The sequence below is a fragment of the Hypanus sabinus genome, chromosome 4 (assembly GCF_030144855.1).
Source record: "Hypanus sabinus isolate sHypSab1 chromosome 4, sHypSab1.hap1, whole genome shotgun sequence".
NCBI lineage: Eukaryota > Metazoa > Chordata > Chondrichthyes > Myliobatiformes > Dasyatidae > Hypanus > Hypanus sabinus.
The window spans coordinates 62,599,413-62,856,371 of NC_082709.1; the positions used below are offsets into that span (position 1 = coordinate 62,599,413).

Consider the following 256,959-nt stretch of genomic DNA (forward strand, 5'->3'; position numbering starts at 1 on the left):
CCATATAATCCTATGTGACTATCACTAGGCAACCATTGAGCACAAGTTTGCTCTTGCAACATTAGTTACAAGTGATAACTCCAGTGATCAAGTGGCCTGATGACATGTCTTTGCATTGTGGCATATTTTGTGTCAAGTTTATTGTCATATGCACAAATATGATGAAATGCAGTTACAATGAAAAACTTGCTTGCAACAGCATCATGTTAGGCATGTAGGTACAGACAACACACGATAAAACTTGCACATACAAGACAGTAAAGACTGGGGAAAGAAGACCTTGTGAGAAAAAAGACATAAGTAGAGATAAGTTCAAGGTAGTGCAAGAGGTGATGTGTGGTGTTCCATTTCTGAGGCAGGTTTGGGTTGTGCAGCTCAGTTTAAAAATCTGAAGGTTGTAGGGGTGTGGAACTATGGGCTGCTATACCTCCTACCCAATGATAGCAGTGAGAAGAGGGCAAGATCTGGATGGTGCAGATACTTTATTATACATGCTGCCTTCTTGAGGCACTGCCTCATGCAGATGTTCTCAAAAGCTGGGAAAGGTCTGTCCACGACTCTCTCCAGCATCTTGTGTTCCTGTACATTGGAGCTGCTGTACTAGGCCATGATGCAAACACTCACGACACTTTCAACAGTTAGTCTGTATCTTGATGTAGTTTTACTGTTTAAGATCATACTTAAGTTTAAACTCGACGCTTTGAGGGGTTTTCATCGATGCCAGTGTAATTCTCCTTCCGGGATCAACAGCATAATCGGGTCGCGTTTCCATTTTCTGTAGCTGATGGAGGCAGGAACACTGAAGATGTAAAGCAGAATATAGTTACAGGGTGGGTTGTTCAAACCATCCCACAGAACTGCAGACAGCATGTGACCTCACTATCCATAATGGTGTTGCATGGAACAAAATAGGCATTGGGTTTGGCATTGTGAGTCATTTTGTATGCCTGGAAAGGACAGGCATTCCTTGGTAAAGCAGCCACTAGAACGACTCCTCCCACTCAAGTCATTCTCATTCTCTCCCCCCCACCCCATCCCATTTGATAGAAGATATCAAGGCCTGAAAGCATGTACCACTGGATTCAAGGACAGTTTCAATCTACCTTAAGTGTTTTAAGATAACTGAATGGACCACTTGCCGATAAGATGAATTCATGACCTCACATTCTACCTGGCCACCTTACCTGCGCTCTATGTAATTGTGCGTTCTGTTATTGTTTTTCCCGTCATTGCACTGATGTGATGAAATGGTTTCTAAAACCGGCATCCATGGCAGTTTTTTTCACCGTTAATCTGTACATGTGACAATAATAAGCACCACCACGTCGCAGTGCTGAGTAAAAAAACTATTGGTTAGTGTTGTTCCCACCCCAACCCCTAACGAACAGCGCTTTAACTGTTTGAGTCCCAGTTTAACGCAAAATGTTCTGCGAATAGACACGATGATTTGAGTGGCTTTGAGAAAAGCTCTGTAAATATTGAGACTCCGACTTGGCGCTGCGTAACACAGACACTCAATAACAGCTCGCTGTAACCAGTGACCTCCTCCCCCCCCCCCCCCCCCCGGGAAGTAACCATTAACTGGTTGGAAATTTGTCTTTTGAAAATATTGTTAAACTTCAGTGGTTGAAAGACTTTGGCGACTCCTAGCAACAGCAGCTAGCGAAAGAATTGCTCATTCTGACGGAGGGTGGTGACGGTTGACCGCCTTTGTGATCCGCGACCGAGGTATGCTTATTTGTTTCATGGTACCCGGTGACCAAGGCTTTTCACAGTCGCCCCGGCAACCATTTTCGTCTTTTGGACACGTATTCCACCACCTCCTCCCCTTCACCGCTACAGACAGACACACTCCGTGCGACGGAAATGGAGGGAGGAGTCCAGCCGCTGACCATCTCCTCCATCCTCCCTCTGTAAGGTCAGTGCTCCTTTCCGCTGGGCGACTGAGTCCGATCCAGACGCTTAACTGCATCAATCGTGCACACTGGAAACGACGTGCCCTCTCGGGGAGGCAAACTCAAGAAATAAAAGGGAGAAAAATAATTTAATGGGAGGAAATCTGGGAGGTCCACAAATTTGACTCGAAATCATGACCTCTGCAGGAAACGTCTCCCCCCCCCCCCCCCCCGCCGTATAAAGGGACCCAATGAATCACATTTCTTCGTCTTTTATCGCCAGAGATTTATGGGGGGGGGGGGGGAGTTTACATTTAAATCTGGACGAACCTTAATCCTTTGGCCTGCTTCAGCCTACCATTTACAACACTACTTTGCACGGATGTAACAGTTTAATGTGGGAGGCCATTCCAAGGGAAGAAGCCCACATATAATGTAAGGAGCCGCGTGAAGCTATTAGATGACCATTTGAGGCAGACGACTTTATTTCAGTGCACATCTTAAAAGAGAAGGGACTGTGTGGAATTTAGGGATGAAATGTCAGTGCCTTGGGGGGAGGGGTTTAGTAAATGAAAATAATTAATAATCCAAAACAAAATTGCAGGTGTAGGAAAACCTAAATTAAAAACCCTGGAAACATTCAATCAGGCTGGTACCTCTTCTTCCAACATGCTCAGAGGAAGAATCTTCAGCCTGAAACATTATCTATGCTTTCCACTGTGAAGAGTAAAATTGGCAAAGTGCAAAAATAAAAGTGAGGCAGAGTGGAGGCAACCTCGAGAGAATTAGGGCTAGAGAGGGTTACGGAGATAGAGAGGTGCAAATCCGTGGAGGGATTTGAATACAAGGTTGGTAATTTTCAAATGGCACCAATACAGGTTGAAAAGTACGGGTCAGTAGAGAGAGGCAAGTGGGCTGGACTTGGCACAAGTGAGGATGTAGAGTTTCTTTGTCACTGGGTGTATTTAAGGCAGAGATTTGATTGGTAAGGGGATGAAGAGCTATGGGGAGGAGGTGGAAGAACAGGGTTAAAAAATGGTTGAGTAGCTGAGCAAACACCACATTCAAAGTTGCAGTAAGTCTGGTTAACCCTCAAATTTTCCCAGGAGAGGGGAAGAGCGTGTTGCTAGGTTGGGAGGAAAGATTGAAATGGTCAGAGTGCTGAGGTTGGAGGCAAGAGACAATCCAGTTTGGCTCATCTCTTGTCTCTATGCTGGATTGAGGCAGTGGCTTGCAACTGGTGGACTTCTGGATCAGCTGCAGTGATGCTGTTTTATGAACTTAGTTCCGTATGCTGTTTCCTTGTTTTTATTGTTTACACAACATGTTTTATTTTCTCTCTCTCTGCACACTGGGTGTTTGATGGTTTTCTTTGGGCTTTAATGGGTTCTATTGGGTTTCTTTGTTTCGTGGCTGCCTGTAAGGAGACAAATCTCGAGGTTGTGTAAAGTTTACATACTTTGATAATAAATGTATTTTGAACTTTAAAGCAGCTGTATCTTTGTCTTTCCTTAGGAGACAGCACAAAAACAAGCCATCAAGTCCCCCCTCACTGTCTGCATCAATTTTTACACAGATCCAACCCGAAATCCACATATATACCTATGAATTTCACTCAGATCAGATTCTTGCACTCATCCATACATTGGGGCCAATTAACCTACCAGCCCACACGTCTTTGGGATACCGCAGTAACTTTGTGCTGTGGCTTAGGAAAGAAGAGAAGTGAAGAGGACTGTTATAGGAGATTCCATAGTTGGAGGAATAGAGATGAGATTCTGTGGATGTGATACAGACCACATACTGGTATGTTACCTCCCTGGTGCCAGGGTCGGGGTTGTCTCAGCTCAGGTCCATGACATTCTATAGGGGAAAGGTGATCAGCCAGAAGCCTTGGTACATATGACATAGGTAGGAAAGGTGAGGAAGTCCTAAAGAGAGATTGTTCTAGGGAGCTAGGTAGAAAGCTGAAAAGCAGGACAACCAGGGTAGTAATCTCTGGATTGCTGCCTGTGACACTCCTGTGAGGGTAACAATAGGAGCGTTTGGCAGATAAATTTATGGCTGAGGAACTGGTGTAAGGGGCAGGGGTTCACATTTCTGGATCATTGGGATCTCTTCTGGGGAAGGTACCGCCTGTACAAAAGGGACTAGTTACACCTGAACCCGAGGGGGACCAATATCCTTGCATGCAGGTTTGCTAGAGCTGTTCGGAAGGGTTTTAACTAATTTGGCAGGGATATAGGAGCTGATAGGCTGAGGATGGGGCAGTTGGTTTACAATCAGGCAGTGTGTAGTGAGACTGTTAGCACAGAGAGGCTTGATGGTAGGGCAAAATTGTAGTCAATTCAATGAGTTGTAGTGTAAAAGGGACAAAATTGAAAAGGGTGACAATTACAGGACTAAAAGTGTTATATTTGAATGCACACAGTGCACGAAATAAGATAGATAAACTTAAAGCACAGAAATTGGCAGGTATGTCGGCATCACTAAGTCGTGGCTGAAAGATAATTATAGGTGGAAGCTTAACATCCAAGGATACACATTGTATTGAAAGTATAGACACAGGATGGGGCGGCTCTGTTAATAAATGAAATCAAATCATTAGAAAGAGGTGGCACAAGACCAGAAAGTGTAGAATCCTTGTTTGTAGCACTAAGAAACTGCAAGGGTATGTACCCTGATAGGTGTTGTATACAGGCCTGTGAACAGACGCAAAATGTGGGCTACAAATTACAACCATGGGAATGTTATGTCAGTCATGGGGGATTTCAATATGCAGGTAGTTTGGGAAAATCAGGTTGGTGCTGAATCCCAAGAGAAGGGAGTTTGTAGAATGCTTACAAGATGGTTTTTTAGAGAAGCTTGTGGTTGGGTGTTATGCAGTGAGCCTGAATTGATAAGAGAGCCTAAGGTAAAGGAACCCTAGAATTCAAAAGAGAGGTGAGAGTCAATTTCAGATCGCTGGAAAATTCTGCTGGAGAGGTTGTCATAGGGGACAAGGGAATGGTGGACAAATTGAATAAGTATTTTGCATCAGTCTCACTGTGGAAGACACTTGCAGTATGTCAGAAGTTGGGTGTGTCAGGGAGCAGAGGTGAGTGAAGGAAAAGGGGGCTTGGGGAAACTGAAAAGTCTGAAAGTAGATAAATCACCTGGACCAGATGATCAGCACCCCAGGGTTCTGAAAGAGGTGGATGAAGAGAGGATGGAGGTGATGTTGCATGAACAAAGTCACTGGAGAGAAGCACATGAAATGGTTTCTTTAGGGCAAAATGAGACACAGCAGGCATCATTTGGGGATCCTTTTATAGCAAGTCTGATTGACCCAACACTACATGACATGTTATGTGGTAAAGATCAAAGGACAATACTATATTTACAATGCTTCCTTTGAACTACACACAAACTTCACAGCTCCCCTTACACGCCCACACCACAGACACCTGAATGCATTTTAATCAGCATTGTCTGATCTTCCCATTAACTCTAATTCACGGCTCGGAACCTATTGTTCAGAGCTGCACTTTAAATTCAATCTACAGTTTGTATTCATATTTAAAATTTGGTGGCTGAAGTTATTTGCTATATATTCTAACTGCCCAAAAATGTCCTAAAACTAAATTTGTACCATGAAAGGCCAACCTTAAGGAGGATCTACTCAAATGGGGCAGGAGAAATGCCCTGCTTTGTATCATCTCTCATTTACCCTATATGTATCTACATCTACCCTATCGTCCCTAATGGCTATAAGATGCCAGAGAGATTGCTCCGGAAATTAGAACAACAGTCTTTTAAAAATACAGCTTTGTCATTTGTATGCCTGTTGCTCCCTTCCCTGCTGGCTAATTGCGGTTTTGATCACATTCTTTACCTGCACCCTTTTGTTCTCTGTTAACTAAAACTTCCTTCCTCGGGCACCAGCAAGGTAAATATATCAGGCTCTCTTATTGATGTACGGGGAGGAGTTGGGGTGGTCTCTATTTGAATGACTGCAAGGGTCTCTCCCTGGTGGTGTGCCCTTCCGAACTGTCCAGTCAATCACTGGCCCAACTGCTGAAAGGGCCATTCTTCCCTTTCTCAGTCTATCATGCCTTCCAAATTGTGGACCCTGATGTCTCTACTGTAACTTGGATCCCTTCCCATCTATTTTCCCCCAATACCTTTTCTATTCTGTGCTACACAACCAATTGTCTACCTTCAGCAACCAGCTTTCATTACAGAGTGCCATTAGCATTACACTTTAACCTACAATTCTCAGCTTTCTTTCACACTCTCTGTATCCTCTGCCTTCACATTTGCTGTGGGTCTGCTTCCATCAACTGTGGTCAGGTCTAGTGTGCCCAGCTGGTGTTCATCTCAGAATCTCTGTAATTATACTGTTACTGGGCATACTTGATCTCCCACTCTGTCTGTGGAGGTTAGAAGGTGAGTCATATGGTTTAGCCTGAGACTAGTGTTTCTACCAGCTGTCTCGCTGAGTGTACATAAGTGTAATTTGTTAAAAGTACCATCTGTGGTCTTATCCATCAGGGAGCAAATACTGCCTTTTCAGACAGTATCCTCATCATGACCTGGTCTCTCAGCAGTGGAAGGACTATCTCCTTTCCCACCGGCTCTCTCTGACCAGCAATGTGCTGTTGTTGTTTCACCCAGTCCTTCCGCACTTTACCCTGGTTGCAAAGGTCCTTCAAATCTCCACGTAATCTTACTAAATTGGTAGTTTCTTTCTGTACACTTGTAAATTTTGTTGCTTCTTGTTCTTACACTGTCCTTCTTGCACTGATGTCTGCCCACTCGTTCCCTTTCTGCTCCTTGCTGTCCCCTTTCTGGTGAGCCTTGACTGTGATCACCTCAGGCAGCTGCACTGCCTCTAACAGCTCCTGACTGTGCTTGGTCCCTGCCCTGGCACCTCCTGACATTCCCACACATTGCCCAGTCTCTCTTTCCTGCTTGGGGTTGCTGAATCTCTGTGGGCTGCGTTAGCTGCTTTGCAGGTCACCTAGGTTCACTGTCACTGTCCTGTCTATGTTTTTCTCCTTTTTCTGAGTTTATGATCGCTCCTGCCTTACTCAGTGTGTCTATTCAATCACAAGCAAGAGAAATTCTGCAGATGCTGGAAATCCGAGCAACACGCACACACAATGCTGGAAGAACTCAGCAGGCCAGGCAGCATCTATGGAAAAGAATACCTTTGACGTTTTGGGCCAACACCCTTCGATTCCACCTCTCAGTCGTGGGCAAGGGTAATCAGTTATCAATGCTGATGATCCCGTGTCTGCTAACGTTTCACGTTACTGGCCCCCGATAAACCTCTTACATACATCCATGGATGACCGCTACTGGCAGTAAAGGCTGCCGTCAGCCGTTTGTCTGATCTCACCAGCTCTGTACTCTGGTCAGTAGTCAAATTGGAAAGAGAGGGCACTGCTGTGGATTTTGCCTGCACTGGTGAATGATTTTAATACTTTCCTCTGTTTTTAGGACACTGCCTCAATCTATGGCCTGAGAGGCCACAGCTGTTACAAATATCTCCTTTACCCTCCCACGTCTATTCCAGCAGTTCCTCGCTAGGCGCCTTGGTTGCTGGCACACAAAGCAAGTTCTCTGTGATGTCACGGCAGCTACATTCACTACAGGTACTTTATGACTTCCCCTCTCCCTCCTATCTCTGGTCTCTCTCACTGGCCCGGGACAGTATTGCTGAGCAGGTCAATGACACTGCTATTCCCAAATCTAACATGTCCCGGAGAGCTGAGCTCAGCCCTTCAGCATTTTCAGGAAAACTAGGTCGTCCCTCCCTGGATTATCCAACTCCAAATGCTCCTCATATGCTTGATATACGTTCTGCATAATCCATGGCTGGCTCTTCAACTCTCTCTGAGTCACTGACATAATCATTCCCCAGTTACTCTCACCTCCCCCCAGTCGTGGCCTCACTTCCCCCTTTAAAGAAGCGATATCTCTCTTCATTGCTGGCGTTCCCTGTAGTTGCGCATGTACCATCCTGTGCCATACCGTCTCACATATTCCTTGGGTACTTCGCTTTTGCCAACACATGTATATCTTTGGGGTGCATCTGGTGAATTTCAACCATTTCCTCAAGCTTGTGCCGGAATTCTGCATACCTGCAGGCGACCTTAATTGAAAGCATCTCTGATAAAATGGGGGGTGAAGGGCTCGCTGGGGTCATCAGGGTTCTCAACCTAATGTTGCTTGACTTCAGTAGGAACCATCTTTACAGATACATCTGGATAAAACTCCTCCCTGAAATATCTCCACACTAATTCCCACACTACGCATGACATGACGTATACAAGTTAACAGTACACACTTAAAACCATGGAGTTTGTATTTCGTAATCTGCCGCTTTTGTGCATCTAAGCTCATGTCTGCTGTATTCATTTGTTACACCAATGCACACGCACTTATGTATGCTAAAATATAGTTCACAGAACGAATATACTGGCGTCCTGAACCTCCAATAACCACCCTTTGCACTAGTGGCCCATTTTACCAAATTATCATACAGATGTTTAATCTATTGTGCGTGTGTGCATACACACACCCCCCCCCCCCCCCACCTACCTACCTTTTATATGTACCAGTTCAGCTCTCCGCTGTGTTCATGATACCTTGTGAACCCATAGTCACCGACCTGAACAGGTCCAAATGTGAGTGCTAATTTTAAAAATACTCACCCACTTAGACTGTTGAGATCACTGGCCACACAATGGGTTGCAAAGGCATCCTGGATGAGCCCCCAATGTTGTCGCATGAATGAAGTCACCAGAGAGAATGTACTGGTAGCTTTGAAGCAGTCTCTTTATTTGACAAAATGGGACACAACAGGCATCATATGCAGTTACTTTTGGAGTAAGAGGTCTGCTAGACCTAATGCTGCACTACATTGTATGTGCTAAAGATCAAAGAACAATTCCATATTTACAATGCTAACACAATACTTCCTTTGAGCTACACACAAACTTCACAGATCCCACTTCACACCCGCACCGCAGAAACCTGAATGCATTGATTGTCCGGTCTTCCCGTTAACTGTGATTCATGGATTTTAGGAACCCATTGTTCAGAACTGCATTTTAAACTTAATCTGTGGTCTATATTCATATTTGAAGATTAGTAGCTGAAGTCAGTTGCTGAAGTTATTTGCATTGATCTTACAACAATCAATAGATTCTGGAATGATTCTGAGGACTGGAAAATTGCAAATATCACTCCACATTTGAAGGGAGAGAAGCAGAAGAAAGGAAATTATAGGCCAGATAGTCTGACCTCAGTGGTTGGGAAGGTGTTGGAGTCAATCGTTAAGAATGTGGGTTTGTGGTATTTGGAGGTACATGATGAAATAACTCATAGTCTGCATGGTTTCGTGAAGGGAAAATTGTGCCTGATAAATCTGTTGGGATTCTTTAAAGAAATAACAAGCAGGATAGAGAAAGGAGAATCAGTGGATGTTATGTACTTGGATTTTCTGAAGGCCTTTGAGAAGGTGCCACTTATGAGGCTGCTTAACAAATTAGAGCCCTTTGTATTACGGGAAAGATTCTAGCGTGGATAAAGCAGTGGCTGATTGGCAGGAGGCAAAGAGTGGGAATAAAAGGAGCTTTTTCTGGTTGGCTGCCGGTGCCTAGTGGTGTTCAACAGGGGTCTGCATTCAGACCACTTCTTTTCATGTTATATGTCAGTGATTGGGATGACAGAATTGATAACTTTGTGGCTAATTTTGCGGATGATACGAAGATAGGTGGAGAGGTGTTGAAGAAGCAAGGAGACTGCAGAAGGACAGACAGATTAGGAGAACAGGCAAAGAAGTAGCAAATGGAATACAGTGTTGGGAAGTGTATGGTCATGCACTTTGGTAAAAGAAGTATTTTCTAAATGGAGAGAAAATTCAAAAGTCCAAGGTACAGTGGGACTTAGGAATCACCGCCAGGATTCCCTTAATGTTAACTTGCAGGTTGAGTCAGTGGTGAGGAAGGCAAATGCAATGTTAGCATTCATTTTGAGAGGACTAGAATATAAAAACAATGATATAATATTGAGGCTTTTTAAGGCCTAATAAGACCATAAGACATAGGAGCAGAATTAGGCCTAATTAGTCTGCTCTGCCAGTCAATCATGGCTGATCCTTTTTTCCTCTCCTCAGGCCTCACTTGGAGTATCGTGAGCAGTTTGGGCACTTTATCTAAGGAAAAAAGTGTTGGCATTGGAGAAGCCTCAGAGGGGGTTCACAAAAATAATTCCGGGAATGAAAAGGTTACCATATGAGGACCGATTGATGATTGTGGGGCTGTACTGACTAGAATTCAGAAGAATGAGGGGTGTGTTGTCTTTGTGACAGTTATTTAGTTTATAATATTTTTGCTTAGTAATTCATTTGTTAGTATTTTCTAGTTAGAATTAGAAGTGTTTCAAGTATATTCATTGCCTGTAAAAAATATCAGCATGCGATGACGTCACATCCGGTTTCGCTGCGTCTTGTGGGAAAATACCGGTTTGGGATCGATGCGAGGGCGGGGGCTCACCACGAGACAGACCCGAGCAGAAGTTGTTTTGCAAGCATTAGAAATCACAGTGAGAGCAACGCTGTAAGTTAATAGATAATCGATATATTGAACTAAGATGTTAACGCCGATCCTGTTAAAAGTAACGACAGTCGATAATGTTTATGTTTTCATTAGTTAAAGAGTTGCGAATAGTTTGCATTGAAGTGTACTTAAAGTAGTCAATGGCGTAGGTAAACTCTGCCTGTATACTGCACCTTAATGTAATGTAGTTATAGTCACTTTTACAAGTATTTACAATGGAAACGTGATGTTAAGAAAGGAACAAATACTGTATCAATCTTGTATTGTTTTATCAACAGTTTTCACCATATGTTAATATGAAGAGTGAACAGTAAATGGTTAATCTTACTGCGACCTGGTTCTTATTGACTGTGGTTTATCTCGGCGTTTAATTCGGCGTTATGTTACACCCGAACGAGAGCGCTACAAGGGGGATATTTTTGAAACTTATCAAATGTTGAATGGCCTCGATAGAGTGGATGTGGAGAGAGTGCTTCCTATGGTGGGGAAGCCTATGATCAGAGGACACAGCCTCAAATTAGAGGGAAGACCATTTAGAACAGAGATGAAGAGGAATTTCTTTAGCCAGAGAGTGGTGAATCTGTGGAATTCATTGCCACAGGCTGCTGTGGAGGTCTCGTCATTGGGTATATTTAAGGCAGAGGTTGATACATTATTGATTAGTCATGGCATGGATCAGCCATGAAGAAATGGCATTAAAGACTCTATGGGCCAAATGGCCTAATTCTGCTCCTATATCTTATGGTCTTTAAGGCTGCCTGTTCACATAAAGTATGTATCATTGGAGGCTAGGAGTGAACCCAGGTCTCTGGAACTGTGAGGCCACAGTGATAAAGTTAGGGACACTTCTCACCCAGTGACGGCTGTCAGATAGAAAATATTCAGCATAGCAAATGGGACTGTGTGAGGGTGATCATGATATGATGGCTGATCTGACCATGGACTCATTTCCGCTTACCTGCCTTTTTCCCATAACCCTTAATTTCCTTACTATACAATTAAGGGTTTTGGAGAAAAGGCAGGTAGGAGATGATTCAATGGACTATGGAAGGAAGATGGGGACTAGAGAGAGGTGGCCTGCCCATCACTTCCTTTTTTACAGACTGTTGGTTTGTAAAAAGGATGTGGAGGAAGGTGGAAGGGTCTGTGTGATGGTTCATCCTGAGCAGCTGCATGATAGAGAATTCCCTGATGAATGGGCTGTTTGTTCTTCCTCTCCCCTCTCTCTATATCCACACTTGTCTGGATAATTTTGAAAACACCGGTTTCACGTAAAAACGATAGGCGTCCACACTATGCGTTTTTGAAAATATCTCTATCCACACTAAAACGAAGATTTCGGCGAATCTCCTCCTCCTGCGCATGCTCAAGACACACCTACCGAAAACAAGCGACATGTTTAGTGTAGAATCTTGCCGTAAAAGTGCGCGTTTCTGTATTTACAGACTACAAAAACTTAAAATGATGGGCAGCTGTTGGCTCTCACGCAGGAGAACTTAAAACTAAAAAAAAACAAACACTGGAGCGTATGGAGGCAACCGACAGGGAGTTCACGGACAGATTGACCCGGCTGACAATGAACATTGAAAAACTGACTAACTCTGTTGCATTAATAAAGCACCTTGTTAAATGTATAAAACATGTCTGCATCAGTATTATTTTGTATTGCCATACAACGTTACATTAGGCTGTTACACATCTATAGTCAGAGAAGTACTTGCATAAATAGGTAAACCACCTTCATACGAGCAAGGACAGAAAACAGAGCAAAGTGAGTATACTTATTTATTCAGTAAGTTATGGGTCAAAGTGTTTGGTGAGTACATTTCTAACTCTTCTGGCTTCAGTGTCGTTGCCGTCTGTTCTGAAATTGTTAGGTTGAGTTCAAGAAAACAATGAAATAGCGCACTGCCGCCTGACAGCGTTTTCAGAAGTCTCCGGTTACCCCGTCCATGCTGATCTGCCCGAGCAACATTTTCAAAAATATTCACCTTGGAAAGCGGTTCTGAAAAACTCCGGTTTCAGGAGACGAAAACACTGTTTTAGTGTGGATGGAGGGTAAAAACAAAGAGAAAAAGCTTCAGTTACGGATTTATCCAACGTAGTGTAGATGTAGTCTCACTCACTCTCTCACACACCCCCCACCCCCAGCTGGAAAATTATCAAGTTTGTGAAAGGCACCCTTTGGTCTGCCCAAAATTTGTTGGTCTGCCAGCTTATCGAGATATCCAAAGAGGGATGTTGCCAACTGGACACCATATATGCTGGGGGATGCACTAAAGCTTGGTGCAGCCACCACAAAGTCTCAGTGTAGAGTTCTTCTGCTACCAGACTTTTTTTAAAAGAACCTAAGGAGATTGGCCACTTTTTCAGTGAAGAATTGGGGATGCTCCAGTTTTCCCAGCTGAGAAAGTTATTTGCAGGTATATTCTTCGTTACGGCAAGGAATGGAGTTGAGAGATGTTTTGGAGTGTAATTGAAGGAATTTTCCAAGTTAAGGGACCATTGTTCAGCTAAAACAGCATTTCCTTATGCTGTGTTATGCTCAATAAAGAGACCTTGAAAAGATTTCCAATGGAATTTAACACCTCACTTTACCCATGTAATTGTTTTAAGTGTGATAAATCCACAGTTGAATCCAAAACATTTACCCTTCAATACCTGATCGGCTGGAGTAGAGGCAGTTGGGAGAGAATGTTTCTATTCAAAATGTAAATAGAGAGAAAATTCTAAACAGCTGAGCTTGTCAGTTGTGTTAAACCCATGAATCAACTCTGGTGATTTTATTTCCCACTGGATATCCTCCTGGTGATTCTTTGTGTCCCTGTGGAGATCTGGGATATATAGCATGAAATGGATTTCTTCCAGCCTTTCTCTCAAAAGCTAGCTGCAGTAGTACCTTTATCCCCATTCAAGTAATCTATTTGTTGTAGTGAAGGCTCATAACATTGAACGTGTAGGATTCTAATGTTCTCTTCTTATTAGCTTTGCAGCATGGCTAAGTCGGCATCTCCAAGCTTAGTGTGTGAAGGTCCATCCCCTCAGCCGAGGTAAGTGTAATACCCTGGTTTAAACCGTGCTTTATTTTATTAATACAGTTATGCTGTTTATTTTCTGCAGATCTCCTCAAAATGCTAATCATATAAAAATGTATCTATAATTTCATTATACACTTAATAATATACAGTTTCAATCAAGTATTTCATTACACACGCAAAATGCTGGTGGAACACAGCAGGCCAGGCAGCATCTATAGGGAGAAGCGCTGTCGACGTTTCGGGCCGAGACCCTTCGTCAGGACTAATTGAAAGGAGAGATACTAAGAGATTTGAAGGTAGTGGGGGGAGGGGGAAATGCGAAATGATAGAAGACTGGAGGGGGTGGGATGAAGCTAAGAGCTGGAAAGGTGATTGGCAAAAGTGATACAGAGCTGGAGAAGGGAAAGGATCATGGGACAGGAGGCCTTGGGAGAAAGAAAGTGGGGGAAGCACCAGAGGGAGATGGAGAACAGGCAGAGTGATGGGCAGAGAGAGAGAAAAAAAACCAAACAACTAAATATTTCAGGGATGGGATAAGAAGGGGAGGAGGGGCATTAACGGAAGTTAGAGAAGTCAATGTTCATGCCATCAGGTTGGAGGCTGCCCAGCTGGTATATAAGGTGTTGTTCCTCTAACCTGAGTTTGGATTCATTTTGACAGTTGAGGAGGCTGTGGATAGACATATCAGAATGGGAATGGGACTTGGAATTAAAATGTGTGGCCACTGGGAGATCCTGCTTTCTCTGGCGGACTGAGCGTAGGTGTTCAGTGAAACGGTCTCCCAGTCTGTGTCAGGTCTCACCAATATATAAAAGGCCACACCGGGAGCACCGGATGCAGTACACATGTTATGATGGAAATAACTGTTTTTTTGAGTCTCAACAGTAGAGGCCTGGACACACACAGTTTTAATAATAAGGAATTTATTATTAAAGGGGAAGTCGGGTCAACACAAGCAACTACAATACACAGGAAGTGGTGTGGGGACAGAGTACGGTTACACATACAAAGAACAAGGGAAAAGCACTACAGCAGCTATCCCCCTTGACCTTGGATAGCTGTGGCTCCCTTACCAGGACAAACGATAAACCTTCCCAAACATAAATCAATGCACTTACCTTCAATGAGGTGGTCTGTAAGAGAGAGCAAGCCAGGGACAAGTCTCACCTTTTATAGCTTGGGTCTGGGCGAGATAATCCAATTAAGGTGACCAATAATTTAGGTGTGCATTGATTAATTGGGAGGAACCAAATGTTGATTGGCATGTGGTGTGTCCTCCAACCAAAAAGGTGGCAGTGCATCTGTCACGTGGCCGGTATCTCTGGATACAATACCACACCAGCCGACTCACAGGTGAAGTGTCACCTCACCTGGAAGGACTGTCTGGGGCCCTGAATGGTGGTGAGGGAGGAAGTGTAAGGGTAGGTGTAGCACTTGTTCCACTAACAAGGACAAGTGCTGGGAGGGAGATCGGTGGGAAGGGATGGGGGGGAACGAGTGGACAAGGGAGTCGCGTAGGGAGTGATCCCTGTGGAAAGCAGAAAGGGGGCGGAGGGAAAGATGTGCTTGGTAGTGGGATCCCATTGGAGGTGACGGAAGTTACGGAGAATTATGCGTTGGACCTGGAGGCTGGTGGGGTGGTAGGTGAGAACAAGGGGAACCCTGTCCTGAGTGGGGTGGCGGGTGGATGGGGTGAGGGCAGATTGTGCAGGAAATGGGAGAGATGTGTTTGAGAGCAGAGTTGATGATGGAAGAAGGGAAGCCCCTTTGTTTAAAAAAGGAAGACACCTCCTTCGTCCTGGAATGAAAAGCCTCATCCTGAGAGCAGATACGGTAGAGACGGAGGAATTGTGAGAAGGGGATGGCATTTTTGCAAGAGACTGGGTGGGAAAGGGAATACTCCAGGTAGCTGTGAGAGTCTGTAGGCTTATAGTAGATGCTACTAGATAAGCTGTCTCCAGAGATGGAGACAGAAAGATCAAGAAAGGGGAGGGAGGTGTTGGAAATGGACCAGGTAAATTTGAAGGCAGGGTGAAAGTTGGAGGCAAAGTTAATGAAGTCAACGAGCTCAGCATGCTTGCAGGAGGCAGCGCCAATGCAGTCGTCAATGTAGCGAAGGAAAAGAAGGGGACGGATACCTGTATAGACTTGGAACATGGACTGTTCCACAAAGCCAACAAAAAGGCAGGCATAACTGGGACCCATGTGGATGCCCAGGGCTACGCTCTTGGTTTGGAGGAAGTGGGAGGAGCCAAAGGAGAAATTATTGAGAGTAAGAACTAATTCTGCTAGACGGAGGAGAGTGGCGGTAGAGGGGAATTGGTTAGGTCTGGAATCCAAAAAGAAGCGAAGAGTTTTGTGACCATCCTGGTGGGGGATGGAGGTATATAGGGACTGGATGTCCATGGTGAAAATAAGGCAGTGGGGGCCAGGGAACTTAAAATCATTGAAAAACTTCAAAGCATGAGAAGTGCAGGTAGACCCATTGTCTCAGCTTGCTCCTGCCCCACCGAACTCATTTCTGCATACCTGGACACTGTTTTATTCCCTCCCCCCCCCCCCCCCCCGTTCAATCTCTTCCCACCTATGTTTGTGACACTTCTCATGCTTTGAATTTTTTCAATGATTTTAAGTTAAGAAAGTAGCATCACATAATACCAGAGCCCAATGGCTGAAAGACCTACAAACAAGCCTCTGCAATCCCCCAGAGGAAGAACCAGTCACCATCACAGTAGTAGATGTCCAGCAATAGGTAGCAAACACAAAGAACTGGAACTGGACAAAGAACAGAAGAACAGATGTGGCAATCCCATGACAGTAACATCAGGAAGAAAGAATATGAGAAGCTGGAGAAATACCAGGACTTGAAAGAGCAGATAGAAAGGATGTGGAAGGTTATGGTGGTGATAGGAGCACTTGAGCTGTGATACCTGGAATGGGAGAGTGGCTCCAACAAATCCCTAGAACAACATCTGGGATCTCAGTCCAGATGAGCGCACTACTAGGAACAACAAGGGTAGTGTGCCAAACCCTCAAACTCCCAGGCCTCTGGTAGAGGACCTGACATTGAGGGAGATGAACATACACCCCTTAAGGAGTGAGAAAAAAATGTGTGTGTGTGTGTGTATAATGGGCCCTTTATTTTGTCTGTTATAACATAAAACATTTTGTCAATACAATTTCAGTCTAAATTTATACTGCTGTGAGCTGAATTGCCTCCTGGCGAACATTAAATTTGTCAGTATTCACACAGGTCTTGCTTTCCCTTAGAAGAAACATTCAAACTTATGTTTTTCATGTTAACCCGAATCATATCTATCCTAGACCTGTTTATTTACTAATAATGGCCTTTCATCATGATCCCCATGCATTGGAGAGTTAGATTGCTGAGGGTTCGTATTCACAGTAATAACTAATTCATTACACAAAGGTTAAATGAGGATAGGGGTTTAGGTTCTCAATAAGATTATATAATGTATTATTTTTGAGAGGGTTTATGATAGACATTCTGAAGATAAAGGTCACTCATTTATATGTGAAATTTCTTTTGCCATTTTTAGTTACAGTAATTTCAGCATTAAGGTTTTTGGGGCACTAATAAAATTCAAGGAATTTGCTGGGAATGCAGAGTTCTAGTGGAAATTCACTCCTTGTTTTATTGAATTCAACTAACCTATTTGTTGTAGCTAAGGTAAAAGAGAGGTTATTTAATCAATGCCTGAAGATAAAACGCCAGCTTGGAAAGTTTCACAGACAGAAAGTAAACTTGAGATTTTGGGTGGGAGGGTGTGAAAATGCTAATATTCCTTAAAATTAGTGACTTGAATATTGTACACTGGAATATTTTATTTGGAAACTATTTACTTTTGTAACTGCTGGATTAGATTTTGGGAAACGTTCAAAGTCAACGTTGTATTTATTGTCATCTGCACAAGTACATGTATGCACAGGTACAATGGAAAAACTGACTTGCAGCAGCACCACAGGCACATGGCATTATGTATTTAGCATTCATAAGAAATATAAATGAAACATAAATCAAACATTTTTTAAAAGAAAATACAATTAAAAACAAAAAGTCAATTTTTAGTACAGTGATCAAAGTGGTCATAATGTGGTTAAACTCCTATAGATTAGGCATTCCTCTAATTAAATAGAGGGAATCAGGTATTTCTACAGGTAAAATAGAAATGGTGAAAATGTTCAACATGTCATGCAGCACCTTTGGAAAGAGAAGTGTTTCTATAGACAGTTGTCAAAAACCTTCAACCTTAAGCATTAATTCTGTTGGAAGCTGAGTAGCACACACAAACTGCTGGAGGAACTCAACGAGTTGGGCAGCATCTGCGGAGGGGAATAAAGAACTGATGTTTCAGGCCAAGAACCTTTGTCGGAAGTCGTCATCAGTTTATTCCTCTCTACAGATGCTGCCTGACTTGGTTATTCTGGATTTCCAGCATCTACAGAATCTCAGGTTTCTTTAGAACCTGACCTGCTGAGTGCTTCAATCCCCCAGAATTTTTTTTGATTTTCAGATATTCCTACAATTTGGTTTAATAAGGATTTACTCTCTTGACAATTTCATGTGGTTATATGCTTCTGCCCAATTTAAAGAGGATAACATATCTGAAAACCTGATCTGGTATCATGTAAGTTAGAGTCATAGAGTTCACAGTATAGTACAGCACAGAAACAAGCCCTTTGGCCCATCTAGTCCATGCCAAACCATTTAAACTGCCTTGTCCATCAACCTGCACGTGGACCATAGCCCTCCATACCTTTACCACCCATGTACTTATCGAAAGTTATCTTAAATATTGAAATCCAGCTCACATGCACTACTTGTGCTAGCAGCTCATTTCATATGCTCACGATCCTTTGAAGAAGTTTCCCTTCATGTTCCCTTTAAAATTTTAACCTTTCACCCTGAACCCATGACCTCTAGTTCCAATCTCACTCAACCTCAGTGGAAAAAGCCTGCTTGTGTTTACCCTATCTATATCCTTCATAATTTTGTTTACCAAATCTCCCCTCAGTCTTCTACGTTCCAAGGAATAAAGTCCTAACCTATTCAATCTTTTCTGATAAGTCAGGTCCTCCAGTTCCAGCAACATCCCTTTTAATTTTCTCAGTACTCTTTCAACATTATTTACATCGTTCCTGTTGGTAGGTGACCAAAACTGCACAGAATACTCCAGATCAGGCCTCACCAGCGTCATATAAAACTTAAACATAACATTCCACAACTTGTACTCAAAACATAGATCTACAAGGGGAAATGCATCAGAAGCTTTCTTTATGACCCCATCTAGCTTTCAATGAATTACTGTTCATTGTGTAAGACCTACCCTGGTTGGACTTAACAAAATGCAGCATCTTGCACTTGTCTGCATTAATTTTCATCTTCCAATTTTCAGCCGGTTCAGATTCCACTGCATGCTCTGAGAGTTTTCCTCGCTGTCCACTACATCTCCAATCTTGGTGTCATCTGCTAATCTGTTGATCCATTTAACCACATTATGATCCATATCATTGATATAGATGACAAACAACAGACCCAGCACCAATCCCTGTGGCACTCCACTAGTTACAGTCCTCCAGTCAGAGAGGCAACCCTCTATTACAATCCTTAGGCTTCTCCGACAAACCTAATGTCTAATCCAGTTTGCTACCTCATCTTGAATACCAAGCAACTGAACCTTCTTGACCAACCTCCTATGCAAGATCTTGTCCAATGCCTTGCTAAAGTCCATGTGGATAACATCCACTGCCTTGCCTTCATCAACCTTCCTAATAATTTCTTTGAAAAAATCTGTAAGATTGGTTAGACGTGACCTACCGTGCACAAAGCCATGCTGACTATCCATAATCAGACCATGTCTATACAAATATTCATGTATCCGGTCCTTTAGGATACCTTCCAATAACTTTCCAACTACTGATGTCAGGCTCACCAGCCTATAATTTCCTGGTTCATTTTTAGAGGCTTTCTTAAACAGCAGAACATTAGCTATCCTCCAATCCTCTAGCACCTCACCTGTCGCTAAGGATGATTTTAAATATCTCTGCTCGAGCCCCTACAATTCCCACAGGGTCCTTGGAAGCAACTTGTCAAGCCCTGGGGATTTATCCACCCTAATTTGCCTCATCTTCTGCAATCTGTATAAGGTCCATGAAGTTGATGCTGCTTTGCCTCACTTCTGTAAAATCGGTGTCCATCTCCTGAGTAAATACAGATGCAAAAGACACGTTTAAGATCTCCCCCTATCTCTTTTGGATCCACACATCTTCCAGAGGATCAATTTTGTCTCTTTGCGATCCTTTTGATCTAAACATATCCGTGGAATCTCTTAGGATTCTCCTTCACCGTGTCTGCTAGGGCAACCTCATGCGTTCTTTTAGCCTTCCTGATTTATTTTTTAAGTGTTCTCTTGCATCTTCTTTTACTCCTGAAGCATATTTGTTCCTATCCATGATGCACCATCAATAACTCGGAGGCGTGAGGCGAGATATAGGCTTTTATTGGCTGGAAGAAAGAACAAGCAGCAATTGACCACCACACAACCTCCTGGAGACTGAGGCCAGGGCGGAGTCCCCAATCGCCTTTATACCGGGGTCCGTGGGAGGAGCCACAGCCAGTGGGAGGAGCCACAGGAGCAGTCAGCGGGGGGGGGGGGGGGGCGTGTCCAGACAGGTATATGTAGTTCACCACAATCCACCCTGCAGTTTTTTTCTTAACCAGGGCCTCAATATCTCTTAAAAACCATGATTCCTTAAACCTGTTATCTTTACCTTCTATTCTGTCAAGCACATACTCTCAAAATTTCACTTTTGAAGGCCACCCACTTACCAAATACACCTTAGCCAGAAAACAGCCTGTCCCAATCCACATTTGCCAGATCTTTTAATGATGCATTTGCTAAGAAGAGATTACCTCAGTCTTTTTATGAAGCTACTATCTCTCTAATTCTTAAAAAAGATAAGGATCCTACTTTATGTGCATCTTATCGCCCTATATCACTATTAAATGTAGACTCTAAGATTCTTACAAAAATTTTAGCTATTAGGTTAGAAAAGGTACTATCACAGATTATTTCAGAAGACCAAACTGGTTTTATTAGGAATCGGTATTCCTTTTTTAATGTTAAAAAATTGATTAATATAATTTATACTTCATCACCCACAACCCCAGAATGTGTTATTTCATTAGATGCTGAAAAAGCTTTTGATAGAGTTGAATGGACATACTTATTTAATGCTTTGAGATATTTTAATTTTAGTCCTAATTTTATATCATGGATCAAACTAATATATTATAAACCTGTTGCTTCTGTTCTTACAAATAATTACAGATCCTCTTTTTTTCAATTATCTCGTGGTACGAAACAAGGTTGTCCATTAAGTCCTTTATTATTTAATATCGCATTAGAACCTTTAGCCATTGCTATTCGTGAATCTCCTAATATTTTTGGTATTACCCGTAATGAGAAGTTATACAAGTTATCACTTTATGCTGATGACTTGTTGTTATATATTTCTGATCCTGACAGGTCTATTCCCGCTATTTTATCCTTGTTGGCTCAATTTGGTAGTTTTTCTGGTTATAAACTAAACTTGGATAAGAGTGATTTATTCCCTTTAAACGCGCAAACTTTATTGAATGACAGGATACCATTTAAAGTTGTTACTGATAACTTTATCTATTTAGGTATAAAAATTACCAAGAAATATAAAGATTTATTTAGACTGAAGTTTTTTACCTATGCTTCATCAAATTCAACAACTTACTACAAGATGGTCTCCCTTATCCTTATCATTAGTTGGTCGGATTAATGCTATTAAAATGATGATTTTACCGAAATTTTTATATTTATTTCAAGCCTTACCAATTTTTATTCCTAAATCTTTTTTTGATAACATTGATACAAAAAATTTCCTCATTTGTGTGGCAAAATAAAAACCCCAGGTTAAGTAAAAGGCAATTACAAAAATCTAAAAAAGATGGTGGTTTAGCTTTACCTAACTTTAAATTTTACTATTGGGCGAATAATATTCGTAACTTAATATATTGGAAATTAGATTTGGATTCACCATTGTGCCTACAGTTGGTAAATTTAGAATGCAATGATGCACAGGGATATTCTCTATTCTCCATTCTTGGTTCTTCTCTTCCTGCTGATTTAGTTAAATTCAATAAACAGATATCCAACCCTGTTGTCAAACATACATTACGAATTTGGTTTCAATTTCGTAAGTTTTTTACTCTGAAAAACTTTGTTCTTGATAGCCCTATCTTACTTAATTTTTTTTTCAAACCTTCTTTGACAGATCAAGCTTTTAGCATATGGAAAAGGAAAGGTATAAAATGTTTTCGTGATCTTTTTTTTTGAAGGTAGTTTGATGTCTTTCGACCAATTTTCCAACAAATTTAAGTTACCTAAATCTAATTTTTTTAGATATCTACAAATCAGAAATTTTTTACATAAAGTTCTACCATCCTTCCCCAATTCAACTTCAATAGATTTTTCAGATTTGATTTTTACCTTAAATCCTTGTCAGAAAGGATTAGTGGCTTTTATTTATAATATGATTATGAAGATACAACCAGAAATATCAGGTAGAATTAAACAAGAATGGGAAAAAGAACTTCAATATAATATATCAACTGAAAAATGGGAAAAAATTTTACAAATGGTTAATTCTTCTTCTATATGTGCTAAACATGCTTTAATACAATTTAAAATTGTACATAGAGCTCATATGTCTAAAGATAAGCTTGCTCGATTCTATTCTCATATTAACCCTCTATGTGACAGATGTCATTCAGAAGTGGCCTCATTGACCCACATGTTTTGGTCATGTCCCACTTTACATAACTATTGGAAGGACATATTTACTACCATTTCCTCAATTTGGAATATTGATTTACAACCTCATTTTATTACTGCAATTTTTGGTATACCAAATGAAGATGATAATCAGTTTTCCCCTTCAATTAGACGAATGATTGCTTTTGTAGCATTAATGGCCAGAAGGTCTATATTACAAAATTGGAAAGAAGTAAATCCTCCTACCACGTTTCAGTGGTTCTCTCAAACTATTTCTTATCTGAGCTTGGAAAAAATTAGAAGCACTATTTTTGACTCATCAATTAAATTTGAAGAAACTTGTTCATTCGACATTTTCATATGAATTAATCTGGCCTCTTCCAGACCTTCTCTCTGTTTATTCTTGTTCTGGTATGGAGTTCCGGAGTTTTTGACACTATCATATACATATAAACTGTTATTATTGCCCATGTTAGTTTAGTTTAGTGTTTTTTTTTACCAATATATATTTTTTTCTTGTATTTTTAAATTTTTTTTTCTTTTGATGATTATTCTTACTTTTTTTTCATATATAATTATTATAGGCTTGATTGATTAATGTACTTTTTTTTGTTGATATTTAATAGGATATTGTTATTATTAATTTAATTTCAAGTCTATTGCACTTATAACCTATTCATTATTATGTTATGTTTTTTTAATATATGAAATTCAATAAAAAGATTGAAAAAGAAAGAAAAGATCTTTTCCGATATCTTAAAAATCGGCCTTTCTCCAGTTTAGAATCTCAACCTGCGGACCAGACCTATCTTTTTCCATGTTTACTTTGAAACAAATGCTGTTATGATTACTAGATGCAAGGTGTTCTACACAAACTTCTGTCACCTGTTGTCTCGTTTCCTAATAGCAGATCAAGTATCATACACTCTCTCTTTGGGAGTTCTATTTACTGATTATGGAAACTTTTCTGAACAGATTTGACAAATTCTATTCCATCTAGTCCTTTTACAGTAATGGAGTCCCAGTCAACATGTTTAAAGTTAAAATTGCCTACTATAACAACCTTATGTTTTTTGCAACAGTCTGCCATCCCTCTACAAATTTGTTCCTCTAAATCCCGTGGACTGTTGAGTGTTCTATAATATAGCCCCATTAACATGGTCATTCCTCATTTCCGCCAGTGAAACCTCACTAGATGAATTCTCCAGTCTGTCCTGACTGAGTACTGCTGTGACATTATCCCTGACTAGCAATGCCACCCCTCCCTCTTTAGTCCCTCCAGTTCTGTTGCAACAGAAGATACCAATACAACAGAATAGAACAGAACCCTGGTGTATTGAGCTGACAGTCCTGCCCTTCCTACAACCAATCTCACTAATGTATACAATATCATAATTCTATGTGTTGATCCATGCCCTGAGCTCATTTGCTTGTCCTACAATACATCTTGCATTGAAATCTATGCAACTCAGAGTGGTATAGTCACACCATGCTCAACCTTTTGATTCCTGACTTTGTCTAAGGTCTTAACAGCATCTGTCTGCACATCCTTTCCACAATCAGTTCAGATACTCTGGTTCCCATCCCCCTGCAACTCTAGTTTAAACCCCAGCATCCAGCACTAGCAAACCTTCCCACTAGGATATTAGTCCCCCTCCACTTCAGGTGCAAACCATCCCTTCCGTACTATTCCCGCCTTCCCTGGAAGTGAGCCCAGTGATCCAAAAATCTGTTGCCCTCCTTCCTACACCAACTCCTTAACCACATGCTAAACTGTATGATCTTCCTATTTCTGGCCTCATTAGCACGTGGCATGGGTAGCAATCCTGAGATCACAACCCTGGAGGTCCTGCCCTTTAACTTAGCACCTAACTCCCTGAACTCCCTTTATAGAACCTCTTCACTCTTCCTACATATGTCATTGGTATCTATGTAGACTCTATTGTGGATACATTAGGGTCTTTTAAGAGACTCTTAGATAGCTTAGAAAAATAGGAGGCTTTGTGGTAGGGAAATTCTAGTCAGCTTCTATAGTAGGTTACATGGTTGGCACAACATTGTGGGCCAAAGGGCCTGTAATGTTCTGTAGATTTCTATAGACCATGACCACTGGCTGTTCACCCTCCCACTAAAGAATGCTGAGGACTCAATCTGAGATGTCTGGACTCAGGCACCCAGGAGGCAACTTACCATTCAGGAATGTTGTTCTCATTCACAGAACCTCCTTTCTGTTTCCCTAACTAACAAATCTCTAACACCACAGCTCGTCTCTTCTCCCCTCTTCCCTCTGAATGACAGAGCCAGACTCAGTGCCAGATAACCGACCATTGAGACTTTCCTCTGCTAGGTCAACCCCCCCCCCCCCCTCCCCAACACAGTATCCAAAGTGGTATACCTGTGTTGTGGAGGATGGCACTGGGGTACTCTGCACTGGCTGTTTAATCCATTTCCCCTTCCAGACTGTCACCCTGTTTCCTGTGTCCTGCCCTTGGGTGTAACTACTTCTCTAGAAGCCTTATCTATCACGCTCTCAGCCTCCCAAATGAACTGGACTTCATCCAGTTCCTTTCTTTTCTTTTTAAATCTTTCTATTGATTTTAAGCAAAAATAAATGAAACATTGAGTACAAAGAGCTTGAGAATACATAATTAATAGGTTAAGGTATAAATACAAATAGCTGATAATCCATATATAATAACCTCCCAAACTCATAGTGGTTACAAAAAATGGAGAAAGTAAGAACAAAAACCCCAAAAAAAACCCCAAAAAAAACCTAACCAACATGGGCCATTGCATTATGTCAAATATACACAGCAGCGTCAATAACTCCGCACCTCCATCCAAATAATTAAAGATGATAAGAATAAGGTTTAGGAAAAGTCAGTTTAGCTCATATGAAAATGTTGAATAAATGGTCTCCAAGTTTCTTCAAATTTAACTGAAGGGTTAAAGACAACACTTCTAATTTTTTTCTAACAGGAAATATTTTGAGAAAATCACTGAAGTATAGTTGGAGGATTAATTTCTTTCCAGTCCAATAGGATAGAGCTTCTAGCCACTAATATGACAAATCATCTGCTGGGCTGAGGGGGATAAGCACCTATTATCCACCATTGGTAAACCAAAAATTGCAGTAATAGGATGTGGTTGCAATTTGATGTTCAGAACTGTTGAAATAGTACCAAGAATATCTTTCCAATAATTTTGCAAATAGGAGTTAGACCAAAACATGTGGGTCAATGAAGTGACTTCAGAATGACATCTGTCACAGGTTGGATTAACATAAGAATAAAATCGAGTGAGTTTGTCCTTGGACATATGAGCTTTATGTACAAACTTAAATTGTATTGGGGCATGTTTAGCACAAATAGAAGAAGAATTAACTATTTGTAAAATTTTTTCCCACTGCTCTGTGGATATAAGACAGTGAAGTTATTTTTCCCATTCCTTCTTAATTTTTTCTGATACTCCTGGCTGTATTTTCATGATCATATTATAAATGATGGCTACATCCAGTTCCAGCTCCAACTTCTTAAAGTGGATTGTTAGAAACTGCAACTGGATGTACTTCCTGCAGCTGTGGTCAGCAAGGAAACTGGAGGTCTTTCTGCCTTCCCACATCCTGCAAGAGGAACATTCAACTATCCTGCATCCCTACTGTTCTAACTGTGCAAATATAAAGAAGGTAAACAATAAATGAGCTAGGGGAAAGAAAAAAAATCTGCCTACAGCTTTTTCACCTTCTCTCGCTCAAGCCTCTCCTCGCTGAAGCATTGCAGAGCTAAAGCCTCAAATAACCGCTCCAACACTGTCCAGTCCAACAAAGGCCGCTCCAACAATTTCGCACATGATAAACAATGTCTTGTAAGGGGACATTCTGAAATTCTGACATTCAATAGCTGAAAGTGTAAACAGGTGTTGACCATAGCTCTTTATTTTCTTATGGGGATACCACCCCTAATTACCCTTGAGATGTTGAAGTGAGTTGACACCTTGAACCAGTGCAGTGGTCAGGATCTTGCAGAGTGCTATTCATAAGCTGTTGAGGCATTTGGACCCATCAGCAAAGACCATAAGGCATAGGAACATGATCAGGTCTTTTGGTCTATTGAGTCTGCTCCGCCGTTACATCATGGCAGATTTACTGTTCCTCTCAACCCCATTCTCCTGCCTTCTCCCTGTAACCTTTGAGGCCCTGACTAATCAAGAACCTGTCAACTTCTGCTTTAAATAGACTCAATATCTTGACATCCATAGCCATCTGTGGCAATAAATTCCATAGATTTGCTGCACACTGGTTAAAGAAACAGTACATCACGGTTCCTGTACTCTACCATAACTTCCCTGTCTCATTGGAACGTACCTAGGCAGAACTCCAGACAAATATCCCCTGAACATTTGCCACATTTCCTCTGTACTTTTCCCTGAGAACATCTGTTCCCAATTTAAGCCTTCAATTTCCTACTTGATAGCCTCATCATTCCTCTTACTCCAATTAAACGCTTTTCTAACTTGTCTGTTCCTATCTCTCTCCAATGCTATTGTAAAAGAGATACTATCTCCAGAATGTTCTCCTACTAAGAGATCTGACACCTGACCAGGTTCATTTCCCAATACCAAATCAAGTACAGCCTCTCCTCTTGCAGGATTATTTACATATTACGTCAAGAAACCTTCCTGAACACACCTAACAAAATCCACCCCGTCTAAATCCCTTGCTCTAGGGAGATGCCAATCAATACGTATTTGAGAAATTAAAATCTCTCATCATGACAACTCTGTTATTAATATACCTTTCCAGGATCTGTTTCCCCATCTGCTCCTCGATTTCCCTATTACTATTGGGCGGCCTATAAAAAACACCCAGTAGAGTTATTGACCCCTTCCTGTTCCTAACCTCCACCCACAATCCCTCCATGACGTCCACCTTTTCTGCGGCCGTGACACTATTTCTGATCAACTGTGCCACGCCCAAGCTCTTTTGCCTCCCTCCCTGTCCTTTCTGAAACATCTAAAACCCAGCACTTGAAGTAACCATTCCTGTCCCTGAGCCATCCAAGTCTCTGTAATGGCCATCATATCTCCAAGTACTGATCCACGCTCTAAGCTCATCCACTTTGTTCACAATACTTCTTGCATTAAATTAGATGCATCTCAAACCATTGGTCTGTGTGTATCCCTTCTCTATCACCTGCCTATCCTCCCTCTCACACTGTCTACAAGCTTTCTCTATTTGTGAGCCAACCGCCTCTTCCCTAGTCTCCTCAGTTCAGTTCCAGTTTGGTTCCCACCCCCCAACAATTCTAGCTTAAACTCTCCCCAGTAGCCTTAGCAAGGATATTGGTCCCCCCGGGATTCAAGTGCAACCCGTCCTTTTTGTACAGGTCACACTTGCCCTAAAAGAGGTCCCAATGATCCAGAAACCTGAATCCCTGCCCCCTGCTCCAAACCCTCACCACGCATTTATCCTCCACCTCATTCTATTCCTATACTCACTGTCACGTGGCACAGGCAGTAATCCTGAGATCACTACCTTTGCAGTGCTGCTTCTCAACTTCCTTCCTGACTCCCTGTAGTCTGTTTTCAGTACCCCTTCCCTTTTCCTACATATGCCTTTGGAACCAATATGTACTACGACCTCTGGCTGCTCTCCCTCCCACTGCAGGATATCTTGGACGCGATCTGAAATGGACCCTGGCACCAGGGAGACAAACTACCATCCAAGTTTCTTTACTGCGTCCACAGAATCACCTGTCTGACCCCCTAACTATAGAGTCCCCTATCACTACTGCCTTTCTCTTCTTTTCCCTACCCTTCTGAGCCACAGGGCCGGACTCTGATGCAGAGGTTCGACCACAGTTACTTACCTCAGGTAGGCTGTCCCCCCAACAGTACTCAAACAGGAGTACTTATTATTCAGGGGGACAGTCACAGGGGTACTCTCTTGTACCTGACTCTTTCCCTTCCCTCTCCTGACTGTTACCCACTTGTCTGTCTCCCATGGCTCTGGTGTGACCACCTGTCTATAACTCCTTTCTGTCACCTCCTCGCTCTCCCTGACCAGACGAAGGTTATCGAGCTGCATCTCCAGTTCCCTAACGCAGTCCCTTGGGAGTTACTGAACCTCTGGCAATGATCTTTGCATCATCAATGGGGACGGGAGAGGTTCCGGAGGATTGGAGGGTTGTGGATGTTGTTCCCTTATTTAAGAAAAGGAGTAGGGATAGCCCAGGAAATTATAGACCAGTGAGTCTTACTTCAGTGATTGGTAACTTGATGAAGAAGATCCTGAGAGGCAGAATTTATGAACATTTGGAGAGGTATAATATGATTAAGAATAGTCAGCATGGCTTTGTGAAGGGCAAAGCCTTACGAGACTGAATTTTTTGAGGATGTGACTAATCACATTGATGAAGGAAGAGCAGTAGATGTAGTGTATATGGATTTCAGCAAGGCATTTGACAGGGTACCCCATGCAAGGCTTATTTGAAAAGTAAGGAGGCATGGGATCCAAGGGGACATTGTGGTTTCAGAACTGGCTTGCCCACAAAAGGCAAAGAGTGGTTGTAGACGGGTCATATTCTGCATGGAGGTCGATGACCAGTGGTGTGCCTCAGGGATCTGTTCTGGGACCCTTACTCTTCGTGATTTTTATAATGACCGGGATAAGAAAGTGGAGGGGTGGGTTAGTAAGTTTGCTGATGACACAAAGGGTGGGAGTGTTGTGGATCATGTAGAGGGCTGTCAGAGGTTACAGCAGGACATTGATAGGATGCAAAACTGGACTGAGAAGTGGCAGATGGAGTTCAACCCAGATAAGTGTGAAGTGATTCATTTTGGTAGGTCAAATATGATGGTAGAAGATGACGAGAGGCATTGATCGTGTGGATAGTCAGAGGCTTTTTCCCAGGGCTGAAATGGTTGCTACAAGAGGGCACAGGTTTAAGGTGCTGGGGATTAGGTACAGAGGAGATATCAGGGATAAGTTTTTTACACAGTGAGTGGTGAGTGCGTAGAATGGGCTGCCGGCAACAGTGGTGGAGGCGGATATGATAGGGTCTTTTAGGAGAATTTTGGATAGGTACATGGAGCTTAGAAAAATAGAGGCCTATGGGTAAGGCTAGTAATTTCTAAGATAGGGTCATGTTCGGCACAACTTTGTGGGCTGAAGGGCCTGTATTGTGCTGTAGGTTTTCTATGTTTCTATGAAATTCCTCCTCATCACTGGTATAAATGGACATCCCTCTCTTCTGAGGCTGTGCCCTTTGGTCCAAGACTTGGCCGTTGTAGGGAACATCCTCTCCACATCCTCTCTACATAAGCCTTTCAATATTCAAAGGCTTTTGATGAAATCCCCCCTCATTCTTCTAAAATCCAGTGAGTACAGACCCAGAGCCATTAAATGCGCCTCACAAATTAACTCTTCATTTCCAGAATCATTCTCTGGACCCTCTCTAATACCAGCACATCTTTGTTTAGATAAGGTGCCTAAAACTGTTTACAGTACTCCAAATGCAGTCTGACCAATGTCTTACAAGGACTCAGCATCACATCCTTGCTCTTGTATTCTACTCCCAGGAAGAAAACCTGACTGCTATAAATGTCATCAGCCTTTCTCAAATAATGACCAGCAATCTATTGTTACAACTTGAGCTGAATCCTTCCTTGTGTTCAGTATTGGATGCCTCAGTAACAATGCAGTGCGTCTCTTCTGGTAAGTCGTGGCATCCCATCACTCAGTAATCAAACACAGCAGAGAGTAGTAGGATGATGCAGTTGCCTGTTGTCAGATGGCAGAGGTGAATAGCAGTTATAGAATAGAAATGGTATATTTAAAGTGTATCTGGATAAGAATGTGAGTTAGAAGGTGATGTGCTGTGATACATTTATGGTTTCTGTCTTCCTGCAGTTTGACAGGGACCTGAGGGGGTAAACAGGACTTATCAAATTGTCTCCTACTCGGCAGAATAGAAAATTATTTCATAGTTTATCCGTTTGTTTTTTTTTCCAGCACACCATGTGCCATCCTGCAGTTGTGTGGAACTTGTGGGAGTCGGTCGACTGCTACACATGATTACCAGGTAAAGGCCTTGTTACCTGAGCAGATAGAGTTGATTTCTCACTGACACTAACTCACCAACTTTCAGTATCTGGCCAGTAAATAGCTGCTGAACATGGATTTAATGAAACAGGGCACATGGTTAATTGGGACATACTGGGACCAGTATGTTTTGGCCCAATTAAGCCCCAATTAGTCAAAGTTTCACGGATATTGTTTAAAAAAAAAGGTATAAAAAAGACAAGTCCACGATAGCTCCTTTCCAGTTCTCCAAGTGCTTCTCTGCTTCCTTCAGACGTTGCCTCTTTTCCACGTTAGAACTCTCATTCTCCTTGTCTTCAGATCCCTGCGGGATTGATCTATTACCATTGCTGATCCCCAAGTTTCCCTCAATGTCTCCCCAGGTTTTGTCTCCCCAGGTTTCATCTTCCTCACTGCTTCCCTGCTGGAAATCCCTTGGTTCTTTACACCCTAAGCTCTGTAAACACAGCCTCCCTCGTGCTTCTTAAAGAAGCATTTTGTGAACAATTTCTGCCCTAATATTGCCTTACGAGGCCTAGTGTCAAATGATGTTGTGTGGGAGGCTTGAGTTATTTTAAGAAACTGGATGGGTTAAGACTGTTTTCCCTGCAGCGAAGAAGGCTGAAGGGTGACCTCATAAAGGTTTATAAAATAATGTGGCTCATAGCTAGCCTAAGTGGTCACAGTCTCTTTTCCATGGTAGGGGAGTCTAAAACCAAAGGATGCAGTTTTAAACTGAGACAAGCAAGATTTAAAGGGGAACTGAGGAACAGGTTTTTCCACACAGAGGGTGGTGCATGTTTGGAACAAGTTTCCAGAGGAGGTGGAGGAGGCAGAAAAGTGAGGCATGCATGTATCATGTGGTGGCGTGATGATATATGATATTCATGTATTTATATATATGTAACCAGTAATAAATTATTTAAATGAACAAGAATGCTTAATCAATCAATACATATCTACACAAGATTACTCAATATTATTGAAATATTAAATATACAACACTCCTCCCTTGGTAGATATAAACTCCAATTCAACAGAGAATGCATCTCAACGGTAAACGCAGTATGTATTATAACTACTATATACAGATATCCACAGCATAGTAAATTTTAAATTGGCCCATTCAGGCCTAAAGATTTAATTGCTGTGCAGGATTTCTTAGTTTTGTGGGATAATGCCTCTTCTGATGAGGCGGATCACTCTGCTTGGCAGGTGAGACTTATGGCTGTGAAAACGATCTCTGGTTCTGAGGTCTCCTCCATAGTAATCGTTGGAGTTGACTCTGAGACTGCAGGAAGTGGTTCTGACAGCCCTGAACACCTTAATTCTCCTTCCTTTTTCTTCTTCTGGTTTGTGCATCTTGATCTTGGGAAGGTCCATTTAGTTCACTGGAGTATTCTCTTATTAGTCCTTCTGTTTCTGCCTTTACGATTGATCTCTCCTCTTGGTTTCCTCATCCACGGCATCATCTGATGAATCCTTTGTTTTTGTATCTCTACTAGCTTCTTTCCTTATGACCTTCCATTCATCGAGTGTCTAATTTTACAAGTAGCTTTTTGTCTCCCACTTGAAGTTCAAGGACACAGAGTAGATTCTGGTTCTTCATATTCATAAAAGTTGAATGCTTGCAGTTTTCCTGAAGCTCCTTGAACTTGCTTCCAGCTTAAAACCAAGCCACATTTAGCAAGTAACTGTCTGATTAACGTATCAGAGGCATTCTCAGATACGTTGCCTACAAAAACGGCTGAAATCCGACCTCTGCTTTCGTCACTTTCACACTTCCTCTGAGCAGCATGGTCCTTCCTTAACCTGATATGCTTTCCAGCCAGAAGCAGAGAAGTCGAAAACAACACCTGTTTGTCCTCTATTGGGTGACAGTTCATGGTATACAGCATGGAGATAGTTGTGGCATCAACCAGTACTTTGCCTAATTTGCTTTCAGTTGGTTTCATGTTAGGGGATGTGGTATGCAAATTGTGGCTGAATCTCCAATCAAAATATAGTTGTCTCAGCCAATCACGTTCCCACAATGTTGGTCCTCCTGTTTTTTTCCACATACAAGCCTGGTGTTGGTTGCTGTATTTCACTGTCATGATTGTCATTCCACAGTCATTACCTTTTCTCCAGTATAAGTTCTAAGCTGGATATTTGCAGGCTTCAGTTTAGTATCTTTGAAATGTCTCTCAAAGTCATTTTGTGTAATGACTGAAACAGCTGAACTAGTCTGATTCCATTTTAGTTAATTTGCCTTTCACTTCTGGTGGAAACCATATTGCTTGTCTATTGTTAATTTTCACACTGAAAATCAGTCCTGCGTCACTCATCATTATCAGATTTTTCATCAACAGCATGCAGATTAGTGCTCTTTTTGAAACTTCAACTTGACTTACTAGCTGTTTCGCTTCCCTGTGAAATTCATTTATTTTTGTCTCTGACATGCTCTTTGTACGTGTCCTATTTTTTGCATTTTCAGTAAGTTTTGCCCTTAACTCATCATTGGTCTGGAGTATGTGATCCCCTGCCACAACAGTAACACAATTTGTTTGACCAGGCCAGTTTCTGTTTGGACTTGCAGTTTTGTTCACGCTCACTTTCAACTCAATTGCATCTGCCTGTGGTTTTCATTGAAACAGATATTCCAACCGCTCTTTTAAATGTAATTTATGCAACAGTTAGGAGCCATTTTTGAATGTAAGATTCCATGAACTAAATGATCTCTTAGTGCATCACTAAGCCCATTACCACACTGTCAATGTTCAGACGATCTCTTCAATGCAACCATGTAAGCTGAAATGGACTTCTCTTCCTTTTGATTCCACTTATGAAACCTAAAGCACCCTGCAATCAATAATGGCTTTGGTTCTAAATGTTGCAACATTACTTTGACGATATCAGCCAAGCTAATTTCTGCTGGTTTGGCTGAAGCTGTCAGCATATGCCTTGAAACCAAATGCACTCAGAAAAATTGGTACTTGTTTCTTATTGGCTATTTCGTTTACTTAAAAATATTGTTCAATCCATTCAGTATATAAAATCCAGTTACCTATTATGTAATCTAACACATTTATCTTTATGATGTAGCTACTCCAAGTTTAGGTGGGTGTTGGAAAAATTGGGAGATGTTAATGAAAATGTGTGAAAGAGTAATTTACAGAAAATAATGGGAGACTGGGATTAATCTGATTGCTCTTAGAGCCAGTCTAAACTTGATAGACCAACTGGGTCTCTGATCCAAGAAATATTAAACAGTAGTAATAACCCACAAGGGGGTAAAGTAAATGTACCTATTGAAACCCAGAGCCAGCTGTCTGTGAGGTATGTTAGATCGTAGGACTGTAAAGTATAGCACATTACAGGCCCTTCGGCCCACAACGTTGTGCTGACTGTTTAACCTACTGTAAGATCAATCTTTCCCTTCCTTTCTACATAGCCTTCCAGTTTTTTTTTCATCTGTGTGCTTATCTAAGATTCTCTTAAATGTCCCTAATGTATCTGCCTCTACCAGCATCCCTTAGCAGGGTGTTCCATGCACCTACCACCCTTTGTGTAAAGAAAAACTACCTCTGAAATCTGGCTGTCCATTCCGTCTATGCCTCATAATCTTGTACAAGTTTCCCCCGCTATCCGAAGGTAGAGCGTTCCTATGAAACCTTTCGTAAGCCGAAATGTCATAAAGCGAAGAAGCAATCACCATTAATTTATATGGGAAAAATTTTTGAGTGTTCCCAGACCTAAAAAATAACTGACCAAATCATACCAAATAGCACATAAAAGCTAAAATAACACTAACATATAGTAAAAGTAGGAATGATATGATAAATACACAGCCTATATAAAGTAGAAATAATGTACGTACAGTGTAGTTTCACTTACCAGAATCAGGATGATTTAGCCAAAACCGATTTGTAGAAAAAAATCAGCGCGTACACTCATGCAAGCACACCTGCCCGCGCAAGGCTTCATGGTCATGGTGGTCTTTCTTGGGGTAAACACAAGCGGGCGCCTTTTTTCATAAGAGCAAAAATGCTCTTTGGATTTCTTTAGGTTAGTGAAAACAGGTACTAATGTAAGTCTTTCATAAAAACGAAGTGGCGTAAAGCGGGGGACACCTGTATATCACTCTCAGGTTACCTCTCATCCTCTGTCACTCCAAAGTGAAAAGCCCTAGCTTGCTCAACATGCCCTCATAAGACATGCTCTTTAATCCAGGCAACATCATGGTCAATCTCTTCTGCAACTTCCACATTCTTGTTATCAATGAGGCTCTCAGGCTACTGTTTGCCACAGCAGGTAACTAATGATGTTTATTTCACACAGAAAAGAGAATCCGTTGTCATTGCACCAGGATACACCCTGTCTCGGACCAAGAGTAACATCAGTGTCTCCTTGTGTGATGAGTTCTTCAATCGACCCAAGCCTGTCAGGACATACGTTTCAAGGTAATGTCCCTGAGATAGATAATCAGTGTTATTTCTTCTTTGGGCAGTGGGGTAGGCTGAAGCATATTGCTCATTGTATTGCAGTTTACTATGTTTATCCAAACATAATTAACTGTGTTGTATTTTCTGATTTCACTGCACTGAGTAGATCAGTGGTCCCCTAACATTTTTGGGTTACCACCCCCTTGGCTCCCAGACCACTGCTCTGAGCAGGAAATTTTTATGTGGTCTGAAAAGTGTGCAGCATCTTAAATGTTTATTTGTAATATGCATACTATGAATATTTAGAATGAAAATTGGAAAATCACATGCTTTTGAGTTTACTTATTAATTAAAGGATATAATGAAATACAGTACGACAAAGAAAACCTTTCACGTTTTGTAAACTTTTTCTCGTATGTATTACAAATCCATTGCAGTAAACACTGTCCAGATTAATTTTACATCCAGATAAAAGATACGTCTTAATCCTCATAAAATCATCCAGCTGTTCCACTTCTAGTGTGTTTCTGGTTTTACATTTGACTGAATTTATAAAACTGAACTTACATTTGCAGACAGCACTAGAAACTTGAAATGTTCCAAAAATGTCAACAAGAATTGACAGTTACAAACAAGAGAAAATCTGCAGATGCTGGAAAATACACAGGAGTTGATAGTTCTTCTAATTCTTCACTCCAAGCACATAGCTCAATATATCAGTGAATGTCTTAATTAAGCCAGTCTTAACTTTTTCAGACATGACAAATTTGAAATCACAGTATTGCTGCGATATTTTTGAGGCAATCTTTTTGTCATGGTTCATAATGGTAGATGAGTTTTTTTTGTCAGTCGTATGATATTCTCTTTTCCAAATTCAAAATTGATTGTGTTTGCAATAGCAACAGAACCAAAAGCCTGCCATTCCCTTAGCTCATCATCAGGAAATTATTATCCAAGTGATCACACGCACTTTGAGTCAAAGAATAGGCGCAGTAGCAACATTGAGCTACCAAGTTTCATTCTGTGTTTATTAAAACTTATAACAGTTTGAAACACTGACAATGAAACACTAAAATGCTTCAAAGATGGTTATAATACATTCAGTACTTAGAAAATGTATGGATTATATTCATTAACATATAATTATATGCATTAATTTTAGTATTTTAGTGCTATATTAACATAGGTATCAAAATTATAAAAAAAATTTCAGCTGCACGGCAGCTAAGGCTATGTGCACGGGAGCATTTCAGTGACTGCATGGCCATACGCCCACACAGCTTAGAGGGAACGGTGCTCCCAGGCCACATCCCCCTTTCCGGTAATTACATAAAAACTATAAAGAATTTTCATTTACAATGCACAATGAAAGAAAATTAGGAATAGCAAATTCAAAGAAGTGTCAACTAATTGCAAAATTATTCAAATCTATTTAAAGCTACATATAAAATTATTTCAGTATTTAATTAAAGTAAAAACAGTTTTCATCTCCAATTCACTACTCACATTGCTTCCTTTGAGATGGATAGGTTTGGTGCAGCAATATTAGCTTCTCAACATCAAACTGAATGTCACTCAGGAGTCTCAGATCCCACCGTTCAGTAACTTGCAGTCAATTTCATTGCTTTGAAAGAAGTTGGCGACCACACTGAAAGTGTGCTCCACTAAATAATGTTGGAAATGTTGCAAAAGGCAATAAAGAATGTCCTGACCTTTTTCCACAGTGCAGGATAGCACTCAGAGACTTTATTTCTGCAACCAAAAGTCTTGATATGGTTTTTTTGAACCTTAAATGAGATCAGTTCTTCCTTCATCCATCCTGTTAATTTCTCATTAAAAGTGTTCAGGAATAAATTTATTACCCAATCTGGAATACCCAGATGGGCACAGATACTTGAAGATCATCATCTGGTATTCTTTCTTTCTCTTTCAAATCAGAGAGGCTCAGAAATTGGAAAAGGTCGTAACAGCCAATGTTGCACTTGATAGAAATGTGGACATGACTAATTTGACTTTGATATGATTCACATCATTTCCTTGAAATTGGAGATTGATTTTATTAAACTTTGCGAATAATTCTGACAAATAAGTGTTGAATTGCTTAATATTCTTGAGTTGATTACTGAAAGAAGCAGTCTTCAAAGAATATTATTGAATTTCAAAACACGCATTAAAGAACTTCTGAGAGGAATCTGACTTCTAAGCACAAAGCAAGCATTCAAACTGTTCAATATTCTCAATACAAACCCCTCAAAATAGTTGAGAATTGAGAGCATGGGACTTGATTTTATTTACTGCTGTGATAACACTATTTAATGATTTGTGCTGCCATTCTCTTAAGGTTTTTTGTGACAAGATGCTATCTGTAAATTACACAGTGAATGGTAAATATGTTAGGTACAGCTTTTTAAAATAAATTAATAATCCCTCAGTGGTGTCCTGTCACTGATGGTGTCCAAACTGTTGCACAAGCAAAAATGTTGGTGAGGGGAATGTCCTTCCCTTTGAAAAATTGCTCAACAACCTGAAATATTGTCTCCCCTGGTGTATCTGTTTCTAATCCCCTTGCAAATAACAACTTTTGAATCCTGCTTTCATATCTTATGAAGCGAACGTAACTAAGAAACAAATATTTGTTTCCTGGCAAAATTGACTCTTCCAACCGTAGAGCAAATTCTGTTGTCCTAAGTATGTTGCACAATATGTCTTCCATGTTCTCAGACACTTCATCTATTCGTCTTTGAGCAGAGTCGTTTTCTGAGTGGAATTGTGTTAATTATTGGGTATGATGACTTACACAAAACTGTACTCAGAATCTCCCTGACTGCTGGCAGAATCAGTTCTTCTCCAATTGTATGGGTTTTTCCAGATGTAGTGATGAAATGTTTTATGAAGCACACAAACCATCACTGTTTATTTGTGGAGTGCTAGAAAATATGTTTTTAAGTGTTTTTCATTTCTGAAAGTTTTCACAAAGTGTCTTAAAATGAAGCCAAATTCTTGTTTACTTTATCAGAATATATTCTCTTCAAATATTCAAGGAACTTGGACAGCTTCACACAACAGACACATTGGCTGTTGTTGGTTGCTTGGTGCTGATATAAATCTATATTTTGGATACTCTGTACTGTCTACACTTCTTTTTTGTTTGATCTGCTTTTGCCATTTTTGTTATGGATTCATGATCACAATCAATCACCTTTTGTTTAAGTCCAACCTCAAGCACGGTGATCAATGAAAGGGAAAGTAATGACCTCATCATAGCTCAGACAAAATCTGACTCTCTACCAGAAGGTGCATTAAGTTGGGAAGCAATATCTCGTTGGGTCTTGGGCTACAAAAATACAGTCAAGACCATTTGAAAGGACAGATTCATAACTTTGCTCCATTGAATATCATATCCTAATTCACAGGAGTTGTGTCACCATGTGATTAGAGTATGGGAATTATACTAGCTAACACTGTACCATGGTAGTGATGTGTGGACCGGACCAGGAAATAACAAGATTTCTTCAGTTCAGATTTCTCATGATATACTAAATATAAGTGTCACATTGCTATTTAACAACTATAACACATTTCGAGTGAAGTCTCAGAGAACAGTGGGTTACCAAGAGATGAGGTGATTATGTGATCTTTGTAATCAATTATGAGGTACTGCAGATCAAATGCTTATAATAAGTAATTAATTTCTTAAGTTAAGCCTGTAATCCCTCAGCTGCCCCCTTGCTACCGAGTGCACTCCTGCCTTCTTTATTTTTAATCATCCCCTTAAAAACTCCTACAGTTCCTGGGATACAATATTGTTCCCATTGGGAGCCACTAGTCCAGCAGCTATTGAATACAGATCAAGAACTCTGTCAAGCTCTTCTTGTACTATCTTCTATATTGATCTCAGTCTCCATACACTTTGCTAAGTATATAGTATCTCAGCTCCTGTCCACCATGTACGATATCTCCCTCTCACATTGTACACTTGGTGTCCGCCTCGGGGCTCAGTGCTGTACTCCTTTGGTTTAACTGTCCATGTCCTCTGCAGTGTTGCTTGGCATATCCATGTCAGTGACTGACTACACAGCTCGTTACACCTGTCTCAACTCCGGAACCCGTACAACACTCAATGTAATGTACCTTTGCTTCGTCTATCTGAGACACAATCTATAGATTGCAACATCCCGAGCTCTCAAAGGTTTGGGTTCTATAGTAGGCTAGGTTTAGTAAGTTGTGATCATGCACGGCGGCACTTATAGGCTGCCTCCGGCACATATTTGGACTAATCTGGTGATTGATGCAAATAATGAATTCCCTTGAATATTTCAATATACATGTGACAAATAAAGCCAATTGTTAATCTTTTGAGTGAACTACAGTTCAGAAGGATTGTAAGCTTATTTCCTCGGCAGTATTAATTCATATTTTTATCTACTTTTTCAGGCCTGCACCAGAGAAGGACATGTGAGTGTTCACTATTCCTTATGTTTAATATCAGGCAGCTTCAGCATCAGAATAATTCACTGAGTGTCAGTGAGCATCTTTAGACCTGGACCTATTTGAAGTTGTATACCTATTCCCATCATTCCCTCACCATTTTTCTACCAGGTCTGGGAAATAAAGAGTTAAAGATAACCTAGATATGTAATTGGCTAGGGTGCAATCGTAGCCAATTACATATCTAAGGAGAATGCAGTTGGGGATTCCAGGGTGAGTATTAGAAACAATGATGTGTAGCTCTCTGGCCCCGGGTATAGGGAATACAATACCAAAGTCTACAGACAGTTCAAAAGGTGGCACTGCTGTGTATAGGAGGATGTTGATTGTCTGCTGAAATGGGCTTACTCTTGGCAAATCCCACCCAATGCTGCTAATTGTGAATTAGTGCATTTCAGAGAGATTATATAATCGGCATGGCGCTATTTCGCAGAAGTTACAAGGACAGGGTACTTGCAGGTGCGTATTCATCATGAAGGAAGCAGTGCACATTGCTTCATCAATGTAGGAAATAGATCTGCTTCAGAGCTTTGTCTCGGGAGCCAGGCAGCACAAAGACACAACTAGTGGAGCTGCAACTCAGGTTCAATCTGGACTTCAGGTCCTGTATGTACGGGGTTTGCACTTTTTCTCTGTGAGAGTCTGGAGCTTCCTGTGTTCTACAGGCAGACCATTTGGTAGGTCCATATACCTTGCCCCAGAGTGCAGGTGAGTGGTAGAATCCGGTGCAGCTGACAGCAGTGCGGAGAGACTAGAATGGAATTAGTGTAGGGTTCAGTGTTATTGGTGTCGGTTGATAGACGATGCAGAACTGTTTGGCCAAAGAGCTCATTTCCATGCTGTATGATGCTATGAACAAAGAATCTTTTTGCTTAAATAACACCAAACCTCTTTAGCAGTTAGCTGAAGAATTGTTTGCAATTCTCAGCACCACACTTTAGAAAGATGTGGAGAGGAGAAGGTAGTGTCAGAGGCAGACAAGGCAGGGCACGCTGACCTTCATCGGTTAGGGCATTGAGCTTTGGCACTGGGATGTTATGATGCAGTCGCACAAGAAGCTTGTGAGGCTGTAGCTGGAGTATTATGGCAGTTTTAGTCACCCTGTTAGAGGAAAGATTGCATTAACTTGGAAAGAATGCAAAGATGAGTTACAAGAATATTTCCAGGACTGGAGGGCCTGAGTTACAGGAGAGGTTGGACAGGTTAGGACTTTATTCCTTAAAGTCCATGAGAATGAGAGGTGATCTTATGGGGGTGTATAAAATCATGAGTATAGATGGAGTGAACACATACAATAATTTTCTCGTGGAAAGTGTGTAAAAAAAAACAGAGGGCATAGGATTAATGTGAGAGGAGAAAGATTTAAAAGCAACTTATTCATATAGAGGATCGAGTGTATATATAGAATGAGCTGCCTGAGGAGTTATTAGGGAAGGGGCAGGGACAACGTTTAAAAGACACTTGGACAGGTACACAGATAGTAAAGGTAAGGACATAGGGCAAATGTGGGTAAGTGGCACCAGCTCAGATGGGCATCTTAGTCAGTATGGATGAGTTGGATCGAAGGGCATATTACCGTGCTGTATAACTCCGACTCTGTGACCACAGATTGAGCCTGGTCTTGGGGTAAAATGGCGGCACAAGGGTTTGATCAACTTCCACCTCTTGTTCTGCTCCGTTTTGGCTCAGCCTGTTAAATTTTGGGCCCAAACCACCTTGAAAGCAACAGCAGTGATTGATTATGCCTTTGCCCTGTGAAATTGAGATCTTGTTCTTCCCAGGGAGCAGCTGATCAAGGACCTACAAGAGCAGATCACACAGCTCGTGCAGTTACTGGAAGAGGAGAGCTACAAGCAGATGGCCATGGAGAGAAAGGTGGGTCTGAAAGGTTCAGATTTAGATTTCAGGCTTAGATTAATTTAGGTTCAGATTTTAGCTTTATTTATCACATTTACATCTAATCATACAGTGAAATATGTCATTTTGTGTGAACAACCAACACACCCAAGGATGTGCTGGGGATAGCCGCAAATGTTGCCACATGTTCTGGTTTCAATGTGGCATGCTCACAATACTTGGCAGAACACACCAAGCAACAAAGCAACAGCAGTGAAACAAGCCCCATTCCTCCCTCCCTCCCATGCACATACATTGTCCTCTAACCCCACAACAGGCCATCATCGACCTCCGGCGGGCTTGTGGCTTCGCAGACACTGGGCCCCAACTACCCCAGCGGTCTTGCAAAGATTCACAGACTCATGCTCCAGCCATTGGACCTTGACCTTTGGGCTTCGATCTGGAACGTGGGACAACATTTGTGGCTGCCTCTGACTGACCTTTTGGGCTTTGATATGCAGGGTAACATTCTTGTCCAGTGTTAGGTCTCTTGCATCTCAGGGGATAAGAGTTGTATCTGGAATGTGTTAAATGCTGATGGAAGTAGCATTTGCAGGGTTTGATCCACAGAGAAGAGTGGATGCCACACCCTGTGAGCGTTGGATGAGACATGGAGCGCAGAAACAGGCCCTTGGGCTCACTGAGTCTGTGCTAGCCATCAACAGCACCTTTACACTGTTGCTATATTAATCCCACTTACACACCAGGAGCAATTTAGTCTGTGTGTGCTTGAAACCAGACCTCCCTGAGGAAACCTACACGGTCACAGGGAATACTTGCAAAATCCAGCTGCACCAGTCAGAGCAGAAGAGCCAGAAGCTCTTCAAAAGTTGTTTCTGATTGACTAAGAGAGTGGTAACTCAACCAATAAAAGGAAGGTACTGCAGGTTAAGATAGAACAGCCATTGTGAGAGAAGACCAGTGGAAGAGTGGGGAGCCTGAGGCTTTGGCTCAAAAGGCTTCGCTGAGGAGGTGTCGATGAGTGGCAGGTAAGAAACGAAAAGTTTTTATTTTCCTGTTAATCTCTGACCTTTGATATGCTTTAGCCAAGATGGTAGTTAGGGCAACGGAATGCTCCTGCAAGATGTGGAAAGTTAGGGAACCCCATAGTCTCTCTGATGATCACATCTGTGGATACTATAGCTGAGTTCCTACCAGACCAAGTGGAGGGACTGAGGGTGCATTTGGATGTAGTCAGGATCAACTGGAAGATTGTCAATTTCATTGATAAGAGCTTTAGTGAGGTGGTCACCCTAAGGTGCAGATTATACATAAATGGGTGACCAGCAGGAGAAGTAAGGGGAGGCAGGCTTTCTCTGTGGCTATCACCCTCAAACCCCTTAGGATACTGTTGGGAGCTGTGGGTGGTGTTGTGAATAGTGTAAATCACTATCAACAACTACAGTGGGATATAGATCAGTTACAGACATGGGCAGAGACGAGGGAGAGTTTTATCCAGGCAAGTATCAGTTGTTACAATTGGGGAGGTCAAATGAAAGGAGAGTTAATAATAGGTCCCTCAATATTATTGAAGTACAGATGGATATTGGGGTCTAGACACAATTCATTGGAAGTGGCTACAAAAACGGATTAGGTGGTAAAGAAGGCACACATGAACTCGCCTTCAGTGGTTGGGGTATTGAGTGTAAGAGTAAGGAAGTCATGCTACAGCTCTGTAAAACTTTAATCAGACTACACTTGGAGAACTGTGTGCAGCTTTGGTCACCCCTTTACAGGAAGGATGTGAATGACTCTGTAGAGGGTGCAGAGGTGGTTTGTCAGGATGCTGCCTGGATTAGAGGGTACGAGCTTGAAGGAAGGTTTGGACAAACTTGGGTTGTTGAGTGTAAGAGTCTGAGCAGAGACACAAGAGAGGATTTTAAAATTATGAGAGTCATAGATGGAGTAGACTGAATATTTTCAAACACCAGAGAACATGCTTTTCACTATGAAGTTTGGGGAGTGCAGGCTTAAAGGCGACGAGAGGAGCGAGGTTTTACATGGAGAGAGTGGTAGTTGTGTGGAATAGGTTGCCAGTGCTAGTAGTGGAAGCAAGCAGTTTGGTGAAGTTTCAGAAACTTTTAGATCGACACATGAATATTAAGGGAATGGAGGGACATGGTGATACACATGAGGAGGACGTTTAGTATCAATTGGCATCATGATTGATCTGTCCAGTGCTCTACTCTCCCATGTTCTATGTACCAGAGGTTAGAATGAACCCAGGTCTCTGCCTAGGTTGGGAGATTCCAACAATGATCCCAGAAATAAAATAACAAACCTGAAACTCTTTCCTCTGAAATGGTGAAAGCGGCTAACATGGAAAGGCGATAGATTAAGTTGAAGGTTAACAGTTAAGCTGCTGTCTTCCTGGTCCAGAGACCCAGGTCCATTGCTGACATTGGCTGATCCTTGTATGGAGTTTGCACATTCTCCCTGTGACCACTTGAGTTGGTTCCAGTTGCTCTAGTTTCCTCCCACTTTCCAAACAAGTGTGGCTGGTAGGTTAGTCTTAGTGTGTAGGTAAATGGTAGAAACAGTGGAAATATGGGGGAATAAAATGGGATTGGCCTAAAAGGGAGTTTTATAGAGTCTTTATAGAGATCTTCTTCACTGTTGTATGATTTCTGATTCTAAATGTCCAGCAGGAATAGGCCATTCAGCCCTTCCTGCCTGCCCTGCCATTCAATGTGACAACACTTGATCTTACCTTCTATGCCAGACAAAGTTTATCCCCCTCCTCTTATAAATCCCCTTTGGTTTGAGCCTCCAAAATACTCCATGGTAGAGAATTCCAGGCATTCACTACCCTCTGTGAGAAGTAGTTGCTGTACAATTCAGTTTTAAATGACTACTCCCTAGTTTTGTAACTCCATCTTTTTGTTTAGGAATTTCCCATCAGTAGAAACATTCCAATGAAAGGTCTGGACCTGATTTATTTCCTTTCATAGATGCTACCTGACCTCACTTCTTCCACATACTGTGTGTGTTTCTCCTTTTGTAGGAAGGAATTACTCTAATAGAGGTCTTTGAGATAATGAACTGGTTTGTAGTGTGGGCTGAGGAAATGTTTCCATCTGTGAGACACCAAACTAAGCCTCATACTGTCATGAGTAGATCTGACAGGTAATACAAAAACATCAGTGGAGGACGAAGTCATTCCTACGTGGCACGGATGAGGTAAAAAGTACCAGTGTCCATGAAGGAGATACCAGAAACCTGCAGAGAGCAAGAAGGCACAGAAAGAAGTTCCAGTGGGTGAGGTGAAGGGGAAAGAATGTTAGAAGTCTATATACTAGCTTGGGTTAATGAGCTGAAAAGGTCTGCTTCTTTGTTGTACATTCTACTCATACTATATTCTTCAGATTTAAAATTAAGATTAGCTTTATTTTATCGCATGTACCTCAAAACATACAGTGAAACAGATCATTTGCACCAAATCAGATCAGCGAGGATTCTGCTAAGCAACCCATAAATGTCGCCACACTTACAGCGCCAATACATGCCCACCATACGTCTTTGGAATGTGGGAGGAATTCAAAGGCACTGTAATAGTATTACGCTACTGCGCCTCCCTCCAGTTGCCTGTACAATGAACTATAATCTAACCACATTTTTATGCAGTTTTGTGTCAAAAGCTCTCAGTCATTTACAGTGAAAGTTCTCTGTATTGCTCCTTTCAAATTATAAACCATGAGACCCACCAGTAGTGAATAAGGAACTACTTCCAGGGTGTTTGTGTGGTGGGGCAGGCAGATGGGGGGTTTGCTGATGGGATAGGAAGCTGGCTTGGTGTTTCAGGGAGATGGGCACTCACTGCACATTATTGGGTCCAGTTTCAGAATAAGAACGAGCAGGCAAGGTTGTTGTTGGAGAAGAAGTATGAAGAACACATGAGGTAGGATTTCAAAAAAAGGACGGCTGAGACGTTCTTTAGCATGCATTTGGGCTGCACATTGAGAGGTGAGTGTGCATCATGCTGTACTTGCCCCAGGTTTGCTGGACATGAATGGGTGGGGCTATTACCATGGTAACATTCCTAAAAGCCTGTAGCAATGTTTTCCTTAAGGGTCAAAAGTAGCCTGAGATTAATGTTTGAAACAAAATTCAGGATTGGAGGACCTCTTGCCCTTGTAAACGAATGTTTTGAGCAATCAGGGGATGGAGAAAGGGCCAGATTGTGAAGATTTATTCTGTTTCAGTGAAACTGCTGCTAACCATGCTCTTGAAGTCCAGGCGATGAAAGAGAAATTTGAAGAGTCAATGGTAGAGATCAAAATGGACGCAGAGAAGCAGTATGGTAGGTTCCATTCACACCACATGCAACCGTTTTGCTGTGGAGAGAAACACACACAAAATACTTATGGCGAAGTTATGGTGGTCACTCACAATACTGAGGAACTCAGCAAGTCTGTTTATTTTATCAATGTTGACTGTTTATTCCTCTCCATTGATGCTGCCTGACTTGCTGAATTCCTCCAGCATTTTGTGTATATTGCTCAAGATTTACAGCATATACAGAATCTTGTGTTTATTGTATGTAGATTTGCTGTTTCTCTGCTTCCCAAAAAATTACAGTATTTAATTTTAAAGGAAAATTTGTTGATGAATTTCAAAATGGTGTCCACCCTACGAGACGTTATAGTAATTTATTCACTCATTGAGCCGTTGTCTGCTGAGGTTTCAGCGAATTCTGGTACATTTTACCTGTAAGGATAGCACACATTGCACTATTCTTCACTGACTTCAGCACTCCGCATGAGACTACCTCCTTCCGTGTGCGGACCAGTTTGTATTGCGGCCAAGTTCGGAGGTTGGAGTTCAGAGACTGGCACGTCTAGAGGTGGAAGCTTGGAGGTTGAAGACCCAAGTCTGTAAGGCTGGAGGTTGAAGACCCTGGGTCATATGTCTGGAAGTCAGAGGGCAATGTCTCTGAGTCTGAAAGTCAGGGACCAAGGACTAGAGGTCAGAGGACTGTGTGGGTGGATAGGAGGGAGGGCAGGAAAGGGGCTTGTGTTGCTGTGGTGATTTGTTTTGTTGTTCTACTGAACATTGTGGCCATGCTATGTTGGTGCCAGAATATACAGCCTATGAGCTCTCCCCTGCACGTGCTTTGGCTGTGTTGGTTGTAAACCAACTGTTTTCATGTACATCTGCTAAATAAATAAATCTCTTCACATGTGTGGAAATTGAATTGCCATATCAAATCCAGTCCTTGTATGGAACAGTGAAGCATTTTTTTGAAGAAGACCTTATAACCAAAAAAGGTTTGACTAATGCATAGGCCCAGGCACTGAATCCATCTGTTATTGCTTCATCTGTCTGCTTTCTGTAATCAGATGAAGTTTATGTTTGGTGGATGACATATAGTTTGGTCTGCATGAGCTATCAAATCATCGTGTTAGAAAGTGCAAAGTAAAATTATTGGACTAGTCTGATAAATGATGCACAGGGGTCAAACCCAGACTGATGTCATAGTGTGCTGAATTGGTGTGAAGTGCAGCACGTCAGATACTGGGCCAATTTTGTACACAGTGTACAAGACCAGTCTGATGTGTGGTGGAAGGGTATCTGGACTGGTTTAATACAGAGAACTGTGGACTGATCTGGTGTATAGTTACTGAACTGAAATGATAAATAATAAATAGTTGTAGTTTTGGTTTGTATACGTTACCTAGAGCAAAAGGTGTCAAGATATATTATGAAATAAAATGTTATGCCAAGCCATACAGATGATCAAAAGCTTTGTCAGAGAATTAGGTTTTAAGGATGATGGTGATGGAAAGAGGGAATGAAGCTGATTGATTGTCCACAACCCAGGGCCTTGGTAGCTGCTTGCACAGTTATAGATGGGGACTGACTGAAGTGTGAATTCTGCTCTTTGTGCACAAATTAAAAGGTGGAGTTCTGCTGAAGGCTCTTCTGTTTGAGATCTTATTGCTGTTTCCAGCATTTTCTGTTTTTACTACACAATGTCACCCCAATGTGAGGGAAGAGTTGAAGCAACAAAAAAAAATTTGTTGGGTGCAACTTGGAGAGAGAGGAAAATGAGGAAGGGATAGGGAGATAGAAATATTTCAAGATTCAAGCTTATCTATCAAACGTATATTGGAACATACAGGGAAATAATAGTATTGTTTCCATTAACAACCAAAATATTTATAGTTACTTCAGAAATTAAGAGCCAAAAAATCTAACAAAAAATGTAGATTAAAGCTAAAGATAAAGCTTAGTTTTATTTGTTTGTACATGGAAAGATACAGAGAATGTTATTTGTGTCAAATCAAATCGGCAAGCATGTGCTGAGGGCACCCCCCCAAGTGTCGCCACGCTTCTGGTGCCAACATGGCATGCCCACAACCCACTAAGCCTAACTGTATATCTTTAGACTGTAGGAGGAAATCAGGGTGCCCGGAGGAAACCCGTGTGGTCACAGGAAGAACGTACAACCTCTTTACAGACAGCAGCAGGAATCTAACCTCGATGGGTGACATTATAAAGCGATGTGCCAACCACATTACTGTATTACCCCCAGAACTGATGGTCTTGGGTTCTAAATGACTGGTGTCCATTAATAACTGTTACATTGCAATGATTTCCAAGAATTGCTTAAATTCTAGGAATTGTTGGCCTTAATTCAAGGGGAGTGGGTATTGTGACTAGTGGGAAGCAGTGTGTGGACTGATTTGCTTCAAAGAGAGGCAATACTTGTCACTTTAAGCATGATAGCCTACAGCAGTAAAGGGATTAAATACCTGGCCCACACTAACATTGTCTCCGTAGTGTGTGGATTTGTCTTATGAATACTTGGGGTGGATGGCTACCTCAATTGTGAACTGATTCCACAACCTACAGGCTCACTTTCAAGGACTCTACAATTCATATTCTCAGTATTACTTGTTTCTAGTTGTACAATTAGTCTCTTGTATATTGGGCATTTGTCAGTCTTTATGTATAGTGTTTCATCAATTCTATTATTTTTCTTTAAAAGCCTGTAAGAAAATGAATCTCAGAGGTATATGGAAACATATACAGCATGTACTTAGATAATAAATTTACATTGATTATAACTTTGATCACTTCTGATGCAACATATCTTCTCCTTTTCTTCTATAGCCGAGCTGAAGGGAGAGCTTGATAGCACACAGGCTGCATTTATGTCCTATAAGGTAAGTAACAAAGATGTCTTTAAATTTTATAGCACTCTATAATGAATTGCCTCAGAAAACAATTAGTTTCATGGTGCTATGACGTGTGTAAGTTATCATTTCAGCATATTTTGCCCCAGCAATGTTCTAATGCTGGTTTGAGGTTACTTAATTTGTATCTAGAGGTGGCAGTGGAGGGAAGGATATTGGAGTTGGAAATAAAGAAACGGGGATAAAAACAAAAGCAGAAGATTGTCACTGGATCTTCGAATCTGCTCTGCCATTCAGTATGACCATTACCTCAATACTACTGCCCTCTCATACTCCTTGATACCTTTTGTTCTTAAATTTCAACCATCCAACCTCTGTGATGGCAAATGCCCTATGTGAAGAAATTTCCCTTCATCTCAGCCCTAAGTGTTTTTTTCCCATATCCTGAGACCATCGAAATGACACTGACAGTGGTGCAACGTATTGCTGGTCTCAGCTCAAGTACCGGGAAAATCCAGGAACTCCCGCCCAAGCTACTGCTTATACCTAAAACATAAATGTGTTATGATCCAGGAGCCTAGTGTTAGAACACTCATCTAAGTGTGTCTGAGTCTGGGCTTTTAAAATCCATTCATCCCTAGAGGTAAAGCTGGAGCTGTAGAGCAGGGAAAAGAAGTGCTTTGGCCTATTGTGCTGACTATCAGGCACTCATTTAGACCAATCATACACTGATCTTGTTTTATTCTCCCCACGTTCTCATCAACTGCCCTAGATTTTTCCACCTTTGGGGCCAATTCATGCTTGGGAAATCAGAGCATCCAGGAGAAATCCATGTGGTCATAGAACCTGCAGACTCCACACCATCAGCACCGGGGGGGGGGGGGGAAGGAGAGGGGGTCATAGTCAGGACTGAACCCAGGTTGCTGAAGCCATGAGGTCACAGCTGGACCAACCTCACCATTGTTCTATCTTAATCAAAGCAAAGAACTGAATTCACTCAAATCTGTTCTCCTTGTACGTTTTTCATATTTAAAGAGAGTTCCTCTTGTCAAGTGTCCCTATCATTTCCTCTGTCACTTGCTGTACATACAATCAGCTGAGGCATATAAACTAATCTTAAGTACATACAGCCAGTTACTTGTACATTGTTTTAGAGGATTGCTTTTATAGTTATTGTGTTTTTTTGTGCTGCATTGGATCTGAAGTAACAAACATTTCCTTCTCCTTTACACACCTGTTCTGAAGAATGACAATATTAAAAGTAAAATTAAGAGCTTTGTTGCCAAAGTTTTGATTATGGTGCACATTGTTACATTGAAGGAAGAAGTTTATAGAATTAACAGAGATTTCACATGCCCCTGAATTTTCACTTTGTGTGTATGTACTTTGGAAGCCAAATCAGTAGAGTTATTATTATATTCTTTTTCCTATTAGTAGGGGTTTCTTATGTCCATTCTGGGCAGTTCACACACCTTTGGTCCCCAACAGCACTCAGCTCTAATCTGTGGCTCCAAGTTGCCGTTTACATGCAACTGTGGCCGGCTCGCTTTGACGGCGAGGTGAGGGTACCCAGTGGGCTCATGCCACAGTGAGATAGCAATGAAGACTAGGCAAATGAGATCAATAGTGAGGTCCAACAAAGAGACAGTTCTGCAACACTTCATATAGAGTGAAGGGTATGACAAGGCACAGAAAAAAAATCATGGTCATCCACTGCAAACAAGGAAGAGCCCAGTTGTGACAACTACTTGTCCCACTGGATCTGGACTTTTGAGGTAGAGAGAGTGGAACTGCTCAAGGCAATATCTTTTCCACTTTGAAAACCCTCCTGCAGAAATTTCTTTGCACAGGTCCAACTGTCATCATCAGATATGCCAGGCAACCAATCTAATTTTCCTATTAAAAACAGGATTGTAGCAAATGCTACTTGGGGCTGTTCTGCAGTTTATTTGTAACATTATTAATTCCAATTTGATGGTTTCTTGAATCAGGAATCCATCATTGAAGAAATGAATGAAAGCTGGGCACAGAGAGAAGCTGAAATGAACAAGCAGTTTGAAGCAGACAAGAGAATGGAGTTGAGCCTGCAGGGTAATTGACCATTTCAGCAGGAAAACTACTGAGCATGAATTATAGTGGGAAATGGGGGAAGCATGGAGTATTTGGACTGGGCATGTTGTGAGGCTGTGTATGAAAAGAGCCATATTGTAAGTACACAATGTGTATAAATGTTTAATGGAACACTTATGTGCTGATAACACAACTACTATCATCTTGTATAGTGCTGGTTACTAGATTGCTGCTGCAGCAGTGATACACCATCAATAACTCACACTGAGACGTAAGGCGAGATATCGGCTTTTATTGACTGGAAGAAGGAACCAGGAGTGAGTGTCCATCATACTATGTCCTGGAGACTGAGGCCCAGCGTCAGGCCTCAGATCGCCTTTATACAGGGGCCTGTGGGAGGAGCCACAGGAGCAGTCAGCAGGAGGCGTGTCCAGACAGGCACATAGTTCACCACAAGCAGTAGTCACTTGCTACTAACTACCATGGATGGTGAAAATGTTCCACCCCCATTTTAACTACCTTGTTTATTTAGTGTGGTTGGAAAGGGAATCAAAAGTAGTCAATACCAATGGCTGAAGTGCTCTAAATGGTGTTCTCTGTTAACTTACCTGTTTATCCTGTTAGATTTGCCACATCCATGGAGCAGCTGATTGTGTACGTGTATAAATTAGAGTTTGGGTAGAGCAGATTTTGAACCCCTAGAGCAGTGATGAGCTTCAAAGCCATGCAGATGTTTTACTGGGTCAAGAAATAGAGCATGGGACAAACAGACCATGTCAGCTTTTGCTTCTAGAGGATTTGTTTAAGGATTAATGTTTAACTAGGCAGAAATGGTGTCAAGGGATCACGCATATTCTCCCAAACAGACCCCTTCTTACCAAAACTGCAGCTTTTCCTCAATAAAAAAATGTCAAAGAAACTGCAATGGTAGAATCTGGAGCAAATAAAGAGCTGCTGGAAGAACACACCTGGTCTGGTAACATCTGTATAGTGAAATGGCAGTCAACACTTTGGGTCAAGACAATTCGTCTGGCCTATGCATTTCCCTCTGCAGATGCCAGCTGACTATCCAGTTTCCTCCTACAAATTGTTTTTTTGTTCCTTAATGATATTGGCCTCCAGCAATAAGCCGGATTTGAGTCCACCAGCACTGATATTAGAAATATCTTGAATTGCCAAAGTGGGAAAGTTTATAAGGTTGTACCCACACACAAATGTCTTGTGATATAGCATACAATGAATGAGATGTTTCTTTTATCTGTCAGAGAACACCTTGAAAAAGAAATGTGACCAAGAGAAAAAGTTAATTGAAGAGCAATTCCAAAAACAGATTACTTCCATGCTTGAGGAACACAACATTGAAATGGAGGTGAGCAAAATCTTTTTAATATGATACCCACTGGGAGAAATGAATACAAGTGCTTAAAGATATGTATTTTGATTGTTTTCCACAAAGGAGATGTTCCACTTCTTTCAATGGAATAGTACATTACAAATGAAATACTTGGGATAGACTATCAGGTTTTTTTCCCCCCAACATCATTTTTCAAGTGCAGTATCAATAATTTGCATTTGTGGTTCTTTCAACATAATAAATACTCGAGAACACTTAAGATTGTTATAAATGGAAAGTTGGCCTAAAGAGGTTTATCAGAATAAGTGAAAAGATCTTGATGAAAGGGCTAGCTTTCAGAAGTATCTTTAAGGAATTTTAAGACTGGGCAGCTTAGACAGGGAATTCCAGAGCTGAAGACAGAGATTTCTGGAATGGACACTTGAAATTTGGTTACATGTAAGTGGTCAGAATTGAAGTAGCATGAAGGTGCAGAGGATTGAATAAACAGATGGAATAGGGAGGGGGTTGCTGGAAACCACTTTTTAAAGTAGCTTTTCTAAGATATTAGATGAATTGTAAGACTAAAGTCATAGTTTAATCAAAACGTACTTTTTTAAAAAAACAAACTAGTGTATTTTTCACAGCATGTGGTGGTTTGTCCCCATTTACTGGTAGAAAGTAATATATATACCTTTTCATTTTCCATTGGCTAAGTGTAGGCATATTACACGTGGTGTAATTGTGCAACCATTAATTAATTTATTTTTATCTAAGGAATTTTCTGTTTTCTCAACTGTAAAGGTGATGGATTTTCAGAGGCATCATCTTTTTATCTTCACCTTCTTTGCTTTTCCCTGCTTTGCTTCTCAATTTTTCACTTTGCTTAGTATTTGTGTGTTTGTTTAAACTTTAAACTAAACAATCTTTAAGAATTAAGACTCCTCGCCATTCTTGACCCCCAGAAGAACCCTAACGATCAGGAAAATAACTTGATATTACAGGGTTGACTTGGAAGGGTTTGAAGATGAGGATGAGAACATTGAAATTGAGGCCTCACTAGATTTGGAACCATTACAGATGGAGTGATTAATGAATGTAACCTGATGTGAGTTAAGCATATGAAAAATTCTGCAGATGCTGGAAATTCAGAGTAACACATACAAAATGCTGGAGGAACTCAGCAGTTTAGGTAGCACCTATGCAAAGGAATAAATTGTTGATGTTCCAAGCTAAGAAACAGGACCTGATGAAACACTAATTCCGTTATCCTCTAGGTGTATTCAAAAATGTAACTGGATGTTCAGTTGATGGTGTTGAAATTCCACACAAATTTTGATAGGTTAAATGGCTTTTCCTCAAATTAGAATTTTGTTCAAAGAATTTTAGTCAGAATATTTTTTCCAGTTTTGGAAATAAAGAAAATCCAAATTCTCTGCTAATAACATCCAGCTTGGGTTACTTTATTTTTTATTATAATAATTATGTAATAATTACATTAAAACTTGATACAAACATAAAAATTTTAAAAAATACTGTCCTATTACATACAACATAGGTACACTTGACATTTTTCCATTAAGTTAGCTGTGATTTTGGAATTTAGTGAACTTGAATTTGGCAATCTACAGATAACTGAAGCACATTTTTAAAAATGTAATCCGACTTGGTCTTTGATTCTGCTTTCTCAGGAAGCTGCTAACAAATTTAATGCCATTTCTGGAACAGTCGAGGAGCTAAAAATGTCAAAACAGAAGATCCAGGTATAACCATATGGCCAGGAACAATTCAGTGCTATTTTGGAATTACCTTTATGAAGGTAAAGCAGCTTTGGTTACATAGCATTCCTGTCAACTACAGTGGCTGGATCTGCACGGGTTAATTAAGTAACGGGTTCATTAATTCACGGGTTCAATGGTAAGGAGGTCTTGCTACAAATGTACAGGATGTCATTGAGACTGCTCCAGGAGTACTGAGTCTTGGTCATCATACCCAAGGGTATATTTAGTGGCAATTGGTATACTGCAGATAAAGATTTTAAAAAGTCATTCTTTCATTAAATGTGAACTGCCTTGTGACAGGGTACAGAATTTAAAACTGGAGGATAATTTACACTGCTGAACATAGAGGCATCTCATGATGAGATTTTTCATTGCAGGACATGGGTGTTGCCATTTTCCATAAAAGCTCATTGCTATACACACAGCCCTCACCTGCAACTCCTCCATTTCCCACTCATCTGTCCTCGTCCCATACTCTTGCTACTGACATAAAAAGGATGGGATTTCCCTTTATCCTCACCTGCCACCCCATCAGCCTCCACAACTTGCACCATCTCCAACGGGATCACTCTCCCCACTGATCCCCCTCCAAGCACTTATCCCAACCATCTCAGATGTTAAGCCTGCCCTACACCTCCTCTCTCACTACCCTCAGAGCCTGAACCGTCCTAGGTGAGACAGTCCTTCCCATGTGAATATACCAGTGTCATTTATTGCTTCCCAAACAGCCACCTCTACATCAGTGACACCCAACACAGATTGGGGGAATGAGTTCGAGCACCTTCGCTCATTCCATTTTAAAACCAGGATCTTCCTGTGGCCAGTCATTTTAATTCCACTTCCCATCCCCACACTGACATATCTCCTCTACTGCAAAGCTGAGGCTAGATGCAAATTAAAGGAACATCTCAAATTAAATTTGGGTAATCTCCAATTTTATGGCATCACCCTTTGTTTTCCCTTACCTCTTCTCTTTCCCGTCATCCCACCAGTCAACCCTACCTTTGTCCCCATGGTTTCTCATTTGCTTCCCTTCACTCTATTGTCCACTATCCTCTTCAGCTTTCTCCTCCCATCATCCCCATTCCTCCCCATCTCACATGGATTCTTCCAGCTGTTGCTCCTGCCCCACCCCCACCCCATTCCTTTTTTCTGGTTCCTGGCTTCTTTCCTTTTCACCCTGATGAAGGGTCTCAAGTCAAAATGTCTGTTCATTTTTCTCTATCAATACTACCTGGCTTACAAGCTCCTCCAGCAATTTTTATGTGTTGTATAGTGACAGCCTGTATTCATATTTATGGGCTCAAATAGAGGAACACAGCAGATCAGGCAGCATATATGGAGAGGGAAAAAAGCAGTCGATGTTTTGGGTCGAGACCCTTAATCAAGACTCAAATTAGGATTATTTCTAGATCTGTAAGTGTTTCTCTGGGTTTCCAGCACCTGCAGGATCTCATGTTCAAATTTACAGGATCTGCAGGAACAACTGGAAAAGAAGACAGAAGAGCTACAGTATCAGACTGAACACCTAAGCCATGTCAAGGAACGGCTACAAGCAACGGTAATCAGATGTTTGGTCACTTTTGTGTAAATGTTTCTAGTTTTGGAAACCAAAGCTTAACTTCCCAGTGGCTTAGGAATACCAAACATGCAAACAATAGCAGAGGCTGAGATCCATTTGTCTGCGTGCTTGGCACTGAGTCAGAAGATCATGGTCACAGTTGCCACTCTGAGCTGGGATAGTACTGGAAGATACTAGAATTACCTAACAATTCAGGCACTGGGCACACCACAGTCTGCCCAAAACTCACTGGTTAATAGTGTTGCCTTTAGACTCTTCAGGATATTAATTAAGACCATAAGACATAACAGCAGTATTCACCCATCAAGTCTGCTCCATCATTCCATCAAGGCTGATTTATTGTACCTCGCAACCCCATTCTCATGCCTTCTCCCCATAACCTTTGACACCCTTACTAATCAAGAAACCATCAACCTCCACTTTCAATATACCCAATGACTTGGCCTCAATAGCTATCTGTGGCGATGAATTTGCATAAAGAAATTCCTCTTCATCTGTTCTAAAGGATGTCCTTGTATTGAGGTTATGCCCTCTGGACCTAGACTCCACCACTAAAGAAAACATCCTCTCCACGTCCACTCTGTTTTGGGCTTTCAATATTCCATAGATTTCAGTGAGATCCCTCAAGCAAAACTTGTACATCAACCCTTTTATTTGCAGTAACAATCTCATGAACCTCTCACTGGACTCTCCAATGTCAGCGCATCCTTTCTTAGGATGAGGGGTCTGAAACAGCTCACAATACTCCATGCATTCTAGCCAATGCCTTACAAAGCCTCAGCATTATATCCTTGCTTTTATATGCTAGTAATCTCAAAATGAATGCTAACATTGCATTTGCCTTCCTCACCAGCAACTCAAATGCAAGTTAACCATTAGGGAATCCTGCATGCGTACTCTTTGCACCCCGGATTTCTGAATTTTCTCATTTCCTTCTACCAAAGCGCATGATCACTTCCCAACACTGTATTCCATCTCTACTTCTTTGCCCATTCTCCTAAACTGTCCAAGACCTTCTGCAGACTCCCTGCTACTTCAACACTACCTGCCCCTCCACCTATCTTTTATTGTCTGCAAACATGGCCACAAAGTCATCAATTCCATCATCCAAATCATTGACATACAAGATGAAAAAAAGCAGTCATAACTCTGACCCCTGCGGAACATTACTAGTCACTGTCAGCCAACCAGAATAGACCCCCTTTATTCCCACTCTGCCATTTAAGATTTACTATGAGTATGAGGGTTGGCAGAGTATCCAGTAATTTCCAAAATCTTAGTAAGTTCCAAAATCGTAGTAACTGTTCTTACATCTGGTGGTGTGAGTCCTGAGGCAACTGTACCTTCTACCTGATGGCAGCAGCGAGAAAAGAACATGCTTACTAAGTTGGTAAAATTGTCTGAGGTGACCAATAAAATTGTATCATGTAGCTTTTAACCCAGGGCAGAAAAGATTCTGGGGAGAAGTATAGGGGAATGACGTAGGCAGGATTTTTTTTTTACAGTGATGGGTGCATGAAACACACTGCCAAAGGTGGTGGTAGAGGCAGATACAGTACAGATATTTTAATGTATCTTAGATAGGCACATAATTGATAAAAAAAAATGGATGACTATACAGGAGGGAAGTGTTAGATTAATCGTGGAGTAGGTTAACAGTTTGGTACAAAATCACTGGCCAAGGGCCTTACTGTGCTGAACCATTCTATGTTCAAAAGGTTTATAGCAAGAAGAAACAATAGATGGAAAGCTGATCTAGCCTGATTTTGCTCACACTCAGAACATGAAAGGTCTGGCAAAACCAAAAGAAAGTCTGCTGCCCTCAGCACATCAGACTTTTGCCTTCCTCAGTCTGAGATGAGCTGGAGCACAGATGGGGGTATCACTTCCAAACAGTGATCATTTTCATTTGACTGGGTCATCTATTCTTTGGAAAATTAGCGACCATTTCCTTAATTTAATTATTTGTTCATGTTTTAAACAACTTGTTTTTGTGTGGTGATGGGCCTCTTGTCCCTTGTCCTTGTCACGCATGGTGGGCTCACTCATTCAGCCCTCTGTATATGTGCAAATAGGTCCAGTGGCATATTGACCAGCTCAACAGCAGGTTATAAAATCAGGCTGAGATAGGAGGAAAATTATTATCATGCTGGAAAGCAAACTGTTTTGAAGCGGGTGATACAGAATCTTTGATCAGAGGGATATGCAGAGGAAGAGGACAGAGCTCCCCCTCCCCACTGAATGTGGCTCAGATGTAGAATAGTGTCCAATTATTTATTGTAGCTCATTCTCAATATCTGATTTACAAAATAACATTTATTATTTCAGGAAGCTAAACTGACAGAATTTGAAGGACTCTACAAGACAGACATAAGCTCCCTGCAGAGGAAATATCTGAGTTCCATAGAAGTTTTAGAGAATCAAAACATGGATCTGAAGTAAGAACACAATCTAGGTCCTTGCTTTACCAAGATCATACTTCACTAATTATTTAGAGTAAGATGCACTTTTTGGCCTCGAAAATAGTTATCTGTACACATTGAATCTTTGTGAAATATTTTCCCTGTTCTATGTGTGAAATCATTGTACTGAATTTGTGATATCAAAATGCCTCTCTAACTGTTCTATACCTTATGTCATCACTGAAATCTATATTTCAATCATGTTCTGGCCAAAGACGTTTTCTCCGAATTCCTTACTGAACCAGTGAACAGGTAAAGAATAGTCCAAATTCTCCACACTATTAAATTACTTATTAATAATCCCTCTATTAGATCACCCTTTGATTAAAAAACAAAAATTTCATAATTAACCACTGAGTTCTGGTAATAAGCAACTGATCTTTTCCATTTGCTCATTCAAATGACTGGACTTCACAGCAAAAGGCTTAATCTCGTCCTTGTACCTAATAGGAATCATTCAGAAGTACAAGAGATGCTGGAGATCTGGAGGAACTCAGCAAGTCAGGCAGCATCTATGGAGGGATAAGAACAGTCAATGTTTAGGACTGAAATCCTTCCTGAGGACTGGAAAGGCAGAATAACAGGGGAGGGGAGCAAGAACAGGAGTTGCCAGGTAAGGGGGATAAAAAGCGAATAATGTGAGAAGCTGGGAGGTGATAGGTGGAAAAGGCAAAGGGCTCAAGAAGGAATTCGATAAGAGAGTACAGTACATTTCAAGTAAAGAGGAGATGGGGATCCAGAATAAGGAAGGTGAAGGTAAAGGCGATGGCAAGTTATGGAGGAGAGGAAAGGGAAAAGAGAAGGGTAAAAGGGGCATAGATACAAGGGAAAACAGAGGGGAATAGTACCAGGCATTAGAGAAATCAACATTTTGCCAAGACAATTTGAGGCATTGCTCTTCTAGTCAGTGTCCGGCCGCAATATAGAAGCACAGGAGGCCAAGGAAAGACATGTGGGTGCACGAGTGGGATATAGCTGGCCACAGGAGCAAAGGTTACCAACGAAGCGATCTCCGTCAATGTCTGGCAGATCTCACTGATGTCGAGGAGGCTGCACCAGTCAGTATAATTTTCATTACAGCCATGGAAAAAAATCTGACCTGTTTAAAGGCAGAACGTTACTTGAAATCCTTTATACCTCTGGAATTGCCTTGAGGGTGTTTTGAGCTTGTTTATCCTGCTTTATTTAGTGGCATAAATGGACTGTATATAAATTAGCCAGCCAAGAAAATGCAGGAACTTTTGTTCACAGTAAATAGAAGTTTCTCCTGCAGTGAATTGTATGTCAAAACACATCCTGATTAGGTGATCTATGCTCGTTTAGAACATAGAACAGTGCAACACAGGAACAGGCCCTTCAGCGCACAATGTCGTGCTGAACCAATTAAATTAGTAATCAAATAGCCAACTATAGCAATCCCTTCTGCCTACACAACGTCCATATCCTTACGCGTCCCTCACATTCAGGTGCTTATCTAAACATATCTGAAAAGTGCCAAATGTATTTGCCTTGACCATCATCCCAGGCACCCACCACTGTAAAAAAACACTTGCCCCCTTACCTCTCCTTTGAAATCACCCCCTTTCACCTTAAATTCGCGCCCTCTGATATTAGACTTCTCAACCCTGAAAAAAAGATACGATCTATACCTCTCACAATCCTATAAACCTCTATTAGAACTCTCCTCAACCTCTGCTGCTTCAAGAAAACTAGTCACATTTGTCCAGCCTCTTGCCCTTTAATCCAGGCAGCATCCCGGTAAACTTCTTCTACAGCCTCTCCAAAGCTTCACATCTATGTATAATGGGGTGACCAGAATTGGTTAGGCATCAGAGCCGTCTTAATTAATCTACCAATAGGCACATGCTAGAAGAAACTGTAGCATCTGTAGGAAACCCAGTGGAGAACATGCAAACTGCACTGAGGCAACAGTAGAGGTCAGGATTGAAACTCTGGAGCTGACAGATGTGCCATCTAATAGCTTACCTAAAAATTAAGTACCCTTTTCTGTCGTACACAAGGTTACAGAAATAGCACAGTGTAAAATTATTTTGTTTTCGCCTCCAAATAGTAATTTTCAGTATTAAAAGAACACATTTATTTGGCACCATGGTAGTGTACACTGTAGCGGTTAGTGCAATGCTATTACAGCTTGAGGCATTCCAGTGTCATTCTGTAAGGAGAGTATGTCCTCCCAGTGGAAAGTGGAGGTTTTCTCCAGTTTCCTTCCACAGTCCAAAGACATATCAGGTGGGTTAATTGGAGCGGCTAAAGGCTTGCTCCATGCTGTTTCACTAAATAAATAAATACTCTAGAAACAAAATAAAGAGTTAAATAGAATGATTATGAAATGCAACAGAGCATCAAAAGTGCTTAATTATTAAGGGAGATCCTCCAGGTCAGTTTTGAATTTTGACAATATGTCCAGAAGAATTGTATATGTAACAGAAAATCTACCCCTCTGAAAGACTGAATAGCATCAACTTGCAACTGCTTGTCAAAATGCATTAATAATCTCTGGAAATTTAACAATCCTATTCATTCCAGCAAAGTGCCCATGGAAGCTTCTGGTGCAACAGGACAAAAATAACCACATTTTCCCCCCTCCCCCTTCAGGCAATTGTTTGCTCTGAAAGCTGAAGAACTATGTGTCCTAAAGGCCAAAATAGAGGAGCAAGAGAGAATACAGAAGCTTCAAATGAGAGCAAGTCTCCGGGTCACTTTACAAGAATAAAGCAAGGTCAATACAAGGGACATGGATAAGAGATGGCAGCAAACCACAGCACTTGTCCATGTGCATCACAGTCAAAGGGATTGAGTACAAGATTGAAAATGTATGGAGCAAAGATTAGCAACTGCACTGCATGGTATGTTTTGCTTGGTTCAAATGTACAATTGCTCACTGGGAACCTTGTTTTGTAAACAGAATAAATTTGGATTTTGGAACTAATTAGTTGTAATAGCTTCATTTGGAAAATACCATCCAATGTACCCGTTTCTTCAGATTTTAATGTCAACTAGTGTTCTATATCAAAATCAAGAGTTTTCCCATTCTCACTTACCTACCAGGTGCATTTTTCAATGGGAATTCTGTAAATGGAATTCTATAAAGGAGTTAGAATTGCTGAAAAACTGGCACAAGCAGATTCAATATGAACTTTCCAAAGGGAGAGTTACTTGAAGAATTCACAGCAGAGAGCATAAAAGATTAAAAAAAAATTGAGACAATACAGACATGGTGAGTCAGCTGGCCTCCTTATCTGCCACATGCCCACCTGGGACTTTCCTGTGAGAGAAAGAGAATAAATTTGCACTGATAATCTTAAGTCTTAAAGATGGAGGGGAAATTTGACCGAGGTATACAAAATTATGAGGGGTATAGATAGGGTAAATGCAAGCAGGTTTTTTCCCCCACTGAGATTGGATGAGACTACAACTAGAGATCATGGGATAAGGGTGAAAGGTGAAATGTTTAAGGGGAGCATGAGGGGGAACTTCTTCACTCAGACGGTGGTGAGTGTGTGGAATGAGCTGCTAGTGCAAGCCATGGATTTGATTTCAATTTCACTGTTTAAGAAAAGTTTGGATTGGTACATGGATGGGAGGGCTATTGTCCAGATGCAGGTAAATAGGACTAGGCTGTTTAAATGGTTTGGCACAGATTAGATGGGCTGAATGATCCATTTCTGTGCTGCAGGTTTTCGATAACTGACTCTATGAAAGCTGTATAATTGGGGGAAAAAAGGTCCAATCTTATTTCTCTACTAACATTTTTAAAAAGGAAAATAAGATTTTAAACATAAATTAACCATTTCTGCATTTGTTGTCTGGCAAAACATTTACAACGCTTTCCATCTTAATTTTTTAAAAAGTCAACACAGCTAATTTTCACCCTCTAACTAAAAAACATACAGCATTTTTCACAGTTGTCCGAAGTGTTGTTTAAGCATAATTGGCTTTTTTTTAATACAATATAGGCAACGTAACAACCAATTTGATACCCAGCAAGATCCACAAATGACAATGTGACTAAGACAATAACAATTCTTTGGCTCTGATGACCAAAGGATAAATATGATCCAGGCAGTCCAAAGAACTGCTTGTTCTTCAAATAATGCCTTGGGAATCAAGCAAATGTACTTCATCCTCTTAGTCATATCATCTAACAACTTGTATGGCTCAGAAACAAATGATTTTTGTTTGAAAATCCCATGGAACATTTTAGGCCTTATTATATTAAAGGTATATATACATTTTGTTTTACTCTTGCACTATACATGTTCAAGCAACGTATCCAATGTCCAGTATAAAATTAATGTTCCCAGCTGTGTAGTAAGAGAAGAACAATCAACAGATCGACAAACTGCATTCAAAAAACTAAATGCCTTACCAAAGCTTTGCAGGTGATTAATGTAGAAGTTCCATTTCTGCATGTTTAACTTGAAGTTAAACTTGAAGTTCTCTCCTGAAGAATGCAGTATATACATACTTCTGAAGGCTTACTGGAATAATCAGCATGAACCATGTTATATTAATTGAGGCCTAGATTAGTGATTTACAGACAGAACTGGATATCAAAATATGCAAACACACAAGGAAAAAAAACTTTTTTTGTATAAATTCTTTAATCAATTTAGAGCTTTACATATGAAATTATTGCATTATGCTTATCCTCGATATAAAATAAACTGATTCAAATTTCTTAGGAAAATTCAAAGGAGGTTCTTACTCCTTCCTTAGACCATTCTCAGAATAATTAATGTCAGAGTAACTTACGTCAGAATAATTATCCACACATTTACTAGCTCAGATTAGAAGGGGTTGTCCTTGGGCAATGTTTAAAATTTTGCTTTCAATAGATGCCAAAACATCTCTGGAAGCCAGAATTGCATCTTTGCTGACTTAAGTGCTTGCCTGTTTTTAGGTAATAAGCCAGGTGGCAATTGAACTGTGAAATCCCCAAATTAAAAGCTTCAGGTTTTCTATTCCAATGCATGATCTACTCTCCTCCTCTCTTGCCCAATACCCCATATCCCACAATTACATCTCTAGCAGCATTTCAAAAATAATCTCCACCTATCCATCATTTGACCCAAATACTAGTGGTCCAGGGCAATGGAATCTGTGGCATTGTAGAAGGAAACTTCAATCCCTCTGTCAACCAACATTACATAGGAAATTGAATTGTCCATGCTTGTTGGCAGTGCAAAGCAGAAAGGAAACAACCAAGGGCCAAATCAAATCGTTCATGAGCATTAATCACCTTCTGAAGTAATTAAGCACTAGGAAGAGATTGTATTTCTAATAATTAATGCATTTGTGCCTCCTGCATCATTAACAGAATTTCACATTTGGAAAGTATCAAAACACTTTTTTCTCTAACAAAGCTCCTTGTACACTTGCCTACCTGCCTCCACCTGTCTCCAGAAAGCATGAAAACAGGTCAGAGATGCCTCAGGTTGAATCAGTGGCTGAAAGGGATTAAATTTCCTTGTTTTTTAAAAAAATAAAACACCGTCTCATGCGATACCTCACTAATTCAAAAACAAAATACACCTTGTATCTAATGTAAAAGTTGACATGAATTGTTAACAGCCAAGGTCAAAGGAAAAGGTGGTAATAACCCATGATCACCACTCTGTGAAGAATAAAGATTTTTGAAGATCTGCCAAACTAAAGATGAATCTGTAATCAACTCAATTACATACAAAAAAAAATCAGCTTCAAGTGGAAAACTGGTATCTTACAAGATTCATTCAAATCTTACAGGGAAAAAAATAGGTATAACACAAAGCACTACTTCTGGATATAAACTTAAAAAAAATAAAACACTGCAGATGCTGGAAATCAGAAATAAAAACTGAAAGTATTGGAAATACCAAAAAGGCAAAGAAGCACCTGTGGATACAATAGACAGTAAGTGCAGGAGTAGGCCATTCGGCCCTTCTAGCCAGCACCACCATTCACTGTGATCATGGCTGATCATACACAATCAGTACCCCATTCCTGCCCTCTCCCCATATCCCCTGACCCCGCTATCTATAAGAGCTCTATTTAACTCTCTCTTGAAAGAGACTTGGCCCCCACTGCCTTCTGGGGCAGAGCATTCCACATATCCATCACTCTCTGGGTGAAAGAGTTTTTCCGCATCTCTGTTCTAAATGCCTACCCCTTATTGATACTGAAGCAAAGTTAACAGAATAACAGTCAACTTAAGGATTCTTAAGGATAGGATCTACGAGCATTTGGAGAAGTACAATCTACTCACGGATAGTCAACATGGCTTTGTGAAGGGAAGATTGTGAGTTTTTTAAAGAAATAACAAAATAAATTGATCAGCGTAGGGCAGTGGATGTGGTCTACATGGACTTTTAGCAAAGTATTTGACAAGGTCCCTCATGAGAGACTCATCTGGAAAGTCATGAGGCATGGGATAAGTGGAACCTTGGCTGTTAGGATAAAAAATTGGCTTAAAGGAAGAAAGCAGAGTAGTTGTGGAAGGAAAGTATTCTGCCTGGAAGTCGGTGACTCGTGGAGTGCCGCAGGGATCTGTCCTGGGACCCTGCTATTTGTGATTTTTATAAATGACCTGGATGTAGAGGCGGAAGGATGGGTGAGTAAATTTGCGGATGGCACGAAGATTGGAGGAGTTGTGGATGGAGCTGTAGGTTGTCAAAGGTTACAAGAGGCTATAGACAGGCAGCAGAGTTGGGCAGAAAAATGGCAGATGGAGTTCAATCCAGACAAGTGTGAGGTGATGCATTTTGGAAGGACAAACCGGAAGACTGAGTACAGGATTAATGGTCAGTTACTTAATAGTGTGGATGAACAAAGGGACCTTGGGGTTCAAATCCATACATCCCTCAAGGTCGCTGCACAGGTTGATAGGGTAGTTAAGAAGGCCTTTGGGATGCTAGGCTTCATTAACGGGGATTGCGTTCAAGAGTAGAGAGGTCATGTTGCAACTCTACAAATCTCTGGTGAGACCACACTTAGAGTACTGTGTTCAATTCTAGTCACCTCATTATAGGAAGGATGTGGAAGCTATGGAGAGGGTGCAGAGGAGATTTACCAGGTTGTTGCCTGGTTTGGAGAACAAGTCATATGAAGCAAGGTTAGCAGAGCTGGACTTTTCTCTTTGGAGTGTAGAAGAATGAGAGGGGACTTGATAGAGGTCTACAAGATTATGAGAGGCATAGATATGGTGGAGAGTCAGTACCTGTTTCCCAGGGCACCAACAGCAAACACCAGAGGGCATGTGTACAAAATTAAGGGAGGGAAGTTTAGGGGAGACATCAGGGGTAAGTTTTTTGCACAGAGCGTTGTGAGTGCCTGGAATGACTTGCCAGCGATGGTGGTGGAGGCTAAAACATTGGGGGTATCTAACAGCCTCTTGGACAGGCACATGGATGAAAGAAAAATGGAGGGTTATGGGGTAGTGTGGGTTTAGTACTTTCTTTTAAGGATTATATGGGTCGGCACAACATGGAGGGCTGAAGGTACTGTGCTGTAGTGTTCTATGGTTCTAGGTCAAAGTTCTCATGAAAGGTCAACAATCAGTGTACACAGATGCTGTCTTTTCTTCTCAGTATTTCCAATATTTACTGTTTTATTTTCAATTCTGAGCAAGTACTTTAGATTACAGCAAATTAGGCCTATACCAGTTACTGACTGAAGAAAATCTAAACCAGTTGTTATAAGTACTTAAAGATTTTGTTTGGATTTGATCTATTATTATTGAAATATCAATACAGTTAGTGATTATAAAGCTTTTCATTTGCTTTTTCACTAAATCATGTTGGAAAAAAGTTTTAAAGAAATATTCCCTTTTTCCAGAAAGAAAGCAAGTTCTACCCAAAGGTATTCATGAAAATATTTTTCATACTGGCTAATACAACTTCTCCTCTTCCTCCTCAATCAAATCAGCAGCATTCTTCAAGTTATTAGATTTTCAGTTCAAATTGACTGTAATAAGATTTTCTTAAAATTGTTTTATCATTGGCCAATCACAAATGACAGTGCACCATGAAAACTTCATGTCATGCCACATTCATATGATACACCTACTCACATTCACAATTCACAGCAAAGTCATAGATCACTCAAAGCTATTCTACAATTTATATAATAAGGTTCAAACATAAAAGTAAACCAACTGCAGCTGCTAAGTAGCATTACATATCCCGATGAAGTTATTCACTGAGTCATTAATATCTGGAGCCTAAACTACATGTTCAAGGCAACTCTTTGCATCCTGTTCCATAGGAGGCAGTTATATAATTTGCTAATTGTAATTTTAAGAAACGAGATGAAATGCTGAAATAAAGGATGGCTGCAACATTTCTAATTGATTCTTTAATTTCTCCTGTCTCATCATTATTATTCATAACTTGTTTTCTTGTTTTAAAAACTATAGGCAAATTTGTCCCAAAAGCAACTGCAGATCACTGTAGCAATTTAACCTGTTTTTGTTTGGTAACATCTGAAGTAAATTACAGAAATTATGCTTGTTTAGAAAGGCAATGGAGAGAATTTGTTGTAATAGTTCACCATTTGATAAACTGAGTGCAAGCTTGACTTTCCTTTATACACACTGCGATCCCTGCAAATGGTACCATACAGTACATATACATTAATAGTGAAATTCTGTTAAGTGGACTCCTCATTCCTGTGCTACTCAGTGTTGGTAAGGATTTTGTTCTAGTCACTTAGCACTTACTCGCAAAACATCCAAAGATTTGAACAGGAGTGAAAATAATAGCAGAAGGGATTTAATGCATCCTATTAGCACATAGATAAAGTTTTGAGTGTCTATCTAATTTACAAGAGGTTAGGTGTCTTTTTAAGGCATTGTGTAAAACAATCAGCAAAATAACTGATTGAGGGGGAAAATGTGTTGGTTTTCTAGTGAGAGCAAGAGTTTAAATAGGAAAGCAATGGCTCTTTAGAAGATGTTACTCCACTTGCAACAGAAGGCCATACATTTTTTTCATACGTTATATACTTTAAGTCTATCTCAAATTATCACCTTGTGTATCATTATTACATAGCAGAACTTTCTCTGAACTGCGAACTCCTGAGGTTGCAAGTGTACATGTGAGGCACATAGTCCTTGCCAGCAGGTCAGGTCCTCACTGAAAATTGGACCATAAATCCACTTTAATTGTTTCTTTTTCCACAACCATCCTATGTTAGAAAAAAAAACATTTCAAAATTACCACTCTTGTATGTGATGTGATCCTGCTCTGGATTTTCTGGCCCATGAAAATTCAATCAATACATCAACCAGATCAGAACCAAGTCCAAGAGAAATTTTCACAAGAACACATGACCAAAATTACCAATTACCATTACCAATACTATGTATTGATGACTGCAATACTGTGCAACATAAATGAACACCAGTTGTTGGTGTTAGAAGCATTGACATTTTCCTTGGGAATAGAATCCCATTTATTGCATAGATAATTTTTTTCTTAAAAAGTTTGAATATTTGCATGAAATAAAAAAATCTCTTAAGTATTTATTCTGGCAGTTATTGACCAATAAACCCCAAGTCCTCTGGCGATGGTTCTTCAATCTGTTTTGATAATATCTCCTGCTGGATTTCTCTTCTCAGACTGAGGGTACCAACAAACTGTCATGAAGAACCTGGCAGCTTTTGCCAACTTATTTTCAATCCTCACTTTACTTCTTTGCATTTCATAGAAGATGAGCCACTGATTGTACTTTCACTGCTCTTACTTAGCTATGAGCTTCCGATAATAAGACAAAAGCTCACAACTTCTTCCAGCTGGCCACTTCCAGTTTCCGCAGCCATTATCTGAAGTCTGCCACACTGATGGATAAGGCAACTTCTGGTCTGCGGGTACGACCACGAACTACCTGCTTTTCACTAGCTTCTGTGGAGTCGCCACTCTGATGCACAGTAGCTTGTTCACTGTTAAAAGAAAGCATTCAGTTAACCTATACTCCTAAATTTAAGATGAGTATGCCAATTGAAAAAATAAAATCAACACTAATGAAATGCATTAAAATGACTTATTATTTTAAACCAATAAGTTCTTAAGGACATAGATTTTGTTTGAAACAACATTTTACTTATGCAGTTATCTTCCACCACGTTATGCTTCAATACTTCAAATGTGTAATTTCAACTCATGAACTAAATTTTCTTTAAACATATTAAGAGTCACATCAGAAGCAGAAGGAGGCTTTTAGACATCAACTATAGGTACAAGATGAAAATGTCTTATCCTGCTACTTGCTTTATTCATCATTCCTTTGGACAGGTTAATAATATTTTTAAAAATTCAATTGATAAGTATTCCTATGTTCATTGGAATTTCATGTAGAAATTATACAATGGAAGATGATCAAGATTTCAAGACCATTCTGTCAGAATTATACACCAATTAATGTTCAAGGGTCAACTGTATGCAGAAATTTCATGAATCAATTTGACAGTCAAAGTGCTGGACAGTCAATAGCTGCTCATATTTTAGGGTGAGCTGCAACTGATGCTTGGCTAAGGCATTAAACCTAAAATGCAGCAGGAATTCCTCACTCACATGAGTCCTGCTTGCACTGTTAATAACATTAGTTTCTAAGGGCTTGATGGCCAACTATTATTGGTAATTTTAGGGTCATTAAAATGATCAACTAGTAGAGCAGCTGCAACACAATGATTGACTCAGGTTCAATCCCATCTCTGGGGACTCTCTTTGTGGAGTTTGCATGTTTTGCATGACCACATGGATTTCTTCCAGGTGCTCCAGATTCCTCCTACATCCCAAAGATGAGCAGGTAGGCTACATTAATTGGCCACCTGAAAATTGTTCCTTGTGCGTGGGTAACTGGTAGAATCAATGCGGGTGGGGGCAAGGTTGGAAGGGGAATTTTAAGATAATGGAGAATGATTAAGGCTGGATAAGCATAATTGGATGGCTGATGTTCAGTGGAGACTATGACTTTAATGAAGGGGGTTGTAACTTCACAACTGCAGTATTCAGAAGCCATGATTTGCTATTTTTGTCCCTCAAGAGGTACACCATTCATGCCTTCATAATTTGCAGCTTGGTAGAATCTGAATCTGTTTTCTGTAACAGATTGAATCTAATTTAAATTTGGGAGTTTAAATTATATCCTACTGTACAGGGACTGAAGGGACAAGAAAAAATAGTTCCAAGGAAACATCCAGTCCTTGGCTGCTCAAGAGAAAAGAAAATATAAGTGGCTACACACACAAAATGCTGGTGGAACGCAGCAGGCCAGGCAGCATCTATATGAAGAAGCACTGTCAACATTTTGGGCCAAGATCCTTCGTCAGGACCCTTCTTCCTATCTATGCTGCCTGGCCTGCTGCGTTCCACCAGCATTTTGTGTGTGTAGCCACTTATCATATTTTCTCTTTTCTTGAGCAGCCAAGGACTGGATGTTTCCCTGGAAATATTTGTTTGAAGCATGACAATAAATTGTTTTTAGCATATAAGTTACCGTTTGTTCTTATTACTGTCTTCAAGTCTGCGTTTTTCCTTTCCAATGTCATCAGCAATGGTGCTGAAGTCTTTGTTGTTGTCAATTAACAGATTCTGTGTGAATAAAATGTTTGCAATTATCCACTGAAGTATAAACAGGTGAGTTTCTGCAAGAGCATTTGATCATTTCATCATTCAGCATATGCACAGAATATACTTCAAAGCTCTGCAGAACTGTTTTTCATTCTTAGTTACAAAAGGCAGCCGAGAATAAAAGCTAAGGGAAGAAATTTCAATAACAGAACATTAAACTTAAAGAGCACATTGGAAAGGCCTGGCTTCTGTTCTTTGTGTCATAAAAACAACAGGACAAAGTGCTAACAGATTTACATAGATGATAACAGTAGTTATCAGAAAAGATTGAACAGCCTAGATTTCTTTTCTAGTGTGGAACAACACAGTCATAAGCCTATAACTGTGCTACAAACTGGCAAGTCAAGAAGTAGTTTAAAATCATGAAACTGACCTCAGTTAATATCAAGTTTACCTTAACTCCGATAATGTCTCCATCTTTCAGATAATACGGCGCCCCCTGCGCGCTCTGTAGTTTCTTTTTCTTCTTCTTCTTTGAAACTTGTTGGCTCTAAAAAGGAAAGATGAGACATGATGCTTTCAGTTACAAGTTCAGCACTACTGCAAAATCATGATGGTCCCCACTGCCTTTGCCAATATATGATCTGCAATCAATACCTTAAAATGGATTAGTTGGTCATGATCATGTTAGTGGTGGAGCAACATTATGGTAGGCAAATTGGCTGCCAAAGTTCCCACAATAGAACCTTAACTCTACTTCAAGGGTTTTAGGGTTTTAAAGTTATAGGACATCCTAAGTTCAGGGGAGGTATTAAAGAAAAGAAAAACTAGTTTTATTCAAAACCAATTTTAAAATATATACTTAATCTGTGAAAAGAGAATTTGCATGATCTGAAGATTCAGAATTTTATCACCAAGTACCACCTAAACATTCAGGAAGTACAAATCAACTCTCAGCATCTTCATTTAAATCTCATTATTAAGGCCCAACATAAATTGTAGGAAGAGTTTCCAAAAAATGTCGCTGTTTTGCAGCGCACAAACATGGTGAAAGTCACATGATTTATTAATTGTAATTTACAAACATTTGTCTACATTTGCTTTTGGGCTGAGGTTACTTAAATTACATATGGAAGTGGAGATGTTTTCCTTTCAATCACAATCAGGCTGAGGACACTACACTTAACTTCATCTAACCACAAGAGAAAATCCCAGCGTGCTATCAACTTCCCCACGTAGGTGGGGAGGTTGACAGTTTGAAGTATCTACAGGCTGTCCCTCCTGCCAACAGCTTTCCTATTCTATCACAGTTCCCTGCTGGGTATATCCAGACAGGATATAATACCTAGGGACCTGCAATATCTGTAAAGCTTCAATTTAAGTAGGCCCATAGTTGTCAGAATATTCTCTGACACTCTGAAACCAAGCACTGACTTCATAAATTTGAATGGCAACAAAGGAAAAAAAAAGGCTTAGCTGTAACAGTAACTCAGTTAATGGTGAATACAGCATCACTGGATGGTCTCAATTAGAACACCTCACTCCGTTTCACAATACCATTCAAGACTCCACAATAATTTTACTATTTAAAAAGCAAAGTAATATAAATGCTGGAAATCTAAATGCTTGGTCGAAAGTGGCTTTAAACAATGACAGAGTCAGGGAAAGAATGAACAAAAGGGAATTATAAAAAGGCAGTAGGATTTGAATTAGAAAGGGGTTAACAATGTAAGAAAAATCCTGCATACATTTCTGGAAAGATTTAAATGTGAGGCCCTTTAGGGAACAGCAACCATAACCCACAAAATTCTTCATTAGCACCATAAATGAAGTAGTTCAATTAGCAAAAAGAATCCTAAACCTAAACAAAGGAAAATATTGAAGTAATTGAATAAATTGTCTATGACAGATAGAGGAGTTCCACTGCAGAACAAGATGATGGATGGTACATTGCGAATCTATTAAACATACCTCGCTGATACAGAAGTACACAAAGTGACCCAAACATGACAAATAAGTTAGGATGCTATTAGATCAAAAGAGATGTCCTGAAGTTGTCAGAAAAATATGTTTCAGTAATTTTGAGGATTGGGAGCAGTTCAGTAAATTGGTTGATGAGATTGATTAAGAGGGCAAACGTAGAGCTTCAATGTAAACTTGCAAGAAACACTAAAGATTACTCCAAAAGTATCCAGAGGATGTAAAAAGAACAAGCTGAAGACTTATGTAGATCTCTTATAATCATAAACAGGAGAATATATCATTGGGAACTAAGGAAATGAAGTACAGTTAAATATTTTAGTTTTGACTTTACAGAGACAATACAAATAGAAATGAAGAGAATCATGACTCTAATGAGAAAGAGAATTCAATGAAATTTGTTAAAAGTAAAATTGCTAGTAAATTTAGTGGAACTGAAAATCAATAAATCCCAAGGACATTCCAAAGTTAAAACAAAAGAAGTAGCATAGAAATTGTGGATGGATAAATTGCATACCATAAAGGAGTGAGAGGATAATCAGAAGGGGAATGGAAAAAGAGGGTGATAATTCTGGGTGCACAATTTAAAAATAAGAGAAAAAAGGACACCAGAGATCAGCAGAAGGGAGAATGTCTGAGCCTATTATAAAAGTTATGATAGTATGACACCTAGAATGCCAACAGGTTTAAGCAAAGTCAATATGGATTTAAGACAAGCAAGTCATGTATTGACAAACTTTCTGGAGTTTTTTTTAAACTGAGGATGTAAGTGGTAGAATAGAAAAGGGGTAAATTGTGAATTTGGTGAAAATCTCAATTAAGAGGTTAATATGAAAATGAAAGCACATGGGATTGAGGGCAAAAACAACTGGCAAGCATTGAAAATTGGAGCTGACCAACAGGAAACAGAATAGGACTAAATGGAACTCTCTTGATGTAGCTAAAAACACAAAATGCTGGCAGAACGCAGCAGGCCAGACAGCATCTATGGGAGGAGGTAGTGATGACGTTTCGGGCTGAAACCCTTCATCAGGAGTGAAGTAACATGGGATGGTCGAGGGGGGATAAGAAGTGGGGGGAGGGATGAAGTAGAGAGCTGGGAAGTGATAGGTTGGAGGGAAATAGGCTAGGGGGAAGGTGGAGAATTATGGGAAATAAAAGAGAAAGAAAGGTAGCGCTGGGGGTAGATTATAGTGAGGGGGGAAAAAGAGAGAGAAAGAGAACCAGACTAAAATTATAGATAGGGATGGGGTAAGGGGTATCAACGGAGGTCTGTGAGTTGAATGTTCATGCTGGCAGGTAGGAGGCTATCTAGGCGGGAAATAAGGTATTGCTCCATCGACCTGCGTGTGGCCTCATCTTGACGGTAGAGGAGGCCATGGACAGACATGTCGGAGTGGGAGTGGTCTGTGGAATTGAAGTGTGTGGCCACAGGGAGATCCCGCCACTGCTGGAGGACTGAGCGCCGGTGTTCAGCAAAACGGTCTCCCAGTCTGCAGCGGGTCTCCCCAATGCATCAATGGCCACATCGGGAGCATCTTGATGTAGCATGTGGTGAGAGGTATCAGAGCTTGTGACGTAAATGTGGAGGTGGAAAAGAGACTTCAAGATGATTTACACAAATTAAGTAGATGGGAAAACACATGACAGATGTAGTACAAGTTGAAATTGCACTGCCTGTGTCAACAAAGTTGTCTACTTTGGTTTTTGTAATGAGGGCACTGTGATTTTGCAACAGGATATAAATTTATTGAGTGACTTAATTAAAACCTACCAAAATCAGTTTAATGTGGGCAAATGCAAGCTCAAATGTGAATTATTATCTAAATAGCAAGAAATTGCAAATGAGTGAAGTACAAATGGATGCAAGAGATTCTGCTGATGCTAGAAATCCATGTAGCACTCTCCAGATCTTCAACAAACAAATTGCTTCCCGTTTGAGCCAAAATCTTCAAATTTTGACTTGTCAGTCCAAACAACCTGCTGCCATTGTTCAGCACTCCAGTTCTTGTGTTTTTCTGCGTTGGTGAGTCTCTTGCCTTTGATTCCACTTCAGAAGAACGGCATTTTGGCAGCAACTCTTCCATGAAGACCACTTCTAACAAGGCTTCTCCACACTGTGGATTCCAATGGTTTCTGTGAGTTCAGAGCTGATAGCAGTGCTGGACTTCTTCCAATTTAGAGGGACTAACGTAGTTCTCGTCTGCTATGAAATTTCTGGTTGGGAGAGACCTTGCTAATGTAGGATTATGTGTATCACTGCTATCTTCACCCTTGCCATAGTGTAAGAATTGATGACTTGAAGGTTAAATGTCAGATCTGCCACACCTTCACCTTACAGCTTGATTGTCCTTCACCCAGTTTGATTCTTCACCCATTTCTGCTTCAGTTAATCAGTTTAGTACATTCAGTTCATTATGTCATTGATCATTCACATTATGTAACATTTCTTTGTCAACACAGCGTTTTTGAAAATGAATGTTTGGAAATCTAAAATTTGCTCTTTTCTACTGACACACTAACACAGAAGACAGCAAATAAACATACAAAATCAAATTTATATAAAAACCTAGGGTGCCTAAGACTTTTGAACAGTACTGTATTTATTTATTTAGAGATAAGTGTGGAATTGCCAAATAGTACAAGAGGACCTTCCAGCCCAATGTACCATGCCACCCAGCAACCCACCTATTTAACCCTAATCTAATCACAGGGCAATTTACAATGTCCAATCAACCTACTAACCAATACATCGTTGTACTGTGAGAGGAAATTGAAACACCTGGAGGAAATCCACGCACTCACAGGAAGATGTACAAACTTTCTTACAGAGTTTGCTGAAATTGAAATCCAAACTCTGATGCCCCGAGCTATAGTAGTGTTGTGCTGACTACTACACTACCGTGGCACCCCGGATGGACCATAACCAATTTTATTTTATTACAATGCAGGTACATTCCACTCTAGATAAAAGTGAATAATATTTTCTTCTGCTAAGCCAAAGTAGAGGTGTTGCTTCTTACCCAGGTGGTTATTGGCATCCATTCAAACTGATCTGTTAACTGTTTGGCAATTTCAATATGTTCCGGTGCTAGTGAGTAGTGCTGAGAAATTCTCTGTCTGAGAGCCCGAGTTGAGGATTCTTTGGACACGTCCCAGACAATCTCCTCTGTTGGATAATAGGCCCTTTCGCCAGGCACACCCATCCGCAACTGTAGCAACAACTCAGTGGGCCTAAACAGAACACAATTGCAAATACACTTACAAAAATATACCATTCATACGAATAAATGTTCATGCAAGTACAAAATACAGAAACTTTTAAAAAATGTTGGGAAATAACCACTACTAGCAGGTTGGCATTTTCCTGCATTTCTCTGGTGCTCTAGAGGTGGTGATGATACTGAGCCATCTTGTTATTCTGCAGATCATGAGATGAAGTGTGATATCAAAGAAATTCCAGGATTTTGACCCAAGGATGCAGGTGAAATGCAACATATAAATACAGGAGTGGAATTAGGCCATTTGGCCATTTGAGTCTGCTACACCACTTCATCATGGCTGATCCAACTAATCTCTCAACCTCAATCTCCTGCCTTCTCCTTGTATCCCTTCATGCCTGGTCCAATCAAAAATCTATCAACCTCTGCCTTAAATGTACATGAAGACTTGGCTGTCGCAGCTGCCTACGGCAAAGAATTCCACAGATTCACCACTCTCTGGCTCTTCATCTCTATTCTAAAAGGATGCCCCTCTATTCTGAAGCTGTGTCCTCTGGTCTTAGACACTCCCACCACAGGAAATATCCTCTTCACATCCACTCTATCAATCCCTTTTACTATTCAAATTTAATGAGATCACCCCTCATTCTTCTAAATTCTAGAGAATACAGACCCAAAGCCATCAAATGCTCTTCATGCGACAAGCCATTCATCCTGAAATCATTTTCATGAACCTCCTTTGAAACCTCTCCAGTTTCAGCACATCTTTTCTAACTTAAGGGACCCAAAACTCCTCACAATAGGAGGTCTCACCAGTGCTTTATAAAGTCCCAACATTACATCTTGCTTTTATACTCTAGTCCTCTTGATATTAATACTAACATTGCATTTGCCTTCCTCACCATAGACTCAACCTGCAAATTAACCTTTAGAGAATCCTGTACAAGGACACCCAGGTGCCTTTCTGCCTTGTGTTTTTTTTTGTATTTTCTCTCTATTTAGAAAATAGTCAACCTTTTCATTTCTTTGACCAAAGTGCATGACCATGCACTTCTCAGCACTGTATTCCATCTGCCATTTCTTTTCCCATCCCATTCTCCTAGTCTGTGCTTCTGCAGCCTCTCTTGCTTCCTCAAAACTACCTGTCCCTCCACCTATCTTCATATTGTCTACAAACTTTGCAACAAAGCCATCAATTCCATCATCCAAATCATAACACATAATGTAAAAAGAATAGGTCCCAACACAAATCCCTGTGGAACATCACTTGAGACCAGCAGCAAACCAGAAAAGGCTCCCTTTATTCCTATTCTTTGCCTCTGGTCAATCAGCCACTGCTTTATCCATGCTGGAATCTTTCCTGTAACGCCTTGGGCTCGTAGCTTGTTAAGCAGCTTCATGTGTAGTACCTTATCAAAGGCCTTTTGGAAATCCAAGTACATAACATCAACTGATTCTCCTTTGTCTATCCTGTTTGTTATTTCTTCAAAGAATTCCAACAGATTTGTCAGGCAAATCGATGAAACCATGCTGACTATGGCCTATTTTATCATGTGCCTCCAAGTACCAAGACCTCAGCCTTAATAATCAACTCCAACATCTTTACAATCACTGTGATCAGATTAACTGACCTATAGTTTACTTTCTTCTGCCTGTCTCCTTTTTTGAAGAGTGAAGTGACATTTGCAATTTTCCAGTCTTCCGGAACTATTCCAAAAACTAGTGATTCTTGAAAGATCATTACTAATGCCTCCACAATATCTTTAGCCACCTCTTTCAGAACCCTGGGATGTTCACCATCTGGTCCAGGTGAATTAGTTACCTTCAGATTCCCAAGAACCTTTTCCCCAGTTACAGTACCCTGACACCTGGAACTTACTGCTAGTGTCTTCCACAGGGAAGATGGAAGCAAGATACTTATTCATCTTGTCCATTATTTTGTTGTACCCTATTACTACCTCTCCAGCATTGTTTTCCAGTGGTCCAATATCCTCACTTCCCTTTCTTTTACATGATGTATCTGGAGAAACTTTTGGTATAATCTTCAATATTATTTACAATTTTACTTCTGTATTCCATCTTTACCTTCTCAATGATTTCTTTAGTTGTCTTCTGTTGGTTTTTAAAAGCCTCCCAATCCTCTAACATCCACTAATCTTTGCTCTATTATATGATCTCTCTTTGGCTTTTACGTTTACTTTGACTTCTCTTGTTAGCCGCAGTTGTGTCATCTATCCTTCAGAATACTTTTCCCTCTTTGGATGTATATATCCTGTTCCACCCAATCCAAAATAATTGATTCCCTAGTGGGCTCAACCACGAGCTTCTCTGAAAAGCCATCTTGTAGGCATCCCCTCCTGGAATCCAGGACCAGCCCGATTTACCCAATCTACCTGTACATTGAAGTCCCACATGACTACTGTAACATTGCCCTTTTGGCATGCATTTTCTCTCTCCCATTGTAATTTGTAAGCCACATCCTTACTACTGTTTGGGGGGGGGGGGGGGTCTGTATACAGTTCCCATCAGGGTCTTTTTACTCTTGCAGTTCCTTGGCTCTACCGACAATGATTCAATACCTTCTGACTATGTCACTTCTCTCTAATGATTTGATTTCACATTTTTTTAACCAACAGAGCAACGCTGCCTCCTCTGCCTTTCTGCTTGTACTTTCGATACAACGTGAACCCTTGGACATTAAGCTCCCACCTATAATCTTCTTTCAGCCATGATTCAGTGATGCCTACATCCTCATACCTGCCAATCTGCAAATGTGCTGCAAGTTCATCTACCTTATTCTGCATAATACACACATTCAAATACAACACTTTGGTCTGTATTCACCCTTCTCGATTTTGTCCACCTCTTACGTTGAAACTCAACCTGTTGACTGCAATTTTGCCCTATCAACAGCCTCTCCTCACTACACATGGCTTCTGTTTGTAAACCAGCTACTTCAACTTCAGCACAATTATCTGCCTTTTCTATGGTACTTCTTGTATTGAAAAATATGCAGTTCAGGACACTTTTGATTCCTAACCTTGTCTGAGGTCTTACCAACATCTGCCTACACAACTTCTCCACTAACTATTCTGGCTGTCTGGTTCCCATCCCCTTGTAACTCTAGTTTAAACCCCACCATGCAGCATAAACAAGAACTTCCTGCTAGAATTTTAGTCCCCCTCCAGTTCAAGTGCAACCTGCCCCTTCTACACAGGCCCTAGCTTTCCAGGAAGAGAGCCCAATGATCCAAAAATCTTATGCTCTCCCTCCCACACCAATTCCTTAGACACATATTAGACTGTATAATCTTCCTAGTTCTGGCCTCACTAGCATATGGCACAGGTAGCAATCCGGGAGGTCCTGCCCTATAACTTAGCACCTAACTTGCTGAACTCCCTATGCAGTATGCAGTACCTCGCCACTTGCCCTACCCATGTCATTGCTACCTATGTGGACCACAGTTTCTGGCAGTTTACCCTCCCACTTAAGAACATTGAGGACTTGATCTGAGATATCCCAAGCCCTGGCACCCAGGAGGCAACATACCATCCAGGAATCTCACTTTCACCCACAGAACCTCCTGTCCATTCCCATAACTAACGAATCTCCTATCACCACAAAGTGCCTCTTCTTCCCCTTCCTGAACAATCCAGATTTAATCTAGTTCTAACTCCAACTCCTTAACAAGGATGCCAAATCAAATGTATCTCATTGGTTACCATAAAGAGTTCTAGAAGAGGGATTTGACTCACATTGCCAGGTACGAATGTGGTTTTCTGGTAAGAAGATATTGGCAAAAACATACAGAAGACAAAATGTAAAATATACTATTTCCCAGGAGTACAGCTAAGAACTATGGTCTTCCCCTTATCCAAACTAGTACTCATACACCTCTATATTTTTCAGAACTGGCTGAAATATACATATACATATGTTTGACAATAATAATCCAATTACAAATGATTACATCCTCTGGCTGTCCAAACTATAACCCATGCCACACATACAACAATGCCCATTAAAGAAGAAACCCAGGCAATTAACTATCTTAATTAGACTCACTTATATTAGATAGGTTCTTTACATGGACCAGTTTGGAAAAGAAACATTTTAATGGTGCAGGTGCATCACTGCTGGATAAATTTTAAAACATTATAATGTCATTATTTATTACATTTTGTCCATTACCAACGCCACTTCATGAAATGCATCTAAGCCTCAAACAACTGAAAAAAATCTTTTAACTCCATTCTGATAAACCAGCAAAAGGCAAAATGCAGGAGCCTTCTGTCCTGCACACAGAAATATATTATGTAGAGTGCAAATGTTTGTTATGTACTAATAACTCTATAGAGGGTTAATATGGCTCTGACCTGGTACTTCAACTACACCCGCAGGAAAAATCACTATTTCAATAAGTCTGGAGCAACAAACTACATCTGTACTTACGCCAGCTGTTCTTCTACTTGAAGCAGCTGAATTCCAATCTCTGCAGAACTCCCCAGCTTGAATTTGCTGTACAGACAAATGAATTTACACTTAAGATGAAAGCTCTGTAGGCTTCTCAATTAAGACAAAGTAACAATGATTCGATTTATATACTGTATAAATATAGAATTTGAGAATAGTGTTTTGCAGGTGAGGAATGAAACCAAAACACAAATGACTTTAAGCAGCAATGTAAAGCAGTTTTGCTAGAATCCAAGGAATTGAAAAGGCCTCTAATGTTAGAGCTGAGAAATCCTGGATGGGTGGATGGGTCTGACACACAAAAATCAGCACCTTCTGAACAGACAATGCAGACTTAAAGTTTGAAACAAAGAGTTAAAAAAAATTCCTAGAACGATAAAGCACAGAAATAAGCCCTTTTACCAGTGTTTGGTCTGTCTGTGCACTGACAATGCAGGTCTGGATATTTATTCAACATTGTGAATACCTGTTCCCACCACCCTCTGGAAAAAAAATCTATATCTTCTAGTTTTTGATACCAGTGTTCTTTCCACAGTAAGAACAGAAGCTTTGCACCAGATTGATGTGGAGCGTAGAACTAGAATGATGCATCACTGTAAACAAAGCAGTAAAGCCAGAGAACTGACAGCTAGCCAGTTCAATTCCAGGGCAATTTTGGTTTTCAGAATGAATCTATAAAAACTATTTTAAAATAAGACTGAAGTCTTCTGAATAAAGCTGACCTTGAAGTCAATGTGCTAAACAGCAGAGAGGTATTAACACTTGGCATAAACGAGTATGATAGAATGGAGGACTTTCTGCTCACTAGATTAATGTGTATTTCTGGCATTTTCAGCTTGTATTTCACATTTTCAGCAAGTGCTATATTTAGTTTTCATTTTAAGCACCAGTCATTCTGCTTATAGTATTCAGTTTACCACCAGACAGCTCTCCATCTTTTAAAGTGGGGGGGCCAGTGTAGATCTGGTAAGTGACACAAGATGTAAGCCAAGTGCTTGTGTGCTTTGAACAAATTCAATGCAAGCACCAGCTGGCACACATCATGGCCAGAGGAGTTCCCAGCTGCTGTGTGCCCAAGGAATTATAGAAACATGAGTGATGGAAATGAGCCATTCAGCTCAATTTGTCCACACCAACCAGTGTGGATGACTTCTGTATTAAACCCAGCACTTAACCCACAGCCCTCTATTCACAAACTAGGATTAGTATTACCTGAGCTGCTGCTGCTGGTTCCGCAGGATCTTAACAGGACACTTATTTTCGAGCAGCCAGACCCTGAGGAACTTCACTGAAGGAACGGAGAGACCTTGAAGCAGTGGCAAAGTCAAAACCTGCAAAAGGAAATCAGTACAGTTTTTAAAAATCTCATAACTGGGGATCCTACAACTCATAGAATAACAAAGCATACAAAATAAAGACAGCAAAAGACTCTTCACCCCTTGTGTGACCTTGATCTGAATTTTAACTCACCCTATCTGTCCACAGCTCTCCATTCCCTGCCTACATATGACAAACAAGAGAAATTCTGCAGAGGCTGGAAATCCAAGCAGCACACACAAAATGCGGGAGGAATTCAGCAGGCCAGACAGCATCAATGGAAAAGAATAAACAGTTGATGTTTCAGGATGAGACCCTTCATCAGAATAGAAATGTTGACTTCCCCTTCCCTCTCCTGACTGTTACCCACTTGTCTGTCTCCCATGGCTCTGGTGTGACCACCTGTCTATAACTCCTTTCTGTCACCTCCTCGCTCTCCCTGACCAGACGAAGGTTATCGAGCTGCATCTCCAGTTCCCTAACGCAGTCCCTTGGGAGTTACTGAACCTCTGGCAATGATCTTTGCATCATCAATGGGGACGGGAGAGGTTCCGGAGGATTGGAGGGTTGCAGATGTTGTTCCCTTATTCAAGAAAAGGAGTAGGGATAGCTTAGGAGATTATAGACTAGTGAGTCTTACTTCAGTGGTTGGTAACTTGATGAAGAAAATCCTGAGAGGCAGAATTTATGAACATTTGGAGAGGTATAATATGATCAGGAATAGTCAGCATGGCTTTGTAAAGGGCAAAGCCTTACGAGACTGACTGAATTTTTTGAGGATGTTGAAACATTTTACACCCCAAACCAAAAGCAAGGCCCCTCTGTTGATATGTACATAAATCTTCTCTGCAGCCTTAAAGGAACGCAAAGGCTTAGGGACATTCACATCCATTGGCCTTGGGAAATCTACCACTGCTTGAATTTTCTCAGCACATTTGTGCAATACAAGTGCCCTCCTTATCCACGGGGGAATTGGTTCTGAGACCCCCGGCGGATACCAAAAATCGCAGATGCTCAAGTCCCTTATTTAACCTGAATCAGTGCAGTGGTCTTTAGGACCCAGCGGAACCCCGGACATGTTCAGAGCAGTGGGAATTAGGAGCCAGCGTAGCTCTGAATCTGCGGTGTTTCTGCTCACGGAAAAAATCATGATCGCGATTGAAAATAAAGTGGAAGTAATAAAGCGATTGGAAAGAGGTGAAACGCCATCGGTCATTGGAAAAGCATTAGACTACAGTCAGTCAACAATCGGAACAATTTTAATGGAGCATGTGAAAGGCCCTGCCCCGATGAAAGATACGATTATTACTAAGCAACGCGGTGGTTTAATTATTGGGTTTTGGATTTTTGATCCTCCACATCAACCCGACACGGTGGAGAGCGCACTCGATAGTGGCCTGTCACTAGAGCCAAGCCCGGCGCTGAAACATACGTTCTTAAGTGTTTTATATGCATAGAAAGGTAAAATATATACTATACACAAATGCAAACGTTTTGACTAACTGACGCTAAATAATACCGGATGTACCTGTTCTGACTTACTTAGTAAGAGAACTTCTGATTTTTTTTGATCCCGATCCACGATAATCCATGCACATCCTCCCGTATACTTTAAATCATCTCTAGATTACTTATAACAACTAATACAATGTAAACGCTATGTAAAATAGTTGTTATACTGCATTGTTTAGGGAATAATGACAAGAAAAAAAGTCTGTACATGCTCAAACAACAAGTGCTGGAAGAGCACTTCTGGGCTTTTGCGATTCTCGGTTGGTTGAATTCGCGGATAAGGAGGGCCAACTGTACTTATGCATCAATGATGTGGCCACAGTAAGTGATGCTTGGTTGAAAGAATGCACACTTGTTGTGTCATGCTCTCAACTGCTTCCCTGGGCAGAGAATTCCACAGATTCACCACTCTGTGGGGAAAAAACAGGATTTTGGAGATGTACCTTGTCATATTCATTGGTAACAACAATGTCATCCAGGTCATACGGAGTGCCTGGGCAACTTTGCAGCACCTGATTCATTGCTTTCTGCCAGAGTGCAGGTGCACAGACTACTCTAAAAATAACCTTAGCGGTGTGTATTGATCTACTTTCAGTAGTAGGTTGATGGTGACCTTAAAATCATCACAGATCCTGATACACCCATTCTTTTTAGCAATTGGGACCACGGGCATTGCCCATGGGCTCCACTCATGGGAAGAGTTTCATCAATTTGCATGCGATCCAGCTAACTGGCTTCTTTATCACAGATTGGATAAGGGGAACCAGCCAGATTTTGTAAAACTTCGGTGCGCTTCCTTTGACATGTTTGAGTTTTCCCAATTCCATCCTTGAACACTGCTGTGCCATCATCCAGAATGCATCTCAACTATATACACAGTATATTATATAACTACTATATTCAGGTGTCCACAGCACAGTAAATTTTAAATCATCCCGTTCAAGCCTAAAGATTTAATTGCAGTGGAGGATTTCTTACTCTTGCAGGATAATGCCTTTCTTGACTAAGGTCACTCTGTTTGGCAAATGAGACTTGTGGCTGTGAAAACAATGTCAGGTTCTGGGGCCTCCTCCATGGTGGTTGAAACTGTAGACTGGACAAAGTGGTTCTGACAGCTCCGGACACCTTTCTTCTTTTTTTCTTCTTCTAGTTTGTGCATTTTAATCTTGGGAGGGTCCATTTAGTTCCCTGGAGCATTGCCTTATTTATCCTTCTGTTGCTCCTCTTACAATTCGATCTCTCCTCCTGGTTTCCTCATCCACAGCATCATCTGATGAACCCTCTGCTTTTGTATCTCCATTGACTTCTGACTTTCCATTCATTTAGTTGGGCTTTGGTCTTTGCATCTACTTTTACAAGCAGCTTTTTGTTTTTCACTTGAAGTTCATGCAATAATCTTAATGCACACAGTAGATTCTGGTTCTTCATAGTCACGAAATCCAAAGGCTTGCAACTTTCCTAAAGCTCCTTGAACTCTCTTCCAGCTTAAAACCAAGCCACAATTTGCAAGTAACTGTCTAATTTACATATCAGAAGCTTTCTCAGATATGTTGCCTATAAAAACCGCCAAAGTTGGTCCACTGTTTTCATAATGTTCAAGATTCCTCTGAGCAGCATGGCCCTTTCTTGGTCCAAAACACTTTCCAACCAGAAGCAGAGAAGTCGAAACCAATACCTGTTTGTCCTCTACTGGGCAACAGTTCATGGTATACAGCACAGAGATAGTTGTGGCATCATCCAGTAAATTTCTTTATTTGCTTTGAACTGGCTTCATTGCAGGGAGCACAGGATGCAAATTGTGGATGGATCTCCAGTCAAGCTGCAGTTGTCTTTGCCAATCACGTCCCTATTACGCTGGTCCTCATGTTTTTGCACATACAAGTCCAAGGTGGCTTCTTGGTTGTTCTATTTCACTGTCACAAATGTCATTCCAACATGAGTTATCTTTTTCACCAGCACAAGTTCTTAGTTGGATATCTTTTGGCTTCAGTTTACTATCTTTGAAATGCTGTTCAAACTCCTTTTGTGGAATGACTGAAACAGTGTCTAATTCCATTTTAATTAATTTGCTGTACACTTCTGGCATAAGCCACAATACTTGTCTATTGTTAATTTTCACACTGTAAATCTCAGGCCTACACAGACCTGTGTCACTCTCATCATTATCAGATTTTTCATCAGCAGTGTGCAGGTTAGTGCTCTTTTTGAAAATGCAACTTGATTTTTAAAAAAATCTTTTTCTCTTCCCTGTGCAGACCATAATCTCAATTCAGCCATGCAAGCCTTCCTTTTGATTTCACTTATGAAATCTGAAGAGTTCTGCAATCAACAATGGTTTTGGTTCTAAATGCTCCTTCATTACTTTCCTGAATTCAGCAAGGCTCATTTTGGTGGTTTGGTTGGAGTAATAAATTTCTAAGCAAACTGTAAGTGTAAACTATTACACTTAGTAACACTGGCACTGGCTTTTCGTTGGCTATTTCATTTACTTCAAAATACTGTTCAATTTGTTCAGTAAACAACATCCAGTTATCTGTTGTGCAATCTAACACATCATTCCAATGTAGCGGGCCATTTCTGCTTTTTATTTATTATCACCCAGTACTCACTGTTATTGAACCTGTTAATTTTGTCTGTTTCTCAAGCAATTCACTGCACTTCCAAAGAAAAAATAACCCTGTTGCACTTTAAAAAAAAATTCAAACGTGTCTCTCTCTCTCTCAAGGGGAAAGAACATACTGCACTTCAATATGTAGGTAGTCATCTCGGGTTTGTTTTAAAACTTACTCGTCGCCACTGTTATTTTTGTAACTCCGAAAACTAATCAAAAGAAAAACATGGATGCCCAGGGATAACATGTATACTTTGATTTTACTTTAGAGAGGCACACACGTGATGTAGTTGCATAATGAATTATTTTGCATATAACCCATAATGAATTATTTAAACAAAGAATACTTAATCAAATATATTTACAATATTACTGAGATGTTAAATACACAACAAATTACAATCGATTCTCAATTATTCAGTGGCCGACCTAATTGTTTACAGATTAACTGCATCAGGAATAAGCCTGTGCTTGCGAAGTAAAACAATGTTTGAAAATTTCTTGGGTCTATGATATTCTTTTTTAATTTTACTGCATTGCTGTAGGTAAACTGCAGTGAATTCATTTACCTGGGTTTTTAAATCCTCAAGACTAGCATCACCAGATATCTCAATATTGCCCACAAATTCCAAGTCAGTGTCCATATTCTGCTGCAGTGAAAAGTCTGCAAAGGAAGAAAGACAAATGAATCAACTATAGTAACTTTCAATGCATCAAATGCTGTTGAGCTAGAAAATACCCAAAGTATAACCATTGTATAAGAACGAGAACACAACAGTCAAGATTGCATTTGAAGCACTGTGAGCAGTTCTGGGCCTTTTATCTCTGAAGTGATGTGCTAACATTGGAGAAGGTACAAGAGAATGATCTTGGGAATAAAAAGGTTAACTTATGAGGAACATATGATAGCTTTGGGCCTGTACTGGCTGGAGTTTGGAAGAATAAGGGGGATTTCATTGAAACCTATCCAATACTGAAAGGCTGAGATAGAATGGATGTGGAGAGAATATTTCCAACAGTGGGAGAGTCCAGGACCAGAAGGCATAGTTCAGAACAGAAGAACAATCCTTAAGAACAGCGTTTAGAAGGAATGTTGACCAAAGGATGATGAACCTGTGGAATTCATTGCCACAGATGACTGTGGAGGCCAAGTCATTGGGTATGTTTAAAGCAGAGGTTGATTGGATCGTGCTTAATAAGGACATCACAGGTTATGGGGAGAACATAGAAAAATGGAGTAGAGAGGGATAATAAATCAGCCACAATGGAATGGCAGAGCAGATTCCATGGGCTGAATGTCCTAATTCTGCTCCTGTCTCTTATGGTCTCATGACCAAAATGAACAGCCATGTAAAACTCAAAGCGCAGTCAAACAATCCAAAGAAACTTCAGTGGAATCTATTATTGAACACCTTGTCATTACTTCAAAACATTTTAAAGCTATATATTTTCTTATTAAATAGAATAAACGTGATTTGGTAAATTCTCTGCAAGGTTTGAGATAAGTAGGCACAGCTGGTGATTTTAGGGTTTCAAGTCCTGGAGTAGTACAATCTATTTTTACTTTACACAAATCAAACCATGCTTATGTAAGAATGAATGTTATTGCATCTATAGCTCAGTATTCTGGATGGATGCAGGGTGTCTAGTTGTCAAAAAATCATCATTGTGCTCATCTTGGATTTCAAACTGATTTCTGGAGGGCACCGTCATCAAACAGACTTGTTCCTAGTGACTTGCAGCACCAAAGCAAAAGAAACATAGTTCCTGAATGTGCATTGATATGTTTGTATTGTTAGGAATAATCTGATTTAACCCACTGCATTTTTTGTTTCCCGGTCTTGTGATTCCTCAGTAACTCCTATTACTGGAATTATGAAGTAACTCTTTTCCATGAAGGCAGCTCATGCTGCAACTGTTCAATTACTGAATAGCCAAAAAGTAGCAAGGAATTAGGAAAGCACATGGACTGCTATGGTTCAATCACAAACAAGAGAAATTTGCAGATGCTGGAAATCCGAGCAACACACACCAAATGCTGGAGGAACTCAGCAGGCCAGACAGCATCTATGGAAAAAAGTACAGTCAATGTTTTGGGGCAAGACTTGATGAAGGTTCTTGACCTGAAAGATCGACTTACTATTCTTTTCCATAGATGCTGCCTGGACAGTTATGGTTTATTGCTTGGGAAATCATATACAAAAAGAGAGGCTATGCTTCAGATAGATAGAGCACTGGTGAGTCCTCAACTGTATTACTGTGCACTGTATTGTTCTCTTTATTTAAGGGAGAGTTATAATGATACTTGATCTGCTATTAGGGAATGAGACAGGTTGTGTTGCTGAACACTTTGCACCTAGTGATTAAAATGCCATTAATTTCAAATCTGGTCTGGTGCAGTTTGAGATTCCAAATTAGAGAAAGGCCAATTTTGAAGGTATCAGAAAGGATCTAGCAAGTGTGGACTGGGACAGGCTGTTTTCTGGCAAAGGTGTACTTTGTAAGTGGGAGGCCTTCAAAAGTGAATTTTTGAGAGTACAAAGCTCCCATGTGCCTGTCATAATAAAAGGCAAAAATAACTAGTGTGGAGAATCTTGGTTATCAAGAGATATTCAAGTCCTGGTTAACTATATAAAAAAAAATAGGTGGTGTATTGTAACTATAGGCAGGTAGGAACAAATGAGATGCTTATGGAGTAAAAGAAATGCATGAAGACACTTTTGGAAATTGGGAGGGCTAAAAGAAGGCATGAGATTGCCCTAGAGGGCAAGGTGAAGGAGAAATGTTAAGAGCAAAAGGGTTGCAAGGGACAAAATTGGTCCTCTGGAAGATCAGAATGGTAATCCATGTGTGGAGGCTAAACAGATGGAGGAGATCCTAAATGCATTTTTTGCATCTGTATTTACTCAGGAGATGGGCCTACAGTCTATAGAAGTGAGGCAAAATTGCATCAACTTCATGGATTCTATATAGATTACAGAGGAGGTGTTTGCTATCTTGAGGCAAATTAGGGTGGATAAATCCCCAGGATCAGACCTCACGGGAGGCAAGGGCAGAAATTTCAGGGCCTTAGCAAAGATATCTAAATTATCCTTAGCAACAGATGGAGTGCTTGAGGATTGCTAATGTTTCGCTGCTTAAGAAAGACTATAAAAATAAATCAGGAAATTCTAGGCCAGTGACACTGACACCAGTAGTGGGGAAGTTATCAGAAGGTATTCTAAGGGACCAGATATATGAATATTTGGATAGACATGGATTGATTAAGGATAGTCAGCATGACTTTGTGTGTTGTAGGTTGTGTCTAACCTACCTTACAGATTTTTACAAGGAAGTTATCAGGAAAGTTAATGAAGGCAAGACAATGGATGTTGTTTACATGGACCTTAGTAACGCATTTGACAAGTTCTTGCATGGGAGGTTGGTCAAGGTTCAGTCACTTGGCATTCAAGATGTGATAATAAATTGGATGAGCATTGCTTTTGTGGGAGAAGCCAGAGAGTTGTAGTAGATGGTTGCCTCTCTAACTAGAGGGCTGTGACTAGTGGTGTGCCTCATCAATCAGTGCTGGGTCATTTGTTGTTTGTCATCAAAGTTCATGAGGATGATTCCGGGAATGAAGAGATTAACTATGTGGAGCATTAGGCAGCTTTGGGCCTGCATTCACTGAAATTTAGAAGAATGCGGGGAAGGGGGTTCTCACTGAAACCTACTGAATGTTGAAAGGACTAGATAGGATGGATGTGGAGAAGATGTTTCTTATGGTGGGGGTATCCAGAACAAGAGGGCACAGCCTCAAAATGGAGGGGAGACACTTTAGAACAGAGGTAAGGAAAAAAAATTTTTAGCCAGAGAGTAGCGAATCTGTAAAATGCTCTGCCACAGACTGCGGTGGAGGCCAAGTCCATGCACATATTTAAGGCGGAAGTTGATCGTTTCCTGATTGGTCAGGGCATCCAACAATATGATGAGAAGGCAGGTGTCTGGGGTTGAGTGGAATCAGGGATCAGCCACGATAGAATGCCTGATTCTGCTCCTATGTCTTATGGAATCATCTATATCAATGATATGGATGATAATGTGGTTAATTGGATCAGCAAATTTGCAGAGACACCAACATTGGGGGTATAGTGGAGAGCGAAGATGACAATCATGGCTTTTAACGGGATCTGGACCAGCTGAAAAAATTGGCTGCAAAATAGCAAATAAATTTTAATACAGACAAGTATTACAACTCAGTAGGACCAACCAATATAGGTCTTACACAGTGAACTGTAGGGCAATTAGGAGTGTGATAGGACAAAGGGATCCGGGAATGCAGGTCCATAATTCGTTGAACGTGGCATCATAGGTTGATAGGGTTGTAAAGAAAGCATTTGGCATATTGGCCATTATAAATCAAAGTACTGAGTACAGAAGATGGGATGTTATGTCAAAATTTTACAAGATGTTGGTGAGGCCTAATTTGGAGTATTGTGTGCAGTTTTGTTCGCAAACAAACAGGAATGATGTAACTAAGGCTGAAAGAGCGCAGAGAAAATGTACAAGGATGTTGCCAGGACTGGAAGACCTGAAATATAAGGAAAGATTGATATCTACACAAAGCTGCTTAACAAGCTATGAGCCTATGGTATTACCGGAAAAATTCTAGCATGGATAAAGAAGTGGCTGATTGGCAGGAAGCAAAGAATGGGAATAAAAGGGAGCTGGTTGGCTGCCGGTGACTAGTAGTGTTCCACAGAAATTTGTGTTGGGACCTATTCTTTTTGCATTAAATGGCAATGATTTGGATGGTGGAACTGATGGCTTTGCTGTAAAGATGGCGGACAATACGAAGATAGGTGAAGGGTGGGTAGTTTTGAGGAAGTAAAGAGGCTACAGGTGGAATTAGACAGATTAGGAGAATGGGCACAGAAATGACAGATGGAATACAGTGTCAGGAAGTGTGTGGTCATGCACTTTGGTAGAAGAAATTAAAGGGTTGACTATTTTCTAAATGGAGAGAAAATACACAAAACTGAGGTGCAAAGGGATCAAGGAGCCCTTATGCAGGATTCTCTAAAGGTTAATTTGCAAGTTGAATCTGTGGTGGGGAAGGAATATGCAATGCCAGAATTCATTTTCAAGAGGAGTAGAATATGAAAGCAAGGATGTAATGTTGAGACTTCATAAAGCACTGGTGAGGCCTCACTTAGAATATTATGAGTAACTTTGGGCCACTTATCTTAGAAAGGATGTGTTGAAACTAGAGAAGGTGCAAAGAAGTTTCAGGAAAAGGATTCCAGGATTGAATGGCTTGTCATATGAAGAGTGTTTGATAGCTCTGGGACTATACCTGCTGGAATTCAGAAGAATGAGGGGTGATGTCATTGAAATTTATCAAATGGTGAAAGGCCTTGATAGAGTGGATGTGGAGAGGATGTTTCCTATGGTGGGAGAGTCTAACACCAGGGTACACAGCCTCAGGATAGAAGGGTACCATTTTGGAACCGAGATGAAGAACTTCTTTAACCAGAGAGTGGTAAATGTGTGGAAGAGATCTGGTATGTCAACAAATACACTCAAAAACTTCTATAGATGTACTGTGGAGAGCATTCTGACAGGCTGCATCACTGTCTGATAAGGGAAGGGGGCTACTGCACAGGACCGAAAGAAGCAGCATAGGGTTGTAAATTTAGTCGGCTCCATCTTGGGTACTAGCCTACAAAGTACCTAGGACATCTTCAAGGAATGGTACCTCAGAAAGATAATGTCCATTATTAAGGACCTCCAGCACCCAGGGAATACCCTTTTCTCGCTGTTGCTATCGAGTAGGAGGTACAGAAGCCTGAAGGCACACACTCAGCAATCAGGAACACCTTTTTCCCCTCTGCCATCTAATTCCTAAATGGACACTGAACCCTTGTACACTACCTCACTTTTATAAATATTTGTTTTTGTACAACTTCTTTTAATCTATTCAATATACATATATTGTAATTGATTTACTTATTTATTTTTTATTATTATTTTATTTTGTTTTTTTTCTTCTATATTATGCATTGCTGCTGCCAAGTTAACACATTTCATGTCACATGCCAATGATAACAAATCTGATTCTGATTCTGAATTTTTTGCCACAGGCAGCCATGGAGGCCATCTTTATGTATATTTAAGGCAGAGGTTGATAGATTCTTGATCGGTCAGGGCAAGAAGGAATACCGGGAGAAGGCAGGAGATTGAGGCTGAAAGGAAAATTTGATCAGCCATGATGAAATGGCAGAGCAGACTCAATGGTTCAAATGGCTTAATTCTGCACCTATATCTTATGGTCTTATGGGTTAGAACTTTATACGTTGGAACGCAGAAGACTGAGGAAGAGATTTGATAGAGGTATACAGAATTATGAGGCATATAGATAAGATAAAAGCAAGCAGGCTTTTTCCACTGAGGTTGGGTGGGATTCCATCTAGAGGTCATTGGTTAAGGGTGAAAGGTGAAAAGTTTAAGGGGAACATGAGAGGAAACTTCTTCACTTCGAGGGTGGTGAGAATGTGGAATGAGCTGTCAGTGCAAGTGGTGGATTGCGAGCTCAATTTCAATGTTTAAGAGGAGTTTGTTTAGGTATATGGTGACAGGGGTCTGGAGATCTATGGTCCTGATTGATGCACTATCAATAACTCCAAAAGACTGGAAGTAGAGTAAATACTGAAAGGCTTTTATTAGCAGTAAAATGGACCATGTCCATGCTGGATGACTGCCCTGGACTGTGGGAGGAGCAGTGACACCATCACCTTTAATCAGGGGTCTGTGGGAGGAGCCACAGGAGCAGTCAGCAGAGGGACATGTCCAGACAGATATACATGGTTTACCACACCGATGTAATAGACAGTTTAAATGGCACAGCATGAACTAGATGGGCCAAAGGGCCTGTTTCTGCATTGTGTTTTTCTATGACTTTACTAGAGATTAATATCTGGAATAGGTAGGCTGTCTTATATTTGATGAGATTTAGAAAAGTGAGAGGAGATTTGACCAAAATGTACCTTAAGGGGCAGATGTGGAAAATGTGTTTACTTTCATGTGAGACTCTTGAACTAGAGGTCATTTCTGTAAGGAAAGGGTTACCGTTTAAGTTCCTTGGAACTTCCACCAGAGGATAATGGATCAGAATTTTGGAATATTTTAGGGAAAGGGTAGATGAGTTCTTGATAAGGACATGAAAGGTTACCATTGTTAAGTGAGATTGTGGAGGGGAGTTAACAGTTAGGTCAGCAATCTTACTAGCGCTGCCTCAAGAGGCCAAGTGGCCTACTCTCATTCCCAATATGGTAGCAAATATGTTTTATGTTGTAAGCGGCACTATGATCTGGTTAGGTTTAATTTTGTACATTGAAAGCCTGTCCAGTTATACAGCAAGTCTCATCTCAGTGCTTCAACTCTTTGCAAGGCCCCTTTTTTGTAAGACAAATAAGTTCCAAATGCCTTTTGGACTGTTTTTACATCATTTATTAAGAATAGCTTAAGGCTGGGACTAGATTAACAATGAAATAAATGCCATATTAAACTAACAGTTGCCATTGATAAGAATGGTGCCATAAAGAGATGTTTGTAACAATACACTGGAGGGGGTGAGGCAGCTCTCAGCACCTAATTACACTCAAAATTCAAAGAAATATACTTCACCAGTTCGGCTCTCATTTAATTATAGATATTTAAAAGCAGTAGATTTAGAGTTACCTCATTCATTCCTTCATCTCTGCTTAGACAAAGCACTTGTAAGGAAACTCAGAAAAAGGTAGCAACCATATAAAAATAAAACTAAAATAACAGTTTTATTCATGTATTACAGATCACAAGCATGCCATTATACCCCCCTCTAAATAATTCAACAACTTTTTTGAATAATCATTTAAAGTGGAGTTTCAAGTTCAAGTCACCTGCAACTAAACTTAACTGTGCATCAGGGGGCATTACACCATCCATGAATCAAAACATTTTTCATTCTCAAATTGAATAGCTCCTATAAAATGGAAGCTGTTGGAGAGGAAAAAGGCATGATTATCTCTTACAAATTAAATTCAAAGGAAAACCTAATCTTGTAATACCTATAATGTTTGCATGCCTGTAACTATTCTGAAAGAATCTAGAAATACCAGTTACATCAAGATAGTGCAGGAACCCAGGGCATCCTAATCTGCACTCATTACTAAGCTCAGTCTCCTCAGTTTAGTTGACCTACCTGTTGCACTGGACAAGATGCTTAAAGAACAAATCCTGTCTTCAATGCTTTTTTGCTTCTCTTGAATGTACCCCGAGTTTACCGAGTTCAGTGTAGATTGGTAGAACCATACAGGTAACATCAGAAATCCCTGCAAGAAATATGGCAAAAAGAAAGCATTTTATCTTTTATTTGATACAGAGGGTGAAACAGACCCATTCCCTGAAACATGATGAGGTTTTCTTGAAAAGCTAAAATATCTTCTTTCACTAATAACACTGGTCCATTTTTAACATGATGCCAACAGAAAAACATGACGTGGTTGTCGAAGAAGAGACGGCTATGTGGAAATTTCATGGAAGGACATACTTATGGAGGAATAAAATATGCAATCAGGCCTTTCAAACCACAATCTGTATGCATTTATTCTGATCCCAATTTCCAGCACTTGGCCAAAAGTCTTGCAAGTTGTAGCATTTCAGTGGCTCATCTAAATACTTAACATATGAAGAAACCATATGGAATAAATAAGGATATTGCAATCACAAAGAAAAAAGATTAGAATAATTAGCAAAAGAACTAAAGAGGTGAGACATTTTAACATAAATTATTATGATGTGGAAAGGACTGTGAAGAAGTGGTGAAAACAGATTGTTTTGGTTGACTGTTGAAAAGCTATTTCAGAGAGCTTTAGGCATTAGGGTGACAGGCTGAATCCTTTTGCTTTATTTGACCAGATACTGAACAACAAATGATAACAATTTAAAAAGTTTCTACTATTATAGAAAAGATGGCTGACTTTAAGAGTCTCCAGCTGAGTGAGGTGTACTACTACTCCACTGGAAAGATTGGAAATTGAAAAAAAAAGATAAAGTGAAATCCATCAAGACAAACACTAGTATGCAATACACATTAATTAAAAGCCATTGAAATAACTAGGCTAACTATTTTTTTAAATTTTTGCTTACAAATAGTAAGTTTTGGCTGTTGTATATTTCTATTATAAAAGCTGAAACAGAATGTGTAGTGTGCTCTTCCAAATGGGTTCAAAGATTCACCTTTGGTGGAAGTCGCCCTTCCATGAGAACAAGTGTGTCTCCATTGGTTATTTTCATGTCTGCTACTGTAGCTTCCTACAAATACAAAAAAAAAAGGAAATTACTACACAAACCTTGGGTTTTCATCCTTTCCTGTCAATTTTATACAAATGCCTCTTGCTGCTGAAAGCACAGACCCCATTTCAGAATTCTGGTGGATCAGAAGTCAAAGCCCAATAACCAAAGCCTAGAGACTGGAACCCCAGAGGCCTGTCCTGGGTTTGGACGACTGTCTGTCTGGAACAGGGCTCGTTTTGCTGATGCTTTATTGCTTATCATGTTCCATTTTGCTGTGTTCTGTGTTGTTCTGCCGAGCATTGTCAGCATGCTATGTTGACGCTGGAATGTGTGACAACACTTGTGGGCTGCGCCCAGCACATCTTTGGGTTGTAAACACAAAGGACATTTTTTTACTCTATGCTTCAATGTACATGTGATAAATAAAATTAATCTGAATCTAATGGCTCTCAGCTGCCATTCAGTCTTTCATCTGAGCCAGTTTTCTGTGTGACACCCGGGGGGGAGGGGGGTAAGAAATCAAACATTACTTCATTGAAGGTGATAGTTTACTCCATAATGATCCAGTTAACTTCAAACACATTCTATCCAAGTACAATTGTAAAGTAACTGTCGAGATCAAGCAAAGGGTTCCCCTCCAACTGTTTATTGTTTTAACTTCTATTAGGTCCCATGTAAAAGTACTACATTAAAGCAAGCACTAGAGAGGGTGCAGAAGAGATTCACTTGGACCCTGCCTGATGGAACTTTTTTTATTTTCAGGAAAAACTAGAGAGGCTGAGTATGTTTTCATTAGAATGGAGGAGACCAAGAAGGGGGAATCTGACAGAAGCATACAAAGTTATGAAGGGCAAAGTTAGGAAACCCTTCCCCATAGAGAGGAATCTAACATTAGATGGCATATGTTTATCATAAAACACAAGGGATTTAGAGGGGATGCAAGGAAGAACTTTTTCCACCAAAAGGACAATCTAGAACAGATAACCCCAATAGGTGGACCACAGGCCAGGTCCGGACTGCGAGAACCAAACGTCTGGACCATGCCGACCCTTTGGCACTTACATGAACGCACCTGTCATAACATGTAAATAAAGCGCGTGCTGTACTAATTTATTTTAACCTCATCTCACACTGTACACATTCTTTTTCTGTGTGACATCATGTCTCATCTAAATCAACTTAATCTGCAATTACAAGGCAACAACCACACTGTTGCCGACATGTACGAGGCGACTGAAGCTTTCCAGTCAAAGCTGAACCTTTTGGCAGGAGACATTCACAGGAGAAAGTTGCACTTTCCACGTCTGCGGGAGCACTGCGAGAAGAACGAAATGCGGGAGGATCCAGTGATGAAGGATTTTGTGACGAACCTGGCAGAAAACTTCAGGGAACGATTTGAAAGCTCCCCTAAACCCTCAGGTGACATCCTTCTCTTCCTGAGACGGTCATTCTCCGTTTCCGCTAACGGCCAGTGGACTGCAGAGGCCAAAAGGCTGGTACCTTCCACAGATGAGGCAACTCTTCAGATGGAGGTCTTGGAAATGGGAATATCTGATTTGCTCAAAGCACAACACAAGGACATTGGGGCGAGTGACTTTTGGATCATCACCAAGCTCTATTCAAAAACACAAGAGCTATTGCAACGCTCCTACTCACACTGTTCCCCTCCACATACACGTGAGCCATCGTTTTCTTCAATGAACTCTATCAAGAACCAGGACAGAAACACTCTCCAATGCACATCTTGGCCAGTGCCTCAGGATTGCCACAACAGAACACAGGCCTGACATCAGGAGGATTGCCTCATCCTGTCGCTATCACTTCTCTCACTGACTGGTGAGTGAATCCATTTATTTTTGTCCATTTGTCAATCTTACTGTGGTATAATAATATTACAACAATAATACTGATAATTTCATTTATAGTTATACTTCATTCTTCAAATGCTACATAGCTTAATTAAAAAGAACAAATAGATTAAATGAGAGAACAGAAACATTGGAAAAGGCAGTACTACTAAAACTCATTGTGTGGAAGAGAAGTGTTCTCTGTGTGGAAGAGAAGTGGTGAAGACTACCATGTTTTGTGTGCGTGTGTTCGTTCATGTATTTTAAGTGCCAGATGAGTTCTCAATGTGACAGCTGACAGTTGTGATAGCTAGGTCATAATTAAATGGTTGGTTTTGGATTTATTTTGTTTCAAGAGTGCATTTTTTCTTCTGTGACTCACAACACAGGCTTTGAGAATCCCAGGCCTAAATTATTACTACTACTACTGCAATAATAATAATAATAATAATAATAATGATAATAGCAGCAACAACATCTGCCCATAAAACAACTTACAGGTGTACTGAAAAGAAACTCTAGATGTTTTGGCCCTTGGCTTGGCATGCTTGACATAATTTGGCCCTTGTGGAAAACTAATTGGGGTACCCTGATCTAGAACCTAATGCCCAAGGCAGGAACTCTCAGCACATTTAGGTATCTCAAGGAGCAACTGAATCAGTGAAGCACAGAAAATGAATTATAGGTAGATACCTGGTCAGCATGGACGGTAGACCAAAGGGTCTGTTTCTACATTTTATAAAGGCCTCGATGAGTTTACAAAATCAAATTATTGCCAAGAAATCTATTATTTGTATAAGACTGGCTGCACTATTTGGTGTCATTCTAACTGGTTTTTGGATTGGAAATGGTACAATTATAAACATTTTCATAGCATCACAACATTTTGGGAAAAAAATTCGTATTTAATATACAAAAGTAACTGAAATGACTTTCTACCTCACCTCATCTTTCAAAACTTCTCCAGCATCATAGCACCAATCGGTTTTCCTTAAATGCCAATTTTCTCCTACAGAACAAACACAGATTTCCATGAGTGAACTCTTAATATTCTGATGGCAATTTCATAAACATTAATATTTTTCTCAACTTATGTTTCCTGAAGTATCCTTGAAAATTTAGTCTAAATCCAAGTTTGTTTTGTTACCAGTGACAATGCAAATACTTTGCTGAATTCTTTACTGTCGATCGGGTTGAGCAGTCAAGGACATTAAGTTTCTTCATTTGAAGCCACTCATGCATTGCTCTGATAGTGTGCTTTGTGTCATTGTCCTGCTGAAAAATGAACTTCCCCAGTTTAAGCTTTCTGGTAGAGGCTAACAGGCTTTTACCAAGGATCTCTTTATTTTAGCAGCATTCATTTTCCTATCATTTCTGACCAGATTTCCAATCCCTGCTGCTGAAAAGCATACCCACAGCATATTGCTACTTCCTCCATACTTTACAGTAAGGATGCTGTTACCTGGCTGATGATTACCACTAAAAAAACCATATCTTTGCCTGTAAAGACTGTGCAAAGAGTCACTTAGAAAATACTGTAAAGATGTGGAAGGAGGTCTTGTGGAAATGAGATTAAAGTAAAACTTTTTTGCTTCAACACTAAGCAGCACATGTGGCATAAATCTAATATTGCGCATCAGCCAGGTTACACCATCTATGTGGTGGAGGTAGCATCATGCTATGGGGATGTTTTTCAGCAGCAGGGATTGCAAATCTGGTCAGAACTGATGGAAGAGTGAAAGCTACTAAATACAGAGATCCTAGATAAAAACCTGCTAGCATCTTTCAGCCGGGCAACAATCAAAATCACACTGCTAGAGCAATGCATGGAGTGGCTTTAAATGAAGAAAATTGATGTCCTTGAGTGGCCCAGTCAGAGTCCTGACCTTAACTCAATCTAACATCTCAAGATTGCTGTCCACCACTGCTCCCCAACGAACCCAGCAGAGCTTGAGCATTTTTGCAAGGAGGAATAGACATATATAGTGCAAGGCTGACAGAGGCTTATCTAAAGACTACTGGCTGTAATAGCTGCGAGAAATGGTTCAACTAAGTACTCAGAATCAGGTTTATTATCACAGGCATGTGACGTGAAATATGTTAACTTAGCAGCAGCAGTTTAATGCAATACATAATCTAACAGAAAAGAAAAAAAAATAATAATAATAAACAAGTAAATCAATTACAGCATACGTATATTGAATAGATTTTTAAAAATGTGCAAAAACAGAAATCCTGTATACTAAAAAAAGTGAGATAGTGTCCAAAGATTCAATGTCTATTTAGGAATCGGATGGCAGAGGGGAAGAAGCTGTTCTTGAATTGTTGAGTGTGTGTCTTCAGGCTTCTGAACCTCCTACCTGATGGTAACAGTGAGAAAAAGGCATGCCCTGGGTGCTGGAGGTCCCATCTGAGACACCACTCCCTGAAGACGTCCTGGGTACTTTGTCGGCTAGTACCCAAGATGGAGCTGACTAGATTTACAACCTTCTGCAGCTTCTTTCGGTCCTGTGCAGTAGCTCCTCCATACCAGACATTGATGTAGCCTGTCAGAATGCTCTCTACAGTAAAACTATAAATGTTTTTGAGTGTATTTGTTGACAAGCCAAATCTCTTAAAACACCCAAAAAAGTATAGCTGCTGTCTTGTCTTCTTTATAACTATATCAATATGTTGGGACCAGGTTAGATGCACAGAGATCTTGACACCCAGGAACTTGAAACTGCTCACTCCCTCCACTTCTGATCCCTCTATGAGGATTGGCATGTGTTCCTTCGTCTTACCCTTCCTGAAGTCCACAATCAGTTCTTTTGTCTTACTGGCGTTGAGTGCCAGGTTGTTGCTGTGGCACCACTCCACTAGTTGGCATATCTCACTCCAGTATGCCCTCTCGTCACCACCTGAAATTCTACCGACAATGGTTGTATTGTCTGCAGACTTAATGATGGTATCTGAGCCATGCCTAGCCACACAGTCATGTGTATTAGAGAGTAGAGCAGTGGGCTAAGTACACACCCCTGGGGTGCGCCAGCGATGATCGTCAGCGAGGAGGATATGTTATCAGCAATCCACACAGATTGTGGTCTTCCGGTTAGGAAGTCAAGGATCCAATTACAGAGGGAGGTACAGAGGCCCAGGTTCTGCAACTTCTCAATCAGGATTGTGGGAATGATGGTATTAAATACTGAGCTATAGTCGATGCACAACATCCTGACGTAGCTGAACAAAGGAGGATGAATAATTTCAAACTTCACTATTTTCCCTGTTTTTTGGACACTCTACTGTGTAAAAAAGGAGTATGTGATTCTTAAATAAAAGTCCCCAGTTAAATTGATTAAAATCCTTGGTTGTAATACTCAAATTTATGTGAACAAAGGGTTGAGGGTTGAATACTTTCACAAGACACTGTAAACTAAAATAGGCAGTCGAACTATTGTAGGAGTTGGAATTCTTAAATACCTGATAATCCAGCTTTCTCTAACATCAGCTTCAAGCACTGAAACGAGAGGTAGTAAGGTTGCAATGAAAGGTCATTTGAAACAATTACTACATATGGTAATATTAAACATATAAACTACTCAAAAGTTTATCAAAGAACTAATTTACAAAAATAGCAGTCTTGGAGATTTTAAAAGGAGTAGTAACAACAGCATAATTTAATACACCAAGTCAAAAAATTAAGGATAGAATCCTTGAAATGAGCAGGTCATAGAAAACAGTTGTGATGGTGGAATAAAAGGAAGCAAAATACATCTCACAACAGTCTTGAAAAATAAGGAGCTTTTAAACTGTGTGTACACTGTGAACTGTAAACTGTGTGTACACACACCCACACATGTAGGCAGTTTTAGAGCTGGAGTTAATGGTAAAAAAAAAATAAATGATCATGGATAAAGATAGATCTGGTCCTCAGGTTGAAGTACTAAACTGGAAAAAGGCCAAATTTGAAGAAATGAGAAAGGATCTAAAAAGTGTAGATTGGAACAGGTTGTTCTCTGGCAAGGATGTGATTGGTAAGTGGCAGGCCTTCAAAGAAGAAATTTTGAGAGCGCAGAGTTTGTATGTTCCTGTCAGGGTTAAAGGCAAAATGAATAAGAATAAGGAACCTTGGTTCTCGAAGTATATTGGAACTCTGATAAAGAAGAAGAGAGAGATGTATAACATGTATGGGCAACAGGGAGGAAATAAGATGCTTGAGGAGAATAAAAAAGAGTAAGAAAATACTTAAGAAAGAAATCAGGAGGGCTAAAAGACATGAGGTTGCTTTGGCAGTCAGGGTGAAGGATAATCCTAAGAGCTTCTACAGGTATGTTAAGAGCAAAAGGATAGTAAGGGATAAAATTGGTCCTCTTGAAGATTAGAGTGGTCGGCTATGTATGGAACCAAAAAGAAATGGGGAGAGATATTAAATGGTTTTTTTGCATCTGTATTTACTAAGGAAACTGGAATGGAGTCTATAAGAGGAGGAGTTGCTTGCTGTCTTGAGGCAAATCAGAGTAGATTAATCCCCAGGACCTGACAGGGTATTCCCTCGGACCTTGAAGGAGACTAGTGTTGAAATTGCAGGGGCCCTGGCAGAAATATTTAAAATATCGATATCCGTGGGTCAGGTGCCAGAGCAGTGGAGGATAGCTCATAGAACCATAGAAAATAGGTGCAAGAGTAGGCCATTCAGCCCTTCGAGCCTTCACTGCCACTCAGTATGATCATGGCTGATCATCCAACTCAGAACCCTGTACCTGCTTTCTCTCCATACTCCCTGATTCCTTTAGCCACAAGGGCCATATCTAACTTCCTCTTAAATATATCCAATGAACCGGCCTCAACTGTTTCCTGTGGCAGAGAATTCTATAGATTCACCACTCTCTGTGTGAAGAAGTTCTTCCTCATCTTGGTCCTAAAAGGCTTCCCCTTTATCCTTAAACTGTGACCCCTTGTTCTGGACTTCCCCAACATCAGAAACAATCTTCCTGCATCTAACCTGTCCAATCCCTTTAGAATTTTATACGTTTCAATAAGATCCCCCCTCAATCTTCTAAATTCCAGTGAGTATAAGCCTAGTCAATCCAGTCTTTCTTCATATGAAAGTCCTGCCATCCCAGGAATCAACCTGGTGAACTTCTTTGTACTCCCTCTATGGCCAGAATGTCTTTCCTCAGATTAGGCGACCAAAACTGCACATAATACTCTAGGTGCAGTCTCACCAAGGCCTTGTACAACTGCAGTAGAACCTCCCTGCTCCTAAACTCTAATCCTTTTGCTATGAATGCCAACATACCATTTGCCTTCTTCACCGCCTGCTGTACCTGCATGCCCACTTTCAATGACTGGTGTACAATGACACCCAGGTCTCGTTGCACCTCCCCTTTTCCTAATCGGCCACCATTCAGATAATAATCTGTTTTCCCGTTTTAGCAAACAGTGGATAACCTCACATCTATCCACATTAAATTGCATCTGCCATGAATTTGCCCACTCACCTAACCTATCCAAGTCACCCTGCATCCTCTTAGCATCCTCCTCACAGCTAACACCGCTGCCCAGCTTCGTGTCATCCGCAAACTTGGAGATGCTGCATGTAGTTCCATTGTTTAAAGAAGGCTCAAAAAGTAAGCTGGGAAGTTATAGGCTGGTAAGTTTGACATCGGTAGTAGCTAAATTATTGGAAGGAATACTAAGAGATAGGATCTACAAGTATTTGGATAGACAGGGACTTATTAGAAAAAGTCAGCATGGCTTTGTGCGTGGTAGGTCATGTTTAACAGATCTATTAGAGTTTTTCGAGGAAGTTACCAGGAAAGTGGATGAAGGGAAAGCAGTGGATGTTGTCTACATGGACTTCAGTAAGGCCTTTGACAAGGTCTGCATGGGAGGTTAGTTAGGAAGATTCAGTCACTAGGTATACATGGAGAGGTAGTAAATTGGATTGGACATTGGCTCAATGGGAGAAGTCAGAGAGGTAGTGGAGGATTGTTTCTCTGAGTGGAGGCCTGTGACTAGTGGTGTGCCACAGGGATCAGTGCTGGGTCCATTGTTATTTGTCATCTATATCAATGATCTGGATGATAATGTGGCAAATTGGATCAGCAAATTTGCTGATGATATAAAGATTGGAGGTATAGTGGACGGTGAGGAAGGTTTTCAAAGCTTGCAGAGGGATTTAGACCAGTTGGAAGAATGGGCTGAAAAATGGCAGATGGAGTTTAATGCAGACAACTGTGAGTTATTGCTCTTTGGAAGGTCAAAACAAGGTAGAACATACAAGGTAAATGGTAGGACACTGAGGAGTGCAGTAGAACAGAGGGATCTGGGAGTACAGATAAATGATTCCCTAAAAGTGGCGTCACAAGTAGATAGGGTCGTAAAGAGAGCTTTTGGTACATTGGCCTTTGTAAATCAAAGTATTGAGTATAAGAGTTGGAATGTAATGGTGAGGTTGTATAAGACATTGGTAAGACCGAATTTAGAGTATTGTGTGCAGTTTTGGTCACCTAATTACAGGAAGGATATTAATAAGGTTGAAAGAGTGCAGAGAAGGTTTACAAGAACGTTGTCGGGACTTGAGAAACTGAGTTACTGAGAAAGGTCGAATAGGTTAGGACTTTATTCCCTGGAGCGTAAGAGAATGCGGGGTAATTTGATAGAGGTGTATAAAATTATGATGGGTATAGATACACTGAATGCAAGCAGGCGTTTTCTACTGAGGCTAGGGGAGAAAAAAACCAGAGGTCATGGGTTAAGCGTGAAAAGTTTAAAGGGAACATTGGTGGGGCTTCTTCATGCAGAGAGTGGTGGGAGTGTGGAATGAGCTGCCAGATGAAGTGGTGAATGCGGGCTCACTTTTGACATTTAAGAAAAACTTGGACAGGTATATGGATGAGAGGGGTTTGGAGGGATATGGCCAGTGGGACTAGGCAAAAAAAATGGTTCGGCACAGCCAAGAAGGGCCAAAAGGCCTGTTTCTGTGCTGTAATGTTCTATGGTTCTAAAGGCAATTTGGATAACACCCTGATGCAAGAGAATGAGGTTATAAATAAGATGCCAAGGCCAACTGAAAGACACTTGGGGCAGGAGCAATGGGAGAGATGAGGCATGGTCTAGCATAATTTTCAATATGCAGCAATTTAGGCAGAGTGAGGAATGGGCTTAGCCCAGTAGTCAACACATCTTTGATCCCAACTTATGACAATGTCATAGGTTGAGTTTTTTTTTAATATATATATAAAACCTGCGCTATACCTGGATTGCTGCAGTCATAAAGTAAATACAATGAAAAACTGTTAATTATTTTAAAAATCTATTCATAAACTGATACAAAATTAACAGGTGCAGACTATAAAGCAAAAGCAAAATAGGTTAAGCGTATGAGAGTTTATCAAAATATTCACATCCAATCTCACTGACAAAGAATGATTTTGTAACTTTAAACAAAACACTCAACTACTTGAAAATATGAGAACAGTTTTCAAACAGGGAATCACTACTGATTTGTTCCTCTGACTTCCCCTCACAACCCTAAGTCCACTACAATCTCCATCATTAAGCATCGGTGATAACTGCATAATTAAATAGTTGAGATATTCCTCCATATGATTAGTCAATAGAAACCAGAGGATCATTCTAATATTGTAAATATAGAAAATATACTACTTCCTTCTGTGTTGATTATCTAACATTAAATATTTGGAAGTGTGGCATGCAGAATAATTGATAGAAAAAGCTAGAAAATACCGTAAATTCCGGACTATAAGCCGCTACTTTTTTCCCACGCTTTGAACACTGCGGCCTATACTATGATGCGGCTAATGCATGTTTCTTTTTCATGCCGCCAAAAACATTTTGCCTCGTAACAGTAGACCAATAAAATTGATGAGTAGTTCACAGAGGTCCAATGAAATTGTACGATAAATCAAGCGCACTTTCACAATTAAATTATTGTAAATCAGTCATTTGTACTCACCCTCATCAACATGGAAAACACTCGAAGAAAAGCATATGATGCAGCTTTTAAGTTAAAGGCGATTAATCTGGCGGATGAAGAAGGAAATCGAGCTGCTGCACATAATCTTGGCATAAATGAATCGATGGTGAGACGGTGGAGACGCCAGCGTAAAGAACTGAGTCAATGGAAAAAGACGACAAAAGCTTTCAGAGGTAATCATAGCAGATGGCCCGAACTTGAAAACTTTCTTGAAGACTGGGTTAACACACAGAGAGCAGGCGGCCGCGGTGTTTCCACCGTGCAGATCAGACTGAAAGTTAAAGCAATCGCCACCAAAATGAAAATCGAAGATTTTAGAGGTGGGCCATCTTGGTGTTTTAGATTTATGAGACGAAAAGGCCTGTCCGTCAGGGTACGCACGACTCTGTGTCAGCAGCTCCCTCCCGACCATGAGGAAAAACTTGCTAACTTCCGCACATTCACTCAAACAAAGATAGCGGAGAATTCCATCGGGCCAGATGATATCATAAATATGGATGAAGTACCTTTGACGTTTGACCTGCCTCTCACTCAGACTGTTAATAAAAAAGGTGACTTGTCCATCACACTGAAAACAAGTGGCCATGAGAGAACACATTTTACTTGTGTTCTGAGCTGCACAGCATCCGGACTAAAGCTTCCACCGATGGTGATTTTTAAGCAGCTGACAATGCCAAAGGAAAAATTCCCAAAAGAAATCATGGTGAAAATCAATAAGAAAGGTTGGATGATGGAGAGTCTAATGAAGGATTGGCTGAGAGAGTGCTACGCCAAGCGACCAGGGGGATTTTTTCACAGAAAAAAACGGCGCTGCACGTTGAGTGGGAGGCTTGGATGACGAGTGGCGAGAAATCCTTTACCAAAACAGGATGCATGCGAAGAGCATCTTTAACTCAAGTCTGCCAGTGGATCCTAAATGTGTGGAGCCGTGTCACAACATCCACCATCACCAACGGGTTTCGAAAGGCTGGACTGCTGCGTGATGAAGAGGACCGCGTGCGCTCAAGTGAGAGCGACAACGAAGAGACTGAAGTGAGTGACGAGATCCTGAGGTTGTTCAATTCGGACACTGAAGAAGAGGACTTTGATGGTTTTAGTGCGCAGGAGGAAGATGAAGAAGGCGATGAATAACTTTTCCTGGTAGGCTGCAGTATATATATTTGTTTTACCAGTCATTAGGAGATATTGGAATGTTGTTCGTGCACTGTTCAGTAAAAAAGTATACGCAACGTAATTTGTGTGTTACCGATACGTATGTATATTTAAAAGTAGCTGTGTTACAGGCACTGTTCGAAAAAAAGCATTTGCAATATGTATTTGTTTATGTTACCATACAGATTTAATTAAAAGTTAAAAAATCCTCACGTGTAATACCTTTCTGTGTAAATATCTCATATTACAACGTGGGACACCTGCGGCTTAAAATCCGGTGCGGCCTGTACAAGTACAAAATTGATTTTCTTTCTAAAATTAGAGCGTGCGGCTTTTAATCAGGTGCACTCTGTAGTCCGGAATTTACAGTAGGCTGAAAAATGGCAGATGGAATTTAATGAAGACAAGTGTAAGGTGTTGCACTTTGGCAGAATAAACCAAGGTAAGACATATAGTGAATATCAATCCATAACTGCTTGAAAATGGCATCTCAGGTAGATATGTTCGTAAAGAGGTTTTGGCACAATGGCCTTCATAAAGCAAGGCAATGAGTACAGGAATTGAGTTGCTATGTTGAATTTGTATAAAATCTTGACGAGGCCAAATTTAGAGTACGTGTGCAGTTTTTATCACCTACTTACAGGAAAATTACCAATAAGGTTGAAGAGTTCAGAGAAAATTTGCACAGATCTTGCCAGGATTTGAGGACCCAAGTTACTGAATAATAGGCTGAATAACTTAGGGCTTTATTCTCTGGAGTACACAAGAATAAGCAGAGATTTGATAAAAGTATACAAAATTATGAGGGGTAAAGGTAGGGAGAATGCATGAAGATCTTTTCCCCTCAAGTTGGGAGATCTAGATCTAGAGGTCATAAATTCAGGGTGAAAGGTGAAATTTTTTAAGAGAAATCAGAGGGGGAGCTGCTTCATTCAAAGAATGGTTCAAGTGTAGAATGAGCTGCCAGTAGAAGTAATAGATGTGGGTTCAATTGTAACACTTAAGAGAAGTGAGAGAGATGGAGGGTTATGGTCTGTGTAGTGTTAGGAAGAAAATCAGGCTGATACGGAATAGATGTGCCAAAGCGCCTGTTTATGTGCTCTAGGGCTCTACGACTCTATAAATAAAATATCAGGGAACATGAAACTAAAGAGAGTAGAGAAAAGACAAAGGTCAGTTTTGATCTATATGAAAAATGATCAGCTCATGGGGCTAAGCTCCACCTTTATTTGTATTTTCACTATAACCTTTCATAAAATACTTGCGCCTAACACTGTATTCATTACAAGATTTTATTTAATATTTGTAAACTTTAATAATTTAAAATGTCATTTAATGGAAGTTTGACATTTACAGGTTTATATACATATGATATACACCAGACAGAAAGCAATATTCATAGAACTAAGTGATCACACCAGGCACTGGTCATAAGGAAGCTACAATAAAAGTTGCTTTAAAAAAAATCTCTGACGGGGTACACCCGCTTTTTACCTCTCGGACTGAGACGCTCCGTTCTACCACAATCTCCATTTCTGAGTTTAAGTGAATTCCATCCCCAATAGTGAAATACAAGAACAGCTGGATTAAAAAAAAAATAAATAGTCAATCAAATTGAATGATAGTGTTCAATTGCACCAGTGATGAATTGGAGAAAGTGCTGAAAAATCTGACAAGATCTGGCAGAACAAATCAACATGCAATGCCACACATATTCTGGAAACAGGTCTATTTCAAGTTAAATCAATAGACTACCTAATTAGTTCAGATAAAGTGCAGTGAGTAGGGAAAATTCGAAGAATAATTTAAGTAATAAACATTTCATTAGTCTACTAAAAGAAACAATAAATTGAGACATACTGAATTAATAGCCTGAACTAACTCACATTTCTCAGCATAAATATCTATTAAATTTCAAGGCTCTTGGACAAATGCAGCATCACCAATTTTTCTCTGCCAAAATTAGTAATTTAAAAATAGCTAGAATTGATTTTATTTTCAAAATTTTCATATAACTTACGAAAATATTTTATTTTTACTGATTGTAAAACGTGTCTGCACGACATATGACAAGTCTGGGGGGAGGGAAGTCTAAAAATCAATAGTTTTCTACAGGAATTTCATGGCCAATGCACATCCATTGTCACTTGAGGCTGCGCAGCCTATCTGCACAGCTGTGTTGCTTACAGCCCTCAGATATCATCCTCTTGTATCCTGAGATTACTTCAGGGGAATAGGGAACCTGAACAGTAAGTGCAGGTAGTGCATGGGCTTAGGAAGATCAGGCTAATTTGCATTTATCATTTAATTACCACAGGAAAGGCTGTGACCATGCAAACTATTTAATTTGAAATAAAAGACTGCTGAAGTAACTCAGTGGATCAGGCAGCATCCGTAGAGGGAAATGGGACAGTCCAGGATCCAGGTCAACTGCAGCCTGGATGAAGGGTCTCCACTCAAGAACTCAACAGTTCATTTTTGCTCTGAGTTCCAGACTTCGCAGTTTTTGTGTTTTCAAACTATTGAGCTCTTCCATTGGATATGATCCAAGCTACAAGGATGAAAGAGTCCAGCATGTTAGGAGTAGTGGACTTTGCCCAATACATCACAGGTACATTCCTCCACTGGTAATACCTACAGGAGGTATTGCTTCAATAAAGCAACATCTATCATCAAAGATTCCTACTATTTGGCCCATTCCCTCTTTTTACTGCTATCAGGAGGTACAGAAGTTTAGAATTCCACTGGGTTCAAGAATAGTTACTTACCCTTCAATGATTCGACTTTTAAATCGACCAGCAAAAGCATTATCACTGCAAATTAGTAAGACTATAACCACTTTGCAGTAAAATAGATTTGTTGTTTCAGTTGTATTCTTTCTTATAATTATGTTTTTCTTTTGACTCTGCTTGTATGATGTTGTCTACCTGTGATACTGCTGAAGCTAAGTTTTTAATACATGTACTTGTGCATAAGACAATAAACTTGATTTTCACTATGAAATGAGTTCTATGGTAAAAGCAAAATCCCTGGAAATGGAAACTATCATTCTAATGCTTCTGAACTTAAAGCAACATAGAAAAACTTTTAATTTATTTTGCTCACACAGCAGAGCACACTTGGATTCTACCTTACAAAGAATTTTATTGACGTATTGTGATTTTTTTCCCAGTTTATTTCTTTTTCAAACCTCAGTGCTGGCATTTCTTTCCAACAAACTCTAAACTCTAAAAGTAACTCTCTCCGAGAATTAGCAGATTGCACTGAACAGTATTAGAAGAAACAAATGCAAATACGAATAATTGTTTAGCACTTCCACCTTTAAAAGCAAGAAATAGCACTTGTCAATACAGTTTGGAAACTACCCTAATCTCTCTTACCTGTGTGTCAGTTGGAGTACAGCCAGGAAAAAGTGCCAAAGTGCTTCCTGTTTTCAACCCAGCATCTTTCACAGCCAAATTTTCGTACACTGGAGGCAAGATGCAAACAGATATCAAGGACAAGCATATGGATCAAAGAGAAAATCATGTATGACTTCTCCCAAAAACAAGAGGCAATCAAGTTAAGCACCAAGGTAGACAGAAGGAGAAACCCATTGAGCCCATTATAAGAGTAGCGCACCCACCTGGTGGGAGGAGCTTTCCAACTCTGTCAATTGGTCTCAGACAGGTTTCAATCTCTGCAAGACAAAATAACATCGAATTAACTAGATCTATGTGTAGTAGCTGTTTAAAAAAACATAGTTTCATCAAACTTATTCAAAAAATGATTCAATCTGTGTCCTTTTTCCTGCCTGGTTAGTAAAAGAGAACCAATTCTCACTGATTAAGACTTCCAGTGAGAAACAATGAAGTTCCATCTATATATTTTTCCTTAACTTTGGCATTCAAAGCATTTTGAGTGTATAAGGTACTTTTCATATTGCAATGTAGGGCATACACAGCAAACTGCAAGTTTTTGCAAACAGGTTTGTATTTATGAGTAAATAATGTTTTATTGTAATATCACACTGGTGTGGTTAACATCACTAGATGAAGCAAAATATTAATCATGTTCTAACACCTCAAGTAGAGCCTCCTCCCATCATCAACCGAAGGTGTACATACACCTAGTGGCTACTTTACAAGGTACACCATTACAACTGCTCAATAATGCAAATATCTAATCAGCCAATTATGTGGCAGCAACTCAATGCATAGAAGCATGCAGACATGGTCAAGAGGTTCAGTTGTTTAGACCAAGCATCAGAATGGGGAAGAAATACAATCTAAATAACTTTGATGCCCGAATGATAGTTGGTACCAGATGGGGTGGTTTGAGTATCTCAGACGCTGCTAATATCTTAGGATTTTCACATACAACAGTCTTTAGAGTTTATAGAGAATCGTGTGAAAAACAAAAAAACATCCAGTGAGTGGCAGTTCTGTGGGAAAAATCGCCTTGTTAATGAAAGAGGACAGAGCAGAATGGTCAGACTGGTTCGATCTGACAAAGGCAACAGTAACTCAAACAACCACACATTACAACAGTGGTGTGCAGAACAGCATCACTGAATGCTCTTTGTGTCAAACCCTGAAGTGTATGAGGACAACAGCAGAAAACCATGAACATACAAAAATACACTCAGTAGCCACTTTATTAGGCACCTCCTGTACATAATAAAGTGGCCACAAAGTGTATGTTGGATTACACAGAAAACTGAATCATACTGGATAGTGAGAATTCCTGTAAAAAAAATTGTCTTTACTTACAAAAGTACTCATTACCTTTTCCACTACTTTCCTCCAGTTTCTCAATTGCATTAGATTTAATTTCTGAAATGAGCTGAAAGAAAATAAAACAAAAAAATGGTTTAGCAAATAATTCACATAGTGATACAATCACATAGAACTAACTGTTATGACTGTGACCAAGTTTCTGGAGAAATAGTTAGATATTAAAGTTTTCATTCATCTCAACAAGCTTTTTTTATATACTTCAAAAATAAACTTCAATCACAACAAAAATATATGAAAGGAAAAAAAGAGTGCAATATTTTACATTCATGGTCATTAGCAGATTAACATTTTTTTTAAAAACCATGGTACCATTGTCAACTATGTGGCCCCTGGGGTGATACATCCTTCTTTTGTTTGAGGGCCTTCACCCCCACCCAACTGAGCCCTTCAATGTGCAGTAGCAGGTAGAGCTTCCTTACAGAACTTTGGTATAGGCTGCACTAAACTTCAGTGGATCCCTCAATTCGTGGTCCTGTAGCCTGGAATGTGCCTTTCAGCAGCATCTCACTGTGCTAGAAGACAAACAAGTTTTGGGCAGACCAAAGAGGATCTTTCACCAAATTGATGACATCCAGCAGCATTTGATGTCTGTCTCAGAGTGCACCCTGGAGACAGCCTGTGGATCAAAGTCCACTGTTATGCTTCTACTGGGAATGAACTGAGAGAAGGAGTTTTGCATCCTTCTCCACACCTTAGCAAATCCAAAATATTCAGAGGTGGGTGACTATTTCCATTCAGCACAACCATCCTGAGGGCAGTGTGTGTTGGGGATTATATGTCATCCATTCAGGAAGGATCTCACTGTGAGGGTCCCTCTCAATGCCAGTGAAGGGAGATCTTTGTGCTTGTTAGTGAATTCTGACGATGATGCATTCTGCCTGATGATTTGGACCGTTGCTAAGGGAGACACTCCACTGTATCCAGAGTCTCTGTCCCACAGCTTCTGCAAGACTTTCTCTAGTGACCCATTGTCTGATGGACCTGTGGTGTGGCAACATTTAGCTAAATAGGACATTGCATGGTAAAAGGACCAGACTATCCTCTGCAACATTAGGGATAACTAGAACTTCAGTACACAGTGACATTTGGTGTGCATGCACTTTGGATCCGTACACAGCCTGATAAAACCACTCACAAAGGTAGTCATCAGGATGTGGGAAATATTAGACCCACTTCTGTCTTCATTCTATGGGGACTTATGTATTGTAACCTGTCGGACTCGATCCTTCCTGGATCCCAGATGAACTGGAAGGCAGCCGAGGTGATTACTAAGGCAGAGGAGCAAAGAACAAGCCACAGCTGCACCAAGTATAGCAGCCCTGAGAGAACAGAAGATTGGCTGACTGGCTGGAGGCAAAGAGTGGGAATAAAGGGGGTCTATTCTGGTTGTCTGCTGTTGATTAGTGGTGTTCCACAGGGGTTGTTACAAGGGCTCTGCAGAAGGATTTGACAGATTTGGAGAATGGGCAAATAAATGGCAGATGGAAAATAGTGGAAAAAAGTCCATGTGCCCTTTGGTCGAAGGAATAAAGGTGTAGACTATTTTCTAAATGGAGCAAAGTCAGAAATTAGAGGTGCAAAGGGGCTTGGGAGTTCTAGTGCAGGATTCTATAAAATTTAACTTGCAGGTTGAGAAGGTAGCAAGGAAGGCAAATTCAACATTAGCATTCATTTTGAAAGGGCAAGGATGTAACGCTGAGGCTTTATAAGGCATTTGGAGTACTGTGAGCAGTTTTGGGCTCCTTATCTAAGAAAGAATGTGCTAGCATTGGAGGTTCATGAGACTGAGGTGAGTTTAGACATCTCAACATTCTATAGTTTCAGTGAGATCCCTTCTCATTCTTCTAATCTTCTAAACTCCGTTGAGTACAGGCCCAGAGCCAAATGGTCCTTGTGCATCTGGTGAGCATGTGTGCAATCTGGACTTAAATAACAGAACTCCAAATAGTCTTCAGCTTAAGGAATGAGATATAAACTTATTTAAATGTACAACAATGACACGAGGAATCCTAGCTACTCCAATGTACAGCACTACAGTTTAAACTCCACACCATCACAGCTTTGCTGTTATTCATAAGCTTTTTTAATTATGAAGTCTTGGGTCACTGGCATGGCAAACACGTGGACTGCAGTGTTGCAAAAAAAAGGTCAGATCACCAGCAGCCTTATAATGGCAAATGGGTATAGGCATTACATGCTGGTCTTACCACTAATTCAATACAACAAGAAGCTTAAATAGTTAAAACTTTATAAAAATGAAATTGAAAACTTCCAGATATTTGATTCAAACAAGATTACTAAACTCTCCATAGATGCTGCTTGGCCTGCCGAGTGCTTCCACATTTGCTGTTTTGGTTTCAAATTTCAGACTGACTGTTTCTTTAATCCAATTTTTCACTGTTGCAGATGATGTAAAATATGCAAGAGCATCCAGAAGTAGTCCACTGTACTGACTTCATAACAGCCCTCATGACATCATACATTTCAATCCTCAATCTGTTTTTAAACAGAATTTTTATCTAATCATATCATCGACCATAAACCCAATACCTCTACCAACTAGAAGGTCCAGTGGAAGAGCATGTGAAAACAACAAATTCCTCTACAAGTCATATATTACTATACCAAGGGTATACATCTCTAGTCTTTCATTATAACTAAAGGCTTAGAATTTGCCATTTAATATCAACATGGAAATTTCTTTACAAAGATAGCAAAATTTCAAAAATATGGCTCAGACCCATCACAGTTCCGAAAGACAATGAGGGAGGAGAAAAAGAAATGGGATTGATGACAATGCTCCCAACCTTAAATGACTCACCCTATGACAGCAGTGACCGTTATAAACCATTTATTTTTCAGAAAATATTTCGACATCTTAAAGAATTATTTGTTACATGTACTCGAAACCTACAGTGAAATACATCGATTGCATCAATGAACAACAGAATCCAAGGATGTGCTGGGAGCAGCCCACAGGTGTCACTTTGCTTCCAGTGCCAACAAAACATGCCCACATTAACTAACCCATTTCTGGAATGTGGGAGGAAAGCCATGGAGTCATGGAGAGAACATACAAACACCATACAAATAGTAACAATAGGGTGGTGGCAACTGAACCCTGATCACTGATCTTTGGAATTGTAAAGTGTTACGCTAACTGCTACAATACTGTGCCACCCAAGTACAGGTTCTAAACAGTTGTGAATTTTAATAATAGCATGCATTATGTTTTAAATACCACACAAAACTACTCACCATCTCCATAGTAACTGCAACAGTCACCACTGCCCCTGCAGATTGTGACAATCCTTCACCACAGTAATTCTTGATCTGTAGCCAGCTACGATCAGTCTGTGGTGCTACATTTACAAGGATATCATTGGGACAGGGAACACTGTGAAAGCCATTAAATACAAAGTGATTTACTTGAAGTACAAACAAGGAATCAATTGCAATTGTTTTTCTTTTCTTGATGAAAGCAAAAATTTTACTCAAATTTTAATATTTCCAATACAATTCATTTTCCACATGCCGAAGAAGAACTTGGATTTTGTTTAATGTTACTTTCAAAAATGCTATTGCGAGGACCAAATTTTCAAACTTCTATCAAATAAGAATCTGGCAAAACCACACTTGGGAGCTTAGGATAATGGATTAACATCTAATAGAGACTGATCCCTTAATTCCCTTAGCAATTGCAGGGAGTAATGCAAATGGAACTATCAATATTTTTCTCCAATAGTTTAAGGCTATAGAACAAAATCTGGTAAGTCATTAGCACTGATATAAATTGCTTTAAATTCTTACCTCAGGTCACAGGATTTCTGGTCTGTTGCTAACACGGAATCGCCATCTTTAAGTTTTAGTTCTGCTAGGGTTTTGTGTGCATCTTCACTGGCATATGCAACCCAATTTGAGGACATTTCATTCTCCAATCTCCTATAAAAAAGAGTTAGCTCCTCTGGAGAAATTCCTGTTGATAAAGCTAGAGCTTCTCGAACTGAACTGAGCAACGTGTTCCGGGTGAACACCTTCTGTGTCTCATTGTACTGTATGGTTTCAATTTCTGATTTACGCCTCGTTCTGGGATACAGTATTTTAAGTAGTAATGGCTCAAACTCCTCACCTGTTTGTATCTTTACACCACCAACCTGGCAACAGAATAGTTAACAAAACATACATTAACATTAAGTCTCTAAATTACATGATTACATAAGTAAAATCTGTAATTTCTTTATGTATGCAGAAAAGCATTAGCAACCCAAAGGATAAGGAAGCAACAGACCCACTTAAGTTAAAGGATAAATGAAACAAACAGATGAACAAAACAACACAACAGACTGTAAAAATAGAAATATTCACAGCAGGGAAGAATTGCACAAAGTAACCAGTACTTGATTAGTACCAGACCCTTTAAACATTGACAACGCCCAAACACACACATGCATGTCAAATGCACAAGCTGAGTCCTGAGTGTAAATGCACACCAAATACATCCTAAGGTGCTGCATACTGAAATTTACAAGCCATTTAAAAATGTATGTTTATCTTTCAGCTACAATTACCTGTAACAGTCTCTAAAGTGTAATAAATCTGAAGAAACAGACCAAATAAGAAACTAGTTCTACAACTATACTCTAGGTGTCAGCATTGGTTCAACAATTACACTCAGCAAGGTGTAGGTTCGAAAGATTCAAGGGAATCCTGCTCTGTCAGAGAAAGTTTGCAAAACAGATGTTTGAACAGTCACTACTTTTGTCCTATTGTACAGGCCTAAATGAGATTTCACAGCACAACCTAAAATGGCAGGGGAGATGTTAAGAGTATCTTGACCAATAGATATATTTCATTGAGTATTCCTCATCCCCCATGCAAGACTACAAACAGGTCCACCCTGTCCACCCCTCACTCCAGCAGTTTCCATGAGATTCAGATTGAGCCACCACTGGTCACAAGTTGTTTAGGCATGTACTTAAAAACCATCAAATATATATTGTTTTTTCAAACATAAAGAGTAATAGAGAAGTGAGGGTGAATATTGGACAGCTGGAAAATGACACTGGAGAGATAGTAGTGGAGGACAAAGGAATAGCGGATAAGCTTTAATAAGCATTTTGATTAAATGTTCACTGTGAAAGACATTAGCAGTATGCCAGAAATGCAAGAGTGTCAGGAGGCAGAAGCAAGTGTTGCTGCTATTACTAAGGAGAAGGAGAAGGCTTGGGAAACTGAAAGGTCTAAAGGTAGACCTGAGCCAGGTGGAGCGGGTGTCAAGGTTCTGAAAGACACAGCTGAAGAGATGTGCATGCATTAGTAATGATCTTTCAAGAATCACTAGAATTTGGAACGGTTTCGGAGGACTGGAAAATTGCAAACTTGAAGAAGGGATGAAGGCAGAAGAAAGTTAATTATAGGACAGTTAGCCAAATTTTAGTGTTTTGGAAGTTGTTAGGGAGTCCATTACTAAGGATGTGGTTTTGGGGTACTTGGAGGCACATGATAAAAAAAGACCAAAGTCAGCATGGTTTCCTTTAGGGGATATCTTGCTCGACAAATCTGTTGAAAATCTTTTAAGAAAATAACAAGCAAGATGGACAAAGGAAAGTCAGTGTTTGTTGTTTACTTGGATTTTCAGAAGGCCTTCAACAAGGTGCCACACAAGGCTGCTTAACAAGATCAAAGCCCATAGTATTACAGGAAAGATACTAGCATGGTTAGAAGTTTGTCTGACTGACAGGAGTAAAGAGTGGGAATAAAGAGGGCCTTTTCTAGTTGGCTGCCGTGACTAGTATGTTCAGCAGCAGCCAATGTTGGGACCACTTCTTTTTACATTATATGTGAATGATTTTGAATACATAATTGATGGTTTTGTGGCCAAGTTTGCAGATGATATAAAACTAGGTGCAGGGGCAGTTGGCGTTGAGAAAGCAGGTAGTCTGCAGAAGTACTTGGACACATTGGAAGAATGGACTAAATAGTGGATGGAATATGGTGTAGATAAGTGTATGGTCATGTACTTTAGCAGAAGGAATAAAGGTGCAGACTATTTTCTAAACGGGAAGAAAACTCAAAAATCAGAGGTGCAGGATTCCCTAAAGGTTAACTAGCAAGCTGAATCTGTGGTAAGGAAGGCAAATATAAAAGCAAGGATGTAACACTTATATTTTATAAGGCATTGTACAACTGCACTTGGGAGTATTGTGAACAGTTTTGTACACCTCATCTTAAAAAAAACATGTGCTGCTATTGGAGATGGTATGGAGGAGGTTCACACAACTGATTCATGGAATGAAAGGGTTAATGTACGAGGAGCGTTTGATGGTTCTGGGCCAGTATTCACTGGAGTTTAGAAGAATGGGGGGGGATCTCATTGAAACCTATTGAATATTAAAAGGTCTGTGTAGTGTGGATGTGGGGAGGGTATTTCCTACTGTTGGTGAGTCTAGAACTAGAGGGCACAGCTTCAGAATAGAGGGACATCCATTTAGAACAGAGATGAGGAGGAATTTCTTTAGCCTGAGGGAGGTAAATCTGTGGAATTCATTGCCACAGACAGCTATGGAGGCAAAGTTATAGAGAACACTTAAAACTGAGGTTGATACATTCTTAAATAATCAGGGTGTCAAATGTTACATGGAGAAGACAGGAGAATGATAATAAATCTGCCATGGTGAATTGGCAGAGCAGACTCGCTGGACCAAATGACTTAATTCTCCAATTTCTTATGGTACTGAGACTGTAAAGATGCAAAATGCCCAGTTTTTCTTTCCTAATCAGACAGTATTTGTGAACGATACTATGAAATGCTTTCAGTTTAGACAGTAGATTAAATTGCATTCACCACCATATGGCAAAAGCACTGTTAAGAATGAGAAAATTTTTGAGTAACTGGAAATTACTCAAATTTATTCACAACAAAAAATAGCTTACATTTTCTTTAAAATAATGGGTAATTGTGATTTATGCAAAGATTAGTGTCAACCAGTAACAGTGGGTATAATCACTACCTTCAGTAGGAAAAAATATGAATACTGACCGTTGTCAGTGTTTGAGGATTATCGCAATGTGAGGTATCATGGTAGTTGATTTTAGGTGACTCTGAAGTGAATGGGTGAGTGACAGTGAAGGCAGTGGGGGTGGGGCAGAGAGGGGGAGTTCAGCGAACAGAAAAAAAAAGTAGACAGAGGATGAATCTACATATGGATAGAAGATAAAAGAACACAGAACTGGGCCTTCAGCCCACTATGTTCTATTAATCATTGACCTATTCCAAGATAATTTAAGGCTTCTCTTCCACAAAAGCACTCATTTTTATTTCATCTATATGGCGATTTAAGAGTCTCCTTGAATCTCCCTAATGTATACATTCCAATCACCAGCACTGGCAGTACTCCCACGTACTCACCACTGTGAAAAAAAATCTATCTCTGACATCCCCACTATACTTTCTCTCTCTGTGACAATGTGACTTTCTTACTCTATCACAGAGTTTTTAAATGCCCCTAATGTATCTGTCTCTATCACCACCCGTGGCAGGGCATTCCATGCACCCACTTCTCATTATACCCCCTTATATTAGCTATTCCGTCCTGGGAAAAAGATGCTGGCTGTCCATTCCATCCATACCTCTTATCTTGTACACCTCTATCAAATCACTTCTCATCCCCCTTTGCTCTACCTACCTAGCTCAATCTATCCTCATAAGACTTCCTCATACTCTAGCCCAAGCAGTATCTTGGTAAATCTCCTCCGCACTCTTTCTAAAGCTTCCACATCCTTCATATAATGAGGCAACCAGAAATGAACAAATTACTCCAAGTGTGGTCCAACTAGAGTTTTAGAGAATTGCAAAACTACCTCACGGCTCTTGAACTCAACCTCCAAGTAACGAAGGCTAACACACCATACAACTTAACTAGTGTGACAACTTTGAAGGATCTTTGGACGTGGACCCCAAGACTAATCAGCAATGGGGATTTATCTATCCAAATGTTTTTCAAAAGTTCCAGCACATCCCCTTTCTTAATGACGACACGTGCCAGCATTATAGTCTGTTCTACACTGTCCTCACATTCATCAAGTCTCTTCCACTAGTGAATACTGAAGCAAAGTATTCATTAATGACCTCCCCCACCTCCAGGCATGTTTTCTCTTTTATTCCAGATCAGTCCTAACCTCACTTTAGTCATCTTGTTTTTCATAGACATGTAGAATGCCTCAAGGTATTCCTTATTCCTACTCACAAAGGGCATGTCATAACCCCTTCTAGCTCTAAGTCCCTGCTTAAGCTCCTTCCTGGCTATGCTACATCGTTCAAGAGCCCTGTCTGATGTTTGTCCTAAACCTTAAGTATACTTCCTTCTTTCTGACTAAGTACACCACCTTTCTTGTCACCCACACTTCTTTCATCTTTTCCCTAGCTCAATGGGACAAACCTATCCAGAATCCTATTCAAGTGCTCCTAAATAACCTCAATGTTTTGTTGTACATTCCCTTGAGAACATCTGCTCCCAATTTATGCTCTTAGTTCCTGCATAATAGCGTTGTAACTACATCTTACCCAATTAAATATTTCCCCATACCATCTGCTCCTTTCCTTGTCCAAGGCTATGTTAAAGGTCAGGGAGTTTTGGTCACGGTCTTTGAAATGCTTACCCACTGAGAGATCTGTCACCTGACCAGGTTCATTGCCTAGTATGGCCACTTCTCTAGTCACCCTGTCCACGAATTATGTGTTCAAAAAAGATTTCTTACGAATTCTGCCCCATTTAAACTTCTTAAGCTAAGGAAGTGCCAATCGACATCAGGAAAGCTGAAGTCATCGAAGAGGAGCCAGACATAAATAACTATAAGCAGAAAGCATTTGGAATATGATAATATAGAGAAGTACAAGAAAACATGAAAAGAAAATACAAAGAAGCAGGCCAAGAAAGAGGCTGAGTGATGAAGGCGCTAAACAGTGACTCCTTTGCTTGCATCTATGGAAACAGTTTTATTTCTATCTTTGATATCTTTTTTTTCCCCTTTCAGGGTTCTTTTGAAGACCCTGACCTGGAGTTACATGCTGACTTTGGTTCTTTGTGGAAACGAGACCTGTTCTCAGGGCCTCATGACTGGCTGCTTTTCAATATGCTAAGGACACGGCCTAGAAGACTAGCGTGGCTTCAGGATGCCGGATTTTCGTGGCTCTAGAGGCAAGTGGATGCAAGGCTGGTGCTGCTGCCGATGATTGATGCTTCATGGGAGAACAAGGAAGATCGTAAACAGTGGGCTTGCTGTTGGCTGTGCACGGAAAAAGCGACGCAACAGACTTTTATCACCATAAATCAGCGAGTTGTTTGTCATGTCTTCCTACTCACTGTGAAACGGGAACACCTTTTTTTCCCCTTATTAGGGAGCGAGTGCCTGTGTTATGTCGAGTACCGCGTGAACAAGTAGTCTTTGGGCACTGCAAGTCTGTGTCTTTATTGATGCTTTGCTGCACGCTTGAGTGCTCGGTGGGGAGGGCCGATGTTTTTTTGCTCTTGAGGGGGTTTTGTTGCCTTGCTGCTGCTTGTGCGTTGGGAGAGGGCTTTGGGGTTCTAACATTTAATAGTTAATCATTCTTTGTGGCACTCCTCTGTTTTCATGGATGTTTGTGAAGAAAAAGAATTTCAGGATGTATACTGTATACACTTCTCTGACATTAAATGTACATATTGAAACAATTTCCTCTCATAGAGGATTCCAGAACAGAAACAAAATTAGAGCCAAATTATAGATACAATCTTCCACAATGCGTTAATCGGCGAGACATGTAGTCAATCATGGCCCCTTGTCTCATATCTGAGCTTCTCCTCATGGTAGCTCACCCTCACATTTCTCTTCTGGAGTTTTCTCAGGGACAGCATATCACAAGCTCACTCAATCGAACTACAGACTGTAAGTCACAGGCTCCAACAGTTTCAAAAACAAAATTAAGATAAAAAGAATAAATAGGATACATAGAAAAACTGAAATGATAGATCATCTGGAAGATGTCACCTGAAGAATCATTGTTCACTGGTGCCAACTTGATCAGAGTTGGTCTATGTGATCTACATTACACTACATGGTAATTAATAGCCACGTACAGTGTACTGTCAAAAGATGTCTAATACTTAAAACTATGGCATGATGATCTTAATTGCTACCACAAAATACTTGAATGGCTTCCGAGAGATTATGCCACTAGCTTTAGTTAGGCTTAGTTATCACAAGATTATTCCATATGGAGGAAGGGAAATTCAGAAGAGGGAAAATAAGGGGCAAGTATCTATTTGTTCAAATCAGAGAAGACCAGAGAGGACACATTCATAATTTGTGATGACCTTGCCAGAGATAAACACAAGAGATTCTGCAGATGCTGGGAAATCCAGAGCAACATACACTAAAAGCTGCAGGAACTCAGCAGGTCAGGCAACATCTATGGTAATAAACACACAGTCGACGTTTCAGGCTGAGACCCTTAATCAGGACTGGAAAGGAAGAGGAGAGGTGCCAGAATAAAAATGTAGGGGGAGGGGAAAGAGGACAAACTAGGAGGTGATAGGTGAAGCCAAGTGGGTGGAGGAGGAGCATGAAGTAAAAAGATGGGAGGTGATAGGTGTAAAAGGCAAAGGCAAGAGAAGGAGGAATCTAACAGGAGAGAAGAGTGGACCATGGGATAAAGGGAAAGAGGAAGGGCACGAGGGAAGTGATAGGCAGATGAGGAGAAGGGGTACGAGGCCGGAGTGGGGAATAGATGAGAGGGAAGGGGAAGGAAAAACAGAAAAAAAAATTACAAGGAGAAATTGATGTTCATGCCATCAGATTGAGGCTACCTGGAGCAAATAAAAGGGTTCTTCTCCACCCTGAGCATGGCCTTATCATGGCAGAAGAGGAGACCATGGACTGACGTGTCAGAACAGGAATGGGGATAGGAATTAAATTGGTTGGGCACTAGGAAATTCTGATTTTTGCAGATGGAGTGGAGGTGCTTCACAAAGTGTTAGGAGGCCACATTGGGAGAATCAGATACTGTATATGACCCCAACAGATTCGCAGGTGAATTGTTACCTCACCTGGAAGGACTGTTTGGGGCCCTGAACGGAGCTGAGGGAGGAGATGAATGGGCAGGTGTAGCATTTCTTTCTCTTGCAGGGATAAGTGCCTGGACGGAGAACAGTGAGAGGAATGGACAAGGAATCACAGAGGGAGTGATCCCTGCAGAAAGTGGAGAGTGGATGGGAAGTAAGGATGTATTTGCTGGTAGGATCCCGGTGCAGATGGCGGAAGTTGCAGGGAATGATGTGTTGGGTGCAGAAGCTCTTGAGATGGTATACAAGGACAAGAGGAATTCTATCACTGTTGAGATGGAGGGAAGATGGGGTGAGCGCAGATATCCAGGAAATGGAAGAGATGCAGGTCAGGGCAGCATCAATGGTGGAGGAAGGGAAACCCAAGTGCTTCTGTTTTCAAAGATAGTGGTAGTCTGGAACACACTCCCCAAGTAAAAATATTTAAAGTAGGTTTAGATGTTTATTAAGATGGATAGATTTCAGGAAGGTCAATGAAATTAGGGCTCAGCCTGACTAAAGCAACATAAGATGCTTGACAGACTATATGCTCCCTTGCCCTTCCTGTACCTCCAATCCAGCATGACCATGGAGATACCCACAGCTAGAATTATCACATTCAGTCAATTGAACGTATAAGGTCGGGTGACAGGGAGAACTGGCAAAATATGGAAAATTTATCACAAACAAGAGAAAATCTGCAGATGCTGGAAATCAAAATAATAAAGACAAAATGCTGGAGGAACTCAGCAAGCCAGAGTAAACAGTCAACATTTCAGGCCAAGACATCCTGATGAAGAGTCCCGGCCCAAAACTTTGACAAAAATTTTATGTTAACCTCTGAACTCTTTATTCCACAAGACTATAAGATACAGAAGCAGAATTAGGCCATTTGGACCATCAAGTCTGCTCTGCCATTTCACCATGGCCAATTCATCTTTTTCCTCTCAGACCTATTTTCCTGCCTTCCCTCCCTCACCCTTCCCTCATGCCCTGACCAATCAAGAATCTATCAACCTCTGCTTAAATATGCCATCACAGCTGTCTGTGGCAACAAGTTCCACAGATTCACCACTCATCGCCATTCTAAAAGACACCTCCCTATTGTGAGGCTGTGCCCTCTACTTTTAGAGACACTCCCACCACAGGAAACATCCTCTCCATATCCACTCTCTCAAGGGCTTTCACCATTCGATAGGTTTCAATTAGGTCACCCCTCATTCTTCTAAATTCCAGTATGGTGAAAGTTCCAGGTGTCAGGGATTTAGCCCTTTCTCTCCACCCAATCATGCTCACTTGAGTATTCCCAATCCCTCAGATCTCCACTCCAAACTGATGAGACAAATCTTAAAAAAAAATTTAGAAAATGAGTTAAGACCCAACTATCAGACGAAGTTTTCCAGAATTCAACATCAAACTGGCAACATTATATGCATAAAATGGGCACTGAATATACAGCATGGAGAAACACCAGTGCTTTATTGAAGCATGTTATTGAACCAATCTTAAACTATTCAATATCTAATGTTGAAACACGGCAACCAAAATTGAAAATGTAATCCTTCTCCAGCAGTAACAATGTTCATACCTTCATGAGCGCAAATCAAAGTTGACAAAGTACAGAATGAGAAAATTAATGTAATCACAAGAAAAATTGATCGCTTATTACCTTGTTACCATTCCATACAAAAAGAGTTGTTCCATCTGTAATGCCCAGACTGTACAGAGAGATATGATCCTCTGGGTTGAGAAGGAAGGAAAAGTGCAATCAGTACTTTGAATATAATTAAAACTGATCAGCCATGAATGGTGGTAGGAGAGCAACTGTGGAAATTGTTCAGAGTGCAGATTTGAAAAGGCAAACAATTGAACATTTTTTTTACATTTATTTGTTCATTAAGAATGCTGAAAAAATATTATTTTACTTTCTTTTGACATGAACTATAGGATTTAAGAAACCCACATAAAACTACAGTTCCACTCGTAAAGTAGCATTTTTATGAAGGTACTGTGGCACTACAGCTCTATTGGTCTTGCTTGTATGATGACACCATGATCAAGCTATATTGAAAATGGAAAAATTACAAAAGATATTTTGAGCGCAGTTAGAAATGGATATATAATATTTGTCAGCTGAAAGTAATAATATTATACAATTATAACCCAAAAGAGTCCTCAAAAGTTTAACTATAAATATTTGGAAAACTAAAAATAGTTAAAGTTGGTCAAATTTTTAATGCTACAATGTTGGGACTATTGAACTATAATGTCCTGGAAAGCAATTAATTGAATTCAGATTGAATGAATATTCAGATAATCAGTTAAAATAGAGACTACTTTCCTTTTTAACAAAACTTCTCCAAGAATGTTAAACCTGTAGGATCCATCAAAAGATAACTTGTGGTTCAAAAGGCCCAAAGCCACTTCCCCTCCACTTCACCCACCCCTTCCCCACCACCCCTTAAGTTATCCTACCATTAACTTTACAGGCAGTAGTAAGCTTTGGAAAGATGCTGTTTTCAGTGAAGGAAACTTGCCTTTTTTAATATTTATTTAATCCTTACCTTTAAAGGTCTCATAAAGATGAAGACCAGCTGGCAGTTGCTTGGCAAGAGTTATTACCATATCTCCATTCCAGAATTCCAACTGCTGCAATGAGACATACTTAAGTTAATGTTAATTGCTGTAATTATATATGGTTTATCTGGTTTTTCTAACAATTACACCTCTAAAGAATATTAATCTCATGGAGCATTTAGGATTTTTGATACATCTTAAGAAAAAGACAAGCAAGAGGGAATAACAGCAACAGAGAGAAAGAGTTAGCAGGCCCAAGAGAATAGGAAAGATACTCTAAGGAGAATGTGGGAGGATACAAAATACAAGTAAATGAAAGAACACCTGAGCCAAATGGGCAGAAGAAGAAACACAAACACAATTTGAGTTTATGAGTCCTGATGAATGGTCTAGAACTGAAACATTGACTGTTTATTTCCCTGTATAGATACTGCTTCACCTACTAATTTTCACCCACATTTTATGTGTTGCAGAAGAAACATGTGAATTTGTGGAACACTTTTGCAACTTTAGGAGATTCCAAAGCATTTTACAGTAAAACAGTTTCTGAAGAGTAGGCTATATACTACAAATATGGCATCTGATTGTACACACCCTGATGTCAGATTTCAGCCAATCCCATTCTGTCCATTTGTTTCAAAGTCATTCTGGGATTTGTACTGAAGACTTTTGGTTCAGTACCAGCTTTGTTTCTAGCCAACTACCTCACTGGCAACCATCTGACAGTGGAAAACTTGAAACTACCTTGTTTCAAGACTGTGCTGGCAAACAATACAGACAGTTCACAAAACTACTTCTTTCAAATATGATTTTGCTACTAAGCTGCGTGTGATTGGAACCTGTGATTTATATTTTAATGATGTGTTCTTGGGCTGATTTAACGATCTTGTGCTTTGCTGTCTCCAAGGGAGTTCAGCCTGGAGAGCTGGAAGCTTTGTGGTTTGCGGTGCTGAACTAAACTAAATGAAACTGTATACTCTTGGATTCCAGGTTTGATGTTGATATTCTATGTATTGTTTGCTCACATTTTGCCATTTGCACAATTTGTTCTTTTTTCCCATGCAGTGGATGTTTTTCTAGGAATGGGTTCCATGGTGTGTTTCGTGGCTGCCTGTGGGAACACGAATCTCCAAGTTGTATTCTGTATACATACTTTGATAATAAACATACTTTGAACTTTGAAAATTGCCAAAGATATCCTAACTTCGGTCATAAAAATTTCATCCAGCCAATTAACAACTCATCAGCTTAGGTTTAACCTCTCAAGTGATAGTTAATGCAGTTCACTATGCAATCAAATGGCAAAAACTCGCTGATATGCCAGAAGTGGACAAGAACTAGACTGCAGAGTTTAATTAAGAGGAATCTTTCTTGAGATCATGTTAGTCTTGACCAAGTTCTACATCACTGAGTCCTAAAGTATACATACATGTAGATGGTTGTAGTTACTGAACGTCAAACTGTGCTTATACATTCACTGGCCATCTTATTAAGTACACCTGTACACCCATTCATTAATGCTATTCAGCCAGACATGTGGCAGCAACTCAATACATCCCATGGTCAAAAAGTTTAGCTGTTGTTCAGAGCAAAGGGGGAAGAAATATGATCTAAGTGACTTTGACTGTGGAATGATTGTTGGTGCCAGACAGGGTAGTTTGAGTATCTCAGAAACTGCTGATCTCCTGGGATCTTCATACACAATAGTTTCTAGATCTTAAAGAGATTGGTGTGAAAAATAAAAAAAAACACAACCAAACCAGTGAATGGCAGTTTTGTTCGCAAAAAATCCTTGATAATAAGGTCAGAGGAGAATAGCCAGACTGGTTCAAGCTGACAAGAAGGCATTACAACAGTGGTGTGCAGAAGATCATTTTTGAGCACACAACATGTTGAACCTTGAAGTGGATGAGCTACAGCAGCAGAAGAGCACGCTGGGTTCCACTCCTGTACCTAACAAAGTGGCCACTGAGTGTATATTCCTTCACCAAATTCCTGGGGCAGAAATTTACAATCGAAATGTCTTAGATCCAACCAGGTGTGAATGGTTATCAGTGCATATTCCTCCATGGTAAGGTTAGTGGTGGAGATCTTGCCTGTGCTGTTTTTGCAATTGATTAGATAATGAAGCAGTCGGTATCATGTTGAACAAGATTAAAACAGCATTCAGTTATGATCAATAAGTAGCAAATAAAACTGTGCCACACTAGTGCAAGACAATGGCTCCCCACAAAAAAAATCATTGGGAAATCAATGGCAAAAACATTCTGTAACTTCATCAGGCACATTAAAACTATGAATAAAATAGCACAACTTGGGTACCCTGCAGCGAGTGACATCACCTTCTGACACCTCACTCTGCCCTTTGACTTGAGTTGACTTAACTCAAAATTTGGTGTTCATTTACTCTTTTTGGCTCCAATCCAAGTTACTGTCTTCCCACTGTTTTCAATTTCTTCTTCTAATCATTTAGGTTCCACCTGATCTCAATGTTGTATCTACTGGCTACAACCATATTCTAGTAATCTTTCTACCACCTTTTGTGCCATTTCCAGTTTCCTATTATAATTTAAATTTTACCTCATTACCTCTACATCTAAATCTGCCATACACCTAACACCTTATACCACAAAACATCTGCTTAGTAAACATTTGTCCTCACTATTGCATTTTCAAGAGGAAAGCATATTGAATTTATGTAATTTGTTCTTTATCTGTATCTAAAATATTCCTCTCAATTCAAGCAATCAATAGGTTACATTTTTAATAATTCCCTCAAGTGCTTTTCTGATTATTGCTGTCAGGTTTGTACAAAATGTGTGGGAGGCACTTAAGTATAAATTGTAGAGCTGGCATAGAAGGAAGAATCTATAACTTGCACCAGATTTCAAAAGAAAACTTCATTGAAGTGAGTGAAAATATGCATAAGTGAATTTTTATTAACATTGTGGAAGTTAATTAAAACAAGAGTATTAAGAGAGAGCCAAGATAACTGAGCAGTCATGCATTGAGACAAGGACGGCATAGTAACGTAGTGATTAGCACAATGCTTTACAATATCAACAACCTAGGTTTATTTCCTGTTGCTGCCTGTAAGGAGTTTGTATGCTCTTCCCGTAATCACGTGGGTTTCCTCCCACACTCCAAAGATTTACAGGTTGGTTGGTTAATTGGTCATTGTAAATTATCCCATGATTAGGCTAGGATTCAATCCTGGGATTGCTGGACAGCGTAGCTCAAAAGGTTGGAAGGACCTATTCCACACTGCATCTCAGTAAATACATAAATAATGCAAACATAAGTGTTTCCATAAAGACCTTGAACTCCAGACTAAATATGCTTGGGTAGAATGGACAAATAAAGAGAATGAAAGCTTTTAACAGAGTCATAATAGGGCCAATGGAAAAGAAAATCAGTAAAAAAGAGAATAGTAAAGGTAAAGGAATTAAATAGAAGCAGTCAGTTACTTTACCTGTACCACCATTCAATAAAATCACTGCTGATCTTTAACCAGCACAGTATTCCTCCAGAAATCCCATATCCTTTGATTTCTTCTATATCTAAAAATCTATCAATCTCTTGAATATACTACTCAACACAGCTTTCACAGCTCTCTTAGGTACCAAGTTCCAAAGATTCAACATCAGTGAGTGAAGAGTCATGATGTGGAAAGAGTCAATAAACTGTTAAAAACTCAAGCTGGGTCAGTAAAAAGGATTCAATGACAATTCACAAGGGAAACTCTTATGCCTGAAGACTATATTCAACAACTAAAAACTGATTGATTACTTTTGAACAATCTAGTTATATTAGAAATTGATAGATTGCTTTAGATAAAATTAAGAACAAAAAATACGAGTTTGAATCTTGGATAGATGATAGCCATGAGCCTTCAGAATGATGGAATATATGCTGCGTGAACCTCAAGACGTGCAACACACACAAAATGTCGGAGGAACTCAGCATGTCAGGCAGCATCTATGGAGGGGAATAAACAGATGTCATTTTGGGCTGAGACCCTCATCAGAACTGGAAAGAAACAGGGCAGAAGCCAGAGTAAGGTAGGGCAGAGGGGAAGACTACAAACTGATAGTTAATAGGTACAATCAGGTGAAGGGAAGGTGGGTGAATGGGGGTAGGAATGATATGAGAAGCTGGAAGATAATAGGCAAAAGAGGCTGAGAAAGAAGGAATCTGATAGGACAGTAAAGGGAAGGAGATGGGGAGCCAGAGGGAGGTGATGGATAGGTCATGAGGTGTGTGAGGGGAAGGGGTGAGAAGGCCATCAGAGTGGTGGAAAACAATCAAGGGGGAGTGGATACTGGATGACAGATATTCATATCATCAGGTTCGAAACCACCCAGATGGATACCAGGTGTCGCTCCTTATAAGTTAAATATATGTACTAGATTGTATAAAGTAAATGTCCTTAAGTACTCCTGAGTTATAAGTTTACTGGGCACTATTATTAAATAACCGTGCAAAACTTCTGTTTGTACAATTAACAAAACTATCTTGGTAAAATAAGAGGGTCAAATACTTTATGATTTTAATTTAAATAAAAGGAAAATAGAAGGAGTTCTTTAAAGAGACCTGTTTTGTTAAATCCTATATATTTCATGTCTATAATAATAGACTAATAATAATAATAATAATTGGCAAAAATTCCATCAAGAGAAGTAAGAATATCCTGTATGCAATCACTTGCTAAGGTGCCTGAAAGAACAGTGGAAGAACAGAAAAGCCAACATCCAAAAGAGAATCGGATATTGGGTAAAGAGCAGAGAGTAAAAAATTAGAGAACACCTTCAATGGTGTAATGGGCTGAACATCATCTTCTCGGCTCCACAAGTCTAAGTAAAATAATCCAGAAATATTTTTTAATATATATTACGGTATATCACTGGCACTAACCAATGTTGTGCACTCACCTGGAAAACGGTCTGCATGAGATCACCGATCGTTTTTCTCCTGTCTATGGTTATCGTTAACACACTGTCCCGCTGGGAGGAAGCAGGCTGTAAAGCACCATTTTCAAACTTATACTTGGGACCCCAGTGAAGATGGACTTCAATGTTATTGGTTGCAGAATCAAATTCTGCCCTGGATTTGAAACAGCATAAATGTCAATTACAGCTTTAAAAAAAAAGAAAGTAAACAGTGATGGGATAGTTTTGTTTTATAAATCACTTCCTCTCAAAGTTGCTTTGAACCATATTGAATCTATTTTATACAAAGGAGCAAAGTGCCATACATTAAGAATTAGATCATTCATTCATGCCTGATCTACAAATAAACCAAAGTACCAGCGTTGAATGGTCAGTTCAAATACATTGTTAGCAAAACTAAAATCCTGGCTTTACTAAAGAACCTTTAGTTTTAAAATCCTGAAGGCCAGACAGCAACTAGTGGAAGGAATGGATAAATAAATTCATTTCCTTTTTGAACAAAATTATTTATGTTAAAAGTGGCAAAACAAAGTACTTAAGAACAAAGTGATTGGGATGACATACAAAATCCAGCAAACTTGGGTGTTCCTGCAATGTGGAGAACCCGGGAATGGAGGCAAAGCCTAAGGATAAAGGAACAACCAAGTAGGAAAGAGAAGGAGAAACGTTTCTTTACACTAAAGTAAATAGATAGATACTCTATTGATCCCAAAGGAAATTACAGTACACTGTAGCATTACAAGTACACAGTTAAACACTATTAGAAAAGGAGGAATAAAAAATAAGTTACCTCAAACAGTTTAACAGGAGGGGGTCATCACATGCCCGGCTACAGGCTGACTCATTATAGAGTTTAATGGCCGAGGGTAAGAATGACCTCATATAGCACTCTTTGGAGCAGCACAACTGTCTTAAGTCTATTACTATAAGTGCTCCTCTGTTCAGTCACGGTGGCATGCAGAGGGTGAGAAACATTGTCCCAGAATTGCCAGGATTTTATGTAAGGTCCTTTGTTCTATGACAATCTCCAGTGTGTCCTGTTTGACTCCTGTAACAGAGCCAGGCTTTCTGAATCAGTTTATTCAGTCTGTTGGCATCACCTGTGTTGGTGCCATTGCCCCTGCACATCACTGCATAGAAGATTGTGACAACAAACTGGTAGAACATGTAAAGGAGAAGCCTGCATACTCCAAAAGACCTTAGTCTCCATAGGAAGTAGGGGCAACTCTGGCCCTTCTTGTACAGAGCCTCTGTGTTGGTGCCCCACTCCAGTCTATCATCCAAGTGCACTGCGAGGGATTTGTAGGTTCTCACCACATCCACGTCCTCATGATCAATAGTAACAGGGAGCAGTGCAGGCTTAGTCTTCCAAAAGCCCTTCACCATCTCCACTGAGGTTTGACAGGACTACAACTAGAGGTCATGAGTTAAGGTGAAAGATGAAAAGTTTAAGGGAAACATGGGGGGGGGGGGGAGCAACTTCTCTCAGAGGGTTGTGAGGGTATGTAATGAGCTGCCAGTGCAAGTGGTGCATGCAAGTTCAATGTCAACACTTAAGGGAAGTTCGGATAGGTACATGGATGATAGGAGTACGGAGGGCCATGGTCCTGGTGCAGGTTGATAGGAGTAGGCATTACAAACAACCTTACAAAGTGAAGGACCCAGCCCATATAACAATATGCTCTGAAATAATGGCTGAACAATTCTATTCCAGAACGTTAACTGCTTAGTCACAATTATATCCAAAGCTAAGATATCCATCACCATTTTAAGGTGGATATAGCTATCTCAGTCAACAGGAACTGAAAATAACTCAAATCCTTTGTGTTTATTAATAAAACAGTAGTTTTTCTTTAATTCCACATTAATTTTCTTCATTTCAAGAAGATTTTGAAAAAAAACAATACCAATGGTTCAGTTTACTCTGGAATTAATTTCCTTCCTCCCCAATTTTACCTCCCATTTGAAGCCAAAAATGGAACTCAATAAACAAGGAGGCAATAAACAGGTATCAAATCTTGGTAAGAATCAGTGACTACCATACTTTAAAACAAGTAATTCCTCTGAAACTCAACTCTAAATACAATTTTTCTGTCTTCTAACAAAACGTGAATATTGCCTCTATAACAGCAAGCTACTATTTCAACAAAAAGCAAAAAGAATTTTCTAATGTCCTGTGAAATATCCATAGCTCTTGAAATAAAACCTGAAAAATTAACAATTCTAGTATGAATATAATAATTCATTTTGTAAAGAAGGGCTAAATTGCAATGCTTTCAACTAATTAGCAAATTCAAATTGGTTAATCATTTGAAGGCCGCAGTGGATTTCAACAGAATCAAAGCAAATGTTTTTAAACTACAGGCAGTCCCCGGGTTATGAACGTCTAACTTACGGACAACTCGTACTTACAAACAGAGGGAGGAGAATGCCGTCCGACATTTTAAGTCGGATCATGAAACCGTCCACAATTTTAAGTCATTATACACTGTGTTGAGTGTATAAATTTGTATTTGGCTTAAATATTTCTTAGCAAGGTTCACCCTGATCCCCCTTTTCCAGTCAGCACCTCCCCAACTTGTCTCATTTAACCTTGTCTCAGTGTGGGTGAACTTTAGAACCCAGAGCTACCCGCTGACCGCAGCTGCTGCTGTATATTTTTTATTAAGTGTGATTGTGAACAATAGCCAGATCAGAAATGCTGATCAAGTCAACTAGTTCCTAAAGAGAACTCTGATAGGCCAATTAGATGGTTCACTGCTGCTCAGCGATAGAACATAAAATCCGCAGCTTTCTGGTCCATTGATGGAAAACGATCGCAATTGAAAATAAAGTGGAAATAATAAAGAGGTGAAATGCCATCGGTCATTGGAAAAGCTTTAGGCTATAGTCAGTCAACAATCGGTACAACCTTAAAGGGTACAGGTAGAGGATAAAGTGAGAATAATGGAGCATGTGAAAGGCCCTGCCCCGATGAAAGCTACAATTATTACTAAGCAACGCAGTGGTTATATCATTGAAATATATACATTTCTTAAGTGTTTTATATGGATAGAAAGGTAAAATATATACTATATACTAAGACAAACGTTTGACTAACTGACGCTAAATAATACTGGATGTACCTGTTCTGACTTATGTAAAAATCTGACAGGAACGGAACTCATTTGTAATCCGGGGACTGCCTGTATAGTTAAATGATTTGATAAATATACCAAGAGTCAGTTGTTGTTGAGTAGCTCAGATTTTAACGAAACAATCGCGGATCACATAATCGGTAACCAATAGAAATAGCGCGCGCAGAGACACACACACACACACACACACACACACACACGGAATAGTCACAGGACATATTAAAGACAATTACCAACATGTTATTTGAAGTTGCACTGGTGATATTGCCTAGCTGGGTAATGAAACGTCTGAAAGCTAACAAGCCAGCTCGGCTACTCAACAACAACGTCCTCAACCCGAGCTACAAATCTTTTCCAACATCTTAATTACCAAGATTTTACTAAAGAGCAGAGTGTAATGCACCACTAATAAAACCAACATAATTATTTTACTAATTTCAGTTTTTTTAAAAAAAATCACACTGAGACAAAACTATTAATAGGAAATTAGTCTACATTCATGAACATTAAGCTTTCACTAATGACTGAAATTACGGAGGGACCTGCTGGCAAAGTGTGTGAGCACAGTTAACAACACACACAAACTGCTGGTGGAACTCAGCCAGCCAGGCAGCATCTATAAGGAGAAGCATAGTTAACTTTAGTTTGAACACATTCCATTTTATGAAATGTGTTTGCTATACTTTACTCAAACTACACAAAGGTTCAATTCACTATTTTAATTCTGAGCTTACTGGCACCTTGAGGCTGTAGACCCCTTCATTATTTCTCTTAGTGGTTTTTTCTGCTCTGCCCTGTCATACATCTGGAACTTTTTTGCTCCTGAAATGATCCCTATTGTATTTATTGATTCTTGACATTTCTTGGATTGCTTCTGATATAAAATACACTATGCCAAATGGTCATCTCTTAGAACAAATCTTGTTAATTGTGTTACGGAAATTACCTTTGTTTCTGAAGACTGGCATCTAGGCTAGCCATCTCCTCCTTCAAGTTGGCTGGTACTTTATACTTTGAATTCCCTCTAGCTATGGAATCAAATGAAACAAACAATGTTTCACCAAAGGAACAAAAAAGTTCATATAATGTTAGCACAGTCTAATATAAGCCAGTAGCAGAACGTTCAACCCTTCCGTTGCTGCTGTGACTAAGGTTATACAATTTACGACACAAATCGAGGTTAGATGTCATCTGTTCTAAAGCTACTAAGTCATGTTACGATAAATTATCTGTACCATTCTTCCATATATCCATAGCCCTGTACCTTGAATATGATTACAATGTCTTCCCTTAAAACCAAATATTTAGTGTCTTAAATACAATTATCATAAAGAAGAATGCTTGGTGTTGACTTGCAAAAGAGAAAGCCATTCATGCTTCAGGTGAATAGCTGTCTCCTATACTCAGGCAACTTATTGGAGAATTAGCATAAACATTTGAGGGTCAAGATAATTACAATGAAGATGATTAATGTTACATTGCATGTTGTCAAAATATCTTTTCATTTTTGGATTACTTATCAGATGCAACATTACACTGATTTCCATCTAAAGACTGTATTTTCCATTAACCAAATGATAAACACTACACAGATAATGTTGTTCAATGGAAACCAGATGGATATTAATAATTGTACTATTAAGTAGCAAGATATCATAGGGTTTGATAAATACTTTATCTACAATCAAGCTATAAATACTTTCTTTGTAAAGTTTATGGTTTATTAATTTTGAGAATACATTTTCACATATGAACATATCCCACTAAAACTAAGCACAAGTTAGCGGAATAAACCATAAGGATGGCAAAATGTATGCGGAAGTAATTAATGCTAGAGTTTTAACAGCTTAGAAACTGCAGTGTAACAAGACAGATCACTGATTATATTTCTTGTTTACATCCAATTTTACACTGCTAGATTATCTGAAACAACTCGAAGTTTAAACTACAGTGCAAGTAAATCTTTCAATTAGGTTTCATCTACAAATTCAATTCTTTAATCCATCAACAAATATGCAGACTTACCAAAGTTGGTTAGCACATTACAACTGCCAGAGGGAGCTAACATATTTCTGAACATTTAAAACCAGCAATGCAACCTTAACCCCACAGAGAACCTGACCATTCAGCCCCATCTTCAGCTGGGTTGATTTAGGCTGGGTGAACAGAAGCTAGGAGCTTATAGGTAGCATAAAACTACAAGACCCTTGACAAAACCAAAATAGATCATCGGGACAATAAGCTTGAAAAAGTGCACAGAAAATTTGCAAAGATGTTGCCAGGGCTGATGGGAAAAATTAAGTAGCTTAGGACTTTATTTCTTGGAGTCTAGGAGAATGTGAGGACATCTTATAAGGTGTACAAAATTATGAGTATAGGTACGGTAAATACATGCAGGTTTTTCCCATCAGATTGGGTCAGACTAGAACTAGAGATTTAGGATGAACGGTGAAATATTTAAAAGGAACCGGAGAGGGAAATGTCTTCATTCAGAGGGTGGTCTGAGTGTAGAAGAGGCTGCTGGTAGAAGTGGTGGATGGGGATTTGTTTGCAACCTCTAAGAGAAGCTTCAATATGTATGTGAATGGGATAGGTATGGAGGGCTAAGGCCTGGGTGTGGCTGGATGAAACTAAGCAGAAAAACAGGTCATTGAGTTAGAGTCATAGTGAAGTACAGCACAGAAACAGGCACTTCAGCCCATTAGTCCATGCCAAAACCATTTAAACTGCCTACTCCCATCAAACTGCACCTGGACCAAAGCCCTCCATACCGCTACCATCCATGGACCTATCCAAACTTCTCTTAAAACATTTAAATCGAACTCGCATACACTGGCAATCACTGGCAGCTCATTCCAAACACTCAAGACCTTGTGAGTGAAGTTTCTCCTCATGTTCCCCTTAAACTTCTCACCTTTCACTCTTAACCATCATTTCTGGCTGTAGTTCAGTAGAAAACGCCTGCTTGCATTTACCCTATCTATACCCCTCTGTCCTGTGAGGGTGTGCCTGACTCTGTTGCATCGCCTTTTTTCTGCCTGGCCTCGTGGATCAATTGGCTGATTATAGTGATGTATTCAAGGCATCCAGAACAACCCGGGATGCCACCTTTCTGGATGGATATGTTGATATAGTAGTTCTCCATTAAGTAAGAAGTCAGCCTTCTCATAAGCACTGAGAAGAATATCTTGCACTCCACACCAAGGAGGGAGATTGTTCTAAACTGGGTGATTGTAGAGGAATCACCTTTCTTGGGAACAAAGCATCCTTCAGCTATTTTCCAGATTGGTGGAATAGCACATTTGGTCCCAATCTTCCTCATTATCTTCCAAAACCTCTGGAGGAGTTATGGGCATTTCTTACATACCTTGTAGTGTATACCACTCGGTCCTGGGGTAGCACTCCTTTGATGATATCCTGAACCTCCTGCCATGTGGGCTGTGCCACGTTCAGCTCAGTTGCTGGGAATCTTGGTTAGGGGACTTTTTGATTGAATTCTAGTTCCTGATTCCTACGGGGATCACTGTGTGATTCCCACAGAAATTCTTCCACCCCTTGCTTTGAACTGGTTAGGGTGCCAGACTTTTGCTGGCTGAGAAGAGACCTGGTGAACCTGAATGGGTTTTTAACAAACGGTGCTCTTCTCTCTTTCACCCTTCCTCACTTTTGCAGCTGCTCCACCCTCCTGAGCTTGCATAGCTGTTTCTGCAGTTTGCTGGTTAGATCTTTGACACCACCTTTTTCATCAGATGAACTGTTTTTGAATTGTTTGTTCGGGGTCTTTATCTCACTTCTCAGGTGGCGAATCTCCTTTTCCCTCCAGTTTAGTTGAAATGAAAGTTTAAGATCCCCCTTCTCCATTGGGCTGGATCACTCTTTAACAAAGTTGAATACAACGGCTGTGAAGGAATCATTGCTGGTGTAGGTTCCAAGATGCAATCCAGGTCATCGAACTGGTTCCAAGATGTAATCCAGGTCATCGAACTGCTTCCAAGATACAATATCTGATGATCTAGGCCATCTGATCCTCACTTTCCTTGATTAGGGTGCCAAAGGGGGCACTCACTTGGACTCTTTCTGGCACTGGGACGGGTCAGGTGTGGAGAGACCTGCAGCTCTGTGGAGAGTTTCCTGGCTGGAGTTCACCATCATCTCATTGAATGTTGAGTCCGTGCATTGCACTTGAATCACGTTTGTTCCACAACTGGATCTGCTTTGGTGTATCTTGAGGCCTTTGATGTTTTTACAGACTTTGCCTCTGTCCTGTGGGGGCATGCCTTATTCCGATTGTTGAAAGAAACTTCTGTGGTGATTGGTTAGTTTAGAAACTGCAGCTGCTTTTCCCATTGGATAGCCGGCTAGTGTCCAGTTTCAAATATCTTTGATATATAAAATAGCAGATGGAAGGGTTTGCTCTCTTCTTCCTTTCTTTTTACAATATTTTTATTCGGAAGAAAAAAAACAAGACTTACAGAGTGCAACACATAGATACAGCTCCACATAACTTGTGTACATTCATATATTGTAATAAAATTGATCAAAATGTTATAGCATAACACATAAAGGTATACCACTCTGTAATCAAAAATTTAAAGATAGGTCATACGTCATTAAAAAAAATTATATAAAAAAAAAGTCAACCCCCTACCAACTACCAAAGAAAAAAGCTGATGGATGATAATGGGTAAATTAGAAAAGAAAACATATTCGATTAAGAAGAGAAGATAAAAATATACATAAAAGTCTTGTGCACTGTTAAACTTTATAAATTAGAAAAGTAATTTAGGAAAGGTCCCCAGATATCATAAAAAGATTGTTTCGAATTTAAGACTGAGCAGCTGATCTTTTCTAAGTTTAATTAAGACATAACATCACATAGCCATTGAAGATGTGTAGGAAGGGTAGACTCCTTCCATTTAAGCAAGATTACTCTCTTTGCTAAAAGAGAGGTAAAAACTAAAACCTGTAGGTTAGAAGTATTTAAAGTTATATCTTCATTTACAATAATACCAAACAAGGCATTAAGGAGATTTGGGTCAAATTGGACCCTAAAAAGTTGTGAGAAGGTATGGAATACTTCCCGCCAAAACTTTTCAATTGTAGAGCAAAACCAAAACATATGAATTAAAGAGGCATCAGCAGAGTTACATTTATTACAAAGAGGAGAAACATTTGGATAAAAACTGGACAGCTTCTGTTTAGAAATGTAAGCTCTATGAACTACTTTAAATTGTAGAAGAGAATGACAAGCACAGAAAGATGATTTATTAACCCATTTAAGAATTTTATTCCATCTATCATCAGAAATCTGACAATTTAGTTCATCTTCCCAAGCTTTTTTTATTTTATTTAAAAAGTCTTGGCTAGATTCAATCAACAAGTTATAGATACCGGTAATAGAACCATTAACAAAAGGTTTTAAATTTAAAAGATCGTCCAGTAAATTTTTATCAGGACCTATAGGAAAAGTAGTTAATTGGAAATGTAAGAAATCTCTAATTTGAAGGTATCTGTAAAAATGTGTTTTTGGGAGTGCAAATTTAGTTGACAATTGGTCAAATGAAGCAAGAGGTCCTGAGATAAACTTGTCCCAAAAACACTTAATACCTAGTTCATCCCAATCCTTAAAGACTTTGTTAGTCATGGAAGGGATAAAAAAAAAATTAAGGAGAATGGGAGATGATAATGAAAAATTCGCTAAACCAAAAAAATTCCTAAATTGAGACCAAATCCTTAAAGTTTGCTTAACAATTATGTTATCTGTTATTTTATTTGCTGAAAAAGAAGAATATGATCCAAGAAGAGAGACAATACAGGAATTTTTTTTTTACAGAATTAACTTCTAAGGAGACCCATGATGGGCAATCTTTACGATAAATATAATAAGACCAGAAAGTAATATTCCTTATATTGGAAGCCCAATAGTAAAACCTAAAACTGGGTAGGGCTAATCCACCCATCTCTTTATTTCTTTGTAGGTAAACTTTACTTAAACTAGCTTGCTTATTATTCCAAATATAAGACGTTAAAATTGAATCTAAAGAATCAAAATAGGTCTTGGGAATAAAAATAGTAAGGCCTGAAAAAGATATAAAAATTTAGGAAGAATCTTCATTTTAATCGAATTAATTCAGCCAATTAGGGATAAAGAAAGGAGACCATTTAGAAAGCATCTTTTTCACCTAATTCAATAAGGGGTTTAAGTTTTCTTTAAATAAATTCTTGAAGTTTTTAGTAATTGTTACACCTAGATATGTAAATTGACTTGTAACAACTTGGAATGGAAATTTGGCATTTGATGACATTTGGTCACTTAAAGAAAATAGCTCACTTTTATGTAAGTTCAGCTTATATCCTGAAAAAGAACTAAACTGGGAAATTAAAGAAAGAACCGAAGTTTCAGTGTTCGAGATAAAAAGTAAAATATCATCAGTGTATAATGAAATTTTATGAGACATACCTTCCCTTAGTATACCAGAAATGTCCTTACATTCTCGAAATGCTATTGCTAAGGGTTCTATAGCTAAAGCAAAAAGTAAAGGACTAAGAGGGTAACCTCGTCTAGTTCCCCGCTGTAATTTAAAGGGCTTAGAAATTTGAGAGTTAGTCATAACCTGAGTGGTAGGAGACAAGTAAATTAATTTAACCCAACGAATAAAATTAGGCCCAAAATTAAACTTTTCTAAGGTCTTAAAAAGATAATTCTACTCAATCCTATCAAAGGCTTTTTCTGCATCTAAGGATAATATACACTCTGATATATTTTTGGATGGTGAATATATCACATTCAACAACCAACGTATATTAAAATGTGAGTAATGATTTTTAATAAATCCTGTCTGGAAATGTGATATAATAGATGGTAAAATATTTTCAAGTCTTTGAGCTAAGATTTTGGATAAGATTTTTGCATCAACATTTAATAAAGAGATTGGTCTGTATGAAGAACATTCAGCTGGATTTTTATTTTTTTTAAAGAATAAGAGAAATAAAAACTTCATAAAAAGATTGAGGGAGTTTACCTGATTTAAAGGACTCTGATAAAACAGAGGATAAATAAGGTGTAAGTAACGTAGTGAAAGTTTTATAAAACTCCCCAGGAAAGCCATCAGGTCCTGGGGTCTTACCAGAATATAAAGCACATATAGCCTCAGTCACTTCTTCATTGGAAATAGGCTGATCTAACTGTGTTAGGCTATCAACAATGTAGGAATGTTGATATTACTGAAAAAAGCATTCATATAGGTATCATCTAAAGAAGAATCAGACTGATACAAGGTAAACATCTTTAAATAAGTTGTTAATTTCAGAATGGTTGGATATCTTAGTACCATTATCTTTAAAAATTTCTGTGATTTGACAATTAACTGTAAAAGATCTTAAGCGATTTTAAGTTAGAATTAGTCTTTAGCCTCCCTTGGCTGATTTCTCTCTTTGGGGGGAGGGAGGGGGGAAATGGGTTCTTCCAGAAAGCTGATTGGAGGTTTTTACTGTTTTATTTATTCGCTATCTACATGTCTGTGATTACCTTTTATACATTACTAAAGGATACCTGATGGATTATTTTATTAATATACTCAGCTTTAATGTGAAAGGTCTAAATAACCCTGTTAAACGAAATAAGATTTTTTCTTATATCAGGAAACTTAAAACTCGTATAATCTTTCTATACCTATATTCGTAAAGATAATATTTCATGCTTTTTCAAAGGATGGAAGGGTATACATTTTCACTCACCCTCTCAATCTAGATCGAGAGGCGTCTCTATCCTGTTTGATCAGAATGTATCCTTTGTTCAACATAATGTAATTACTGATACAAATAGGCGCATTGTTATTGTTTTGGGTAGTCTTGAGAATAAACTAATTGTATTTGCGAATGTATACGCTCCAAATACAGATGACTCCTTGTTCTTTGAACGTCTTCTTTCTTTTCTGCCTGATCTGAATCGGTCTTCCTTAGTGATGGGTGGAGATTTTAATTTTTGGCTTGACCCTATATTAGATCACTCTTCAAATAAAACCCCTGTCACTAATAAATCAATCCTACTTTTTAAATCTTTTCTATTTCAATGTGGTATTCTCAACAAGAAAAGGAATATTCATATTTCTCTCAGGTTCATCATATGTACTCCGGATTGACTACTTTTTTATAGATAGAAACTTGCTTCCACTAGTACAATCCTGTGATTATAAGGAGATTGCTTTGTCTGATCATGCACCAGTGCTTCTGGCTTTAAGATTACCTGTTTACTCTGTACCACATAGAAGTTGGCATTTTAACTTATCATTGTTATCTGATAAAAAATTTTAAAAGTTTTTGGAAAACCATATTATTTTTTTCTTTAAAGAAAATTTTAAAGGAGATACTGCTGGTACTATAGTCTGGGATACTTTTAAAGCATATATTCATGGAGAAATTATCTCTTACTCTACCTATATAAAGAAAAAAGCTGACAAAGAAAGGTTTGACCTAGCAGCGATATTAAAAGATCTTGATCGAAAGTATGCCCTATCTCTAGATCCAATTATATATAATAAACGTATTGAAATCCAATCCAAGTATAATCTTCTGCTGACTTACCCAATTGAACGACAGCTGTTGAGAGACAAAACTCAATTTTACATTCACGGGGATAGAACAGGTAGTTTATTAGCCAGTTGCTTAAAATCTTCTTCCTTTGTTTTAGGCAATAATGCATCTGATTATTAAGAAGGTATGTTCTGCGCGCACTTTTAACTAAGTTTGTTTGTTGAGTATTCAGCTTTGTAGTGTCTGTAACTTGGGGAGAATATATGTTTGGTCGCATTTTTACTGTTTATAAACAAGTCATTAACATACCTATTCGAAGTCAGTGCATTCCTTGGTCTCACTTGCCAGACCTATGAACCCGATACAACATTACACCCTCATAAACACCCATCAAATCTCCTCTAAATCTTCTACATTTGAAAGAATATACTTCTAATGTACTTAATCTTTCCTTAGTAACTCACGTCCTCCAGACATGACAGCATCCTTGAAAATTTTCTCTGTACTTTTTCAACCTTGTTTACATCGTTCTTGCAGGTAGGTGACCGTAACTGCACATAATACTCCAAATCAGGCTTCACCATCATCTTATACATCTTCAAAATACACTGCCTATAAATAGTATTCACCTACTTTAGAAGTTTTCGTGTTTTATTGTTTAACAACATTGAAACACAGTGGATTTAATTAGGCTTATCTGACACTGATCAATAGAAAAAGACTTGTGTCAAAGTGAAAACAGATCTCTACAAAGTGATCTAAAAATATAAAACAAAATAATTGATTGCATACGTATTCACACCCCCCCCCCCATTAATATGATACACCAAATCATCACTGGTGCAGTCAAATTGGTTTTAGAAGTCACATTATTAATTAAATGCAGAACTGTTTTTGAAGACCTGTGTCTAGTCGGGTGTTTCAATTGATTTTTAGTAAAAAAAAATACACCCTTATCTGGAGGGTGCAATTGTTGGTGAGTCAGTATCCTGGCAAAAACTACACCATCAAGACAAAAGAACACTCTAAGCAACTCTGTAAAAAGGTTATTGAAAAGTACATTCGGAAAAATGGATACAAGAAAGTTTCCAAGTCACTGAATATCCCTTGGAATACAGTTCAAGAAATGGAAAGAATATTGCACAGCTGTACATCTGCCTAGGGCAAGCCGTCCTCAAAAATTGAGTAACCGTGCAAGATGGGGACTAGTGAGGGAGGCCAACAGCAGACCTATGACAACTCTGGAGGAGTTACAAGCTTCAGTGGCTGAGTTGGGAGAGATTGCACATACAACTGTTGCCCAGGTGTTTCACCAGTCACAGCTTAATGGGAGAGTGGTAAGGAGAAAGCCACTATTGAAAACAACTCACATGAAATCTTGGCTAGAGTTTGCCAGAAGGTATGTGGAAGACTTTGAAGTCAGTAGGAAGAAAGTTCTATGGTCTGATTAAACCAAAACTGAGCTTTTTGGCCATCAGACTAAACACTATCTTTGGCATAAGCCAAGCACCACACATCATCCCTACCGTGAAGCATGGTGACGGCTGCATCATGCTGTGGGGATGCTTCACTGCAGCAGGCCATGGAAGGCTTGTGAAGGTAGAGGGTAAAATGAATGTAGCAAAATACAGGGAAATCCTGGAGAAAAACCTGATGCAGTTTACAAGAGAACAGCGACTTGGGAAATTTGTTCTTCAGCAAGACAAGGACTGCTCACTCACAATCCCCATGCAATCTGGCAGAGCCTGGGCAATTTTGTAAAGAAGAATGGGGAAAAATTGCAGTGCCCAGATGTGCAAAGCTGATAGAGACCTATCCACACAAACTTAAGGCTGTAATTGCAGCCAAAGATGCATCTACTAAATACTGATTTGAAGAGGTTGAACATTAATGTAATCAATTATTTTGTGTTTTATATATGTAATTAATTTAGATCACTTTGCTGAAATCAGTTTTCACTTTGCCATGAAAAGTGTCTTTTTCTATTAATCAGTGTCAGATAAGCCAAATTAACTCCTCTGTGATTCAATGTATTTTTTTGTTTTTTTTTCTGTAAATTAATTTTAATGCAGTTTGCCACTAACTCCATTCATTTAGGTTAAGAAACATATATTTAAAGAAATATCCGCCGTTTCTTCTCTGACTCCGGTTGATTAGCTGGGAGACGATACCACATAATATAATTTTAAGAAAAATAAAGTTGATGCTAACTACAATTAACTTTAAATAAGATTAAAGCAGTGTCCATAAATATGCCAGTATTTAATGGCACTAGGTGTAAGGGTCCAAACTGCACGCATTGTAGATCGCCCAAGTCCCTGTCCCTCTTGCACACACCGATTCAAACTTGACAGCGCAAATATTAACACAACCCCACCGCCCTTCTAAGAATTAAGCTGTGACTAGTTGGTCACTTTTAGTCGGAAGTGAAACGATAATAAAGAGTAATTTTTTGTTTCTCTTCATTGATTTGAGTACCGACAGCGTTGGCGGGCACTCTCCGTCTGCTCCGACGGTGAAACGCCTGGACATTAGGGCACTTGAGGATAATTCGGTGGGGCTTTGTATTCACTTTTTTGGGGGGGGGAAGATGTAGATTGTCACACCTGAAACCTTTGGTTCGGGAAGTGGTTGGTGGACGGTGCCCGTGGTCACAGAGTGGAGCCCAGGAGCCCTTTGAAACCTTAGCTTTAGTAGTCCGGACCTAAAACAAGAAATTGACCGGTTATACTGCAGATAGACGTTACGCTACCTTATTTAAACCGGTTCCTATTCTTTATGGATTTGATCTTTTTTTTTTGAAGGGGCTGGTTGGGGAGAGGCTGGGGTCGGTGAAGGGGGGTGGCGGGGAGAATTTCATTTCCTGGTTAAGTTTCGAAAGATCGGTGACGTCAGAGCCTCGGCGTCAGTGTGGCTGGGGTTTCGACTGACTTGCGGGGTGAGTCATAGGCCGGCGCTGCCACTGGCCAATTACACAGCGCCCGAATGCCCAGCGTTTTCCAAGCTCAAATACAAAGCTTCCCCCTCCCCTTCAAAAAAATTCAACAGGGCGAGAAAGAGACACTACAACTCGCTCCTTCAATGAGAGACCACGTTGACAAATCAACTGGATTCGACCCGCAAAGTAAAACCAGGATAGAGCAAAATATATCCGCGCGATATCCCAAAGCTTATAAGTAATTAATATTTAGATTTTACCGAACGTGTTCGCCCCTTCCCGAGAGCATCTTGTTTGGGAGTAATTTGCAAACTCTGTAGTCATGGTCGACTTAGAACTTCCAAGAGACTGACTTAAATTTATCTCCCTCTCCAAAAAAAGCCTTCTGATTTCATTACCTGTATGTCGAATTTGTCGCCATTAAAAAAAAAACGGAGCGAATGGAAGATTTTCGTAAATTAGCAAGTTGTAAATAACTTTATTGTGGATTCAATGTTGTAAAACAATAAAACATAAACGTTCCAAGAGGGTGAATACTTTTTATAGACACTAACATCTCATCTCCTGCACCCAATACATTGATTTATGAAGGCTTATGTGTCCAAAGCTTTCTTTATGACCCTATCTACTTGTGAGACCACATTCAACAAATTATGTATCTGTACTTCCAGATCCCTTTGTTCCACCACACTCCTCAGTGCTTACTATGTAAGACCTATCTTGATTGGTCCTACCAAAGTGCAAAACCTCACACTTGTCTGCGTTAAATTCCATCTGCCATTTTTCAGTCCATTTTACCAGCTGATGCAGATCAGTCTGCAAGCCATGATGGTCTTCCTCTTTGCCCACGACACCAACATTGTGGTGTCATCCACAAATTTGCTGATCCAGTTTACTGCATTATCCAGATCATTGATATAGATGACAAACAACAAAGGACCCAACACTGATTCCTGCGGTACACCACTAGTCACAGACCTCCAGTCAGAGAGGCAACCCTCTACTTTCACTTCCTTGTTTCTCCCACAAAGCCAATGTCTGATCTAATTTGCTACCTTATCTTGAATGCAAAGCAAATGAACCTTCTCGACCAGCCTTCCATACAGGTCCCTGTCAATGCCTCACTAAAGTCCATGTATACACACCCACTGCCTTGCCTTCATCCACTTTCCTGATATCTTCCTCAGAAAACTCTGTAAGATTGCTTAGACCCAACCTACCACTTACGAAGCCATGCTGACTATCCTTAATCAGTCCATGTCTTTCCAAATATTTATATTTATACTTGTACATCCAGTTCAGGTGCAAACTGCCCCTTCTACATAGGTCTGACCTTCCTTGGAAGAGAGCCCAATGATCTAAAATTCTTATGCCCTCCCTCCTACACCAACTCCTTAACCACGTGTTAAACTGTATAATCTTCTTAGTTCTGCCTCACTAGCATGTGGCAGGGGTAGCAATCCTGAGATCACAACCCTGGAGGTCCTACCCTTTAATTCAGCACCCAACTCCCTAAACTCCTTATGCAAAACTTCATGACTCAACCTGTCCGTCATTGGTATCTACATGGACCATGACTACTGGCTGTTCACTCTCCCACTTAAGAATGCTGACGACTCTTTCTGAGAGATCTGGAGTTCACCCAGTTTGTCAGAAGCTGCAGCTGGATGCACTTCTTGCAGTTGTAGTCATCAGGGACACTTGAAGTCTCCTTGCCTTCCCACATCCCACAAGAGGAGCATTTCACTTTCTTCTTGGCATCTCTACTGTCCTAACTTAAAAAATGTAAAGAAGGGAAGGGGAAAAAAAAACTTTACCTAGAGCTTTTCTTTTTTGCTTTCTCTGACTGAACCTTTGAAGAGCTAAAGCTTCACCACTCTAACTGTGCCCATTCCAATGATGGCCACTGCACTTGCCTGCATTCCTTTAATTTACTCTTGCTAATCCATCCCAAATGCCAACTGGTCAATATTCAGAGCTTAAAAATAAAGGTCAGCTCAGGCTGGAAGGTCAAAGGGCCTGTTTCTGTGTTGTAGTGCTCTATGACTCTATGACAGCCAATGATGATACAGCAGTATTTTTATTATCTGAAGAATCACTGGTCAATTGAAATATTCTAAAGTAAAATCACCATAATTGCTCTACAATATACTGTACCCTGTTCTGGTCGCTGCAGTCGAGATTTTCTGTAAAACAACATGTATGCACACTCTTTGCCTTGAAATTGCTTCTCAATGTCTTTCTCACAGATAGGCCGCACTTGGGAATCATCAAAATCGAACCAATGTTCTTCATTGGTGATGGACTGCGTTCTCCTTGCATCAATCCCATGCTCACTGATGGCTATGGTATTTCCTGTTTGTGCCTTTCTGACTTTATTGGATTTATGGAGCTGTTGCCCTGGGTAACCATGATCAGCCAGTTTTAGCACAACCCTTGTTCCATTTGCTTTTAGCAGAAACACATCAGGATGCCTCTCCAGAAACTGAAATAAAATGAGAGATTATAATAGAACCCTCCATCAAACACAACAGCACTAGAATATAGCTGTAATGCCTAAAGGAAGTAGACTGGCACTGATTGATATTTACAACTGGTTTAAGTCCAGCCAGGGAATAGCAGTTGTTACATGTTCAAGAAAAGCTCCTTCCAGTTTATGCTTGGTAAATTAATTAGATGCTGCTATTGACCAGTTACCAAACACCAGCAGCCTCCTCATAATGATTACATAGCAAAACAAACAAATTAAAGGACTCAATGTCATTGTCATGTTCAGAAACAATTACTGAGCAACTGTTGGACATATGAGCCACAAGTTTGCACCCAGGTAAATACTGGTAAGGTCAAAAATAATATTCAACGTTCTCCGGTATTTTGCTGAGTACACACGTTCACAGAAATGAGAGCACTAACAGAATCAATGTTGAACTATAGCAGTACATAGATGTATTCTGCCAACAATGCTGCTGTTCTGACAACTGGTGTTGGGCAGCCCAAGAAGAATGGTGCAGCATTCAGTGCTAAGATGCAGGACTCAGGACTCCATTGTGGCTGGCATAATAAACGCAAGCATTCTCCGGTGTTGTCATGGCTGCCCCATATGTTTCTCTCGTCATCTCCTGCTGGATATGATGGATGAGGCTATTTTTGACTGCCTCTGCTTGGATGCATGGTTCGCTCTAGTAGGGAAACCTCTCTATAGCAAGAAGCTCAATGGCCAGCAACCCCATTTGAACGTACTTCATAGAAATCTCCAGGCTATGGAGAGCCTTGCAGCCAAGCAAAGAGAGGGGAAGGCAGCAACTTCAATACATTCAACAGGAAGTGAAAAGGAACACACACAAAATACTGGTGGAACACAGCAGGCGAGGCAGCATCTATAGGAAGAAGTACAGTCGACGTTTCAGGCTGAGACCCTTCATCAGGACTAACTGAAAGAAGAGATAGTAGAGATTTGAAAGTGGGAGGGGGAGAGGGAGACCTGAAATGATAGGAAAGGACAGGAGGAGGAGGGATGAAGCTAAGAGCTAGAAAGTTGATTGGCAAAAAGGATACACAGCTGGAGAAGGGAGAGGATCATAGGAAGGGAGGCCTGGGGAAAAAGAAAGTGGGAGGGGAGCACCAGAGGGAGATGGAGAGCAGGCAAGGATTAATTTTGAGAGGGACAGAGAAAGAAAAGAGAGAGAGAAAAGAAGAAAATAAAAGGGAAAAAATAATAGATAGATAAATAAATAAGGGATGGGGTAAGAAGGGGAGGGGGGCATTAACGAAAGTTAGAGAAATCAATGTTCATGCCATCAGGTTGGTGGCTACCTAGACAGAATATAAGGTGTTGTTCCTCCAACCTGGGTGTGACTTCATCTTGACAGTGGAAGAGGCCATGGATAGACATATCAGAATGGGAATGGGACGTGGAATTAAAATATGTGGCCACTGGGAGATCCTGCTTTCTCTGGCGTAGGCGTTCAGCGAAACGGTCTCCCAGTCCGTGTCGGGTCTCACCAATATATGGAAGGCAGCACCAGGAGCACCGGACGCTGTATATCACACCAGCCGACTCACAGGTGAAGTGCTGTCTAACCTGGAAGGTCTACCTAGGGCTCTGAATGGTGGTAAGGGAGGAAGCGTAAGGGCAGGTGTCGAAACTGTTCCGCTTACAAGGGTAAGTGCCAGGAGGGAGATCGACGGGAAGGGATGGGGGGGCGCGAATGGACAAAGGAGTTGCGCAGGGTGCAATCCCTGCGGAAAGCAGAAGTGAGGGGAGGCAAAGATGTGCTTGATGGTGGGATCCCGTTGGAAGTGGCAGAAGTTAGAGAATTATATGTTGGACCCGGAGGCTGGTGGGGTGGTAGGTGAGGACAAGGGGAACCCTACCCCTAGTGGGGTGGCGGGAGGATGGGGTGAGAGCAGACGTGCGTGAAATAAATAAAAACATACATGATGAAAATAAGGCGATGGGGGCCAGGCAACTTAAAATCATTGAATAAATTCAAAGCGTGAGAAGTGTCACAAACATAGGTGGGGAGGGATTGAACAAAGGAGGATAAAACAGTGTCGAGATATGCAGAAATGAGTTCGGTGGGGCAGGAGCAAGCTGAGACAATGGGTCTACCTGGACAGGCAGGGTTGTGGATCTTGGGTAGGAGGTAGAAACGGGAAGTGCAGGGTGTGGTAACTATGAGGTTGGTGGCAGTGGGAGGGAGATCCCCAGAGCTGATAAGGTTGGTGATGGTATAGGAGCCAGTGGCCTGGTGCTCCTCAGTGGGGTCATGATCAAGGGGTAAATAAGAGGAGGTATCAGTGAGTTGTCACTGTGCCTCGGCAAGGTAGAGGTCAGTAAACCAGATAACAACAGCAGACTACAAGTGAAAAGGGAAAGTTTAGAATTAGGGGTGGGATTTATGAACACTTGCCCTGTTCATCCTATCTTGATCAACGTCAGTACTCACGAGCAGCTTCTGTATATTGCCTTGGCAACCCACTCCGTAAGGAGCCATGCAGCAATGAGAGCACCATCTAATTACTGTGGGAGCACCAGGATTCTCACATGGTATTGCAGCAATGTAAATTTTTTTTTTAAAGAAAATACAAGTGTATGTACTTGAGCAATTGCAGTCCAGGACCAAGAGCACTATAACAAAACAGCATAATAATATTGCTCATAATTGGAAATGATCATAAATAAATATGCAACTCTCTGGTAAAACAGCTTCACCAGCAGTTACAGACCCCCAACAATGAAAAGCAGTATTATAGTGCAAACCATTTACTGGGGAAACAACTTAGTGCACACATTCAAACTTTCATTATTCTGGTAATCACACTGCAGTTTCCTACCTTTCTTATAGACCCGAACTGCTTGCGATATTTTTTGTTCCATGCAACACCAACCTTCTCCAGTAATTTCTGGCCCAGTTGGTCAACCAGTATGCCATCAGGTCCTATCTAAGTAAACAGATGGGAGAATGGAGTAAGAAAACATCGAATTTTATTTCAAGAATGTCATTTATAATTTTGGTACATTGCCAGGGCTACAGCAAAATAAACCTAGTTACCCTAGTTAGCAGGGTTCTTAGCAGGTACAGGGTAGGGAACGGCAGTGCATTTCAAGCGACTCTTTTCAAGTACAGAGCCAGAAGCTGTAATGACATTTTATCCACTAAAAATTCCCAGTTGGCTCATATTCAAAGATGTTAGCATACAGTATTTAACACAATATTTGAGAGAATTGCAACAAAACACATCTTCCAGAAGCCAAGATCAAGTTAGCAAACAAAATGTTATGCTTTCCTTGAAAAACACAGTTTCACCTGGCCGTATTTTAGATCATTATATTTAAAGGATGAGTAATTTGAAGGTGCGGCAGTGTGTTGCTCCAGTCTGAGATATATGCAAAGATTCCATATCTAATACCATACCTGGACTAGAATAGCTCTCAGAATTTCGAGAGGATCTCCCAGTTCCAACTGGTTGGCTTCCTTGATTGGATCTTTAGTTGAATTGATCACTGTTTTCTCTTCATCCTGAAAAGGCCACTTATTAGTGATGTGTCATAAACAACATATTTTAACTCTGCCTTAATTGAACAAACTACATGAAACCCTGCCAAAAGCTTTTTAATTCACATTGCCAACAGCTGTCCTCCCTCAACAATCTTCTTCGACGCCTCCTCAAAAAACAACCAAATTTATAAAACATGACCTCCCACACAAAGAAATATTGAGAAATCCTAATAAATTCATGCTTTTCTAAAGGTAATGAAATTCTACCCCTAAGATATTTTTCCAGCAATTTCATGATTATTGACCTAAGTTACAGGGACTCAGACAAATCTCGTCGGGGTACGGTACTTAACACAAGTAAAATTGAAGCTTAATATTTTAAAAGTCATTTGAGCTTCCAATTGCAAATTCATTTTATAGCCCCATTAAGGGAATATATCTCTGTACTGTCACCACTACAAAGTGGACACAGCACTATTATACAGATCACAATCTGATCAGAGTTGTTGCTGTCATACTGTGCATAACTCCAAAATACATTTGTGATGAGAACAATCATACACAAGATTTGGGAGGAACACAGCAGGGTCAGGCAGCATCCATGGAAATGAACAAACAGTCGCTTTGGGATGAGACCCTTCTTCAGGACTGGAAAAGGGGGGAAACATCAGAATAAAAAAGTTGGGGGGGAGGAGGGGAGGAAAGATTCTAGAAGCTGATGGGTGAAGCCAGGTGGGTGGGAAAGATGAAAGGCTGGAGATGAAGGAATCTGATTGGAGAGGAGAGTGGACCATAGGAGAAAGGGAAGGAGGGGGGACAATCTCCCCTGCCATCAAATTCTCTCATCTCCAGTCCTTTACCTTTCCCACCCACTTATCACCTTCTAGCTATCCTTCTAACCATCAAACTAGTGCAGATTACAGGCTTCCAATGTTCCAATTGCAAAATTTAACTGGATACCTATGCTTAATAATATGAAGATTACCAGCTGAGACAGGTGTAAGAATACTTTCAGTACATCCCTGATCGATGTTGCATTGTGTTTCAATTGCTTCTCGTTGTTCACAGCATCTTCTCAAAGACAATTACAAACAAATAAGAGGAACAGATAACTAGACTGCCTTTCTCCCAAAGCAGTAATGTTCATACGAGAGGGCATAATTCTCAGGTGATTAGAAGGAAGTATGGGGTGGGGGGGGAGGTGGATATCAGAAGTCCACAGTGTGGTGGATGCATGGAATGTGGCGTCAGGAGTGGTGGTGGAGGCAGATACATTAGACACATTTAAGAGACTTAGGCGCACAATAAAAGAAAAAAAGAGGGCTATGTGGGAACGTGGGGGGAAGCATTAGAATGATCTTGGAGTCAGTGAAAAGGTTGGCACATTGTGGGCTAAAGGGCCTGTTCTGAACTTCAGGAAGGTGCAGACAAACCATCCCCCTCTGCGAATGCATGGCTCTTTTGTAGAGAGTTAAGTGCACAAAGTTCCTGGGTGTTGACATCACGGATGACCTCACCTGGTCTTTAATATCACCTCCCTGAATGAGGAGGAACAGCAGTGCCTCCACTTCTAAGAAGATTGAGGTAAGCAAGGCTCCCCCAACCATCTTAACAGCGTGTCACAGAAACACCATTAAAAGTGTCCTGACAAGTTGCCTCTCCATCTGGTATGCGTGCAGCTGAGCACGAACCAGAAGTCCCTACAAAGTACTGTGCAAACAGCTGAGAGGATCATACAGGTGTCCCTTCCATCCATCGGGGACATTTATCAGGTGTGCTCCATACGCAGGACCCTTAGTATTATTAATGATCCCACCCATTCATCCAACATCCTCTGTCTTTCTAACATCAGGCAGGAGACTCCGATGCATAAAAACCAAGAATGGTCAGGATGGAAAGCAGTTTCTTCCCCTGGTCATTAGGCTTCTGAACTCCCAGTCACATCATATTCGAAGTGTCACTGGTTAAGCTGTCCCGTAGCTTACAATATTAAATATTAATGCACCTTCATTTGTTATTTACGCGTGATTCATCTGTAGATTTTATCCGTACCTTCGTAAATTAACCTGTGTTATGTGCTTTACACCCTAGTTTGGAGGAACATTGTCTCATTTCTATGTACATGTTATATACATGTATATAGTTGAATGACAATAAACTTTACTTCTGTTCTATGTTGCAAATGAAGCTGCGGTCATGCACAACATTTAGACAGGACAGAATTGGAGCATTCTGAAACTTTTCTCAGTGAAAGGCGATGCAGATATAGGTATGTGTTTTGTAGCTGTTGATGTACAGTTCGGAGATAACTGACCTGATTAAATAAAATCTCTACTTGCAGAGAAATGTTGTCATTATCAATAGGGCTAATGCCATCTGGCCTCTTTAAAACATAGTTCCAACTCAGGTTTAAAGTTAAAATTGAAATTGCTCCAAACACAGCCAAACCAAACCCAACTCAAGGGACATTTTTTCTTTCTTATAAATAACTGGACCTGCACTCTGAGTACAGTCAGTTCTTCTTGGGCCAGGCTCTAGAGATTTCAGTGAGCTTCACTGCGAACATCACCTGCAAGAGCCCTGACTCCACATCACTCCCACTGTCTCATTCAAGGACACTTCCTAGTCTCAGCTCATGTGTAACATTCTCTAGTTAAATGACAGTATGCTTTTAGATTTTAAAAGTTGTCATGATCCTGCCACAGGTCACTAAATTACAATGGGAAGCTAGGGTCTACTTTGAAGCCTTTCTGACTGAAGAGTCATAGAGCTACACAGTATGGATACAGGCCCTTCGTCCCCATGAGCCCATGCCGATCATGGTGTCCCCCGGCTAGTCCAGATTTCTTGCATTCAGCCCATGTCCCATGTATTCAAGAGCTTCTTAAACAACACTGTTTTAACCTACCTCAACCACTTCTTCTGGCAGCTTATTCTATATACTCACCACACCCTGCTTGACAATGCTGTCCTCATGTCCCTTTTAAATATTTTCTCTCTCATCCTAAACCTATGGCCCCCTAGTTCTGTCTTTCCTTACCCTGGGGAAAAGACTGTTACCATCCATATTAATGCACACAAAATGCTGCAGGAACTCAGCAGGGCAAGCAGCATCTATGAAAAAAAAGTACAGTAGAAGTTTCAGGCATAATGTGAACTGCACTTTTTTTCCCATAGATGCAGCCTGGCCTGCTGAGTTCCTCCAGCATTTTGTGTGTGTTGCTCGGATTTCCAGCATCTGCAGATTTTCTCTTGTTGACCATCCACATTATCTCAGTTTTAAATGTTGGTATACTCATTAGCCTAGATTCCAAGGAATAAAGACCTAGAATCTCTCACTATAACTCAGGTCTTCTAGTCCTGATAACTTCCTTGCAAATTTTTTTCTATATCACTTCATTTCATGGTGAATGCCAATGATTTGGATGATGGAATTGATGGCTTTTTCAAGTTTGCAGATGATACAGAGACAGGTGGGAGTGGCAGATTGTGTTGAGGAGGCACTGAGTCTGCAGAAGACCTAAAAAGATTGGGAGAATGGACAAAGAATTGGCAGCAGGAATATACTGTAGGGAAGTGCACGGTCATACACTTTGGTTGAAGGAATAAAGGAACAGATAATTTTCTAAATGAGAAGAAAGTTCAAAAATCAAAGCAGCAAAGGGACTTGGGAGTCCTTGTGCAGGATTCCCTAAAGGTTTTCCTGCAGGTTGAGTCAGTGGTAAGGAAGTCAAATGTAATGTTAGCATTCATTCAAGAGGACTAGAATATAAAAGCAAGGAAGTAATACTGAGGCTTTATAAGGCATAGGTCAGACCACACTGAGTATTGTGGGTAGTTTTGGGCCCCTTATCTACAAAAAGATGAGATAGCATTGGAGAGGGTCCAGAGGAGTTTCACAAGAATTATTCCGGAAATGGAAGGGTTAATATACGAGAAGCATTTTCTGGTTCTGGGCCTGTGCTCATTGGAGTTTAGAAGAATGGGGGGGGGGGGGGGGAGTGATCTCTGAAACCTATCAAATATTTAAAGGCCTGGACAGAGTAGAGGATGCTTCCTTGATGCACCATCAATAACTCTTGGAGACGGGAGGTGAGCAATAGGCTCTTATTAGCAGCAAAAGAGACCATGACATCTTGGAGACTGAGGGAGGAGCAGTGCCTCCAATCACCTTTATACAAGGGTCTGTGGGAGGAGCCACAGGAGCAGTCAGCAGAGGGGTGTGTCCAGACAGGTATACATAGTTTACCACATTCCTATAGTGGGGAAGTCTAGAACCACAGGGCACATCCTCAGAACAGATGGACACCCATTTAGAACAGAGATAAGAAAGAAGCTCTTTAGCCAGAAAGTACTGATTTTGCAGAATTCATTGACACAGGTGATAGCAGAGGCCACATCATTAGCTACACTTAAAGTGGAGGTTGATGGGTTCTTGATTAGTCAGGGTGTCAAAGGGAGGAGACGAAAGAAAGGGTTAAGAGGGATAGTAAATCAGCTATGATGAAATAGCACAGCAGAGTCTATGGACAGAATGGCCTAATTCTGCTCTTATGTCTTATAGTCACATCTGTTTTCTATTAACCACTTATTTCATTTAACAGGGTGACCAAAACAGTACTCCAAGCGCAGCCTCACCAACAACTTATACAACTACAACATAATGTCCAGCTCCTATATTCAATGCCCTGACTGATGGTCAGGATGCTAAACACCTTTTCCACCACCCTGCCTGCGACACCACTTTCAACAAACTATGCACTTTACCCCCAAGTCCTTCTGTTCCACTACACTTCACAGTGCACCAGCTCACACTCATCTCCAAATCTATTTGCTGCTCCTTAACCCACTTTCTTAAGTGATTCAGCTTCCCTTGTAATCTATAACTTCTTCACTATCAAAAACACCTAATTTCATGTTATCTGCAAACTTACTGATCAAAACTTGTGCATTCACATTAAAATTATTTACATAAATAATGAATAACAAGGACCCCTGTGGCACGCCACTAGTCACCGGCCTCCATTTGTGTTAGTTCATTTGAATGTGAAATTTTCCTCAGGTATGTCAGGGTGGAAAATGACCACATGATCCACCATGCTATAATGAGACATACAAAGCAGAAAATACACAATTAACAACATTACAATAGTTCAAGTCTCCCAGTTGAGATGATAAAAATCAGAAAAGGTACTTGAAACATGGAATTATCTCCCAAAATACTGTGGATGCCAAGTCAAATGAAGGTTTCTTAGGATTGAATACCAAAGAATATTGATCAGAGCTGTCAAAGAACTAAAGTATAGATCAGGTATCTTCTAGATGAACAGTGGGATTAATTTGACTAACTCTTTCCTATGAAAAGGAACAAAAATATTGTCCTTATTTAACAACTAATCTGGCTTTATGGGATTATTTTTTCTAGATCATTCTTTTCTACTTACTGTATGGTCCAAGCACTTAACAAAGTTGCTTAAAACTTTTAAACAACTAGCATTAAGAAATCCTAAACACAAAGTACACTGCAGATGCTGTGGTCAAATGTCCTAACAAAGGGTCTCAGCCCAAAACGTTGACTGCTCCTTTCAACGGATGCTGCCTGACCTGTTGAGTTCATTAAGAAACCTTACTGGGTGTTATAATTGGATGGGTCACACAGATGCATGACAACACAATGACAGACACAGTAAGATGGTCAATAGTGTTATAAACTACAAGAAAAGGAGGTAAAATAGTTTATAAATAATGAAAAACAAGTTAAAACCTTCACTTACTGTAAAACAGCACAGTATTTTGTACAAATAGAGGGTGACATTCAATATCAGCATCCAATACATCAATTTGCAATGAGATTTTTTTTCTACAGTAGGCAACTTACTACAGGGAACCAGGTGCCCAGCTGGTCAATGTCTTTGATATAAGCATGGTAATGCCCTCCATAGCATCCTCCTTTGTGAATGATTACAGAAAAAAGTTCATACTCTGTGTCTGCCAGGTTATCCTATGGGACAAAATAAGGAAATTCAAGAAGAGCTCCATTCCTTGTAGCAGTCTTTATAACAACATGTAGTTAAACTGCACCCATTACAGAGTAAGATGTAAATTGGATACCAAGCCACTTCACCGAAAGAGGGGTTATCAATCGGTGGCCTTGTGATACACATTAGATGGGACACAGGATTCCCCCTCTTCCCCTTCAGATATCTAAACATCTCTTCCCCTTCAGATATCGAAACAAGACTTCAGCATAACATTCCAACAGAAGGATTACATCTCTCAGTGCTGTACACCTAGATCACACACTGAAATGCTAGTCTAGTTTACACGCTCTTACGATGGTATTATCATTTGATCACATTATCCTCTTAAGAGATAAAAGTGCTACCATAGTACAAGAAGACTGAAAACCAAGTCTGGAGGAACAACTTAATTGTACAAATTAAAAGAGAAGCCTCAGAAGTATGGGAAGCAACAATGGAGTTGAAAAACAAAATTTGTTTAATGGTTAGCATTGTAAAGTTATGAAGTCATACAGCATGGAAACAAGTCCTTCAGCCTAACTTGTCAATTGTGTTACTCAGTGAGCTTGGTCCCATTTACCCACATGTGGCCAATGCCCTCTAAACCTCTCTTATTCATGTACTTGATAGCTTTTAAATGTTGCAAAATTGCCCATCTTAACCACTATTCCCAGCAACTCATTCCAAATACACACCACCCTTTCTGTGAAGCTACTATCCATGTACCTATCCAAACTTCCCTTAAATGGTGAAATCAAGCTTACGTACACCACCTGCGCTAGCAGTTCATTCCACACTCTCATAACCCTCTGAGTGAAGAAGTTTCCTTTCATGTTCCCCTTAAACTTTTCACATTTCACCCTTAATCCATGACCTCTAGTTGTAATCCCATCCAACCTCAGAGGAAAAACTCTGCATGCATTAACCCCGTCTATACCCCTCGTAATTTTGTATGCCTCTATCAAAGCTTAGCTCAATCTTCTATGTTCCAAGGAATAAAGTCGTAACCTATTCAATCTTTCCACATAACTCAGGTCCTCCAGTCCCGGCAACATCCTGGTAAACTTTCTCTGTACTCCTTCAATCTTATTTATATCTTTCCCATAGGTGAGCAAAACTGCACACAATACTCTAAATTAGGCCTCACCAATGAGTTTTGCAACTTCAAAATAACATTCCATCTCCTGTACTCTATACTTTGTTTTATGAATGTCAATGTGCCAAAAGCATTCTTTACAACCCTATCAACCTGTGATGCCACTTTCAATGAATTATGGACCTGTATTCCCAGATCCTTTTGTACTTCCACAGTGCTCAGTGCCCTACCGTTCACTGTATTAGGCCTACACTGGTTGGTCCTACCTCAATGATGGCCACTCCACTTGCCTCTGCCTTATTTTAATTTGTTCCTGCCAATCAACCCCGATTGCTGATTGGCCACTGCTGAAAGCTCCAAACTGCCTTCTCTATACAATCGGAAAACCTGAATTAACTCCATATTTTCAGGTTTCCAATCTCTCCAATTGGGCGCTGCTCAAAGCTTCCAAGTTATTCCCCTTGTTTCACCTATCACTCCTGCTCTTTCTCTGCTGCTTAAACTAACTAGTTTTCTGATTTTGCATGCCTCACATGGAAGGGTTTATGGAAAAAACTGAATAAAACAAAATGAAATCATCCATGGAGAAAACAATATATGATTACATAGGATGAAAATCTTGAATTTATAAAACTGAAGGAGAAGATACGATTTACCTGCTCACAGAATGGCCGCATATCAAGTCTGACTGGAAAGGTGTAGCATCCTGTCTCCTTGTACCTCTCACACTTGGCAAAGTCAAAGTTGAAACGCAGCAATGAGATAGTCAGGAATGTGGGAAGATGCCGTATTTTTGCTGACTGTAGAAGTAAGAGCTTGGGCCAGATTACACAGTTAAACTTGAGTAGAACTATCTATCAGTCACATGATCAATTGCAACTGCATTGAGAATTACTATATCCAAGACACCACTAAAGTTCTAAGATAAAACTGGAAATATTACAAGACTTTTCTGTTATATATAAATATCATATAGGTCTTATGAAAGAGACATATTATGCCATTTCATTTGTAGTCACATAGTCTATGTTCCCAAATTTGTTTCTCCACATAGAATGTATAAAGGTAATTTTTCTTCTACTTTACTTCTGCTTTCTTTCAGCAGTGATTATCATTTACTCATTTTAACCTTCTGGGTAAATTTTAGTTAATGATTTTCTTTTGAAACTGACTGTAGTATATAGATGGATAGAATATTTTCTTTTTAAAAAACTGAAATAGTTTGTGATTTGTTTATTTAGGTGTTCACTGACACTGAAAAAATGACAGTTGCAAACTTTCAAAGGATGCCAAATTGTAAGACATTTAATTACACAAATAAATCAGTTTTTGACCATCATTGAAAATATTAAATATGTGAAAAATATGAGCATACAGCACAGCCCCTTCAACAAATTGTAAAAGTCCTAGCATAGATCCCTATGGTACATTACTGGACACCATAGGTTTGCAATCTCTAAACAACACTCATCTTCAGCTTCTGCTTCCTATTCTCAAGCCAAAGTTTGATCCCATAGGTTTCAACTTTTACTATCTGCTTCCTTGTCAGTAGTATTGCAGTCACTCCAGTCGAGTATGACATTCTCCAAAGAGGTTGTCTATAGGCAGGATCTCAGGTGGTTGTACAGGTCAATCTAGGATTAACATAACCTGGATGATCCCCAAATAGAGAATGCCTGTGCATGACTTTAAAATGAACAGGCTGAAACATGGGCAGCCATCACACATCCCTTGACGGAACAGGATCCTGACCTAGGGACCCTTTACTGCTCGAGCCCATCTCCCCCTTCACTGTCATTGTGATGTGTCATTATCTTCTGCCAGCTCCACTGTCGAGGTCTTGATCGGATCACTGTTTGTCTGGAACCTCCCCATTGACCTTACTACTGAGGGTGATCCTGCCAGGAAGCTAAACTCCAAACAGTATTACTCTCGAGACTGCAGGAACTCACAAGCCTCTCCACCACAAGGTGACAATCCTTGGAGAAGGTGACCTTGACAAAGGCCTTGCAGGCTACATCAAACAAGTCCAGTACAGTCCTGATGTAAGGTCTCAGCCTAAACCATCAACTGTTTATTCTTCTTCACAGATGCCACCTGACCTGTTGAGTGTCTTCACTTTATATGTGTTGGTCCAGCATCTGCAGGATTTCACGTTTACATCAATCACAATGTCCATACCATTGCCTCTTCTAAAAATGCAAATCAGTCAGATAGTAACTAGAAAAGCTGGTTTGAGATAACTCTTGATGGAAATGGGTAAAACAAAGTTTATCTTGCTTGCAAAAGAATACAGGCAAGTGTCTTAATTACCAGAAGTTTCAATGGCCATGGAGATACAGAGAGGGGAAAAAATAGTAGTTCTGAATCAAAGATGGCATTTAGTACTGGAACTGTTTGGAACATAAGAACAAATCAAAGGTCATTTAAAATTACTATTAAAGAGTAAGTGAGAAGTATTTATGCAAAAGCTCCTGAAGACATCGATTCTTCAATTATTTTAATTATATGTGAATTGATTTCAACGGTAAGGATTAATTTTAATCAAAGTGAAAAGACCTGTATTTTGCAGACTGCAGTAATCAGACAGCATTTGATGCTCCTTTTGAATACTGCTGTAGACAGATACACTAATTTCTATGGAATAAGCTACCTTTCCAAGTATTGCTACCACTTGTCAGATCATCAGAATTCTATGATACCAACAGCCAGCATTTCAATTGGTAGCAAGTGTACAAGTTCCAAAAAAAACGTTCAGTCAGTAAGGAATAATTTGTGGTTTCACTTCTGTAAAGGTAACACTATCGTTAATGATATAATTTGTGACGCAATTTCCAGGAGCTGCAGAACTTCCTTTCTAATCTTGTCAAATTGTAAGAATTAAAACCCTGGATCAAGTAAGTGCTCTTTCTTGATAAAGTACAATATTAAAAATGAACTTTAATTCAATGAGCCACAAAATAATTGTGTACCATTCAGTAATTTTAATTCTAAATTTCATATGGTAATTCCTAATTACCTGGAAAGGAAAAGGAAACATTTATTCACCAGTTAATTCCCCATTTAGATTATTTCTCTCAAACTTGTACTAGCATTATGTGTGATTGCATATGAAAACAATATTTTCTTTTTTAGAATTCACAAATAAAGTAAATTAATTGTCCTTTGAAAAATCAATAATCCTTTGATGATTAGCAGATTTTAAAGAGGCAAACTTCATCTTGGGAGATCTCTACAAAAACACATTTCAATGGATGGCTGCATTCAAGAATTTTTTTTAATAACAGAATAATATCTATTTATATTAGTGTTAGTCATTTGCATATGTACAGACCTACCTCAAGATAAAACTTTTCATACTCGAGGGCAGGATATGCATGATAGAACACAATTTGCAAGGTTCAGAGAATATGTAGGGGAATGGTGCCATGAGGATTGCTGCACAAGTAGTAGTACAGACTCAAATTGGCCAGTTCCGTGGCACCCTGATTCTATACAAATTTACCTTAATTGCCTTAACCAATTTCTCACACCTTCCACATTGGTAGAGATTATCATTGTCAAAATGTTCTTCTTCAACATAGAGGGTATACAGAGCTTCTTCCAGTCCACTGACATCCTTCACAGCCACAGTCAAGTCCAAAAAGTCCTCCTACACATTGAACAAATGACTTCCATTACAGAGGCATAATTTAGAGTTAATAAAAAAGGGCATTTAAAAAAGAACAAATATTGAAGAAAATACAGCATGCTGATAAACATAACACAAGCGGGAGCAGGAGCAGTATCATTTACTAAGACCAGAGGTACTCTGACTAATTAGCTTTAACTGTACCATGCACATCAAAATATGCAGTAAACTATGTTGTTTATGTCAAATCAAATCACTAAGGGTTGCACTGGGCAGCCCATAAGTGTAGCCACTGTTCCTGCACCAACACAGCATGCCTACAATTCACTAACCCTAACTGCAGATCTTTGGAATGTGGGAGAAAACTGGAGCATCCAGAGGAATCCCACTCAGTCGTGGGGAGAAAGTACAAACTCCTGATAGGCAGCTGGAATTGAAACCCAAATACTTATACCCACCTGTAGGTGTGTACAAATATTCTGCCAGGTTAACAAACTACAAGACCATTCTGTAATGATAGAAGCTAGACAACATCCTTGCTTCTAAGAGCAGGGAGATATTAAACAGCTCTTTACATCTGAAATGTACTAATGTAAATATAAAAATAATAGTCTGACAGTTGCTGTGATTTTACTTTGCAATACTGAATTTACTACTCAAGAATAAATATGTTAATATGGCAAATATTAGCACATGCTCACAGGAAATTTATGCTCATGAAACTGCAGATATAGGTTAATATCAAAATGCATCTCCTTGGTATTTATAAAATACAGTTTTCAGATCTGAAGCTTAAATATTAAAAAGTGTCAGTCATTTAGAAGTTGCATATTCAGCAATAGAACATGGCCAAGAACAGAATCAACATGGGGCAATTAATCAATCAGGTATCAAATGGGTTATACAAAATGCTATATGGAAAGCTAAATTATATTGTACAGACCATACACTTTGTTTGGAAACAACAACAAAGCCTAGACGCATATTATGGATTAAGGTTTCAGATTTACTACAAAATCCCTCCATTTGTACTTTCTGTTTCTCCAATTAGCTAATCTATAACACCTTTCATGTTGTTCGGGATATTAACAGTCTCCTCTGCCATTCAATCATGGCTGATTCTTTTTTCCTCTTCAGCCCTGTTTTCCTGCCTACTCCCTCTAACTGTGAATCCCTGATTGATAAAGGATTTTTTGTTTTAAATGCACACAATGACTTAGCCTCCATGACCTCTGTGCAATGAATTCTACAAATTCACCACGGTCTAGCTGAAAAAATTCCCTCTCATCTCAATTCTAAAGAGACATCCCTTTACTCTGAGGTTGTGGCTTGGATCTGAAACTCTCTTACCAATGGAAACATCCTCTCCATGTTCATTCTAAGTCTTTCAGTATTCAGTAGGTTGCAATGAGATGCCCCTTCATCCCTGTGAACTCTGCCAAGTACAGGCCCATGCCATTGAAGACTTCTCATATGGTTAAGCCTTTCACTCCTGGGATCATGAAACAATCCATCTGGAATTGTTTAATATTTGAGAATGGAGTAAAAAAAGAAAAGCAAGGAAGCTGCGCTTTGTAAAATCACTGATAGACTTCACCTTTAATGATGGGCCAGATTTTGAAGGTGAACAGAAACATGGAACTTCTGCTCATACACAGTCTAACATGAAAGCCTAGATTATAATAACCAATTTTTAAAAAAAATTATTCTGCGATTGTCTACCCAGCAACAAATAATTCTCTAGCACTTACACTGGGGAAAGAAATGTCAGACCTGGTGCAGAATCCACAATGGGACAGCTTATATCCTACTGTTAATCTCTCCCTCTCCCAGTGAAGAGTGTCCTTCTGCTTTAAAATATCCACCATTGTCCCTGCACCTAAAAAGACCAAGGTAACATGTCTGAACGACTGGCGTCCTGTCACACTCATCTCATGATAAGCAAGGGCTTTGAGAAGCTGGTCAATAACTATATCTGCAGCATGCTGCCACCCACACTGGACCCCCTGCAATTTGATCAACAGAGGATGCAATAGCCACAGCTCTATATACCATCCTTACAACACATCTGGAGAAGAGGGACACTTATGTGAGAATGCTGTTCTTAGACTACATTTCAGCATTCAACACAGTCCCTCCAGGCTCGACAAGAAGCTCAGAGAACTCAGCCTTCACCCTGCCTTGTGTAGCTGGATCCTGGACTTCCTGTCAGATTGCCGGCAGGTAGTAAGAGTGGGTTCCCTCACCTCTGCCCCCCCAGGGCTGTGTACTAAGCCCCCTCCTTTACTCTCTGCATACCCATGACTGTGTCGCCACCTACAGCTCCGATCTGCTAATTAAATTTGCTGATGACACTACACTGATCTCAAATAACAATGAGGCAGCCTACAGTGGTGTCAAGAAAACAACTTTTCCCTCAACGTTGCAAAAACAAAGGAACTGGTTGGGGACTACAGGAGGAATGGAGGCAGGCCAACCCCAATAGGCATCAATGGATCTGGGGTTGAGAGGGTGAATAGCTTTAAGTTCCTCGGCATAAACATTATCAAGGATCTCACGTGGTCTGTACGTACTGGTTGGGTGGTAAATAAGACACAACAGCACCTCTTTCGCCTCAGATGTTTGAAGAAGTTTGGTACGTGTCCCCCCCCCCCCCCCCAAATTCAAAGAATTTTCTATAGGGGCACAATTGAGAGCATCCTGACAGGCTACATCACTGCCTGGTATAGGAACTGTACTTCCCTCAATCGCAGAACTCTGCAGAGAGTAGTGCGGACAGCCCAGTGAATCTGTAGTTGTGAACTTCCTACTACTCAGGATATTTACAAAGACAGGTGTGTAAAAAGAGCCTGAAGGATCATTGGGAACCCAAGTCATCCCACAAACTGTTTCAGCTGCTATCATCCAGAAAACAGTACCACAGCATAAAAGCCACGACCAACAGGCTCCAGGACAACTTCTTCCACCAGGTCATCAGACTGATTAATTCATGCTGACACAACTGTATTTCTATGTTATATTGACTATCCTGTTGTACATAACATTTATTGTAAGTTATACTGCACATTTGAATGGAGAAGTAACGTAAAGATTTTTACTACTCATGTATTTGAAGGTTGTAAGTAATAGTCAATTCAATTCAAGAGTCTTAAATGACAAAGGCGAACTCCATCATTACAGTCCTTGTACTTTATTTGTCTATTTTGTACCTGTAACACTATGTTTTTCACTGCTTTGTTTTCCTTTTGAAATATCTCAATTCACTTGTGTTAGCATGATCTATCAGGATGGCATGCAAGCAAAAGATTTTCACCGTTATCTCAGTACATGTAACAAATAAAGCAAATTACTGTCAAAACCATCATTGATATTTCAGGAGTTAATTCCTTCGGTATGCTACTAGAGACCCTGCCATCACTTAGGACAGTGTGATAAACCTCCTGTGACCGAAGCAGATATGTTCAGGCATGGGCTAAATACAGCCAGCGACTAAGGGCAGTTATCAGATTCCACTAAATCTGGCCTGAATATATTAAATTCAGTGCATTATTCTTTACAAAGACCATCATGCAAGAGAGATTGTGCAAAAGAAAACAGAACATAAATTATACCAGGAAGAGCATCTTTAGTTAGACAGGGTGGAAAAACTCATATTTCTCTTGTTAAGAGATTTGATGGAAGTAATTAAAACCATGTACAGTTTTGATAGAATCATCAAAAAATTATTCCAGCTGAAAAATAATTAAAGTCGGCCCTCCTTATCTGCGGGGGATTGGTTCCGGGACTCCTTGTGGATACCAAAATTCGCGGGTGCTCAAGTCCCTTATGCAACCTATCTTAGGGTTTCTGTTCACGAAAATAATCACGATCGAAAATAAAGTGGAAATAATAAAGTGATCGGAAAAAGGTGAAATGCCATCGGTCATTGGAAAAGCGTTAGGCTACGTCGGTCAACAATCGGAACAATTTTGAAGGATAAAGTGAGAAAGGCTCTGCCCCAATGAAAGCCACAATTATTACTAAGCAACGCAGTGGTTTAATTAGCACCCTCCGGAGTGATCTGTCCTGAGTCCCGAGAACTTCCATTTCCAAGCCCTGCACTGAAACATACGTTCTTAAGTGTTTTATATGCATAGAAAGGTAAAATATATACTAAGACAAACATTTGACTAAATGATGCTAAATAACACCAGATGCATCTGTTCCAACTTACTTAGTAAAAGAACTTCCGATTTTTTTCAATCCCAATGCACAATAATCCATGCACATCCTCCCGTATACTTTAAATCATCTCCAGATTACTTATAATACCTAATACAATATAACTGCTATGTAAAATGGTTGTTATACTGCATTGTTTAGGGAATAATGACAAGAAAAAAAGTCTGGAAGAGCACTTCCGGGTTTTCGTGAACTGCGGTTGGTTGAATTCACGCATGTGGAATCTGCGGAGAAGGAGGGCCAACTGTATACACCGATAGGGAAAGTGCATAACAGGGAAAACATCTAGATAAATCTATCAGCCAGCTTTTACAAATATCAGCCAATGAGCCTTGTTTTCCACTATATCATTCTATAACAGTGGTAGTTTTTCTTTCTTGTACTTCCCATTTCCCAATACTTAGAAACACCATAAATCTTTAAAATTTTAGTTTTAATCTTCTGGGGCTCATGACCTATGTCTTTGTTTTTTTAACCTCAGAAGGTATCCTGTCTTCCAAGGGGGTTCACTTTGTAACACAGAAGAGATCAAATCTCATGATTTGTATGGTACTTGAGAAATCAACTTGCTAAAGTTGGTACTGTCATTGGTTCCAAAAAAAAGTAATTTCTCACCTGTCTTTCACTAATGTTGCCACATTCCTCACAGAAAATCTTGTTAACAACTATTCCATGGTACAGTCTATTAATGAGGTCATGTCCAGAGGTACCGACTAAAGAGCTTTCCAGCGCACTGAACAGAATTCGATTTAATTCTTGCACATCATGTTGACTGGTTTCCTGTAAAATAATTTAAACATTCAATTGTACCTTCAATCAATCCTCCAGAAGCAGATCCTTGAAAGGCTCTCGGAATGGTAGCACATCAGTGTTACACACGCCATTGCCCAGTTCGTGAGACTTAAATTTATAAATCCCTGTGGTCTCATTCTTTTATTGCAGATAGCATTCTGTTTCCAATCTTCTTCACATCCTCCCATTCCTTCCATCCACCAACTCAGCCATTCTTTCTTGAATTCCCGCAGAGATTCTCCTGATTCACTAAGCAACTAGAAAGTCTACATTTTTACTCATGCTTAGTCATCTCTTAGCTTCAAACTGAAAATCATACAAAAGTACAGTACAGAAGCAAGAGCTTTCTACTCACTTCGTCCAAGCCAATCACAAATTCTGTATACATCAATCCCATTTTCCTCCATTAGACTGGGATTTTGTTAAGCTTTTCCTATCCAAGTACCTACCCAAAGGCCTTTTAATCATTGTAATTGTATCTGCCTCCACCACTTCATCTGGCAGCATGTTCCAAACATTCACCATCCTCTTGTGTAAAAAAAAGTTACCCCTTTTAAGTTTTCCACTCTCACCTTAAACCTGTACTTCCTAATTCTAGAACCCCTTACTCTGGAAAAAAGACTGTGACCATTCACCTTATCGATACCCCTCATGATTTGATATACTTGTATAATCTTATACCTCAGAGTCCTATGCCACAGGGAAAAATATTCCAGCCAATACAGCCTCTCCTTTCAATTTAAGGCCTCCTAATCCCAGTAGCCTCCTCACGCACCCTTTCCAACTCAGATAACCTTCCTATACCTGGATGTCCAGAACAGAGCACGATTCTCCAAGTGTGGTCTTACTTCACACAAGTGAAGGTAGGACCGATTAGAGATAAAAGTGGGAAGATGTGCCTGGAGGCTGTGGAAGTGAGCGAGGTCCTCAATGAATACTTCTCTTCGGTATTCACCACTGAGAGGGAACTTGATGACAGTGAGGGGAATATGAGTGAGGTTGATGTTCTGGAGCATGTTGATATTAAGGGAGAGGAGGTGTTAGAGTTGTTAAAATATATTAGGACGGCTAAGTCCCCGGGGCCTGACGGAATATTCCCCAGGCTGCTTCAAGAGGCAAGGGAAGAGATTGCTGAACCTCTGGGTAGGATCTTTATGTCCTCATTGTCCACAGGAATGGTACCGGAGGATTGGAGAGAGGCGAATGTTGTCCCCTTGTTCAAAAAAGGTACTAAGGATAGTCCAGGCAATTATAGACCAGTGAGCCTTACGTCTGTGGTGGGAAAGCTGTTGGAAAAGATTCTTAGAGATAGGATCTATGGGCATTTAGAGAATCATGGTCTGATCAGGAACAGTCAGCATGGCTTTGTGAAGGGCAGATCATGCCTAACAAGCCTGATAGAGTTCTTTGAGGTGGTGACCAGGCATATAGATGAGGGTAGTGCAGTGGATGTGATCTACATGGATTTTACTAAGGCATTTGACAAGGTTCCGCACAGTAGGCTCATTCAGAAAGTCAGAAGGCATGGGATCCAGGGAAGTTTGGCCAGGTGGATTCAGAATTGGCTTGCCCGCAGAAGGCAGAGGGTCATGGTGGAGGGAGTACATTCAGATTGGAGGGTTGTGACTAGTGGTGTCCCACAAGGATCTGTTCTAGGACCTCTATTTTTTGTGATTTTTATTAACGACCTGGATGTGGGGGCAGAAAGGTGGGTTGGTAAGTTTGAAGACGACACAAAGGTTGATGGTGGTGTAGATAGTGTAGAGGGTTGTTGAAGATTGCAGAGAGACATTGATAGAATGCAGAAGTGGGCTGAGAAGTGGCAGATGGAATTCAACCCGGAGAAGTGTGAGATGGTACACTTTGGAAGGACAAACTCCAAGGCAGAGTACGAAGCAAATGGTAGGATACTTGGTAGTGTGGAGGAGCAGAGGGATCTGGGGGTACATGTCCACAGATCCCTGAAAGTTGCCTCACAGGTAGATAAGGTAGTTAAGAAAGCTTATGGGGTGTAAGATTTCATAAGTCAAGGGATAGAGTTTAAGAGACGCGATGTAGTGATGCAGCTCTATAAAACTCTAGTTAGGCCACACTTGGAGTACTGTGTCCAGTTCTGGTCGCCTCACTATAGGAAGGATGTGGAAGCATTGGAAAGGGTACAGAGGAGATTTACCAGGATGCTGCCTGGTTTAGAGAGAATGGATTATGATCAGAGGTAGGGCTTTACTCTTTGGAGAGAAGGAGGATGAGAGGAGACATGATAGAAGTGTACAAGATATTAAGAGGAATAGACAGAGTGGACAGCCAGCGCCTCTTCCCCAGGGCACCTCTGCTCAGTACAAGAGCACATGGCTTTAAGGTAAGGGGAGGGAAGTTCAAGGGGGATATTAGAGGAAGGTTTTTCACTCAGAGAGTGGTTGGTGCGTGGAATGCACTGCCCGAGTCAGCGGTGGAGGCAGATACACTAGTGAAGTTTAAGAGACTACTAGACAGGTATATGGAGGAATTTAAGGTGGGGGGTTATATGTGAGGCAGGGTTTGAGGGTCGGCACAACATCGTGGGCCGAAGGGCCTGTAATGTGCTGTACTGGGGTGTATGGGGTGTTAGGGAGAGGTAGTACCTCTGACAGGGAACACATTGTACTCTTCTGAGTAGTTCGTCCGCATTGGTCCTCACCTGACACTCAGCTCTCACTGGTGGTTCCTTGTAGCTGTTTGCATGCAACAGCAGCCACACCCCAGGCAACGGCTTTGACTGGCCGGCAAAACCTGGTGAGGGTAGCCGATGAACCTCAAACCCTCAGTGAGTTAGGGCTGGTCTACCTACGCATGCGAAGACTGAATTCGGCTGACTACATGGAGGAGACCACCACTTGGCGGTCCAACGAGTAGAAAGGCGGACCCAGCAAAGCATTGTAGAGCGCAATCAGGGCACAGTGAGACACGTAGGACACTGCTGGCCATCCACTGCATCCCGACTTATCTCCAACCGTCTCAACTCCATCTTGCAACTGGATACAGATAGGTCAGGACGAGAGAGTGAGGCTGACGATTTGCACAACTCTCCCTCACTTTAATCCAAGTCAAGCGCAAGTCACGACTCAAAACCCATTCCGCTAAAAAACTTCAAGTCCTGTGGCGATGGGCGAGTGGCGAAGCAGCAGGTGTGGATACACTGCAAGCTGTAGTCACAAACCTGCACACAGGCGGCCCGGGGCATTGGGTCGTTCTCCGCTGGAATGAAGCAGCAGTGGAGCTCGGCAGCTCCCTGGGTGTCTGAGCAGTCCTCTAGGAATCACTCTGCTCACCTCCATGGAGGAAGGGGCTAGAAAAGGTGCCTCAAACATAGCCTGCTTCATCTTACCCTGGCCAGCACACCGCGGCTGGCAGGGATCCCACTCAGCAGTCGAGCTACAAAGAAGACAAAAGTGAAGGTGCTTAACCTTAGCACGTGGAACGTGCGAACTCTGCTTGACATCACCAAGGCTGTCAGACCAGAAAGAACAGCACTGGTCGCCAAAGAACTAGCCCGCTATAACGTGGACATTGCAGCACTCAGCGAAACATGCCTAGCAGACAAGGGCCAGCTTACAGAACATGGTGGTGGGTACACCTTCTTCTGGAGCGGTCGCAGCAGCACTGATCGATGAGAGGCTGGCGTTCGATTTGCCATCCAATCCCACCTCGCTCGTAAACTTGCCAAGCTTCCAGAGGGCATCAACGATCACCTGATGACGCTTCGGCTCCCACTTGGCAATAAGAGGAGTGCAACGCTGATCAGCGCATGTGCCCCAACGATGACCAATCCAGATGACATCAAAGATAAGTTCTATGAAGAAGTTGACGCGCCCTCATAGCAGCAGTTCCACAGTCAGAGAAGCTTATTGTCCTCGGGAACTTTAACGCCAGAGTGGGGACAGATTACCACACCTGGGAAGGGATTCTTGGAAGACATGGTTTGGCAAGTGTAACAGCAATGGCCTGCTGTTCCTCAAGACATGCACTACGCATGACCTTGTCATCACCAACACCCTATTCCGCCTCCCTACCCGTAACAAAACATCTTGGATGCATCCACGCTCTAGGCACTGGCATCTGATTGACTATGTCATCACCAGAAAGAGGGACTGACAAGACGTGAGAGTGACAAAGGCCATGTGTGGTGCCGACTGCTGGACGGATCATCGACTCATAGTGTCCAAGTTTAAACTTCGCATCCTGCCTGTGAGAAGACCCCAAGGTCAGAAGACTGCAAAGAGGCTCAATGTCTCCAAGCTGAAGAGCAGCGTAGTTGCAGAAGAATCTTGTGAAGACCTAGATAGCAGGCTGCTTGACACACCCCAGGATGACCACACCAGCATTGAAGAGCAGTGGATGGCTTTCAGAGATGCAGTCCACTCTACCGCTCTCGAACACCTCGGACCAGCAATCCATAGACATCAAGACTGGTTCGATGACAACAACGAGGAGATATAGGCACTGTTGTCAGAGAAACACCAACTGTTCAGAGTGCACCAGAACGATCCCACTTCACAAGCAAAGATAGATGCCTTTGCCAGTGCAAGACAGAAAGTGCAGAAGAAACTCCATGAGATGTAAGATGTCTGGTTCAGCAATAAGGCCAATGAGATCCAGGGCTACGCAGACAGTCACGACACCAAGCGTTCCTACGACACTTTGAAGGCTATGTATGGACCTCAGTCCTCTAGCTCCTCCCCCCTCCTCAGTGCAGATGGGACTCGGCTGCTGACAGAGAAAAAGCAGATTTTGGAGAGGTGGGCTGAACACTTCAACCAGGTCCTCAACTGCCCTGCCGAAATCAATGATGAGGCCATTGCTCGCCTACCTCAGGTGGAGATCAACCTGGACCTTGGCAACCTCCCCACAGAAGAAGTCATCAGAAAAGCCATCAGGCAACTTTCTTGTAGCAAAGATGCAATCCCTGCTGAAGTCTACAAAGCAGGAGGCCCATTCATGATACAGAAGCTGATTGAGCTCTTCCAGTCTATGTGGAACGAAGGAAAGGTCCCGCAACAGTTGAAAGATGCCAGTATAGTCCACATCTACAAGAGGAAAGGCAACCACCAGACTTGTGACAATCACAGAGGCATCTCCCTCCTGTCCATAGCTGGGAAGATCTTGGCTCACTCCCTGCTTAATCACCTTCTCCAACACCTTGAGCAAGGTATCCTCCAAGAAAGCCAGTGTGGCTTCCGTGCAGAGCATGGAATTGTCGACATGATATTTGCTGCACGCCAACTCCAGGAAAAATGTCAAGAGCAGCACAGCGACCTCTTTATGACCTTTGTCGATCTGACCAAGGCATTTGATACGGTCAGCAGAAATGGCTTATGGAAGATAATGGAGAAGTTTGGCTGCCCTAGCAGGTTCATCACGATTGTTCGGCAGTTCCACGATGGCATGATGGTGAAAGTTTTGGATGATGATGACGAGTCAGAAGCCTTCCCAGTGACGAACGGTGTGAAGCAAGGATGCGTTCTCACCCCTACACTCTTTAGCATGGTCTTCTCTGCTATGCTGAATGATGCCTTCTGCGATTGTCAGGATGGTATACACGTCAGATACAGGACTGGCAGTGGGCTATTCAACCTCCGGCGTCTACAGGCTGTTACAAAGGTAAAGGAGACCGTCATCAGAGACCTCTTATTCGCTGATGATTGCGCCCTCAACGCCAGCACAGAGCAGAAGATGCAGCGAGAAATGGACTGCTTCTCACGAGCCTGTGACAACTTCGGACTTACAATTAGCACCAAAAAGACCAAAGTTATGTATCAGCCCACACCCAGAAAGCCCTACCAGGAACCACACATCACAGTAAAGGGGCAGAAGCTACTGGCAGTAGACAGCTTTACTTATCTGGGCAGTACTCTAACACGAGTGGTGAACATAGATGCAGAGATCAGCAACAGAATTACCAAAGCAAGTGCTGCCTTTGGGAGACTCCGTGAGAATGTATGGGAGCAGAGAGGACTCAGCCTTACCACCAAGCTGAAGGTCTACCGAGCAGTGGTTCTCACCACCCTCCTCTATGCCAGCAAGACCTGGATTGTCTACAGCAGACACGCTAAACAGCTCAACCACTTCCACTTGAGCTGCGTCTGCAGACTTCTCCACGTACAATGGCAGGACAAAGTCCCAGACACGGAGGTCCTGGAGCGGGCTAGCACCCACAATGTCTACACCCTCCTATAGAAAGCCCAAGCCAGATGGGCTGGCCATGTCATCAGGATGTCTGACAGTCAATTACCAAAACAGCTGCTGTATGGAGAGCTGAGCCAGGGCAAGCGCTCAGTTGGAGGGCAGAAGAAACGTTTCAAAGAGTGCCTCAAAGTGTCCCTCAAAGACCTCAACGTCAATCCCAGTAGCTGGGAATCGCTTGCTCTGGGCCGCCCAACCTGGTGGAGCAGGACCACTAAAGGAGCGTATGCAGCAGAAATCAGACACAGGCTCAGAGGAAACACACCGCGCACAAGGCTCGAACTACCTCCACTTCCACTGCAGCACCTACCCTCATGTGTCCCATATATGGACGAGCTTTCAGGGCACAGATTGGTCTCACCAGTCACCTCTGGACCCACAGTCACAAACTCTCCACCTGACAGAAGTCGTGGTTGTCTTCGACTCCGAAGGACGAACAACAACAATAACAATGTGCTGTACTATTCTATACTTCTATAAGGAGTCAAAAGTAATATAAATCATGCATGGTTTTCTCCACTTAAGCAGCTGAAATTGATATTGCTTTTTCAAATTCAATATTAAAAATCTGTTGCAAACTCACCTCATTACTTGTCCAGCCAAAGCTGTCAGTTAAATCAGATGTAGATGCTGCCAGCTGATCTGCAAGCAATAATTGAGCAAAGAGTCTTTGTAGCTCTAAAGGGATGACTCGCACCTGAAAGAGTGAAGCAATTAATGACTTTAAAATATTCTACCATATCTTGAAATCCTAACATAAAGCAATGAAAAGAATAGACTCAAATAAAAAATGACAATACATAACGCCATTGAAACATCAGGGTCACTGTTTGCAATGTACTTTGCAGTTGTTGAATGAACATCTGAGAAATGAAAGATGCAAGATAGCACACATCTTAGGCATACAATTACTTATAAGACAGGCATTCAGAAAAACAAAAGCACTTATTAGTACACAGGAGTACACAGCATGCTCCACCACTGAGATCTTAGCTGATCTAAGACCTATGGGACAGCATGGTAGTGTAGTAGTTAGCATAATGCTTTTCAGCACCAGCAACCTAGGTTCAATTCCCACCGATGTCTGTTTGGATGTTCTCTCCATGACCATGTGGGTTTCCTCCCATAGTCCAAAGTCCTATTGGTTAGTAAGTTAATTAGACACTGTAAATTGTCCTGTGATTAAGTGAGGGTTAATTTGGGGGTTAGTGGGCTGTATGCCTCAAAGGGCCAGAAGGGCCAATTCTGCTCTGTATCTCTACATAAAATAAATAAATATTATATTCACTTGTTAATTTTTTTTTCTGGTGTAAGATGGCACCAGTGAACCTCAGCGACTTCTGGCTAGTGGCTAACAAAACAAGAATAGCAACTAAATACTTTGTTAACCACACTTTTTCTCGCAAACAATCATCGCAAGAAATAGTCTGCAATTTCCCTTTGGACTTGGAGGCAATTTGATGTGGCAGAACCGAGGCAAGGCAAGGGGACAGGCGTGGGGGGACGTCACGTGATGACGTAGGATCGAGACGTGGAAATCCAGCTCTCCCGTAAAAAACCCAGTAAAATAACGTTTAAGTGAAGAAAAGTTAGTAAATACTTTTTTTAAAACTACATATAAACTATTCAGGATTGTCTTAAGATATGCCTCCTAAACAGAAGCAGAAGAAAACTACTACTTTGAAGACAACACAAGTTGGAAAAGAATCGAGGCCGGTCGCTATGAAAGAGCCTCGGGCTCAACTGCATTTTACCTCTGGCAATACAGAACAGAAAACTGCGGCAACATCAACAGTTTCCAAAAAAAAAAGAGCAACAGGAATTGCGCGTGCGTGAAGGAAAGGGCATGCGCAAACACGAGCAACCCAAACTACAAATTCCAGCTACGACTGGAACTGAAAGTGAAAGTGAAGATGAGGTGGAATCAGATTCTCTGGATAAATCAGATGAAGATGAAGAGACAAAGAAGAGCAACAGGAAGAGGTTGGAGACATAAAAAATCTTTGGTGCAAATAATGCATGAATTAAAAGCATTAAAAGTAATAAAAAAGATAATAAAAATATGAAGATTATGTTTGATAAAATGATGAAAAGACAGGACAAAATGGACAAGAAAATTAAAAACTTGGAAGAAACAATGGGAGACACCATTGATAGAGTGAATAAAATGGAAGATAATATACCTGCCTGAACATCAGAAAGAAAACAGTTGTTGGAAAAAATGGATGTGCTTGAAAATTTTAGCAGACGAAACAATATTAAGATTGCTGGACTTAGAAGGTATAGAGGGAGAGGATCCAATACATTTTTTTCAAAAATGGATCCTGGAAATTTTGGAAATGGAAGAAGGAACCCAGTTAATTGAAATTGAAAGGGCTCACAGAGCCTTAAGACCAAGACCACAAGTTGATCAAAACCCACGATCAATCTTGATAAAATGCTTAAGATATCAAGATAAAGAAAAGATCCTGAAGGCGGCTACCCAATGTGCCAGAAAGAGAAACGGGCTATTGATGACAGAAGGGAAAACAGTTCTTTTCTATCCTGATATAAGTTATGACCTTTTGAAGAGAAAGAAGGGATTTAACCCAGCCAAAAAAGTTTTATGGGGAAAAGGCTATAAATTTATATTGCGCCACCTGGCAACCCTGATAATTTTTTTGGATGACGGATAAAGAAGATTTTTTTTACTGATTATCGGGATGCAGAAGAATTCGCACAAGAACTCCCAAATATTCACTAATTACAGTCAAAGATTTAAAAGTGAAACGGATTAAAGATGAAGATAGGGACAGTGAATGGAATTGATGGATGTTTAAGGACAGAATATTTAAATATATTCTTAATTATATGATACAGGGGAGAAAGGTTAAAATTTGAGAAATATTAATCGACAGTAGTGATATTATTTTTTTCTTCTCTTATATATACTTTTTTATGTTACGGGGGAGCTGGGGGAACTTCGGATCAATTGCTACAGGATTCACATGTGTAATCATGGCGATTGCCATGTCCCGTACAATGGAGGGGGGTAATGTTGTGTTTTTTTTCATTCACAACATTAGTAGGGGGGTGTTTTGTTATTTTTTTTCTTTACAATCTATTTTTCTTTTATCTTTCTTTCTTTGCCTGGACGATCAGAGGGGAGACACATAGCAACATGAAGAATTTTAAAAAGATTCCCCAAGGTACTACCAAAGTTGAAAGATTAGATATTATTATAGATTGGAGTAACCCTGTTAAAAGTAATGACTAATTTACTGAATTTTTAAAGTTTTAATGTTAATGGGCTTAATGGACCGGTGGAAAGAAAAAGAATTTTAACATATATTAAGAAAATGAAAATAGATATAGCTTTTTTTACAAGAAACACACTTAACAGAGATAGAACATCAGAAATTAAAGAGAGATTGGGTCGGAAATGTTATCGCAGCTTCATCTAACTCAAAGGTGAGGGAAGTTGCAATTTTGGTTAATAAAACTTTACCAATTAAAATACAAAATGTATTAATTGATTCTGCGGGGAGATATGTAATTATACATTGTCAAATTTTTTCAGAACTATGGACTCTTATGAATATTCATGCACCAAATGAAAATGATGTAAAATTTATACAAGAGGCCTTTTTGAATTTGGCTGACAAAATATTAATAGGTAGAGATTTTAATTTTTGTTTAGACCCAGTTTTAGATAGATCAACAAAGGTTGTTACAAAATCAAAAGTAGCAAAATTAGCTTTATCATTGATAAAAGATTTAAATTTGATTGATATATGGAGAATAATTAATCCAAAAGGAAGGTATTATTCATTTTATTCAAATAGACATAAAACTTATTCAAGGATAGATTTTTTCTATTATCAATGAATATTCAAGACAGAAAAATATGGAATATAAAGCAAGAATATTGTCAGATCATTCCCCCTTGATAATGACAATGATAATGATGGATAAAGAGGAATCGATTTACAGATGGAGATTTAATTCAGTATTATTAAAATATCAAGATTTTTGTGATTTCATGAAAAGCAGATTCAGTTTTTTTAAGATACAAATTTACATTCAGTTGATAAATTTATAGTATGGGAAGCAATGAAGGCATATTTGAGAGGTCAGATAATGTTATACTTCTAAAACTAAGAAGGAATACATGGCAGAAACAGATCAATTGGAGAAAGATTACGAAATTAGAAAAAGAATCTCAAAGATATATCACAGAAGAAAAAAGAAGACAACTTGTTAACAAGAAGTTACAATATAATACACTTCAGACATACTGAGCAGAAAAAGCAATTATGAGAACTAAACAGAAATATTACGAACTAGGTGAAAGAGCACACAACATTCTTGCTTGGCAGTTAAAAACAGACCAGACTTCCAAAACGATAAATGCAATTAGAACCAGTGTAAATAAAATTACTTATAAACCTTTAGAAATTAATGAAATTTTTAAGAATTTTTATTCTGAACTGTATCAATCAGAATCACAAAATGATAATGTTGAGATAGAAAGGTTTTTATCACAAACAACTCTTCCAAAATTGAATTCGGAAGAACAGAAGGGATTAGATATGCCTTTTACATTAAAGATGTCGAAGAAGCTCTAGGATCACTTCAGAGTAATAAATCCCCAGGAGAAGATGGTTTTCCCCCCGAATTTTGCAGGAAGTTTAAAGATTTACTAATTCCTCCTTTTATGGAGTTAATACACCAAGTGGAAAGAACGCATAAACTTCCAGAATCTTTTTCGACAGCTATTTTAATAGTATTGCCAAAAAAGATAGAGATCTTTTAAAGCCAACATCATATAGACCTATTTCTGTGTTGAACACTAACTATAAAATAATAGCAGAAGTTTTATCTAATAGATTATCTAAATACTTTCCAAAATTAATACATATGGATCAAACAGGATTTATCAAAAATAGACAATCGGCAGATAATGTAACTCGGTTACTTAGTATAATTCATCTGGCACAAAAGAGGGAGGAAATGAATGTGGCAGTTGCTTTAGATGCAGAAAAAGCATTTGATAGATTGGAATGGATTTTTTTTATTTAAGGTATTGGAAAAGTATGGGTTAGGAAAATCTTTTATAAAATGGATTAAAACCTTAAATACTAATCCCAAAGCTAAAGTAATGACAAATGGTCAAATTTCAACACCATTTCAGTTAACAAGGTCAACTAGACAAGGTTGTCCATTATCACCTTCTTTATTTGTGTTGGCGATAGAACCATTAGCTGAATTAATTGGAACAGACCCAGATATTATGGGTTTCAGAGTTAACCAGGAGGAGTATAAGATAATTTATTTGCAGACGATGTTTTGCTTTATTTAACAAACCCATTGTATTCGCTGCGTAAATTATCTTCTAGATTGGAAGAATATGGGAAAATATCAGGCTACAAAATAAATTGGGATAAAAGTGAAATTCTACCCCTTACTAAAGGCTTATAGTCAGTGTCAATTAATAACTCAATTTAGATGGCCGATAAATGGTATAAAATATTTAGGTGTAAGAGTTGATAATGATATAAAGAATTTATATAAATTATTTACCATTATTGAAAAAAATTCAAGAAGATCTTGATAAATGGATGATGTTACCAATAACATTAGTAGGCAGAGTAAATGCTGTAAAAATGAATGTATTCCCTAGATTACAATATTTATTCCAAACACTACCAATACAATTACCGTATAAGTTTTTTTAAGAGTTAAATAAATGTGTGAGGAAGTTCTCCTTTGGAAAGGTAAGATGTCAAGAATATTGTTGAAAAATTGACTTAGAAATTTGACCTAGGAGGGTTACAACTTCCAAACTTTAAAAATTATTATAAAGCAAATCAACTTAGATTTATTGCATTTTTTTTGATGAAGACAAACCGGCATGGATTAGAATAGAACTAGATAAAATAGGAGAAAATATACCAGAAGATTTTATATATAAGTGGGAATCTAAATGGATACGGGAAAAGAAAGAATCTCCTCTATTAAAACATTTGATTGATTTATGGAATAAGATAAATGTTGATGATGAGATAAAGAGATCTTTATTAGCAAAGAGACCTTTAATTCAAAATAAACATTCCTTTTACAATGGATAACCAACTTTTATACAACTGGTTTCAAAAAGGGATTAGATATATAGGAGATTGTTTTGAAGGAGGTATATTAATGTCATTTGATCAATTAAAGAATAAATATAAAATATCAAACAACACTCTTTTTTGTTATTTCCAATTAAGGGCTTATTTAAGAGATAAATTGGGTCAAACAATGTTATTGCCGAAACCTAATGAAATAGAAATTTTAATTCAAAGGAAAAATTTAAAAATTTATTTCTTGTATGTATAGTTTGATTCAAAAGCAGGCAATTAAACAAGGAATTCATAAGTCAAGACAAAAATGGGAAACTGATTTGAATATTAAAATTGAAGAAACAAATTGGTCAAGACTATGTCTTGACAGTATGACAAATACAACAAATGTCCAGCTAAGACTAGTGCAATATAATTTTTTACATCAATTATATATTACACCACAAAAAATAAATAATTTAAACCCAAATTTATCTGATCAATGCCTCCGATGTAATCAAAAAAATTGCTACTTTTTTACACTCTACTTGGTCTTGTTTTAAAATTCAACCTTTTTGGACAAATTTAAGAGTTTTACTGGAACAAATTATTGGAATACAACTTCCACATAATACAACATTATTTTTACTAGGCGATATTGAAGGGATAAAATCGAAATCCAAATGGAATAAATATCAGAAAGAATTCATAAAAATTGCATTGGCAGTAGCCAAAAAGGCTATTCCAGTTACTTGGAAATCGGATTCATACTTAAGTATAGATCATTGGAAGAATGAAATTTTTAGCCGCATTCCACTTGAAAAAATTACTTACAATTTAAGAGATAAATATGAAATATTTCTGAAAATTTGGCGCCCTTATTTACAAAAGATAGGATTAAGTATATAGGTGCTCTGAAGATAAAATTATTGGTTATCTGGGGAAATAAATAAATATACATATTAAAGCTATTACGAACTCCATAGAGCATTTGGGGATCTTCCGATATCCAGGCATTCTTTCTTTCTTTCTTTCTTCTTTCTTTTTTCTTCTTTTTTTTCTATAGGGATATGTTAGGGGGGAGGGGTTAAGGGGAAGGGGGAAGGGTTGATAATTTTTTTTCTTTCTGTAAATATAAAAAAAAATCTATTTAAAAAAAGGGGACAGGCCTATCACCAAGAGTACGGAAGAACATGAAAGGTTGTACACACGCTGAATTGAAGCCACGGGGCCTGGGCCCCAGAGCACATCGATGCAACTGAACACAATGTTTGGACAGTGATTTACAGGCCGAATCAAGGCGGCAAAGTCCAGTGTATCCCAGCAGCAGAAACTGCTGTTCAGAAGATTTAAACAACAGGCCAGATTGAAAAGTCAAGGTGGCAAGGAGCAAACCAGTTCAGATCGCTGCTCCAAGCAGCAGAACCTAATGTTTAGATGGAGAGTTAAGCACCAGGCCAGATTGAAAAGGTCAAGGTGTCAGGGCCCCGAGGCAAGGTACAGGCCGATTAAGATCGCTGCTCCACAACATTCACTCTGCTCTGCACCGAACTATGGGTCTCAGACTCTCTTTGCAGACTTCAGTTCAGAAACACTGTGTTTGCGGTTACCTCTTGCACAATGTTCTTTCTCATCGACACTGGGTGCTCAATGGTCTTTTTTTATGGGATATTTTATTGTTTTATTTTCTTATGGACATGATGTGTTTTTTTAATTCTCTACACATTGGGAGTTAGACAGTCTTTTTTCATATATATGGGGTTTGTTTTTGGGTTTCTTTGATTTGTAGCTGCCTGTTAGGAGAGGAACCTCAAGGCTATATAATGTGTACATTCTTTTATAATAAATGTACTTTGAATACCTTAATTAATATAATTCTATTAATTTCAGACTTAAAATTAACATCTGATCCAGCATCACGTGTCATTTATTAACTTATCCATATAAAAGTGTGCTAACCGTTGGCTTTGATTTTTCAACTACAGGTGTCCCCGGTTTTTCAGACGTTCGCTTTATGACACCTCGCTGTTACGAAAGACCTACATCAATTACCTGTTTTCGCTAACAGAAGGTGTTTTCATTGTTATGAAAAAAGGCAACCCGCGCCGAGCAGCAAAGCTCCTCCCCCGGAACTGCATTCTAGGTGGTACAGCTTAAACACGTGCCTGTGAGCATCTGTACTCTATGTTGATTTATTTTGTGCATCCGTTAGCAAGATGAGTTCTAAGGTATCGGAAAAGCCTAAAAGAGAGCGTAAGGGTGTTACACTTAGCGTAAAACTAGACATAATTAAGTGTTTTGATTGTGGTGAACAAAGTAAGGATATCGTAAGTTTGGCTAAGGGTTTGTGGATGTTGACAAAGATGATGTTGAAGAGGTTTTAGCATCCCATGACCAAGAACTGACAGATGAAGAGCTGATGAAGAGGAAAGGTTAACAATTGAAGCTGAATGCAGTAGCAAACGGCCCAAATGTGAAGTCGTCCAGGAACTGAACGGGAAGCAATTGCATGAGATTTTCACTGCGATTGATAATGCTGCAATGATTGCAGAGAAGTATGACTTTAATTTTGAAAGGGTACATAGGCTTAGGGCATATTTACAGGATGGTTTGAGTGCTTACAAAGAATTGTATGATAGAAAAATGCATGAGGCTAAGCAGTCAAGCATACTGTTGTTTTTCAAGTCTTCCACATCAGCCACAGCAGATGACAAAACTCAACCTTCGACAACAAGGCAGGCAGACATAGAAGAAGGTGATCTGCCTGCCCTGATGGAAACAGACGAGGAGATGACACCCCAGACTCTTCTACCTCCCACCACCCCAACCCCGACGACTCAGCCTAACACACCATCAACAGTGTGCTCGCTCTCTTCTCAATTCTGGTAAGTGTAACTACACTGTACATACATTATTTCTACTTTATATAGGTTGTGTATTTTTATCAAGTCAACTTTTATTGTCATTTCGACCTTAACTGCTCATACAGTGCATAGTAAAAATGAGACAATGTGGGAGCTTCCGGTAAGATGGCGATTGTTTAGCTGCTCCGAACTTTTGCTCCGTCATTCTCCCTATCTTTGCACTATATGTCTCCATTCTTAAACCTTAGTTAGGTATTTTATTAGGTCTCTTTTTCTTGCCTGCGAACACATCTATCTTATAATGTCTACCAAAAGTACTAAAACTGGGAAAAAGGAATCTTCTACGGCTTTGCCGGCTGACATTCTCGCTGCTTTGGAACAGCATCGAGAAGATATTTTAAAGGAATTTAGAACTTCTTTCAACCAGCTGGATGTCAAACTGGATCGGATCAACGCTAGAATGGAAGAACATGCTGAACATTTATCTTGCATCGACTCGACTTCTGAAGATTTAAAACGCCGTGTTCAATATCTTGAAACTCTCTACTCCAGTCTAAAGGAGAAGAATTGTAAACTTTTTTCCAAAATAGTGGATCTTGAAAACCGGAGCAGACGTTGCAATCTACGAATTCTTGGTTTGCCAGAGGCCACCGAACAGGGCTCTCTCGTGAAATTTTTTTCCGATTTTCTCTGTGAGATTTTTGGGAAAGATTTTCTTCCGAATCCACCTGAGCTTGAAAGGGCACACAGGATCTACGTTCCCCGTGCAATTCTGGGTCCCCACCCACGGCCGGTAATTTTGTGCTTTCATCAATACCAGGTGAAAAACCGTTTGATTATGGAGGCACGCTGCAGAGGTACTTTTACTTTTCAAAATTCAGTCATTCGTTTTGTGGAGGATTTTGCCCCCCAGGTTCTGAAGATGCGTGCTGAGTTTAAAGGTGTAATGAAAGTGCTTTTTGATCGTGGACTCAGACCCTCCCTTCGAAATCCAGCCGATCTCCGAATTACACTTACTACTGGAGAATATAAGTGGTTTAAATCAGTAAAGGAGGGTGAGGCATTTGTTGGAAGTCTTCCGGCCATCCAGTCTCCTTCGGAACCCGGTCAGACCTTCTAAAATGGTGGATAAGTACCTCTCGTAGTAAAACTATTTTTTCCGGACTCAGACTTTACTTGAATAATTCAGACATTATCTATTGAAACTCTAAGGGCTGTAGACAATCCCTCCCTGGACTTGGTGCGTTTTTTCTAAATAGATAATCTGAGTTTAATGTTTCCCTGCGGACGTTTAGATTGTACTTGTGTCATCTATTTTATTCTCGTATAACTTTATTTATAGAGTTCTACAATTGACTCTAACTTGTTTTGGAGGTTTGGAGTTTTTATTGAAGGCCTCCCTGTTGGTTGATTCACAGCTTAAGTTTTGCTTTTTTTTCTGTAAATGGTTGATAAGTACTCTCCTTGAATCTATAATTTCCCCCTTTTCTCCCTCCCTTTTTTTTTTCTTTTAATCTTCTATAATTTTTCGCGGGTAGGTTAGTTTTGGTTTTCTTCTGATTTTCTTTGTATTAAGTTTTATACTTCTGTTGAAGTTGTTCCTATTTGTAATTATGTTTTCTAGTGCATAAACTAGTTACCATTTGTTATAGTATTTATACGGAACTGTTGTTAATGACACAGAACTAGAAGTCATATTTGGATTAGTTTTTTTGGTAGAGCTAGCTGCTTTTTTTGGTAGCCATCTAGTTTTGGGTTGCGAGGGTGGGGTGGGTTCTCCAGTTCTAACACCACTCACTGTTTCTTTTGCTTTCCTTTGTTACTCAGGACATGTTTATGTTTTGATTCTACGAATCTATGTTTACATTTTTGCTCCCAGACTGTTATTGTACTGCTTGACTTTTTATATGCCTGCTGCCTTCTATGCATTAACAATTGATAATGGCTAATACACTTAAATTTGTGAGCTGGAACGTAAAGGGATTGAATCACCCTGTTAAAAGAAGGAAGGTCTTCTCACATATTAAACAACACAAAGCTGACATTGCCTTCCTTCAAGAAACTCATATTCATTGTTTTGATAACTCCCGGCTTTTGTCAAAGTGGGCGGGTCAGCATTTTCATTCATCCTTTGCCGCCAAAGCTGGGGGGGCGGGGGGGCGGGTCTCCATCCTTATTAATTCAAATATTCCTTTTGAATTCCATAATAAGATATCTGATACAAATGGCCATTTTATTATTGTTTCTGGTAAACTATATAATACTAAAGTTGTACTAGCAAACCTGTATGCCACCAATTTTGATGATGTTAATTTTTTTGAACGTTTTTTTTCCTCACTACCAGACTTAAGCTCATACTCTCTTATACTGGGTGGTGATTTCAATTGTTGATTAGATCCTAATTTGGATCGATCGTCCTCTGTTACTAGACCACCTACTAAATCTGCCTTAGCTATTCAATCGTTTCTCTCTAATTATGGTATCTCTGATATATGGCGTTTCCTTCATCCTACTGAGAGAGATTATTCTTTTTTTTCACATGTTCACCATACCTTTACTAGAATTGACTACTTCTTACTCGATAACCAACTCATTCCATTTGTCTATTCTTGTGATTATCAGAGTATACTGATTTCTGACCATGCCCCAATTACTCTGTCTTTAAACTTTCCTGGTCTCCCTCAGAGGAATAAGCACTGGTGGTTTGATTCGACTTTATTATCGGATGATGATTTTCTAAAATTTATTAAGGATCAGATAACCTTTTATTTTAACACCAATACAACACCTGAAGAGTCATCCCAGATTGTCTGGGATGCCATGAAAGCATATTTGAGAGGTCAAATAATCTCCTATACAGCAAATCTTAATAGAAAGTCCTGTGCAGATCGAGTAGACCTCATTAATCAGATTAAAGAATTGGATCAACTGTATGCTCAAACTAAGAATCCTGAACTATACAAGAAACGTGTAGAACTTCAAACTAAATTTAATCTTCTGTCTACTGAACCTGTCGAACGCCAACTTCTTGAAAGTAAGAGTCGCTTTTACATTCATGGTGACAAATCTGGTAAATTTCTAGCCAATCAGCTGAGGCGTTTCAAAGCCAAACAACATATTACAAAGATCTGGAAGGAGAATGGAGACTTTACATCGGATCACTTAGAAATTAATGACGCATTTAAAATTTTCTATTCTCAACTTTATTCCTCTGAATCTTTGAATGACAATATCTCTGTTGACCATTTTAAAAATAATCTGAATATTCCTTCGCTTTCATCTGATTTTAAAGCCAAACTTAATGCACCTATAGTATCAGAAGAAATATCTTTTGCAATTTCTGCATTGTCCTCAGGGAAATCTCCTGGACCTGATGGGTTCCCCGTAGAATTTTATAAATCATTCTCTTCACTTCTTTCTCCTCAGTTATTCTCAGTATTATCTGACTCGTTTAATTACGGCAAATTGCCACCCTCTTTTAATAAGGCATCTATTATTCTTTTATTAAAAAAGGGTAAAGACCCAACAGAGCATTCCTCGTATAGGCCGATTTCTTTGCTTAATGTTGATGTTAAATCTTGGCTAAAGTTTTGGCTTATAGATTAGGAACTGTTATTCCCTCTATTATTTCTGATGACCAAACTGGTTTTATTAAAAACCATCTTCCTTTTCTTAACATTCGGCGTTTGTTTAACATTTTATATTCACCTCCAACTGGGATTCCTGAATGTGTTATTTCCCTCGATGCGGAGAAAGCATTTGATCGTATAGAGTGGAACTACCTTTTTGCAGTTTTAGAAAAATTTGACTTCGGTCAAAGTTTTATCTCTTGGATCAAATTGCTGTATTTGTGTCCTACTGCCTCTGTTTTAACTAATTTTCAGAAATCCTAGTTATTTAACCTCAAACGTGGCACCCGTCAGGGATGCCCTTTAAGTCCCTTTCTCTGATTTGGCTATAGAACCTTTGGCGATAGCATTTCGAAATTGTCCTGAATTGTCCGGGATTTGGAGAGGGGGTGTTGAGCATAAAGTTTCTCTTTATGCTGATGACTTATTACTTTTTCTTTCAAATCAGTCTATATCCTTAGCTCCAACGTTTTCACTTCTTGACCAGTTTAGCCAGTTCTCTGGCTATAAACTTAATTTACATAAGAGCGAAATTTTCCCAATTAATAAAGCACAAAAATTAACATTTCGTGATCTCCCTTTTAAAGTAGTTCATAATCAATTTTCTTATCTTGCGATTACAATCACAAGGAAGTTTAAAGATCTCTTTAGTAAAAATTTTGCCAATCTTTCATATACTATAAAACAGAGTCTGTTACAATGGTCACCTCTATCTATGTCTTTGGTAAGTCGTATTAATGTTGTTAAAATGTATGTTCTCTCTAAACTTTTATATTTATTTCAATCAATCCCAATTTTTATTCCTAAATCTTTTTTTGCTTCCTTAGACTCTATTATTTTGTCATATCTGTGGAAGAATAAGCGCTCTAGAATTAATAAAGTCTATCTCCAAAAACCTAAAAAAGAGGGTGGCATGGCTTTACCTAACTTTCGTTTATATTATTGGGCAGCCAATATACGTTATGCTACCTTTTGGTCTTTTTTCCATGGCCAACCCGAGTGCCCTAATTGGGTGACAATGGAGTTGAGCTCCACTAAAGATTTATCTATCTCTGCACTTCTTGGCTCTGTACTCCCTAGTAGTTTGTCCAGATTAATAGTTAATCCTCTTGTTAGACACACTTTGCGTATATGGGCTCAGTTTAGGAAATTTTATGGTTTCCATGCTTTTTCCATTTCTAGCCCTATCTTACATAATCACCTTTTTTAACCTACTACGTATGACCCAGCATTCCATGATTGGTATAGGAAGGGCATTAGACATTTTGAAGATCTTTTTATTGATAATCGCTTCGCTTCTTTTCAACAGCTCTCTGCTGTTCAATCTGCCCAATGCTCTTTTTTTTTAGATCTCACCAAATTAGACACTTTATTATTCCTTTAATTCCTAACTTCCCTGAAATGCCTGAGAAAAATGTTATGGACTTATTTCTTTCCATTAATCCACTAGGTAAAGGTTAAATATCATTTATTCGAGATAAATTAGCAGCCTTACAACGTGCCCCTGTGGATAAAATTAAAATGGCATGGGAGCAGGATTTAAATACCTCCTTATCTGATGAGACTTGGGACTCGATTCTCAAATAGGTTAATTCAACCTCTCTTTGTGCTCGCCGTTGCCTTTTACAGTTTAAGATTGTTCATAGAGCCCATATGTCTAAATCTAAATTATCTCAATTTTACCCTAACATTAGTCCGCTTTGTGATAAATGCAAAAGGGGCGAGGCCTCTCTCATTCATATGTACTGGTTTTGTCCTAGCTTGGAGAAATTTTGGAAAGATGTCTTCATAACGTTATCATATATTCTGAATCACCACCTAGAACCTAACCCTTTAATTGCTTTGTTCGGTTTCTGGGGTGAGACAGATTTACGTCTGAGTTCGACTAAGTGTCGAATATTATCTTTTGCCTCTCTCCTGGCTAGACGTTTAATCCTCCTTAGATGGAGAGATGTTACCCTGCCCATGCATGCTCAATGGTTTAACGAATTTATGGCCTGCTTAGACCTTGAAAAAATTCATTATTCAGTTCTTAATTCTGATTTAAAGTTCCATTAGGTCTGGGGACCTTTTATTGAGTACTTTCATAACGTTCCTCTTAACTAAGGGTTTTTTTTCGGTCCCTTGCTTTCAGCTCCTTTTTTTTGGTAGTAGGCATTAATATCTTCTGTTGCTAAGTGTATTTACAGCTTTGGGGGTTTGATTGTCCTGATTTATACTCTCTATATTGTGTTGTGGTTGGTCTGGAGTTTTTGTTGTGTTGCGGGGCTTGGGGAGGATACTAATTTTACATGTTTTCAATTTGTGTGCTTTCTCAATTATCTTTCTTTGTATCATATTGTTATTGTATGTTTATTTTTGCACTGTATCAATGTCCTTCATTTTGATCTGGGTTTTTTTTTATCTGTAGTTATGTAGAAAATGTATAAAAAAACTAATAAAAAAAATAAGACAACGTTTTTCAGGATCATGGTTTACATGACACAGTCCAAAAAACTAGACTGAACTACGTAATAAAAAAAAACCACAGAAAAAGCTATACTAGACTACAGATCTACACCGGACTGCATAAAGTGCACAAAAAACAGTACCGGTATTACAATAAATAATAAACAGGACAGTAGGGCAAGGTGTCAGTCCAGGCTTTGGGTATTGAGGAGTCTGATAGCTTGGGGGAAGAAACTGTTATATAGTCTGGACGTAAGAGCCCGAATGCTTCGGAGCCTTTTCCCAGATGGCAGGAGGGAGAAGAGATTGTATGAGGGGTGCATGGGGTCCTTCATAATGCTATTATTTGTTATATATGTTATATGTGTTATTTGGTAGCTTAAAGGTTACTGGAAAGAGTGCTTCTGCCAGGAGGGCTTGCGCTGCGTTTTTGCCGCAAGTGCTGCCAAGAGCACTTGTGTGAGATTTTCGCTGCGGTGGACAGTGCTGCAATAATTGCAGAAAAGTATTCCTACATTATATAGGCTCTGTACTTAACAGATCATTCCTGCTTTTACTATATGTTACTGTTATTTTACAACGTTTGTAGATTTTGTGTGTTATTTGGCATGATTTGGTAGGTTTTTTTTGGGTCTGTGAATGCTCAAACTTTTTCCATATAAATAAATGGTAATCGCTTCTTCACTTTACGACATTCCAGCTTACGAACCATTTCATAGGAACACTCTACCTTCGAATAGTGAGGGAAACCTGTATGTCCCTTGTCCCTGACTTACCAATCTGCTGAGGAAGTTTCTCTCCGCCCATCCTATCAAAACCCTTTACAATCTTAAAAACTACAATCAAATCACATTTTACTTTACTAACCTCCTTATAATTCAGCCCACAGAGTTAATACACTGGTAAGTTGTCCAATCTATCCAAGGGCAATGCATTCTTCCCAGAAAAACTCACAGGATTCCAAGTCTAATCTTTGCATGATTTCATACAACTATACAGAAACTTTTCCTTTCAACAGACAGCATTTGATAAGCTTTTTGTATTTTTCCCATCCATCTAAAGCTACTTTATGATCTATTTACACATTGATTCTTCCACTGCATCTGATTTTTCACTATTCACAAAGTACTCAGCCTATTTCCTGACCTAATCAATAAATTACCTTTAATTTCATGAGCATCAACTCCAGTTAAAATTTTCTTTCAAGTGTATTTAATAACTTCCTGACGTCTATCTAGATAACTATCCTGTCCATTACCTTAATCACCACTTTAAAGCAACAGATCCATCAAGCAAGAGCAAAGTTATATAAATCCACACTGGCTCTCTAATCACTGAAAATGTTCAAGACTTTCCATTACTTTGATTAAAAGAGTAGCATAATTTGAGCAATAAATGTTAAAGTAATTAACTTACAATTTCCTGGTTTCACCCTCTCAACATAAAAACATAAATAGGGCAACACGTTCATACTTCCAAAATAAATGACATGCTCACAGTTAGAAAATTGTAAAAAATTATAGATTAGCATCTACATATTCCCGACAGCTTCCTTTGAAACCTTCCTGCAATCCAGACTCCATTCAGGATTTTTATTGAGAATTCTGCCTGTGTATATGAGGTCCAAAGATTCAAAGCTTCGAAGTACATTTATCATCAAAGACTGTAAAAATTATATTCTTTGAATTTTGTCTGCTTACAGGCAGCCACAAAGCAAGAAACACAAATAAACCAATTAAAAAAAGACCAAAAACCACTGCACAGAGAAAGAAAAACACACATCATGCAAACAATAGAAACAAGTCAACAGCATCCTGAACCAGACTGAGTCCCAAATTCGCTCCCAGAGTCTCGGTCCCCAGTTCATCACACTAGTAGAGCAGAAACACAGCAGCCAGATCAGTTCACAGCGTTGGCACCACGGAGAAAGGAATAATTCATGAGAGAGTGAGCAAAATCAGCACAACCCTTGCCTCCATACCCAACACTCAGAATTCCAGTCTCTCTAGGCGGACATTTAAATTGTCCAAGCACCGACTAGTACCACGCTCCAGGACACAAATCCAGGCACAACAACACATCCGGGCTGCCCAGCCTGAAGTCATTCTCGATCTCACCAAATCGGCTTGGGGTATAGCGTGATTGAACATTGCACCGCGTTTGGTGGACAGGCATCAAAACTCTTCTGCATCAACCCCTCTCCAAATTGCTCACTCCATCTCCGGCAGTGATACAAACTCCACCTGCGGCCCCAGCTCGAACATGTTGCGCCTTGCAATGTCCCAGCTTGGCTCATCCCCTGAACCAGTCTCGTCTCCACTTGCCTCCTCACTGTACGTGGTGAAGTTTCACCACAATTTGATTCAAAAGAGATGTTATAAGTAATGTTTTAGTCAAATCTCTTGCCCTATGATCTGTCGCACATCTTTGGCAGTGCTGCCTTAAAGCAATTTATGATTTTAAAAAAAGGAATGATTTAATAACACAAACATAAGAGAGTCTACATATGGTGGAAATCCCGAGGAACAGAAACAAAATGCTGGAGGAACTTAGCAGGTCAGGCAGCATCAATGAAGAGGAATAAAAAGTCAACATTTCGGGCCAAGACCCTTTACCGGGACCATCATAATTTTCTTGCTCTTGCACTGAGTGACTCGACTGATAAATCCTAGGATCCCATTTACTTTAAATACTTTTCCAATCTACCCTACAATTTCAACTTTCTGTGTACATATACACCCATATCCTTTTTGTTCTTGTATGCATTATAGAATAATACCCTCTAGTTTACATTGTTTCTTTTCATCTTTTCTTCTAAAACATAAATCTTCACATTTCTCAACACTGCTTCACCTGCAGCTTTCTATGAAAATGGCAGTATCTTCAAGGTTTCTAAAATATTGTCTGCACATTCATTATTTTAAGTGTTGCTGCATCTATAAACGTGCAAAAGTTTGGGCACCCCTGATCAAAATTTCTGCTACTGTGAATAGTTGAGTAGAAGATGAACTGATCTTCAAAAGCCATAAAGTTAACATTTTAAGCAAGATTAGGGTATTATTTTTGTTTTGTACAATTTTAGAATGAAAAAAAGGAAAGGAGCACCCTGCAAAAGTTTGGGCACCCCAAGAGATTTGAGCTCTCAGATAACTTTTACCAAGTCTCAGTCCTTAATTAGCTTGTTAGGGCTACAGCTTGTTTACAATCATTATCAGGAAAGGCCAGGTGATGCAAATTTCAAAGCTTTATAAATACCCTGACTCTGCAAACCTTGTCCCAAGAATCAGCAGCCATGGGCTCCTCTAAGCAGCTTCCTCGCACTCTGAAAATTAAAATAAATGATGCCAACAAAGCAAGAGAAGGCTATAAGAAGATAGCAAAGTGTTTTCAGGTAGCCGTTTCCTCAGTTCGTAATGTAATTAAGGAATGGCAGTTAACATGATCAGTGGAGGTCAAGTTGAGGTCCGGAAGACCAGGAAAACTTTCCAAGAGAACTGCTCATAGGATTGCTAGAAAGGCAAATCAAAACCCACGTTTGACTGCAAAAGACCTTCAGGAAGATTTAGCAGACTCTGGAGTGGTGATGCACTGTTCTACTATGCAGCAACACCTGCACAACAATGACCTTCAGGGAAGAGTCATCAGAGAAAACCTTTCCTGCGTCCTCACCACAAAATTTAGTGTCAGAAGTTTGCAAAGGAACATCTAAACAAGCCTGATGCATTTTGGAAACAAGTCCTGTGGACTGATGAAGTTAAAATAGAATTTTTTGGCCACAATGAGCAAAGGTATGTTTGGAGAAAAAGGTTGCAGAATTCCATGAAAAGAACACCACTCCAACTGTTAAGCACAGATTGATCATGCTTTGGGCTTGTGTTGCAGCCAGTGGCATGGGGAACATTTCACTGGTAGAGGGAAGAATGAATTCAATTAAGTACCAGCAAACTCTGGAAGTGAACATCACACCATCTGTAAAAAAGCTGGAGATGCAGAGCATGGCTTCTACAACAGGATAGTGATCCTAAACACACCTCAAAATCCAAAATGGACTACCTCAAGAGGCACAAGCTGAAGGTTTTGCCATGGCCCTCACAGTCCCCTGAGTTAAACATTATCGAAAATCTGTGGATAGACATCAAAAGAGCAGTGCATGCAAGATGGCCCAAGAATCTCACAGAACTAGAAGCCTTTTGCAAGGAAGAATGGGCAATAATCCCCCAAACAATCTCTATTTCAGGCAGGTGGAGCTCGTCAGCCTGCGAAGGCAGTCCATCTAAGAGAGGGGAAACTCTGATTTAAAACCTCCGCTGCCTTGCGGCCATACCCACTTATGGGAAAGGCTTCAGGAGTAAACCCTGAGGATAAATCTGGAGCTGGAGTCCCTAAGGCAGTCTTCAACCTCGCTCGGGCAATTCCTGTGATGTCACTGGTGCCAAGCTGTATCGGCCCTTACCCTTCCCTTGGTCAACATTGGTGGCGTGGAGAGGGGAGACTTGCTGCTTGGGCAACTGCCAGTCTTCCATACAACCTTGCCCAGGCCTGCGCCCTGGAGAGGACACTCCAGTGTTGCCTCACTGAAGCGAGACTTCCAGGCGCAGATCCATGGTCTCGTGAGACTACTGGATACCATCACAGATCTATCTATCTATCTATTTGGAGGATTCTCACAATATCAAAGCAAGATTTAACTGCTCCCTTTGCACTGTTTCCAGTAGCTCTGTAAGCAACTGTGTACTTAAGAATATCAAAGGTTCATTTTATTATTAAAGCATGTATGCAGAATACAAAAGATTTGTCTTCTTCAGATAGCCATAAAATACAAAAAGCAATAAAAGTAATTGAACGAAAGTCAATCTCCCACACATGAAAAGAAAATCAAACTCACAAACCCCAAACCCCTCCCTTGCACAAAAACTAACAAATCGCCCAAACCATCAGCCCACCAAAAGGCAACAAGAATGGGCGAGAACACAAAAAAAAACCCAAAAGAGGTCAATATGAACTAAACTCCAATCTATAAATCTTAGCGCTTCAATAACATCTCCAAGAGCATCTGGTCCCGGCAGCCCTCCCGAGAACCACTCATTCTCCTCAGCATTTGCCTCAATGTTTCAACCTTCCATGATGCTTTAATTGGCGAGAAATATAGCCAATCATGGCCCCTTGTCTCATATCTGAGCTTCTCCTCATGGTAGCTCACCCTCACATTTCTCTTCTGGAGTTTTCTCAGGGACAGCATATCCCAAGCTCACTTGATCGAACTACAGACTATAAGTTGCAGACTCCAACAGTTTCAAAAACAAAATTAAGATAAAAAGAATAAATAGGATACATAGAAAAACTGAAATGACAGGTCATCTGGAAGATGTCACTTGAGAAATCATTGTTCGCAGGTGCCATCTTGACCGGAGTTGGTCTATGTGATCTACATTATACTACATGGTAATTTATAGCCACGTATAGTGTACTGTCAAAAGATGTCTAATACTTAAAAGTATGGCAGGATGATCTTAATTGCTCCCACAAAATACTTGTATGGTTTCAGAGAGATTATGCCACCAGCTTTAATTAGGCTTAGTTATCACAAGGTTATCCCATATGGAGGAAGGGAAATTCAGAAGAGGGAAAATAAGGGGTAAATATCTATTTGTTCAAATCAGGAAACACCAGAGAGGGCACATTCATAATTTGTGATGACTTTGCCAGAGATAAACACAAGAGATTCTGAAAATACTGGAAATCCAGAGTAACACATACAAAATGCTAGAGGAATTCAGCAGGTCAGGCAGCATCTACGAACAGAAATAAACAGTCGATGCTTTGGGAGCTGATGAAAAGCCTCAGCCCAAAATATCAACTGTTTATTCCTCTCCATAAATGCTTCCTGACCTGCTAAGTTTCTCAATCATTGTGTGTGCTGGCAAAGATAGAGACGTTCAACATTAAGACTCTCTAGGCTAGTTTATAAAAAGGTTTTATTTTAGGATCCATTTCCCTCGGGACAAATGTCAATAGCTTGAGGAAAAGGGAGTAGGTGGGTAGGGGCACAGGTGAGATAATAGGAAGAACTTCAGAGGGCATACAGACAAAAACAAAATAAACCAATAAGTCATGGGGGTCTGGAATTTATTGCTCAAATAAATGTTTGAGGCAAAAGCCAGATCATTTTGAAATACGTACGGGAGCAAAATGATCTAAAGATTTTTTGTTTGGCTAGCATGTACATGATGAAACAGACAGGTTCGTTCTATTATTTCTGGGGTTTTTTGCAACATGATGGAAATGAAGGGTATTAGCCCAATGTACATCACATGCTGAGCAGAGCCGTTTTATTTTACTCCAAAGCAAACCAAAAATAAAACTAATCTATACTGGTCAATGCTATCTTTAATAGAATTTACAGTGAACAATTTCAAGAATTAAAAATGAGCATTTTGTGCAGATTTGCTGTACTAAAAAATCTCTGTTCACAAATGCAGGGGCAAGATATGACATTAACATTAGATAAATACAAATATTCTGACCTTTGATTCTGGCTTATCTTTGTCTGATAAATCTCCCAGTTCCTCAGGTCCTAGGGCAAATAATGATTCTAATTCAACGAAAGAAGAAGCAATGCATTAACTTCAGGAACAATAAGTACATTTATATAAACCCATTAACATGGTAAAACGATTCTGAGTAACTATTCTATTTTTGCCTCTAATATTCTATATTCATTAATATTCATTAGAAATTGGGAATGAACACTTAAAATGCCAGAAATCTAAACTGAGACAGAGGAAGCATGATCGAGTTGAAATTATCTTTGCCCCACCAACCTTGCCCCCCCATTGCTATAAACAGTCTAAGTCAGCATGTAGCTTAACAAATTGGTACATCAAAGACATTCAGTTATATTCTTAAGGCCTCCTCCAATGTTGCTAACTTTCTTAATCTAAGTTTTCCAAGCAGAGGTGATGGAGTGACACGAGGCCATGTATTTCAATCAAACCTTAAACACCTGTCGTGATCTGACATGAGTTTCTGGCAGTCCTTGTGCAGGATTCCCTAAAGTTAACTTGCAGGTTGGGCCAGTGGCAAAGAAGGCAAATGCAATGTCAGTATTCATTTTGAGAGTTTATGATACTGTGGCATTATAAAGTCAGACTGCACTTGGAGTACTGTGAACAGTTTTGGGTCCCTTATGTATGAGAAGATATACTGACATTGGAGTGTTCAAAGGAGGTTAACAAAATAGATTCTGGGATTGAAAGGCTTGTCATTTGAAGAGTGTTTGATGGCTCTGGGCCTGTACTCAGTGGAATTCAGAGTAACAGGTGACCTCATTGAAACATATTGAATGCTGAAAGGCCTCAAAAGAGTGGATGTAGAGGGGATGTTTCCAATAGTGGGTGAGCCTAGGACCAAAAGGCACAGCCTCAGAATAGATGGGCATCCAGTTAGAACAGAGATGAGCCTGCAGAGTTCTTCAGCATTTCTCTCGTTTGTGATTGGGCACTAATCTATCAGGATCAAGTCAAGAGATAGACAAATTTAGGGCATGGCCAGTTTGTGTGAGAAATCATATGTGTCAAGTACAATGGTTTATTTGTACCTTAAAGTTATGGAACTCCAGCATATCAAGTTGTTCCATGTGGGACTGCTCCAGTGAATAACCTTGCAATTATTCAATGCAGTACGATATTCCTTTGAGCTTTGTTGGAGCATGTTCAGACAAAATTAACAATAAGCCACACAAACAAACAAAGCTTTTAGTTATAATGCTTTTGAAAAAAATGAGCTTCACAAAAAAAGGCATCAGTGAGGCAGTTCTAGAAGACAGAACTGAGGCACAGTTGACTAAACAATTATGATAACAACCCTTTCTTGTATCTGTTTCAACTCATCATTACTTACCCCGAAATTCTGGTGTATACAGCAATGTTTGAAGCAGTGAGTTGAGGTAGCAGGTGCCTCCCTGGTTTTTAATTCCACTCAGATTACAGGCTGCTCGATGAGCTGGAGGCTCATTATCCTTTTTCCTTGATTTTCTACCATTCCCCACTTTGTTCTCACACACAAAGCCAGAGTCTTCCTCTTCCTCAAACATGTCCCCAAACATTCTGCACAACACGAGGAACTCAACCTCTCATACAGTTTTGCTTTGGCCTAAAAAAACTGAATTTGCAGCTTAATAATTTAATGTTATCTCATTCTCAGCAGCATTAGAACTTCCGCTTTGTTGGCAGCAGTAGGTGTGAAGTTCAACAGTGTCTTTCTTCTGAAAAACAAAGAAAAACTAGTCTTAAAGTCAAGAAATAATATAGGACAGTAGTGCATTAAGCATTTATTTAATCTTACCAGTTATCCAATTGGTCCCACTTCACTCATTCTTCACAACTCCAAAAACTTTTGTCTCATGTTTATCTAAATTCCTTACAGTGTACATGTCCAACAACAAGTTAGAAAATTTCTCCTCATATTGCTTCTGTATCCTTTGCCAAATAGTTACCTTAAATTGCTAACAACCCTTATGTATTTGAAATAAGATACTTATTTTAAGGCAATAGTAGTGCATTAGCAAAAATAGCAATGTACTTGGTGCACTGAATTATCCCATACATTTGCTATTGTCATAAAAACGACTACAATTTCTGGTTAACATTTTTGATTTAGAGATAATGTGCTATCATATTTCTGAAAACCTGCATCCAGCAATTCTTTGGGACAACAAGATGAACAATTTAACTAGCCACTAAGATCAATCATTAATGAAACATTAAAGATGTGAAGCGTTCTGGCTTATAATTTTACAGAGAAATTAGCACATTCAGGAACACAGGCAGCAGTACAATATTAAGAAAGGAAAACAGAAAATCCTGAAAATAATTAGCAGGTCCGTTGGCATTTAAGGGAAGAGCCAAGTTATTAATAAAGAGCACAACAGTGGCCAGAGAAGTGTACAGGGGACACCAGTGAATGCAATTCCTCTTACCTGCTGCAAAGATAAGTAAAGCATATCAATATATATTGAATGGGTGATTTACAGCTGAAATCAATCATTAGTTATCACAAAATAAAGCTGTAATTATTGTTGGAGCTCTTTGAAATTGTCAGCAATTGACTGCAGAAGTCTGACAGCATCCTTGGAAGGGAGTAAGCAGTCGATGGTTTGGGCCAAGACCTTCCATCAGGACTGGATATGAAGGCAGCAGAAGTCAGAATAAGAAGGTGGGAGGAGGGTAAGGAGTTCAGGTGATAGGTGAGACCAGGACAGGGGGAAAGTGAGTGGGTGCAGAAGGTGAGGTGAAGAAGCTGGAAGGGTGTAAGTGGAAGAGTTAAAGAGCTGAAGGAGGAGTCCAGCAAGAGAGAACACTGGACCATAGAAGAAAGGGAAAATGAAAACCAGAGGTGGGTGATGGATAGGTGAAGAGAAGGTGTGAGGGGGTGACCAGAATGAGGAATGTATAGAGAGAAGGAGGGAGGGAAAGAAACTGCTGGAAGTTAGAGTAATCACTGGTCATGCCATCTTGTTGAAGGCTACCCAGATGGAATATCCTCCAACCTGAACTTGGCCTCATCATAGCCATAAAGGAGGCCATAGAAATACCATAAATATAGGAGCAGAAGTAGGTCATTTAGCCCATTGAGTTTTCTTTGCCATTTAATCATGGACTGATCCAATTCTTCCAGTCATCCCCACTCCCCTGCTTTCTGGTTCGTTATACTCACAAAAGCCGAATGCTTGCAACTTCCCTGAAGCTCCTCGAACTTTCTTCCAGCTTAAAACCAAGCCACATTTCACTAGTAACTACGTGATTAACATATTTTCTGCCTTAGTTTTCCACATCAGCATTTTTTTCCTTTTAAGTGTTTTACATTCTCAACTACCAGCAACAGGCAGTGTGCTACTCCCCATTATTTCTTCTCCAAATTCTTTGCCAGATCTCCTTTAAAAAATTTCATCTGAAGTTATCTTTGCATCCAAACAGAGACCTTTACCTCTCATATTGCTCTGCATCCAATCCTATTATTGGTCTATCTAAATGACTGAACCCTAAATATATAAATGCAAGTTATTCATAAATACAAGAGATTTCAAATATGCTGGAAATCCAAGGCAACCCACAAATTACTGGAGGAACTCAGCAGGTCAGGCAGCATCTACGGAGAGGAATAAAGAGTTGACGTTTCAGGCCAAGAACATTAGACCAAGAGATATAGGAGCAGAATCAGGCCATTTGGCCCATTGCATCTGCTCCGCCATTTCATCATAGCTGATCCATTTTCCATCTCAGCTCAAATCTCCTGCCTCCGCCCCATATCCATGCATGCCCTAACGAATTAAGATTCTATCAACCTCTACCTTAAATATACCCAATGACTTAGCCTCCACAGCCACATGTGGCAAAATACTCCACAGATACGCCACCCTCTGGCTTAAGAAACTCCTACTCATCTCTGTTTTAAAAGGTCACCCCTCTATTCTGGGCCTGTGCCCTCTGGTCTTAGACTCCACCACCCTAGAAAACATCCACTTCACGTCCACTCTATTAAGGCCTTTCAAGATTCTTTAGGTTTCAATGAGGTCACCCCTCATTCTTCTGAATTCAAGTGAGTGCAGGCCCACAGCCATCAAACACTTCTCATATGACAAGCCTTTCATTCCAGGAATCATTTTTGCAAACCTCGACTGAACCCTCTCCAATGTCAGCACATCCTTTCTTAGATAAGGGGCCTAAGTGAGGCCTCACCAGTGCTTTATAAAGCCTCAACATCACATCCACACTTTTATATTCTAGTGTTCTTGAAATGAATGCTAACATTGCATTTGCCTTCCTCACTAAATACTCAACCTGCAAATTAACCTTTAGGGAATCCTGCAAAGGGACTCAACCCCAAGTCCCGTTGCAACTCAGATTTTGAATTTTCTCTCCATTTAGAAAATAGACTACCCTTTTATTTCTTCCACCAAAGTGCATGACCATACAATTCCCGGCACTGTATTCCATCTGCCACTTCTTTGTCCATTCTTCTAATCTAAGTCCACCTGTAGCCTACTTCCTCAAAACTATCTGCCCCTTTACCTATCTTTGTATTGTTTGCAAACTTTGCCACATAGCCATCAATTCCATCATCCAAGTCATTGACATATAACGTAGAAAAGCAGTCCCGACACAGACCCCTATAGAATACAAGTCACCGGCAGCCAACCAAAAAGGGCTCCCTTTTTTCCAACTCTTTGCTTCCTGCTAATCAGCCACTGCCTTATCCATACCATTATCTTTCCTGTAACACCATGGCTTTGAAACTTGTTAAGCAGCCTCACCTTGTCAAAGGCCTTCTGAAAATCCAAGTACACAACATCCAACAATTCCCCTTTGTCTATCCTGCTTGTTATTTCTTCAAAGAATTCCAACAGATTTGTCAGGCAAGATTTTCCCTTGAGGAAATCATGCTGACTACAGTCTAGCTGATCATGTGCAAAGTACCCCAAGACCACATCCTTAACAATCGACTCCAACAGCTTCCCAATCACTGAGGTCAAAATAAATGGCCTATAATTTCCTTTTCTCTGCCTCTTTTCCTTCTTAAAGAGTGGAGTGACACTTGCAATTTTCTATTCCTCTAGAACATACCAGAATCAATTGATTCTTGAAAGATCATTACTAATGTTTCCACAATCTCTTCAGCCTCAAGGACTCATTGGCCTGAAATGTCAACTCTTTATTCCTCTCCAATGATGCTGCCTTACCTGCCGAGTTCCTCCAGCATTCTTTGTGTGTTACTATAGTTTTACAGCAAGAGTCATCAACCTATCTGATATTAATTCAGTATTTTTCTCGTCGCCAATTGTGAAGATTTCTGATGGTTCCCAAGTATGATAAAATAGACTTCTGATCTCACAATCTATCTTTTTATGCTCTTGCACTTAATTGCTTACCAGCACTGCAATTTTTCTATAGCATTATTGTTTTACATTGCTCTATCTAGTAGTCATTTACTTTGTAATCATTTGTTCTGAATGACCCTTCATCAGGACTGGAAAAGCAGGAAAAAGCTAGGAAATAAGCCTTTTGCCCACCAATCCCACACCAAATATGAGCTACCCATTTAGTATTAATTCCACATTAACCCAATGACCAACTTCCAAGTCTTTCAGAAATGAGAAGAAATCTGACCATCCAGAGGAAACCCTCACAATCAGAGAGCAAATATGCGAGCTCCACACGGCCAGGGCCTATGGCCAACACTGATTGCAGGTCTGTGGTGCTGTGTTGCAACAGCTCTACTAGCTGTGCCATCCCTTCTTCTGGTGGATGCTCAAAAATCAAACCCTGTTTCTGCCATGAATGCCAAAGTATGGAACACACTGTCAAAGATTGCTCTCTCCTTTCCGAATTACACAGTTAATGCTCACATTTGTTTTTCATTACACCTGCACAATAAACTCAACCTCTCTAAAACCTGGGTGGGCATCAATACATAAGAAACTGTTACTACTTTACAATAAGGAAAGGAAGCCCCTTTTACATCCCATCATCAATTTTCCCCAAGTTACACCAAAATTACTGTTAACCAGCCTAAGTGTTTGATAATTGTTTTGTCATGACCAAATTGTCTTCTTTCACATTGTTGACTCAAAAATCTGCAACTTTTTCATGTTACTGTTATTCCACTCCTACATTAACCCTTCTTATCCATGGTGTGTTCAACTGGGAATCTTCCAGTTCACATAGTACCTCTCACCACCATCATGCATTAGTGAATTGTCAGGATTTTTCCATCTAGAAACACCAGACTCTGAAGAAACTGCAGATGCTGAAATGTGGAGTAATAACTGATCTTCTAAAAGAATTCAGCGGGATGAGCAGCATCCATGAGGGGAAATGAATGGTCAACATTTCGGGTTGAAACCACGCATCAGGAGCCAAATCATTCAGAATTCCTTTCTTCCCACAATGCTGCAAGACCCACTGAGTTCTTCCAGCAAATATTTCGTGCTTTAAATTCAAAGGACAAACCTGATTTTTTTCTATTAAACCTAAATAGCTTTGAAGACAGTGCTACATCAAAAGTCAGTAAGTTATGAATATTCTTAAAGAAACTTGGGCAGAATTTCTCCAAATTATGAATAAGACCCAAAGACTCATTTACCATCTGCTATCACTCCAAACCATAATTGCTGTGCCCCCAGGTTTATCACACTGAACCCAATAAATCACAACCTAAGTGAGAGCACAATTCTGAATTAAGCTTCAAACCTATAAAGACATAAGCAGATTCTGGAAAGCTGAAATAAAGGTAGAAAATAATGGAAACATTTAGCAGGCCAAAGGAACAGCTTTGGAGTAGGAACTTTTCCACACACCTCAACTGCCAAGGATTTCAGATCTCATCTCCTCAGCATTATAATGGTATGTTTATGGATTTTTTCTTGTAAAAGGCCTTACCATTTCCATTACCATTAACACATGGAGGTGAGAGTGCAGCAACTTAACCGGGAACTCCGCCAGCTGTAAATTAAATCCAGAAATGGGAGATGCTTCCAGTGAGAAAAACAAGGGTTTTGAAGCCCAAATTATGCCCATGAGCATTCAGTACAACCCGAGATGTGGCTTATTATTATTATTGTTATTATTATCATTCACTGGGAGGAAATCTTCGCCACTGAAGCCCTACCATGCTAAGACACAGTAGCAGCGTCTCCCTGGGAACAGCACTTCTTCACATCCGTAAACGGCCATTACGCTACATAGCCGGGTGACTGCGCCTGCGCGACCGCCGTGCCCTCTGGTTATTGTAGTCGCGTCTTTTGCATACGCGTGAAGGGGCAAAAAGAACTACAATTACCAGTATACCTCCATTCCGTGGACGAAGAGGTTGCGAGGCAAGGTCAACTTTGGAGTGACGTGGTCACGCCGGTGGGCACTCAACGTTCTTACCGACCTACTCTCGCTGAGAATTAAACATGTCGTGGAAGCTAGTAATCTGAAGCAAAAATAAACAATTGTGAGCAATGCAAACAAAATGCTAGAGGAACACACTCGAAATGTTGGAGGAGCTCAGCACAACAGGCAGCATCTATACGGGGAGAGAAAAAATAATGTTCGATATAATATTGTATCCAAGTGAAGAGGCTGTGAATTGTTTCAGTCCCGCAAAAGTGGATTGGCGGTAGGGTTCTGTATAGGGTTGGAACATTTTGTCGGATAAGACCATTTTCGAGGTGTTAAATTTCCTGTAACACCATTTCAATAACGTAATAATGCACTGCCTTTATCAACCAAATACAGTGGATTCAGGCTAATTGGGACACATCGGAACCAGAGCATTTTAACCCAATAAGGACTGCCCCAATTAGCCGAAGTTACATGGAAATAGCTAAAAGTTATATTAAAAAAATACATTTAACTGAGAATCTATGCATTTAAATGAAATAAACAGAAATAAGTGAAATACAGAACAAGTCAAACACTAACAATACCTCTACTATAAAATTGTGCATTAGTTCCTAATAGTTATCGAGGGAGGAATTCATCAGCAGTGTTTTTTACATTAAATGCAAACGAAAAAATCAGCACAGACACGTAGCACAGAAGGTAATGGTCTACCTTCATACAATTTTAGACGAATGAATCCTCCAAATCTACCTTTTCATTGTAGCATCAAAGATTATTGTTGATACTGTTGTGTCATAATTCAGTAATATTTGAGCAATATTGTAAATATTTTTTGATTCAGAATTCTTTGGTTAAGTGATTAATTATAGGTTATATCAAAAGAATGGCATACTTCATATACCACGTGATGTGTACACGCTCACTTTAAAGTAAAAACGGAACTAAGATTCTGGGCTTCTGTCTTTTTCTTGCAATTGTTTTTATGTTTTGGAGCTATAAAACTTAACAAAATTCAAAGTAAATTTATTATCAAAGTACATGTATGTATGAGATTCTGAGATTCATTTATTATCAAAGTACATGTATGTATGAGATTCTGAGATTCATTTATTATCAAAGTACATGTATGTATGAGATCCTGAGATTCATTTTCTTGCGGGCATACTCAAATCCATAATTGAATAACAACCATAATAGAATCAATGAAAGACTGCACAAACATGGGTGCTCAACCAATGTGCAAACAACAATGAACTGCAAATATAAAAAAATAAAGAAAAATAATAATGAATAAATAAGCAATAAGCACCAAGAACAAGAGATGAAGAGTCCTTGAAAGTGAGTCCATAGATGGGGGAATATTTCATGATGGGACAAGTGAAATTGAGTGAAGTTATCCCCTTTGGTTCAAGAGCCTGATGGTTGAGGGGTAATAACTGTACCTGAAACTGGTGGTGTGAGTTCTGGGCTCCTGTAAAGGGAGCATGACCTGGGTGGTAGGGGGTCCCTGACGAAGGATGCTTCTTTACTGCGACAATGCTTTGTGTGGATGTTCTCAATGGTGGGGAGGATTTTACCCATGATAAACTGGGCCATATCCACTACTTTTGTAGGATTTTCTATTCAAGGGCATTGGGTGTTTCCATACCAGGCTATGATGCAGCCAGTCAAAATACTCTCCACCACATAGCTATAGAAGTTTGTCAAAGTTTTAGATGTCTTGCCAAATCTTTGCAATCTCCTAAGGAAGTAGAGGTGCTGCCGTGCTTTCTTCATAATTGCACTTAGGTTCTGGGCCCAGGACAGGTCCTCTGAAATAATAACACCAAGGAATTTAAAGTTGCTGACCTTCTCCACCTCTGATCCTCTGATGGGGACTGGTTCTTGGCCTTTCTTCTTCTTTCTTTCTTTCTTTCTTTCTTTCTTTCTTTCTTTCTTTCTTTCTTTCTTTCTTTCTTTCTTTCTTTCTTTCTTCTGAAGTCAATAATCAACCTCAGTCTTGCTGACATTGAGTGAAAGGTTATTGTTGTGGCATCACTCAGCCAGATTTTCAATCTCCCTCCCTCCTATATGCTGATATGTCTCCACCTTTGATTCAGCCAGTAGCAGTGGTGTCATGAGTAAACTCGGATATGGCATTGGAGCTGTGCTTCGCCACACAATCATAAGTGTAAAGTGAACAGAGTAAGAGGCTAAGCACACAGTCTTATGGTGCACCTGGACTGAAGGAGATGTTGCCAATCCAAGTGGACTGGAGTTTGCAAGTGAGGAAATTGAAGATCCTATTGCGCAAGGAGGAATTGGGGCCAAGGACTTGAAGCTTAGCAATTAGTTTTGAGGAGATGATTCCAGTGAATGCAGGGCTGTAGTTGATAAAGAGCATCTTTGCTGTCCAGATGTTGCATAGTTGAGTGAAGAGCCAATGAATTAGCATCTGCTGTGGACCTGTTGCTCTGGTCAGCAAACAGGAGTGGATCGAAGTTGCTTCTCAGACAGAAGTTGATGGTTCATCACCAAACTCTCAAAACACTTTATCACTGTGAATGTAAGTGCTACTGGATGACAGTCATTGAGGCAGGCTACCTTGTTCATCTTAGGCACTGATAAAAATGAAGTCTGCTTGACGCAGGTGGGTACCTCAGACTGTGAAGCAAGAGGTTAGAGATCCCAGTGAATGCTCCAGCCAGTTGATCAGCACACGTCTTTAGTATTGGCCAGGTATCCTGTATGGACTGGATGGTTTTTGTGGATTCACCCTCCTGAAGGCTGCTCGCACATCGGCCTCAGAACCTGAAATCACAGGATCATCAGGGGCAATGGGATTTTGTGATAGTCCATCCATATTTTGACAATCAAAGCAAGCATAGAATCATTGAACTCATCTGGAAGCAAAGCCCTGTTGTCACCTATGTCACTTGATTTTACTTTATTAGAGGTGATAGTATTCAAGCTCTGTCACAGCTGTTGAGCATCTGTCATTGATTCGTTTAGTCCAGAATTGCCACTTCTCTGTGAGAAGGTTTTCCAGAGGTTGTGTCTGGATCTCCTGTAACTTCTTTGGTTATTGGAATGCCACAGATCTGGCTCTCAGCAGCTTGTGAATCTCATGGTTCATCCAGGGCTTCTGATTGAGGAAGATCTGAATGATTTTGTGGGGACACACTCATCTACAGCTGTTTTAATAAAGTCCATGACATTCATGGTGTATTCATTCAGATCCATTGATGTATCCTTGAGCACAGCCCAGTCCACTGACTCGAAGCAATCCTGTAGGAGCTCCTCTACTTACCACAACCATGTCTTTGTTGTCCTAATCTTTGAAGCTCATAATCTCTTTAGCCTCTGCCTGGATATAGGTAGGAGAAGGACAGCCAGATGACCAGATTTACTGAAATGTGGTCCCAGCATGGAATGGTAGACATTCCTTCTCTTAGTATAACGGTGACTTAGTGTGACTTCTGGGGCTACAGGCCATATGCTGATGGCAGTTGGGCAGGGTTTTCTTCAAACAAGCCTGTTGAAGTCAACTATGATTTTAAATGCATTAGGATGAACAGTTTCTTGTTTGAAAAAGGCATCATGTAATACCTCAAGTGCTTGACTATATTCCACCCCTGGTGTTATGCAAACTCTGGTTAAGATTATGGAGAATTCCCTAGGTAAATAGGATGAACAGCATTTAACTGTTAAGTGTTCAAGGTTGGGGGAATACAAGTTTAACAAAACTGCCACATCAGAGCACCACCAAGAGTTTATCATGAAACACACACCAATACATTTTGCCTTTTTGAATCAGCAGTTCAGTCCAACCTGTGAATCCTTTGGATCTGATCACCATATCTGATTGCTGAGAATAAACCATGTCTCAATTACACATAGAACACAACACACTCTCATTACACTCCAAGACAGCAATCGTCAGTTTTGTTGGTCCTCAATTTTGTCATGGTGATGAGTAAATTTTAAAATGAATGTGAGATGACTACCTAACTGTTGAAGTGTAATGAGGTGTTCAGGATTTTTAAAAAGCGCAGCGAGATGTTTGGGTTAAAAGAATTCAGTAAGCTATCTTCACAAGAGAAGACATTCAAGTTTAAAAGAAGCAGGAAATGGACAAATTCAATGGTTCATAAACTGAGTACAGGCTGATAATAACAATATATTTTGCAAAAGGCAGAAATGGCAGGCTACATCAGAAAAAAGTTGTGTTTGATTGCACAAGATAACTGGCTGCTCTATATAGAGTGAATTAAGCAGTATTTTGAAGCAAATGAAATAGCCAATGAGAAGTGAGTGCAGTTTTGCTGAGTGCATTAGGGGGACAAGCAAACAGTTTGCTTAGAAGTTTAACTGCTCCAACCAAACCAGCTGAAATGAGCTTTACTGATATCATGAAAGTAATGCAGGAACATTCTGAACCTAATCCATTGTTGATTGCAGAACACCTTAGGTTTCATAAGTAAAATGAAAAGGAAAGGGAGTCCTTGTCAGCATTGTTGGCTGAATTGAAAAGATTGTTTGAGCTTTGTCAATTCATTGATAGGCTTAATGATGCACTGAGAGATCATTTAGTTTGTGGAATCTTATGAGAAAGCAACAGAAATGGATCCTAACTGAAGCTCGGCTAACATTAAAAAAAAATGCAGTTGACATCATTGTATCAATGGAAACAGCAGACAACGATGCTATTGAGTTGCAGTCAGGAATGGGTGTGAACAAAATTGCAACATCTAAACAGTAATTTCTAAGGTAGGGTAGTGCTCGGCACAACTTTGTGGGCCGAAGGGCCTGTATTGTGCTGTAGGTTTTCTATGTTTCTATGTGTCTAGAAACCAGCTTGGCTGAACAAATTGTGTTACCATTGTGGCGGGGCTCACTTACAGCAGACAAACACAGATTTAAAGGCAAAACTTGCAGAAATGCAGCAAAGTAAGACACATACAAAGAGCATGTTGGACAGGCAAAAACAAATGGAATACACAGGGAAGACCAAAGATAAAATGTCAAGTTGCAGTTTCAAAAAGAGCCCTAATCTGTGTGCTGTTGATGAAAAATCCGATAATGGTGAGAGTAACACACGAGTGTGTAGTCTTGAGATTTGTAAAGTGAATACAAACAATAGACAAGCAATGTGGCTTACACCAGAAGTGAACGGCAAATTCATTTAAATGAAATTGGGCACTGGCTTGGCTGTTTCAGTCATTACACAAAATGAGTTTGAATGGCATTTCCAAGATACTGAACTGATTCTTCTCTGTTGTGGCTAAGAGGATGACCAGCTACTTCATGGGCACTTGATATATTAACACTAGCTGCCACCAGGCAGGACTTGCACGTTTCCTGGGATCTGTGGACCATGCATCACTGATATGGGAGCAAATCCAACAAGCCAAGTGTGAGAAAGGTGACCTACAGTTTGTGAGGCTGGATCTTGCGAATGCCTGTGGATCTGTGCCTCACTAGCTCAGCAACTTTACGGTGGAGTTCTTTTACATTCCTGACTGCATCAGAGGCCTGGTTTGCGATTACTTCAGTGACCTCCAGATGGGCTTCTCTTTTTGAGGCCTTAAACGGGGTGACAGCAGCTTGAAGTAGGCATCACAAAGGGGTGTTCTATCTCTCGCATCCTGCTTGTTCAGCCCTTGAGATCATCCTTATTGGAGTAAGGCAGGTGGTTGGAGAGATAAAGCTATAGTCAGGACAGAGGCTCTCTTCACTGAGAAGCTACTTGGATGATGTCACAAGCATCCTTCAGACAGCTGCATGCACAAGAAGGCTGCTGAAGGGGTTGGATGAGCTAGTGATATGGACAAGGATGAAGGTTAGGCCCTCCAAAAAGGGGACAGAAGCAAGAACATCACCTTTGTTGAGGGAAGTGAAGAAATCCCATTGTTGGCCAGACAGCCCTCCAAGCCCCTGGGAAATAATACTGTCATAAGAGGGGTGTTGAGAGCGGACCCAAAAGCAAGGCACAGACACTGAACTACCAAGAACAGGACTAGGCGTGAGAAGGAAGCAAGGAAAGTGGGGAAGAAAGGACGCTGGACATGACACAGGCCCCAGACGAGACAAGGATTCCAGGCCTGGGCTAGGACTTGACTTGGATAGCGGAACCAGCACATGGAACTGGGAACTAGGAGCCTGGGCCAGGACTCCGAGCCAGAGACTGGACAAGGACCCAGAACCTTTGTCTTGACTTTGGCTCGGACTTCAGAACCAGACGAGGGCAAGACGTGGCTACAGGACAAGGAGAGTCACAAGACTGGACGTGAAACTCCTGGTCAGGACAAAGGAACTCCAGAACAGGATGAGGGAATCCCAGCACTGGTCTGGGTAAGGTACTCCTGGGCTGGACGAGATACATCGATAAGACGAGAACACAGAGCCTTGGTTGAGGGAGAACAGGAAAGAAGAACACAGAGCTGAAGGAGAGACAGGAACATGGAACACCGAGCTGGGACCCCTCCTTAGGTACAGGACATAGGGCCGGGACTCATTACACAGAACGCCGAACATGATGAGACAGTTCTCAACAATAGGTAGCGGCAAACAGCTGGACCTACCCAGTGAAGGCGTGGACATGGAGAGGCAGTTCCCAACGCCAGGTAGCAGCAAAATGGCCAGACCTACCTAGTGAAGGCGTGGACACAGACAGACAGTTCCAAACAGGGCGAGGCTCCAGACACAGGCAAGGCGAAGCAAGGCTCCAGGCAGTGGCGAGGTGAGACGAGGCGAGGATCTGGGCAGAGTCAGGGCGAGGCGAGGCGAGGCTCCGGGCAGAGTCAGGGCGAGGCGAGGATCTGGGCAGAGTCAGGGCGAGGCGAGGCGAGGCTCCGGGCAGAGTCAGGGCGAGGCAAGGATCTGGGCAGAGTCAGGGCGAGGCTCCGGGCAGAGTCAGGGCGAGGCGAGGATCTGGGCAGAGTCAGGGCGAGGTGAGGCGAGGCTCCGGGCAGAGTCAGGGCGAGGCGAGGCGAGGATCTGGGCAGAGTCAGGGCGAGGCGAGGCGAGGCTCCGGGCAGAGTCAGGGCGAGGCGAGGATCTGGGCAGAGTCAGGGCGAGGCGAGGCGAGGCTCCGGGCAGAGTCAGGGCGAGGCGAGGATCTGGGCAGAGTCAGGGCGAGGCGAGGCGAGGCTCCGGGCAGAGTCAGGGCGAGGCGAGGATCTGGGCAGAGTCAGGGCGAGGCGAGGCGAGGCTCCGGGCAGAGTCAGGGCGAGGCGAGGCGAAGCAAGGCTCCAGGCAGTGGCGGGGTGAGGCGAGTCTCCGGGCAGAGGCAGGGCAAGGCGAGGCTCCGGGCAGAGTCAGGGTGAGGCGAGGCGAGGCTCCTGGCAGAGTCAGGGCGAGGCGAGGCGAGTCTCCGGGCAGAGGCAGGGCGAGGCGAGGCGAGGCTCCGGGCAGAGTCAGGGTGAGGCGAGGCGAGGCTCCGGGCAGAGTCAGGGTGAGGCGAAGCAAGGCTCCAGGTAGTGGCGGGGTGAGGCGAGGCTCCAGGCATGAAGGTGAAGAGAAAGGGTGCAGGCAGGGGGTTTGGACAGGTACAATCCAGTAGCCCAAGGCTGAACCCTGAAGTTATTTATGAAGCCAGCCCGAACAAGACTCAGCTGCCTCAACAGAAACTGGGGAAATCCAGAAAACCTGGAAAAAGGAGCATGGACCGGACCATGAACTGGAATGTGGATTTCACGGACTGGACCATGACAAGTACAGTACACCACAGAGCTCTCTGACAGGCAAATGGGAAAAGTAGCACAGAACCAACTCACAGAGGGCCTGCCCAGAATTGACTGGAGTCAACTACCTGGAAAGTATAAAGTGTGATGCTACCAGTTCATACTCTACCAAAGGGTGATGTGGCCCCTGAAAATGTGTAAAATTCCCTCATCAACAACCAGTAGGATTAATGGGATAGCCAATTAGCCAGCTCATACACCTGAAAATGACTAGGGCAGCCTTGATGTTTCTCAAACACTGGCCTCTTTGGGAAGAACATGTTGTAGCTGTCACTGCAATCCATCAGCTGGGGTAGAAACAGGAGAAAAGCCGACTGGTCAATGAGCTGAGAGAGACCCACAGCTACTTGTGAGGAGTGTCAGTGCTCCAATCCATACTGGTTGTAAATGGAGAGCTCAAGTTTAAGTAGAGTCTGCAAGTTAACTTTTAGGGTAGTTGCACAAGGACTCCAAAGTCCCTTTGCATTTCAGATTTTTGGAAATATTTAGAAAATTTAGAAAATATTCTGCAGATTTATTTCTTCACCCAAAGTGCATGACCATGCATTCTCCAACATTGTATTTCATTTGCCATTTTCTTGCCCACTCTTCTAATCTGTCTACCTGCAGCCTACCTGTTTGCTCAACATTATCTGCCCCTCCACCTATATTTCTATCATCTGCAAACTTGGCAACAAAGCCATCTATTCCATCATCTAAATCATTGATGTACAGCACATAAAGAAGTGGTCCCAACACCAGTCCCTGTGGAACACAACTACTCGCAGCCAACCACAAAAGGGTTTTTTTACTCCCACTCACTGTGTCCTACCAATCAGCCAATGCTCTAACCATGCCAGTAACTTTCCTGTAATACCATGGGCTCTTAACTTGGTAAGCAGCCTCGTGTGTGGTACCTTGTCAAAGGCATTCTGAAAGTCCAAATATATAACATCTACCACATCTCCTTTATTCAAACTACTTGTAATTTCCTCAAAGAATTCCAACAGGTTCTTCAGGCAAGATTTTCCCTCAAGGAAACCATACTGACTTTGTCCTATCTAGTCCTGTGTCACCAAGTACCCCATCACCTCATTCTTAACAATTAACTCCAACATCTTCTCAAACACTGAGGTTAGGCTAACTGGTCTATAATTTCCTTTCTACTGCCTTCCTCCTTTCTTAAAGAGTGGGGTGACATTTGCAATTTTCCAGTCCTCTGACACCACGCCAGAGTCAAATGATTTTTGAAAGATCATTACTAATGCCTCCATAATCTCTACTACTACCTCTTCCAGAACCCTAGGGGGCAGTTCATCTGCTCCGGGTGACTTTGGTACTTTCAGGTTTTTCAGCTTTTTGAGCACCTTCTCCCTTTTAATAGTAACTGCACTCACATCTCTTCCCTCGCACCCTTCAACATCTGGCACACTGCTAGTGTTTTCCACAGTGGGAAGTGATGTAAAATACTCATTTAGTTCATCTGCTATCTCCTTGTTCCCAGTTATTATTTCTCCAGTCTCAGTTTCTAACAGTCCTATATCCACTCTCAACATTCTTTTATTTTTTTACATATTTGAAAAGCTCTTGCTGTCCACTTTGATATTGTTTGCTAGCTTGCTTTCATTTATAATCCTTTTCCTCCTAATGCTTCTTTTAGTTGCTCTCTGTAGGTTTTTAAAAGCTTCTGAATCTTCTGCCATACTACCAATTTTTACATTGTTATATGCCCTTTCTTTTGCTTTTGTATTCACTTTGACTTCCCTTGTCAGTCATGGTTGTACTATTTTGCAATTTGAGTATTTCTTTGTTTTTGGAATACATCTATCCTGCACCTTTCACATTTTTCCCAGAAACTCACACCATTGCTGCTCTGCCGTCATCCTTGCCAGCAGCTCCTTCCAATTTACTTTGATCAACTTCTCTCTCATACCACTGTAGTTTCCTTAACTCCACTGAAAAACTACTACATTAGACGTTACTTTCTCCATATCAAATTTCCAGTTGACCTCACTCATACTGTGATCACTATCCCTAAGGGTTCTTTTACCTTAGGCTCCCTAATCACCTCCTGTCCATTACATAGCACCCAATCTAGTATAGCTAATCCCCTAGTAGACTCAAAGACATACTACTCTGAAAAGTCATCCCGTAGCCATTCAACAAGCTCAATCTCTTGAGATCTATTACCAACCTGATTTTCCCAGTCGACCTGCATGTTGAAATCTCATATGGCTATCATAACATTGCCCTTTTGAGTAAGCTGAAAGTGAATTAAGAAAGATACTGGATGATGCCACAGCAGTGTCCAGAGATTGGAAACTCAAACATATCAGGGGTAAAATAGTGCTAAACAAAAATGCCACAGCCAAGTTTTGCATAGCCCATCTGGTTCCTTATACCATCTGTGATAAAGCAGCCAGTGAGCTAAGTCGCATGGAGGCTGAAGGGATTCTTTCCAAGGTTGGGTGGAGCCTATGGGCAATGCCAGTGGTCCCAGTACCCAAGAAGAATGGGTCTATTAGGATGTCTCGTGACTTTAAGGTCACCGTCAGCCCAGTACCGGAAGTAGATCAAAGCCCTCTGCCCAGGGTAGAGGATATTCTTGCAAACCTCTCAAGAGGAAAGTGGACTTAGCTGAGGTCTACCTACAGATGGAGATGGAAGAAGAGTCCAAAGTGTTTCTCACCATAAACTCTCACAAAGGCTTTATTGCTATAATAGATTTATTTTTGGAGTAGTTCAGCATTTCCACTCTGGCAGAAAGCTATGGACCAGGTGCTGCAAGCCTGCCTAGGCACTTAGTGTTGCCTGGATGGCATCATTATTATCAGTATGGATGACAAAGAACATCTCCAAAATCTCAAAACGGTGTTAAAAAGTTGGGAGATTATGGGCTCAGAGCAGGACATAGCAAATGTGAATTAATTAAACCGAGCATCACTTATTGTGGTCACACCATTGTCATTCAAATATTACACAGGTCTGTTGAGAAAATTCAAACAGTGGTGGATGCCTCAAGGTTAATGGGCATGCCACAGTCGTGGGCCTTTTTTGATTTGTCAATTGTTATAACAGGTTCTTGCCAAACCTAGCTACTGTATTCCACACCTTGAATTCAATGCTGCAAACCAGGAAGAAATGGCAATGGACAAAGCCAAATGAGGTGGATTCCAAAAGGTAAAGGTGAGGTCAGACACTGATCTCACACATTATGATCCACATCCTCCAGTGACACTTGCCTATGACACCTTGCCTTATGATATAGGTACAATCACGTCACATATTATGAGTGATGGAAATGAACGCCGTATAGCCTTGCATCATGTTCCCCTTGCACTGCAGAGGAAGATTACACACAGATTGACAGAAAGACCTTGAGTCTGGTTTGGGGTGTAAAACATCTCAACCAGTACTTGTATGGGAGAGAGTTTACCCTCATTACTGATCATCAACCACTAGAGTCCATTTCAATCCACAGAGGGTGTTCCACTAATAGCAGCAGCACGAATGCAGAGATGGGCTCTGTTTTCTCAGAGAACGCAATTACAAGAGAACAACTAGTCACAGAAATCTGAAAGAGCATCTTGAAGAAAGGAGATGAAAGATGTCCAGAGCTGTCAGAACCACTTCCTGCAGTCTCAGAGTCAACTCCTACAACCGCCACAGGGAAGACCCCCAGAAAATGAGATTGTTTCACCCCCACAAATCTCACCTTCCAAGCAGAGTGACATCCCTCGTCAGTAAGGAATCCTCCTGTGATTAAATCTTTAGGCCCGAAAGGGACAATTTAACATTTACTATGCTGTGGATGTCTATATAGTAGGTTCGTGTGCGTGCGTGCGTGTGTGTGTGCGTACAGCATATAAATTGATATGAATTCGATATTGAGTTGGGTTTATTACTAAGCATGGAGGAGTGTTGTGCATTAATATTTCAGTAATATTTGAGTAATATTGTTTAATTAAGTATTCTTTGTTTAAATAATTCATTACAGGTTATATGTAAAAGTATGTGAATTGCATATGTCATCACACCACCACACAATATGTGCGCACCTTGCCTAAGAGTAAAATTGAATGTACATATGTTATCTCCTGGCTCCATTTTTTAAATTCAATTAGTTTTATGTTTTGGAGTTATAAAATGTAACAGATGCCTTCATATTTCCTAACTTGTCAAAGTAGTGAAATTGTTTCATTTTCACTCCTGGCCTTTTCTGGCATCTCCAAGCCTGAATGCTAGAAACCGTGGTCAGCAAATTAGATTCAAATTGTCTTACTGCTTATTTCTCAGCAACTATCAGTGACAAAAGTCAGTACTTTTTGAACATAAACACACCTAACTGATACTACTTAAAAACTGATTGTTCCAAGCATGGTGTAGTGTCTAACAACCACTCAAGTGCACATGACTGACCCTTGTTAGAAACTGTTCAGTAATGATCTCCTGCTCCAATTAAGCAGCATAATGTCCCAAATAAATGAAAGGAATCCGGCTCATTTCTCAATTTAGTTTTTGTTCTTTGAGCATTTTTCCTAATAATGGCTGCTCTGATTAACCAATATCATAAGCCAGCTGGGACATTTAACCAAACATGTGGTCATGGAACATCTTAAAGAGAAGAAGATAGGGAGAAGAAAAAAATTGATGTGTGCAGTTTAGACCTTAGCACCTGATGTGACTGTTAATGGAGAGTAATTAAATTCAGTGATGAGCTAGAGACCAGAACTTGAGGAACAAAGATATCTCAAACAATTCATAAAAATGAGAAATTCTGCAGATGCTGGAAATCCAAAGTAGCACAGACAAAATTCTGGAAGAACTCAGCAGGTCAATCAACATCCACTGAAATGAATAAAAAGTCAACATTTCGGCCCAAGACCCTGCTTCAGGACTGGAAAGGAAGGGGGAAGATAATTCTCAAACAATTCTAAGTTTGGAGATTACACAGAAAGAGAGAGGAGCAAGTCATATCATTTGCAAGGAAAACTGAAAATATTTAAATGGAGAATATAGGACAATATAGGACAGTACAGGTGTCCCCTGCTTTACGAATGTTCGCTTTACGCCACTTCGCTTTTACAAAAGACCTACTTGTTTTTGCATTACAAAGAGGATTTTCACTTTTACGAAATCTCTTTACATATAAATTAATGGTTCTTCATTTTACGCCATTTCAGCTTAAGAAGGGTTTCATAGGAACGCTCTACCTTTGTAAAGGGGGGGGGGAACACCTGTAATAGGTGAGTCTGAGCAACTGGAAATACAATGATCAATAGCCTGCCAGGTCCTTATGGCTGGAATAACATAGGCCCCGTGAGTTCTAACAGGCATGTATCTGCCCACCTCTCATCTTTGTGTGATGCAATCAATAGATCTACTCTTCTTGTTTAGTTCCATCTTTGTCTGTTAAGACTGAATGACTTGCAGTGGTAACTAAAGGAATATTTCCTGGCCACCTTGTCAAGCGGCAGTGAGAAAATCACACTGAGCGTGCAGCAACGGTGTCAGGAGGTGGCAGAGGTGTTAGCAGTACAGCAGAAGCAACAGAGACCTGCTCAGCATCTAACTTCAGCATGAAATCACTTTAACCTTAAATAGCTTGCCTACATGGATTATGCATCACCACCTGTCCTGCAGTACCAAGCCCGATATTTGTGAATGGTGAATGGCAGGTCTACAGAAAAAATCTTGACATATCAACAGAATTTATGTAAGGCATAGGCAGTGCTTTCAAGGCTGCAGCAGCTGTACTTGTGGGCTCCGGTTGATTGGAGCAAATGATAACATTGCAGCTACATAATAAAGGACTGCCTGATCTCAGGGCCACGTACCACGGTTTACATCAACTACTGCTGGAAAATCATCGGCTTGGTAATAGACACCCAGGCTCTGCCTGAAACTTGTAAGTGTAACATCCAGTGTAAGGAGATGTCCTTGAGTGAAAACTGGCACAGTCCAGCAAGCAGGAAGACTGCTGAGGGATGGACTGAGCTTAGAACAGCCACAGTCCAAGGTTCTGCTCCAAGTGGACTGTGGGTTAGATCCCTGTAGAAAAGCTTCTTTAACACTTCACAGGTATGTTATTTAAGGAGGAACCATAAGTGGAATTGGCACATTGTGATAGATTGAACTGACTTAATGACATAATTAAAGTATAAAAAGACATGAATTGATCATGTTTCCTATCTATACTTTTATTTATAATGTATGTATTTGAAATATAAAGAAAGAAACATTAAGTTTGCTTGTGGCAAATAGAAGTGTAAAGTACCTCTTACTAGCTAACAGTGAATATTCATTATAGTTGCCTTTCTTCTGTTTTAATATATAAAAGTGATTTGATACATTTGTGCTACATATTGGAAGCAAAAAAAAAACATTTTGATGTTCGATGAAACATGATTATCACAGAGGATCTGCAGAAGAGAGTGGTGTTAAGGTATGGGCATGCTGTGTTTGTACATCCTTTTTTTCTAGTTCCTTTGTAGATTTATATTGAAACCTGTAAAAGGGCACTCTCTGATACTAATATATTTCATCAGTTACTGTAATCATGAGTGGAACTATAATTTTATGGAGCCTGCCATATTTCCTATTGTTCTTATGCTTTTTTGGGGGGATTTGATTGTCTTAGGTTGCGATGCCATAATAAATGCTTGACTATTATCCATTCATGATACCTTGGTTAGAACTTGTTATCTGCTTTATTTGTTGCTGTGATGGACTTCAGAGAGGATGGTGAGATCCATGGATAGATTTATGGATCCATCCAGTCATGGATGTTCTCAAGAACTCCTGATGTAACCTCCCTCCTGACTCTTAGGTCTCCTCAGCCCACAGCAAATCAATATATAGAAAGAGCATTGAGAACTTTGGAGTCCAGCATTAGTGGCAAAAGAAGCACACCCCCCCCCCTTCCAAACTAGCACCTTCTGTCCCAAATGTGGCTGGGTCTGCAGGTCCCAATATTGGCTGGCCTTATTGCTTAGTGTCAGAACATTACATTACAGTTGTATAAGTTTTTGGTGAGACTACACATGTAGTACTATGTACAGTTTTAGTCACCCTGTTATAAAAAACCTGGTTAAACTGGAATGAGTGCAGACAAGATTTATGAGGATGTTGCCAGAACTAGAGGGGCTGATTTATAGGAAGAGGATGGTCAGACTAGGTCTTTATTCCTTAGAATATAGGAGAATAAGGGGAAACATTATAAAGGTTCATAAAATCATGTGGGTCATAGATAAGCTTAGGGTAGCAGTCTATTCCCCAGAGTATTCCAAAACTAAGGACCGTACATGTATGGTAAGAGGGGAAAGATTTAAAATGGACTTGAGGAGCAACACTTTCATGCAGAGGGTGAAGATTATGTGGAACGAGGTGCTAAAGGAAGTGATTGAGTCAGGTAGAATGGTATCATTTAAGGAGCACTTGGATAGGTACATGCAGTGGTGGGATGTGAGGGATAAGGAAATTGGCACCAGATGGATGGGCACCTTGATCAGCATGGACTCCTTGAGGTGAAGGGCTTATGGTTGTGCTTTATTTCTCTGTGACTCCATGACTCTAACACCCATTTATCAACTGAATCCACAAGAGAGCTTTGAGCACAGCAGCTCATGTGTTTCTGCAATAAGCAAAGAAATAAATAATGTGACATGCCTATGTTACCTTACAAAGTATTTTGTGAATAAAGTCATAAATGCTTACAGACCAAACTGTGGCTGGACACAGTGCTGCAGCAAATAGAGCTGGCCTTTCACAGTTACAGCATCCTGAGTTCAGTTCTGACTTCTCACTCTGTCTGTGTGAAGTCCAAGTAGACAACATCCACAGCCCTATGATCAACATTTTTGTTACATCTTCAAAAACACTAAAAGTTTCATTAAACAGGACCTTCCATGCACAAAGCCATGTGAATTCCTGCTAATCAAACTCTGATGATCCAAATGTAGGTCCTGTCCCTCAGAAGTCCTTTTAGTAACTTCCCCACCATTGATGGTAGGCTAACCAGTCTGTAATATATGGCTTGCCCTTGTTACCCCATTTGGGCAATGGAACAACACTGGCCACCTTCCAGTCCTTGGGCTTTTCACCTTGGTAATAGGAATGTTGATACAACAGGCACCCAACTGCACTAGCTTTTGGGGTATAGACGGTCTGACTCCCCGGAGTATGGATAGCCAGTGCAGCCCCTTTAAAGGTTCAAGACCATCCCGCTAATTGACAGCCATGTATTGGGCAGCAAAAAATGACCACTTAAAGGAGCACCAGAACTGAGGCTTGGGGCTCAATTGTAAGCCTTACTAGTGATTTCGTCTAGCATTTGTTTTGTGCTCAGTTCTCAATCCAGTTTGAAACCTTGTCTCAACTATTGCTTCCGGTACTCCAGCAACCTTGCCACAGTGTGACCCATCAGCTGTGGCCAGCCACTGTGAGAAAATTTCAAGGCAGAGCCTGGAGACACACGACCTCTAGCTCGCTGCATGCCAAATATTACAGGAGGGAAGCCAAAGTTGCTCAGGTGACGCTGTAGGTCGCTTTGCGGAGCCAGTACAGCTTCCAACCCCAGAGATTCGACGGTGACCTGGGCTCTTGCAGCGGCTTCCTCAGCCAATGCTCATTCATGTTTGAACTCCAGCTATCCCAATTCCCTTTAGAGCACAGAAAGATGGCCTTCATTATCTCCCTTATGACTGGAAAGCCCTGGCCTGGGCCACTGCGTATTGGGAGCACAGGTTGGAGTATTTGGAGGAGTTCATGGCCGCAGAGACAACCAAACCTCAGAACAACTGATGAAGATTGGACAGGATAGAAGGTCCGTCCTCTGATCTCGGACCATGGCTGGCCTGTCTCCTACTCAGGATCCTGTCCAGCCTCTGCAAATCGGCCACGTTAGAATCTCCGCTGTCGGAGTGAAGACTGCTGCCAATACCGTGGGAAAACAGGTACTGCTGTTGGGAAAGCTGTTCAGACAGTGCGGTGTCGGGAGCTCTGTGACAGGAACATGCTCCACCCGCTACCTCACAGATTTTGGTGTCATGGAGATCTCCTGGGAATGAACTGACCAGAGGTTAATGCTCTTTTTGGAACTCTGGAACAGCGGGAAATTTCTTGTACTGTACTTGGGTACCGCCCATCGGCTCAACATGCCACTGTAGTTGAGCCAGCCCATGCCCGCAACTGTCTTGGATGGCCATCCGCTTGGTTCCGGGCAGATCCGGCAGCAGGAATTGATCTTGCAGATGAGGAGAGAGGATCATGCGGAGGAACATTACTTTCTACATCATTGAGTCTCCTCGCGGACCCCCGATCCTCGAACACCCGGCATAACTTCCATGAACTGGAAGGAAGGGAGGATCACTGCATGGTCTAGTCGCTGCGAGAAGTTGTGTTTTAGGATTGGTGTTCCAACCCCTAGATTCTCCCAAGACCAGCAGCCAACACGGATTAGACTTTCACTCAGGGTAACCTGGAGCCTTCAGGAAACCCGGTCCTACTTTCAAGGGAAGACAAGCCAGCTCCTGCCAATAGGCCTGTGTGAGTCCCGACCCTGTCCGGTCAGGGGTGTGCTGGAACCAGATCTCTAGTTCAGGAACAAACCAAGGAGGTGCCCAAGCAGTATGCAACTAGCAGCTAAGCTAAAGGCTCCAGTTGCCAGGTTCCATCTCGGGGGAAGGCTCCAAAACAGAGACCTTTGGCACCTAGTCCCCGGAGAACAAGGGCCATTTGCTCACTTCACTGCCGACGTCTGAGGAGACTGATGAGGATTTGGACTGTGATGTTGCCTCTGTTTTCACTAAAGACTCTTGTGGACCAATTGGGGAGATTCTGGGGTCTACTGAATCACCCCTGCTACCAATGAGCCTCAGCAGTCATCCTTGGAGTAAGGTTCGGGAGTAATTGCAGCACACAAGCTGGTAGACAAACTTTTTATCTACAAACATGTGTATAAGGATTTAGAACAGGTCTTCAGTAAGGGAAAGGGTTCAACTTTTCCACAGCACTGACCCTATGACTGTACTATAGACCTACTGCTGGGTACGTGTCCTTCGCAGGGTTGATTATACGCACTCTCAGGCCCGGAGAGGAGTAGGTAAAGGAGGATCTTGTCTGGTATTCATTTGGCCCTCCACCACACCAGCCAGTGCTGGCTGATTCTTCCTAAAGAAGGAAGGGAGTCTGCGGCCATGCATTGATTATAGAGAGCCTCAGAAGTTGCACCACCAGGTTCAAGAACAGTTACTACCCCTCAACCATCAGGTTCTTGAACAAAAGGTGATAACTTTTGGTCAAGATGGCTCCTGTATATAACACTCCTTTGGTTGACATCTTTTGGATATATCATGAAACCATATTTCCCTTCTCTTGTGTCTTTTACATTTGTTTTTTGTCTCAAATGTGACTCTGGAACTGATTTGCAGTTTGAAGATGGCTTGAGTGTTTCAGCACTCTGCAGTCTCTGAGAGGATTCCGGGAGGCAGAGGCAGCGTGTGGGAGTCCAGCTGGAAAGTGAAAGGCCTGCCGCTGTACCTGGAGAATGTTACCCAGGTTTTCTGCATTTTGCACATGGACTTGGACTATAGACATTTTTCAGTCTTAGTCTTTTTTATATAGGAGGTTTCTTACTCAATCTTCCTTGTCTTTTTTTTCTGTGAGGGTGTGTGTGTGTGAGGGAGGATAGGCAGGATACAGGGGAGAAGGAAGAAAAAGATAATAAAGTTGATCGCATCATTAGGGATAAACAGAGAGGAAGAGGTGGAGAGTTTCTTAAATGCATCTATTTTAATGCTAGGAGCATTGTAAGAAAGGTGGATGAGAGAGCATGGATTGATACCTGGAAATATGATGTTGTAGCTATTAGTGAATCATGGTTGCAGGAGGGGTGTAAATATTCCTGGATTTTGTTGCTTCAGGTATGATAGAATCGGAGGGGCAAGAGGGGGAGGTGTTGCATTGCTTATCAGAGAAAATATTACAGCGGTGCTTTGGCAGGATAGATTAGAGGGCTCATCTAGGGAGCCTATTTGGGTGGAATTGAGGAATGGGAAAGGTGTAGTAACACTTCTAGGGGTGTGTTATAGACCACCTAATGGGAGAATTGGAGGAGCAAATTTGTAAGGAGATAGCAGATATTTGTAGTAAGCACAAGGTTGCGATTGTGGGAGATTTTAATTTTCCACACATAGACTGGGAGGCCCATTCTGTAAAAGGGCTGGATGGTTTGGAGTTTGTAAAATGTGTGCAGGATAGTTTTTTGCAGCAATACATAGAGGTACTGACTAGAGAAGGGGCAGTGTTGGATCTCCTGTTAGGGAATGAGATAGGTCAGGTGACAGACGTTGGGGAGCACTTCAGGCCCAGTGATCACAATACCATTAGTGTCAATATAATTATGGAGAAGGATAGGACTGGACCCAGGGTTGAGATTTTTGATTGGAGAAAGGCTAACTTTGAGGAGATGCAAAAGGATTTAGAAGGAGTGGATTGGGACAGTTTGTTTTATGGGAAGGATGTAATAGAGGAATGGAGGTAATTTAAAGGTGAAATTTTGAGGGTACAGAATCTTTATGTTCCTGTTAGGTTGAAAGGAAAGGTTAAAAGTTTGAGAGATCCATGGTTTTCAAGGGATATTGGAAACTTGGTTTGGAAAAAGAGGGAGATCTACAATCATTATAGGCAGCATGGAGTAAGTGAGGTGCTCGAGGAATATAAAGAATGTAAAAAGAATCTTAAGAAAGAAATTAAAAAAGCTAAAAGAAGATACGAGGTTGCTTTGGCAAGTAAGGTGAAAATAAATCCAAAGGGTTTCTACAATTATATTAATAGCAAAAGGATAGTGAGGGATAAAATTGGTCCCTTAGAGAATCAGAGTGGATAGCTATGTGTGGAGCCAAAAGAGATGGGGGAGATTTTGAACAATTTCTTTTCTTCAGTATTCACTAAGAAGAAGGATATTGTATTGTGTAAGGTAAGGGAAACAGTAGGGAAGTTATGGAAACTGTAACGATTAAAGAGGAAGAAGTACTGGTGCTTTTAAGGAATATAAAAGTAGATAAATCTCTGGATCCTGACAAGATATTCCCGAGGACCTTGAGGGAAGTTGGTGTAGAAATAGCAGGTGCTCTGACAGAAATATTTTAAATGTCATTAGGAACAGGGATGATACCGGAGGATTGGTGTATTGCTCATGTGGGTCCATTGTTTAAAAAGGGTTCTAAGAGTAAACCTAGCAATTATAGGCCTGTCAGTTTGATGTCAGTGGTGGGTAAATTAATGGAAAGTATTCTTAGAGATGGTATATATAATTATCTGGATAGACAGGGTCTGATTAGGAACAGTCAGCATGGATTTGTGCGTGGAAGGTCATGTTTGACAAAACTTATTGAATTTTTTGAAGAGGTTACGAGGAAAGTTGACAAGGGTAAAGCAGTGGATGTTCTCTATATGGACTTCAGTAGGACCTTTGACAATGTTCCACATGGAAGGTTCAATCGTTAGGTATTAATATTGAAGTAGTAAAATGGATTCAACAGTGGCTAGATGGGAGATGCCAGAGAGTAGTGATGGATAATTGTTTGTCATGTTGGAGGCTGGTGACTAGTGGTGTGCCTCAGGGATCTGTACTGGGCCCAATGTTGTTTGTCATATACATTAATGATCCGGATGATGGGATGATAAATTGGATTAGTAAGTTTGCAGATGATACTAAGGTAGGTGGCGTTGTGGATAATGAAGTAGGTTTTCAAAGCTTGCAGAGAGATTTAGGCCAGTTAGAAGAGTGGGCTGAATGATGGCAGATGGCGTTTAATGCTGATAAGTGTGAGGTGCTACATTTTGGTAGGATTAATCCAAATAGGACATACATGGTAAATGTTAGGGCATTGAAGACTGCAGTAGAATAGTGTGATCGAAGAATAATGGTGCATAGTTCCCTGAAGGTGGAATCTCATGTGGATAGGGTGTTGAAGAAAGCTTTTGGTATGCTGGCCTTTATAAATCAGAGTATTGAGTATAGGAGTTGGGATGAAATGTAAAAATTGTACAAGGCATTGGTAAGGCTGAATTTGGAGTATTGTGTATAGTTCTGGTCACTGAATTGTAGGAAAGATATCAACAAAATAGAGAGAGTTCAGAGAAGATTTACAAGAATGTTACCTGGGTTTCAGCACCTAAGTTACAGGAAAACGTTGAACAACTTAGGTTTTTATTCTTTGGAGCGTAGAAGATTGAGTGGGGACTTGATAGAGGTATTTAAAATAATGAGGGGGATAGATCGAGTTGACGTGGATAGGTTTTTCCATTGAGAGTAGAGGAGATTCAAACAAGAGGATATGAGTGGCAAAAGTTTAAGGGTAACATGAGGGGGAATTTCGTTACTCAGAGAGTGGTAGCTGTGTGGAATGAGCTTCCAATAGAAGTGGTAGAGGCAGGTTCGATTTTGTCATTAAAAAAAATTGGATAAGAATATGGACAGGAAAGGAATGGAGCGTCATGTTTGAGTGTGGGCCAGTGGGACTAGGTGAATGTAAGCGTCAGCACGGTCTAGAAGGGCCGAGATGGCCTGTTTCCGTGCTGTAATTGTTATATGGTTATATGGTGTGCAGGGGAGGGGGATTTGGGGTTGATGTGCTTGTTCCATTTTTGTTTGCTTTTTTTTGTGTGGGGAGGAGAGATTTGGGGACTGATGATTATGCAGCCATTCTTTTCGTTCTTGGTTTTGGGGCTATCTAGAGGAGAATAATTTTGAAGTTGTATGCATTGATAATAAATGAACCTTTGAATGACACACATTTATGCATTCTTGTAATTTTATGCTCATTATTTATTGCTATTTATTTATATCTGTATTTGCAAGTTTTGCTTCCTTTGATGCTGTTTACAGTTACTGTTCTATAGAATTGCTAAGTATGCCCATAGGAAAAAGGAAAAAGAACCTCAGGGTTGATCAAGCAAATAAAAACTTGGTTTATTTCGGTCACTTAGTAAAAACTTTCAGAAACGGTAAACATTTCAAAAAATATTTGCCAGCACTTCACTACAAAACACTGATGGTTACGTGCTTCATACAACATTTCATTGCTCATTGCTAGATCTGGAAAGTCCCATACAATTGGAGGGGAACTAATCCTGCCAGCAGTAAGGAAGTTCTGAGTACAGTTTTGCATAAGTCACCAGACCACATAAATAAAGGATTGCACTCAATGGCGTCTCTGTTTAAAGATGAGTGTCATTTGATAAATTATCTAAGAATGTGGAAGACATATTGTGCAACATACTTTGCTCCTTAGAAATGTTTGCTTCAAAAAAGATGATAGCATGGTTCAAGAGCTGTTAATTACAAGGGAAATAGCAGATACAAAAAGAGAGTCAATATTTTGGGTTGTTGAGCAATATTTCATAGAGAAGGACCTTGTACTCACCAACTTGTACAACAGATGGGGTACCATCAATGACAGGACACCACTGTGGGGTTATTACTGTCTTGAAAAAAGATGTACCTGAAATACTTACCATTCATTGTCTAATTCACAGACAACATCATGTCGCAAAAGACCCAAGTGATCGGCTGCATAAATCATTAAATACTTAAATACTGTTGTCACAGTGGTAAGTAAAATCAAGTCCCATGATTTTAATTCTCAACTATTTCAAAAGCTTTGTATTGAAAATGATGAATAATTTGAATGCTTGCTATTACCCACAGAAGTCAGATGGCTCTCAAAGGAAACTGGCTGAGACACTATTATGCACTTTCTGAAACTCAGATAAAATTCTCTGAAGACTCGAATGCTTTATTCAGTAATCAACTCAAGAATATTAGGTATGACATATAATTATTCACAAAGTTTAATAAAATCAATCTTCAATTGCAAGGAAAAGTGCATAAGCACAGCTCCAATGCCATATTTAAGTTTGCTGACAACACCATTGTCGTAGGCTGAATCAAAGGTGGTGACCAATCAACGTGGCACCTAATGGCGACTCCCTTGCTTGCATTTTAGGAAACAGCTCTATTTCCATCATTAATATCTTTATTTTTCCCTTTCAGGGTTCTTTTGAAGACCCTGACCTGGAGTTACACGTAGGCTTTGGTTCTTTATGGGAGTGGGACAGGCCCAAGAGTCCTGCTCGTGTTTGGCAGCCTAAGATCTCAGGGGTCTGGAGATGGGCGGATTGTGGGCCGGTGTCACTCACACATTGTCAGGGAGGCTGGAAAATCTTTTGCTGAAGACCCAAGGTCGTTGCGAGCTTTGGACACAGAGCTAGGAAAAAGAGATGGAACTGGCTTTTAACATCATAAACCAGTGGGTTGTGGTTATGTCTCCTGCTGACTAGGAAAATGGGGAGCACCTCTCTCTCTCTTATTAAGGAGAGAGAGAGCCTGTGGTTTGTCGAATGTGAGAAGAAGTGCAAACCCTTTGGAGTGACTCTGGTCTGTGTCTTTGCTATCACTGAGCACGTGCTTGGGTATAGTAACTACCAATGTGCTTTTTTTTTGCTGGTGGGGGGAACTTTGGGGTTCACACATTTAACTGTCATTCATTCTTTGGAACACTTCTCTGTTTTGTGGATGTTTGTGAAGAAAAAGCATTTCAGGATGTATAATGAATGCATTTCTCTAACATTAAATTGGACCTTTGAACCTTTGAACAAATAGGAGGAGACTGAAAATCTGGCTGAAAGGTGCCACAACCATAACCTCTTACTCAATATCAGCAAGACCAGGAAGAAAGCAGAAGTTCATGAGCCAGTCCTCATTGGGGGATCAGAGGTGGAGAGGGTCAGCAACTTTAAATTCCTCTGTGCTATAATTTCAGAGGAACTGATATGGGCCCTGCATGTGAGTACAATTATGAAGAAAACAGGACAGTGCCTCTACTTTCTTCAGAGTTTGTGAAGATTTGGCATGACATCTAAAACACTGACAAACTTCTATAGAAATGTGGTGCAGAGTATATTTACTGGCTGCTTCACAGCATGATATGGAAACATCAACACCCTTGAACAGAAAATCATACAAAAGGTCATGGATAAGGGCCAGTCTATCATGGGTAAAGCCCTTTCCATCAAGGAGCACATCTGCATGGGGCATTGTTCTGGGAAAGCAGCATCTATCATTAGGGGCCCCAGTCATCCAGATCATGCTCTCTTCTTGCTTCTGCCTTCAGGAAGAAGGTATAGGAGCCTTAAGACTCACTCCACTAGGTTCAGAAACAGTTATTACCCTTCAGTCATCAGGGTCTGGAATCAAAGGGGAAAACTTCACTCCACTGAAATGTTCCCACAACCAATGGACTTTAATTCAAAATAGGCTTATTCCTTTTACAATGGATAATAAAACTTTTACGTAATTGGTTCCAAAAGGGGATTAAATATATAGATGATTGTTTTGTAGGAGGTATATTGATGTTGTTTGATCAATTAAAAAATAAATATAAAATATCAAATAACACTCTTTTCTGTTATTTTCAATTAAAAGCCTATTTACGAGAAAAGCTGGGACAAACAATGTTGATGCCAAAACCTAGTGAAATAGAAATATTAATTCACAAAGGAAAAATTAAAAAATTTACATCTTGTATGTATAATTTGATTCGAAAGCAGACAATTAAATTAGGAATTCATAAATCAAGACAAAAATGGGAATCTGATCTGAATGTTAAAATTGATGGAAAAAGCTGGTCAAGATTATGTTCTGATAGTATGAGAAATACAATAAATGTTTGACTTAGATTAATACAATATAATTTTTTACATCAATTATATATAACACCACAGAAAATAAATAGATTAAATTCAAATATCAGTGACCAATGTTTTCGATGTAATCAAGAAATTGGTACTTTTTTACATTCTACTTGTTTTAAAATTCAACCATTTTGGATAAATTTAAGACTTTTATTGGAACAAATTACTGGAGTACAACTCCCACATAGTCCACTATTATTTTTATTAGGAGACATTGAAGGGACAATACCGAAACTTAAATTGAATAGGTATCAGAAAAATTTATAAAACTTGCATTGGCAGTAGCCAAAAAAGTTATCGCAGTTACTTGGAAATCTGATTTATATTTAACTATGGATCGTTGGAATAATGAAATACATAGTTATATTCCACTTGAAAAAATTACGTATAATCTAAGAAATGAATATGATATATTTTTGAAAATTTGGTTCCCATACTTACAAAAAATAGGATTAAATACATAGGTCCTTTAAAGATAAAATTATAGTAATTGGGGAAAGTAAAAATAAATATCAAAATTATTTTGAACTCGATGGATCTCCGATCTCCAGGCAATCTTTCTCTTCTTCCTTTTTTTTTCTTTCTTTAGTTAAGGTTTAAGGGGGGAAGGATTAAGGGGAGGGGGAGGGTTAATATTATTTTTCTTACTATTTTAACACCACATTTATTCTTTGTAATTTCTAAAATTTAATAAATAAATAATATTTAACCAATGGACTCACGTTCAAGGACTCTTTATATTCTTGATATTTATTGCTTATTTATTATTATTATTATTTTTATTTATTCTTTCTTTTTGTACTTGTAGTTTGTTGTCTTTTGCACACTGGTTTTGCGCCCAGTTGGTGCGATCTTTCATTGATTCTATTATGGTTATTGTATTTATTGAGAATGCCCACAAAAATGAATGCTGTAAATGGTGACGTATATGTACTTTGATAATAAATTTTACTTTAAATTTTGAACTTAGAAGTGATGTGAATCCTGTCAAAGTCAAATCAATGGTCTCCAAATTTCTGCCCTAGTTAATCCTGTTTAAGCACAACATTAGCCATTGCAACCTTTTCCAATTTCCAAGCCCCTGAGTTGAAAGAGAAAGACAGGATACCAGATGACGATCTTCAAGTATATGTGCCCTCCTGGGTGAGCTGCATAAAGACATGTCGTAGAGATTTCAGGATCTTCTCTCGATCCAACTTGGGTAATAAATCCATTCCTGAACACTTGTAATGAGGAATTAACAGGAAGCATGGAGGAAGAACTGTTCTCACTACAAAATAACTTTAAGCTGAAGTTGAGATTCAAAAAGATCACATCAAGACTTTTGGTTGCAGAACTTCTGCACTGTGGAAAAAGGTTAAAATAGTCTTTATTGCCTTTCTAGTATCATGTTTAGTGGAGCACAGTTTCAGAGCAGTCACCAAACTTCTTTCAAAGCAACAAAGCAGACTGCAGATTACTGAGTAAGGGATCTGAGTGACATTCAACATGATATTGAGAAATGAATATCACTGCACCAAGTCCATCCATCTCATTAAAAGGTGAAAAAGCAATGAAGTAGTCCGTAAATATTTGGTCAATGGATGTACACTCTAAAATTGTTGATAAAACAGTTTTTACTGTAATTAATTAAATAAATAAATGATTTTACTTGTAGCCTTAAATGCATTTGAATATTTTTTGAAATTATTTGTCACTTTGAATTTATAAGTTCTTATTTTCTTTCACTGTTTATTGTAAATCAAAATTCTTTATAGTTTTTATGTAATGGGCAGAAAGGAAGAAGGGGTGCATTAGGGTTGTGGTCTGGGAGACAAGGGAGCAGTAACCCAAAAAGTCTACGTTTGTAATAAATAGTTATTGCAAAGGAATGGTTGGCCATTGTGAAAGTTCTATTCAATAGTGGAAAAAACCTTCTCATTCACAAATATCAAAACAAGGTTGGTTGACCTATAACCTAGACAAAAGCCATTCATCTATGAGTGCCAACCAGTTTTTCAGCATTGGAGCTTTATCATTCATTTTTATCCATGTCACATATAGGATGGGAATTTTGGTAGGAAAATGCACTGAGAGCTTTACATCAGAACTACTGGTCTTTAGGCTGGAGAAGCATAACATGACAATGTGCCCACCTTTCTTGGAATGTACTATGATGCAGTACCAAACAGCCTTTCATCCTACTTGAGATCCAGTAAAAAGTATGGTTATTGCAGTGGAACTTCAAGGTCAACATGGCTACATTAATTTGTGACAAATCCAAAATCCATACCTGCTGATCAATAGAAAGAGTCATTACATAAAGGCCAGTAAAGAGGGCTTCTCCAATTTTCTTCTTTAGAATCTAAGAGGATTTCCACTTGTTATTATGCCAAGGCAATGAACTGGATGAGGACAGTCAATTAAAGAAAGGTCTAAGTGATTTACAACAGTGAAAAACTTTTTGAAGTTCTATTACTGCTGGAATTTTGGAAGAATAACAATTAATCTGCACACAGCAAATTCCTACAAACTGCAATGGAAATGACCAGATAATTTTTTTATTGATTACAGTTGAGAGATAATTATTGCAAAACAGAACTTCCCTCATCTGCTTTGAAACAAGGTACTTTTTCATCTATCTGTGAAGGCAGAGTTTTGGTTTAGAGATTCAAAAGATGGTATCTCTGATAGTCAACAATCCCCTCTTCTTACACAGGAGCACCTGTGGAGATGTCTGTACTCTGTTCACTTGAATGAGACTTGAAGACTCCCTTCAAGAGTTGTGCCACAGCTCAAAGAGCTTGGGATCCTCCCAGAATGTATGGATTAATATAATATTAAAAATGTTCTTTGTCATGAATGGAGTATAATGCTTTGAGATAGTTTTGGCAGGAAAAAATATAGTTTTGTGGATTCATAGAAAGGGCATGTTTTCCAACATGTCCTTCCCATGTATCCTCTGGAATTCAATATTGAATCAGGCTTTTTTTTTTCTGAAAATTACCCTGCTGCTGTATAGGACGTGTTGGAACATGGTAATGTGCATACTATTACTTCAGGGATTCCTGTAGATCCTTGGGATTAGATATTTATCCACCCTGAATGAATGCAATGATTTTGATGTATAAATCTCTTGACAATAGTACGGGCAACAGAGGCAAGGTCTTTAAATCATTTCCATATATTATTACATATTTCCTTTCCAGCCATGATAGAAAGGATGAAAGCCTTCCAAGATGTTGTTGTTGCAGAGATTCAGGAGAAATGGGATGCTTTTGTAAAGTTGGTCCAATTGTAGTTAATAACCTCAGAGGAGACGCTATTAGCAGGAACAGATGAGGGAGTATTATAATGCACCCTATATGGATAACAACAAACCTATGAATATGGTGTCCTTCAGCTTCCATAAGGTATATGAAAAGATGCCACATAAATACATTCACAAGATAAGAGTTATGAAATTCAGTATACTACATTGGCACATGTGGAAGATTAGTTAAGAAGGAATAGTTTGATTTCAAGCTGGCAAATAACACAGAGATCAATGCTGGAACTCAATTAGGACACCAGCCATTACATCCAGTGAACTTCTCAGCCTTCTGGTCTATTTATTTAGCTAATACATTTTCCTGATAATGATAATTAAGTAACAATGAGCTTTATATCCTGAAGTTCTTTTTCAAATAGAGAAATGCAGATTATAAATTCATTTTCATTTAAAACAAACAAAACTAACTGCTGGCAAAGCCAATTGTTTTTGGTCTTGATTATACACATCTGAATCAGAATCAGGTTTAATATCACTGGCATATGTCGTGAAATTTATTGTTTTGTGGCAGCAGTACATTGCAACACATTGGAGTAAAACCTATAAATTACAGTAAGAGGTCTTCAGGCTCCAATACTTCTTAACTGTTGGTAGCAATGGGAAGAGTGGAAGTCCAGGATGATGGGGGTCCTTAATAATCGATGCTGCCTTTTTGAAGCATTGCCTTTTGAAGGTGTCCTCATTGTTCGGGAGGCTAGTGCCCATGATGGAGTTGGCCGAGTTTACAACTTTCCAAAGCTTTTCCGACCCTGTGCAGTGATACCAGACTGTGATGCAACTACTTAGAATGCTCTCCATCTGTAGAAATCTGTGAGTGTCTTTGGTAACATGCCAAGTCTCAAAAACCTCCTAATGAAATATAGCTGTAGTTGTGCCTTCTTTGTCATTGCATCAATATGTTGGGCCCAAGAAAGATCTTCAGAGATGTTGACACCCAATAATTTGAAACTGCTTATCCTTTCCACTGCTGATCCCTCGATGAGGACTGGTTGTTCCCTCAAATTCCCATTCCTGAAGTCCAGTCAATTCCTTGGTTTTACTGAGATTGCACACAACAGCATTTTACCAGCTGATCTACCTCACTTCTGTATGCCCCCTCATCACCATCTGAAATTCTGTCAACTGTCGTGTCATCGGCAACTTTATTGTTGGTGTTTGAGCTGCGCCTAGCCACAGAGCCAAGTGTGTAGAGAGAGTAGAGCAATGGGCTAAGCACGCATCTTTGAAGTGCACCAATGTTGATTTTCAGTGAGAAGGAGATGTTATTTCCATACTGCACAGACTGGCCTCCTGGAGAGGAAGTCAAGGATCCAGTTACAATAGGAGATACAGAGGCCCAGGTTTTGGAGCTTAATGATGAGAACTGATGGTACGATTGATTTGAAAGCTGAGCTGTAATTAATAAACAGTGCCATGACATAGGTATTACTAATATCTAGGTGATCCAAGGCTAAGTGGAGAGTCAGAGAGATTGTATCCATTGTAGACCTATTATGGCGATAGGTAAATTGCAGTGGATCCAGGTCCTTGCTTAGGTAGGAATCTAGTCATTACCAACCTCTCAAAGCACTTCATCACAGTAGATGTGAGTGCCACCGGGTGATAGTCATTGATGCAGCTCACCCTGCTCTTGAGCACTGGTATGACTGATGTCGTTTTGAAGCAGGTGGGAACCTCTGACTATGGCAGTGAGAGATTGAAGATGTCCTTGAACACTCACACCAGTTGGTTGGAACAGGCTTTCAGTGCCCTACCAGGTACACCATCAGGGTCTGACACCTTGTGAGGCTTCACCCTCTTGAGAGATGTTCAGACATCCATCTCTGAGACAGAGATCACAGGGTCAGCAGATGTTGCAGGGATTTGGACTGGTGTAGCTTCATTCTCCCTTTCAAAGTGTGCAGAAAAGGCATCGAACTCATCTAGGAGTGAAGCATCACAGCCTTTCATGACGTTAGGTTTTGACCCTGCAAACCCTGCCAGAGCTGATGTGCATCCGCTGCTGTCTTTAACCTCAAAGGGAATTGGTTTTTCACTTTTTAAGTAGGTTTCCATAGGTTGTACATGGACATCTTGTATAGTTCTAGGTCACCTGTCTCGAATGCCACAGATCTAGCCCTCAGCAGACTATGGATCTCCTGGTTCATCCATGACTTTTGGATTTGGTATGTCCAGTATGTTTTCAAAGGCACACACTCATCCATATGGGTCCTGATGAAGTCAGTGACAACTGTAGTGTAATCATTCAGATTTGAAATGAATCTTTGAATATTGTCCAATCCACTAACTGTAAGTGTTCATCCACCTCTCTTGACCATTCCTTTTTGGTCCTCACACCTGTGCTGTGGTCTTTCATCTTTGCCTGTATGCTGGGAGTAGAGGTACAGTCAGGTGATCGGACTTTCCAAATTGTGGGCGTGGGATGACACAGTATGCATTCTCTGTGGTGGTATAACAGTGGTCAAGTGCGTTGCCAGGTGATATGTTGGTGGTAGTTGTTCAGAGGCTTCTTCAGCTGGCTTGGTTAAAATCTGCCACAACGATAAGGAAGGCATCAGGGTGCGCTGATTTGTGCCTGCTGATTATGGTTTTCAGCTCCTCCAGTGCCTGTCTGACATTGGCCTGAGGTGGAATCTACACTGCTACCAGGATGAAGGCAGAAAGCTCCCTCGGCAGATAAAAAGGATAACATTTAACTGCTAGATATTCCAGGCTGCATGAGTGGGATGAAAGAGAACCACCATACTTGTGTACCACGATGACTTAATCATAAAACATACTCCACCTCCTCTACCTTTAAAAGACAAGTAATTCTCTTCATGGTGAATGGCTGCAGCGCTACTTCCAAAATGGCAGGTGTGAGCCACGCTTCTATAAAGCAAAGTATGCAGCAGTCTCTGATGTCCTTCTGGTACTACAATCTCGCACTGTAATCTTCAGTTTTATTTTCTAGAGACTATATGCTCGCCAGAAGGGTAGTTGAGAGTGGGGATCTAAAGCCTTATGTTTGTGTTTCAATCATGTCTGTAGTCCAATGGATTATTCAACTTCCATTTTCTTAAAGGAGAACTGTGTTTGTGACCCAAGTCTGCCATCCAGGATCCGCCAATTTTGAGTATCAATAGATTTTTAAAATGTGTTAAAATGCTTCTCCTTACCAAAGTACCCATGGTTGTGACTGAATTTCAGCAGTAGTAGTCCAAAATAGGAATATTTGATGATTCCCTTTGGAGGTGCAAAAAAACAGTCACCACTTCCATCTTAACAAAAACGTTTGACAAAGTACAGTGTTCATCACATCTGCCTTTTCTTCAGCTGAGACTTTGATCTTTATCAGATAGTGCAGCTGAGTGAAGACATTGAAAATTCCATGAAATTCTGTGAGCCTCGGGCATTCCGGTCAAGTGATGCAAGCTCCATTGACCTCCATTGAGGTCATGGCTCAGACTTAGTTGCAAGCTGGTAGGGATGATTTTGAAGATAGAAAGGGGAGTTAGGGTTCAGGTTGGGGTTTAGGGATGGGGATTGTAAAGCAGTTAGTCAGGCTAGAGTCTAGGCATCAGTCCATGCTCTGCATTCAAAGGCCAACAATGTGGATGGGTGATGAAGGATTTCCGGAGCTTGGGCATCCATCCTGTGCTCAAAGGCCAGTGATATGGATGTGGGACAAAGAATATCCACAGTCCTGGACTCTGCTCTGCACGTGAAGGCCAGCCACATGGACGGGTGACAAAAGACGTCCGGAGTCTAGGCTTTCGCTCCAAACTTGAAGGCCAACAACATGCTCATGTGACAAAGGACATCTGTGGATGCTGAGCTTTCCCAGGTCAGTAGATCCTGGGATCCTGGGATCAGACATCCATGCAAGCAGGAGGCAAGAGGGCCAGTGAGCTGGAGATCCCCCCTGGAGTCTGGGGTTCCGTTATCAGCAAGTCCAGGGGTCAATATGAAAAATCTAAGTCCAAAGGTTGATGAGAAGTCTGAAAGTCAACATCCAATGCCTGAAGCCTGAGAACTGGAGAATGGAAACTGGAGGTCTGAAAGCCTATCCTGAGGTCCTGGGTGGGAGGGAAGAAAGGAGTTTGTTTTGCTGTTTTTGTTTGTTGCTTGTTGCGTTCTGTTTTGCTGTGTTCTGAGCGTTATGGGCATACTGTGTTGACATCAGAGTGTGTGGTGCCCCTCGTGGACTGCCCACCCCACCCCCCAGCAGATCCTGAGGTTGAGTTGGTTGTTAGCACCAATAACGCATTTCACTCTATGTCTTAATGTAAATGTGATAAATACACAAATCTGAAAATTAATCAGATTCTGAATCTTTTCTCAATAAATCTCACTCTATATTTAGGGTTTCACCCGACTAAATAAGGAGCTTTGTGACAGAAATGACATCAGCAAGAGAACAGACATTTAAGGTCATGGGCAAAAGAGTCGTGGTTGGCATGATGAGAATTTTATTCACATGGCTCGTTTTTGTGAGCCAAGTGTAATGTTTTTGCAATTCAAGATTCAGGGACAATTTTCAAAAAAGGAATGGGATTAAATATTTGCACGGAAAAGAACAAGAGCATGGAATGAATCAGTCCCAATTGGTGCAGAAATGACGCACCAGAAAAATAATGTCTGTGAGACCTGTTAACGCCTGGGAAAATGGTTCCCAGAAGAAACGTAATTGCTCTGAAGCAATTATCCCTCAGATGAGGTTGAAACTTGAACCCATAACCTGTCTCAGCTGCAGAGTACCAACAACTGGCATCTAAAGGTACCTTTAGTCTCAAGTGAAGACAGACCTCAGTACAGGTAACATATGGTCCTTTTGAGACTGAGTCAAATCGGAAATAGACCTTCATATATTAATGTCAGATTTTGTCTGTCAGCATTCCTACGAAGAACCATGCGAAATTTTACTACATTAAAGGTGCTATATAAATGATGTACTGATCGGGTGACAGCATCCAAATATCTGCTTCAGGGTAAATGGATGCTGAAGTAAACTACAAAGAGGAAAACGGAAATAAAATAAAGAAAAATTAAGTCCCACTGGAGATTATTATAGCTCATGAGAGAACGGTTTTTAGCCTTGCGCTGAATCACAAGTGAAACCAACAAGTCTGAAGTATTCTAAATTTAGTGCATAATTTTCCATTCCGATGAGCCTTAGATGTGATTGCTGCCATTGACGTCCTGCGGTGTGAAGTGCACTAAATTGCTCAATGCAAATTATGCATCCATATTACATGATTTTTTTTTTGTTGGTTTCAGTTCAGTATCTTAAATCCGTTTGATATTAAACTAATCATTGAGATTCAATGGACTGTGTGTGCCACTTTGTGATCAGTAACATTTCATGTTTATTTTAAAAGTCAGCCAGTGGTTTTAACTATTTGATTTGTGCATCTTAAAACATCAATTCAGTCTGTCCCATCACTGTTGTTGATACAAAATCATACAGTGATAAACAAGGTCTGTTGGCCTGACTATTCAGTTCATAATAACTGTTTACTTATAATTAATTAATGATGGGGTAAAAAAACCCAAAGCAAGAATTTAACATTGATGTGCTCAGAAATTAACATTTGACCATATTTGCCGTAGGTAGTTTATATGCTTACCTGCACGCATCTTTAGTGTGTTGAATAAATAGTACCGGGATGCATACTTCTACTACCAGCCCACCCCAACCACCCCTTATTTAAGAGAGGTAGCACATTGCCCTGGCTTTTGTACTGGCATGTGTATCCCATAGACAGCTGGGACACACCATCCATGGTCGACCCCAACCAACAGAGAGCCTCAAGCACATAGAGAAATGAAATCACTTTTGTTTTCTTTTCTGTTTTCTTAATTTATCCATTTTTAAATGGATAAAATGACCAGATGAGAAAATAAAGCGACTCTTCTACTACTTGCCTGTGAATTACATTATGTTTAGCTTATTAAGAGATGGCAATTTGGCACTACAGTGTGAAGAGGTTGACTTTGGCAGGCTCTCAGGGAAGCTAGCATATCATCAGAGTTTAATTGGGTCCCCTGGTCACGGCCACAAGGCAACATGATGTGGGTTTGCATGTGGAATCTTCCAACCATTTCACATCAAGTGGTCTCACAGGCTTTTACACCGGTGCCTTATCTGCACTTTAAACTTTGCTTCCTGGCAAGTCCATAATGATTGCTCGTGGGATTTTGCTCAATAATTCATGGTTAGCAGGTGCACACTGGGGTCCAATGCTCTGACAAATCTATTGTCATGGCAACATGATGCTGCTCTTTTGATGCTATTGGCTCAACCGACCACCACCATTTTTGAAGCTTCATCACTGTCATCAACAGTATTCAGTTTATGCACAGGAAGATCCCACAAATGTGTAGCAGTAATCAGACAATGTATATTAGATATATTTGTAGTGTACAGCAATTAGCCGGGACACAGGGGAGAACTCCTCTACTTTAAACAAATGGCAAGGGATCATTTACATTCACCTAAGAGGGAAAGTGGAATATGCCCTGAGTACCTGGCTCAACAGCATTGTATTCGGTCAAACATTTAAGACTGAATCACTGCAAGATATCAGAATGGATTATTTTCTTTACCTTTGTTTGTCCAGCTGGCATTTTAGTAGATCTTCAACTATAATTTAACATAGATGGTGAAGCGAAATAATTGCATCTGGGGTGGCAGGCCGTATCACTGTCACATCTTCTTCATGTTTACATATTTCACTGCTCTATTGTTTCCCTCTGCAATATATTGCTGCAGTTATTAATTAGAGGAGCAGCACAGTAAATAATGGTGAATGTAACACATTACAGTGCCAATGTTTGGAATATTGGAGGTCAATTCTCGCCTCTGTCTGTACGGAGTTTGTACATTCTCCCTGTGACTCCGTGGTTTCCTCCAAGTGTTCCAGTTTCCTCCCACATTCCAAAAAGACATACAGGTTGCGGTCAGTAAACTGTGGATATACTACATTGGCACCAGAAGCGTGGCAACAGTTGCAGGCTGTCCCATCACATCACAAATGATGATGCCAGTGACTGTACTGCACCGTCAGGTGGGCTGCGCAACAAGTTCACCAATTGCACTCGTGAGTATGCACGTTTCAGCTAATTACTGTTTCATCATGGTGGTCTTTAACTCACTTCTTATGGTTCTAGTCTTGTCAAGATTTGACCAAAAGCACAGCGAGGTTTAAGCTCCCTGCTTACCCTCATCCTTGTCTGGGATTGAAGACTGCCATTTCAACTGGTGCTGTCAAGGAGCAGTGTTCATCTGGTATTTGAAATTGTTTCCAGCTGGAGCGTTGGTGTTAACTTTCAGTTCTAGAATTAACGGCCCTGTTGGCCTAGCGTTTACTGCCTTTCTTTTCCTTTATACTCTGCAAAAGTTCTCATTAAAGTCAGTGAACTGTTGATTCACTTCAGTGTCTCTCTCTCTGCACTTGGGCCATATGTAAACGGCCATATGACAGCAAGCCTCAACCACGAAACTGGGACCAACCGAGAGAAAAACAGCTGACCTTGGCCCTGAGACTCATTGGCCAGGTAGGGAAGAAGTTACAGATGGTCGAATCTGTGCAACAAGAAGTGACTGAAGCAATGCAACAGATAATCTCCGTTTGCAAACCCAGTCTCAGTTGCAGGAACGGTGTCATCGCTCTCAGCAACTGTTTGGTAAGCTTACCACAGACAAACAGAATCAGGTAGCAGCCATTTCTACTCTCACAGCTGCAGTCCAGGAACTTAAAGCTGACAGCCAGTATCAGCTGACAGATAATAGCATTCTCACAAATGTAATTCAGCAGCCTTTGATCAAGTCAGTCCCACTCCCAGCATCTTACAGAGCTTCCTTTTCTGCTGACCCAACAAACTCGGCCACTAATGCCCCGAACCCTGCCTCTGGACCAGAACCAACTCCCATGTCTATACCAGAACCAAGTATTCCCCCATCGGACAGATACTCTGGTGACCCCAATGCCTGCAGGAATTTCATTACCCAATGACCTTCTACGTCCAGCCTGATTGGTTGGGTAATGATGTGCATAAACTGGCATACATGGTAAATCTCCCAAACAGACCTCCACTCAGCCTGTTCAACACTCCATGGAAGCAAGGTTTCCTCACAGCCTAGTCATTTCAACATTTTGTTGCTGAGTTAAGGAGAGTTTCTGACCTTCTGGTATGGTGTCAGGAGGCTGCCCACTGCTGCTGGACCTGCGTCAAGATAAAAGGACAGAGAGGGACTATATAGTAAAATTCCACACACTTGCAGTGGAGCCAGGATGGAACAAGCGATCCCTCATCATTGCCTTCCAACCCGGAATGAACCCAGGGTCTCAGCTTAAGATCATGGTTCATGACGAGCAGGACTGTCTGGATGTCCTGATCTAGCCATTCGAGTTGACAATTAACTGAGTGGCGCAAGGAAAGAATGTCTCGAGCTTCCTACTCTTTAGATCACTGTCTGTCTTCACCCTCTTCCTCATCACCTAGCACCCAGTCCACAAAGGAGGCTATGTAAGTAGAGTGCATATACCTATTTCAGGAGGAATGAGATCAGCATAGAATAGGTTCCTGTCTCTATTGTGGCAATCCAGGGCATTTCAAGGTGTCATGTCCCAGTGCCCAGTAAAAGAGGCTACCTGTCAAGAGGGAGGGGAATTTTGATAGGAAAGCTCTCCCTGCAATTACCCTCCCCCAATTGTGTGATGCTATCAGCTTCCTTGTCATGGAGGTTTCAGACCCATGAACTTCAGGCCCTGTTGATACCAGGGCAGCCAGGAAACTCATGGACATCTCTCTGGGTCAAGGAAATTGAGAAAAAAGATTGACATTAAAGCCCTGGATGGTCAATCTCTGGGCACTGGTCAGATCCACCTTTCCACCAAACCTGTCCATCTTGTGCTTGAAGGCAACCTTAGTGAACAACTCTCCCTCTATCTGGTTGATTTGCCTGAACTGCCATTGGTGTTTGTCATCTCCTGGTTACTCTGACATAATCCATGGATGGATTGGTCCCTTAAAGCACTCCAAGAGTGGGTCCGGCATGCCTGTCCACCCGTCTGAGTCCAGCTCATGCTCCGGTCTGTGAATTCCCCTTTTGGGCAGTTACTGATGTGGATCTGTCTGGCATTCCAGCTGAATATGTTGACCTTCTTGAGGTTTTTAGTAGAAAGAAGGCCACCTCCCTGCCTCCACACCAGCCATATGATTGCATCATTGACCACATACCCAGTACTGGTCCTCCCCAGGGCTGGCTCTTTTCTCTTGCTCATCCAGAAACGACGGAAGAGTACATCAAGAAGGTGTTGGCCTTTGGGTTTATCCATCGGTCAAATTCACCAGCAGGGGCAGGTTTATTTTTTGTGAGCAAGGATGGCAAGCTCCATCACTGCTCCGGTTATCAGCCCCTAAACAACATCACGGTGAAGAGCCGCTAGCCTTTTCCCCTGCTTGCCTCTGTATTCGAACATCTCCAGGGGCAGTCATATTTTCCAAGATAGATCTGTGCAATACTTATATAATCTTGTTCGTATCAGAGAAAGGGTTGAGTGGAACACAGCATTCACACCTCCACTGGGTACTATGAGTACTTCGTAATGCTCTCTGGTCTAGCCAACACCCCTGCTGCTTCCCAGCCCCCTTGTCAATGATGTGCTCAGGGACATGGTGAATCAGTTTGTTTTTATATATTTGGATGACATTCTGATCTAGTCATGCCCTCACCAGGTACATGTCCAGCATGCTTGGAGGGTTCTTAGACAATTCCACGAGAATACCCAGTACGCTAATCCAGAGAAGTGTGAGTTTCATAAAGAGCAGGTGTCATTTTTGGACTATATACTTAGCACTTCCAGTACTCAAATGCACCCCAGTAAAGTTCAGTGGCCCAAATAATCTATAGTCAATCAGGTGCTCCGTGAGGTTTGCAAACATTTATCGCCACTTCATCTGAAATTTCAGCTCTATCATGGCCCCCAGAAATGCACTCAGCAGGAAGACCTCTGCAGGATTCCATTGGACAAATGAAGAAGACCAAGTATTCTTGGAACTAAAGCAACACTTCAATATTGCTGTTTGTCCCTGCTATGGTGCACTTCAAAATGTTGAAATGGGGTCATTCCTCCCATCTGGTTGGCCATCCAGGAATTCAATGGACCTTGGAGTTTATAAAGAGACACCTTTGGTGGCCATCTCTATCCCAGAATATCCAGGACTTTGTCCCTGCCTGTCCCTACCTTGCTCAGAACAGCACCTTGCAGGCCTGCTCCATTCACTGCCTGTGCTCCACCACCCTTGGTCCAACCTCTCAGCGGATTTCATCACTGGTCTGCCCTTGACTATTGGAAACACCAGCATTCTGAACATCGTGGACCAATTCTCCAAGGCTGCCCACTTCATTTCTCCCCCTAAGCTTCTGTCCACTTGTGAGACTGCCGACATGTGGTCAGGCTGAACATCTTCCATCAGAACATAGTATCTGATCGAAGACCTCAGTTCACATCCCACTTTTCGAAGGCTGTCTGTTTTCTTGTGGGAGCCACGGCCAGCCTCTTGTCTGGTTTCCACCCCCAATCTCAGACTGAATCTGGAGTTGGAGACAGCCCTGTATTGTCTTGTCTCTTCCTTCACGTCCTGGAGCTCCCAACTGGTTTGGGCAGAGACTGCCCATAGTAATCTCCAGTCATCCTCCACTGGCATGTCCCCCTTTGAATGCCAGAAGGAATTCCAGCCACTGCTCTTTCCTAACCAGGAGACCGATGTGAGAGTCCCTACTTCTGAACAGTGAACCCAGTGCACATGGAGACGAGCCAGCACTTCTCTGCTACACTCTCAGAAACAACATGCCTGGCAGGCTGATCAGCTCTGCCAACAGGTGAGACCTCTCAAGCCAGCAGAGAAAGCCTGGCTGGCATTGAGAAATCTTCCTCTGGAAGTCGAGAGATGCAAGTTGGCCACAGGTTTTGTGGGACCATTCAGAGTGGAAAAGACTATCAACAAGGTCTTGTATAGAATACCCCTACCATCATCGATGAAGATTCATCCAGAGTTCCATGGTTCCCAACTCAAGCCAGTTACTACCTCCACCCTGGTTCCAGTCACCCCACCTCCCCCTCCTCCTTGCTTGGTGGATGGTTCCTTGGTCTATACTGTGTGGCACCTCCTGGCATTTCTACAGGTGCAGGTACCTTGTGGATTGAGAGGGGCATGAGGAACATACTTGGATCCTGAACGATGACGTCCTGGACAAATCTCTCATCCAGGACTTCTGACAGGCTCAGGTCTGTGACACGTCGGGAGGCCACGCCTAGGGAAGGGGACACACTTCACTGTGTGTTTCGATGTTTCAATGTACATGTGACAAATGAAGCTAATCTTTAATTTCCATTTGTACATTGGTTACCTACTAATAATTTTGGTTACCTACTAATAATTTTGCAGGTTACCATAACGTAGATGAAAATCTGCTTTGTGTCTCTCACAAGGTGTCCATTTTGACCTCTTGTAAGTTCCAAGTTCCATTAGGGTTGACCGTGCCTTAATGGAGAATGAATGTGTGCATCCAAGGACCTGCTTTTCTTCAAAGGCTGGCAAAGGATAGCGGTGGCAATCTTTAAAACTACTCATCTACTCATTGAGTGAACATCAACCAGCTGTCTCCTGATCTTTAGAACAATTTTCTGAATCAGATCAGTTACCAAAAAGAGTTTGGCAGCCAGGTAGCTGGAAGTTTTCTGAAATAGAACATTTAACAATAATCACTTGGAGGGGTATAAATCACTGCCTTCTGATTACACTAATACAATATGTTGGCAAAGCTAACTTAATGGCCCTCCTTAAAGACCACTTCTGTGTGTTGCAGGCACTCCGACAAGACTGGAATTAGGCACTAAAATTGTAACTGCTCCATTGCAGAGGTGAAAATTAATGCAGAATGTACTTGCATCACCCCATAAAGAATGAGTTTCTTTTTCCAATGGCTTTCAGTCTGAATCTCCTGAATGCAGATTGTGACAGTGGAATCATTTTCTTTTTGCCAACTTTGTTAAAACCCTTATGTTTCTACTAACACTCCCCTTATGTTTCTACTAACACTCCCCTTAACTTTCACCATTACCTGCTTCTCTAGCCTATCAGTATAACTGAAATGCTTCACCCCTGGAAATATTTAGCAAAATCTCCTCTGTACCATCTGCAAAGCTCTGTCAATGACTTTGAAAACAGAACATGGAAAAGGAACAATCTCATTTCAAACAAAATCCCCTGTGTTTCAGTTGCAATTCATAGGCAGAATCAATTCATTCCTGTTTGTTTTTGAAGTGCAGTGCCTTGGGGAATCTTCAGTAAGGAAGTGGAACCCTTTATTGTCAAAACAGTCATTCTGATCTCTATTTTTAACACCTCACATGTTCAGGGAGTCATGGCGATGACCTTAATATTTCCATGTTTATCATGTTATAGAAAGTCCAAATATTCTTTGCACATTAATCAGATTTTAAAATATGTAGCGCGGTCTTCTTTTGAACACCAACAGGTAACTGGTTCTAATTATTCACCATATTTCAATGATTGTATTAATCTCTGAGCCAGAGGTTGTGAGTTTAAATCTCAGTTTTAGGACTTAAAGTCTAGAGTAACCTCCGTCGATGTAAAACTGAAGCCTTATCTATATTTGATCTTAAAGGTCTACTTTAAAGAAGCAGTTGTGCTCACTGGTGTCCCAGTCAATACTTATTCCTTAATCAACTGTTGGAAATGCATTATCTGGATTTAATCAATTGGTTGTTTTATTGTTATTGTTCCTTTCCTTCTTGTGGTGCATCGGGTGGCAAACCTTGCTGTTTCTTGAGCATTTTTGTCAATTTCTTATCGAGGCTGAGTTGCTAGCTGGACGCTCAACCCTGCTTGGATGAAAGGTATGCAAGGAGCCGGCTGGATTCGAACCCGGTATCACTCATCTCGAAGTCTGGTGCAGATGCCACTATGCCACTGGCAGTATTTGGTTATTTTGGGATGTCTCTATGGGTGCAAATTGGCTCTCACATTTCATATATTTCAACTGTGACTGCAAATTGAAAAAGTTTCATTGGCTGTAAATGTGTTTGGATGCTCTGTGTCTGTGAATAAGGAGTTTGTATATCCTTCCTGTGACCATGTGGGTTTCCTTCAGATGCTGTAGTTTCCTCCCACAGGTTAAGATCGAAGCAAGAGGCTGAGAACGAAGGAGTAAAGGAATCTCAGAGAGAATCATTTTTTTTTTAACACTGCTCTGGGAAAAGGGGCTAGATTGCGCGGGCACCAAAGGTTTAAAAAAAAGACCACCATATACAACGGGCAGCATTGAGAGAGGAGAGCAGAGTGGGATGACTTTGGCTCAACAAGCTTCAGCGTGAACAGGTAGAGGTGAGGGTAGGTTCCAGTAAGTTTTGTTTTGTTCATTTAGAGTAGAGAGAATGCCAGGCAGGATGTTGGAATGCTCCTCTTGTAGGATGTGGGAAGTCAGGGAGACTTCCAGTGTCCCTGACAACAATACCTACAAGAAGTGCATCCAGCTGCAGCTCCTAACAAGCCGCGTCAGGGAACTGGAGCAGGAGCTGGATGACCTCCGGATCATTCGGAAGAATGAGGAGTTTATAGATAGTAGCTTCAAGGAGGTAGTTATGCCAAAGAAGCAGCACACAGGTAATTGGGTTACTGTCAGCTGAGGGAAGGGGAAAGGACAGGCAGAGCAGGGTTCCCCTGTGGCCATTCCCCTCAACAACAAGTATACCAATTTGGATGCTGTTCAGGGGGGTGGGGGAAATGACTTACCTGGGACAAGCTGCAGCAGCTGGATCTCTGGCACTGAGTCCGGTTCTGCAGTGCAGAAAGGAGGGTGGAAGAAGAGGAGAGCGGTAGTGATAGGGGACTCGATAGTTAGTAGTACAGACAGGAGGTTCTGTGGTCGCGACAGAGACTCCTGGATGGTTTGTTGCCTCCCAGTTGCCAGGGTCAGGGATGTCTCTGATCGAGTGCACAGCATTCTGAAGTGGGAGGGTGATCAGCCAGATGTCATGACATTGGAAGAAAGAGTGAGGAGGTCCTGAAGAGTGAGTATAGAGAGCTTGGTAGGAAGTTAAAAAGCAGGACTTCGAGGGTGGTAATCTCAGGATTGCTATCTGTGCCATGTGCCAGTGAGGGTAAGTGCAGGATGCTCTGGAGGATGAACATGTGACAGAGGAACTGGTGTAGAGGGCAGGGCTTCAGATTTCAGGATCATTGGGACCTCTTCTGGGGCAGGTGGGACCTGTACAAGAGAGACGGGTTACACCTGACCTAAAGGGGGGACCAATATCCTTGCAGGGAGGTTTGTTAGTGCTATTGGGGAGGCTTTAAACTAGATTTGCAGGGGGATGGGAACTGGAGTGATAGAGCAGATAGTGGAGCAGGGGTGAAAATAAATGATGATAAAAGTTCAGGCAAAGTCACAAATAGAAAGTTTGTGTGCGGTGGTAATAATCTTCTGAGGTGTGTCTATATCAATGCGAGGAGTATTGTGGGGAAGGTAGACGAGCTGAGGGCGTGGATTGACACATGGAATTATGACATTAGAGCCATCCGTGAAACTTGGCTACAGGAGGGGCAGGATTGGCAGTTTAATGTTCCAGGGTTTCAATGTTTCAGAAGTGAAAGAGGCAGAGGGATGAAGGGTGCGGGGGGGGGGGGGGGGTTGGCATTGCTAGTCAGGGAAAATGTTACAGCAGTGCTCAGGCAGGACAGATTAGAGGGCTTGTCTACTGAGGCCATATGGGTGGACCTGAGAAACAGGAGAGGTATGACCACATTAATGGGGCTGTATTATAGACCACCCAATAGTCAGTGAGAATTGGAGGAGCAAATCTGCAGAGAGATAGCAGACAACTGCAGGAAACATAAAGTTGTAATAGTAGGGGATTTTAATTTTCCACATATTGATTGGGACTCCCATACTGTTAAAGGCCTAGATAGGTTAGAGTTTGTAAAATGTGTTCAGCAAAGTTTTCTAAATCAATATATAGAGGTACCAACTAAAGAGGATGCAATATTAAATCTCCGATTAGGAAACGAATTGGGACAGGTGACGTAAGTGTGTGCAGGGTAACACTTTGGTTCCAGTGATCATAACACCATTAGTTTCAACTTGATCATGGATAAAGATAGATCTGGTCCTTGGGTTAAGGTTCTAAACTGGGAAAAGGCCAAATTTGAAGAAATGAGAAAGGATCTCAAAAGCGTGGATTGGAACAGGTTGTTCTCTGGCAAGGATGTTGTTGGTAAGTGGGAGACCTTCAAAGGAGAAGTTTTGAGAGTGTAGTGTTTGTATGTTCCTGTCAGTATTATAGGCAACGTGAATAAGAATAAGGAACCTCGGTTCTTGAGGGATATTGGAACTCTGACAAAGAAGAAGAGAGAGATGTATAACATGTATAGGCAACGGGAGCAAATAAGGTGCTTGACGATTATAAAAAATTACGAAAGAAATCAGGAGGGCTAAAAGAAGACATGAGGTTGCTTTGGCGGTCAGGGTGAAGGATAATCCTAAGAGCTTCTACAGGTATATTAAGAGTAAAAGGATGGTAAGGCATAAAATTGGTCTTCTTGAAGATCAGAGTGGTCGGCTATGTATGGAACCAAAAGAAATGGGGGGAGATCTTAAATGGGTTTTTTGTGTCTGTATTTACTAAGGAAACTGGTATGGAGTCTATGGAAATAAGGCAAACAGGTAGTGAGGTCATGGAACCTATACAGATTGAAGAGGAGGAGGTGATTGCTGTCTTGAGGCAAATCAGAGTAGATAAATCCCCAGGACCTGACAGGGTATTCCTTTGGACCCTGAAGGAGACTAGTGTTGAAATTGCAGGGGCCCTGGCAGAAATATTTAAAATGTTGGTATCTCTGGGTGAGGTGCCGGAGGATTGGAGGACAGCTCATGTTCCGTGGTTTAAAAAAGGCTCTAAAACTAATCCGGGAAGTTATAGGCCGGTAAGTTTGATGTCGGCAGTAGGTAAATTACTGGATGGAGTACTAAGAGATAGGATCTACAAGTATTTGGATAGACAGGGACTTATTAGGGAAAGTCAACATGGCTTTCTGCTTGGTAGGTCATGTTTAATAAATCTATTAGAGGTTTTCGAGGAGGTTACCTGGAAAGTGGACGAAGGGAAGGCAGTGGATGTTGTCTACATGGACTTCAGTAAGGCCTTTGACAAGGTCCCGCATGGGAGGTTAGTTAGGAAGATTCAGTCGCTAGGTATACATGGTGAGGTAGTAAATTGAATTAGACATTGGCTCAATGAGAGAAGCCAGAGAGTGGTAGTGGAGGATTGCTTCTCTGAGTGGAGGCCTGTGACTAGTGGTGTGCCACAGGGATCAGTGCTGGTCCATTGTTATTTGTCATCTATATCAATGATCTGGATGATAATGTGGCAAATTGGATCAGCAATTTTGCTGGTGATACAAAGATTGGAGGTGTAGTGGACAGTGAGGAAGGTTTTCAAAGCTTGTAGAGGGATTTGGACCAGCTGGAAAAATGGGCTGAAAAATGGCAGATGGAGTTTAATACAGACAAGTGTGAGGTATTGCACTTTGGAAGGAGAAACCAAGGTAGAACATACAAGGTAAATGGTAGGGCACTGAGGAGTGCAGTAGAACAGAGGGATCTGGGAATACAGATACAAAATTCCCTGGAAGTGGCATGACAGGTAGATAGGGTCATAAAGAGAGCTTTTGGTACATTGGCCTTTATAAATCAAAGTATTGAGTATAAGGTTGAAAGATTGCAGATAAGCTTTACAAGGATGTTGCCGGGACTTAAGAAACTGAGTTACAGAGAAAGGTTGAATAGGCTAGGACTTTATTTTCTGGAGTATAGAAGAATGAGGGAAGATTTGATAGAGGTATATAAAATTATGATGGGTATAGATAGAGTAAATGCAGGCAAGCTTTTTCTGCTCAAGCTCAAGCTAGGGGAGAAAAAAAAACCAGAGGACGTGGGTTAAGGGTGAAAGGGGAAAAGTTTAAAGGGAACATTGGTGGTGGGGGGGGCTTCTTCACACAGAGATTAGTGGGAGTGTGTAATGAGCTGCCAGATGAAAACATTAAGAAAAACTTGGACAGGTACATGGATGAGAAGTGTATGGAGGGATATGGCCCAGGTGCAGGTCAGTGGGACTAGACAGAAAAATGATTCGGCACAGTCAAGAAGGGTCAAAAGGCCTGTTTCTGTGCCGTAATGTTCTATGGTTCTATGGTTCTAAGTCCTTTTGCTTCTATTGACCTGATTTGTAGGATTACCCAACAGAGGGCAGGAAATGTATATGCTGGACACTACAATCCGGAAGAAATAAAACAGCATTGCAAGTTTCATGTTTCTTTGAAATTAGTGTCATTTGGTGTCAGTGTTTGGTGGCTCTGGGCCTGTACCCACTGGTGTGAATGAGAAGGGATCACATTGAAATCTTTTGAATGTTGAAATGCCTAAGATAGAGTGAACATGGAAAGGATATTTCAAATAGTGGAATAATGTAAGACAGTTCAGGAATAGAAGGGTGTCCCTTTAGAAAACAAATGAGGTGGAATTTCTTTAGACAAAGGGTGGTGAATCTATGGAATTCATTTTCACAGTTGGTTGGCCAAGTCACTTAGGTATATTTAAACAACACACACAAAATGCTGGAGGAACTCAGCAAGACAGGCAGCATCTATGGAAAAGAATACAGTTGCTGTTTTGTGCTGAGACCCTTCAGCAGAACTGGAAAAAAAAAGATGAGGTGTCAGAGTAAGAAGGTGATGGGAAAGGAGGAAGAAGCACAAGGTGAAAGGTGAAATTGGAGGTGGGGAGAGGGGAGGGGTGAAGTAAAGAGCTGGGAAGTTGATTGGTGAAAGAGATACAGGGTTGGAGAAGGGGGAGTCTGACGGGAGAGGATAGAAGGCCATGGAAGAGAGGGAAGGAGAGGAGCACCAGAGGGAGGTGATGGGCAGGTACGGAGATAAGGTGACAGAGAGAAATGGGAATGAGGAATGGTGAAGGGGAGGCATTACCAGCAGTTTGAGAAAATGATGTTCGTGCCATCAGGTTGGAGGCTACCCAGACGGAATATAAGGTATTGCTCCTCTAACTTGAGTGTGGTCTCTTCGCTACAGTAGAGGAGGCCATGAATGAACATGTTGGAATGGGAATGGGAAATGGAATTAAAATGCGTCCCCCCTTCATTATTCCCCATTCCCATTTCTTTCTCTCACCTTATCTCCTTACCTGCCCATCACCTCCCTCTGGTGCTCCTCCCCTTCCCCTTCTTCCATGGCCTTCTGTCCTCTCCTGTCAGACTCCCCCTTCTCCAGCCCTGTATCTCTTTCATCAATCAACTTCCCAGATCTTTACTTCACCCCCCACCCCGTTTCACTTATCACCTTGTGTTTCTTCCTCCTCCCCTCACCTTCTTACTTTGATTCCTTATCTCTTTATCTCCAGTCCCAATGAAGGGCCTTGGCTGAAGTATCGACTGTACTCTTTTCACTCCTTGCAGCATCTACAGACTTTCTCTTGTTTGTGATCAGTATATTTAAAGCAGAAGCTGGTAAGTTCTTGATTAGGAAGTGTGTCAAAGGTTAAGGGAAGAAGAGTATGAGAGGGGTAATAAATCAGTCATGATGGATTGGCAGAGAAGATTCAATGGGCTGAATGCATAATTTTGCTCCTATGCTTACGGTCTAATGGAATTGCTTCATTTACCCCGTCACTCAGAAAATGCCCTCTTCTCATTGTTACCATCCGGGAGGAGGGCTAGAAACCCAAGGGCACTCACTCAATGATTCAGGAACAGCTTCTTTCCCTTTGCCTTCAGACTTCTGAATGGACATTGAACCCATGAACACTACCTACTTTATATATATACACTGTTGTGTATGTATGCATACATTTTTTACTGTAAATCACAGTTTTTACTGCTACGTATTACCGCTACTGCATAACAACAGATTTCGTGACATATGCTAGTGATATTTAACCCGATTCTGATGTGTTAGATACAAACCTTATGAGTTTCAGGAAGAATAGTTGCTTCAGAGTCCAGGGTCTTCCAATTCAGTCTGACAAAGAATTTCTCAGTGACACTGAGATGACAGTGTGTAACAATAATGAAGATGCCGAACAACTTGATAGGGTGGAAAAAAGCTATGTGGCATGCTTGTCTTCATTAGTTGAGTTCAAGAGTTGGGGAAGTTATGTTACAACTTTATAAACCTCAATGCAGCCATATCCAGAGTCTTGCATTCCTTTCTGATTCCCCTATTACAAGAAGGAGATAGACGTTGTGGAGAGAGTTCAGAAGGGTTTACCAGCAAGTGGCCTGGATCTGTCACAACCACAGACTCTGCCTCAGGGTCTGTGTGATCATCAATCACGCTGGTGAGTATGCACATGCCAATCAGTGTTTCATTGTAGTGGTATTTAACTCCCTTCTTCTTGTTTCACTCTTGGTGACACTTGACCAAAAACAGAGCAACGTCAACTCTCCCTACTTACTGTTGTCCTGGTTCCGGGAAAGAGCACTGCTGTTTATACAGATGCTGTTAAGGTGCGGTATTTATTTAATATTAAGCTATTACTGCTGAGCTCCTGTATCGGCATTAGATTTAGTTTGAAATTTCTAGTTAACAGCCCTGATGGCCTAGTGTTTATTGATTTTCCTTTATTTCTGCACAGTTCTATTAAAAGTCATAGAATCATAGAAAAGCACAGCACAGAAACAGGCCCTTTGGCCCATCTAGTCCATGCTGAACCATTTAAGCTGTCTACTCCCATCAACCAGCACCTGGACCATGGCCCTCCAGACACCTACCATCATGTACCTATCCAAACTTCTCTTACATGTTGAAATCAAGCTTGCATGCACCACTTGCATTGGGAGCTTGTTCCACGCTCTTGCAACCCTTTGAGTGAAGAGGTTTTCCTTCATGTTCCTCTTAAACTTTTCATCTTTCACCCTTAATCCCACTGAACCTCAGTGCCTAAATGCTTGCTTGCATTTAGCCTTTCTTACTATTCATAATTCTGTATACCTCTATCAAATCTCCCCTCAATCTTCGACATTCCAAGGAATAAAATCCTAACCGATTTAATCTTTGCTTATAACTCAGGTCCTCCAGTCCCAACAACACCCTAGTAAATTTTCTCTGTACACTTTCAACCTTATTTCCACCTTTCCTACAGGTAGGTAACCAAAACTGCACACAATACTCCAAATGAGGCCTCACCAACATTTTATTCAACTTTGATATAATATCCCATCTCCTGTGCTTAATACTTTGATTTATGAAAACTTTTGAAAGTGACAGAAGTTTTCCATAGGACCCTATTCCCAGATCCCTTTGTACTACCGCACTCCTCAGTGCCCTACTGTTAACTGTGTAAGTCCTCCCTTGATTAGTCCTACCAAAGTGCAACACCTCACACTTGTCTGTATTTAATTCCATCCACCATTTTTTCAGTCCAGTTTTCAAATGTCTTGCTAAGGTCCATGTAGACAACATGAGACAAGTGCTGAAGTTATGGGGACCCTAGCAGAGATATTTAAATCATCCTTAGTGAAGGGAGGTACTGGAGGTTTGGAGGATAGCTAATGTTGTGCTACTGTTTGAGAAAGGCTCTAAAAATAAACCAGGAAGTTATAGGCTGGTGAGCCTGACATCAGTAGTGGGAAAATTATTGGCAGTCATTCTAAGGGACAAGATATATGATTATTTGGATAGACAAGGGCTGATTAGAGATAATCAACACGGCTTTGTGTGTGGTAGGTTGTATATAACCAAACTTACAAAGTTTTTCGAGGAGGTTACCAGGAAGTAGGGCAGTGGATGTTACCTACATGGGCTTTAGCAAGGCAATCAACAAAGTCCTTTATGGGAGGTTGGTCAAGAAGTTCAGTTGCTTGGTGTTCAAGATGAGGGAGTAAATTGGATTAGATGTTGGCTTTGTGGGAGAAGCCAGAGTGGTAGTAGATGGTTGCTTCTTTGACTGGAAACTGTGGCTAGCGGAGTGCCGCAAGAATCAGTGCTGGGTCTGTTGTTTGCCATCTACATTAATGATCTAAATGATAATGTGGTTAACTGGATTGGCAAATTTGTGAATGACACCAAGATTGGGGGGGGGGGGGGAAGGTTTAGTGGACAGTGAAGAAGACTATCAGAGGTTGCAGCGCGATCTAGATCAACTGGGAAGATGCGCTGAAAATTGCAGCGGGAAATTCAATGCAGAAAGTGCAAAGTGTTGCGCTTTGGTAGGTCCAACTAGGGTAGGTCTTATACAGTGAGTGGTAGGGCACTGAGGATTGTGGCAAAACAAAGGGATCTGGGAATACAGGTCCATAATTCATTGAAAGTGGTTGCTCATGTAGGTAGGACTGTAAAAAAATAGCTTTTGGAACAATGGCCTTCATAAATCAATGCATTGAGTACAGGAGATGGGATGTTATGTTGAAGTTGTATAAGACATTGGTGAAGCCTGATTTGGAGTATTGTGTGCAATTCTGATCACCAACCCCTACAGGAAAGATTTAAATAAGTTTGAGAGATTACAGAGAAAGTTTACCAGGATGCTGCCGGGACCAGCTGCATGTTTCAGAATAGCCCTTTGATGTCAGTATTATTTTCTCAATTGTGACATCAGTGTCTCTTATTTAAATAGTGACAACAAGTGAATTTATAATTTCAACCAAACTCTAGATTCCTCCTCTATCCTTTTATAACGAGTATAGGAACCCAATAAGTAGTTTATACAATGAAGTGTACCCTAGCTCACAAAAACAGTGACAATGAGAAAAATCACTAATGAACCTCACTGAAGATACCAGAGGACTTTCTCAATACATCTGTTTTACACCCCATAAATGACAGCATAAAGGAACCCTGTATGACAGTGAAATTGAATGAAAATCTTTCTGAAAGAGGGAATTTCTCATTCCTCTCTACTATGGTTTCAGGGTGGAGTTAGGTGCCAGCTGTAGCTGTTAGACTCTGAGTTAGGCATTCAAGCCCCGTTCTAAAGACAATGATTATGCTGAGAGTTCAGTTAAAACCTTGAAATCACACAGCCCAGATCCAGACCACTCTTTGGACTGGCAATCTGGGAGAGTCACTAGATATCGAGAGAGTACAGAGGAGATTTACTAGAATGTTACCTGGGTTTCAGCACCTACATTACAGAGAAAGGTTGAACATGTTAGGTCTTTATTCTTTGGAGCATAGAAGGTTGAGGGGGGACGTGATAGAGATATTTAAAATTATTGGGGGATAGATAGAGTTGACATGGATAGGCTTTTTCTGTTGAGAGTAGGGGAGATTCAAACAAGAGGACATGAGTTGAGAGTTAAGGAGCAAAAGTTTAGGGGTAATACGAGGGGGAACTTCTTTACTCAGAGAGTGGTAGCTGTGTGGAACGAGCTTCCAGTAGAAGTAGTAGAGGCAAGTTCGATTTTGTCATTTAAAAAAAAAATTGGATAAGTATATGGACAGGAAAGGAATGGAGGGTTATGGGCTGAGTGCAGGTAGATGGGACTAGGTGAGAGCAAGCGTTCGGCACGGACTAGAAGGGCTGAGATGGCCTGTTTCCGTGCTGTGATTGTTATATGGTTACATGGCTATATACTTACAAGATAAGGAACCAGTCATTTAAAACTGGTGTGCAGAAATTTCTGTTAAAAGCTAGTGAATCTCTGGAATTCTCTGCCCTGAAAGACAGATCATTAGAAATAATGAAAGAGGAGATAGATAAATATTAGAAAAAAATGAGGGATTGGTAGTGAAGGGGAACCAGCACAGAGAGGAATTGGAGCTTCCATAGATCAGTCATGATCATTTTATGTGGTAGAACAAGTTTGAGGGCTCTGATAACGTACTCCTTCTCCCATGTTCATGTGTTTTTATTGGATTGTTGCTTGCTGAAACAATAAGCTCTTCAACATTAACGTGAGTAAGGCTGGAGGCAAATCACATGGGCAATACTCAAAATAAGGGGTTTTAAAAATTTCATTTTAACCATTCTGTTTAGTGGTTAGACTTCTTGAGAAAGCCATTTGACTGATAGTCAGGGATCATTCAAGTGAGTACCTAAGGTTTTCTTTACACTTTCTAATTTGAGTGTTAAGTGGTGCGCAACAAGAAATGGATGGCGGACAAGCATTGGATGGGAGAGAGAGGCAGTGTGTGAGAGAAGCAGGATGTCATGTCAAACTTCAAAGAATACATTCAACTAGAGATGGCAATTCTGATGAATTGCATTTTCCACCCTATATTGGCTCTTTGAAAAATCTTACCAATTAGTCCCAATATCCTGCTGTTTCAATTAAGCTCTGGAGATATCTACTTTAAAGTATAGATTCAATTCCCTTTGAAGGTTATTAATGAATCTGCTGTCTTTCAGACAGTGCGTTACAGATCATGAAAACTCAAGGAATAAAATTAATTCTACTTCTTCCTCCCTTATAAATGCACAGGATTATTTTACTGTGATTCTTTCTAGTGGTGGCAATTTCACCCCATGTATTCTTTCAAAAATCTTTCAGAGTCTTAACCACTACCACAACATTTTAATATTTTATTACTGAATGCCAGCCTCCAAGAAATGTGATTGTCAACATAAATTTCAAAATGAATTTGACAATAATCTACAGGGAAAATATGGAAAATAACCAGAGCAGTGGGATATGTTTGCTTATTATTGCATCTTTTCATTTCAAAATCAGGTTAATATCACTGGCATACAGTATGTCATGAAATCTGTTTTGTGGCACCAGTATATTGCAATCCATAATAATGAAATTCTATACATTACAATAGGAAGTATATATATATTTTAAAAAATAAATTAAATAAGTAGTGCAAAAAGGGAGGAGAAAAAATAGTGAGGTTACATTCATGGGTTCATTGGCCATTCAGAAATCTGATGATGGAGGGCAAGATGTTGTTTCTGAAATGTTGAGTGTGTTTCTTCAGGTTCCTGAACCTCCTCCTTGATGGTAGCAAAGAGAAGAGGGGTGTCTTGGATGACGGGAGTCCTTAATAATAGACATTGCCTTTTTGAAGCATCGCCTTTTGAATGTGTCCTCGATGTTGGGGAGGTTAGTTCCCATGACAGAGCTGGCAACTTTCTGCAGATTTTTTGGGTCCTGCACAGTGCCCCCTCCAAACCAGATGGTGATGTGACCAGTTAGAATGCTCTCCTCTGTACATCTGTAGAAATTTGTGAGTGATTTGGTGACATACCAAGTCTCCTCAAACTTGAAATTAAATATAGCTGCTGTTGTGCCTTTGTGTTTGCACCAGTATGTTGGGCCCAGGATAGATCTTCAGAGATGTTGACACCCAGGAACTTGAAACTTTTCACAGACTGGTGTGTGTTCCCTCAACTTCCCATTCCTGAAGTGCACAATCAATTCTTTGGGCTTACTGTCACTGTGTGCAAGCTTGTTGCTGTGATATCCTTTAATCTGGTGATTTTGAGGGTAAGTATAAAACCATGTAAAATCTCCATGTCAGTCATTGTCATTTAAAAATAAATCACCTACTCAAATAAAATGGAAGTACAGAGCAATAGTGTAATATAGAGTAGGCACAGTGAACCAAATGGGCCACTAATCTGTATTGCACAAAATATCGGAGATATGATTCAGTGGGAATATTCTAGCTTCTTGTGGTCTGATGTTAGTAAAGTTCAGGAGATTTCTTCCCAGACAGATATTTATCTCTCCACCAACTATTACTAGAAATCACAGGTTAAGGGTGAAAGGTGAAAAGTTTAAGGCAAGCATGTGGGAAACTTCGCTCAGAGGGTTATGAGAGTGTGGTACGCGCTGCCAGTCAAGTGGTGCATGTAAGCTCAATTTTAATGTTTAAGAGAAGTTTGGATAGGTACATGGATGGTAAGGGCATAGAAGGCTATGATCCCAGTGTAGGTCAATAGGAGTAGGTAGTTTTAATGATTGCAGTATGAACTAGATGGGCCAAAGGGTCTTTTTAGTGCTGTACTTGTCTATGACTCAATAACATCCCCAAAATGAACAGGTCATCTTTATGTTATTATATTATGCTTGCTGGTCACAAGCTGATACTTCCTGCTTTATAATAATACTTTTTTGGATGTAAAGCTTTTGGGATCATAAAAGGACTTAACATAAACCTGAAGAGGAAGGAAGAGTATTGGTTAAAGGGTGGCACATGAGTGTAGTAGTTTGTGTAACTCTATTACAGCGTCTGTGATCATTGATCAGGGTTTGATTCCCTCAGCTGTCTGTAAGGAGTTTGTATGCTCTCCCTGTGACTGTGTGGGTTTCCTCCTGGTGCCCTGTTTTCCTCCCACATTTCACAGACATAAGGGTTAGCGTCAGTGAGTTGAGGGCATGCTATGTTGGCGCCGGAAGTGTAGCGACTCTTGTGGGCTGCCTCCAGCACAATCCTTGTTGATCTGATTTGATACTAGAGACTAGCCAGAAAAATGTTCGGCACAGTCAAGAAGGGACAAAAGGCTTGTTTCTGTGCTGTAATGTTCTATGGTTCTATGATACAAATAACACATTTCACTGTATGCTTTGATGTACATGTGACAAATAAAGCTCATCTTTTTCTCATTCTTTCTTTCACTGATTGTACTTCCAACAATTACTCAGCTCTATCATTGTGCTATTTGAAATTATGCCCTAAAATGAAACCCTTACTTTCAGCTTCAAAGATCATATTACTTCCTTGCACCATAAAGGAGGCCATCCAGCCCACTGAGTATATGATGGCTCTCACACTAATCACATCAATCCCATGGCCCCCCCCAACTTCCCTGTAATTTATTCCACGTTACCATTCTCAGCAATCCTACCCAATTTTCCAACCAACCATCTAAACTAGAGGTCATAGAGTCATGGCTTGGACTCGGGCTCTTTGGCCCAACTGGTCTATGTTGACCAAGATTCACATCTAAGCTAGTCCCATTTACTTGTTTTTGGCCCATATCCCTCTAAACTGGTCCTATCCATGTACCTGTCCAAGTATCTTTTATTTCTTGTTTATGTATGCTCCTCAATCACTTCCTCTGGCAGGTCATTCCATATCCTGATTACTCTGGGTGAAGAAGTTGCCTGTCAGATTCCTAATAAATCTCTCCCCTCTCACCTTAAACCTATTCCCTCTAGTTCTCAATTCCTCATTCCTGGGGGAAAGACTAAGCATATTTACCATATCTATTCCACTATAATTGTATACATCTCTATAAGATCACCCCTCATTCTCCTATGCTTCAATGAGAAAAGTTCCAACCTGCTCAACCTCTCTCTATTACTCAGTCACTTGAGTTCTGGCAAAATCCTCAAAAATCTCCTCTGCAATCTTTCCAGCTTCATGACATTAGCCTTTGAGCAGAACATCCTACAAAAGGCAGTGGAGTCAGCCCAGTACACCACAGGTAAAGCCTTCTTAACCATTGAGCACATCTACATGAAACATAGCATAGAAAAGCAGCATCCATCATCAAAGATCCTCACCACCTAGGCCATGCTCTTTTCTCTCTGCTGCCATCGGGTAGAAGGTAGAGGTGCCTTAGCACTCACATCACAAGGTTCAAGAGTAGTTACTACCCCTCAACCATCAGATGCTTGAACAAAATGGAATAACTATACTCATTCATATTTTTGGTGTTTGCATAACTGATGGTCTCACTTTAAGGAGTCTTTATCTTATTATTCCACGCTCTTGTTACTTATTCCTGTTTATTTATATTTGCATTTGCACAGTTTGTTGTTCATTGATCCTGTTTATAGTTGCTATTCTATAGATTTGCTAACATTGCCCACAAGAAAAATAATCTCAGGGTTGTATGTGGTGACATGTATGTATTCAGATAATGAATTATTCTTTGAACTTTGAACGTTTTCTATAGCACGGTGACCAGAACTGAATACAATTTTCCAAACTGACTTGTACAATAGCAACATAACATTCCATACTCATTGCCCTGACTAATGAAGCCCAGTGTTCCAAAAGCCTTTTTCACTACTCTGTTTACCTGTGACACCACTTTCAGGGAACCATGTACTCCTAAATCCCTCAATTTTACAACAATCCCCTGGGCTCTACTGTGAAAGTCCTACTATCATCTGTCTTCCCAAAATGCAACAAATTTCCAGTAATCAATCATAGCAATATGGCTGGAAAGAGACCCGCAGAATGTGCTGCAGTACTATTAACATTTCCTTGGGAGATTTGGATTCAGACAACATAATTCTAGGATGGATGAAATTCCCACAGCAGTTCATCCATCTTGCATTATCATCCTACATTAATTCACTCAGAAACCTGGGGAAATTAGTTAACACTGCCTTAACAACAGAGGCTTTTTTTGTGTGTGCGCGCTATGCAGATAAATTTCAAGCCATGGTGTCAAGATGAAGATATTGTTTGAAAAGAGCAAGTCCCTTGCCCGATTGTTTTGCTGACAGGGGTGGCACAGCTCATGGCTCTCTTGTAACTGGGTCAGAAGATTTTGGGGTTCATACTCTGCCTCATGGACACCAGTGTAGTATTGTGTAAGTATAAAACTGTCAGATCTATAGATGAAGCATAAACTGGAGGGTGAACCTAGAACAAGTTGGACAGGTGAAGGAGATTTCTTATTTACTCTGACCGGTAATTCTCCCCCCACTATAGAAGAAAGAACTTTTCATTGTCATATGACCTTTTATGGGACCTTCATGTGAACAGATGGCTCGCTGCGTTTCTTTTTCTCGGGTGTTGCCTTGGGAACAAGGATGACTTGCTTCTGTTCCAGTGTCATAGGTTGTAAAATGGCTGAATACGACAACGTGGGATCTGCAGACTCTACCACCGGGTACTTGTTGCCCTGGAGGAGAGGTTGCTTAGGCTGCTGTGTGCTCCTTCCTCCTAGAACCTGTTCTCAGTGAAGCAACTTGAGATGCTCACACCATTCTCCAAAGTGAATGGGATTCCCAGGAGCAGGTAGGGATATTACTTATTCAAGGATATTTTGAGCGCATCATTGAAGCTTTCTCTCTGTGCTCCTGGCAAATTTTCACCCTGACAGCATTCAGTTGAGGAAATTACAAGTAGGGTAGACAACGGAGATGCAGTGGATGTGGTGTACTTGGATTTTCAGAAGGCCTTTGACAAGGTGCCTCACATGCTTAATTAGTTAAGAGCCCATGCTTAGCTAGACAAGAGCCCATGGAATTACAGGAAAGTTACTAGCATGGGTGGAGTATTGGCTGGTTGGAAGAAACCAGAGCATAGCAATAAAGGGATCCTACTCTGGCTGCCGATTACCAGTGGAGTTCCACAGGGGTCGGTGTTGGGACCACTGCTTTTTACAATGCATGTCAATGATTTGGACTGTGGGATTAATGGATTTGTGACCAAATTTGCCGATGATACAAAGATAGTTGGAGGAGCGGGTAGCGTTGAGGAAACAGAGAACTTGCAGAGAGACTTAGATAGTTTAGGGGAATGGGCAAAAAAGTGGCAATTGAAATACAATGTTGAAAAGTGTAAGATCATGCACTTTGGTGGAAGAAATAAATGGGCAGATTATTATTTAGATGGGGAGAGAATTCAAAATGCAGAGATGCAAAGGGACTTGGGAGTCCTTGTGCAGCATACCTTAAAGGTTAACCTCCACGTTGAGTTGGTGGTGAAGAAGGTGAATGCAATGTTGGCATTCATTTCTAGAGGTATAGAATATAAGAGCAGCGGTGCGATGTTGAGGCTCTATAAGGCATTTGTGAGATGACTCTTAGAGTATTGTGTGCAGTTTTGGGCTCTTCATTTTAGAAAGGATATACTGACATTGGAGAGGGTTCAGAGAAGATCATGAGAATGATTCCAGAAATGAAAGACTTACCTTATGAGAAACGTCTGGCATCTCTTGGGGTATACTCCCTGGAGTTCAGGAGAATCTCATAGAAACATTCCGAATGTTAAAAGGCCTGAACAGATTAGATGTGGCAAAGGTATTTCCCCTGGTAGGGGAGTCTAGGACAAGTGGGCACAATTTCAGGATTGAAGGACGTCCATTTAGAACAGAGATGTGGAGAAATTACTTTAGTCAGAGGATGGTAAATCTGTGGAATTTGTTGCCATGAGCGGCTGTGGAGGCCAAGTCATTGGGTATATTTAAGGCAGAGATAAATGGGTTCTTGATTAGCCAGGGCATCAAAGAGAATGGGGTGAAAGCAGGGGAGTGGGGATGACTGGAAGAATTGGATCAGTCCATGATTGAATGGCAGAGCAGACTTGAGGGGCTGAATGTCCTACTTCTACTGCTATATTTTATGGATAATCTGAATTTTACTAGTTGTACAATAGTAACTGCATGTTCAAACAGTTCCTGACTTTAAACATACCAAGGTCAAGAAAAGCAATATGAATGCAGCCCATTTCTTATTTGCTATACAAGTTCTTCTTGTTGATTGCTGTTAATATAAATCATAAAGAAAATAATCTGAGCAATTTAAACTGTGGTTTATTGCAAAAATATATAAAATTGATTTGCCAGACAATTCCGAGTTATATTTTGGACTCTGGCATCAATTTGAGATTTGGTGGGAAAACATGAAATCTGTTAACTGTTAGAAATTTGTGGGGCTATGAAGAAAGAACAGGGATTGTAGAACAAATTGGATTTCTCTTTCTGAGAGCA

The 256,959-nt window shown here is 40.5% G+C and overlaps 2 protein-coding genes across 9 annotated transcripts; one reads left to right on the plus strand and one right to left on the minus strand.

Moving 5' to 3' along the window:
- Window positions 1-1,610: 1,610 nt before the first annotated feature.
- On the plus strand, window positions 1,611-60,569 carry LOC132392825 (flagellum-associated coiled-coil domain-containing protein 1-like). 4 transcript variants are annotated; one of them, XM_059967263.1, is made up of 16 exons: window positions 1,612-1,918; window positions 7,380-7,534; window positions 13,490-13,554; window positions 30,382-30,451; window positions 34,771-34,892; window positions 39,309-39,329; window positions 41,144-41,237; window positions 45,095-45,156; window positions 45,461-45,558; window positions 48,375-48,427; window positions 50,389-50,488; window positions 51,733-51,836; window positions 53,492-53,563; window positions 55,053-55,142; window positions 57,492-57,601; window positions 60,242-60,569. In XM_059967263.1, exons 2-16 carry the CDS (start codon window positions 7,508-7,510, stop codon window positions 60,357-60,359), a joined length of 1,206 nt encoding a protein of 401 aa, XP_059823246.1. In that variant the 5' UTR covers window positions 1,612-1,918; window positions 7,380-7,507; the 3' UTR covers window positions 60,360-60,569. The 4 variants fall into 4 exon arrangements, with proteins under 4 accessions (XP_059823249.1, XP_059823246.1, XP_059823247.1 ...); XM_059967266.1 differs by lacking the exon at window positions 53,492-53,563 and having other exon boundaries at window positions 1,611-1,918; XM_059967264.1 differs by lacking the exon at window positions 7,380-7,534.
- Window positions 60,570-61,639: 1,070 nt separating this feature from the next.
- Window positions 61,640-199,337, minus strand: usp40 (ubiquitin specific peptidase 40). 5 transcript variants are annotated; one of them, XM_059967269.1, is made up of 32 exons: window positions 199,035-199,337; window positions 193,498-193,861; window positions 192,123-192,190; window positions 171,158-171,271; window positions 164,179-164,343; window positions 159,217-159,363; window positions 156,368-156,511; window positions 154,474-154,596; window positions 148,512-148,616; window positions 147,931-148,038; window positions 144,751-145,078; window positions 132,070-132,151; window positions 127,969-128,140; window positions 123,025-123,106; window positions 122,130-122,200; window positions 113,193-113,536; window positions 112,641-112,779; window positions 109,371-109,428; window positions 108,230-108,283; window positions 107,985-108,073; window positions 106,099-106,185; window positions 98,931-98,967; window positions 96,416-96,480; window positions 93,568-93,642; window positions 92,531-92,660; window positions 84,879-84,973; window positions 80,082-80,200; window positions 78,849-78,914; window positions 74,199-74,409; window positions 69,650-69,745; window positions 69,122-69,216; window positions 61,640-67,565 (listed from the first exon to the last, which is right to left on the minus strand). In XM_059967269.1, the coding sequence occupies exons 2-32, from the start codon at window positions 193,700-193,702 to the stop codon at window positions 67,445-67,447; spliced, it is 3,795 nt and encodes a 1,264-aa protein (XP_059823252.1). In that variant the 5' UTR covers window positions 193,703-193,861; window positions 199,035-199,337; the 3' UTR covers window positions 61,640-67,444. The 5 variants fall into 5 exon arrangements, with proteins under 5 accessions (XP_059823252.1, XP_059823250.1, XP_059823251.1 ...); XM_059967267.1 differs by having other exon boundaries at window positions 123,025-123,109; XM_059967268.1 differs by having other exon boundaries at window positions 123,025-123,109; window positions 199,264-199,333.
- Window positions 199,338-256,959: the final 57,622 nt, after the last annotated feature.

Coding starts and splice junctions, on each gene's coding strand:
- LOC132392825 (XM_059967263.1), top strand. CDS start 7,508: ATGTCACGGCAGCTACATTCACTACAG. Junction 48,428..50,388: donor CTGCATTTATGTCCTATAAG/GTAAGTAACAAA, acceptor TTCTTGAATCAG/GAATCCATCATTGAAGAAAT. Junction 50,489..51,732: donor AATGGAGTTGAGCCTGCAGG/GTAATTGACCAT, acceptor TTTATCTGTCAG/AGAACACCTTGAAAAAGAAA.
- usp40 (XM_059967267.1), bottom strand. CDS start 193,702: ATGTTTGGGGACATGTTTGAGGAAGAGGAAGACTCTGGCTTTGTGTGT. Junction 106,186..107,984: donor GTACTCCAACTGACACACAG/GTAAGAGAGATT, acceptor TTTTTAATCCAG/CTGTTCTTGTATTTCACTAT. Junction 67,566..69,121: donor GACAGTAATAAGAACAAACG/GTAACTTATATG, acceptor TTCTTTTAACAG/TGAACAAGCTACTGTGCATC.